At 46.4% G+C, this 288,358-nt stretch overlaps 1 protein-coding gene and 1 long non-coding RNA gene across 5 annotated transcripts; one reads left to right on the forward strand and one right to left on the reverse strand.

Annotated features, from left to right (window-relative positions):
- Positions 1 to 97,395: 97,395 nt before the first annotated feature.
- On the reverse strand, positions 97,396 to 193,177 carry KLF11 (KLF transcription factor 11). The gene is made up of 5 exons (XM_069605986.1): positions 193,044 to 193,177; positions 188,363 to 188,408; positions 175,373 to 175,633; positions 136,334 to 137,285; positions 97,396 to 100,935 (listed from the first exon to the last, which is right to left on the reverse strand). The coding sequence occupies exons 2-5, from the start codon at positions 188,402 to 188,404 to the stop codon at positions 100,637 to 100,639; spliced, it is 1,554 nt and encodes a 517-aa protein (XP_069462087.1). The 5' UTR covers positions 188,405 to 188,408; positions 193,044 to 193,177; the 3' UTR covers positions 97,396 to 100,636.
- A 63-nt stretch (positions 193,178 to 193,240) lies between these two features.
- On the forward strand, positions 193,241 to 204,813 carry LOC138453295 (uncharacterized). Of its 4 annotated transcripts, none has more exons than XR_011260393.1 (5): positions 193,241 to 193,326; positions 196,210 to 196,279; positions 197,312 to 197,403; positions 203,022 to 203,175; positions 203,616 to 204,813. It is a non-coding gene; the product is annotated as an uncharacterized lncRNA (long non-coding RNA). The 4 variants fall into 4 exon arrangements; XR_011260394.1 differs by having other exon boundaries at positions 193,262 to 193,330; XR_011260395.1 differs by having other exon boundaries at positions 193,318 to 193,788.
- Positions 204,814 to 288,358: the final 83,545 nt, after the last annotated feature.

Below are 288,358 nucleotides of genomic sequence, written 5' to 3' on the forward strand. Positions count from 1 at the left end.
CGCCATCCCAGACAGGACAGGCTCAATCCGGTCCCGGATTGCCACGTCCGGAGGGAGAGGAAGGCCAGTTGTTGTGCGCTCATCCCCTCCCTGAAAACGGGTCTGGACGTAGGCATCCCTGCTGGTGCAGGATGATGCAGTCACAGGATCGGGGACAGGATTATACACAGGCACCTCCGTGGCGGCCTGTGCTGCCTCCTTTCCCTGCCCCTGCACTGCACCACTAGCACCAGTGGAATCCCCACCTCCAGACCCCGTGTGTGTCCCTTCCACGGCTTCCTCCTCCACCAAACCCCCCACTAACCTGGATGACTCCATGCCATCTTCCTCCGTCAGACCCTGTGGGGTCTCAGCTGCCCCTTCTGCTGCCGAGGAGTCCACCTCTGACCTCCGCCTCTTGGACATACCCTCGGCAGCTGCGGCCTGGGACGCGGCACCAGACTCCTCACTCCCCGACGAGATGACAACCTGGGAGGGGAGCCGGGCCTTGCGTCTCCGGCTGGTGGTGCGATCCCTGCCGCTTTGCTCCACAGCACCCTCTCCGCCCTCTTCATCAGTTGACGCTGCAGACAGGGAGAGATAGAACACAGACATCAGGGCACCGTACAATGCACTGATACACACATGACAGTTTCACGGGAGTGGCAGTGTAAAACTACAGACATGGCATCACACTCCCCAACACATATGTCATTTCAACTCACACACATGAGCAAATCAACAGGAATCTTGCACCAGGCAGCACCGTCCATACACAAACAACAGCACGAGCAGCCGAAGGTGAGCCTGACATCACATGAAACACAGGGAGTGCACAACACATGCACACACGCCACCAGACTGACATGAAGCTGTACAAATCCACCACTGCAGTGATAATGTCACCTCCATGTCACATCTGATTGATTGATTGATAGATATTTTATTTCTATTGCGCTCGTACACAAGTGTTTCAGAGCGTGACAAGGCAATGGAGGAGAACAGGGGAGAACAAAACAGCGATCTTACTAGGCCCAGTGACATTGAGAACGCGCAAGTGCATGGGAGAGAGAGGAGAGGGGGGAGGGGAAAAGTGCATGGAAGGGGGGAGAGGTGGAAAGTGCGAAGCAGAGGAGAAACAGATAAATAACGAATAAATAATAAAGGCAACAAACAGTGGTAATGCAGCCAGCAATTTGCAAGTGCTAGGTTTAAGGCAGCAGACAGGGTAGGTCTGATAAGTGCAGGAAGAAAAAGGGGGGGCTGTATGGGTACAGATACAGACCCCAGGGCAAGGGGTGGCCTGGAGGCAGTGCAGGAGGGTGGCAGGATGAGTAGGTACCTGGGCCCAAAAGACAGAGGGTGGCCAGGTGCACGGTGCAAAGAGAGAACAGATCAGCAGGGGAGAAGGGGAGAAGAAAAGAGGAAGGTCTTGAGGTGCTTCCGGAACCGGAGATGGTTCTCCTCAAGTTTTAGAGTGGCAGGGAGGCTGTTCCAGAGGGAGGCCCCAGCCAAAGACAGAGATCTACCCCCAGCTCGTTTCTTAGAAAAAAAACGACTGACCCTGAGTGAGTTGGAGGTCGAGGAGCGAAGAGCTCGAGGGGGGAGGTATTTGCGGAGGGATAGCTGAAGGTATTTTGGACCCAGGCCCCAGAAAGCCTTGTGGACAATGCTGAGGGTTTTGAATTTAATCCTTGCATCCACTGGGAGCCAGTGGAGAGATTTCAGAGCTGGAGAGATACAATCCCAGGGCTTGAGGCCAAGGACAAGTCTCGCAGTCCTGTTCTGGATTAGTTGCAGAGGGCAGAGGGTAGAGGCAGGTAGATTTAGATAGAGGCTGTTACAATAGTCCAAGCTAGAGAGAACCAGAGCTTGAGATACCATGAGCCTCTGGGGGAAGGAGAGGAAAGGCAGAGTACCTCTGAGGAGGTGCTGTCAGAAATTTGACTTTTTAGAGACCTCAGAGATGTGGGCGGAGAAGGAAAGTGTGGAGTCAAAGATGACCCCAAGGTTCTTAGCCTCGCAGGTGGGGGTAGGAGGAGGGCCAAGGGAGGCCGGCCAGAGAGTGAGGGGAAAGGATGGTGAAGGTGTACCGATGAGGAGGATCTCCGTCTTGCTGGCATTCAGACAAAGATCATTGGCGGCACACCAATCTTGAATGGCAGTTAGGCAATCAGAGATGAGAGAGGGAGAGGAGGTGGCAGAGGGCAGCCTGAAAATTAGTTGAGTGTCGTCAGCGTAGCACTGGAAATTTGAGCAGAAAATGGCAATGCAGTGGGCAAGAGTTGCCAGGTATTGGTTGAAAAGCCAGGGCGAGAGGTTAGACCCCTGGGGAACACCACAGGTAGAGAGGTAGATAGATGAATCAATGGCAATCAGCCTCCTACATGTCAGTGTCACATGCATCCATGTTGCATCACAGTTGCACACTTGTCACATACACACACATGCACATGTACACAGTGCAGATACATGCAGCAGGAACCCCCATCCATGTGTGACACCACAACCATGCCACAGTACATACACATAATTTTCACATGTGCGCACCCACACATGCATTTGGCCAGCATGCTTGCCAACACATACACCATCGATGTGTCTCACACATGAGAGGAATCACATGTGGCTGGTTCACGTCCCTGTACATACTCAGCCATACATGGCCCTACAAAGACATATGTTGAACCTGCACACTCCTGGCACACCACAACACGCACAGCGTCCAATCAGTAGGCATGTACACTTACCGCTCGACTCCAAACGGGTCTGCCTCTCAAGGACCTGGACGTGGAGCGCTGGGCGTATGGTATCCAGGACCCTCATTTGGTGGTCGTACAGGTGACCCGGCACCCCTTGGCATTCGCTGCCTTCAAGAGGCGCCGGGCCTTGTCGAGGGTCCTGGACCTGAAGTCCTCCCAGCGCTTCCGGACATGTTTGATGTCACGGACTGCCACCCCCTCCTCGTTGATGGCAGTCACGATGTCCATCCAGAATCTCGTCCGTCCTTCATTGTCGGCGCGTGAACTTCCAAAGAGGGCATCATACTGCCCCAGGACTTGCTCCACCAGGACACCAACTTCCCTGGCACTGAAGCTGGTGGCCCTCTGCCTCTCTGGCTGGGGGTTGCCAGTGGTGCCAGATGGTGTTGTGCCTGACATGGCAACCCCAGAGGCAGGTGTGGGTGGGCAACTGGGTCCTGGGGCTGGGCTGTGAAACGATGGTATCCCAGTCGGGAGTCTTCTGTTCCAGCAGGGGTGGTCACAGCAACTGCACCCCTGGCTGACGTGCAACAGCAAATAGCAGGTCACGTGGGCAGCAGGCAGGCAGGCAGCAGCAGATGGCAGGTGGGAGTGTGCTCGGGGCTGTGGGGGGCAGTAATTCGGCCTTCTGGGCAGGAGCGTGGTCTTCTGTGTGTTGTTGCGTGGCCAGCTTGATACGGAGGGATTTGGCAAGTGAAAAAATTGTACGTCAACGTGAAATCCGAGGAAAGGCCCTTAGCGCGTAAGCGCGTAAGTGACGTTACGCGAGCGTGCATGCGTTCCCCACTACACGGGTGCATAGTGAATCAGCACGTGAGAAAACTGCACGTGACCGTGCCATTGGAGGAAAGGGCCTTACCGCGTAAGCACGTAAGTGACGTTGTATGTGTGGGCTGGCTTAAAAGGTACGAGTATCACGCTATTTTCTTGTACGTGCTTTTTGTGGAGAGCGAGCGGGTGATTCTTGTACTTCTTGTGGGTTCACACGCGATTACTTCACAACGTTTCCAGTTCGTACTCCCTGTTTCCATAGACTGCATTCTTTTCTTCTTTTGGCAGGAGTGTTGCCAACGCGCACACGTGCGTCTTTTTCACGTTCTTTTCCAAGGCAGACGGTGAGTTGCGCATGAATTTTCCAACTGTGGTTGCCCCCGTGTGTCGCGTACCCCTTCAGAGGTCATTGTAGGCTCGTGTAACATGCGTACACTTATTTTTGTGTTTCTGGGTGCCACAGCGTAGTGCGGGTTCATTTTTCGTTGCACGTGGTCTACCAGCGGTTGCGTGCACGTGTACTTTTTTTTTGGGGGTGCCTGTACGTTGCGTGACCCGTCATCTTCCCCCAGGGGTCACAGACAGCCTTGCTAGAGCACTAGGGTACGAATTCCATCTAGTACCCTACCCCTTTCACCCCAATTGCCCAGGAAAATTGTTTACTGCAACTCCCATACGCACAACAACATCAGTGCCATGGTTGGGAGGCAACCAAGCAGTAAGGGAGGCAAAGGTGGCCGATCTCAAAGAGGTGGGCATGGTGGGTGCGGGAGGGGACGTGGCCAGGATTTGCAGGGTGCCCCTAGAGCCCCGTGTGTGGAGGACCAATCGGGGCCACCTATGCCCCCCCAATGGTTGTGGGAAACGTAGCGGACACCAACCCAGCTCAGCCCTTGTTGGACGGGCCCATTTTGTCAACTGAACCAGCACAGGATGACTCCCAGGCTGACTTCCAGGTCACCAAGTCTAAGCCATGTGTGGCGGTGAAAGTTGCTGTCACCAAGCCACGTGGATCTGGGGCAGCAATGTCATCTACTGCCCCAAGTAGCCAGGGTGGGGAGGCTGCATGGGCAGCTGCAGCTCAATCCACCCCAGCTCCGAGTCTCCCAGCTGGGACCAGTGTCGGTCCAGGTCCATCACACCGACTTTGGCCCTGCCAACATCACCCTGCAGCCCATGCCTGCACCAAGACCTTTGGTCATTGTGCCTTTACAGGCTTCAAGTACCCAGTCCACCTCCGCTTCTGCCCCTACTGTCCAGAGCGGCATAAGTCACTCAGGATCCGCACCACCTTCCAAGAAGAAGAAGAAGGATGCTCTAGCACTACAGGCTGAGACCCCAGACACGGCTACACACTCCGGCACATCAAGGAAGCCTTGCTTTAATGACGCCGAACTTGATGAACTTGTGGCCTATGTGTCGGCACATGGTCGCGAAATGGTGGTGACTGCAGGGTGCAAGACTACGCCTGGTCAACGTAGGGCCCACTGGCAGACCATCAAGGACCACATTAGTGCCCTTGGATTTGTGAGGCGCACAGCTGATGATTGCTACAAGCGGTGGAATAACCTGAAACGCAGAGCAAAGAACAAGCTGGCTTCAAATCATGCCTCTACTCTGGTGACTGGTGGTGGGTCTCCACCAGAGGACGACCAACTCACTGAACATGAGTCTGTAGCTGGAACCTTCATCACAGAGGAACAGATCCAAGGCGTGGGAGACCTACCAGATTACGAAGCATTGTCCGGTGAGTGCCCATGCATGTGTGTGTAATCCATGTGTATGTTGCTTGGGTGATGTGTTCTGATTGAGTGCCAGGTGAGGGTGTGTAGTCCTGAGTGGTATGGGTCACCCATGTGCTTCCTCCAAACCATTCATCGCCCTTGGATTTGGGTATGACAGTATCCCTTATGACCACAGTAGCCAATTAGCACCACATTACTGCAGTTGCCCTTGAACTGTCATCTTGCAACAACATTGTTCAGAATTTTCAGTGTTCATTCAGCCTGATTGTTTCAATCCTCCAATTTGTGCAACGCATTTTCCAGCCCTAATGCCACATATGTGACATGCTTCTGTCATATATTACACCCCATAATGGGCGACATTTATTACCTTGTTATGGGAATGATGTGACCATTCAGGCTGATTGAGTAAGGGCCTGCTCACATTGATTTTTGGGGCCTGTTTGAATGTGGAACATGATTGTTGTTTCCTGTCGTGTTGAAGTGACCAGCCATTGATGTATCCATCTTCCTGCCATCACTGTATAATTGTACACTGGATGTTTTGCAGTGTGTGGCACATGCGTATTTTGTCACACAATTTTGCTTTTTTCATCTCATCATGTCCATCTCACATGGCTGGGTGACAGTACTCATTCAGTAACATATGGCTGTACTTGTCAAATGTACCATGGCTATGCTACATGCCATCTGTGTGCTGGCATGTGTCATGTATGTGGATTGCCCATGCCACTCACAGGCTAATGTGTGCTGCCAGTGCTATCCAGCATGCAGCACATGTGTTGCTTTTCCATCTTGGAGTCCTCAGTGTCTGCTTTTTGCCTCGCCTTCCAACTCATTGACAGTGCATGCAAGGGTTATAGTCATGTGGGACATGTGTAATTCATGTACTGGATCTCTGGATTGTCAGGCCTATGTGTGTGCTATGGTGCTCATGCCTGTTTCCATTTGTTGTCTTTCATGTTTTTTCAGGTGATGACGCACTTGATGCTGTTGAGGTGGAGGAGATGGTGCAGACCCAGGAGGAATCCCAGCCACGACAGGGCACCAGTGGAGGACGTGGGGTGGTGGTGGGTGAAAACCCAATCCTCCTACACACCATACTGTCCAGGGGTGTCTCTGGGTGCACCTCCCCAGACCTCTATGATTCAGGTGCTGAATCGGACGATGAGACTTATGTGCTGTCGCAGGTGAGTGTTTCTGGCAGGGATGCTGTTCTGTCCAACCCACCTGCACCGGGGGTAGACCCCTCTATGGGGATGTCAGTGTTGGTAACTCCGCCTTTGGCGGTAACGGATGCAGGGTCACACTCCACAACATCTGATCCTGTTCCTGGGCCAGCAGATCAGAGGGGGAATGCAGTCCTGCAGCTCAGGCAGTGCCAGCATAGCAAGGTGCAGATCGCCTTGCCCCAAACAGGTGTGGTGCTCGCCGGCGCGGTGGCCTATGCGCCACCAGGCAATACTGTATGGGAAAACTCAATTTACAGTATAGCAGCACAACAGGGAGCATCGGTTGAAATGATGGCTCAGGCAATGGATAGGGTGGCCACTTCCATTCTCCCCCCTGAAAGGCAGATGGAGCTCCAACAGCAGCAACAGAGTCCATTTGCCAATCACACAGGGAGGACATGTTGGCGTCCAACAGGGACCGACGGGTGGCACTGGAGACTCTGCGCGAAGCCATATCTGTAGAGTCCTAGGGCCACAGGGAAGCCCTGAGATTAGAATTCCATTTCCTCAGGGAGAATCTGGTTGAACTTGAGGCTTCCCGAAATTTTAGGGCAGAACAGGAGCTGGAGCAGCTCACACATTCACTCTTAGCTGAGCTCCAGGCAACACATGAGGAGATCCGGGCATCACGCGAGGCCGTGCATGCAGAAATGCAGGCAACCCGTGAGGTGCTGCATGGGGATCTCTGTACTATCATCCTCCAGAACCAGATCTTCCACACCCGCATGCTTGCTGCCATGGAGGACCATACCAGGGCTTTGCGTGGGCTGCCTCCCATAGCACCGGCACCTCCTGATGTAGCAGCAGAGGGTGAAGAGAGCGACAGCCGTTCTCCCACAGTAGCGTAGCGGTGCAGGCCATGAGCCCATGGAGGTATTTTATTTTTGCAACATCCACGCAGGTGGGTGTTGGGGTGCACCCTGTCCTCGAACCTCCTGGGTGGCCTCCTCCCCCCCTGGTCCACACATGGCCATTTTTGATTTTTGTATTTTTTTTTTTTTTACAGTGTGTTGCCTTGTGTGGCTTCCGTGGGCATCCACTGTGTATTCCAACTGGGCACATGCAGGCTTGTCCTGTCTTTGGGTTAGATGCTTGGGTTCCTGACACACACACCCCTCCTGCTTCCCCTTTCCATGGGTTTGCAAAGGGTGTGACCAAGTGACAGTAACTTACACAGTGACATTGGGCTCCCATGAGCTGTGTGGGCAGTTTGTAGTCAAAACTGTGTGTACATCCCTAGTGGGGATTGTTGTTGGATTGAACACTGCATGGTGTATTGATATGTGCTTGTGCATCCATGTCTTTCTCCTTATTCACATGTACCTTCTTCATGTCATTACAACGCTGTCTCCTTTGCAGATGCAGTTCAGATGCAGTTCATGTTGTATGCAGTACACTGACACATTTGCTGGACAGCAACACTCTGCAGTTGGAAGGGGTCGATGTGCTGGCTTAGTCAGGTTGTGAGACTTGCACTACTTTGATTTTGTACTATTGTATTTTGACACTGTTTCATCCTGTGTTGCTGTTATGTGTTGCTGGTAAGTATTTGTTCATGTGTGCTGTTTCTTATTGATTACTGGGAGCATATTGTCTGTGGTCTGTTTACATTTGGAAGAGTGCACTTTGTGACACTTGTGACATGTGTTGTGCATTCATTTTGTAGCTTTCACATTGCATGACATGGTGTGTTGGGTAGCTGAGATGGGGAGGGGTTGGGTGACATGGCACTATTTTCATGGTGTATTTTTCAAGGGGGTAGTAATTCATGCAGCATGAATGTGTGTCTTTTTTCACACAGCATTGGTTGTATTTAAGTAGGTAGGGATGCACACAATGTAACACTGCCAGGTGACCAATCTCAGGCTGGTATGGTTCTGACAGTTGACTGTCCCTTATGTCATCATCATTGATTGTCAGCTGGTATGTGCCAGGGCTGTGTGCACTCCACAGGGGTAGTATTTTAGGTGATGTAATTAGCCACCAGCTGTGTACGGGCTGCCCCACCACGTGCCCTTTCACCTCCCATGCGCACCGGGTGTGCATGTGGTTGGGAATGTGGGGGCACCACCATGTCCACCCGCAGGCCCCGGTGGGTTGCAACTTTGTGCAGGACACATGCTGCCACTATGATCCTGCACACTACTGGGGGCGCGTATAGCAGCTACCCACCAGAGCGGTCAAGGGAGCGAAAGCATGACTTGAGCACTCCGAATGTGCGCTCCACTATGCCCCAGGTTGCAATATGGGCTGTGTTGTATCTTACCTCCGGTGGTGTGGTGGGGTTCCGAATTGGCGTCATCATATGGGTGCTCAGAGGGTAGGCACTGTCCCCTGGGGAGGTGATGATGGTTATCATAAGTGGGGTTGTGACAATACTCAGTATCTGACATGCATGCATGTGCAGAGGCAATTATACTCACCAAGCAGCAGCTGAGCCTGGGAGAGCGGTCACTGGGAGCCCTGAGGGAATTGCAGGCCCTGGAAGCCCTGCCCGACCCTAGCGGCATCCGTGAGTAAATTGTGTGCTTTTAAAAAAGTGAAATTGCATCTGCGCTCAGAGCGTGTTGTTGTGCCTGCTCTCCCTTCCCCTCCCACTTCCTGGTTCTCCTCTCCCTCCCGCCTCCCTGCCCGCCCACACCCCCCATCCCCTTCCTCTCCTCCCTCTTCCTATAACCACCTCCTTCTGGGCAGCCCTCTGCCCGGCAGCCCCCTGCGGCTAAGGGCCCCAAGGCCAAGGGTGACTCCTACAGTTGCAGCTCCCTGTGTGTCTGCAGGTGTCCACAGGGGACGCAAGACGCAAGTTCAATTTGCCTTCACCACCTTCTCCCTGCCCACCCCACCTACGCCTGGCCACTGCATTTGCATGGTGTCTTCACCTCACTGTGTTCCACAGTTGTGGTAAACTAGGGTTTTCTCCCCTCGCAGGATTCTCAAACTTAGGTGGACTCTCCACTGTGTACCTAAAACGCATTACTGTTGCTGTTCTTAAATGTGGTAAACTAGGGTTTTTCTCCCCTCGCAGGATTCTCAAACTTAGGTGGACTCTCCACTGTGTACCTAAAACGCATTACTGTTGCTGTTCTTAAATGTGGTAAACTAGGGTTTTTCTCCCCTCGCAGGACTCTCAAACTTAGGTGGACTCTCCACTGTGTACCTAAAACGCATTACTGTTACTGTTCTTAAATGTGGTAAACTAGGGTTTTTCTCCCCTCGCAGGATTCTCAAACTTAGGTGGACTCTCCACTGTGTACCTAAAACGCATTACTGTTGCTGTTCTTAAATGTGGTAAACTAGGGTTTTTTCTCCCCTCGCAGGATTCTCAAACTTAGGTGGACTCTCCACTGTGTACCTAAAACGCATTACTGTTGCTGTTCTTAAATGTGGTAAACTAGGGTTTTTTCTCCCCTCGCAGGATTCTCAAACTTAGGTGGACTCTCCACTGTGTACCTAAAACGCATTACTGTTGCTGTTCTTAAATGTGGTAAACTAGGGTTTTTCTCCCCTCGCAGGATTCTCAAACTTAGGTGGACTCTCCACTGTGTACCTAAAACGCATTACTGTTGCTGTTCTTAAATGTGGTAAACTAGGGTTTTTCTCCCCTCGCAGGATTCTCAAACTTAGGTGGACTCTCCACTGTGTACCTAAAACGCATTACTGTTGCTGTTCTTAAATGTGGTAAACTTGTGCTTGCCGCTCTCTTCCTGTCTGCAGGCTCTCACATCGCCTGTCTTCCCCCCCCCACTCCCTCCTACTCTATGGTGCTCTCTATCTCGCCTATCTTCTCTAACTGCTTCTCTATTGACTATCCTGCTCTCCTCACTAAATCTGGTAGGAAAAAGTTTAAAAAGGACATCCTGGTCTCCAACCCAGGCCTCCCTATCGCTGACACCTACACTAGTGCCTGCTCTAAGGAAACTCTCACTGACATCCACTTTTTTGTGCCTTCGCCTGACCTATGGACCCCTCATATGGTCTCTGTGCTCTCTCCTTTTTCCTCTTCTCCCATTAATGGTGGCACCCGCTGGGATGTCCTCTTGTCCCCCTTCCACTCTTCTAAGGCCATCATTAATGTCTACGCTAATGGGACCGTCTTGGTCCAAGGCCCTCAGGCCAACCTTCACCTCTTTGATAGACGCTTCCCTCGCCTCATCAACTTCCTCTCCTCTCCTGCTGTCCCCCCTCCTCTGTCCTCGGCTACCTTGTCTCTACCCTCCCTCCCTGCCCCCTCTCTTGCTCCTTCTTCACCTCCTTCTTCTACACCTCCGCAGGGCGTACCTCTGATCTGTACCCCTCTCCGGAAGTCCTTCAAGGATGGCAACCTTCTCCACATTGCCACTCTTACCTCTTGCTCTGCCATCAAGCATTCCTCTGATATATGTCACCTTCTTGAGGAACTGGACCTTGACGTCCTCGGTCTCACTGAGACATGGTTCACAGCCAGCTCTGTCACCAGCTTTGACACACTCCTACCTGACGGTTACAAGATCCTCTCCGTGCCCAGGCCCAACCGTGCAGGGGGGGGTGTTGCCCTTATCTTCCCTGAGTGGATTCCTGCCACTGTCACTCCTACGCAGACCTACTCCTCTTTTGAATGTCTTGTCTGCCGACTCTCTCTCTCTCCTAGCCATTCCCTTACCGTGGCTACTATCTATCGGCCACCTGGTCAAATTTCCTCCTTCCTCTCCGAGTGGGCTGACCTCTCCTCCTCACTCCTGTCCACTACCACTCAACTCCTCCTTCTTGGTGACTTCAACATCCACCTAGATGCCACCTGTCCCCCCACTGGACTCTTTCGTGACCTCTGCGACTCTCTCTCACTCTCTATTCTCCCATCTGGGCCTACTCATTCTGCAGGGCACACTCTTGATGCTCTGATCTCTTCTGACCTTCCCCTCTCAGTCCCTCTCTCCACTCCTTTCTCCTGGAGTGATCACTTTCTCCTATCCTCCCACCTCACCCTCCCTACCCCACAGGCCAAGCCACCCTCATCATTGCCACCCACCTTCTCGGTCATCCGACCCATGGAGCGCGTGTCAGTTGAGGCTTTGGCTGCCACCTTCTTCCCCCTCCCCCTTCGGCTGACTCCCACCCTGACACAGCCCTCTCCTTGCTCCACTCTGCTATTTCTAATACTCTTGATATCCTTGCCCCTGTCATGAGAATCCGCCTGAAGCCCAAAGCCAAATGTAACTCCTGGTATGATTCGGATCTCGTCACCCTAAAATGCAAGTGCAGGGTGGCAGAGAGGAAATGGCGTGCTTCTTGTTCATCCTCTGACAAACTGGCCTGCCGCCTGCTCCAAAGGCAATACCGTCTCTCCGTTCTCACCAAGAAGAGAGCCCTTATCCAAGCCCGCATCTCTGCGGCATCTAACAATTCGGCCGAACTCTTTAAAATCTGCAAGGAGCTTGCCACCCCTGCTGCAGTCTCTACCTCTCCAGGCCCTCTGTACTGCACTGGCCTCTCACTTCATCTCTAAAACTCAGGACATCCTGTCCTCACTCTCCTCCTATCACCTCCCCCCCTCGCTTCCCTGCTCTTTCTCCGGCCCTTCTGCAGCCACCCCTCCTCCCTCCTTCTCTGCCTTTCCCCTTTTCTCTGCTGATGAAGTTTCCAGACAAGTCCGATCTATGAAAGTCTCGTCTAAACAGGTTCACCCCTGTTCCTCCAAAACTATCAAGGACCACATCGACTCCCTGGCTCCTGCCCTGGCTGACTTTTGCAACCTCTCCTTCGCCTCTGGAGTCTTCCCATCCCCCCTCAAGCACTCCCTTGTGCACCCTCTTCTTAAGAAACCCTCTGCCGACCCCTCCTGCCCGGCTAACTATCGCCCAATCTCCATCACTCCCTTCCTGGGCAAGCTCCTGGAGAAACTGGCCATCTCCCAGCTTAACCTCCATGCTAAAGCTGTTGGTAGTCTTCATGACCACCAATCCGGCTTCAGAGCAGCCAGAAGCACGGAAACTGCTCTCCTGAACATCCGTGATGACCTGCTCTTGAACCTCGACTCCAACACTCTGTGTGTTCTCCTTCTGCTCGATCTCTCTTCTGCCTTTGACACTGTCAACCATGCCATCCTGCTCAACCGTCTCCGCGATAACCTGGGTATCACTGGTCAGGCTCTGGCGTGGCTGACCTCTTTCCTTTCCAATCGACCCTCTCAGGTCCAACTTGGGTCCTTCCGCTCTGACATCTTTTCTCCACCTGTGGTGTTCCCCGGGGATCTAATCTCTCTCCCTGGCTTTTCAACCAGTATCTGGCACTTCTTGCCCACCGCATCGCCGCCCTCTGCCCCAACTTTCAGTGCTATGCGGACGATACCCAGCTCATTTTCAGGCTACCCTCGGCCTCCTCTTCTCCTGCCCTCATCTCTGACTGTCTGTCTGCTACCCAGGAATGGTGTGCTGCCAACGACCTCCGCCTTAATGCTAGTAAGACTGAGATTCTACTCATCGGCACACCCACTCCCTCCTTCCCTGCAGCTCTCTGGCCAGCCTCTCTTGGGCCTCTTCCTGCTCCTACCTGCAAGGCAAAAAACCTCGGGGTCATCTTTGACTCCACACTCTCCTTCTCTCCTCATATATCTAACGTCTCTACGAAGTCACACTACCAGCTGCACCTCCTTAGAGGTATTCTTCCCTTCCTCTCCTTCCCCCAGAAGCTCACTGTCTTCCGAGCCCTGGTTCTCTCGAAGCTGGACTACTGTTAACAGTCTCTATCTTAATCTGCCTGCCTCCACTCTCCGCCCTCTGCAACTCATCCAGAACAGAACTGCGAGACTTGGCCTCAAGCCCAGGGACCGTATCTCTCCAGGACTGAAATCTCTACACTGGCTCCCAGTGGCTGCGAGGATTAAGTTCAAAACCCTCTGCATTGTCTACAAGGCCTTCTGGGGCCTGGGGCCTAAATACCTGCAACTCTCTCTTCCTAAATATCTTCCTTCCCGAGCCCTTCGCTCATCCGTCTCCAACTCCCTCAGGGTCAGCCGCTTCTCGAAGCAACGAGCTGGGGGTAGATCTCTCTCCGCGGCAGGAGACTCCCTCTGGAACATCCTTCCTGCCTCCCTGAAACTTGAGGAGAACCATCTCCAGTTCCGGAAGCACCTCAAAACCTTCTTCTTTGCTTCTGCTTTCTCTCTCCCTCTCCCCTGATAAATTCTTCACTAAATTCTGCACTGAATCTGAAACTTGGCCACTCTCACCGACCTCGGTCCTGGGGCCAGCCACTCTCCACTTGCACTGCCTCCCTGGCAACCCCTGCACTGCGGGACTGTCTCTGTATCCCTACAGCCCCCCCTTCCCAGCACTTGTCTGCACTTACCTTGCACTTGCTACCAGCTGGCCCTATTTATTTATTTATCTATTTATTTCTATTCTACTTACCTTGTACTGCACTTTTCCCTTCCCCCTACCCATGCACTTGCGCGGTCTGAATGACACCTGGCCTAGTAGGATCGTTGTCTGTCCTCCCCCTGTTCCCCCCTCCCTGCCTCGTCGCGCCTTGAAACACTTGTGTATAGGCACGTTACAAATGCCATATCATATCATATCATATCGCCATGCCGCCCAGCTTCTAGGTCCCGGTTTAGGGGTACATTCTGAAAATGAAACTATCATGGGTGGAGCCTGGATAGTTGGCATATACTGAGGTGATGATTCCCTTGGCGTCACATACTACCTGCACGTTGATGGAATGCCAGTGCTTGCGGTTTCTATAGATGTGCTCAGTTGCCCTGGGTGGACGTAGAGCCACATGGGTGCAATCAATGGCACCTAGCACTTTGGGGAAGTGTGCCACCCCGTAAAAGTCCTGGACGGCAGCCTGCCTTTCTGCAGGTGTTCTGGGCATGTATATGTGCCTTCGGACTGAGGGGCGTGCAGTCATGATGGCCAACACCTGGTGTAGGCAGCGTGACTGCGTGGCCTGTGAGACCCCCCCCACTATGGCACTTGTCCGCTGAAATGAACCAGTGGCCAAGAAGTGCAGTACATTGAGCACCTTTTCCAAGGGGCTCAGTGCTTGGGAGCACAGGGTGGGTGATGTGAGGTCATCCTCCCACTCACTCACCAGGTCGAGTATTATGTGTGGTGGAAACCTGTACCTCCCATACACCTGGTCATCAGGCATCCCAAAAAGGCTGGTCCTGGGTGTAGAAATGCAGGGCCTGGCTATCCTCCTGCGGTGTCCCACGACCACTGCTGCGAGGAACGGTATATTCATCGTAGCGTCTGAGCTTGTTTGTTGTTTGCACGCACTTTTATGCTGCGCGGGGCTGCGTACGCCTGCTTCCTGCTGGCGTACGTGTTTCCGGATTAGCGCGTCTTTTTTGGCACACGCGTTTCCCCTGTTCGATTCCATGAATACGTGTTGTAGGCGCACGTGTGGGTGTTCTGTGCATTTGCCTCCTGTACTTCTCCCGTAATGCCCACATTTTCACGTGTTGTTCCCCATTCTGCGTGTTACGCCCCGTGTTACGCCCACTTTTGTTGTGTGCGCCGCGCTATGTGCGCTTTTGCTGTGTGCGTAGCGCACAGCGTTTGATGACGTGTGCGCCCGCGTGCGCCACGCACGATTTTAGCACACATCCCAGGATTTACACGCACACAGACTTCCATGAATCAATGTGCGTTGCTTTCGCACGCTTGCGCTGCGATTTTCGGTGCACATTAATTCCATGAATCGGCCTGATAATCTTTGTGGTGTCCAAAAAACTCTGTTTAAAATTTTGATTTGCCGACTCCTTTCCCCTAGATTCAAAGATGTTAGAGCCACATTCTTGCACAGATTCCTCCATCTGCCCTCTGACATCTGTGAGCCAGTTATGTCTGACCATTTTGACTGTAAGTCATTATTTGGTTCTTTGTATTGATATAGATTTTTGTACACCTTTGAAGCCAAACCACCTTCAGATTTATATTCTCTCAGCCATACATGCCAACTCTTGTATTCAAGCGGTATTTTGTTCACCAGAGCTTTCTTCAGCTTCCTATACTCCCCCATTGTGCAATCTTTGAGTTAATTAACCAGAGTCAATCGTTTAAAACTGATCCAATTTCCCCCTTCAACAAGATCCTCTAGCCACTGTCCACCTCCCAGTTGCCAGTTTGACCAGAAAAGAGGCTTCCCATCCAGCGTAATGTCTGGGTTTAACCAGAGTGAAGTTAATCCATAGTCTGAAACATCCTTTTTGCTCTTTCCACAGAGATCTTTCCAACAGGACCTTACAAATGCAGTTGGTGGAGACGATTTATAACATGTTCCATCCACCGTTGACAGAATTGCCCTGGGGGAGAGTGGAGAGGATCTACTTGCTTCCGCCATTGTCCAGACATCAGTTGAATTTTCTATGAAAGGAACAAAATGACGAGCCCCAAAAGCCAAATGATCATTTTCAAAGTCTGGAACCCCCAGGCCACCACATTCTTGTGAAAGATGTAATTTCCATAGTTTTATACGCGGCTGCTGGTGCTTTAAACTCAGGGAAATGTCCGGGTCCAGATGGTTTACCAGCTGAACTGAATAAAATCTTCCCGGAAGAGGTTTTTAGTCTAATGTTGGCCATGCTACATTCAACTTTGAATGATGGTCGTCTCCCAGAATCTACAAGGCATGCCTTGATATCTGTTTTTTTGAAAGAATGGAAATCTCCAGTTAAAACAAGTAGTTATCGGCCAATCAGCTTGTTGAACATAGACAATAAAATGTTTGCAAACATAGCATCATTGACAGCTCTCAGCTACATCACATTGATGTGAAGGTGCTGTTCTTCCTCTGAGCAGTGTCCTTTCACTGTCAAATTGCGCACGTGACTGCCCCATCCCTGCAGCTAGGGGTCTCTGAAACATGTCTCTTGATATGGCAGTTCTCGGCGAGGATGTCTCTTTGTCAAGATGACTCAGGAGCTGTATTATACCAGTATTCGGTCCTCCCATTCTCCCTTGTGTTGTGACTATATGCTGTGTAGAATTGTATAGATATGCTGCATCATTATTATGCAGTTCAGAAGGACTGGAATGCACGGTGACAGACTGCCCAGGAGCGACACAGGTCCTGACAGGTGACATGGATTGCCATGTGAAGAAATGAGCTGCCAGAAATACCATGCTTTGCGATGGGGTCAGCTGTGTTTCGCTGAAGTTGATACAGAATCCCATTGTGTGATAAGTGCCCATTGTCTCGGCCATGGACCTCTTGGCATCTTCCCTCACGCCTCCCCAGCACTATCCACTCATCTAGATCGTCATAACCGTGGTGTCCCTTTCACCTGAAGTATCCCACCACTAGTGAAAGGCACGTGTTGAACATTATGGTAGCTGAATACAGGTGAAATGGCAGGACCTTGAACTGGTAGCACTCATTGTTGACTACAAAGCTGAGCTATTTCCTGTGGGCCTTGTGAATTGCTATTTGAAAATACAAAATCTTGAACTTTTGCTTTCTTATAAACTTGTTTAGCCTTCTTAACTCTGGGCTAGTTCTCCACCTGCCGTCTGTTTTTTTTCACCAGGAAGTACCTGCAATACACTCCAAGATTTCGTTTTGTTGGTGGCAATATTTTAATGGCTCCTTTTATTTATTTATTTTATTTGTTGGTCATTTGTATAGCACCCCTACACAGAAGCAGTGTTTCAAAGCGCTTCAAGGCAGGGGAGGGACCAAGGGAAAAATGCAGTAAGCAAACATTCCTACAAGGCCTTGAATCATTCAGAATGGGCAAGTGCTATAAGCGTTTAAATGGCACAGATAAGAAACATCGCATGCTTGTTATACAGTACAAACGAAATGTGAGACAGAACTATCGTACTCGCCCAGACGACATTTCGGATATTGAAAGCTACTACACAGAATGAAGGAAAGAGTGTGGGGGGGAGGGACAGACAATACAGACAGGAGAATAGCGAATAAACAGAGACAGGAGAAGTAAACAAAGAGTGGAAGACAACAGAACTGTCGTAGTAGGCCTGACGGCGTTACGGACAGTGCAAGTGGTGTGACATAAGGTGGAGAGAGGGGGAGGAGGGATGGTAGGAAAGCGAGATAGGAAAAGGACAGCAAAGGCATACAAATGCGGTACAAGGTGGAAAGTGCAGTGATGTAAAAATAAAAACACACACAGGTTCGAATATCCTAGAGGATACACAATGCAGTACATAGTGGTGGGTGCAGTGATATAAAACACACCAGAGTTTGACTATCCCAGAGGATACACAATGTAGTACATAGTGGTGGGTGCAGTGATATAAAACACACCAGAGTTTGACTATCCCAGAGGATACACAATGTAGTACATAGTGGAAGGTGCAGTGATAAAAACACACCAGAGTTCGAATATTCTAGAGGATACACAATGCAGTGCATAGTGGAGGGTGCAGTGATATAAAACACACCAGAGTTTGACTAGCCCAGAGGATACACAATGCAGTGCATAGTGGAGGGTGCAGTGATATAAAACACACCCAAGTTCGAAAATCCCAGGGGGCACACACTGCAGTGCATAGAGGACGGTGCAATTATAAAAAACACACCAGAGTTCCAGATTGCAGTCGGGGCATCAAGACCAAGATCGGCTGATGGTCAGAGCATCAATGTTGGGAGTACGGGCACATGATGCAGTGGGGAGGTACAGGAAGTGCAGAGTACAGAGTTCCAGCCAGGGTGGGGGGTGCAGGGCATCAGGGAATGAGGGGGGCGGGTGGACTGCCTCTGAAGTAGTACAGCGGCCAAAGGGGGCGTGGGGTGGGAAACACACCAGGAACATGCTACTTACTACCTGGGGGAGCGCTGTATAACCAGAGAGTTGAAAAAGGAGAGACAACAGTGTGTGCGCAGCAGTAGATTAGGGGGTGGGAGGTAGATCAGGTCCAAGGCATTGCAGGAAGTGGTCATTGAGATAAACATACGTTGTTGCTCTTACCTTGGGTGCACTTGGATGAAATAGGAAGGAGGGTCGAGGTGTGCCGCAAGACAGATGAGAGCGGCCAGGGCCGTAGAAAAGATGGGCCCACCGCTTTCCGGGCCAGGACAGGGCCAGACAGGGAGAAGCGGCTCTTCGGAGGGGGCTGGCGTTCGCCTGCCGGCCTTCGAGCTCCCTGGGAGTATGTGCTGAACTCCATCCAATCAGGCGAGGTGAAGGAGGCAGGTGGAAGCCTCGGGACTTCTTGCGATGATCTTTTCCAAAAGAAGGGCCACTTCCAGCTGGAGCTTTTTTTGTTGGTGCGGAGTCTTTGCGACAAGTGGAATGTTTCGAGGCTTTGTTCTGAATTCCATGGTGTGTTCCGTATTTACCATGGCTAAGACACATTTATCTGACGTTATCTGCACCTAATGATTGTAATAGAATCACGCTCTTCGTCCTGCCTTTGGGGCTTAGCGTGGGGGAGAAAACATTCACTGGGAGTCAAGCTTGTTGTTTGGAGGGTCGGCCCTTGGACTGGGTCATCCCTTCGTGGCGTGCCGTTGTGCGGTAGTTCCTTCCTTTTTGGCACCCCAAATAATCCCTGCAATAGCCTTGAGTGTGGAACTGCGACTGCAAGTGGTGATAGGACCGGTCTCCCTTTTTCCTGGAGGTAGGTCTGCTGATTGCACTTTGAAGGGAACAATAGGTTTTTTGCTGTTGCAGAGAGCCCAGGGATCTGGCTGTAACCCTGTCAGAATGTATGACCTTGAGCACCTTATCAATTTTCTTGCCAAACAATTCATTGCCCTCGAAGGGCACATCTAGCTTCATCATCTGCACATCTCGTTGTAAATCAGTGACTCAGAGCCATCATTGTCTGTGCAAAAGGGCATCATTAGCCATTTGCTTAAATCACATCACTGCCCCGTCCACTGCAATATTAATGGTGTAGTTGGATGCTTCCTATCCTTCTTTGAGGAAGTCCAGTGCTTCCTGCCGTTTGTCATCCGGAGTGTGTTCAAGCAAAGATGCTATGCTGTGCCATGTTTCCATGTCATATCTTGAAATGATGCCCAGAGCATTTTCTGCCTTAACCATGGAGGCTCCCGTGGCCTGAACCTTCTTGCTAAAGTCATTCACCTTCCCGCCTTCATTGTCCTGGTTGCATTGCACTTAGCCAAAGGATGGGTCGAACGCCACATGGCAGCAGCTGAGACCGCCGATTCTGGCGTGGGCTGTCCCCAGAGATATTTCGGAGCATTTTCTGGGGCTCCAAATGTTTTCTGCAGGCGACCTTTGAGGGAAGGCTCTGAGAAGGGAGTACACATTACTAGCAGTCCTTCCCAGACGCGGTCCATAATCGGGATGGATATCTCAGATTTTCTCCTACTCACATGATCAAACAGGACACGCTCCTTCTTGTCATGTGTAGGATTGAACCCAAATACAGTACACCTCATGGTGTTGAAATCGCTCATGTCATCAGGCACTGAGTACCTGGGTGGAGTTTCGGGAGAATCCTCCCTAGGAGCTGCGCCATTGTCCCAGTAATCGTCTGCATGTGAAGAGACTGACAAAGCGCCTGGGCCCTGAAGATCATCTTCTGAGGTTGCGTGCAGCAGCTCCCTTTCCTCCTGATCTACTGGGACAGACGTTGTATTTCCTGGTGTTCCTCTCTTCTCTCATTCCGATGTGTGCCACGGAAACCCTGGTTTGCCTATTCTTATAGACTTATGGGGCTTCCCGTCGTGATGGTTCTGGGCTGTATGGTACCCCTAGAAGGTTTGAAACATGTTGTGCTGCAGGATGATCTGGCTGGTCACCTGGGAGCAGAATTCTCTGATTGAATTCTGAAACCAGGGTCTGGAGGGATGGGATTACCTAGGTTCTTTACAGCATTTGTGATTAATCTGAAGGTTGGCCTGTTAACAGTTGCAGGGGCTGGTGTGGAACCAGGGGTTGCCTGTCAGACAGACCTGCAGTGTCTTGCATCTCCTTGGGGGCGGGGGGCCTGGCCCGTCTGCTACACAGGTGCAATTTTCTCACTAGGGTGGTTATCCATCTCCTTTACCGAGTCCCCTGAGTCAGAATGATTTGATTATAGATCTTACAAAGCGTCAGAGACTGTGCCCATATCGTGCTCTAGATTTCATCCGGGAACACCCCTGGGATTGTGATAGGTGGATACTTTCTAGCAGGCTGTCACGTCACTGTCTCTCTCCCCTGTGTTGCGCTCTTTAGCTTCGTTCCTTGATGGGGTGGCTGCTCAGGCTCCCCACTGATGTGGACAAGGAATCTTTGAAAGTGGACATTAAAATAGGTCCTCAATTGGGCTTGGAGGAACCTATCCGCCATTGAGAAACTCTTCTTTCCAGTCATTGAAGGTCTTCATAGTTTTGTCATTGACGTGATAGAGGTTATTGATTAAAGCCTGCGCATTGCTGCAGGTTTTGCTTGTATTGTCGTTGACAAGGTTTAAGACCGATCACCTGTGAACAGAGTTGCTTGAGGGACGCCAGGTTACTGGGATGCGGTCACTGACGGAAGGGCAGTCGCTGATGCAATCTGCGTCAAAGAGGGATTTGTCAACAGAACTGATGGTGCAGGTCTCATTGGCGAGGAGGATGTCATGAACGGAAGGAAGATCATGCTAAGGTGTTGTGGACGAGCGGCTAGATGGTTCCTTGTGATGCCATCAACGTTCCGTGTACTTTCTTGGCTGACGAGGCTTTTTTCGCCAAAGATGGAACTTCATGACTCCTTGGGGAGAGTTTTATTACCTGGACCCCAGGTGAGGTCAGAGAACTTTCATCTTTTTCCCCTTATGAAGCATTTCTTCAGATCTCGATCTCTTATGACCACATAATCGCTTGAGGAGATGGTGATATTCCTATAATACTATCACGCTCATCATGAGTTTGCCGGTCTGGAAATAAGGTGCTGGTAACAACATGTACCGGTACAATTCTGGAGCGGCAAACTCCAAGTCTGCCGGTTCTGTGATCTACCGCCAGGCCTGAGACCCGCTGGTTCAGGCCCCTACCAGTAGACAATTGCTGCAATCACCGGCACCACATTCCCATTGAGATTTACTGGCGTCTCTGGCACCTGTAATATCCCATCGCTTTGTTTTTTGTTTTTACTTGCCCTGATGGGCTTTGCTTTTGTAAAGCTGCGCTCCCCAACATCCACCAGTCATACCGGGATATTAGGCAGCAGAGATGGTACAGTAGTCCCCCAGACCCTCCCGGAATTACCGGCGGGATACCAGGAGACTTGTAAGGACCCCCCTGGAATTACCGGCGGGATACCAGGGGACTTGTAATGAGCTCCTATGCCTCTAAGGGAGGCTAATTTCCTTCTTTCAACAAGAAAATGAGTCTTCTATTTCTCTCCCTAAGGGGCTCTGTATTAAACCCCATGCATTGCTCACAGTCCTCCACGATGTGGTGGGGTATAAGCAGTAGATACAATCCTCATGCCTGTCCCCTCAAGCACATTACTAAATCCACATAGGCCCTGAAAAGAAAGGAACTTCTTGGATTGTCCCTCAGATTCCCTTTCTGTCTTGGTGCAGATAGAAAGGTGGTGAAAAGCAGAGGCGGTGTGCACACACATGCTAAATGTCCAAACGTTTTCCCCAAAGAGAACAAACGTATCTGTATACTCTTACAAAAGTGAACATTGGTTTTGCGGGTAGATGACATCATCAGAAAAGGTTGAGGACTCCTTACAGCATGACACACTGTTAGAATCTGAACATAACTCTCCACGTCCCATTGGCCAGGGGAAATATAGGCCATAATGTGGACCATAAGGAGGTAGTTAGGTAGACTCCAGTGGTGACTGCATTTTGACTTTTACCGTTAGAGTAAAGGTCAGCTGTATCCCAGGATTTCCAGCCTGACAACAGGGAATATTCCTAACTGGAAATAATTAAATGGAGCAGATTAAAAGATGTGCGCACAGTGTTAAATGAGATAACAATGAAACTGTGCAGTTGTTAATGCGGGCAGAATATTCTGGGGCATCAGTTGTTCATCTAGACTGTGGCCCTCATTACGACCCTGGCGGAAAGGGGTTTACGCCGGCGTAAACCATGGCGCCCCTTTCCGCCTGAGTACGAGTTCCCGTAGCGCCATGGTGATTTTTACGCCTGCTTTTTGCAGGCGGAAAAATCCATGGCGCTACGGGACTTGTTGTTAATTACGCCACCGTAATTTACGGTGGCGTAATTAACGCCTTCCCCACTCCCATTATACCCTATGGGGCAAAAATGGGAATGGGGAAGGGTAAATGGGGATTGGGGACTTACCGCCCTGCCAAGGTCGGAATGGGGCGGTAAGTCCGCCAACCACCATGGCGGAGTTGGCAGCTTAGCGCCATGGACCATGGTGCAAATTGCACCATGGTTCTCCGCCAGGGTCGTAATGAGGGCCTGTATGTTTGACAATGAGCTAAGTGCACAGTTCTAGGGTGATGATGTCACTGGTGTCCCCCTTTTAACATATTTGTTTTCACTGGCTATTGTACCTTTTTTAAATCATAAAGTTATGTTAATATGCTTTTATACGGTGTTAAATCGCCACGTTAGTAGTTACAGAGTGCCTAGGCACAACAACTATTCTTTAAGTTGAAGTATAAGGGCTTATTTCAATGTTTACTTTCTTCATTTTTAATGGTTACATGCACTTTAATGTAAAATTCGATTTTTTATCTCTTCATTTTTACCTCTTTTATTTCTTTGGGGTGTTTTTCATGGGTTATTTTAACATACAACTGTTTCAACTACTACAGTTTTTTTCTTCCTGGGGGGAACTTAGGAAAACTAAAAATTATTATAAACAAATAGATATGAACGTTGATATAGTATTCCATTGCCTGTCCACAAGCAGACTGTATCAGGACATCTGTCTTTTTGAATTTGATGTACAAATGAGAAGCCAAAAGTGTTTTTTTAATGTGCATGCACTGAATAAAACATAACAAGTAATGAGCGTTGTTGGATGTCATTGATGGTTCAGATACAAATTTCGGACATGTCAATCAACAATAAATCTATGGACCCTGAGGATGTTGCTACCGCATAAATAGTTTAGGCATATACCGTTGAAATATGTGGGTCAATAGTGAAATGAGTATCTTGAAAACAGAATTCATGAATTAGGGAGTGGAGTTTTGATATAACCACCGCACACCTACATTTGTTTTCGGTTTACTTTTCCATTGTTTGTAAATTTGGGTATGGTGTCATTGAATGTTTGTTATTCATTTTTTGTAAGATAGCTGTATGTTAGTGAATGAATGTATGTTATCCACCAGGTTTGAGGGCCTGCTCTCACTTCCTCGACACGACCAGAGGAATTATTCAGCTGCCTGCACAAGGCAGCAGGGGAAAGGAAACAGCACTGTAAACACGAGCTAAGGCCTGCAGGGCTTGTGGCTTACTTTGCTCACAATTCAGATCGACCGTGGCGGCAAGCTTTGTTTTTTGTTTTTACTTGCCCTGATGGGCTTTGCTTTTGTAAAGCTGCGCTCCCCAACATCCACCAAGTTTGAGGGCCTGATTTGACCTCGCTTTTGCCCAGTTGCCCATGTGGTGCTTTGGCCTTCCTGCACCTTTCCATCATGGCCGCCTGCCTCCCCTGAGCACCGGAGTGCTCTGATGCCTGCCCTGCCTGCATTCTGATTGGATTCCAGCCCAACTTCAGGGCCAATAAGAGCCTGTCTGGCCTGTCTGGAGCTGGAGGAAGCACCTCTCCCTGTAGCTACTCTGCAACACTCCCAAAGGATTCATACTGATGTGGTGACCCACACGCTCTGACCACGAACACAACCCTGCTTTCAATTGTCTTGGTAAGCAATTATGGATCTCACTGGTCCACCCACCTTCCTTGAACACTAGGCCTGTGCAAATTGCTGCCTGCTCCTTTCCCTAAATGCCTAATCTGTAACCTATAATTCTCTGCACCTACAGTATTATGCATCTTGATGTGCATTATACTGGCTGCTTCTCTACTGCTCTCTTGATGCCTTGCTTCAGAAGGAAAATGAAACATGATGCACAACTCTTTACTATTCTCTGGTGTGCTTCCACCATTTTGTATTGCTTTTGAGTGTTTTTGGCTAAACTCGAATTGTGGTGTCCTACCAAATTGTTAATCATCTGTAAATCTGGACATTTGAAGTTTGTTCACTGATTTCTATTTGCTTGGCAGCCTGGTGCGATTCTATTGTTGCATAATGCGTGTGACCCTCCCCTCTGCAATCCTCTGGCTCCCCCCTGTCCCTGCCCCCATGATGCCCTCCGTCTCCCCTAGCTTTCCTAACTGCTTCTCCATCTCCTATCCTTCCTCTCTCACAAAGTCTGGAAGGAAGAAACTAAAAAAGGCACTCTGAGTTCCAACTCTGGTCTGCCCATTGCAGACACTTACATCAATGCCACCCCCAGACAGACTATCACGGACATTCTCTTTGGTACAATTTAATCGCCATTCTATCGCCGTTGCAGTGGGTTCTACATCACATCCCACTTCCTGTGTTTGGTGACTGGCACAGCCACATTTCCTTTGTGACTGCTAACCTAAGAAGCCTCCCACCCCCAACCCTTGTACATTTCTAGTAACCGATAGCACTTCTTCGGTGCTACCCCCTCCTTGTTCAGGTAATCTATCCAATTTGTCTTACCCACCTCCGACCCCCATTTCCCCTGATGCTCTTCCACAATTCCACTTTGGTCTTCTAAATGTTTGTTCTATTTGATCTCTTTGTTTGTTCAATGTTCACTTTCTCTGTTTAACAGAAACCTGGATCACCCCTGATAATTCTGTAACTCCCACTTTTCTTCATACTGCTTCTACTTCCATTTCTCATGCCCCCCGCCTACTTAGGTGTGGGGTGGCACTGGAAATCTCTTCAATTCCTCATTGACTCTTCTATCTTCCCACCCTGAGCTTCCAGGTTTTCCCTCTTTTGAATACCATTTTTCTTCCTTTTCTAATCCTGGTCTTGTTTCTTTTCTTGTTGTTTAGCGCCCCCCTGGCCCACCTACTGATTTTCTTGAGCGCCTTGATCTCCTCTTACCTCATCTCCTCCTGTCTTCTTCCCCTTTTTTCCATTTGGGGGATTTTAATTTTCCCGCCACTAGTACTTCATTCCCTCTTCTGCTTTCACTTGCTGATTCTTATCATCTCCATTACCTTCCTTCTCCTTCTTCTCATTAGTCTGGCTCTTGCCTTGACTTAATCTTTTCTTATTTTTCTCCTCTTTCTTCTGTTTCTTCCTCTCCCTTTTAAGCTTATGGTCATTTACTTCTCTCTTTTTCCCTTTCTCTCTCTGTCCTGTCCGTCCCTCCTCCGACTCCTTTTTTGTGTCGTAATCTTTCTTCCTTTGATTCCTCTTCCTTTCTTTTGGTACTTAATTCATGTCTCCTTCCCATTTTGATTTTTCCTCTCTTTCCTCTGATTCAGCTGCTACTACTTTACACTGTTCCGTACAATCTGTTCTTGATTCTGCTTTCCCTCTACATTCTTTTTCTCCTACTCATAAGATTTCACAGCCTTGGCTCACTCCTAGTTTGATTTTCCTTCGCTGCAATCTGCATAAAGCTGAGTGGCTTTGGAAAAATTCTCACTCTACTTCCCACCTTGCTACGCTTTCAATGTTGCATTCTTCTTTTGACTTTGCCTTACTCACTGCTAAGAAATGTTATTTTTCCGAACTTATAATTCCTCTATCTCATACCCTTGTCGTCTTTATCAGCTTCTACACAATATTCTTTCACCAAAAGCTCCAGATCCTGCTGCCTTTTCGTCTCTTTTATCTTCTGATTTCGCAAACTAATTTACCTCTAAAGTAGCTCATCTTATTCTTGCTTCCATTCCCTCTACTTATCCTTCTCCCCCCTACTATTCGATTACCCTACTATTTTTCGTTATTTTCACCCCTTACGGACCTCGATACTTCTGCTCTCTTAACTCGCGCTCATCCTACGGCTTCTTCTTCAGACCCTCTTCCTTTTTCTCTGATCCCCCCAAAACCCCATTCTCTAGCCTCCCTTCGCCCCCTCCTCTCCATACTCTCCTCTTTCTCTCCGATTGCACCAGTTGTGATCTCTAGAGATGTCCGCTCTATGAAAGTTTCTTCTTAGCAGGTGCTCTCCTGCTCCTCCAGAACCATCAAGGACATCACCTCTCTTGTTCCAGCCTTGGCTGACCACTGCAACCCCTCATTTGCCACTGGCTCCTTCCCTCAACTTCTCAAGCACTCTCTTGTGTACTCCCTCCTAAGAAAGCCGTCTGCTGATCCTTCTTGCTGGGCTAACTATTGCCCTATCACCTCTTTTTTGGGCAAACTCATAGAGAATCTGATCATTCCCCAACTGACCCTCCACACCGAAATGGCCGGCTGCCTCCCTGACCACCAGTCCAGATTTAGGGCTGCCAGAGGCACGGAAACTGCTCTCATGAACACCCATGAAGACCTACTCTCTAACCTGGACTCTAACACTCCCCTCTGTTCTGATCCCCCTTGATCTCTCTTCTGCTTTTGACACAGACAAACGCTCCATCCTCATAAACCATCTCCATGATACCCTTGGCATCACGTACAGGACACTGGCGTGGCTGACCCCCTTCCTTTCAAACAGACCTTCCCAAATGCACATTGGCAGTTTTCTCTTCTCCACCACACTATCTACCTGTGGCGTCCCTTAAGGTTCTATTCTTGGCTCTTCAACATCTAGCTGGCTCCTTTGGCCCACCTGATCTCCACTTTCTGTACCTGCTCCTCATCCTCTCTCATACCCGACTACCTGACTGCTATTCAGGAATGGTGCTCTGCCAGTGATCTCTGTGGTAATGCCAGTAAGACAGCAATCCTGCTCATTGGGACGCTTGCTCTTTATCCCCCCCCACTCTCTGGCCTGACTCCATGGCTTCTCTCCCCTCACCCACTTCTGAGGAAAGAAACCTTGGGATCATCTTTGACTCCTCTATCTCTCTTTCTCTCCACACATCATGGACCTTGCCAATAAGTCCAATTTTCTTTTGTAGATCCTCAGGGGGCATTCTACCTTTCTTCACCTTCGCCCAGAAGCTCAACATCTCCAGAGCCCTGGTTCTCTCTAGGCTTGACTACTGCAAGAGCCTCTTCCTCAACCGGCCTCTTTCCTCCCTTCGCCCCCTTCAGATAATCCAGACTAGGAATGCAAGGCTTATCCTTGGGCTCAAGCACAGGGACCACATCTCTCCAGCCCTAAAATCCCTCCACTGGCTCCCAGTGACCGCAAGGATCAAATGCAAGACCCTTTGCATCATCCACAAGGTGGTCGGTGGCCTCTTTACATCCAGCGTTCCCTCCCTAAATACCTCCTGGCCAGAGTACTACAGTTTTCTGGCTCCAACTCTCTGCAGGTCAAACGCTTCTCCAAACAGAGAGTGGGAGGTAGATCCCTTTCCTCTGCTGGATCCTCCCTCTGGAATGGTCTTCCTCCCCCCTCAGTGACCACAAAAGTGATGGGTGGAAGGTTTTGAATGAATCTGTACCACTGGCGTTGCTCTGGGCAACCTTCCACACCACCGTTTTTAGCCTGTCTGCGCCATTGCAAAAGGGGTCCAGCCATATGCAAATCAGTCTGGTACTGTTACCAATTATAGCAGCCCTGCCCGACTTGAGCCAGATCTTAAGTTCCAGAAACTTCTCAAGACTTTCCTCTTCTCCTCTTCCTTCCCTCTCCTCCTCCCTCGCTAACTCTCCATCTGCTGCTGCGACTAAGGCCTGGTCCCGTCAGAGTCATACAGGGGCCAGATGACCCCCTACCAGTCCCACCAGCATCCTTTGCCAGCACTTCCCCTTGGGCTCCTTACCCCGGACTAGCTCAACCTGGTCCTCCCTGTCAACTGCACTCATTCCCCCCTCTTACCCTGGCACTTGCCGCCTTGACCTGCCCAGCACTTGCCCACACCCACCTTTGGGGGTACCCCACTGCTGCACTTCTCCCTCTTCCCTCTCCCCTTTGCAGTTACCACCTTGTCATACACTTGCATGGTAGGCTTGTCACAAGGCAAATACAACCGTGTTTGTTGTTCTACTTTTTTGATTCCCATGTCCTCCCCCACCCCCATCTTGTCTTGTGGCACCTGGAAACACCTGTGTATAGGCGCCATACAAATGTCCAATACATACATTATTTGTAGTATTGTCTTCGTAACTACATCTGAGATGTGCTCTTTCTTCATATATCATTTGTTTCTTAGATGATTTATACTTACAATTTGAATTCAAATAAAACATTATATACATTTTCACATTTTAACACAAAGGGTATTTTGTGGAATATGAAAAATAGATATTTTTTTAATATATAGTTAGAAACAACCTTCTTTTGTTGATTACACGATTACATGACCCCAGTTCCTAACATTTTGGGTCATACCTCATACAGTTAGATTAGCAGTGACATGGATGCAGCTGTGGGGCAAACTGGATCCTCTTCATATATAAAAGGAAGAGAGACACTTGTAAAAATGACAGTTGCAGTTCAGAAGTTAAAAGGGGAAATGTGAAGCAAGAAAAGAAAACACACACCGACCCTTCCAAAGATTTCTTTTATTTTCCACCAATCTACAAGCATGCTCCTCTGCACCAAATTCACCCAATTGGTGAAACCATCATGTGTGCACTATGCGATGAGGAAAAAACTCTGTTTGCCTTATTAGAGGTGTTGCATGATGTGTGGGAGTGAGGGGTCGTTTAGGCCCCCCTCATACATTCAGCACGATGTGTACCACTTGCTCGTACAATAGTGGGGGGTGCATCCATTGCCCGCAGGCATGCTAAACAGTAAGCAGATGCGGGGCTGTTGTGGGGGACACTTGGCTTCCATTTTGTGTGCCCTCGACTCCATCTTTGGACTAGGCCTTACTGCGATAATACGAAAAGTCTTCTTTTCTCACTCTGTCTGAAAGCTTCACAGCTCCATTTCCCACAGATGCGCCAGGGACAATTGAAACAAATATACTAATGTAACATCTCACTACTCTTCCTCTGAGATCACTGTCCTGTGTGTGAACCGGTCCGAACCATGACTTGTAGTTCATCCACCTCCACAAATCTGCCTGTGCCATCTTACTCCTGCTGTTGGAAAATTACTGCCACTATAACCCTGTGCCCTCCTAAGGTATTCTCTTGATGTACCAGAAGTGTGATCCAGTGTGCCCCCTACTAAAACCAGACCTCTGTCACAGTATATTGCACCTTAGAACTAATAAATGTCAGCGTGCCCCATAGTTGCTTTGATGTGCACAGGCCCACCCCATGATCAATGTCATCACACTGACCTAGACCCCTGAGCTTGGTACTCCATATAAGTTCTAATGAATGATGCTCTGATTTTATGCATGCAATTTATAGGTTCAAGAAGATTTACTTAAGCGTATACTAATGATCATTGTTTTTTATATGTCTAATGGTAGTTTCTCATGCTAGCTTAGTTAGTGTCCGCCCTACCTCACTGAGACCTGACCCTCACCCCTCCTGGACGCTGGCAGCCAGACCACGTGATGCTCACCCTGCCGCGAACGGAGCAACCAATCCGGATGAAGCAGCACCCATAGCCGCATATGTATCAATGTTATTCACCCAATCCCAAGCAATTGTAGTCCCATGTAGAGTGATGTCAGTGATGACGCTTTGTCCCTTCATAAGCTCATATCTTTGTAATGTTTGCCAGAGCGCTCTCAGGGCAGCAGAGTTCTCTGGATGCCAATTTTTATATAAACATTCTTGCAACCTGTTCTCTTAGTCTCATTACCCATTGGGGTGTGTCAGATTCTTTTTGGTATTGCATGTGTAAGTCGGGGAGTGAGCCTTCATATTTGGTGACCACCGTGACGTGATCGGGACAGGTGCGCCGAGGCCCCATGCCAAGCGGTGAGATCTGGGATGCCCCGAGCAAAACCATTGCCTCCGCGGTTGACCAGTTTGTGTGCAAAATGAAAGGTTCCAAGGGTCCCCGTCATCTTTGCAAATACCCAACTAACTGCTCGCCAAGGCGGGTCACGGCATGGTTGGGGTGCGGACCAGATTGTGGATAGACTGTGAACGGCGGCTCTCGGACCAACCTACTGAAAACTTGAGTACTGGTTGCGAGACTCTCGGGGGAGAAAAGAAGGAATTGAGAAAGGGGTATAAAAAACAAGAGGGACCAAATAGTGGGAAAATAGAAACTAAGGGTGAGGTGTGAATGTGACTGAGGCTTTTTCTTATCTATCCTTTATATGGCCATTAGGTTGCTGTGGCAAAAAGAGATAAAGAGGAATACGGGATCCTAGCTCTGAAGGGGAGTAGAAGGTGGCGGCGCCGCATAGCATTGTCTTGACCAGTGCAGGGAGCAAGTGGAGATAAAGAGAAAAAAGTAGGAGTCTCATATATTTAGTAGGCTTGGAGTAGTAATTTAGAATATTCTTTTTCAGTGTGAACAGAATTCTTTGAGAGGTAGCGGGGGCTCAGAGGTGGGGAATGCCTGAGAAGATAAAAATGAGGGATAATAAACTAAAGTAATTCAAAGGGGGAGTAAAACTGAAAGGTAGTACATGTTACATGTTCAATGTGTTAAAGTATTCCGTGTTGGTTTGTCAGCAAGTATATGTGTATCTGTGTATTCACAAAGATAAGGTCTGATGCGAAATGTTGGTAAATAATTTGTGATTCCTGTACAAAGGTGTAAGTAAGTAAAACAAGGTTATTGGTATTTTTTGATGATTGACAGATTGACAGTGAAATAAGGTTGAAAAGAAGTGCTAAAGAAGGGAAATTATTTTGGTAACTGACGTTGTGCAACTGTACCCAGGGGAAAAGTGAACGTTGGTAAGAGTACGAAATACAGTATCATGGGAGGGACTACACCGCTAGCGCATATCTACCAACACCTCTCTTTGTATAGTGAGAAAATACATAAGTACCACGACCAGTGTGTGTCCGAAATAAAAGGAGAGGGTTTGTCGCCAATATGGCCTGAGGTAGGGTCTTTTGAGTAAAGAGTATTAGATCTTGTATCGACACATCTGCTAGCAAAATACAGTGGGAAGCAATTGCAAAACAGGAGGGAGGTACTAGACCGATGGTGAATGTTCGAAGAGGTAACCCCTAGTGGTGAGGTAAGTAAAGACACTCCCACAGAGAAAGAGAAGAACCCAGAAGGGGGAGAGAGTGCTACAAGGGAGGAATGCACAATAAAAACAAGAGAGAATGATCTCACCAGAATTTACCCTTTACTGACAAGGCCCGCAGTGGGATACAGTGAGCCCATGTATGTGTCGGCACCAACTGCACCAACTACACCGGCGGCAGCGGCTGCCACAGCCCCGCCACCGTATGAAATAGGAGGGTTATACGGGTCAACTAGTGCCCCTCCAGTGAATCTAGCACAGCTGACTGGAAATTTAGACCGGCAGCTCGCACATGTCCAAATGGAGATAACAAGATTAAGAGCCTTGTGCGATAAGGGTCAAATCTTGCCCGGGGGACGGGAAGTACCAACATTAGCAGCAGTTGATCTCACACCTCCACCAAGTGTAGCGGGGGGATCTACACCGTCCCCACCACCACCAGCCCCAATACCGAAAGGACAGGAGCAGGAGTGGCAATCAGGAGAGTTCCTTTTCCATTTAAATGGCAAGCTTGTAAGAATAATACGACCTGGAACCCCAGACAGCCAAAGAGGAGAGGGACAGGGAGAAAGGGAGTCAGAAGAAGAGAAAGAGGAAGTATGGAGTGACCTAGACGAATACGAAGATGGGGCAGCAGCAGCGGGGTCTCTGCTGCCATTCCCATTCGACCAAGAGGATGAGAGTGCCGCGCCAAGATGGCAAGGGAGGTTAAGGCAAAGAGTAGGGAACATGCTGGTAAGTAAAACAAAGAAGGCAATGGTAAGTAAGAATGGAGGAAAGGCAAAACTACAAATGCCCCTAATACACAAGGGAGCAGGGAGACCGCACTACATACCATGAGCACAGATGGACAAGAATAACCTGTTGAAACTTCTTCCTCCACTTTCGGGTGGGGCTTGGAAGTGGATACACGCATTTGAAAAAAAAACACAGCAGGAGTGCCATTAGCTATAGGAGACGTAAAAGGTTTACTAGTGTCTGCCATTGGTGACCAGGCAGACACAGTGTGGATGAAGGTGGGCTTCCCGGGGGTCACAATGAAATGTGACCGCCATGATGGGTCATCATTTAATAACGTTAGAGCCCAAGTATGGTATGCATTGCGGATAACTTTTCCAGACACTCCAGATTTACATTTAGTGATGCAATGCACTATGGGAGAGGAGGAGGAGCCTATGCAATTCATCCTCCGGGTGCAAGACCTGTGGAGATCTGAAACGGGCATGGCGTGGGACCAATCCACCACCTTGTTCTACTTTATAATTAAAAAAGGGCTCCAGAAGGAGGTACAGAAGGCCTTGGATAAAATAGCTGGGATAGAGGCCAACGGCTGGCCAGAGATTCAGAGCATAATTGTGCACCATTGTAGGAGGATCAAAGAAAGAGAAAGAGAGATAGCACAGAGAAGGTTCACAGACAAAGCAAAGTTAGTACAAAATAAATTAGTGAAGGTCACGGCGATGAATGCAACAACTTCCACTGACAGGCAGGGGGAAGGAGAGGAGGGGTTAGGAAGCACACCAGCAAGGATGGCAGCAGCTTGGTCTGCAAACAGACACAAGCAGTGGGATGGAGAGGAGCAGTACGAAGGCCCCCAATGGCAGGGCATGCCTGCAAAAGGGGGAGGTGGGTACCGAGGACAGAGAGGAGGATTTGGCGTTATGGGAAATAGAGGATTTGGAGGGCAAGGAATGAGAGGAGGACCACAAGGATCATGTTGGAATTGCGGGAGGTGGGGACATTTTTATAGAGAGTGCAGAATGCGAACAAATCGGTTATTACCAAAGGCAACACCCCATGGGAAACGAACAGCAATATGGCTACCCACACCCAGGCAGTCCCTATGGGTTACCAATGGGAGGGAGTGGGCAGAACGAACAATGCTATAATGAACCACAACAGAGGGAGCCACAAATGCAACAACGGCAGCAACTACAGCAGATGCAAATGGCGCGTTGGCACCTTTTTGTGGTGCAGCCGTAGTGGGGGACAATGTATTCTCCGTTCCAGGAACCGAGACATATGCAGATTAGGACAGCCCACAGAAAGCACTTGCGTGTCCTATCCACTACCCTACGTGCAGAAGAGGAACCACTAGTGGGGGCAGAGATAGGCAAAAAACAGTTCATCTTTATGGTGGACTCAGGAGCTGAGAAATCATGTCTCATGGAAGGCCGGTTCCCTCTCTCTGGGAAAAATTTGGAAACGCAAGGGTTCTCTGGGGCTATTTTGAAAGTTCCTTATACAAAAGATCTTGACATAACCGTGGAGGGAAAAACAGTGAGAGCACCTCTACTATATCATGAAGACTCGCCAATAAATTAATTGGGAAGAGACCTCCTGAGTAAATTGAATATGACCATCTCTTTCACTGAGCGGGGAATAGTGTGTTCTACCCCGGGGGTGTGCCCAGTAAGAGCGATGTTGATGATAAGCACCATGACAAACAAAATTGCTGTAAGGGGGGTGCCCATAGATATGGACATGTTCATATATGGGATAAGGGTGCTTGCCAGGGTGGTACCAGAAATACAAGAAAAGAATGGAAAGTGCCTTTTGATTTTGTCTTTCGCCCAATTGTAAATACAGATGTTGTGTCCGGCACAATTTTCTCTATTGATCTGGAAGGTGTACAGGTCTCAAACAAACATATTGCAGTGATAGGACTGGACACACATGGTTGCAAAAGGAGAACAGTGCTGTGCATAGACCCAAACATAATGTTACGTGATTTAACTGATGAAGAATTGTTCACTGACAGCGATACTGATGGGGAAATAATAATGGAAATAAGTGTAACATGTGACATCATGATCCAACACAGATAAATACACAACCTTCTCATGGCTAGTGTTAATGTGCCACCCACTATATTTGAGGAAGATATGGAAAAGGTACTGCCAGAATTATGGACCACAGGCCCCCATGACGTGGGTCTATTACAAGAGGTCACATCCATAAAAATAAAATCAAAACCAGGTGCAATCCCGCCTAGAGTAAAACAGTACCCATTATCAAGTGAAGCAGAGGAAGGGATCCGAGAAACAATAAATGCATTATTACAACAAGTGATAATAGTGCGGTCTACATCACCATTTAACACTGCAATTTTTCCGATCAAAAAAGCAACAGGCGGGACTTGGAGGATGATCCTGCATCAATTTTATGTAGCATACCTAAAGATCCCACTTGCTTTACTGTAGTGGACTTGAAGAATGCCTTCTTCTCAATACCACTTGACCCAAGTTGCCAATACCTCACAGCATTCACATTGGGAGGCAACAGGTACGAGCATTGTAGACTACCACAAGGGTACTATGATTGCCCCAGTATCTTTAACAGAATCTTGCATGAAGATCTTGGTAACATAAATGTAGAGAGCACAATAATTCAATACGTAGATGACTTGCTCATTTGCAACAAGAGCGAAGAACAGTGCAGGGCTGATTCGATATCATTGCTAAATTTATTAGCCACAAAAGGATACAAAGTGGATAAAGGTAAGCTGCAATACTGCTTAGCAGAAGTACTCCACTTAGGACAACTGATTTCAAAAGATGGCAAAAGAATAATACCAGACGGAGCAGCAGCAATACACCACTTAATAATGCCAAAAACAGTAAAAGAAATGCAAAACTTCCTTGGTGTTTGTAATTATTGTCGCGCATGGATACTTGACTATGCAGCATACACATGCCCACTATTACAGGCTTTAAAAGAAGCACAGAAAGACAACATTTCATTAAAATGGACACAAGAGATAATCACACAGTATTTCAAGTTAAAAGATCACATTGCGCATGCACCAGTTTTAGCGAACCCTGACTATGAACAGGAGTTTTACCTGTTTTCACACTGCAATGGCATTTTCTACCACAAAAGACATTAATAGGCCACAAGCCATTGGCCTACTAGAGCAGCACTCTAGATTCAGTAATGCAGGGCCACTTCGCTTGCAAACAAACTCTCGCCGCAGCGGCCTTCGCCATAGAAAAAAGCGCCACCATTGTGATGGGTTGTTCAGTGACACTGTATGCAGAACACTCACTGTTTGCCATTTTAGAAAGATCCAAAAGCACTCTCACCACCCAAAGGGCAAAAGCATATGAAATAATAATTTCAAGCCCAAACGTTCATGTCATAAGGTGCAAAACAGTGAATCCAGCCATATTCATTACTGAACCATGCACAGTAGAAGACATATAGGAACACGATTGTGCTACATATGAAGGAGAAGAAGATGACATTCCAAAAGCAAGTGAAAATGCACTGAAGGAGGGGGAAATATACTTTGTGGCTGGGGCAGCATCCATAGAGAGCGAGGCAGGTGAAAAACATGTTGGGGCGGCAGTGGTAAGAATGGAAGGAGAGTATGAAGTGATTATACAAAAACACCTCCCCTCACAATATTCAGCACAAGCAGCAGAATGGCTAGCGCTAATTGAAGTGCTACATACAGCTAAAGGGTGTGCTGTGACAATATACTCTGACTCAGCATATCCAATAACAACAGTGCACTCAGGATTGTCACGTTGGCGGTGAAGAGGGTTTAGACGGGCAGATGGTTCACCAGTGCAGCATGCAGCCCTGTTGAATGAGCTAATAAAAGCATTAGCGGAACCGTCAATGGTAGCATTGGTGAAGTGCCAAGCACATACCAATAACACGGACGCAATCTCATTGGGGAACGCGGCAGCAGACACCGCCGCAAAAGAAGCAGCTTATTTTAATATCCTGCAAGCAGTAGAGTGCATTATAAAAACGTCTGGTACAGATACAGCATAGGAGGGATACAGCCATACACCAATTGCCCAAATAATTGAGCTCCAAAAATGTGCACCTATAGAGGAACAAGAATTATGTGGAAAAAGAGGATGTAAACAGTCACCAACAGATTTGATATGGCGACAGGAACTGACAGGGAAGGTAGTAATGCCTGTGGAATTGTTAGAAATAGCATTTCAACAACTGCACTTCCCAAAGCATGTGACTAAACAGCACATTGCAGCTGAAATACAGGAACACTGGTTTGCTCCAAATTTGCAGGAACATTTTTCAAAGTTCACAGTGGAATGCACAGCATGCCAAACATACAATTCAGGAATGACTCTTAGAACGCTGCGAGGAACACTACCGCGTCCTGTGGGCCCATTTAGAGAGCTCCACATTGACTACGTGGATATGGGGGAAGATGCAATGGAGTCAGATATCTGATTGTTATAGTTTGTCCATTCTCAAGATGGTTGGAAGCTGGACCATATCCTCACCCAGACGCGAAGTGTGCTGCCAAATTCGTAGTACGGGAGGTTTTCTCAAGGTGGGGCATATGTGACATCATAAGGTCAGAGAACAGCTCGTATTTTGTAAATGACCTTTTCAAGGAGGTATCTACATTGTTGGGTGTAAAGCACAAATCATATTAGATTTGTCACCCACACACGCGATGGGATCGTAGAAAAAATCAACGGCCTGCTCAAAAGCAAACTGTCCTAATTGTGCAACACCCTCAAGAAAAACTGGGTGTATTGCTTGCCCCTAGCACTGTTCCAACTACGAACACAGCCAAGTAAGGACCACCATTTGAGCCTTCAATGAAAAGACTGAAAGTGAATTTAGCATCTCTTTGTGGTGGGGAACTTGAAGGTGGTTAAAGTTTCAACTGCTTCATCCACAAAAGAAAGTGGAAAGCCCCCAGAAGGGGAATAAAGATTTCCAGCAATATCTTGAGAAGTCCTAAATACATAGAAAGCATAGTTAAAACTCAGCAATTTGAAAACAGAAAATCTTAAGTCATTAGTACCTGGTGTGGGGTGAGGGAGCGTGGCAGCCTCTCAGCCAATGAGGAGGCTTGGAAACGTGGAATTACCAGATGGTTTTCCCCTCACTCCAAGCCTCCTCGCAGCTGGAGGTTGCCATCTTTCCCCACCGGGTAATGCGGTAAGTGGTCCCCCTCACCCTCCACTCATCCACAGAATTCCCTCCCCACCCACACTTACCTTCTTTTCTGTCCATTTCGGGGGGCAGACACGCTGGGAGCACTTCTGTCCCCAGCGCGTCTGCTCCCCATCTGCAACAGGCTGTCCTGGAAAGTAAGAAGAGACTATGTGTTGTCCCTTTCTCGCTTTCCATGGCGGCCATTGTTTTTGTTTATCCTTTCCCTATTTTTTGAATGGCCGCCATGGAACAGGAGAAGGGACTATGTGTAGTCCCTTCTCACTTTTCATGGTGGCCATTTTGTTTATATACTTTTTAGTATTATTTTCATTGGTCGCTGTGGAAAGGAAAACTGACTTTGTTTTCCCTTCCACGGCGGCCATTTTTTCATCTTCCTGCGAAATGAGCATTTCACAAAGAAGAAAGAAGCTTTTAGTACCCTGGTCCAACAGGCTACGGTACTAATAGCAATAATCCCCTCACCGGGGAGGGGGTATTATCGAGTCAGGTAATGCCCTGGGGCCTTTGTTAACTATGGGCCTCAGGGCATTACCTGATCCCGTAATGCCCCCCACGACCTACGGCGAGGGGATTATTGCTTAATCGATATCCCGGTTTCCAGATGGATGCACACACCTTAAAACACTACTGGAAACGTTGTGCTCAAAGGCATTGGAAGGGGGTGGGTGGGAGGTACAGTTCAGCAGATAAAATCAACAAGGCCTTTAGGTTCCCTTCCAGAGAGAGCAGGGGAGGTCACAGTTATCTTAATGCTATCTTAATGCTTATAGAGGCCAGCAAAGGGAAGAAATACTGAAAGTAGCATGACTGACAAAAGTATTGTAATAGAAAAGTACAAGAATGTTCGTGTTCCAGGATTTAAATGAGGAGACACTGCAAAGTAAGGAAACATTGCAAAAAATAAGAAACAATCTACTGGGCCTCCAGATTCAAGCATCTAACGCTCACCTGGTATCCACGGGGACGTCACTCAGCCTGTTCTGACCTCTTACGACCTCGAACCCTTCCCTGGAGCCTACTCGACTGGAGACTGGGCCTGAAACACAGGATTTGTAGAGTTTAACTCCCTTTGTCTCTGTGTGCTTGAACCCCTTCTTCCCCGGGGTCCAACCCTTCCCTTTGATCCACAGCTCACCTTGTTTTCTTGGAAAGTGTGCTCTCCGTCCTGCTTTCAGCGCAGGGGCGCGTTGATTGATGCAGGCTCGTTGCTGCCTAGTTACTTCACTGGCAAGAGTCCGACAGGTAAGTATAATGAGTCTTTTGAACAGTTCTCTAACTTTGTTCCTTTCCTTCCTTAGATGATGGCCGGTGTCCGGGGATGGCGACGTGCTGCTGAGATGAGTAGCGCTGAAGGTGAATGAGAGCGTGATGCACGATGCGACCCTTTCGTATATGTATTGAACTGAGTTCTTTTTCTGTGTCTTTTAGGTGCCGCGACGTTTTCAGCGTGGATGCCTTATGAAGAAGAAATGTGGTGAGTAAGCACGGTATGCAGCGCCTCTAGATGTTTCCACGCTAACCTGGAGCGTCTTTTCCATCTTGCAGATGGATGAGAAGTTCCGGAGACAGAGTTCCCCCAGAGCGGCTGGGATTCAGGTAAGCGTTTGAAGCTCGTACAGTCTTTAAAAATAAGCGAAGATTTGCTGAATGCTTACTAATGCCTTTTTTCTGTTCTTTTCCCTTTTCCTTAGGAAGCGGCGTGTCGGGATGGGAATGACACCGCCGAAGAAACCCGCAGAACAGAAGGAGAGATGAATGATGGGTAGAAGTGCCACAAGGTAAGGCTGCTCCTAACGGTGTTCTTGTTCTTGCAGGAGCTGAGCGCAGAAGAAAGATGCAGGCCTACTGGGGACCGATCCGAACACAGTGAGTGTCACGCTGCAGGTGCAGAAAACACAAAGCATGTTTCTCAGCCTGGGCGTGGCTTAAATAGTCTCTCGGTATCCCAGGTGTCTCTGGGCTGAACCACACCCAAAAGACTAGACTGCGCATGCAGTTCTGGGAACCGAAATATGTGGGGGGAATCCATCTTGTCCCCATCAATGCACTACAAGTCCAATCCCCAATGTTATCCTATGGGAGTGAGTGAGTCTGGTGCCACAAGCGCCAAGTCTGACTCCAAGTGGGTCTTTGGAGAGATGGAGAAGCCCTTGAGGGCCATGTAGGTGATCGTGGCCTGGCTCCAGCCTGACATCTTGGAGGGCTGGGGACATGAGGGGCAGGAATCATGACAAAGCATCAGTTTAGTATCCAGACAGATGACTGCACTTGTGGGGCGGTAGTCAGGTGGAAGCAACCCAGACTTTCCCGGACAGGATTAAGAACAATGGGGAAGATACTTAAGTCCCCAAGTCAGCCAGTAACAGAGAAACACTTACATAAAGGTGGAGGGGGGGTGGTCTTCTAGGCAATTAGGGTGTATCATACATTTGTATGTGCATTAAATGTGAGGGATAGCCCGATTACCGTTCCCCAGAGAGACCTATGAGAATAGCTGGTTTAATCTACAACAAAAGGAAAATGGTAATAAATGGGAGTCGTCCATGTTTTAGTGTGGTGTTTCTTTAGCTCTTGAAATGTGATACGAGTTACAAATCTCAGTAAAAGGTCTGAACAAAAGAAATAGTAGATATGACTCATGGAATTGCAAATAAAATGTATTCTCAACATGTACAGTCTCATTCAACTACTCTAGTCTGTTTGAAAAACCTGAGCGTTTTTCTGTCTCCGTTCCTCGGGGATGCTCTATTCGGTTGGCCAGAGGTGAAAAAGCGAGGGACGAATATCTGAGAGGAGGGTCCTCAGGGAGTGGGGGTGAGGCATCTAATGGTGAGACGTGGTATCCCCCCCTTTCCAATTACCCATCTCCCATCCTACTCTTTAGGTTATTTCAACATCTCAGTTCCCCCCCCCTTTCCTACACAAATACTGAGCCGAGATAGGGGAGGTCTAACAGGAACAAGATTGACACTCATACGTTACACTTGACATGGCCCGTTAATATGGTCAGGCAATAGACCACAATTGCATACACCTGACACACATTAACTCTCCCCACACGAATAAAAGGTAGAGCACCGGGACACACTCTGAGCAAGGTCAGAGACGGAACTAAGCAGTACTTCCAGGACTGCAGCAAACCAGGTGGAGCAGGACGACAGACCGAGAGACGGAAGCAAAGGGTAGAGAAATCGTTACCTCCCCAGGATACTGAAGGTTGCAGATGAAAGACCGATTGAAAGGAAAGAGAAAACTTGCATAGTGTTTCCACATTATCAGCTACCCTCCCGAGTGAACTACAGAGTTGAGGAGCGAGACCCCAGCTATGAACTGCAAACCTTAACTCCAGGAACAGAGGCGCAAGCAAACGCAAGGAGTTCACACAGCCGGTGAGTGAAGTGAATGCTGGTGTCCAGTTAAAGGGTCGACTTAATTTGGTCGAATTTCAATAGGGTCGAATGGTCAAAGGGTCGAAATTGGTCGAAATGCATTAAACAATAAACTTTACAACCGTTTTTATTTGATATATTTTTATTATTATTGTTCAATAAATATAACTTTTGTTATTCATTTTCTCCAATGTTTTATATGTATTTGTTGTAATATTTTGAACATTATAAATATGTAAGCAGGTAACTTTCATAAATAAATATATAACAGTGCTTTTATTTACTAAATAATTAAATATATGAATTGCTTTGTAACAAGGAAAAAAATGTAGTTTAAATGTATTACTTTTTGACCACTAGATGGTGCTGTTGTATTACTTTTCACATGCATAGTAATGTATATTGGGTACACCCCCTTTTGGCGCGGCCAGTTCGCCACGGGCCGGTTCGGCGCGGCCAGTTGGCCGCAGCGGCAAGTTCGCCGCACCCATTTCGGCGCAGGAGCCTTTCTGCCGCCGCCGATTTGGCGCGAGGGACTTTTGGACGTGGCTGACATTCAGCCACATCTAAACTCCCTCACGCCAAATTTAAAAGCATAATTATTTTCAAATGCAGCACGTTGACAGGAATTGTGCCTGACAACGTGTTGTATTTGAAAATAATTTGGGGTCAAGTGACTGGTGTGAAGTGTAGTATTTTTTATTGTGATTTTCCCAAATGCTTTATTAATATTTTTTTTTATTAGACTGTTCAATTATGCGAGTTAAATATGCAACTTTTGCTGCCTCAGGCACAAGGCCAGTTTGGTCTTGTGGTTAAGTTCCAAGCCTCACAATCTTGCAGGCAATGGTTCGTGGCTGGAATAAAGCTTTTAATTTTATTCTATTTGAAAAAATAAATAATGTGATATTTTGCAAATAGAATAAAATTAAAAGCTTTAGCCCAGCCACGAACCATGGCTTGCAAGATTGTGAGGCTTTGAACTTAAAGGCATACTCTAGTAAAACATTTTATTGTCCCTATGGGTCGGCCATGTTTTTTTAAGGCTAAGTGGCTCGATTTTAGAAAACTTTCCTATGGACCTTACCCGAGTTTTCGTCAATTAAACGCACGCGAAAACAAGCACCTGGGAGCCGCCATTTTCTGATAATCCTATCTTTTCCCCGATCGCCCTGGCTCACCTGCTTTTGCGGCTCTAAATCAATTCCCCCGCCCCTGAGCCTGTCATCAGCAGACTCGTACCGCCCATTTCCCAACGCCAAAGCACGTCTCGTGTCAACATTCACTGCGCTTCAGCTAATGACGTGTCGCCATGGAAATGGCAGGACGCCTCTTTCCTCAATAAGTATAAACAGACCGTTTCACAACACACAGCAGCAGATTTTCGATTCCATTCCTCTCTCTGTGTTACTTTGAGTATTCTGTGACTCGTTTCAGTGCTCTGGTCAGCTACCTTCGCCGCTTGTAGCCCGTGTGAACACCTGTACCATCTCGGTAAATTATTTTACTCTGTTTACCACACAATGGCTACAATAATGCCCTACATGTACGAGCCTGAGTATACCGAGGAGGAACTACTGGAAAGGGAAGCACGTGAAAACGATGGGGATTCGGACGGCAGTTGGGAGGACGATTCAACAGATGAAGAGCCTGGGCCTAGTCGCATGGACGGCGTCTCCACCTGGTGCACATGCAATCGGTGCGAGCTAATGCCAACCGAGGACGAGAACTGCTGCTGCCGAGAAAACTCGGGATGCCTGGCCTACATTTCGGAAGGCGAGCCACGACCGCAATGCATCACCGAGCTGCCAGACTTCAGGGCAGCCTGCCTCACACGGGCCGTGTTGAGAATCTTGATGGTGCTTATGCACGAACTTCGAGCAACTGTTCGTCCTCGTAATCCGAGTAACAAGTAAGTATACTCTGCTTGTCATGCCACTCATATTTCATGTTCTTCTACTATATCCAAAATTACATCTACATATCATTGTAACGCATGTAAGGCGTTGAATAGTGTGCATTGTCTAGATAGCATTTGTCCGTGTAAAATGCCATTAGTTACAAGAATTGTCATTGACAACAAACGTTTATTAAACTTATCTGGGTCATTTAAAAACAGTTTGTTTCATTCCTTTTCACAGGTGGTACAGGCTGGTGGCCTATCGTTCCTATACATGGTGGCTTCACGGGAGGCTTGGACACCGCGTTCGAAGAGTGATACCCGCCTGTGCCGTTCGTGCCATTAGAGAAACGTTCCTGAGTGACAGCGGTCAGTACAGGGGATTTTCTCTCGCTGTGCTGCAACCTGACCTGTATAATCTTTAAAGTCTTGTATTTTTGTGTCATGAAAATAAGATACAAAATAAAACACCACATTTATTTTAACAACGTTTGTCTCGATTTTTTAAATGAATCACATATATCTATACTATCAATTACCATTGGATTATACAGACCTTCGGGTCTTGGGCCACTATAATACACTGGTTGAAGTGTGGGTCTGTGCTCACAAGAATCTGCGGTATGTGGCATTTGTTATTGATAAGCAACGATATACTATCATTCATATAAAGGCGATATACTGTATATTGATATAAAGGCGGTTCGCGCCGGTGGATGCTCGCTGGCATGGGGGGTGCTGTCCGGGGCGCGAAAGGCCAAGGTGCCAAACAACATGCACACTTCAAAAGGTGTCCCACGCCAAGGGGCCATCGGTCACATGGCCTCCTCAGACCCCGTGTCTCCAGCCAGGCCTCCCCTTGAAGCAGGCCGCCCCCCTGCAATCCACATAAATGTGTCTCCATTCAGCAGTCTTCCTGTGCCTTATCTGCACGCCCCAGGCCCATCCATCCCACCCCCCGGTATCAAAGGCGGTTCGCGCTGGTGGATGCTCGCTGGCATGGGGGGGGCTGTCCGGGGCGCGAAAGGCCAAGGTGCCAAACAACATGTACACTTCAAAAGGTGTCCCACGCCAAGGGGCCATCGGTCACATGGCCTCCCCAGACCCCGTGTCTCCAGCCAGGCCTCCCCTTGAAGTAAGCCGCCCCCCTGCAATCCACATAAGTGTGTCTCCATTCAGCAGTCTTCCTGTGCCTTATCAGCACGCCCCAGGCCCATCCATCCCACCCCCCGGTATCAAAGGCGGTTCGCGCTGGTGGATGCTCGCTGGCATGGGGGGGGCTGTCCGGGGCGCGAAAGGCCAAGGTGCCAAACAACATGTACACTTCAAAAGGTGTCCCACGCCAAGGGGCCATCGGTCACATGGCCTCCCCAGACCCCGTGTCTCCAGCCAGGCCTCCCCTTGAAGCAGGCTGCCCCCTGAAAACCACATAAGTGTGTCTCCATTCAGCAGTCTTCCTGTGCCTTATCTGCACGCCCCAGGCCCATCCATCCCACCCCCCGGTATCAAAGGCGGTTCGCGCTGGTGGATGCTCGCTGGCATGGGGGGGGCTGTCCGGGGCACGAAAGGCCAAGGTCCCAAACAACATGTACACTTCAAAAGGTGTCCCACGCCAAGGGGCCATCGGTCACATGGCCTCCCCAGACCCCGTGTCTCCAGCCAGGCCTCCCCTTGAAACAGGCCGCCCCCCTAAGACCACGACATACATATGTCATTCATTCACAAACACACCCCTGTTCCAAATACTTTATAAACCACTTGATATGTCTCATGAGAACATCTTTGTGCTTTGCAAGTCAACACCTGAACGTGTTACCTGGCAACCACCGAGATCTACGCTAATCTGGTCGTCGTCGTGCTATCCGTGAACTTCTGTGACCGCTTAGAGCAAACCCATCAGTGTGCTACCTGTGGCCACCCACCTATTCTCCTGCAACATACTGCTCTGCTTGCTGAATCCGACTGTTTGTTGGTCAAGGTAAGGCCATGTATCCTAGTCATATTTCGCAGATTTTTAAATTTCTATCTATTTGCGAGTAGAGTACACAATAGTGCTATGTTCATTGGTCTCATTGCTATTGACTAGAGTTTTCATTGCTATGCTATCAATAGATCTATTTATTTTCATCTGTGTCTATTGTCATCGAATTGCATCCTTCGGGGATCCAGTCTATGATGTAAGCATGTTTCCTTCTCGTGCAATACAGAATCCAAGGGATGAGTCACATGTTCAGATTTTAGTCACATCATTTATACATTTCTGCAATTTATGCAAATACTAAGCTGCACATAATGAACTGGTATAGTTCCTGCGACCAAAACAAACCTTGCATTGATCATTGTATGATTCATTTACTTTTGTATCAAATCTTTATTCTTGAAGATTGTATAATAATGTCGATATTTACTTTTCAGATTTATCAACAATGCCTGCCTGTTCGATTAGCGGTTGCCCTTCGTAGACCCATGCGAAATCTGAAGGAACTACAATGCATGTATTCCCGAAAACTGTCGATCGAATAAGAGAATGGGTCAGACATTGCGGATATCCACTGGATGAGCTGGAAAGTAGAGTCCAACAAGTCTTAGAGGACAAGAGGGGCGATCGATACCGCATCTGCAGCCGGCACTTTTCCTTGGACATGTACACAACTTCTTGGGTAACAAAGAAGAATAAACGGCGAACTACACGGAAATTGCTCGAAAACGCTATTCCCACTCTATTCGTCCACATTCCACCACCGGTGAGTCAAGTGTCCGGATTTAGCTTTCGGCCTTGCGGTAGTGTGTAGCCGAATGGATTAATTGATATTGTAGGTGTTCTATCCCTTGTAATAATTTCGATATTGATATGGTTGTATAGTTTTTTGAATAATGACATTTATCAATATATTCTTTTTCGATTTCATAACCCACAAACGCAATGTATATATATATGGGGACAGGGAACTGTGCTGTATTGAGCATTTTTCAAGTATTCTGTCAGCTTACATGGCTATTTTCAATATTGGCATTTCATTATCAATCATTAATTGACCTTTACAACTTCTTGACTATCCCTTGAATCTGAAGCAAGAACATTCTACATCCTTGACGTGGTCGCAGTTATCAACCACTTCTAGCGCGTATCAGGTAATCTTATTAGGCTAATCCGCTACATACTTGTTTTATGCATGTCAAGTAATAGTTTTATTCTATCGTGTAATTATTTTACCGAATGTTTGGTTACTGCTTTCCAATTGATATACACCTTAGTTATCGTCCACTGGTGTTTGTTTTCAGTTATAATTAGTGTTATCCATACTAATGCAAGTACTGTCTTTCAGGGAGATGCTGAAGAGTCCGCCACATCTACAACATTTCTAGATGTTTTTCAACATCAGGAGGTATGGATACTGACAGCTCCATCGAGCATCATCATCAGAGCTGGAATTCTTGTCGTTTGATTCTTCTACACAATGTTTCATTCGTGGTTAGCCGTTGATATGTACCTGTGCTGTCGACCCCAGGTGTATGTTATGTTTTCACAATTGTAATCCTCACTAATGCAAGTACTATGTTTCAGGCAGTCGATGGAGCGTCAACCCCTACACTTGATGCAGAGCATGACATTCAAGTATACGAATCGGCGCAACAGCTTTCGGAAGTGCGCACTACATTTGCAACATCCATAGATATTCTTCAGCAGCACGAGGTATGGATACTGACAGCTCCGTCATGCGTGATCATATAACGTGATTCCATTTGCTATACTTTCTTCCCTATAAACGCAAGTGCTGTGTTTCAGGGAGACGACAGAGCTTCCACCACAATCACAACATCTCATTGAGTGTCATGATCTCTGCTTCCAAAAGATCAGGACTTGCCAGACTCCCTTGGAAGCAGACCCATAACCCCGGTTCCGAGTGCCAGCCAGTCCCAATTGGGACCTTTTGGACCCTGTCCTGGCGCCAGTGGCACCAGGCTCATAAAGATGCCCAGTCCCAGCGCTGGAAGCGCCGGGCTCATAATGCTTGGGTGGACTTACCTGCAGCAGACCATGCTGCTTACTTACCTGCCAGTTGAACCCCTGATCCTCTTCTGTTTGGGACTACTTTTCCTGTTGGGTGGGGCAGGAGCCACTCCCTAGGTTCAGAACACTGGAACCCTTCTGGAAAGCAGGAACTCTTTTCTTACCTAGGCGTGGCTGTGAAGGAGACACCTAAGCACTACAGGAGGCTATTTAAACCACACCCGATGGATGAATCTTGCTTTGCGTTATTCTGCATTCTCTGCAGCAGAACGCTCATCGTGTCTTCTGCTTCTGATCCTGGGCCTAAGGGAACAAAGGCTTACCATCCTGGAATCCAGTCTTCAGCAGCACCTGTAAAGACAAAGAAAGAACAGGTTAGCACTACGGTCTTCAGTGGCAGCGCATCTCTTACCTGGTCCATCGGCTGTCACCAACGCCTCGCGCTGCATTCCGGCATCTGAAAGACAAAGGCTTACCTACTCTTCGCAGGCTCCGGAGGTCTTCGCACTGCATTCCGGCATCTGAAAGACAAAAGCTTACCAGCTCTTCGCACGCTCCGGAGGCCTTCGGCGCTGCATCCCGCATCTGAAAGACAAAAGAAGGTGCGTTTAAAGGCATTGGGCAACTTTATTACTCACGTGCCATTACTCCTTCCCACGCCGAATCCAGTGGGTATTCCAGCACCCTTCAGCTTCTCTAAAGCTCCGAACTTGTACCTGCAAGATAAAAGGGACAGTTAGTGCGCATCGTGAAGCAGGCTACAAGCGCTTACTTACGTGCTTCCAGGCGCTTCTATTCCTCACGCGGGTTCAATCCTCAACTCTCATCAGCCCGCCATCCGCCATCGCCGGAACCCTGCAAAACAAGGGATATCATTACAAAAGACTTTTAAGACATTTGAAGTGCCCAGAACTTACCGTTCGTGCAGTTAACGACGGACAGCAGTCCTCTGAGGTCAAGAGGCCTGCACCCTTATCCAGTGAAGAAACTGGTTACGGCACCCTGCCCCGAGGCAGATGGAGAGTTCGGCGTTCACTTACCTAAGGTGAGGGCGTTAACCTTTGGGGTTCTACAGGAGAAGAGAAAGGGAAGAGGAGAGAGGCACCCAATAACCCCAGTTCATTAATCCCATATTTTCTATCTGCAGACATCTTACTCTTCGAGTCAGACATACAGCGCACAGAGGTCCAGCCCAAAGAGCCAACCGTGTGTTACACATCACCTTTGAAGATACGGCATTCACCCAGTCAAGACCGGCGCCTCTGCGGGAATCAGGTGAGCATTACATTGAGATGATGCAGATGTAAAGGAATCGTTGAAATAAGTCGATGAAATGTGATCATATTTGGATTTTCCTTGATTCTTTTGGACAATGCATCTTTCGCGGTTATCTCTTTATATGTACCTGTGCGTTCGACCCCAAGTGTGTGTTATGTTTCCAATATTGAAAACCATACTAATCCAAGTACTGTGTTTCAGGGAGACGACGGAGCTTCCACCACAATCACAACATCTCATTTAGATGATGCAGATGTAAAGGAATCGTTGAAATAAGTCGATGAAATGTGATCATATTTGGATTTTCCTTGATTCTTTTGGACAATGCATCTTTCGCGGTTATCTCTTTATATGTACCTGTGCGTTCGACCCCAAGTGTGTGTTATGTTTCCAATATTGAAAACCATACTAATCCAAGTACTGTGTTTCAGGGAGACGACGGAGCTTCCACCACAATCACAACATCTCATTTAGATGATGCAGATGTAAAGGAATCGTTGAAATAAGTCGATGAAATGTGATCATATTTGGATTTTCCTTGATTCTTTTGGACAATGCATCATTTGCAGTTATCTCTTTATATGTACCTGTGCCGTCGACCCCAAGTGTGTGTAATGTTTCCAATATTGAAAAGCATACTAATGCAAGTATTGTGTTTCAGGGAGATGCGGATGCCTCCTCTCCAATACAACCATTCATGGCTGTCCATGCAGAGCCGGAGGTATGGATACTGACAGTTCCGTCGAAATAGATCATCACTGGTCGAATACTTGTCGTTTGATTGTTGCACACAATGTTTAAATCGTATTTGGCTATTGAGATGTACCTGTGTGTTCGTCCTCACGTGTTTTATGCTAACAATATTTTGATACATAGTAATGAAAGTACTATGTTTCATGGGGACGATGGAACCTCATTCCTTGCTGTCTATGCGGATACAGAAAATATACTCGTTGCAGCGCAAGAGGAAGGGAGGACATGCGGAAACGAATCAGAGCTACAGCGTGCAGATGTTGAAGGTCGAGTCAAAAAAGTTGCAAAGAAAAAAAAACAAAAAAAGGTTAGTTACAAACAGTTAATAACTTTAAACATTTTTTTGTGGTGGGGACTATTTTATGTTTTTTTCTAGTCAATTCTACTACACTCCATCTTGTGTTTAAACTGAACATCCCTTTTCCAATCTCTCCTCCAGTTACCCGTGGGCATCAGAACTATACACACACAGACATTGAAGCGAATGAGAGATGTGGCTTGCCAGACCATGTACACTATGGAGAAACTATTAATTGAGGCGAGGCGTGTTCAGGCTCGAGATGCTCATGTCCAATGGCCAGAACATGAATTAGCTCTGTTTGGAGACTACAGCAAAGTTGCATTGGACCATAGCTACTGTGCGACCGGACCACTACAAGAAGATGTTATTGAATGTATTGGAGATAGCTCTGAAGTAGTTGCAGATCAATTTACACAATCTACCCCAGCCAAGAAATTGCCACCAAAAAACATGTCGACATTGTTGTGTTCTCCCATCAATGTTGAATTAGCAGATGTTGAAATGAGAGAGAATGAACCAGCCGCAGCATCCATAGACGCAACAATACTTGATAGCAGCGATATTACTTTCCAATGTGTTGACATCTCCACAGCGTCAAAAGCTGAAACAACGTTGACGCATGATGACAGTCTAATGAAAGAGAGCAAATACATTGTATTCGACAGTTGCTTGATGGAAATTATAAGTATGCTGAAATGTGTGCATTCCGTTAGAGGGAAAGTATGTGGGAAGCCATTGATTAATGTGACTCGTAAAATGAAAGGCACTAACGTCAAAATAAAAGCCGCCTGTAGATTAAATCATAGGTTCTCATGGTCTGCACAACCGATGCTGGGGAAACTGCCAGCAGGCAATCTACTGTGTGCAGCTGCATCACTTTTTAGTGGCTCCAGTTTTAGAAAGTTAGAGGCTTTTTTTCAGTTTGTGGGACTCCATTTCATTTCTAGTGCGCTGTACTACACATACCAACGTGATTATCTGTTTCCGGCCATTAGTGATGCTTGGAGAATTGAAAAATTGTCTCTAGCAAGTACATTCGAAGGCAAACGATTCAGGCTAGCCGGCGATGGACAGTGCGATAGCCCTGGGTTTTCTGCCAAGTACTGCACCTACCACTTTCAGGACATGGATAGTAAGAAAATTGTGAGTTCGGAGGTCGTGCAGGTAACACAATGTACATCCTCAGTGGCCATGGAGAAACTAGGATTTATAAAATCAGTGGAACATCTACAATTGAGGGGGATGGACATCGAGCTCATAGCCACGGATAGACACGTTTCAATTGCCAAGACAATGAGAGAGCAGTTCCCACATATTAAACATCAATTTGACGTATGGCATCTTGCTAAATCAATCAATAAGAAAATCTCGGCTGCAGGAAAATAAAAAAAGGTTTTGAAAGTATTTTGCAGTGGTCACATTCTATCACCAACCATCTTTGGTGGAGCTCAAAAACTTGCGAGGGGTCAGTGGAAATACTACTTGAAAAATGGCGGTCACTGATGCACCACTGTACCAACGTTCACCGCTGGACAGCAAATGAACATTTCCACCAAGGTGAACATGGCCCTTTGTCCCCAGAGGAGGCACGGAAGAAGAAGTGGTTGATTCCATCATCACCGACACACAAAGCCATTGAGAAGATTGTTTTCGACAAAACTCTATCAAGAGATTTGAGAGGACTGACAGAATTCTGTCACACAGGAGATTTGGAGGTGTTCCACAATATGTGCCTAAAGTACAGGCCAAAGCGCTTGCATTTTAGCTTTCGGGGCATGAAACATCGCACTCTACTAGCCGTCTTGGCCCATAACAGCAATGTCGGACGTGAACAATCTAGGACTAGGGGCAAAGTAAGGATGCCTCGCTACACCAAGGTGTTTTCAAAACGAAGTAAGCAATGGGTGATCAAACCAGTCTATGATGAAATGCAGTTTGACTTTGTGAAAGGCCTTATTGTTGCTGTGTTAGAGAAGCACAGATATGGAATTTTGGACGTTTCTGTACAGAGCAGTGATCCATTGCCACCAAACATTGCGACTGTGCCATGCCCACCCGATGCACAGCTGATTGTAAAGTACAAATCGCGGTTTAAATAATTGCAATAGGATTGTATTTTTGTAAATAAATGTTATTGTACAGTGTACCAGTAAACCTAACCCCCATATTCACCATCATGGGTGTCGAAGAAGCTGGGTGTCATCTTTGAATTCTCTCTATTCACCTCACATATGTGTATGTATATATTTTTCTCATATCTCATCTCATGTAAATGTAAATGCTGCGCACTGTTAACGGAGGGGAGGCTTGCGTATTGCAAAAAATAAAACAAACAAACAAACAATAAATCTCACTTTTAACTCAACTCCTGTGGTACTTTATACTTTCCCTGACCTTCCGCAAAAAATTAAATGTTTCAATTTAGGCTGCAAAGCTCGCAGACAACGGGGACAAAATTGGGGCACTTAGAACGCGCCAGCCAAGCAGGCCGTGGCATTTGGGAGAGAAGCCAGTTCGCATTTGCACATTGAGGCGCACTACATAGACGGATTCTAAACTTCAAGTTCTCACAGATGCCTATACTACGTGATGTTGCAAATAAAGAATGCGAAGGACAGTGCACAGATGAGGCCCACAAGTCGCACTGGAAGTATAAGGGTCTATTGTTTTTTTACCTTGAGACAGGGACCATGCAGAAAGAACTACATTTGAAGGGAGTGCGCAATAATGTAAGAGACGATAAGGCAGAAAATTCAGAAACTAGACCGAGTTTCAGTTTTAGGTCGGTATACGAAAAATCATTGTCAAGAGCATGGTCCGTTTTACAGACTGCATTACGAAGAGACACAATGGAAATTTCAAATATAATGTAAGTAAATCTTTACACGCTTTTATACCGGAATGAAGATTTAGTGAATGGATGCATGAATAAATGAATGAATGATGACTGTAAAAGATGTTAAAACTGTTCGTAGTGGGCACATGGGCATGCAGGTTCACTGGTGTCACCAATCTCGCTCCTTGGCCCAGCCACTTTTCCCTGCACTACGGGACTGTCTCTGTATCCTTCAGCCCCTTGTCCCGGCATTTACCTTGCACTTGCCACCAGCTGGCCCTATTATTTAATTTGTATTCAACTATCCTTGTACAGCCCATCCCCATGCGCGATCAGAAAAAAACACCTGGCCTAGTAGGATCGTTGTCTGTCTGCCCTTGTTCCCCACCTGCCTCGTCACGCCTAGAAACACTTGAGTATACCCGCGTTACAAATGCCATATCATATATCATATCATTCCTCATGCATGTAGAGTGTCGTTTATCATTGTGTGTTGCCCTAGATTTATCTCGTTACTTTTCGCATTTATGTTAGAGAAGAACATACTCCATTGAACTACCCTTGCAAGCAAATAGTTTCTGATCGGCCGTAATGAATGAAATGAGTAATATTAATGAAGTTCGGCTAGTGAGACTAATTATCATTTATTTGTTTTCTTAACAGGTATTTGATCCCGTTCTGCAACTGCCACCTGTTTGAGACACCGGCGGACGGATTCTTCAGCAGACACCGGCAGCTTCGTGTCAACAACTGGAGCACGATCACCATATTATGGGACGATCGCCAAGGGCCCACATGCCCTTACGCTGTACTAGTGGCTAGAAGTAACATAACAAACTTTAGGCTGGACTAGTGCCTAGTTGATGGAACAGCCTTGCGGTTCACCGTGCTTCCAAAGTGATTCTTTTTACGAAAATGAACACCCTGTGTGCCATAATGGAACAGCGCGTGACCCAAGATGAAACGGAACAGTTATTGCGGATACAGATAAAAGAAAATAAATGTCTTCCGGAGTTCATATGAATATTCTCTAAACATTTGATGCCAAATAAATGTACTTTACCAAATGTACCGTGTTGCTGTTTCATTGTAAAGTACAGTTTCATATTCCGAATTGTGGCGCGCTGTGTTGTGAGTTGATCTGTGTTGGTTTCCGGGTTCTGTGTGGAGTCGCGCAGAAGACGACTGGGCGCGTTTGCCTACGCAGCACAGTAACGTCACGGGGAGAGGCGGGGAATATGAATGTTTTGATAATGTCAGGCTCAGGGGCGGGGGAATTGATTTAGTGCCTCAAAAGCAGGTGAGCCAGGGCGATCGGGGAAAAGATAGGATTATCAGAAAATGGCGGCTCCCAGGTGCTTGTTTTCGCGTGCGTTTAATGGACGAAAACTCGGGTAAGGTCCATAGGAAAGTTTTCTAAAATCGAGCCACTTAGCCTTAAAAAAACATGGCCGACCCATAGGGACAATAACATTTTTTACTAGAGTATGCCTTTAACCACAAGACCAAACTGGCCTTGTGCCTAGGCAGCAAAACATTTATATTTAAGTCCCATGATTGAACACTTGATACAGAAAAAAAAAGAAGAAAGTATTCGGGCAATTCACAATAAAAAATACTCTAAAGCATGTGCTTTAAAATAAATACCGTAAAAAAATACTGTAACCCCCTCCCCGCGCCAAACCATCATTTGCGCAAATCACATAAAAAAATACTGTAACCCCCAACCCATGCCAAAACATCCCCGCGGCCAAACGTCGCAGCGCCGAATCGGTCACGCCAAAATGGGCGCGCCCAATTGCCTCCCGCGCCGAATCGGTCGTGGCGAATCGGCCCGCGCCTAATCGTCCTGCTCCGACGTATATTTGTTATCTGTTTGTAACGTATGACGTATTAGGTTGCGTGCGTCGACGTAGACGGCATTTTTGAAGTCTTTTGATCACGGTTCGGATGACTGTTGCTCGCGCTTCCACTTTTAATGGATTTTCGGATGGATTTTATTTTGGTGGATTTTTTCTTCAGCTTGGATGCTTTTTTTACTGGATCATTTCTTGGATTTTTTGGCTTGGATAACGTGTTCATGGATTTTCGTCTTCAACGGATGATGGATTTACCTTGGCAAGGATTTTTGTTTTTCGTGATTTCTTTCCTGCATGCATGGATTTTAATTTTATGGATTTTTTGGCTTGGAGTACGCGTTTTTGGATTTTTTTTTTTTCCAACGGATGGATTCAGCATGGAGTAGCTATTTTTATATGGTTTCCAGCATTTGGTGTGTGTTTTCGTTGTCCGGAGCTGGTGTTTCTTTGGTGAGTTTGATTTTATTTGTTATTAACATTTTAAATTGTATGCTATTGCTTCTAGGAATTGCATAGGTTCTGTACTTTCAAAATTGTTTACAATGCTTGTGATTCTTTCTTCATAGTCTCTGTATTTGTTTTGGTTGTTGGTTGGTTTTCCAGCGATATTGTTTGTGATAGTTTTATTTCTTGTCTATTTTGTTCAGATTTTAGATTGTTGATGAAGTGCCATAAGTTCGGGTTGTTGGTGTTGAATTCCTTTTTATTCCCATTTATTGTCCCATGAATGCTGTAAAACTGATGAAATGGTGCTGGACATTATTTAAAAGTAGCGTCTCCATGCCATGTAGTTGAATCCCCCAAGTGTGTTATATTTTGAAAAGTTGCAAAAATTAACATTTTCTCACTGTTTATTTCTAACGATTTCCACAGAAATTGCTCTCCCTTTTCTGTTTTTTGTAAAATGTCTGGTACAATCATGTTTACATAACTTTGTGGTGCCATTGGTAAGTTTTCTTTGCGTTGTTTCTGCCTGTTTACATTCCGTTTCATTAACTTCGTATTTGGCATTTGTGCTGTTACATGCAGTGGTAACCTCTCATAAATTTTGCTTACGAGTGAGCTTGTTGGATCATTTTTATTCATTTCTACATATTGTTTCAATTCATTTAGCGTTTTCTTTATTAAAACTGTGGTATTGTCCGGCATATGGTTATGCTCACCAGTTAAACATATATTTTTCCCTTTCAGTTATAGCTCTGCCGTTGCAGTTTAATTTTTTGTATTCCTTACATTTCCAATAGCTTCTTTCATTTCTTGTGCATTCCCTGTTGTACACATATCCTTCATATGCCAATTGTGAAGCACCCATTTGCAATTTTATGAATTCCATTTCTTTATCGAATTGTATCTGAAATATGAAATTGTATAAATTAATTCACCCACTCTGCTATAATGTTTGGGAAATGAGTGTGCAGTCAAAATATATTTTGATTAATGTGGAAAGCTATAATATGGAATACTTTAATGTCGAAAAAATAATCGAATTTCTTATTTTTTTATTTATATATTTTTTGTGGGGGGTTTCGCAATTATAAAAAAGGTTAAAACAAAAAAAGGGGGGGTTCGGGGGGAACCCCCCCATTTCAAATAAAAAACTGTGTGAACGACTTTCTAATTCGCTTATTTAGTGTGTGTAACTTACCGTTTTTCCAGTCACGTAGACGTTATTCACTCGGTTGTTTTGGTCAGCTGCTCTCTCTGTCACTTTCCTGACGCACTGACAGTTTGTTTTCAACCGTCAGCTGTGCTTATTGTTTTAAAACAAGGTGCTTTACTCTTCATTTACTATCATGTCCTTTAACCCTTTTTTTATTTTCATTGCTATTTCAATGGGCTAGCCCTTTGTTTCGATCAAATGACCCGCGTATATTATGCGTTTGGTTTGTCGACCCTTTGACTTTCGATCCTTTGGTTTCGACCCTTTTGTGTTTCGATCCTTTGTTTTCGATCGTTTGACCTATAACCGTGAAAGCCCTGAAAGACTGGTCTGGGTGAAATGAAGATTGTAGTGGCTACAAAGTGGCAAGTGAAGGTGTCACGTAAAACGGCAACCGTGAGGAAAGCGATTAAAGACATTAGTTTATGATTAAAGGCGCAGCGTGATTCCAAGTAGGACAGTGGTCCTACTGTAAGAAGCGGTACAATTAAAGGTCTATGTGATATCGTGCAGAAAATAAATACATGGATAAAAAAAAGGAAACAAGGCGTGGGCCCGACTGATGGGAGCCTGAGAGTGAAACCTGCAGGTACCAGAAGGCATTGCAAGAAAGTGTCATTTGGTGAAGATTTTTGTTGAACTTTCATTTTGTATGTTTGCAAAGCTATGAGGAAGCAAGGAACTTTTATGTTATAAAGGGAAAAGCAAATGGATCGAAAGGTTGAAGTGGTCATGCAGGGGTCTTAGAAAAATCCTTGCACATTCGAAAGTCTTCGACAATAGAAAAAGTAAGAGAGGCTTGAGCCCAACGGAGGGGAGCCTGGTGAATGTGATACAAAGCTTGGGGAAGGGAACCTCATGAGCTGTGATATACAGGTCTAAGGCAAGTGTGCCACCTTACCATGTGCTGCAAAACATGGGGAGCGACAGTTGCTCAGCCACACTGACATTTGTTTTTCACACTGATTTTCTTTTGACCCAATCTATATCCCTTCACCCATTTGTTATCAGGTCAGGCATTCGTTTCTTTTTAGCATAGGCCATTAGTAGTTTGACAAGACTGACTAGGACTGTGTTTTCTTTAGTTTATGGTTGGGATTACTCCCATTTTAGTATTAGGGCAAGCTAGGAGTTCTCCCAACCCCCCCCTTCAAAACATACAAATAAAGGTTTTAAAATGTGCAATCTTGTGTCAGTGTCTACTTGTGGCACCATGCCTCTCTTACATATGGTGTTAGAAATGGGATACAGTCCAGTTGAAATAAACAGGGGACTATCAATATAGAGATCAATTTCCCACCAATGCAGATCACATAGCTAGGATATCTAAGGAAGAGAAAATACAAAGCATCTCTATCTTTAATGGACTAAGCACTCGTGAAATTGAAAGCGAATATAAATCAAGCCCATTTTTTCATCAATGGAGTACATTTTACAGAAAGATCCCAAGAGACCTTCTTTTCATCTGGGACAAAGAATCAGAGTCTGGTTCCTTCCCCTTACCATTCAAGTCATCGTTCCTACCAGGAGAAGTGTAGAAAGTAACATCTAAAAATGTTGTTTTTCCTCGGGCTTGCCACATCACTAGCAGGGACAAAATAATCATCTCCCTAGAGCTCAGAGCAGGGATACCATCCAACTTGGTTGTATATGTGATGCCATTAAATGAAATAAGGTGAGAAGGGAGGTTAAGAGTGTTACCCCTCTTGGCCAGTGGAGAAGAGATACAAATGGTCCTCTTGAACCAATCTTATCATCAAATATGGATTGATAGGGATGAGTTTGTGGGACACTTAGTGTATGAAACTCCCTGGGTAGAGATGTACCAACTAAGTTTTTGGAAAGAAGAGAAGGGAAGTCCAGACAAACCACCAGGTATGAGATGGGATCCAGGAATCCATCCGCGTAATTTAAAGCAGAAGACAAAGACAAAACCTGACTCTAGTTACCATCTGACTGAGTTCAAACAAAGAAAAGAAGAGAGTAGAATCCCTGATACTGTACCTTCACAAGAGGGAAACCCTCTTCCTTTGCAGAGGGAAAAATCTATCTTTCCCAAGGTTAGAAATTCTGAACCACCCTTAGAGATCCATTAGTTAAGATATCTGACCAAGTAAACAATAGCTTGTTGGAGCCCCCGTCAACCCAAACAAATTATTGATCCTCAAATATAGAGATCCACAAAGTTTTTCGATCTCTGACAGACAATGCTTCCGTCTCAGCAGGGGAAGAGGCTTTAGTAAAAACCTCCACCTCTTGTGAGGATGACGAGAAGGAAAGTTCATGAAGGGAAGCCAATAACGTTTTTTTTATTCTGAAACCACCTTTAATGGCTGGCAGAGTGTAAAGAACCCGGATGACTATGTGAGTGATGACCTAGACCCAAATATCATGAGAACGGGGAAAAATAAATGTTGGGTCTCTCCTCCCTTAAGTGACGATGAGACAAGTAGGGAAAGGTTATTTGAGAAACCTGAAGATGTCTCCCTTACTAGTCCCCGGGGATCTGTCAACCAGGTTGCCAGGACATGGCCATCGCTACTGGATCGAGTTCCTGGGGTTGGGCCAGTGAAGGAGGATCACCTGGAAGAGGGGTTGTCAGCGAGTGGAAGCGGGGCACCAATGGGTGAGACGCAATGAACTCCTTATAACACCTTTTCCCCAGCCTACAACATAGGCTACTCAGACACTCTACCCTCCACCCCCTTTTCTGACACAGGCACTTTCTTACACCACAAAATATAATGACTAACACAAGAGCCATTTACCTGACATGTCCCAACACAAGGGTCAGGCAGAGTCAGGCTATTGTCCAAAACCAAACACACCTGACAGTCCTTTCTCTTCGCCACAGGGATTAAAGGTGGAGCACGAGAGCACACTACGAGCAAGGCAGACTGCACGAACAGACAGCTATCCAAGCACGGCAGTTCAAGAGGGGGCGAAAGGCGGCGAGAACCAAAAGGACGGCAAGGAGAGAAGCGACCTTGCCCTTTCCGACCCAGACCGGCAATGCCTCCATGGAAGGAATCGCAAGACTGTGAACAATAAGCCAGCGTGTGTTGCAGCAGATGTGAACGGTACACGGAGCAGACCTACACTGATAATCAGAACAGGGAGAGACTCTTGCTACTGTGGTACCGGCCTTGACTCCAGAAACAAGAAAAGCCAGCCGGTTCATCACAATCACAGCCAGTGAGTCGAGGGGAGAACCACTAATAATCTGAATGGTGTTGAACGAAAGTCACAAATGGCAGATCTTAGGGAAGTTCAAAGAACTGTTAACAGTAAGGCTGCAGAGGGGTCCAGCACCACGTGGGTGCTCATTCAAGAAACTCTGGTTGATCCCACGGTTGTTGAATCTACCGATACCAGAAGGCCCAAGGAGAGCCGCAAAAGAAAAGGTCAAAGTGGTCATACAGGGGTCTAGCAAAACCCACTGTACAGCCGAAAGTCTTTGACCTGCACGAAAGCTAAGGGGGATGAATCCTGCATAATGAGAAAAGAGAAAGAACTGTGATTGGCAAGAGCTGGCAAGGGTGAACCCGACAGAGGGATGTCCACAGTGAACTGTTCAAAAAGACATTAAGGCTTGTTAATGCCACAGGTGAAATTGTTTTGAGAAAAAGGCCTAGTGAACTCGACAGAGGGAGGCTGATATTCGAGGGGGGTCTGAGCCCGGAATAGGGGGACCTAGGGTTGAAAAGTCACCCAATGTACATTTGGAAAGGACCTTTTTTTGTTATTTTGAACACATCAGGTCCTCAGAGGCAAGGGACGTTTTGTAGAAAAGAGACTTAACCACCGAAGGTCCTGATAGCTGAAAACTGAACTGTCGTCCCGTGCTGGGAAAGCTCAAGAGTGTGCTGTGCCCAGGAGTCCCACCTTGTCCTGTGCTCAAAATGTGGGGAAGGGAGTCCCCTGGCTACCACATCTTGACTTACCATTTGTGAACACTTTTCTTTCTTGTGAATCTTATCCCAAACTCTTTTGTATTTAGTTGTAAGGATTGGCAATAGTTCGTTTTTTTAGTATAGGCCCTTTTGTTTGACAAGTTGCTACTAGGACCACCTTATTATTATTTGATGGTCGTAGCTTGCTCTCATTTTAGGCTTGGGTTTAGATAAGGCATTTTTCCAACCTACACATACAGTTTAATAAACATCCTTGAACTGTGATCACTTGTGTCTGTCTTTACTGTTGCCACTATGAGTGCCTTACACTTAGCAACAACTCTTTCCTTCGATAATGAAATCCCATGTTACACTTGTGCGGAATTTGATTACCCCAATGATCCATGCCCAGTAGATTTTCCATATCATGAGTCGTAAGCCCTAGATGTTGAGGAGACTGCCCACTTCAATCCCAAAAATAACCTTTGTTACTCCTGTAGGAAGGTTGGTCATGAGACACAACATTGCCCTCTTAATAAAGTTCATCTCAACACCTTAGACCAAACTATCATCTGCCAGCATGTCTGATATCCAGTGCCATATAACACCAGGTGAGAAGGAAAAGAACCTGAACAAACCCCTTTCTAAAGGCACAAAGAAGAATCTAAGAAAGTCTCTGGCCTTTTTGTATACTGGGGCTAAAACCACCTATAGGGTACCTGCTACATTGGCAGGGAAATCCATTTGGGCCCAACTGGACAGTGAAAGCTGGGGATGTGCCATGCAGGCAGATGTACTTCCTCTGGGGTGGGAAAAGATGGATAAAGTAACAATCCATTGTGTTCACGGTCACATTGAAAATCATCCCTTCACTAAAATTCCTGTTAACATCTTGGGTAGAAGGTTACAACTTATCGTGGCGGTGATCCCCAACCTTCCAGCCTAGTTAGTATGGGGAACTAACCTACCCCAATTCCATCAGTGGGTTTTTCAGATATCCCACATAGGGGTAGGAGAGGGAAACCACATGAAAAACCCTAACGTAGAGCTGTGCATTCAGTGGTTGACTGTGAACTACAAGAGGCCCAGGAACAAATTACTGGGGACCAAAAGAGGCCCTGGAAATATTTTTCAAAGTGGCCCCATATGACACATTTTCAGCAAGCCCAATGATTTTCCTATGAGAAAATTTGGAAATACCACACAAAAGAGGCCCAGGGTACAGAGGCCCACTGGGAAATCTCCAGAGTTCCCTATAGGCCACTCCACCCCTTTGTGCATTCCATGAGAAGGACACAAACTGTTGGGGAAAGTTCTGTGAAAAACCTGAGGGTTTTTCCCTCTCCATTCATCTGGGATCCTCTATTCGGGTGGCCAGAGGTGAACAAGCGAGGGATGAATATCTGAGAGGAGGGTCCTGGGGGAGAGGGGGTGAGGCATCTAATGGTGAGATGCCTCATTTCCAATAACCCAATACATCCTATTTTTTAGGTTATTCCAACATCCCGGTCCCGCCCCTTTCCTACACAAATACTGTGCCGAGGAAGAGGAGGTATAAGAGGAAAAAGATTGACACTCATACGTTACACTTGACATGTCCCGTTAATATGGTCAGGTAAAGTCAGACAATTGACCACAATTGTATACACCTGACACACATTAACTCTCCCCACACAAATAAAAGGTGGAGCCCTGGGACATACTCTAGCAAGGTGAGAAACAGAGCCGCAAGCAAACGCAACCTGTTCACACAGCCGGTAAATGAAGTGAATGCCCTGAAAGATCGTTCTGTGTGAAACGAAGATTGTAGCGGCTACAGAGTAGCAAGCGGAGTAGCATCCCGGTCCCGCCCCTTTCCTACACAAATACTGTGCCGAGGAAGAGGAGGTATAAGAGGAAAAAGATTGACACTCATACGTTACACTTGACATGTCCCGTTAATATGGTCAGGTAAAGTCAGACAATTGACCACAATTGTATACACCTGACACACATTAACTCTCCCCACACAAATAAAAGGTGAAGCCCTGGGACATACTCTAGCAAGGTGAGACACGGAACAAAGCAGTACTTCCAGGGCCACTGCAAACCAGGTGGAGCAGGACGACAGACCGCAGGACGGAAGCAAGCAGTAGAGAAATCCCGAACCTCCTTGCGAGAGGTTGTTACCTCCCCGGGAACCTGAAGATTGCGGATGAAATGCTGATTGAAAGGAAAAAGAAAGCTTGCATAGTGTTTCCCCATTATCAGCCACCCTCCCGAGTGAACGACAGAGTTGGCAAGGTGAGATGCCAGCTGTGAACTGCAAACCTTGACTTCAGAAACAGAGCCGCAAGCAAACGCAACCTGTTCACACAGCCGGTAAATGAAGTGAATGCCCTGAAAGATCGTTCTGTGTGAAACGAAGATTGTAGCGGCTACAGAGTAGCAAGCAAAGGTTGCGCATAACGCGCAGACAAGAAATACATGGAGAAAGTAGGAAACAAGGCGTGTACCTGACTGAGGTGAGCCTAAGAGTGAAAACTGCAAGTACCAGAAGGCATTGCAAGAAAGTGTAATTTGGTGAAGATTTTTGTTGAACTTTCTTTTTGTATTTTTGCAAAGCTATAAGGAATCAAGGAACTTTTATGTTATAAAGGGAAAATCAAATGAGACGAAAGGTCGAAGTGGTCATGCAGAGGTCTTAGAAAAATACTTCTACATTCGAAAGTCTTCGGTGATAGAAAAAGTAAAAGAGAGGCTTGAGCCCGACAGAGGGGAGCCTAGTGAATGTGATACAAAGCTTGGGGAAGAGAACCCCATGAACTGTGATAACGGTGCGAGCCCGGCAGAGGGAGACATGGGTGAAATTGTACTTCTGGAGAAGCTGAGCCATGATTGGTACTTTTGTTGAACTTGATCATGGTAGGCTGAGCAGGCCCTGGTCCACAATATTTGAACTGCATCTGTGTGTCTGAAGCCAGAGTGTGTCACCTAAGCCAAGTGTGCCACCTTGCCGTGTGCTGCAAAACGTGGAGAGGGACAGTTGCACAGCCACACTGACATTTGTTTCCTACACTGATTTTCTTTTGACGCAATCTATATCTCTTCACCCATTTTTATCTTAAGAGTAAGGGCGGTCATAGACCATTATTATTTTGACAAGACTGACCAGGACTGTGTTTTCTTTAGTTTATGGTTGAGATTATCGCGCTCTGAAACACTTGTGTATGAGCGCAATAGAATTAAAATATCTATGGTGCGGCTTGACACAACACGTTACGAGGTCCTTTGCTCTAGGTGTGTCAAGACAAGTCGGGAGAGTGAAGCAAAACGCAGCTCCTGCGTTTTACATCCCAAGTGTCAGGTGTCAGCCAGGAGTGCCGTGCCTGCTGTGTCAGCCCTGATGTCCTAAAGGCTAAAGACTAAAGCTAGAGGCAGTTAAGACATTTCTGGCATCAACCACACCTGGTTCTAAATTGCAGTACAGTGACCTGCTGTGAGCTGTCGTGCTGCTGGTGCCCTAAGGTAGGTTTCTGGACATAGGGCAACGGCAGTGAGTGCTTGTAGTACTCCAATTGGGGGTAAAGGGTCCTTTTGGGTGTTCCTGCTCTCTGCATGGGCCCTTCTCTGATTTTCTGTGTGGATCTACACATGGCATCCATGCCAAGGAAGTGTAAAAGCCATGCTGGCACCCGAACGCGGCATCAGGTAAGGAGAAACACCACCCTGGCTGGTTCTGAAGTCATCACGGAAGATATTACCCTTGTCCCCCACGTCCCCCATTCCCCCCCAGCTTTCAGCCCAAGGCTGTAATCCGATAGGTGTAACCGGTGAAAAGCAATGCGATGGAGGTGGGCTGCTAACCACGAGTGGCTCACCAGGAAAACGGTGCAATGACATACTACTGGAAGAGGCAGAGATGGCCAGGGGGTGTAACCATGAACCATTCCTGAGTGAGACCATTATATCAGACTCAAATTCAGCAGTCTCTCACATCGCGGATATGGATGGAAGGAACAAACGGAGGTCGGATCTATTGCTGAGAGAGGTGGAGAGGGCAGTGCTGAGCAGCTGCAGAAAGGCTGTGGGTGACTGCAGCCCTGTGAGCTCACAAGTCCAAGAACGCAGGGTGCTCTGTGCTATGGATGGGAACACGTCAAAGTTCTATCTTTGCTGGACCCGAGTCAAGTGTCGGTGGGCAATGCCACCTTGAATCAAACACACGTGTCATTAAGGCTGGATAGGCAAGCCGCTGAGTCACTGATGAAAGATACTGGAAATGAGGATTTATAAACAATAAATGTGGTTTATGAGACCATGGAAGGTATCTTGGCTGGTCAACCGGCTGAAGAAGTGTTCCAAGATGACCCACCGATTCAGATGATCTCACTGAGGAAGTTAGAAGTGAGAAATTCAGACCTAGCCTCTCAACTGGCAAAGGACCTTAATGACCTTACCGAAAAAATCACGCTCCAAAAAAGGAAAAGTCTTTCTACAATTAAAGATCACATGGTGGCCCTAACCTATGAAATCCCCTATTTAGGGGCAACGGGTACCCAAATGTTACAACCAGAGAGAATGAATTGATCAGGAAGTGTGATGCTTGGAGATCCGGAAACAGAAATGGATTCTGAAAAGAGAAAACTGACATTTCAAACGGCTTTGAAAGCTTTTGGTGAAAAAAGAAGAGGGTGGAAGAGCTGCAATGTGAGAAGGGCATGCTCCCCAGAGGTTAGCCCCCAAAGAATGAGCAAAGCTGAATGGGAAGATGCAGGTTTTGGAAATGGTTCCAGAAATAGTAGTAGCTCCAACAGAAATTCCCGTAATCTTTATAGTGAGGAAAGAAATCGTAGAAATTGGGATGCAACTCTGCTGAGAGAAGATCTAAACCCCACACAGAACACAGTGATGGCAGCCTTATCCATCTCATTATCCCCCTTCTGTAAACACTATGAATCCATCAACACCATGCTTCAGGACCAAGCTACCTTGATTGCAATGGTCCATACTAAAATGTTAAAAATTGAAGATTTTGTCAACAAGGTTGAGGTAAGGCTCAACACGGAAGCGGCAGCTTCAATCCAATGGCAGACCCGACTTTGTGACCTGGTGAGATGTGAAACCACCAATAAATCGATACTGAAGGAAGTAATTTTGGAGGATTGTAAGTGGATGAGGACACAGTGGAAGGAGAAGCTGGGGCCATGTGGCAAAGTATTCTCATTAAATTCAATGGAAACACATCTACCAAATCCAGATGAGCCAAGAAATGATATTACTAAAGAGTTGCAATTAAATGCCCCAAGCTCTGTAATTCAAACTGCAAATAATACTCCAAATACCATCACAATATTTCAATCAACAAGGAGACGAGAAGAGGCGCAGGTCAATCCTATAAAGAAAAAAGCCTTGGAAAATAAAGGCAAAAAACCTTAGAACATAAATACGGGTATAAAGAGAAAATCGAACAGCTCAAGAGCTTTTCTAAGGAATATGAAAAGTAACTCCTGCAGCGCCTTGCCAGATCCCAAAGAAGCCAAGAAGAAAAGTAGTAATGCCCAGGGAAGCGTACACAATAGACCCTAGCTCACTAGCGGAGAATGGCTCAAGGTCCCTAGGGGACGCAGAGGAGACTGACACCCCTTCGGAAACCTGTTTAAGTGATCTAATTGAAATCATGGATAGAGATGTGTAAGATGAGGTTTGGAATAGTCTCAGTAGATCTGAATCCCATAGGATCCCAAATGACCCAACTAAAATGCCCAATAAGGAAGTGTTAAGGGGTCAAATGAAGCAACCAGATAATCCCATCCTAAATTTCCAAACCCTGGAAGAACAAAGGTTGGCATTGGGGGGGAAACAAGCAGTTTATACACCCCATGAAATGGTACCTATGGGAATTAAATCAGATCTGGGGGTAGGGCTCAAAGCCTTACCTCTATAAATAAGGTGCAAGTTCCATTGGATTCCGCCCACACTATTAATAAAGATAGAAGACGGGTTTGGGGCCAAAACAAGGAAGTAAGTAATAGGGCCCAACAAAGTTTGAAGTTACCTTCCACTATCCTTGAGCGAAAAATATCCTTGGAGGGAATAATAACTGGCTCAGAGATACCTATTCTCAATCTCCGAAATGTGATGAAGCTCTTGCAGCTCATTCCAGCCCTGAGATATATTTCAACAGAAGATATTAGGGTGGTGGAATTCGCAATGGAGAAACGCTCTGATTGGGTCATCCTACATTTTTGACTCCCAACTAATCAAGGATACACTATTGGAACATAGTGACAAACTACTGCCCTTGGGCTATGAACTAAGGGAATACCAGGAACAATATCAGGAGCCCCATAACCCAAGTAGGAACAGTGAAAAAGAAGCTCTGACTGAGTCATTGGATACAAATAAACAAGCCAAACTAAGAGAAGATGAGGAGAAAACAATGAAGGGCAAGCTGCAATCATTTACAAGATTAGATCTACCTGCTCTAAAATGTACGGTTGAGAATACACCCGTGAATAAAGGAAGTGGATCTTGCCGGCCCCATAACAGCAAAGTGAATCCAGAACAGAGAATTGGCACTGGCCAGCAGGAGCTTTGGGGAGACCCAGAGAACAATAGATTGAGGGAAATCAATTAGTGAATACAATATATATTGGCTCCTGGAATACAAGGGGTTTCATATTTATATTCACAGAAGAATCTTGGTCACTGAGCGGCTATGACATTTGATGTTTGCAGGAAACCTGGATGTGGACAAAGCCTTCCTGTGAAGGTTATGAGGCATTTCTGAACCCCGCCAGTAAAAGTGTTTTGGGTAGGCCCTTTTCGGGATTGTTAACACTGATTAAGGTAGACCAGGGTTTTACCATAAGTAATTAAATAAACCTAAAGCCTTATGTGCAAATACTAAAACTGTGCAGGAGGGAACCGGGGCGGGAAAGGAAACTCCTAATAGCAAATGTGTATTGGAGCGTGAACATGTGCCAGCATGATCTTTTCATGAAATCAATAATGGATATTATAGAGGAATCCTTAAATGAATTAGATAATCCAGAGATCATTATCTGTGGGGATCTAAAAATCCAATTGTAGAATAAGGTAGGGTTACCATTGAATGGACAACATTTAGAGGATAGAGCATTGAAATGGATTCGGGAGACTAAGGCTCAAAGTTTTACCATGTTAAATGCCCAAACTGATGGAGATAGGCCTGGGGCCTGTACATGGGAAAGTGGTGGTCCCCATAAAGCCTGCCTACTAAAGATATTGTAGAGAGGGTGGACACATTTCAAGTAGTGAAGCAAGCTCGGAGTGACTATAATCTCCTATCTATTACAATTCGAGAACCCAACTATGCATTAGACAGGAGAAAAATGCCACCAGTGGAGTTAAATTGGGGAGGAAATAGATTGAGGATTAAGCAAAGGGAAGGGAGACAAATGTCTAGACAATACACTCATTGTATTAGGGAAGAACCAGTTATGGTGGAATATGCCTGGATTCTGAAAGATTTCAGAGAAGTTGGAAGTAAGGGAGGTAAAACGTCCATCATCCCCGCACACGCCTATCATTATGAGCTGGTAAAGGCACGTAGAGCGCTAAGAGCGGATATTAGAAACCTAAAGAAAGAGGGAGGCCCCCAGAGGACTGAAAAAATAAGGCTTAGAAAACAGAAGCACCGAAATTGGCTACACGCATCTAGAGAAAGTAGGATGCAAAAGGATACAGAATAAATGTTGGTAGCCGTCTGTGCCCAAAATCTAAGAAATCTGTGGGACCTAATTAACAACAGAGGTAATTTTCGATCAACACATATGATGGGGAAGGTAACAGAAGAATGATGGGTTGAGCATTATGCAAATCTATTTGCCCAAGATGGAGATCAAAGGCGAGCAGATCCTCAGATAGATGGGGAAAGATGGTCTTTTGACTTGGATGAGACAGAGGTGAAATATATGATCGGTAAACTCAGCTCTTCGAGGGAAGCGGGCACGGATGGCATTTCAAACTTTATGTTGAAATCAAACATAGATGTGTGGGGTTCGCTAGTAGTAAATCTGTTTGAACAGATCATGCTAACAAAACAAGTCCCTCTGTCTTAGAGAGAGGCCATAGTGGTACCCATATTTAAGAAGGGCGATAGGGGCTATTGCCCGATTGCCCTCCTGGACTTCCTGGGGAAATTGTTCGCCTTGGTTCTCTTGCAGGATCTAAACACATGGGCCGTGGAAACTGGTAGATTAGACCCCAGATAGTCTGGATTTTTGAAGGGTGTTGGGACCTCCATAAACTTGTTTATCCTTAATATCATTAAACAAAGGGCTGTGGAATCAAAGACCTGTATTTATATGGCCTTTATAGACCTAGAACAGGCTTTTGATGGGATGGATAGGCAGCGCCTATGGGTTAAGCTGAGAAATTGGAACTGCCCGTAAGATCTGTTAGAGGTGATTAAATCTCTCTATAGTGGCACCTCCATCCGAATAAGATTGTCAGCTAGAGGTTCCCTATCAAGGCAAATACCCACTCACTGTGGATTAAAGCAAGGCAGTTTAGTCTATACATGTCATATCTTGAGACATCACAGAGGGAAATTCGAGCCTTCGATCACTAGGGATAGTGATCAATAAAAACATTGATGAGAAAGGTCTGAACAGAGCACTAATAGACAAACTGAAAAATCTTACAATGCAAGGCGTGGTATTAATAGGAGATATGGTAGTTACTCTCTTCTCCCACTCATCACCTTCTATAAACAGAAGGTGGTTCAAATTTGGACCTATGATGCCGAGGCTCTATCTAGCCTCTCATGGAAAGTGTGGGGAATACTGGAAGGTTATTTCTGGTGGAAGACACTAAAACTGCCCAATTCGCTCCCGGTTACAGCCATTTCTTAAGAACTGCGACTTCAATCGCTGACATCGATAGTACAATGGAAAATAATATTGATGTAGAGGAAATGTGTGGTGAAGGAGGGTGCTGCACCTTTTGCATTTGTAATGACCCTTGAAAAGGAGGAAGACCATGATCTGAGAAAATGGAAAGTGAAAGTAGAAGCTCTCCTAGCAAAGCATAACATTGAAAGGGAGACACTTGACATAAATCCTACTAAAGTGAAGGTTAAACTGGAAAGGCTAGATGGATTGAAACTGAGAAGACCAGGGGTAAGATGACATTTTGTACTAACCTGAGGATGGAGGTTAATGGTTTAAATCAACTCCCCAGGTACTTTCAGAAATGTACATCGGCACGTTACAGAAATCTCTTGTTAAGATGTTGTTTAAACGTACTGCCGACTAGAGAGGTACAACTGTCAAGAGGCCAAGTGGATCTTGCAAATTCACATTGTAGATGTTGTGAAGACCCAGGGAAAGTTTAAACACTTTTTCATTTAGTAACAACTTGTAAGGCATTGATAGACCTGAGGATGACTCTCTTAGAGGAATGTGTAATGGAAACTCGTACTTTGAGGGCTGAAGAATGGTGGGAATGGGTTCTGTTGGGAGAAAGGACAAGTTTGTTACCTGCTGTGATGAAATTTGTAGAACTGATTCTGAATGGAAAAGAAAAAAGGAAAGTGATGTGGAGAATAGAAGAAAATATCTTTCCTTTGCTCTTCTCTCTTCTTTCTTTTTTTAAAAGGATAATGTCACTGTGTAGTATGGAGATGTTAGAGGGATTCGAAAGGGAACACACTGATTGACTAGAGGAAGTGTGGAGGGTATTAAAGGATGAATGAAGGGGGATTTCATGTTGATGAAAAGGGTTTTAATTTTGTGAATCCAGTAAACATTTTAATTTAAAAAATATATATATATATACAAATAAAGGTTTTGAAATGTGAAATCTTTTGTCAGTGTCTACTTGTGGCAGCATGCCTCCCTTACATCTGTCTGCCTACTTTGGGCATTGAATGCAAACTGTGACAAGCTCTGCCTTAGCACAGACAACAACACTGTTGATCATGTAGCCCATGGCCAAATCGGGCCCAGAGCCGGGAGGACTACATACTTCTTATCGGAGGGAAATTACAAATAAAGACACAGACACCAGGGTGTAGGGAAAATTAGTTAATGTGGTGTGTAGTGTTTTACTTAGAAAAAAGGACTGACCTGGACCGAAGTATCTAGCTCACTGTGGGGCTGGATGGAATGTGGAAAAATATTGGGAAAGCGAAGAACAACAACAGAGACTCTCTCAGGGAATCAGTAACATTGATTCGTTAGCTCGATTTCTGCAACATCATTACATTAGCTGTACTGGTAGACCAGTCTGGGAAGTGAGGGAAGAAAGGGGCTTAAAAAGTATTTAAATGTTATATCAATGGGAATGGTCATACCTTTAGTTTAGTTTAGTTTCTTTAAAAGTAAAGCACAAACTGCAATGAGGTCAAAATAAAAAAAACAATTTCTGGGGACTGAAATTCCTAAACTGCCGCATTGAGACTGTGACCCTGTATTTTTCCCTTGTAACCTTCTGGTTTACAGTTTTTTCCTTCAGAAAAGCTAGTGCTTGAGCCATCAAGGACACAAATTGATAAAAATGTTCCTGTTCTCCCCCGAAAGAGGCAACGTTCTGCAGAGTCACTGTTATATAATGTACTGTTTACCTTAAGTGACCCTGCCCAACCAGCTGCGAGGCCTGGTGGCAGCCGTTGATACATTTCAGGGAGTACAGCAGGTCTCTAGTTCAGGGATGAACCTACAGACTATACCTAGTTAAAACCCAGTCTGAGGTCCTGTATCCAGCATTGTTCTTGCAGAAGAATATGTGTGACATACAGATGTGGCCATATATGGTAAAGACTGGAAATTACCATGGGATGCCCTCACCAAGATTAGTTAAGGCCTGTATGAATGGACCTCTGGATTCAGCCCCATCTGGAGAGTTGTTCCAGGTAGAAGACTGCAAACTTTAATTTTGGCAGCCACCAGTGACTGAATGGACACAAACATGTTTGAATGAATGCCGACTTCGGATTATGGTTTGAGACCCTTACACTTGCCCCATTCTCCATTGCACCAAACATTTGGAGGGTCCTACTTACATTAACTTGCACAAGAACTAAAATTGTCAGAAAGTGCTGACATGAAGTGTGGATGAGGAGAAGCCAAAGAGTTCTGATCACAACTTTAAATCAGACTGAACTTTGCACAGGAGTAGCAGGCGATCACAGGGGCACTGCAAGAAGATTAACCCTGAGGTTGGAAGGCCTTCCAAGGCTAGGATGTTGCTTAGAATCTTGACCTTGTATACCTATATTCTCTACTAGCTGCTCAGCAACAGAAACGTTTTCTGTTCAGCAAAATACCCACGACCTAAGCCGCTGCCCTGTATTCCAAGGTAGACCTGTATTGTGGCTCAGTCAAGTGTGGACATTAAACACACAGGGGGACCTTACTGGGATAGTCTGGGCCTGTACGGAATCCCAAATACAAAACACACAAAGTGCAGGTCCTTCAAGCTTGCTATAGTCATCCAAATAACTAATAAATAGTCTCAAATGACCCTCCAACCATAACTAACTGACCCCCAAGAGTTGACGATCCCTACCCCTAGACAGAGGTGATGAGCTGCCAATCTAGGGTGAGGGAACAGAAAAGAGACTGACCCACCTTATACTAAGGCTAGAAAGTACAAGCGCATGAGTGTTTTCAAACAAATGTACTCAGTTAAAAAGTCTGAAAAAGGAAGCGTGCGCTCGAGCAGAAGTAGAAGAGAAATGTGCTTCAATAATTCCACTTTTGGGCACAAAAGAGTATGTAAAAAGAATTCAAAAGATTTTATCAGTGCAGGTTGCCAGTTACTAGCTGGGCATCCCACTAAAGTCTATGGTCAACCGGTTTCAACTGGTTGTTCCAATTGCTTTTATCCCACTTTCTTCAGAACCAAAATGATAATTTGCGATAGATTTACAAATGCCGCCTAGCTGGTTACTGATGCAAGGACTGGGGTCACTATGTCTCAGTAGTCGAATTCCCGTGGAGTACAATGGCACTAGATCCCGTTTTTTATTTTAATATAATTTTATTACATTTGTTAAATGTATCACGGCGTTGTTGCAGGCAGCTTACAATGCAATTGTGTATCTGAAACTGTGTAATCTGTAATGTTAACACATTTATAATATTTACAATAATTACAATAGTTAGTATAGGTCTAACCTGTAGAAGTAGTTGTCTAGTATTGGTTAAATAGCCAAGTTTTTAGCAATTTCTTGAAGCAGAGGAAGGATACTTTGTTTTTGATGTTAAGAGGGAGCTTGTTCCAATGTTTAGGGGCCATAACTAAGAAGTAACTACCTCCTGCTCTACAACATTTGAAACGGGGGACATCCAAGAGGGACTTGTAATTCGATCTAAGTGTCCCCATTGGCACTTTTCTGCTTATAGATTTGTTTAAGTATATGGGCGCATTGGTGGACAGACATTTGTAAGTTATGCATAGTGACTTAAATATGATTCTTGTCTTAATAGGTAGCCAGTGGGTCTCCCTCCGGATGTTGGAGATATGGTCAGACTTTTTGATTCCTAATGCTGCTCGGAGTGCTTTGTTTTGCATTAGTTATAACTTCCCTAGGCTGACATTAGTAGTCCCTAGTAGAAGTTCATTGCAGTAATCCAACTTGGAGAGTATTAGGGCTCTGGCTAGAGTGATACAGTTGGTCGGCGTGAGGTACTGTCGGCTGAGGGCGATCAGTTTGGAAGTATAGGATGTAGATGATGCTAAGGCGTTTACGTGTCTGGTAATAGTTAGATTTGAATCCAAGTAAACTCCTGGGGTTGATACTGGGATTGATGCGCCGTCTGTGTTGATAGTAGAGAAGTTTGGCTGAAGCGCATTGATTTTACTTTGGGGGCCCAAGTTGAGAATTTCTGTTTTCTCGTTGTTAAGGCAAAGACTATTGAATGCCATCCAAATGTGGATTATGGCATAGATTGTATTAATAGTTGTGGCATCCAGTTCATAGTCTTAGATAGCGGAAAGACATCCAAAGGAAACAATTCAAAAATAAAGGTATCAAGGATTTTATTAAACCTGATACTAATTTAATATATCAAACAAATCATGATTAAATCTGCACTTGTAATAACAATTTACATAGCAGGAAACAACTTTTATTAAAAAAGACACATCTATATAATAAAAATCATCTTATTCATTCATCCAAGCATAGTCACCTGAGATCGGTATGAGGATCTGGGTGTCATCTGCAAAGTTGGGGTAGATGACACCCATATCGTCTAGGGCCGAGAAGAGGAACTTGGTATAAGCATTAAAGAAGGTGGGCGAGAGACAGGCCCCTTGGGGGACGCCAATGGGGACTGATATGGGATTGGCTGCTTCTTTGCTGATACTTACTCTGGAGGCATGTTCAGCTAGAAAGGATTTAACCCAGGGGGTGGCATTATTAGAAAAACAGAAGTCGTTTGCCAGAGTGGCACATAACTTGTCATGGTATACTAAGTCAAATGCTGTGGATAAGTCTAACAGCACTAGTATACCTAGTTTGCTTGAGTCTCTGATGATGTCTATGTCTTTTCAAATCTAAGAGGGCTGTTTCCGTGCTATGGTTGAGTCTAAACCCGGATTGTCTGTCTCCAAGAAGCTGATTTTTTCAATGTAGTTTTGGATTTGATTATAGGCTATTTTATCTATGATTTTGAGCAGAAATGGTACCGTAGTTATAGGTCGGTAGTTGGTGGGTACTGTTGCATCCAGAGATGTTTTTTTTTAACAAGGGATCACCTATGCTTGTTTTATACTTGCCTGGACTATGTTGGTCTTAAATGAGGCATTCACAAAGTTGGTAATGGTAGGGGTGAGGAAGAGAGTGCAGAGTTTAACTAGGTGGGCGGGGAAGTTGTCCCCTTTGCAATTTGAGACTTTCAGTTTGGCACTGGTGTCAGCTACTAGATCTTGGGTAACTGGCGTGAATTGAGATTGTAAATTAATATTATCTCTGGTTTGTTTAATCTAAGTATTGGTTAGATTTTTATATGCTAGGCTGTTTCTTTCAGTGATGATTTCCTTATGAAGTGGTTCAATTTTGGATGCTAACGCATTTTGGATAGTTGTGCACCATTCCTTGCTAGAGTTAACAGGAATAGTGTCTTGAATGGGATTTTCCAATTCTTTAAGAATAGAGAATAGTTATTTGGTGTTAGACGTGGCATTGCTGATACAGGTGTTATATAACTTTGCTTTGTGGGTGATGATGGCGGTTTTGTATTTTTTGTTGGCAATACTGAAGGCATTTGCAGATTCTGTAGTTGGTGATTTTTTATTAATGTTGCAAGTGATTTCAATCTAGCACTCCGACTAAGTCAATGCCTAGTATGGGATGCCCAATGGAAACCCTTATTTATGTCAAAAGTTCATTTAATTCTGGATGATGTACCCTTATATAACGCCCCTCTCTTTGAATCCCCCCGGCCTCACTCAGCCAAGAAATTGGTTGTTTTGAAAAGTTAAAAGATTTATTTGAAGAATTGAACAATATATAGATTACACTTTTATGAATATGAATAATATCTGAATATCACACTTATGAATATGAACAATGATCAGCAATGGGTAATATTACAATATCAACAATCGCTTTAATCAATTAGGAGTAGGAATAGGAAAAATAATCTAGCAGAGCATACTTGTATGGGCTCAAGAGATTGCAATGATAGGAAGAAATGCAACACAGAAATAAAACTTGATATGACTTCAATCAAAAGACAATATGATCACTCTTTCCCCTGTTACTACTCACTCCCCCAACATGCAATAGGAAGATATGGAATTAGGGCACGCAGGTATCAGGAATAACAATCAACAATGCAGTTCAATCCCAATTCCCCCAGCAAGCTTAGAGACAACAGGTATGATTTTAAACAGGTCAATTGCTTTTAAATGTGGTTTGAATGGGAAAAATGCTAAAAATGATTTTAATCTGCTAAATGGATTCAGAACAAGTGAGAGTTGCTTTGGATTGGTTCAGGTCAACACTAGCACTGATTATAGAATGATTAGCAGATTGAAAACGAAATTCAGATGTTAAATCAAGAAACAGCTACTTTATATGAAGTGAAATTGAGCCAAATTGCAAATTCGCAGCAACTTTTCCACGTGTGTGAAACGCGATTACAGCACAACTATCAGGAATTGGAATGTTTTGGGTTCATTTTAAAGCTGAGGATGTTAGCATCGAAATTACATTTAAATTTCGTTTCTAGGACGTACGGTTCAAAAGTTACAGAGGTTTTAGTGAAGGTAGATTTTTCAGAAACAGAGCCAAGATTTCAAAATGAAAGATGCGCTTTAAAGATTAGGAACCAATATGGACTTATGCTAAGGTGCTATGAAAGTACAAGATACCCAATGGGACAACCACCAGAACAGGGCGCCTTCCACTCTGATTGTTGTGCACCAGGACACTTGACTTTCTTCAGAAAATATCAGCGCACGGATGATTATCGCTACAATTATCACAGACTATATAATGAGAAGAATTCAGGATGGACACAAGATTATATAATGCAGTTCTGGATAGGTCACTCCTATGGCTTTGGAATGAATGGGCCCGTCAAAGATCTGGTCATGGGTTGGGACTTCACTCGCCACCAGACAGGATTCAGGGCACCTGGACTCTGCTCTCAGCAAGGCGCTCTGGTCTGTGCGGCCTCTTGGACTGGATCTGACGGGTTCTGGGTTAGAGCTGTGCTCTACGGGTCAGGATCTTGGTTCTAGCATGGGGTTCTTAGCTAGAACAGCAAAACAGCTCAGCCAGGCTGTTGGATTTTGTGGTGCCCCTTGGAAGTTTAGGGGTCAGAATCAGGTTTCAAAAGATTCTGAAGGCCAGCTGAACAGAGTTCAGGTTTTGGGATTGGGCTCTTCTGCTTCAAAGTTCTAGAGTCTGGTATCTGGATCTATGTCTGGAGCCTGGATCTTCCTGCAGGGTGCTTCGCCAAGGAATCAGTTGATGAGTGGAAAGTGTGTGTTCTTCTGGGTCCTCAACAGTCCCTATTTATCCCTTTGCAAAGTGGGTGGGGAGGCTGATTATCTATGCCCAACCCTCTAAGGATCTGATAGGTCAGAGAATTTCCCCTCTCCCAATTTGAGACAGGAGCAGTGTGTCATATGTGTCAGAGTGACACTGTGTTTATGGTCCAAAGGAAATCCCTCCCCTTTGCTTTTACTTAGGAAATCTATTTTGTCCAAAAAACATATTTCCAAGATGCACAACTTGTTAATACTACATAATTACATGACGGATTGCCTAAGGTACATTTCTGTTCAACTCTCATCTTCCTACGAGCTCTGGTTAATAAATGACAACTTTTTCGCACTTTTGGTGGGTTTCTCAATGTTAGTTCTGCACCAATTTCTATGCATACATACATATCCCATCTGGGCATATTCCTGTAATTTTTCATGTTCCTAACATAAACACAATGGCTGGAATATGAATAATTTCCGGGGTTCAGTCTCAGAACATCGCACAGATTCCAGATTAGTTTTAAACTGTGAGTGAATTTTTCATTTTAACAACCTAGAAGTTTCATATTTTTGTCAGTTCAGTACAATTTGCTATAAGCATTTTTCTAAAACATACATTTACTTCAACTTCAATCCACATTTCCAGTCTGGCCCGCCTCCAAAGCTGGGCTGAGTCAGAGGGTCACATGGCTTGTCTTCCTGCCAGAGCAGTTGTTGTCAGTCACACCCAAATTAGCATTTTCTATTAAGTTCAAGCTACCCATTGTTTCTTTCTCAGGGCAGCAGAGGAAATCTCCTCCCCTTCTGATTAACATGCCAATGCGAAATCCTCTCCTTTTGGTAGGAATGAACAAGGTGGGAGGTTATCAGGGGAAAAAAGCCTCTTGGAAGTTTTAGCTAAATCAAGTTACCTTATGGTCAATTGTGACATAGTTCCTTGTGAAAAATTACATTTATACATTTAAAATAAACAAACATATCTTTAATTCCAGTCTTTTTCAACATGATATCAATGTGTGGCACTCTATATGGCATTTTGATGGAAATCACTTCTTTGGCATATTCACTTTTTTAAAACACAAGTTTCTCCTGTCAGATTTAGAGATCGCCAGCGTCTGTCGGAGGCCAGTAACGGTACTGTACCCATTTTTGACAGATTTCTTTCCGTCAAGTATGTTTAAAAGTGGATTTTGTCCTGATAACATATGATTCTTGCTGACATTGTATTTATGTGGATTCTTGCAGTAGAATAATGTGGAACACCCAACAAGGAGGTTGGATCTTTTAAGTGGTTTGTGAGCCATAATTTTTGCAAACATGATAACCAAGAAAACGGATTGCCAAACAGCTCTGTGTTTCCTTTGGCAATCAGCATTGCTTTTTCAAGTGGTTTGAGGCTACTGTGTGGGTAGCCCAATGATGGGTTTTGGCAGTGGTCTCCTGTCTCCACTGAGATAGGTAAAAGTGGATGGCGGCTATTTTTCAGATTTCGACTGCACAATTTTGGGTGATTTTTAGCGAGCAACATGCTTTCCAGTGGCCTTTTCTGATGTTTCTGCAGGCAGCAATGCACAGTAATGTTGCAGGGCCTGGACCAGTGGGTTGAAACATCCCACAAGCCCCCCTCTTGAGATTGGCATTGACGTCCATCAATGGAAATTCGTAAGACTGGGATGTCAGCCTCATCTCTTCTGATTCCACAAATGGCAAGTTCAGCATCTTTTCCTCCATCAGGGGTGGATCGATCGGATCTCCTCGCCAATCCTGATGCGAGTATTGAGCGATACTCCGGGCCCCTCGGATCTTTGCTCCCGGTCCTCGGGTAATCCTCCTTGGTTTCTGTCTCCATGGTTTATCTCTCTCTCTCTCAACTATGGCTTATCGCCTAGGATGACAAAGCAAAAACTTATTTGTAGACCTTTCCCCACCACTATTAATGTAGTGGGGCGGACATATACATTTTGAGAAATCTGGACACATTTTTATTATTGTATTTTATAGGCTATATGTGGAATATTTTAGAGTTGGAATTTTATGGATCTGGTGTGGCCCCCTCTGGGGTTCCAGAAGACTCCTCCAGTTGATGCAGAGTGTGCCTAGGATGGCAACACTTTAGTTGATTAATGTGGACCCACTTATCTTCCCCTTCTGCCAAACTGCCTTTGTGGATGCGGATCTTGTAGGCGACTGGTGGGATTTTGTCTACAATTTCAATAGGTCCCCTCCAGGTAGGCAAAAATGTACGTTGTTTGGCCTGGTTCCTTTGGAAATTGTATAGGTTGATCCGGTCTCCTACATTGTATTCTTTTCTGGTAGTCTTCAAGTCATAGTGGGTCTTCATGCCATCGGCTGATCTTTCTAGATTTCACTGAGCATAGGCAAAAGCATGTTGAAGGTGTTTTCTTAGGTTTTCAACATGCTCATGGGTTGTGGAGGCATTGATCAATGTCTGCTCTTGGGTTCTGTAGAGCAGATGCTGGGGAAGCACCATCCTGCGTCCAGTCATCAGCTCAAACGGTGACATTTTAGTTGCAGACGAAGGGGTAGATCTGATGGCCATTAGGACAAGAGGTAATCGAATATCCCAACTTGGCCCAGAATCTGCCACAAACTTTTTTAATATGCTAACAATTGTTCAATTATAACTCTCTACTGCACCACTAGAGGCTGGCCGGTAAGCAATATGTAGCTTCCTTTTAACCCCAAGTATCTCCCACATCTTTGTCATTACTTCGCTGGTGAAATGGCTACCTCTGTCTGACTCGATCCTTTGGGGTAGACCAAAACGCGAAAAGATGTGATTGATCATGAGGACAGCTGCTGTTTCTGCCTTGCAGTTTGGGGCCGGGAGACATTCCACCCATTTAGTAAACAAGCATGTCACGGTCAACATGTACTTGTTTCCCCTAGAGGAGCGAATCACGGGCCCGATTAAGTCGACTTGTAAATCTGACCATGGCAGTGTCATCCCCCTCTTTTGGAGAGGCACACGGTGTCTGAGGGATGCTGGCTGAAATTGTGTACACACAAGATACCCCTTCAAGTATTGGTCGAGGTCCTGCCCCATGTGTGGCCAGTATGCAACCTCTCTTAAGATCTCAAGTGTTGTATAAAACCCCTTATGACCGGCTGTGGCCGCATCATGGGCGTGACTTAACATCAGGCTTCGGAATGAGGTAGGAACCACCCACTGATCATGGCCAGCTAGGGATTTCCTCACCAACAAACTGTCTTGGATTCAGAACATTTTTGGACATTTCATCAACTCTCTGAGGTCCTCTTTTCCCAATGTAATCGGTATCTGCCAGGGGAAAGTTCTCTGGGTCCTCAATGTGTTGATAAACCTTACCAATTATTGGATCCCCTTTTCGAGCCGTAATCAAATCAGCATCTGGGGTCTCCTTACTCCATTGTGCAGCTGAGAGATCATTGTGAGCATTTGTCTGGGACCTAGTGATAGCAGTGACCTGGATTTCCCCCAACAGGGACTCGATCTCTATTAGATCCCCTTGGATGGCCCAGGTTTTGGCCAGCTGATCAGCTAAGTCATTTCCAGTTTTGTCTGGTCCCTCTACTTTGGAATGACCCTTGATCTTTTTCCAGTAGATGGTCATCCCATTCGAGGTGACCAGATCATCAATATTTTGGATTTCCCATGTTTCAAGGGTTTGTTATTAGCACATAGCATGTCTCTGGTTTTCCAGTTAACCAGGTGCTCCACAAACCCGTTCCGTACATAATCCGAATCTGAGATTATGACCAGTTTGTGGAGTTGATGTTGAACAGCAGTGAGGATGGCTTGATGCACAGCCATCAACTCTGCCACTTGACTACTTGGGGGACCAATCTTGTACCCAGCGGAGGTTTCTGGGATCTCATTCACCCATGCATTCACTACACCGGCCACAAGCTCTTTTTCCCCGTTGTTGTCAACATGGTAAGAGCATCCATCCACATAGACGGTGGGCATTCCCTCACACTTGTCTTCTTCAAAGACTTTGTGTGGGGAATTAAGGTATGCCTCCATGTTGTCCTTGATTATTAGACTCTCGTCCTCCATATCTGACCTCCACAGGAAAGCCTTGCATTGATAGAATCCAGGAAGTAATTCGGATATTACTCACATTTCTGGCCCGGATTCTGTCACTTTGGAGATATTGCAGAGGCTGGTGTGGAGCCTCCACTATGATGTGTTCCCCCTGGATGAACGGGCGGTAATTCTTCAATGCCCACACCGTTGCCAGGAGTGCCTTCTCACAATCGTTGAATCTTTCCTCCACAGAGGATAAAGTTTTGCTCGCATAGGAGATCTTTATTGACCTTGTCATGCTTTTGGTATAATAATGCAGTCAATCATGTATTAGAGAACCCTGTCTCCAAGAAGAACTCCTTGTTTCTGATAGGGTAAGATAGGCAAGGCGCTTGTGAGAGGCTTCTTTTGAGTTGTCTTACTGCCTCGGCTTGTTCTGAACCCCATTCCCACTTGACCCCCCCTCAAAAGATGAATCAGGCTCTCTGCATAGCCCTCAATGAACCTTCTACTATAATTAGTCAGTCCAAGGAGGCTCCTTAGTTCCCAAAGAGTTGTGGGTCTTTCAATTTCTGGAGTGCTTCCACTTTCTTTTCCTGGAGACAGAGACCCTGAGGAGTAATCTCATGCCCCAAGAAATTAACACGGGTTCTACACCACTGTGCTTTTTGAAAGGAAGGTTTTGCTCCGGCAGCCCTCAACTGTGTCAGAACATAACGGATCTCCATTATGTGTTCCTCCACAGTTGAGCTTTTGAAGAGTACATCATCTACATAGGCCAGGTTACCCCTCATACCCAGGTCGGGCATGGCCTTATTTAGAAAAATGTTGAACTCATTGCCGGAGTTGATGTATCCGAGGGAGTCTGGGTCCATGTGTACTGCTGCCCCCCAAAGGTCAAGGCCAGCTTGTATTGGTCCTCCCTACTGACAGGTACAGTCCAGTACCCATTGGTCAGGTCTATTGCAGTGAATACCTGTGACCCCTGGATCTGGGCCAGCCCTTGATCAATGTAGGGAAGAGGCCATCGGGAAGTATGACCCGTTAGTTGATCTCTTTAAGGTCGGCGCAGAATCTCCACTGGCCATTTGGCTTCAATATCCCCAGCACCGGATTATTGAAGTTGCTGTGGACTGGACGGATTATCCCACGGGACTCGAGGTTCTTAATTATTTCAGTAAGGGACTCCATTGATGCGAGAGGCAAGCGATATTGCTTCACAAACACTGGAGTCATGCCAGGGTTTGTGGAAATTGTTGTTGTGTGGATGTCAGTGCGACCACAGTCATATGAGTCCACCGCAAAGAGATCTTGAAAATCCAAGAAAACTTCTTTCAACTTTTGCTTCTGCTCCAGAGTCTCCCAGGCATCAGCCAGGTGGACTCTCTCTTCAACCATCTGCCTGAAGCCTGGAAAGACTTCTGGTTTTGCTATTTCAGCGCCCTCCTTCAGCTGGGTGGGGAAGTCCCTGGTCATAGTGCTGATTTGGACTGATGGATTCAGGTGGGAAAGGCAGCCCTCAATGACCTGGAAAATCACCTCATCCCTCCTGAAGTCACAAGTCACATCTTCCTTACCATAAGGGCAGGAAGTCTACACCAGGAAGTTCCCCCCATGCCGGGTAAGGATCCTGCCTGGTGTTGTGTTGTCATCACTGTCACTGTCCTTGGGGATTGGTCCAAACAGTTCATTTCCTAAATCAATGGAAGAATGTCAGTCATCAACCGCCATGCCAATAATGGTGCCTGCGGCTAGGGTGATACTCTTTAAGTAGCTGTTATCCACCTCTATTGGAATGGTGTTGTGTTCTATGTTGACTAATGGTGTTGGGTTTACCCCAACCCTTGCTGTTGGAGAGAAGCATTTAGATGAATATAGGCATCAGGGTTTTTCAATTTATGTCCTCTTTTAACTTTCACTTGCAGGGAGAATTGTCAGGTCCTTTCTGGGATGGTGACTTCCTCTCCAATCTGAATTTCAACTGCATAAGGCAGCAATTGAGCTGATCTAAAAGCTTTTCTGGATCATCAAAGCCCATGGGATTATCCGCTAATCAGGACCAAGCTTTGAAGTTTATTAGGTCCAAACTAATGGCAAAGCAATTGAGAATGTCACTGCCCAAGTAAAAGGCGGCAGTGACATCTCGCACGACCCAACAATTATGAACTATGCTCTTGTTGCCTATGGAGATTTTGAGCATACACCTGCTTGGCAGGAGATGTTTGGAATTGGGTGTTTCCAGATCCATTTCCCATTTGTCTATAAGTCTAAATGTGGGAATGGCTGGATCTTTTGGGAGTTGGCGGAACATGGCTTCGCTGATGAAGCTCTTACCGTTGTTCACACACACACGGGCGAGAACAGAGTCCTTCCCTTCATTTAACTGAACAGGGATGAACAACTGCTCTCCAATTTGCTGAATACCAGCCAGGCTCTGAGCTGATTTCACATCTTTCTGGACTATAGAGTGGGAATGTCTGATTGTGGATTGGTAAATAATTTCAGAGTGTTTCCTTCCAGTGTGGAATGCCACCTTAAACTGGAAGGAAGGTTGATTTTCAGAAATAGAGAGGACCCCCCATCACCAGTCTGTTGTCCTACTGCTATTACTGTCACGTCGGGAATTTGGTTGCTCTGGAAGTGAAATTCTACTTTGTCAGATTTTTGTTCAACCATGTGGCAGGTGCCGTTTAAACTAACATGGTTGTTTACACAATCTATTAGGGGTGACAACCTTCGCAGGAGGTAATTCCCTAGTTAAAAAGGGGTGCCCTTTGGAGTCACAACTATGACCGGGTGCTTTACCTTGTGTCGCCCAATTTTAATGTCCAAATCCACAGTCCCCTCGACTGGAATTTCCTTCCCGTCAAAGTTCTGAAGTTGTCCAGGAAGAGAGGTGAGAGGAATTTGGTATTTCTCCCCCTTCCTGAATTCAGTTCATCAAAGGCCTTTTTGGACAGAAGGGTAGCTTGGGATCCAGTGTCCACCAGTGCCAAAATTGTACCCTGCCCCTGTACTTGAACCGGGGCATAGTATCTTCCCTCCTTCTCCGCAAGGGGGCACAGATAATGCACATTTTTGGACAACTGGTGGGTTAATGTTTTGGTTTTGGACATTGAGACAGAAGAGATTTGGGCAGAATTCGGTGGAGAGTCTTGGGAATCTGAAAGAAAAAGGTGGCAACTAGAAATGGGAGAAGTTTTGAGTTCCCCTGGTTCTGGGCCGCCCCCCCCTTTTTGGAGGCAGTCACCCAGATGGGTTTGAACCACGGGATTTTCAGGTTGTTGGTTCTGGGATGGGATGATGGGCGGCGCTAGCTCAGTCCCCACATCTACCCAGTCTGAATTTGAATCCTTTGGGACCCATTTTTCTTTGTGAGGAGTTCCCCCATCTCTGAAGGAGAAGATCCTTTCCCCAGGATCCTCTGAGGATCCCTCTCCTTCAAATTGGAAGATCTGTACCTCCTCCACAAAGTGGGTCTGTTTGGGTCCTTTGTTTCTCCTACCCCCTCTCTGCTCCTTGGGTGGCAGACTTTCAGGGGCAGGAGATTTTGTTTCCAGGGGCTCTTTACAAGTGGGGAAGGAAGCTGCCTCCAAGGTTTTACACCCCCCTTCCCCTTGTGCCTCCTCCCTGGGAAACGGTAAGTTGTCGGGGTGCTATCCCCGTCATTGTTCTGGAGCAACGGGTCCAGAGATTGGGGCATTCTGCGCCGGCATGCTCATCTGAGTGTTCTGCTGAGCCCTCAGCATGCGACCCAGATCCTGTGATATGTTTTGGACCTGGCGCTCAAGCTGTGAAACCCGCTCAGGCTGATACGAGGTTCTGTTTTCTCCCCTCGGCTGATCCCGGGAAGGGTATCTATCCCTTCTCTGGTAATACCTCGGGTTGGGAAGATTTGGGTACCCCTCCACCCTTGGCCTCCCCTCTCCCGGATTAGGTTGTCTGGGCATGAGGAGTCCACACATAACCCAGGATGGGTCTATTCCCTTTGTAGCAGGGACTTACATAGTCTGGGGAGTGAGGGATCCCATTTGTGGGACTACCTCCTTGTCTCCCAGTCTGTGACTTGCCCGAGGGCCTTCTGGGCTTGGGATTGTTCTGTTGTGCAGGCACGTTTTTAGGCCCCCCCCCCCCATCTCCAAATCTAAAATGGGGGCAACCTTTACCTCTGCCACCTTAGCAGCAGCAGGGATGTTGGTTGGTTTGGGGCTTTTTTTTAAGCATTCTTGTTTTCTTTGTCTTTTGCACCTCATAGATTCGGGTGGCCTGTTCAATGACCCAGTCTAGTGATCTTTTCTCATGAAAATCTCTCACTAGCTGGGTCATGATGTATTTTGGTAAAGCATAGAAAAAAGTATTAACAAATTCTTTGCTGTCCGTGCGCACCCTTCTGGTAGTCTGCGCAAAGGCACGCTTTAACTCCTGCACAAATTCTTGTGGGGCCTGATCCTCCCCACATTGTAAATTGTAGGCTGCCTTGCGAGCCTCTTGGGGATTTCTGTGAACAGAAAAATGCTTTAGGATGGCCGCCCTATATGTGGACCATCTTGAATGATTTTGGTCCTCCAGCCCCGCAAAGAAACTGGAGTATTCTGGGGAGAATGTCCATTTCACATACTGAATGCAGCTACTGCTGTCTTTTAAATGGAAAGTCTCCATCATTTCTCAAAGAGCTCTAAGTGTTCCCAAACAGAATACTTAGCGTTCTTATGATAAGGCATGATGACGCTCCTTATTGCCTTGATCTGTTTTAAGGGGTCCTTAAGCAAGGCCCTTTTTGCCTTATTGTCATTCTTGGTTCGGGTAACCATGGTCCATTCATCCTCTGACTCAGAGGCACTGCTCCCAGAGGTGCCCGTCTGGTCTTCTAGGTTCTCCCGGATTCTGCGAGCCTGGGAATGGCTGGCAGAATGTGGGGACCTAGTCTCCTGTGTCCTGGGGTGCTCAGAGGAGTCTTCAGATTCCTCCTTGCTCCCAGGATTTGATGGGTACCCCCCCACTGTCCTAACTGGGCAGAGGTCTTTAGGATGCCCTTAGTGGGCCTACTCTCCTGGAGCCCCCCACTAAATTTCGCTGTACCCATACCCAGATGCCCGCCCATCCATACCTGGGAGGTGCTGGTCCATGAGCCCCATACTTCTAACTGGATAGTAATCTGCCATCCCCGTGGCCCTGGGCTCATGTGCGCCAGGGGTTATGGGGGTGGCAGAGTCCAGGGACTGGGAGAGATGGAGGCCTCTGGTACTAGGGTTCCTGAGGTTATGCTCAGGCGTTTCCCTTTCCCAGCGAACCTCACCTCTATCAGCCCCTGCTCCCTGTTGCCATGCAAGAACCTGAGCTTTCTGTTCCTCAATCAAGGCCTTACTAGTCTCTATCAGTCTCTCTTGCATGGCTATCTGTCTGAGGAGCCTATCATTGTTCACACAGAGAGCCTCATTTTCGGTCTGTGCATCCTGGTTTGTCTTTGAATACTGGGCCAGTCTTTGCTGCAGGAGGGTTACCTCCTGAGTCATGTCCATACTGCCTGCTCCTTCCTTGCCAGAGCATCTTCCACCCTCCTGGTGTGCTCCAACAAGTTTTGATGCTCTTTTTGGAGGTCACCCAGTCCCTGGAGGGCCAGGTGATTTTCTTCCAGTTTCCCTTTTAAGTGACAGACTTCCTGGCCTAAGGTGTCCCTTTCCTGAGTAAGAGCCTGCCTCTGTGCCACCATGTCGTCCCTCTGTCTTTGAAGGGTGCCAGCTTTCTGGCGCTCTTCATCAAACTCTGCCTGGGTGTCCAGGTCTTTAAGAATTAATTTGTTGCTCTCTGCCTTCTCCCTATCTAGGTGGCTTTGCAGGGTGACTACCTGCTCTGTGCATACCCTGTTGAAGTCCAGTTGTTGCTCCAGCTTTTTATGGCTCTGCAGTAGAGAGTCCAAACCTTCTTGGTACTCCTTCTGCAAGGCCAGATTTCTGGTATCATGGTCTGCCTTTTCCTGTTGCAGGATACCCATATCCTCTTATTTTAACTATATACTGCCTGCTTTCATTTTCTGACTCCTGGCCCCTCTGCTGCCTCTGCTCAGAAGAGTCCAGATCAGATTGGGCCTTTTCTAATGCCATCAGTTGCCTACTTGCCAGATCTTGGCCTTCAGCATATTTGTCCTGTATGGCTCCCATAGATAAATATAAATATGCCGCTATCTTGGCAATCTTATTTTGTTCATCCTTGGCCTTAGGGGCCATATATAGTTCACGTAGGGCCACATGTAAGGGACCCTGAACTCTCCAGATATCTAACCCAGTTGCAGTGATCTGTTGTGTGATTGCCTGCAACCACACACTCTGATCCTGCTCAGTCCACTCACCTCTCACAAATAACTTATGTAAAAGGTGTTCTCTAGCTATCTTGATGTCTACCAATGTCGCCATTTCGGAAATATTACATTTCCTTCCTGATTTACAGACGTTCGTTATTTTATCTTTGCAAAACAGACGTTTCCTTAGAGCGTTCCCTTTTGAGGGGTGCTTTTACAGCGTAACACAGCGTGGTAGCCCAACAGGATTTATGTATTCTGTCCGTTAGCACACTGTATTAAGCTGCACAAGTGGTAGATCTAATACAGAAGTCCCGCTACGAGCCCCCAATCTGTAAGTGATCAATCCAGCACTCCAACTAAGTCAATGCCTAGTATGGGATGCCCAATGGAAACCCTTATTTATATATTTGTATGTCAAAAGTTCATTTACTTCTGGATGATGTACCCTTATATAATGCCCCTCTCTTTGAATCCCCCCAGCCTCACTGAGCCAAGATATAGGTTGTTTTGCAAAGTTAAAAGATTTATTTGAAGAATTGAACACTATATAGATTACACTTTTATGAATATGAATAATATCTGAATATCACACTTATGAATATGAACAATGATCAGCAATGGGCAATATTACAATATCAACAATCTCTTTAATCAATTAGGAGTAGGAATAGGAAAAATAATCTAGCAGAGAATACCTGTATGGGCTCAAGAGATTGCAATGATAGGAAGAAATGCAACACAGAAATAAAACCTGATATGACTTCAATCAAAAGACAATATGATCACTATTTCCCCTGTTACTACTCACTCCCCCCAACATGCAATATGAAGATATGGAATTAGGGCATGCAGGTATCAGGAATAACAATCAACAATGCAGTTCAATCCCAATTCCCCCAGCAAGCTTAGAGAGAACAGGTATGATATTAAACAGGTCAATTGCTTTTAAATGTGGTTTGAATGGGAAAAATGCTAAAAATGATTTTAATTCGCTAAATGGATTCAGAACTAGTGAGAGTTGCTTTGGATTGGTTCAAGTCAACACTAGCACTGATTATAGAATGATTAGCGGATTGAAAAGAAAATTCAGAAGTTGAAATCAAGAAACAGCTACTTTATATGAAGTCAAATTGAGCCAAATTGCATATTTGCAGCAACTTTTCTGCGTGCGTGAAACGCGATTACAGCAAAACTTTCAGGAATTGGGTTTGTCTTAAAGCTGAGGATGTTGGCTTCAAAATGACATTTACATTTCGTTTCTAGGACGTACGGTTCAAAACCTACTGAGGTTTTAGTGAAGGTAGATTTTTCAGAAACAGAGTCAAGATTTCAAAATGAAAGATGCGCTTTAAAGATTAGGAACCAATATGGACTTATACTAAGGGGCTATGAAAGTACGAGATACCCACCGGGACAACCACCAGAACAGGGCGCCTTCCACTCTGATTGTTGTGCACCAGGACACTTGACTTTCTTCAGAAAATATCAGTGCACGGATGATTATCGCTACAATTATCACAGACTATATACTGAGAATTCAGGATGGACACAAGATTCTATAATGCAGTTCTGGATAGGTTGAAATGGATTGAATAGGATTACTTTAAACTAAGAGATGACTATGGACAGTTCTATACTAAATACTCACTCCTATGGCTTTGGAATGGAATGGGCCCGTCAAAGATCTGGTCAAGGGTTGGGACTTCACTCGCCACCGGACAGGATTCAGGGCGCCTGGACTCTGCTCTCAGCAAGGCACGCTGGTCTGTGCGGCCTCTTGGACTGGATCTACGGGTTCTGGGTTACAGCTCTGCTCTACGGGTCGGGATTTTGGTTCTAGCACTGGGTTCTTAGCTAGAACAGCAAAACAGCTCAGCCAGGCTATTGGATTTTGTGGTGCCCCTTGGAAGTTTAGGGGTCAGAATCAGGTTTCAAAAGATTCTGAAGGCCAGCTGAACAGAGTTCAGCTTTTGGGATTGGGCCCTTCTGCTTCAAAGTTCTAGAATCTGGTTTCTGGATCTATGTCTGGAGCCTGGATCTTCCTACAGGGTGCTTCGCCAAGGAATCAGTTGATGAGTGGAAAGTGTGCATTTTTCTGGGACTTCAACAGTCCCTATTTATCAATTTCCAAAGTGGATGGGGAGGCTGATTATCTATGCCCAACCCTCTAAGGATCCGATAGGTCAGAGAATTTCCCCTCGCTTGATTTGAGACAGGAGCAGTGTGTCATATGTGTCAGAGTGACACTGTGTTTATGGTCCAAAGGTAATCCCTCCCCTTTACTTTTACTTAGGAAATCTATTTTCCCCAAAAAACATATTTCCAATATGCACAACTTGTTAATAATACATAATTTCATGACAGATTGCCTAAGTTTCATTTCTGTTCAACTCTCATCTTCCTACGAGCTCTGGTTCATAAATGACAACTTTTGTCGCACTTTTGGTGGGTTTCTAAATGTTAGTTCTGCACCAATTTTTATACATGCACACACATCCTATCTGGGCATATTCCTGTAATTTTTCATGTTCCTAACATAAACACAATGGCTGGAATATGAATAATTTCCAGGGTTCAGTCTCAGAACATCGCACAGATTCCAGATTAGTTTTATACTGTGAGCGAATTTTTAATTTTAACAACCTATAAGTTTCATATTTTTGTCAGTTCAGTACAATTTCCTATAAGCCTTTTTCTAAAACATACATTTACTTCAACTTCAATCCACATTTCCAGTCTGGCCCGCCTCCAAAGCTGGGCTGAGTCAGAGGGTCACATGGCTGGTCTTCCTGCCAGAGCAGTTGTTGTCAGTCACACCCGAATTAGCATTTTCTATTCAGTTCAAGGAACCCATTGTTTCTTTCTCAGGGCAGCAGAGGAAATCTCCTCCCCTTCTGATTAACATGCCAATGCAAAATCCTCTCCTTTTGGTGGGAATGAACAAGGTGGAAGGTTCTCAGGGGAAGAAAGCCTCTTGGAAGTTTTAGCTAAATCAAGTTACCTTATGGTCAATTGTGACATAATTCCTTGTGAAAAATTACATTTATACATTTAAAATAAACAAACATATCTTTAATTCCAGTCTTTTTCAACATGAAATCAAATCAATGTGTAGCACTCTATATGGCATTTTGATGGAAATCCCTTCTTTGGCATATTCACTTTTTAAAACACAAGTTTCTCCTGTCAGATTTAGAGATCGCCAGCGTCTGTCGGAGGCCAGTAACGGTACTGCACCCATTTTTGACAGATTTCTTTCCATCAAGTATCTTTAAAAGTGGATTTTGTCCTGATAACATATGATTCTTGCTGACATTGTATTTATGTGGATTCTTGCAGTAGAATAATGTGGAACACCCAACGAGGAGGTTGGATCTTTTAGGTGGTTTGTGAGCCATAATTTTTGCAAACTTGATAACCAAGAAATCGGATTTCCAAACAGCTCTGTTTCTTTTTGCAATCAGCATAGCTTTTTCAAGTGGTTTCAGGCTACTTTGTTGGTAGCCCAATGATGGGTTTTGGCAGTGGTCTCCTGTCTCCACTGAGATAGGCAAAAGTGGATGGCAGCTATTTTTCAGATTTTTACTGCGCAATTTGGGTGATTTTTAGCGAGCAGCATGCTTACCAGTGGCCATTTCTGATGTTTCTGCTGCCAGCAATGCACAGTAATGTTGCAGGGCCTGGACCAGTGGGTTGAAACATCCCACAATGTGTTCCAGTGCTCTTTTAGTTCGTCTTAGGGTAACTAATTCTTCATTAAACCAAAAGCTCATTTGTTTATTCATACGTCGAGTTTTTGTTGTTAGTTGAGCTACAATGTCAATAGTGGTGCTGAGGCTATTGTGGTATGCCTCAGTTAGGTGGGCGGGGTTGTTGTTGACTACCGAATTCGAGGTCAGTGACTTTGTTATAATGGGAGCTAGATCCTCGGCAGTTAGTTTCTGAATATTTCTTGTTTCATAGGTGTCGGTAGCTTTGGTTTTAAGGGGGCAGGTAACCTTTCTGGTGAGGGAGCAATTAATACTATGGTGGTCAGTCCAGTCAAGGAGTGTAATTGAGTTGATGGACATGGTGAAGTTGAGCGTTCATATCCAATCCAGTGTTCGACCTTTAATATGCATAGGGGCGTTCACCAACTGGGTGAAGTTCATGTCATTAAGTGCCGTATGAAGGGCTCTTGCTTTAGTGTCGTTCTTGTTGTTGAATCCTAGATTCATATCACCAAGGATGATACATTTAGTGTTGGGTTTAATAAAAGGAGCTAGCAGTAAGGGTATGTCTAGGTCTGGGTGGGTGTTACTGTTGGGTGATCTATAAATGACCACAAAGTTGAAGGTAGTTTTCTGGTCAGTGGTGAATTTGGGTAGTAGTAGTTCATAACCTATTATTTCTTCGATGGGGCCGGATCTGATTTGAAGTTTGGATTAGGCAATTATGGCTACACCACCTCCTGATGGTATCAGGTATTAATATCGCCACATATATGGTCGCCGTAAATAATATCGCCTGGAAAATGTTGTGCCGATATTATTTGGGTGACCATATATGTGGCGATAGGGGCAAAAAAAACCCACATTAAAATAAATAAATAAATAAATAAATACATGTTCCATGCAATAATGTTGCCACAAAAAAACGACCATTTTTCGGCGATATTTTTGTATGGCGATATTTTTGTGGCGACATTATTACATGGAACCCTCCTGATGCAGTGGTTCTATAGGTCCTGATAATGTTATAATCTGGAGGGTTGGCCAAGGCTAGTAATGGTCCGGATGCTTGGTGAAGCCATGTCTCTGTGTCTACTAGTAAATCCAGCTGTTGTTCAATGATGATGTTGTGGATTTCGATGGCGCGGGGTCCTAGTAAACTAGCATTAATAAGGGCACCTTTAATGTTACATGGTAGGTCGGTGGGTTGTTCTCCAGTGATGAGGGAGGTTTGTGCTTCTAAGGCACTCACTTGGTGTTTAGTGGTGGCTACACAGGGTTTTATGTGTTTATTGATGGTTTTGGATTTTTTGGGCAGGGCGTGTGCCGAGATGTAATTGTGGTAACATTGGTTTGTGCTCTTAGTCTGTGTAGTCTCGTAGTCCCCTGAATCGGTTAGGTAGTTGCCTCTGACAAATTATTGTAGGAGATGTTTTGGTCTGTCAAGGCTGTGACTTTAGGAGGTGTTAATATCTCGATTTTTCAGTGGTGCTGAAAGTGTTGGTATTGTTTTGGATGGGCCAGAAGGGGGGTAGGAACGGCGTGGAGCAGGGGATAGGATGGTGCCAGCGGCACAGAAGATCTGGAAAGGCAATTTCCATGAATAGTGTAAAAGCTACCTAAGCAGGGTACGCAGTGAGGCATGATACAGAATGAGAACATGATAGTAAGTATTAGACCAAGCATGTATGGATGCTCTCAGAGGGGGCAAAAGTACAATGCTTTGATCTGGGCTTAGGTATTAGCTGTCTGGGTCCATGCAGGAGTGCTCTATGGTCCTTAAGAGTGGCAGTTAGATGCTTGGTTAGGTGCTGTGGGCTGGCAATAGTAGGTGACAGTCGTGGGGTGAACTGTTTAGATTAAAAGGCCAAGGGCAGGTACGACAGAGCTGCCATAGATTGGTGTTGTAGTATTATAGTACGTGAACATAAATTGACCAAGATAGGTTCCGCTAATGGTTTGCGGGTAGTTTAAGTAGAGGGGTTTGAGGGTAGTTTAAGTAGAGGGGTTAGACTATTAACCGTGCAGCACTACTGGATGCTGATTTGGATTCAATGCAGTGGGTAACTCAATACCATAGGATGGATCAGCTGGAAGGCATTAGAAAAGATCAACAAGAATACCACAGGCTAATGCGTTTGTCTAAATCAACTACAATGCAATTGGTAAATCGACAATGATGCCTAAGGCTAATTCAACAATGAGGAAGTAAGCTAGATTGAATTGAGTACACTGTGCAACAAAATGCATAGATCTGATTCTGCTACGAGGCAATAGGTAAATCAACAACTGCCTTGCACTCTTGCAAACAAAGAGGCGGTAGACTAATTCAAAATGAGTACACTGGGCAGCATAGTACATTAGGATTGTTCCTCTAGGTATATGGGTAGACGCAACAATAGCGATAGGCGCTAGTCCTTCGGTCAGTATGGTGCACTGAGCTAGTTTGGTAGGAGCGCTGTGTACGGAAATCGTACGTGTTTGTGATTGCCATCTGATCTAGATGATGATCAGTCGTTCATTGGTATTTGCAAACGAGGTTGCAGCGCTGGCTAATACGGCAAGTAGTAAATAAAGTACATAGCAGTGATAAACAAATACATTGCGACATATGTGATAGTTTACTGTGCTTACAATAATAAAGGGGAGCAGTTTCCCAAGAAGTCTATTGAGATCAGTCCATTTTGTATATTTTTGGCTGAACGGTAGAGGCGTCGAGGAAATGACAGCGTTTCTCTGCTTAAGTCTTCTGTGCGAGTCAGGGGTGCAATTAGAGGGCTACTTACAAGTAGTTAATGCTAGTCACAGTGTGCCATGGATCGCATCGTGGTCAGAGGCTGACGGGGCACAACACTTAGGGTAGCATATCATATGAATTATGGTGGCTTACCCGGGCAGAATGACACGTGGCTTTCGCGGCGAACAGCGGAAAACAGAAGCCTTTTATCCTCTGGCCTTTTCCGCAAGGCCGGCTTCCGCCTGCCGGTTGTGGGGGACGGCTGACAAAGCTCCCTGTTACCAAGCAACCGGACATGGCCTTGCTCTGGTGCTGCATCGCGCCAGACATTTTGTAGTCAGGTGGCAATGCACGCTCGGAATAGGAGCACTACAGAATCAGTAGAAAACGCAGAAAAAGCACTTCAGGACAGCAAAGATGTGTCGCCGGTGAAAAACCTAAGGGTCTTTCCCTGCCTACTTCCTGGGGATCTTCTACACATGTGGCCAGCAGGCCAAAGCATTTGGATCCAGACCCTGGGGGTGGACAATCGAGGGAGGATCACCTGGGTAGATGGTCCTCGAGGATTAGGATGGGAAAGCCCAAGGACGAGACATGGTAACCCTCCCTGTTCTAATCCTGATCTATCCTACCCTCTTTCTACCGTGATAGGATATTGTCACACATGTCCTGCCCTATGCCAGGACTTTTTCATCAAACACCCTTGGAAGAAAGGGAATATAAAACCCCACGGCGGCGAACCCCTTTTTCCAATTAGGACACAGACTTATTCCTCCATCCCTCTAATCGTATCAACTATTGTAAGACCCAACCTTTCCTTCCCAGCTACCCTCATTTATTGAGGATACAAGAGTGAAAGAACCAGAATCACCAACCTCTTGTTATCATCATAGTAATAGAACAAGAATGAGAAGGTTTGACGCATCACACCCTGACCATCTTGAACAGCATTCTAACCTTGAGAAGGGGGAAGATAAAACTAACAGTAATACCACCTCTCTGTCATAAGGACACCCATAGAACTAAGACACAACATCCCCCTTTCTCTGATAGTATCCTATCCAAATCCCCAGAGTCTGTATAGGCTTTGCTAAAACGCACAATCTTTCTTTCCCCAAATATCACTCAAGTACTGTGACAACGAAGAGGGAGTCGGGAAGAAGGCAGACTTCCTATATGAAACACCACTATAGCACTGAGACAAAGAAGATGCAAGCACACCAACATACTCAATGGACATGTCCCAGTAACAAGGCCAGGCAATGGAAATCAAGCAGGTCCACATGCAGCCTGTTAAACACTCAGGAGAGAATGAAAAGGACACACCTTTTCAGCAAAGAGAGCGAGTTGGGAGGGGAGCTGCGGAGCTGTGGCCACCCAAGACCAGTTGGGAGAAACTGGGACGATAAAACGCAGAAGGTCTAGTTGAAGAAAAACTTGGAAAAGCGTGGCTAGAGTACCGTATGTCCAGCAGGTTAAAAAGGTCTGTGGAAGGGAGCCGGGAGGTGTGCTGATCCCTTTTGAAGTTTTCCGTGGCAAATGCTTGTTCCCCTGGGCCAGGACAGGAGCCCAGGTGTGTCTGAGGCAGGTGGTGAGACCCTGACCTCAGACGGCAAAGACACTGATGCTAGAACTGGAAAAAGCACAACCGGTGAGTCGATCGCAGGCCCAGTGTGTGCTTACAAACTGAATGAGATACAACGCAGCAGCCTTGATACGTAAAACGAAAGACACGTCGGGCGAAAACTGACAAACAGGAACGAGAACAATGCAAAGATACAGTCGAAGAGTGGTTGCGTGTATGGTTACATTGCCGAAGGGCTCTGTATGGAGGAAATAAGCTCCTGCGAGTAGGTAAGCTGTGCGAATGCTTGAAGTGTGAGCAAAATAGAGATCCTCAAGTGGGGGGGCTACAGATAAAAAACAAAGTGGGAGCAGAGTCCCTAATCGCTATGGAAAAGAGACTAACCAAGGAAAATAGTGTATGAAAATCATTGGGGTGGCCACCAGGCAGGGGAGTGATCCAGGTTGGACGTAGAGACCCCACTATAAGGAAAAGAAGGTATTCTTAAAGTTTAAGGTACCTAGACCGTGTGGCCTGACAACTGCGACACGACCAGGGCACCCTGGTGAAAGCGAAAAGAAACTTGGTTGAGAATGGGGAAGGGAACCCCGCGAAAGAAGACAGGATGAATTTACATGTTTTGCAGAACTGAACTTTTGTGTTGAAGAAACCACTGTGAAATCAGAAGTGGTCTGAGCTTAGGCGAGTGAAGCCATTGAGGAAGTGTGAACCAGAGGGCTTGTGGGTTCAATGAAAGGGGACCCAGAGAAGCATGAGGAACTTACAAGGAGAAAAGGCACCGTGAACCTTTTGCTTAGTGAACACAGAGAAACTGGTGGAACTTTATAATCCCGAGTGCCTTGAACTTTGGGAAGGGAGCTGCAGAAGTGCTCCATTGTCCCATGAACTTTGCTTTGAACACTACTGAGTGGCCAAATCCCATACACCCTGTTTTGCTATAGATGTGAGGGCAAGTATATTATTTTTGAACTGACAGACTTAGACTTTCCCTTAGTTTTCTTTCTGGTAGGGAACAATCCCACCTTAAAGTTAGGGCAAGTTGGGCGTTATGCCATCCTGACCATTGCGAATAAAGGTTTTCAAACTGGGTTTCACTTGTCTGTGTCATCTCGATACCTTGCCTATCTCACACTCGCATAATTTATTACTAACATCATTTATATTGGAATAGATTGGAAATATCAGGTATTGACTCACCTAGTCAATGGGTTATACTGGTTGCAATACAGGGAGAACAGTCATCTAGAGTCAAGCTGCTTAAAACACCTAAACAAACCAAATGGTAAGGTGTAAACAAATTGCTGGAGGGCAAAAGCGTATATATATTACGTGGCTATTCTAGCCAATGCCGCATTATATCAGTTTCACTCTTCACAAACATGTCTCTGTATGGCTCTAAATGACCAATTACGGGCTCCTTACCTCATTGGTGTACTGTTAAGCAATTTGCCCATTTTTGTCACCAATTCCCGGTGTTAGTGCAGGGAACACTTTTCCTTATTATAGTGTCCGCGCTCAAGAGCGCCATTATGACAGCACCCGGACGCAACTTGCCTGCACATCACCAGAATCCCCTGGTGATGGTGGGAGCCATTACTGGCTAATGTTTAGATGATCAGTAATGTATTCCTATTGAAATACAAAAGGTATTAGCCAATAGGTGTCCGTGTTCTTGAAAAATGTGTGTCGTTGCCACACGGTAGGAAAAATTGAATGTGCAATTTGTATTCCTTGTGATGTCTTTTTTATCTGCCGACAGAAAGTCATGGTATCACAGCTCTAAATGTTTTGGGGACATCAAAGAGCAGTATATAACACTATACATCGTTGTGGGTCTGCTTCGGGACCTAGCATGTCCATATTTAAACGCATGGCATTTTCTCCAAACCGGGTTTCCAACACCCATTTTTCAATAGAATCTAGAGCGTACGCATCAAGCATATGACAGACTCGTACTCCGCAGGATACTGGAACTACCAGACGTATTAGTGGAATGGCACAGGCATTATACTCGGCCAATTATCTGAGAGTGTCACAGGTGGAAGAAAGTCTTGCACATCACACTGGATGAAATACAAGGTGTCCCTGTTAAGAATCGTTAAACCCTCACTCCATATGGGTATATGATGAAATGCCATGTGTATTTGCATGGACCGAAACAATTTTCATCTACTGCCTTTGCTGAATACATGTGGACTACTGCATTCTTGTGGGAGCATCATAGGCCATTCATATTCACACAGACTGCAAACCAAACAACGTGGTACTTATGATTATAGGGTAACCAGAGTCTGCCAACTAGTGTGCTCGTTGAGGCCCCTAGAATTGGTCTTCAAGCAGAAGATCCACATCTGTTCCCTCTTAGACAGAAATGCACCAATTTCCCCTCCACATTTCGGGACCTTTTTTTTTTCCAAGACAGTCCAAATAAAGTCTGTGTTGGTGAGTCACAAAATGTTCCACCTTCAGTGCAGTTAGTTTCTTGGTACGAATGCATGACCAATGCTCCACATTTCTAATATTCACAGGGCGCATGGCCATACCCAGATATATGAGACCACAGGTGCATATAACCAGATACACAACATCAGAGGTATTGCAATTAAGTCCTCTGCGTCCAAGGGAAATACCAACCTATATCAATAGAAGTGCTCTGGTTCGTTTGGGGACATGCAGAACAATGCCCGCATGGGGCATGTCCCGTAGGTCCAGGGTTGTCCCATAGTGTATTTTGCATATTCCTGTCTCGGTCAGTGTATGAGGAGATAAGCGAGTCTCTAAGATTCTGCCTGCGTTTAATTGCAAATCTTGGAGGTGGAATACTAAGGACTCCTACATTCAGGATTGGCCATAGCTCAAGAATCTCTTTTTATGCGGTTTATGAAGGCCACAGGTCAACTTTCTCGACCTTAATCTATGTGCAGAGGAAAAAAGCGATCAGCACCACAGACCTACTTATTAGAACTCCCTTCTTCTTTTTCAAAGTTACCACCCACAGAGTCTCAAACTGAATCTCCTGTTCGGAAAGTTCCTCTGGTACAGGAGAAACTGTTCCTCTTTGCATGAATACGATGTGCAAGCATTTGAGTTGATCCAGAAACTACGATCACAGGGATACCCCAGAAAAGTGTTACATCATGCACGTAAAAGAGCTAGACACATTCCGACAGATATCCCTCTAGAAAACAGACTTCTGCTAACATCACAGCACGGTTCTAAGTTACTCTCCCTTAGTAAGCGGCCAAATTGCTTAAAGGTTAGGAAATAATGAACGCTTGTACTTCAGGACTTGGGAATTTCTACTTTCACAAGACCTTTTGCTGAACAAAAATGTACTGACCTTTAAACATATGAAGTGCATAAACCACACCTTTCTTTGAGCATTCATTTTAATGAAAGTAATTCCTGTGTTTTTTGTCTGCCTACCTACCCTCCTGAAAGATTTATTCTTAGCTGCATGACCACCGCTACAAATAGGTGAGCAGATGGATGCTAAGGAGCCTTGGCTTGCTTATAACATGAACCTACCCAGACCTCCATTATTAGGGCACTGCAAAAAACCTCAGACAAGTATATCATGTGATTTCGTGGCAATTCTGATTCTTATCCTCCAGGTAGTATGCCCGTTTACACTGAAGCATTTGCTCCAAAAAATAACATTTTCAGACAGTTTAATTTACAAAGTTTTTTTATTAAATAAGTTTCAAAAATCAGTTAAAAAACCAACACAATTATGAAACATTTCTCAATTCCGGAAATACTTATACTGAACGCTCAAAGTATAGACATTGAGCAAAATTGTTCAGGCAATAAAGTGCACTAGGAAAGTTTGTCTGATCATGCTTAACCCATATACGTTGAAAAACTGTGATAAAGAATGAAAAATAGAAAAAGGTCCTGATTTGGTTAACTCTTTGCACTGGTATGTATGGCAGTGTTTCCTAACTAAAAGGAAAGCCTAAAAGAGGGGAGATCGCCAGCTCACTGGTCTTAGGAAAATGCCAGAATATAATAAAGAGTACGGACTTCCAGTGCTGTCTGCAAAAAAAGAATGTGCCAAAACGGATTGATTTGATGCTTAAAATGTATTTATACTAATGTCATACAAGGTCACGGCTCGTGTAGATGTGGAAGTGCAACTATTTCAAATTGCCTGAAAAGACGCTCCTCAACTATCCTGAACATTCAGCCAACTTTTTTGGGAGGGCATTGAGAGTTGAGAGACTCCCCCTAGGAAATGCTTAATAGCTTGGAAGGAAAGCGAGGCCACATATCAGAAACCAGCAACAAACATAGGAGCTTTTTTACTGCGGTTGAAGAAATGTATAACACGTGTCTGTTAAGTAAAATAATGTCTTTATAATGGAAGAAAAAAGTCTGAGGACAACTGCCAACCCTAAACAGTGAGTAAAGTGTCAAGTTCAGCGAAGGCACTTCACAGTTTCACAACAGAGCTTTGGCAGAAGCGCTGATGAGACTCTGGGGGTCATTTGGATTTTGAAACATGATTTGCATGGAGGAGACCACGTCTGGTTTCACTGTTGTGGAAAAAAGGCCCCTTTTGTCAATTTCTGTCATTTCCACCATGCAGTGGGCAAACGTTATGCACACAACACAGGAGAAATCCCCTCACATTTTCACTGTACAAAGGTGCGCCTCGCGCAATTAATTAATCGTGAGATTCATTGACAAAAGATTTCCTTGCAATCCGTCAGCTCTGACCAGGTGGTAAATTCTATAGGAATCCACTGCATTACCAGCATTGCGGAAATGTCATGCTGCCGGTCATGCAGCCGTATTTTGTCAGGCACAGTGAGAAAATGAGGAGGACATGTCAAGTCCATCCTGTTTCTCAACTCTGCCTTATAAATAGGAGAAACTCCTGCAGATTGCTAAGTGTACCGACACATTTACTGATCTGTTGTGTAAAGAAAGACCATTTTTTAGTGATGTGTCGACCGCTATGAAAAGCACATTTTTTTCCAGATCCAATTTTGCTCACATTGTTGGCAACCTTTGGGTAATGCAGTGCTGCATGTCTGACAAAAGTACGTTCCTCGCAATGTCACATTGCAGGAATCTCTGGTGGTTGGTCGTTTAGGCACAGGACAATATTCTTGGTAAGTGAACAATGTAAAAGGACCATGTTATTGATACCGGCTGCTCAGTTTGCAAATAGTTCACAATCAGCCAGTCTTAGTAACACGCAAGTAGTCGTGGCCCCTTAGATTTAGCAAGTGAATCGGAAACGGATTCATTTTAGGATCCGATTGTGGCTCTTTAACAAAACATCAAGCAAAGCACTACTCAGTGCCGCAGTGCTAACCTACATGTGTCAATGTGGGGCATCACCAGAAGAGGTAAAGGAAGTGCATGTTCCATGCTTCTGGTGCAGTGCCAACAGTCATCCTTTTACCCAGTGAATGACCGCTTGTCTAAACATTAAACTGGGAGCTTTGTTGCTGGGAAAGGGACTGAACGAGAACCGATCGGCTTCCCAACATATCACCAGTCTAAACAATATGCTGCAGGTATTTTGAAGTGCACACCAACATGCAAATGCAAGAATTCATGGGAAACCCCAATTCAGAATTTATCTTGTGAACCTTCAATTTTAGTATTGAACCTGGGTCTAAATAAATGTAGCCGTTTGCCCTACTTATTTAACTGCTGGCAATGTCCCGGTTGTAACATTTGTCAAATAAAGAGTTACATTTTTTAGTTTATTAGTTTAAACTCATTTTCCCCTTTTAAACCGCAATGACTAATAGTACCAAGCATCGACAACTGCTTTGACTATAGACTGCTTACTTTAGATGTTTCTACTTAAAAGCCGATTTCGGTTTCACTTAAGGCTAGGCCTGAAGACCTAATGTCATCACTGTGTGCAGTCTGCACTAGAGATTATCATTCAGTTTCTTTAGTGTAATAATGAGAATTTGCCACTTTTCATCACTTCAGGATCACACTTGCAATACATTCCGGAGAAGCACTTAAAATGTCCGGCCAGATGCCTTTTTGATTGTTTAATGGTGTTAAATTAACACCCTTGAACTCTTCCTTAATATAAAGAAGTCCATGCAGATCCATGTTGCAAAGATTAGAGTTTAAAAGTAAGAGAACACAGAATGTTAATAACCATATTACAGCCCGTGGGCCAGAAATATTTAAACAACGCCTCAGGAGGAAAAGTTAGCTGATCACCCTTTCTAAAAGGTGGGCACATTGAGATGCATGCCACATAAAATATTCTAGCTTTACTGAGAAAACAACAATAGTGCAACATACTGTACTTTCAGGCTTCGTTTTTAAGACCCAGTATCATCTGCAGTACGATGTACTTTTCTTTCAATGGACTTTATGTGGGAGCTTCAAACTTCACAGTACTCAAAAATGTAAATAAATCCAGTGAAGAGTTATAAAAACTGGAAAAATGATTGACACCGTGTTCCCAATTAGTGGCATGAGCCTCCTTCCAAAAACGATGTTCTAATTGACAGACCTACCTGAAAAACGCTAATTGAACACCTACAACTACTTTACAGAATACTGCTATAAACAGATTTAAAAAGGGACTGGCTTTGCTCTTTTATATCAATGCATTTTCAAATGAGTCATTTGGTGATTTCAACTAAAAGAATTATTTTTTATATTGATATTGAAATGCTGCTTTGACAACTTGGGCGATTTCACTTCTGAAGTTTGAATGAGAGTAAAAAACAGGTGCGATTTTCATTAGTTGAAACTTACTGAGTATGGTCCAAACTGGAGTGATGGATATATTTATAAATATATTTTTCAAAGAGGATTAAAGCTTTTAAAACATCCATAGTCCAACTCTGCTTGAGTTGCTGCAGATTTTCAATACTTGATGAAAATGTAGGAGTGTTACTGTTCTTGGTTTAATCCTCTCAGACAGAGGGTGCCATGGGTTCCAGCATGCCCACAGAACCCACAATACTCCTGGGTGTGTCGGAAGTAGCAATTCTGTTCAGTTTGCCAACCTCTGCCTGCCAGCTGGGGATTTTCTTTGTGGTCATATGTCGCCGCGCATGTTTTGTCAAATGGTCACTACGCATGAAACGACGGTCACATACAGGACAAGCAAACTTCTTTTCTCCAGTGTGAGTTCTTCGATGTCGAGAGAGTTCGTCTGAACGTGCAAACTTCTTACCACAGCCATTCCAATTACAGCTGAAAGGTTTTTCGCCTGAAAGAGACAAAAACAAATGCAGTTGGGTTAACTCTATAACCCCAAAAAAAACACATGTATAGCGTTTCAATACTAAAACGTATACAGAAAATACTCAAAAGAAGTCTATCTGCTCGTGTATTGTCCTAGCTGTAAACAAATAACAGCGCTCAATAGGTTTTAGCACCTATACTAATAACCTGACCAGCAGTTCAGCTTGTTGTGCTGACTAAACAAAAGAACCTAAAAACACTTTAAAAAATGAATACTATTATAATTATGCCTTCGATCAAGATTTGTGTTGGTAAGTATGCCGGTTTTAGGGAGTGTTTAATATCCAGATAGTACCTCTGCGGAAGCCCCGTGTCTTGCTTTTAGAGTGGTTTCTCTGCGGTAGTCCATCGTCTTATTTTATGTGTAGGCAAGGCCAGAAGCGAACTGACATATTTGTATTGTCTGCAGTCTTCTGAGTGGGAGGAGTTCATTAAGGATGCATATTGCCTTCATCATAATACGCCTCTATCTTTTTCCCACAATGTAACACTTTTGACAAAAACGGCAGTAAAACCCAAGCTGATCTTAATGTTTGCTGATGGTGTGGTCCTGATTGTGTAGTCCGTCTGGACCAGACATCTCTTGGTCTCCAGGGGAAAATAGGCAGCGCCTTTGTACACGTTGGCGTGGGTGAACAGGAGAACATGAATTGTTAAAATAAAAAAATTAAATGAACTCGAATATCAAAAGGGAAGACCTTGACTGCATTTTGGGTCAATCCATCACACCATCCAAATCAAGATGTCAAATATAGAAAATACATGAAAGCTACTGTTGTGCAATCACGGCTGCACAATTGTTAAAGCAAATATGGTTGTATTATTCCAGTCGTTTTGGCCTGTGGTACGTAGGTTAGCAGCCCAAATCATGACAGAAACCCAATGTGGACTATAGATCAGGTCAAGGGGCTGGGCTCAAATAAATGTGAAGGTGCTCCCACTCCCAGAACACTGAAAAGCCCCAGACCACTGGTGCAAGACCGGGACCGGCCTCCATGTCCGAACCACCCTCAGCCCTCGACTCCCCCGACACAGTGAACAAGATGTGAATCTCCACCAGCTGATCACCCAAGAAATGCTTTAAATTCATCTCTTATATCAACACATCGGACATATTCCCTCAGCGCACTGCTTCTGACATGACGGCTTCTCCAGATTTATAGGTCGTGACGCCAGGGCCGTTTCCTATACATACGGGTTGACCCCCATGCTGCCTGTTCCTTAGCAGTCCCCCACAGGGACTCAGCATGTGCTGATCGACCGTTTTTCTTCTATAGGATTATCTTGATGTTTGGGCTACAAGTGCTTCCGGTTCGGATGTAGTTCACCAATGCAGATTGTTCATTGTATATCTTGGTTGTTCCAATTGTTCATTATGAAGTTCGGGCGCTATGTGCTTTGGGCTGGAGCGAAGTACGGGGAGGGGAAGGTTGTAAAAGCTCATATGTTTCCTATTTATGATTGGGACTTTGGCATAGGTGTCATACACAGGAAAGCGGTTCTTCTTGGGCTATGGCTGCTGAGATGTGCATACTGGGCACAACTTTTGACTCACACATATGGGAAGCAAAAGTGCGGACACCCTCCTCTCCTTCTTAACCTGGAACGTGAATGGTCTGGGCTCTAGCATCAAAAGACGGCTGGTGCTACAATTTCTCAATAGATATTCCCCAGATGTAGCACTTCTCACTGAAACACATCTAGCTGGGATGGAGTGTAGGTTTTTTTAAAAGACCAAAACTACACTGGATGCTCTAGGGGTTCCCGGGGTACTTTAGTTCTGGTGCACACACGCCCCATCAAGTTCCTAATGATCATACAAGACCCCCAGGGGCGTTTTGTACTTTTGCAGTGGGAACTTTGGGTTAACGTTTTGGGGCATCCTGGTGGTCTATGCTCCTCCACCTCTGACAACACAATATGTTGGACGACCTTCAAGATGTGCTTACAAATCACCAAGCATACACCTGGGTCCCGGGTGGGATATTCCAACGACGTAATGACCTGGTCGTCTGAGATTTGTAGGTTTTGGAGGAAATGTCTTGATAAGCCGTCCACTGCCCTGGGCACCACTATTCCGGAAGACCCGAAGTTGTTACTGCTGGAAATATGGGGGGAATCCACATACGGCCTGTAAAGACTGGTAGGGGGTGTCTGTACTTCTGCTCTCTATATGGTAGAGGAGAGGCACAGAAGACCCCAGCCAAGATTCTCTATAAGGTAGCAATGGACGAGCAATCAAGGCCTAGCTTCTCAGGAGGTGATGCAGGCTGGTTCTTAAGTACAGTGTAGTCCCTGAACCCCCACAAAAGAATGTCCACACACTATTACTGAAAACACAGTCTTTATAATTAATATTCAAAGGTATGTACACAATCACAATAACGCACTTTGTACTCGGAAGTCAATAATGATAAATATATACAATTCTAAAGTGGTACCACTAATGTTATCGAATCTCATTAAAGTGCATCAACTGTACGGTTAAAATGTCACACAGATTAATAACGAGGAAACCAGCAATAGAGATAGGCAGGAACGTAAAATGGTTGAAACAATAGGCAGAATGCTGACCCCTACCGCTAGGCACAGTTCTGTGTGGAGATCCCCCCCACCTGGGCAACCTGTAAAATAAAGATATATCGCACAAGCCCAGTCCATATGTTCAATAGTCTCACTTCTTCCTATTAAGGTTTTACCCCCCAATGTACCTGGTGGAGTAGAGTTCTCCGACAATGCGTCGACCGATCCTTCTTGAGTGCCTCCCTGTCAGGCGGGAGCCACGGATCGTCGAGAGGTGTCGGGGAACTTGGCGTTCGGTGTCGGGGAATCGACGGCCCTTCTTGAGTGCCCTCCCTTTAAGGCGGGAGTCACGGGTCGTCGAACGTCCGACGGTGAACAGGGTGAACTACGGCAGGGCAGTGACAGCTTCGTTCCTAGCGGTGCTCGTCGGCGACAGAGCGTTTGCGTCCTGCAAGGAAGAGGCGTGTGGGGCACCTCGGTGACGATAGTTCTGGACCGCAAGGAGATGATGAAGAACTGTGGCCTTGCAAGGGCGTCGAGTCGTCGGCGTCTCTGTGGTCTTTGGGTGGTGGGAAACCCACCGGTGGATGCTCCTCGGCGCATCGACGGTCGGGCCTTCTCCAGGGGAAGACAAGCGGGTGACGATGCAGACGAGATCGTCCGATGATCAATGGAAGTTTTTAGGCAAACGGGAGCACGGCGGCTCTGGTCGGCGATGGCGGTCGTCGACAGTGGCGGACAACAGTCCGAGTGCTTCTCCTTGGAGTTCCGCAGCAGTCCCCGTATCGGGTCGGCAGCCTGTCGAAGGTCTGTCTACCAGGGAGCGTTGGCAAAGGTCAGCTGTGCACAATGGTCCCTCGTAGCTCGGGAAGAGGGCGCCTTACCAGGTCCTCTCTGGGTCAGTCCTTGAAAACACAGCAGCTTTCAGATTGTGAAGGAGAGCCACGGCACTTCTTCTCGTCCAGCAGGGTTTCAAGGTCAAGAGTCAGTTACTCCAGTTACTCGTCGTAGTGGACTTCAGCTTCTGAACACGATTCGTAGCAGTGAGAGGTCCCCAGATATACTGTTGATCTCCCATTCATTCCGCTGGGTCACACTCAAGCATCCAATCACGACTACCGGCATTCATGCAGGCAGGCAGCCAATCAGGCACACGGGTATTCAGGCCATTCACTTCTCTCCAGACACTCACAACAAGTTATGTGTATTGGGGCAAGTACCGAGCCATTCAACACTCCAAGCTGTATTCATACCGGTTTCGGGCAGGGCTGTCTCAGTCATTGTGTTAACCACCAGATACTAGACATCCACAACACAGAATGCATATTCGTCACACACTATATTCACCCGGGTCCAACCCACAGGAGGTACCCACAACATACATCACTGGGAAGGCTCCAGCTTCTGGCCGGGCCTAATATGGCACTTCCACTCAACAGCCAGTCAGGGGGAAGGGACAGAGTCAGGGCTTCCCAGGACTTTGGGAAAACAAGGTAATGGGTAATAGAAAGCAAGAGGCCACAGGGGCCATCTTGTTTTCGATCAGGAATCAACTGATCCCAATGGCAGGGCCGGGGTATCCCAAATTGGAGGATACTCCGCACATCTGTCAACTTCAGCATGGAGCTGCCACCAGCACATACCCTGCTCTGCGGGCCACCCACAGGTGCCCGAAAACATACACTAGGGGCACAGGGTTGTACCCCCACCCATGGGTGCCATAAGGGTATCCCACGGGTCAGTTCACCAAACCAAAAGAGAGGGAGCTGCACCGCCAGGAGTCTCACATGAACTCCTGCGTGGAAAACACGACAGAACACACGATAAGAAGCAGTAAAGGACAAGGATACGGAGGCCCTGTCCCTCCGATGCATTTCCAGCATCACACGGCCACTATCAGAAATTGTTCTTATCCATCACCGTTGGTTTAATAAAACAAATTGTTGCGACTATGTGGGGATCGGCGGAGCACCCCCGATTAAGACGGTGGACCTATGAAGTAGAAAAGACTGAACAATGCTCACGGCTGCCTGGGCAAAACCCATACGATATCGGGCAAATGGGAGGGCGAGGACTAAGGGGAAAGGTCCAGGATTTTAAACTTGTTGGTTTTTTCTATCTGTACCATTTTCATTATGCTGCAGATTTATGCCCTGACTCATTTGATAAAAAATAAAAAGAGGTTGTACTCATGATTAGAAGCACAATTTTATTTGGGAATTTTTTTACTTAAAATTGAGAAGGTTTGGGATTAAACACCATTTCTAAGTCTGCCGTGCCCAGGATAGTGCGTGTGTCTCCATAAAGGGCCGTCAAACAGCAAGATAAAATCTGCTAAGAAGGACCAGAAAGGGGTGGCCATTTTCCCATTTTAAATTTGGCCTTGACCCCATGTTGGTCGACATACATCAGGACCAGAGAATCTTTGGTGTGTTGTATGGCAGGCGATGGTGAAAACCTTGGAACATGCAGACAAAGTGGTGGTGACCACGTTCCACGTTGAGAGCTCTCTGGTAACTTTGCTGGACAAACTGACATGTTACGAGAGTATTTCTGGGTAAAATATTAAGAAAGGGGACATGGTCCCTCTGTCATTACTTGTTTCGGAAGGCTTTTTCAACATAGTAGTCCCAAAGGGTCAGATCTGGGCATAACGTACTTGGTGATAAGACTGGTCAGGGACCCTTCAAAGCTTTTAGCATAAATGTTGTGCGAATAATGTTGGGTGTCAAAGACGATGCCAAGTGACTGTCTTAATTTAATCTGTGGAAACTGTGGCACTATAGACATGAATGCACTGCCCAAATGGTCCTATATCTTCAAAGCTCTTCCTCTCCCCTTGACTGACAAGAAGCTGCAGCTGTCTCAGAAAGAGTGAAGGGCTTTTCTATGGGAGATGGGAAAGCAAGCTAAATTTGGCTTGGAGATCTTGCAAAAGAAAGTTGCAAAAGATGGCTTTGGTTTCACAATATGGAAGAACTACCATAAGGCCTACTGTGTGCTATTGGCTCACATGGATCTGCGTGAAATTATCGAGTCGAAAAGTACTACACCAGTCACCAACATAGTGGGGACAGGCGAGTCCTCCAGCCCACCACAAAGAGGGACATAGCCAGTGTGCCCACAGTTACAGCAGGACGTGTAGATCTGCATGGCCCATCTATCCATCCTCCCAAAAGTGCAAAGCAATCAATCCCGAGTCCCACATTGCAACACACCAGGCATGCAAAAGCGACTTTGCTGCCACAGGCATTGCTTGTCAACACCTTGGCCACTTCACTGGCAGTACTCACTTGCACACCCGTGCTACATACATTTGTCAAAGGATGCAAACGATCAGTGGAAGCCTGGCACATTCAAATCATAGCCTCAACTGAAAACAAAGTAACTTCTTGAAAGGGAAGGTGTACACATGCCGCACGATTAGACTGACCGTTATGATCTCAGTGCAATGGATCCTAATTTGTGGTGTAGTACAAATATTATCCTTAGCAAAACAGGACTACAACATTAGCTATTTCACTTGATTTTTGGCTCACCATATCAGGGGAATGTCTCACACAGAAAAGTGCCAGGCTTTCACCATTTACTGGAATTTTGGTCATCTCACACTTCCCCTCCCTTTTGTTATCCACCAACGTTCACCTTGCACACAGTATACTCTTGTCGTCCAGGCTTGTTAGCGCCAACATGGCCATTATGGAGTTGACCTATGGAAAATGTAAGGAAAACCTGGGCAAAAAGCCATGAAACATCAGGGTCCTGCTTGAGCACACCAGGTGTTCCCATCACAAATCCAAACCAAACTTTTAATGAAATACCCATTGCTCTTTGAAAACTGCCTCACATGACTAGTCCCATTACTTATATTCACGCACAACATCCCTTTTTATTTTCTGTAAACATTATCTTTTGTTCACTTGTCTACTATTGTCTCGTCTTTCCTTCTCTCGTCTGCTTGCGTCCCTCCCTGTGTCCTTCCCTAGTGTTCTCCCCGCCCCTACCCCCTTCCTCTTCTCTCCCTACCTACTCTATGGTGCTCTTGGTCTCTCCTAGGATTTCTAATTGCTTCTCTATAGACTATCCTGCTATCCTCACTAAATATGGTAAGAAGAGGTTTAAAAAGGACATCCTGGTCTCCAACCAAGGCCTCGCGATCGCCGACACCTATACCAGTGCATCCTCCAGGCAAACCCTCACCGACATCCTCTTTGGTGTCCCCTCGCCAGACCTATGGACTCTTCATATGGTCTCTGTGCTTTCTCCTTTCTCCCATTAATGGTGGCACCCGGTGGGAGGCTCTCCTGGCTTCATTCCACTCCTCTAAAGTCATCATTAATTGAATGGTACCGTTTTGGTCCAAGGCCCCCTTCTCCTTTGATAGACGCTTTCCGCACCTCATCAATTTCCTTTCTTTTCCTGCAGTCACCTCTCTTCCCTCCACGTCTTCCTTGCCTCCCCCTGCTGTCTCCTCCTTGGCTACCTTGCCCTCTCCCCCTTCCTCTTCTGCCCCCACCTCGGGCTTCCTTTACACCTCCGCAGGGAAACCTCTGATTTGTACCCCTCCACCAAAGTCTTTCAAGGACAGCAACCTTCTCCATATTGCCACTCTAAACTCTCGCTCAGCGGTCAAGCACTCCTCTGACATTTGTCGCCTCCTTGAAGAACTGGACCTCCATAGCCTCGGTCTCACCGAGACATGGTTCACGGCCAGCTCTGTCAAGAGCTTTGACACTCTCCTCCCTTACGGCTACAAGATCCTCTCTGTGCCCAGGTCCAAACGCTCCAGATAGGGTGTAGCCCTGATCTTCCCCCAGTGGATTCCTGCCTCTGTCATTCCTACGCAGGCCTACTCCTCCTTCAAATGCCTCGTCTGCAGGCTCTCTCGCTCGCTCTCCTAGCCATTCTCTTACTCTGGCTACCATCTATCAGCCACCTGGTCAGGTCTACTCCTTCCTCTCAGAGGGGGCGGACCTCTCCTCTTCCCTCCGGGTCTCAACCACTTAACTCCTCCTTCTTGGAGACTAATATCCTCCTGAATGCCTCTGGTCCTTCCTCTGGACTCCTTCGCGTCCGCTGCAACTCTCTCTCACTCTCTATACTGCCCTCTGGCCCGATTCACTCGGCAGGGCACACTCTGGGTGTTCTGATCTCTACAGACTTTCCCCTTTCGATCCATCTCACCACTCCTCTCTCTCCTGAAATGATCACTTTCTCCTTTCCTGCCAGCTAACTCTCTCCACCCTTCAGTCCAAGCCAACTCCAGCACTGCCACCTACCTTCTCGGCTATCCGACCCATGAAGCGTGTGTCAGTTGAGGTTTTCGCCACCACTTTCGCAACTGCCTCCCCTCCACCTTTCGGCTGACTCACACCCTGACACAGCCCTTTCTATGCTCCACTCTGCCATATCTGATACTCTTGATGTCCTTACCCCGTCATGAGGATCCGCTTGAAGCCCAAAGCCAAGTGCAACTCCTGGTACGACTCAGACCTCGTCATCCTTAAACGCAAGTGCAGGGTGGCTGAGAGGAAATGACGAGCTTCCTGTACATCCTCTGACAGACTGGCCTGCCGCCTGCTCCAAAGCCAATACCGGCTCTCTGTCCGCACCAAGAAGAGAGCCCTCATCCAAGCCTGCGTATCTGCGGCATCCAATAACTCAGTCGAGCTCTTTAAAATCTGCAAGGAGCTGGCCAATTCTGCTGCAATCTCTACCTCTCCTGTCCCTTCCCAGGCCCTCTGCACGGCCCTGGCTTCTCACTTCATCTCTACAACTCAGGACATCCTGTCCTCTTCGCTCTTCCTCTCCTCCTCTTCCCTCTACTCCCTGCTCTTCCTCTGGCCCTTCAGGGGCCACCCCTCCTCCCTCCTTCTCTGCTTTTCCCCTTCTCCCCAGACAAGGTTTCTAGACAAGTCCGATCTATGAAAGTCTGTTCAAAACAGGTTCTCCCCGGTTCCTCTAAAACCATCAAGGACCACAATGACACCCTAGCTCCTGCTTTGGCCAACTGCTGCAACCACTCCTTCACCACTGGAGTCTTCCCTTCCACCCTGAAGCACTCCCTTGTGCACCCTCTTCTGATGAAACCCTCAGCGGACCCCTCCTGCCCTGCTAACTGCCGCCCAATCTCCATCATTGCTTTCCTGGGCAAACTCCTGGAAAAGCTGGCCATCTCCCAGCTTAATCTTCACACTGAAGCGGTTGGTTGCCTCCATGACCATCAGACTGGCTTCAGAGCTGCCAGAAGCACGGAAACTGCTCTCCTGTAGATCCGTGAAGACCAACTCTCAATCCTTGACTCCAATACCCCCTGTGTCCTCATCTTACTTGATCTATCTTCTGCCTTTGACACGGTCAACCATGCCATCCTGCTCAACCGTCTCTGTGATAACCTGGGTATCACCGATCAGGCCCTGGCTTGGCTGACCTCTTTCTTCTCCGATTGACCCTCCCAGGTCCAACTTGGGTCCTTCCTCTCCTCTATCTCCATCTCTACCTGTGGTGTGCCCCAAGGGTATAACCTCTCTCCCTGGCTGTTTAACCAATACCTGGCACTTCTTGGCCACTGCATTGCCACTCTCTGCCGCAATTTTCAGTCCTATGTGGATGACGCTCAGCTCATTTTCAGACACCCTTCCACCACCTCTTCTGCTCATCTCCAACTGTCTGTCCACTATCCAGGAGTGCTGTGCTGCCAATGATCTCTGCCTTAATGCTAGTAAGACTGAGATTCTCCTCATCAGCACACCTGCTCCCTCCATTACCATCGCTCTCTGGCCAGCATCTCTTGTCCCTCTTCCTTCTCCCACCTGTGAGGCTAAAAACCTCAGGGTCATCTTCGACTCCACACTCTCCTTCTCTCCTCACATCTCGGATGTCTCTAAGAAGTCACACTACCAGCTGCACCTCCTCCAAGGTAATCTTCCTTTCCTCTCCTTCCCCCAGAAGCTCACCGTCTCCAGAGCTCTGGTTCTCTCTAGGCTAGACTACTGCAGCAGCCTCTTTCTAAATCTGCCTGCCTCTACTCTCCGCCCTCTGCAACTCATCCAGAACAGGACTACATGACTTGTCCTTGGCCTCAAGACCATGGATCGCATCTCTCCAGGACTGAAATCTCAGCACTGGCTCCCAGTCGCTGCGAGGATTAAGTTCAAAACCCTCTGCATTGTCCATGTGGCCCTCTGGGGCCTGGGGCCTCAATACCTTAAACTTTCTCTTCCTAAATATCTTCCTTCTCAAGCTCTTTACTCATCCACCTCCAACTCCCTCAGGGTCAGTCGCTTCTCTAAGCAACGAGTTGATGGTAGATCTCTTTCTTCGGCTGGGGCCTCCCTATGGAACAGCCTCCCTGAAACTTGAGAACCCTCTCTGGTTCCGGAAACAACTCAAGACCTTCCTCTTTGCTTCTGCTTTCTCTCCTCCTCTCCCCTGCTGAACTCCTGACTGAGACTGCACTGGTCACCTGGCTACACTCTGATCTCGGGCCCAGGTCCCCTCCCCCACCAGCTGCACACCTGCACTGCCCTACACTTGGGGGCGGTTTCTGTATCCCAACAATACCCACAAGCTCTTGACACGTGATGTCTGCACTTACCCCTGCACTTGTCACAAGCTGGCCTCACTTTCATCTAGTGTTTTTATTTATTACTGTTCATCCTATATACTGTACTGCACTGCACACTGCCCCGCACTTTTCTCACCCCCCCCCCTCCCCTGCACTTGCGCAATCTCAAGTTCACCTGGTAAGATCACTGTCTTCCCTCTTTCCCCTCCCTTGCCTCGTTGCGCCTTAAACCACTTGGGTATAGGCGCGTTATAAATGCCATATCATATCAACATATCATATCATTATCACGATAAGTGACTTTACATGCACTCAAGCCCTCATAAGACATGCCACTTTCATACTTCAACCATCCTCTTGCATCTGCACCCTCCTTGCATACCTCGTATCACCCCCCTATGCTCCATTTGCTCCTACAGCTAAGGTCTGGAGAGGGGCGCAATACACCAACTTTCAGACAAGCCTTGGCACTCTGAGACCACTACACAGTGGCTTGACGCAGTATTAATGCTTCACACCATAACATAATCCGGTTGAACCAATGGTCCTGAAGAAGGCATGGTTTGCATTCATCTCCAAGACTACCAAACAATGCATGTCAACCATACCATCTGACAAGTCTATATAATTAGAGTGGCCTGTCTAGTTAGGAGTGACCATGCTTTTACATAGTCATCCAGCTATAGACAACTGTTTCTTTCACAGGAATTGAGGAAGTAGTTACATATCATTGATAGTTATATCTGCCATCCTTTATGCGTCTAAATGAAAAGTCATAACTATGTACAAGGCTGCATTTATAGTGGATAATCAGGCATGGTCTTGAACTCTTGAAACACAAATAAGTATGATGAAAAAAAGTACATATTTTTCTTGAAGGGTGTGCATTCTTACATTTCGGACTAATTCGCCTACTTGCATTAATATTAATCATTTGAGTGTTGTCGATGTAGTGCGTATTGCGCCATAGGTCCTTTACATGGTTCTGCGGGCAACCCTAATGCACATACTTTAGTGCTGTAGAAAGATTAATGAAATTGTTGAAATCGCGCTCTATCCCAAAGGATTATGGGAATTTGTAATTCTGAATGCTTTCATACTGTACCAGTTTATTTTGTTATTGTTTGAAGCAGGGACCTAGCTCCAGAGCAGCGGAGCGCTGTACAGAGTGTGGGCAGGCAGCATTTGGGCTGGCATCATGTGAGGTCTGTGTGTCGGTATGCACTCTGTGTGTCGGTATGCACATCCATTGTCAGTGCAAAGGAGCATGTGGACATTTTAATGGGATCTATACCTATTGAAATCTAGGTTATGGTGTATTAAACCAAATAAGAAGACTGCTATGGCACGAGGCAAATGTTGCACTAGCCACTGGCTGGTGAGAAACGACTCTTGGCAAGTAAGAAATGGTGTCGTTATGTGCAGAATTTGAGGCAGCGAGGAACTTTATGGCTGGCTAGTAGCTTTCAACTTACCCATGGCTACAGTTTAGGGGGAAAACACGCGGAAACTTGAAACACCTTTCTTATAAGCCGTGTTTCAGTCACTGATGGCGAGTGGGGGTGTTCAGAAAAAGAATAGACAGGCCAGCTGTAGCAGATTTTCTCTGGATGGGTGGCTTGTTAAAGGAGAAACAATGCAAGTGCACAGTCAATAGAGTTGCATGTGAATATCAAGGGATAAAACCATCAGCCAGGTTGTTAATGAGTTAAAGGGTCCCCAGGTCATAGCCGAAGACATGAGAATTCAGAAGGCAAGATGTTTCTGGCGGAACTGCAGAGACGTCGGGTGGGGACAGGGAGAGTTCCGCAGGAATGAGTAGGAACAGCAAATCTTCAGCTACCAAGGTGCAACTTGGAACCCGAGAAAAGCAAAGCATTCATTGTTATTAACTGTCTGCAGGGAAAGTATTTGTTTAAATCCCCCCCTCAATGTTTTTTTTATTCCTTTCCCACCTGCCCAGCTCACATCTTTTTTTCTTTCAGATTCCATTCAGCCCAGTAAGACACAAACACTAGACACATAAACACTAAATAAGACAATGCATTACTTACCGTAAAAGCAATTCTGATGGTTGTATCTGCTTAGATTCACATGCTGTGCATAGGTCCGACATCCAGTGGTCACTGCAGAGTATTGCATTTTGTTTTTCGTAGTCGAAAAGGGGACGTCGACAAGGCGTGTCTGTAACACTATCCCTATAGTGACGTGTGTTGTACCCACAATCCCTCACGCGTCTAGGTCGCTCTGTTTGTATTTTTCTGCCCTGAGGGAGCCTTCTAGACGTGAGTGAGTACAGAAAAGAGAGAAATATAGAAAGATGTCTATGTTCCTTCCATCCAAGCGGGGAGGAAGGGTGGGCGCATGTGAATCTAAGCAGATTCAACCATCAGAAATGCTTTTACGGTAAGTAATGCATTGTCTTCTGATGTTTGTCAATCTGCTTAGAATCACATGCTGTGCATAGACTAGCGAGCAGTACCCGGAGTTGGCGGTGGGTTATGAGAAGGAACAGTAGAGAAAAGATGTCTTAATACTGCCTGTCCCACCTGGGAGTCAGATCTAGAGTGTGCATCTAGACAGTAGTGTTTTGTAAAGGTGTGCACAGAACTCCAGGTAGCCGCTTTGCAGATGGACTCAAGGGGAACATTTGCAATGAATGCTATGGACGCCCCCGTGCATCGAGTAGAATGTGCTCTTGGCCTAAAGGGCAGTCCTCTCTTAGCAAGAGTATAGCAGAGAGTGATGCATTGAACAATCCATCTAGAAATAGTGGACTTTGAAACTGCATCCCCTTCTCTTCCTGCTGCCACCGAGACGAAGAACTGATTAGTCTTCCTCAGTGGTCTGGTTCTTTCCATGTAGAACATGACCGCTCTGCGCACATCTAGTGTGTGCAGAGTCTTTTCTCCCAAGTTGGAAGGATTTTGAAAGAACGCTGGTAGTTCTATAGACTGGTTTACATGGAATTTTGGAGCAAACCTTGGGTGAGTGCGTAGAACCACTTTATCTTTGTGAACTGTAACAAAGGGGTCTAGAACAGAAAGAGCCTGTAGTTCACTTACTCTCCTGATGGAGGTGATAGCTATTAGAAAAGCAGTCTTAAGAGTGAGGTCTTTAAGAGTTGCTTTGTGCATGGGTTCAAATGGTGAGCCCATGAGTTTGGTAAGTACCACGTTAAGGTCCCATCCGGGAGCTGGGTCAGCTATCGGGGGGTGTATTCTCTTTACTCCCTCCATGAAGGCCTTTATAACAGGGATCTTCCACCACGACACCTTGAGTTGGGAAGTGGTGTATGCAGAAAGTGCCCCCAGGTGGACTTTAATGGAATTGAACACTAGACCTGAATCCAACAAGTGGGTCAGGTATAGAACAATATGTGTGGGAGAGCAGTCAATTGGGTTGATGCTCTTTCCTCTGCACCAAATGACAAATCTCTTCCATTTGCTAGAATAGCAGTGGCGAGTGTTAGGTTTTCTGGCTTCCCTGAGGATGTCCATGCATCTCTGTGGGAGCTGTAGATGTCCAAATTCTATGATCTCAGGAGCCAGGCTGCTAAGTTCATGTTCTGGGGGCATGGATGCAGAGTCCTGCCCTTGTCTTGTGACAGCATGTTGTACGGGCAGGGGAGTTTCACTGGGGGAGATAGAGACATCTCCATCAAGTGAGCGAACCATGGCTGTCGGGCCCACATTGGAGCCACCAGTATCATGGTTACTTGTTCCTGGTGCATCTTGTGCACTACCTTGTTGAGAAGGGGAGTCGGGGGAAAAGCGTAAACAAATCTCCCTGACCATTGAATCGACAGACCGTTCCCCTTGGATTGGTTCTGGGGGTACCTGGAGGCGTAACTTTGGCATTGTGAGTTCTCCAGGGTTGCGAACAGCATGGGAGGGTATAACGTCAGACCGCTGGGTACTTTCCACCGTAGCCCACGGATACTGCATCGAATTCAACAGTTCCCCAACATACAAACCGCCGAGGGGACGACGCATGTCACCGGAACATCTTGCCATCCTTCTACAAGAAGTACAGCAACTGCTGGAAAAAGGATATTTCTGGGAACCCCCATTGCGTGAAGACGTCGAAGACGATGTCTTCGTGCAGTCGCCATTCGTACTCTTCGGGCAGGGGGAAGTCTCTGCTGAGTTTGTCTGCCAGCAGATTGAGTTCCCCTGGTACATGTTGTGACAGAAGGAACATATTCTGTTTGAGAGCCCACTTCCATATGTTTTGGGCCAGTTTGGACAGTCCTGGAGAGTGGGTTCCCCCCTGTTTGTTGATGTAATACATGGCTGTGGTGCTGTCTGTAAGGATCATCACTGTCCTGCCTTGTAGGTGTTCCTTTAAGGCTTTTAGCGCCTTGAACACCGCTAGCAGCTCCAGAAGATTGATGTGTTTGGATGCTACGTTCGGAGTCCACTCTCCGTGAGCAGTTTGATGGGATAGGTGAGCCCCCCATCCTGTGAGGGATGCGTCTGTGGTTAGAGTGGCTTCCGCCGCGGGTGTGGCAAAGGGTTTCCCTTTTTCTAGGTTTTCTTTTGTCCACCACCGTAGCGAGAGAACTAAGGCCTGCGAGACCACCACTAGGTCGTCCCATAGTCCGCTGGCCTGACACCACTGGCTGTTGAGCCACTCCTGCATTGGGCGCATGCGCAGGCGCGCGTGAGGTACCAAATAAATATACGACGCCATCATGCCTAGCAAGCGCATTGCTTTGCGTACCGTCACCTCTCGACCGGACACATATTGAGGGATCTGAAACAACATGTTTTGGACCCTCTCTTTGGAGGGGAAGACGAGGCCGTCCTTTGTTTGAATTAGAGCCCCTAGGAATTGTTTGATTTGGCTGGGGTCTAGGCTGGACTTCTTTTCGTTGATGGAGAAGCCCAACTGGAACAAAAGGTCTACAGTCTTTTGGGTATTGGAGAAGCATGTTTCGTAAGAATCCCCTGTTATGAGCCAGTCGTCGAGGTAAGGGTAAACTGGGATGGACAACCTGCGCAGGTGGGCCGCTGCCACTGCCAGTACCTTCGTGAATACTCTCGGTGCTGATGCTATGCCGAAGGGTAGCACTCTGAACTGGTAGTGTTTGCCCTCTATCATGAACCGGAGGTATTTTCTGTGCGCTGGCAACATTAAAATATGAAACTATGCATCTTTCATGTCCAATGTTGTCATGTAATCTCCCTGTGATAGCAGTGGGATCACTTCCTGTAGGGTCACCATACGAAACTTTTGGGGTTTGATAAACTTGTTCGCTGGGCGCAGATCTAATACAGGGCGCATGGTTAGATCCTTTTTGGGTACAAGGAAGTACACTGAATAAATACCTTCCGTTACCTGAGATAGAGGCACGACCTCTATGGCTCCTTTTTCCAGCAGTTGCTGTACTTCTTGTAGAAGGATGGCAAGATGTTCCGGTGACATGCGTCGTCCCCTCGGGGGTTTGTATGTTGGGGAACTGTTGAATTCGATGCAGTATCCGTGGGCTACGGTGGAAAGTACCCAGCGGTCTGACGTTATACCCTCCCATGCTGGAAGAAAGGATGTTATCCGGCCCCCGACCGGTGTTGCATGGGAGGGGACGCGAATCTTCGCGTCACTTGGTGTTGTTAGGGGCTTGGGAACCTCTGGGGGTGGACCCTCGCCCTCTTCCTTTGCCCCGGCGCTGTCCTCTTTGGCTGTACTGGCCACTATTGGTCTGGAAATTGGTGGCAGGGTACTGTTGCTGCTGGTTTTGTTGTTGGCGTTGGCCACGAAAAAAGCGTTTATTGCCATAGCCGCGCCTGGTAGCGGGCTTAGAGATTTGGTCAAGAGTTTTGATCGTATCGAACTCTTTTTTAGCCATCTCCAGAGCCTCATCCACCGCTTTCCCGAAGAGGTTTGAGTCTTCAACAGGTTTATTTATTAAAGACGCCTGTGTCTCCGGTTTGAACCCTGAGTTGCGCAGCCATACGTGTCGTTTTAGGACTATTCCCTGAACTAGGGAACGTCCCGCAGTTTCTGCCGCATCCAGAGAGCTCTTTACAATACTCTGGTTGACCTGGGTTCCTTCGCCAATAGTTGAAAGCAGGCGTGTACGTAATGGTTCCGGCGCTTCTTCGGCGTCCTTGCGCAGTTTGGCCCACTGCGCGTCCGCATAGCTAGCGAGCGAGCAAAGAATTGTTGTTGGCAATTCTTGCCGAAAAGGCGGCCGAGGATGTAATTCTTTTTGCAAGGGCATATAACCGCTTGCCCTCCTTGTCAGGTGGTGCCTCACTGGTGGAAAGTGGTACCCCTGCCCTCTTTCTTGTGTTGGTTACTACCAGGGAATCCGGAATGGAATGTCCCCTGATGTACAGCGGGTCTGAGGGTGAAGGAGTGAAAAGTTTTTCAATTCTAGGATTGACCCCTCTGATTAGTGCGGGTGTGGACAGCGAAGGGATGATTCTTCTCTTCACCGAAGCGAGGAGGGGAATTGTCTGACTGACCGGGGGTTTCTCCTCAATTACCCTTTCTACAAAGTCTAATTCAGGGGAGAGCTCCCCAGTGTCCAGTTCGAAGTGTGCTGCTGCTCTGCGCAACAGGGCATTAAATGTGGGTTGATCGTCAATGGGAGACGTGTTTCTAACAGGTGAAATGTCAGGAGGATTTAGGTTCAGGACATCAGTGTCGGAATATATTGATGGTGATTGCCAGGGGTGAGAAGGTCCTTCTTCTGGATTTTCTCCGAAGCCTTCTCCTACCAAGTCTGGGCTGTCTTCCAGACCTTCCTCTTGGTTCCGTCCGTCTTCCTCGTCCATAAAATCATCCTCTTCCTCAAAATAATGTTCTTCCCCAGTGAGGTCATACACACTGTGGAAGTCTGAGGCTGTGTCCTGGTGGGGATTGACTAATCTTGGAATTTTGGCCCTGGGGTCCTCCTGAGGCCCTTCTCTTATTCTCTTTGGAGTGGGAGGGTTTTGGGCATTCATAAACCTCTCCATTCTTTCCATGCAGACATGGAGCCTTTCCATGGTTTCATGGGGTACCCCTGAGCGGTCTAGCGGGGGAAAATTGGTGTCTTGTAGCTGAAAACGGCTCGACCTCTCCCATAACGTCGAGGAAAGTGTCCCGTCGCCCTCCGAAAAGCCTTCAGGTGTGCTGGGAATCCCTTCGACTGAAGGAGATCGTCCCTGTGTTTTCGGCGTGTCTTTCGACCTTTGCGTAGCGCTCGACGTGTCTTTCGGCGTACGCTTGTGGGCGTCGGCTACCACGATCCTCGCCAAGCTCTCAGCGACTCGTTTGTCAGCGGAGAGCTGTGGTTTCGACGTTATGGGTGTCGAACGCTCTACGGCGGCATGCGCTTTCTGCTGATGCGCTCCGGCCGATGATTTGGGGCGGCGCCCTTATTTGCCGAAAGCCCAGTCGCTGGTCGCGGCTGCGGTTGCGAGAGGGGCTTCGAACCCGAACGGTCCGAGGAGGCCGCCGGTGAAACCTGCGTCTCCTTGGGCGCTGATGCTCTCTTTGCCTTCGGCAAAGAAGAGCCATGGGTTGTGTGCTTATGTGTAGTCTTGTGTGCGTCAGTGTCGCCGGGGTGTTCATCCCCATAAGCAGGGCGTGAGCCGAGCCCGTCGGGGCCGGGGACAGACAACGAAGCGCGTGTGCGCGCTCTCTAGGGGGGTTTACGACTTCCGTAGCGGAGGTCGTGGTATCACGTTCCTCGTCACTGTCGGAGGTAGCGACGGTGGGTGGAGCGTCGGCCTTGGACATAGCGTAGGCCGCCCACCTTTTGACCCTACGGTCTTTTAGAGTCTTCGGCTTAAGAAGCCGACAAGCCGTGCAACCTTCCTCCTTGTGATCGAGGGGCAAGCAGCGGTTACACCGTGAATGCTTGTCCTTCCAAGTAAACTTGCCCTTGCAAAGCGTGCAAAACCTAAAGGGTGTCCCCTCCATAGCCGAGGCAATAAAACGTGATAACCACCCCAAGGGAAAGGAAGGGGAAAAGGAAAGGCATTCTCAGAAAAGAATTAGAGATGTCCCACGACCCCCACTCTCCCTACTGTATTTGGCCTGCGAGGCCAGGCCACGTGTTCGGCAACGCCGAAGGATCTCCTCCGCTCGTCCCCTCCGTCGAAGATCTTGCTCGGCGGAGACAGCTTCACAACAGCGTCGAGGGGGGGATCGATATGTTCTATATTAATATAGGAAAACGACCAAAGGTCGAGGAGATGAAATCTGCAATGTCTCTCGAGGAGCTCCGCGTAAAGGCGACCAGTAGCTGGGCGGAAAAAAACAATCTGAGGGACCTCGACGCGTGAGGGATTGTGGGTACAACACACGTCACTATAGGGATAGTGTTACAGACACGCCTTGTCGACGTCCCCTTTTCGACTACGAAAAACAAAATGCAATACTCCGCAGTGACCACTGGATGTCGGACCTATGCACAGCATGTGATTCTAAGCAGATTAACAAACATCAGAAATTATGTTATTTACTACACCCTGGTGTCTGTCTTTATTTCTAGATTTCCCTTTCGGGACAAGCATTTAGCCCTGCCTAAATGGGCCCAATTTGGGCCACTGGCTGCACAGGGCTGCAGATAAGATGCAGAAGTGAAACCATCTTAATCCCAACTTTTTAAAGTTCAGAGTACAATTTTTTTTATGGCGCAACAATGTCTTTTCCATTTTGCAACGGTAATTAGGAAACTAAATATAGCTCAACTGTAAAACATATCTTTTTGCAGTTCGTGTGTATTTGAACCTAGCAATGCATGCAAATATAGACGCTTTTTTACCTCGATATTCCCCTTTGGATTAGGCAGGACTCCTTACAGACCTGCTTTGCTGGTACTACTGATCCAACCAAACATACGTGGAGGGTTGTGGGTGGAAGCTGGGGCCAGGTCCCCATTACTTCCTGTATTTATTGGGAGTATTTGTACTACTTGTTTATTGGGAGTTTTTGACGGTTTTTAGGGAGGTGAAATGGCTGATACACTGGTTATTTGTTGGGCTGCCAACGGCTATATGAGAATGCATCACTTACCGTAAAAGCATTTCTGATGGTTGTATCTGCTTAGATTCACATGCTGTGCATAGGTCCGACATCCAGTGGTCACTGCGGAGTATTGCATTTTGTTTTTCGTAGTCGAAAAAGGGGACGTCGACAAGGCGTGTCTGAAACACTATCCCTATAGTGACGTGCGTTGTACCCACATTCCCTCACGCGTCGAGGTCCCTCTGTTTGTATTTTTCTGCCCTGAGGGAGCCTTCTAGACGTGAGTGAGTACAGAAAAGAGAGAGATATATAAAGGAAGTCTATGTTCCTTCCATCCGAGCGGGGAGGAAGGGTGGGCGCATGTGAATCTAAGCAGATACAACCATCAGAAATGCTTTTACGGTAAGTAATGCATTCTCTTCTGATGTTTGTTAATCTGCTTAGAATCACATGCTGTGCATAGACTAGCGAGCAGTACCCGGAGTTGGCGGTGGGTTATGAGAAGGAACAGTAGAGAAAAGGTGTCGTAATACTGCCTGTCCCACCTGGGAGTCAGATCTAGAGTGTGTATCTAGACAGTAGTGTTTTGTAAAGGTGTGCACAGAACTCCAGGTAGCCGCTTTGCAGATGGACTCAAGGGGAACATTTGCAATGAATGCTATGGATGCCCCCGTGCCTCGAGTAGAGTGTGCTCTTGGCCTAAAGGGCAGTTCTCTCTTAGCAAGAGTATAGCAGAGAGTGATGCATTGAACAATCCATCTAGAAATAGTGGATTTTGAAACCGCATCTCCTTCTCTTCCTGCTGCCACCGAGACGAAGAACTGATTAGTCTTCCTCAGTGGTCTGGTTCTTTCCATGTAGAACATGACCGCTCTGCGTACATCTAGAGTGTGCAGAGTCCTTTCTCCCAAATTGGAAGGATTTTGAAAGAACGTTGGTAGTTCTATAGATTGGTTTACGTGGAATTTAGAAATAAATTTTGGAGCAAACCTAGGGTGAGTGCGTAGAACCACTTTATCTTTGTGAACTGTAACGAAGGGGTCTAGAATAGAAAGAGCCTGAAGTTCACTTACTCTCCTGATGGAGGTGATAGCTATTAAAAAAGCAGTCTTAAGCGTGAGGTGTTTAAGAGATGCTTTGTGCATGGGTTCGAATGGAGAGCCCATGAGTCTGGTAAGTACCACATTAAGGTCCCATCCGGGAGCTGGGTCAGCTATCGGGGGGTGTATTCTCTTTACTCCCTCCATGAAGGCCTTTATAACAGGGATCCTCCACCACGACACTTTGAGTTGGGAAGTGGTGTATGCAGAAAGTGCCGCTAGGTGGACTTTAATGGAGTTAAACACTAGACCTGAATCCAATAGGTGGGTCAGGTATAGGACTACATGTGTGGGAGAGCAGTCAATAGGGTTGATGCTTTTACTCCTGCACCAGATGACAAATCTTTTCCACTTGCTAGAAAAGCAGTGGCGAGTGTTCGGTTTTCTGGCTTCCCTGAGGATGTCCATGCATCTTTGCAGGAGTTGTAGATGTCCGAACTCTATGATCTCAGGAGCCAAGCTGCTAAATTCATGTTCTGGGGGCATGGATGTAGAGTCCTGCCCTTGTCCTGAGACAGCATGTTGTACGGGCAGGGGAGTTTTACTGGGGGGGATAGAGACATCTCCATCAAGTGAGCGAACCATGGTTGTCGTGCCCACATTGGGGCCACTAGTATCATGGTCACTTGTTCCTGGTGCATCTTGTGCACCACTCTGTTGAGAAGGGGAGTCGGGGGAAAAGCGTAAACAAATTTCCCTGACCATTGCATCAACAGACCGTTCCCCTTGGATTGGTTCTGGGGGTACCTGGAGGCGTAACTTAGGCATTGTGAGTTTTCCAGGGTTGCGAACAGGTCTATTTCTGGGAATCCCCATTGTGTGAAGACGTCGAAGACGATGTCTTCGTGCAGGCGCCATTCGTACTCTTCGGGCAGGGGGAAATCTCTGCTGAGACTGTCTGCCAGCAGATTGAGTTCCCCGGGTACATGTAGAGATAGTAGGAACATGTCCTGTTTGAGAGCCCACTTCCATATATTCTGGGCCAGCTTGGACAGGCCTGGAGAGTGGGTGCCCCCTTGCTTGTTGATGTAGTACATGGCTGTGGTGCTGTCTGTAAGGACCATTACTGTTTTGCCTTGTAGGTGTTTCTGGAAGGCTCTTAGCGCCTTGAACACAGCTAGTAGCTCCAGAAGATTTATGTGTTTGGATGCTACGTTCGGAGTCCACACTCCGTGAGCAGTCTGATGGGATAGGTGCGCCCCCCATCCTGTGAGGGATGCGTCTGTGGTTAGAGTGGCTTCCGCCGCGGGTGTGGCAAAGGGTTTCCCTTTTTCCATGTTTTCCTTTGTCCACCACCGTAGCGAGAGAACCAAGGCTTGCGAGACCACAACTAGATCCTCCCATAGTCCGCTGGCCTGACACCACTGGCTGTTGAGCCACTCTTGCATTGGGCGCATGCGCAGGCGCGCGTGAGGTACCAAATAAATACACGACGCCATCATTCCTAGCAGGCGCATTGCTTTGCGTACCGTCACCTCTCGACCGGTCACATATTGAGGGATTTGAAACAGCATGTTTTGGACCCTCTCTTTGGAGGGGAAGACGAGGCCGTCCTTTGTTTGAATTAGAGCCCCTAGGAATTGCTTGATTTGCTGGGGTCTAAACTGGACTTCTTTTCGTTGATGGAGAAGCCCAACTTGAACAAAAGGTCTACCGTCTTTTGGGTATTGGAGAAGCACGTTTCGTAAGAATCCCCTGTTATGAGCCAGTCGTCGAGGTAAGGGTAAACTGGGATGGACAACCTGCGCAGGTGGGCCGCTGCCACTGCCAGCACCTTCGTGAATACCCTTGGTGCTGATGCTATGCCGAAGGGTAGCACTTTGAACTGGTAGTGTTTGCCCTCTATCATGAACCTGAGGTATTTTCTGTGCGCTGGCAACATTAAAATATGAAAGTATGCATCTTTCATGTCCAATGTTGTCATGTAATCTCCCTGAGAAAGCAGTGGGATCACTTCCTGTAAGGTTACCATACGAAACTTTTGGGGTTTGATAAACTTGTTCGCTGGGCGCAGATCTAATACAGGGCGCATGGTTAGATCCTTTTTGGGTACAAGGAAGTACACTGAATAAATACCTTCCGTTACCTGAGATAGAGGCACGACCTCTATGGCTCCTTTTTCCAGCAGTTGTTGTACTTCTTGGAGAAGGATGGCAAGATGTTCCGGTGTCATGCGATGTCCCCTCGGGGGTCTGTAGGATGGGGAACTGTTGAACTCGATACAGTATCCGTGGGCTACGGTGGAAAGTACCCAACGGTCTGACGTTATCTCCTCCCATGCAGGAAGAAAGGATGTTATCCGGCCCCCGACCGGTGTTGCATGGGAGGGGACGCGAATCTTTGCGTCACTTGGAGTTGTTGGGGGCTTGGGAGCCTCTGGGGGTGGATCCCCGACCTCTCCCTTTACCCCGGAGTTGGCCTCTTTGGCTGTACTGCCCACTATTGGTCTGGTAATTGGTGGCAGGGTATAGTTGATGCTGACTTTGTTGTTGTTGTTGGCGTTGGCCACGAAAAAAGCGTTTGTTGCCATAGCCGCGTCTGGTAGTGGGCTTAGAGATTTGGTCAAGAGTCTTGATAGTATAGAACTCTTTTTTAGCCATCTCTAGAGCTTCATCCACCGCTTTTCCGAAGAGGTTAGAGTCTTCCACAGGTTTATTTATTAAAGACGCCTGTGTCTCCGGTTTAAACCCTGAGTTGCGCAGCCATACATGGCGTTTTAGGAGTATTCCCTGTACCAGGGAACGTCCCGCTGTTTCTGCCGCGTCTAGAGAGTTTTTTTACAATGCTCTGGTTCACCTGGGTTCCTTCGCCAATAGTTGAAAGTAGGCGTGTACGTAAAGGCTCCGGTGCTTCCTCGGCGTCCTTGCGCAGTTTGGCCCACTGCGCGTCTGCATAGCTAGCAAGCAAAGAATTGTTGTTCGCAATTCTTGCTGAGAAGGCAGCCGAGGAAGTTACTCTTTTTGCAAGGGCATATAGCCTTTTGCCCTCCTTGTCAGGGGGTGCCTCACTGGTGGAAAGTGGTACCCCTGCCCTCTTTCTAGTATTAGATACTACTAGGGAATCCGGAATGGAATGTCCCCTAATGTAGAGCGGGTCTGAGGGAGAAGGAGTGAAAAGTTTTTCAATTCTCGGATTGACACCTCTGATCAATGCGGGAGTGGCCAGCGAAGGGATGATTCTTCTCTTCACTGAAGCTAGGAGGGGAATGGTCTGGCTGACCGGGGGTTTCTCTTTAATTACTTTTTCCACAAAGTCTAATTCTGGAGAGAGCTCTCCAGTGTCCAGTTCGAAATGTGCTGCTGCTCTGCGCAACAGTGCATTGAAAGTGGGCTGATCGTCAATTGGAGACATGTTCCTAACCGGTGAATTGTCAGGAGGATTTAGGTTTAGGACATCAGTGTCGGAATATACTGATGGGGATTGCCAGGGGTGCGAAGGTCCTTCTTCAGTGTCTTCTCTGAAGCCTTCTTCTATAATGTCTGGCCTGTCTTCCAGACATTCCTCCTGGTTCTGTCCTTCTTCATCGTCCATGAAATCATCCTCCTCCTTCAAGTATTGTTCCTCCCCAGTGAGGTCGTATATGCTATGGAAGTCTGAGGCTGTGTCCACCTAGGGATCGACTAGCCTCGGATTTTTGGCCCTGGGGTCCTCCTGAGGCCCTTCTCTAGTCCTCTTGGGAGTTTGAGAGGTCTGGGTATTCATAAACCTTTCCATCCTCTCCATACAGAGGTGGAGTCTTTCCATGGTTTCATGGGGTACCCCAGAGCGGTCTGGCGGGGGAAAAATAGAGTCATCTAGCTGGAAACGGCTCGACCTCTCCCAAAGCGTCGAGGAAAGTGTCCCGTCGCCCTCCGAAAAACCTTCAGGTGTGCTGGGTGACCCCCCGACTGAAGGGGGTAGTCCCTGCCTTTCTTCGGGCTTTTTCGGCGTGTCTTTCGACTTATGCGTAGCGCTCGACGTGTTCTTCGGCGTACGCTTCTGGGCGTCGGCTACAGCGATCCTCGCCAAGCTTTCGGCGACTCGTTTGTCGGCGACTAGTTTGTCAGCGGAAGCTTGCGTTTTCGACGCTATGGGTGTCGAACGCTCTACGGCGGTATGCGCCTTCTGTTGATGCGCGCCGGCCGATGGTTTGGGGGCGGCGCCCTTATTTGCCGAAAGCCCAGTCGCTGGTCGCGGCTGCGAGAGGGGCTTCGAACCCGAACGGTCCGAGGAGGCCGCCGGTGGAACCTGCGTCTCCTTGGGCGCCGAAGCTCTTTTCGTCTTAGACGAAGAAGAGCCGTGGGTTGTGTGCTTATGTGAGTCTTTGTGTGCGTCAGTGTCGCCGGGGTGTTCATCCCCATAAGCAGGGCGTGAGCCGAGCCCGTCGGGGCCGGGGACAGACGACGAAGCGCGCAAGCGCTCCTTAGAGGGGGTTTCGACTTCCGTAGCGGAGGTCGTGTTATCGCGTTCCTCGTCACTGTCGGTGGTAGCAGCGGCGGGTGAACCTTCGGCCTTCGACATCGCGTAGGCCGCCCACCTTTTAACCCTACGGTCTTTTAGAGTTTTAGGCTTAAGAAGCCGACAAGCCGCGCAACCTTCCTCCTTGTGATCGAGGGGCAAGCAGCGGTTACACCGTGAATGCTTGTCCTTCCAAGTAAATTTGCCTTTGCAAAGCGGGCAAAACCTAAAGGGTGTCCTCTCCATAGCCGAGGCAATAAATCGCGATAAGCACCCCAAGGGAAAGGAAGGGGAAAGGGAAAGGCATTCTCAGAAAAGACCCAGAGATGTCCCACGACCCCACTCTCCCTACTGTATATGGCCTGCGAGGCCAGGCCACGTGTTCGGCAGCGCCGAAGGATTTCCTCCGCTCGACCCTCCGTCGAAGATCTTGCTCGGCGGAGAACAGCTTACAACTGCGTCGAGGGAGGGATTATTAATATTATGAGAAAAAACGACCAAAGGTCGAGGAGTTGCAATGTCTCTCGAGGAGCTCCGCGTGAAGGCGACCAGAAGCTGGGCGGAAAAAAAACAATCTGAGGGACCTCGACGCGTGAGGGATTGTGGGTACAACGCACGTCACTATAGGGATAGTGTTTCAGACACGCCTTGTCGACATCCCCTTTTTCGACTACGAAAAACAAAATGCAATACTCCGCAGTGACCACTGGATGTCGGACCTATGCACAGCATGTGATTCTAAGCAGATTAACAAACATCAGAAATATATATATGTTGTGCCTCGCTGCCAGGGTGAGCTCGCATGGAGAATCTAAGACACATTAGAGGTCCCCATACATGTGGTGCATGCTGGATGCAGGGACTGGTGGGATTCCTGCCATAAGAGGGAACTGTGCACTGCCAGGGCCAGGATTGAGAGAGCTACTGGTGCTATACCCTTCATTAGCAGGCTGCTAACAATCTAACATGCCCTGAGCAGTCGTGAACCAGTTGCTGCTGCAAACCTTCCACACAAATCTGTGTGCCCCATTAGCTTGCAGGGGACACCTTGATTTGTCCCTACTGAAATCCTCCTCTTTACCAGTTTTTCTGGAGTATGTTTAAACAGATACTACTATAAAATGGTTTAATCCCAGAGGTTTACATTATGATGCAAGCGTTGATTTTTTTCCCGCGCATAAACTACCATGAGCTGCCTACCATAATGCCACACTCTACTTCAAAAAGGATGGCTACAGCCATATTCCTGTAGCCAGAGATCTCTACACGGCAAACTGCATGGGTAAGAAACCTATAGCACCTGCCGAAAACAAAATGAATGGTAAGATACTGCTATCAAAAAATACAACTAAAGGAATTCATGAAATTGGCCATTTTACAGAAACGTATGGGAATAATCAGATCTGTACACTGTAACCAAAGTGCAGGACATAAGTCGCTTAATTGCACACCAAAGTCATAACGCACAGTAATAACCACATAACAATGAAATGCAAATTAAACATCACCTTAAGTATTGCTAAATTCCGTTCTGACCAGGCGTTTCTATATTGACTTGTCTTTGGCATAATCTCACAGCTGAAGCATTTGGGGGCAGCCCTTCCGTACTTATCCTGCTGAAGGGGTGTGTGCCCCTCGACACTGTTGTGTAAGGTATTAGAGGAAACCGCCAGGGCGTCACCGTGGTTCAGGGGATCACTTTCTGAATGAGAGCAGAGTGTGAACCTGGGGACAGGTTGTCCGGGTAACCTGCGTAAGAAGGCACACCCTATCCCCATCTCAACCGGTGTCTAAAACCTCTGTGAAACCAATCATGGATACACCTGCAGATCTTGGCTTATTTTTACACTCATATGCTGATGGCACACATATGTATGTATGTGTTAGTAACCCACGGAGGCAGTCTGCAGAAATGCTAGAGGGGCTCCCGCTCCCCAATGAGAAATTAGGGACAAACTGCTAGAACTGTAACGGTGCCAAAACAGAGAAACTGTTGTTAGGCCCGCAAGACTGACGTCACTGTGCGAGATTCCAGGATCCCTTTCATTTTTTCACCAAAGTTTCTTGTTGAACATCTGTGACGAATATAGGTGCTTATTTTTTAAAGTGACTTGGTGATGGACACAGACTGATGCTGCGATTAAAGAGGAGCGTTTCCACGGAGATTACTTTACATTCCAAAGATCTGCATTGGCTGCCCTGTTGCTTGCACGCTAGGACATCAACAAACGATCCACACAGAGTCCAAAATAAAGCCAGGCGATTTCCCGCCTATAAAAAAAAAGGTCTCAGCTTCAGCTTCCCTAAATGACTACACTTTGCCCCTAAATCCCAGGCAAACCATAATTCCATACACAATTAAATTGTATTTATATTGCGCTCATACACAGGTATACTTTTTATGGGTTAAAATGGCGCCCATCTACTGCCACAGTTGTTTTTTTCGTTGGATTGGAACTTTCATAACTTCGTATGATGCGAGTGCGGGTGTCTTCATGATGATGTAGGCTTTCCGTGCTGTAGAGTAAAGCACCTTCAGATGCTCCGGTCAGCTGACATGTCGTAATGACGTCTTTCTCCCGACGTCCAAAAGGAGCTGAGTTACTTCCTGGTCCCACTTGCAGCTGTGTTTCCCTCTCTCTCCGGCACTCTGTGTGATCACAGCTGCGGGCTACATTCTATCGGCTCCATGAAAGCTGAAAGCTTTAGGATTGCGGTGGAAGGCCTGACTCTCAACAAATGATTTGTTTCATTGCTCCGGCGCGGGAAAGAATGCGCTTTGGGACTTGGTGCTCGGCTGAATGGACATAACTTACTGAGGCAGCGGTGAGTGATGGTGGGATTGGAGCTGCATTGGGATTTTTCACCTACCTTTAAAGTTGGTGCATGGAACTGGGAATGGATGCTATGGTGCTATTTATGGCACACGTCCTGACCATAACGCATGCTAGGATCTGATGTGTTCCATTTATATCGGCCTGGGCATTGAGCCTTCCGTGGCAGCTGGACACTTTTTTCACAAGGATGTATGTATATACAAAATGTTAAGGATCAGCCGTGCCACATCCGGTGTCAATGTTTTTGGAGACTGAGGGATTTAAAGTGACGATGAGGCAAAGTTTAACTCTTGGAATGGGGCTGCTGACATTATTACAGTCTCTGTTGTTATGGGATAGTTTCCTACAGATTGTGTGTTTTTTGAAAAAAAAAAAAAGATACAAAAATCTATTATTCAGTATATTTATCTGGCGGGCGTCATGTGCATGCTCTTTTTAATGTCTTCGGGCTGGGTTATCTATTTTCGCTGTTTGTGTCCACTGTTTGGTACATGGTTTTTATATAGGTCCCCCCTTGTTGTCTTTTTTCTCTCTTCTTCAATTAACTAATGTGCTGGCTTTTAAGGCTTTTTTCTGTGTTTGTAATTTGTCATCGGTTGCTGCAGCTGTTTGCAGGCTTCACATGGTTGAGATCTGTTCTTTGATGCTTGTACATCTCACTGAATTGATTGCTACTTTTACTAGATTTTATGGGGTTGGGATTTCCTTAGTTGATTGATTATCTTGGGGGAATTGGGTGCCTTGTCACGTTATTTATTTATTACTTTGATTGTTAACATTAAAGGATTTGGTGGATTCGAGGCTACCTTGGATTTGGGAGGGGTGCTGGAGTGTTGGTTTGGTCTCCTGTGCTTCTTCTGCATTGGCGCCCTTTTTCTGTTGCAGAGGGTTTGGGGTTGTTCTTCTTTTTGTTTGGTTGTTTTTTATTTTTTTTCGTTCTTTGAAATCGCTTGAATTTTATGTCATGTCTACTGCTGGGGGCTCTCAACTTAAGATCTCCTCTTGGAATGTTAATGGGCTGAATAATCCTCTCAAAAGGCAGAAGATTATGAATTGCTTAAAAGATATGCTGTGTGATGTTTACTTTTTGCAGGAAACTCATCTTTTGTTGGAGGATATTGGGGTCTTGCGTAAAAGCTGGATGGGTGAGGTTGCTGCTTCTTGCTATTCCTCTAAGTCCAGGGGGGTGGCAATTCTTTTGCGGAAGGGCACTCCTGTCAAGATTCTAAAGACCACTTGTGATCGGGAGGGGCGGGCGGTGGCTATGCTGGTGGAAATACAGGGTGTCCTACATGTGCTATGTAATGTTTATGCTCCCTCGGTGGACAGTGGCACTTTTTTTGGGGAGGTGTCACAGATGATGCTTGATTTGGATTCAGCTAATATCATTTTGGGTGGGGATTTCAATCTGGTGATTGATTCATCCATGGATAGCACTGGACGCTCTGCTGTACAGAGGAAGGATGGGCATTTTGGTTCTTTTCGGGCACTGCTTGAGGATTTTGATTTGAAGGATTGCTGGAGGCTACACCACCCAGACACCAAAGAATATACATTCTATTCGGGAGCACATGACACCTATTCGAGGATTGATATGTTTTTTACTGCTGGTGATGCAACTGCCAAACTTTTGAATAGCCGACTTGGCTGTATAGCTGTCACCGACCACGCGCCTATTTTTTTGGGCCCGTCTTTGATTTTTGCGCGATGCAGGACTTTTCAATGGAAGATGAATACTTCTATATTGCATGATGAGTCTATTTTAGAAAAGATTAGAACGGAAGCTGAATGTTTTGTGACTGAGAATTCTTCTGATGTTATTAGTAAGAAAGTCATTTGGGAGGCATTCAAATGTACGATGAGGGGCATTGTTCTGGGTTTATCCTGTGGTAGGAGGAAAAGGTTGTCTAAGGTGCAGAGAGACACTGAAGCTCGTATTGCAGAAGTGATGGGTGATCTGATTCGTGCTCCGAATGATATTGACAAACGAATGGAAGTAAAGCGGTTGAAGAGGAACTTAAATGATGTTTTGGGCGCAAGAGCTGAGAAGGATTTATATAGAATCAAAAGCGCTTACTTTGAGAAAGGCGAAAAATGTGACAGGTGGCTTGCCTATAGATTAAGGCAACAGATCTCGGAGGGTGCCATTAATTCTATAAAGGGGACAGATGGAGTGGTCACTTTTGACCCTTGCGAGATTAATACTGTTTTTAAAGATTTCTACATGAAGCTGTACGAGGATGAGGCTGGTATTACTGGCAGTGGTGCGGGCTTCTTGGACAGTTTGACTATTCCAAAAGTCTCGGATGTTGACATGAATGGTTTGAGTCAGTCAGTTAGTGTCGATGAAATTAGGATTGCTATTGCAAGTCTGAACTCTGGGAAAACACCTGGTCCTGATGGTCTGCTGGCTGAATTCTATAAGGTTCTTCCGGAGGCGGTGTTGGGCCTTCTGAGAGACATGTATGTTGAATCCAGGGAGGTGGGGGTTCTTCCAGAATCTACTAATCATGCCACCATCTCTGTGTTCCTTAAGAAGGGAAAGGATTGTGCTCTACCTTCAAGTTACAGGCCGATAAGTTTAATAAATACCGATAACAAAATCTTGGCCAAGGTTCTTGCGTTACGTATTGAGGACTTGATTCAGAAACTTGTTCACTCAGATCAATCAGGTTTTATAAAAAACCGTAGGACCTCCAGCAACATTCGGAGTCTTTTGTTGACCATGTCTAAGGCCCAAGATCTGGACGATGATGTGGCTGTGTTTTCTTTGGACGCCGAGAAGGCTTTTGATCGTGTTAATTGGCATTATATGTTTGCTGTGATGAGGTCAATGAATTTGGGTGGTGAGTTTATTTCTTGGGTCTCACTTTTATATGCTCACCCTACGGCTAATGTTAAGACGAACGGTTTGTTGTCCGGAACCTTTACTCTATGGCGTGGCACTAGGCAGGGTTGTCCGTTGTCACCTTTATTGTTCGTGTTGGCTATCGAGCCACTTGCAATTGCTCTGCAGAATGATTTGACCTTGGAGGGTGTCCCTTTTAATGGAGTTATACAAAAAACTTGGTTTTATGCGGATGACCTTCTATTGGTTTTGAGAAATTTGGAAGTCTCTTTGCCTTCATTGATGGCTGTTTTGGACCGGTTCCATGCGGCGTCTGGTTATTTGATTAACTGGTTGAAATCGGAGGCTTTGCCTATTACAAGGAGTTGTGTTAAATCCTTGGTGACGGGATTTGGTTTTCAATGGTGCACACACAAAATGAAATATTTGGGGCTTTGGTTAACTCCGATCGTGTATGATATGGTGGAAGCAAATCTGGGGAGGCTTGTCGTGAACTAAAGTCATCCTTGTTACGATGGTCGGCTTTGCGTTTATCATTATGGGGCAAGGTGAACGCCTTGAAGATGGTGGCGGCCCCCAAAATAAACTATATTCTGAGTATGCTTCCTATGAGGATTAGCGCGAGTTACTGGAGATCGATTGATGTTTCTATGCAAACCTTCCTTTGGGATGGGAAACCACCTATGCTTAAGTTGTGGAAGCTACAGCTCCCTGCTGACAGAGGGGGTCTTGGGGTCCCCAATTTTAGGGCATATCATCTTGCCTTCTCTTGTCAATTTTTGATTCCTTTTCTGGATGTGTCTCCGGGTGCTTGGGCGGTGGCGGAGGCGAGTGTTTTGGGTCCTCTTGCACCACGAGCGATACTTACGTCGGTTAGCAATAGAGGTAAGACGCTTCCCTTGACTGGATTTTTGCGAGATGTGTGGAGGGACGTTCATGAAATGTGTGGCTCATCTGCTCAGACATCTCCTTCGGCATCGATTTGGTTTAATAAATCCATCACTGAGGCTGGTAGGCCTATTTTTTGGCCGGAGTGGTTTCTTGGTGGTGTTCAATGGATTAGAGACATTTACGGAGACGAGAAATTCATTGATTTTGATCTATTATGTGCTGATTTTGATATTGAGAATGTGTCCATTGCGGATTACAGAAAATTAAAAAGGTGCGTTGGTGAGATTGACGGGTGTGAACTTGAAGTTTTGGAGAGTTTGGCGATGGATTCTCGGTCGGTGGCGAGCAGATTGTATCGCCGGATGGTTGCAAGCTATAAAGATAATGCTGGATTGGTGGAGGAATGGAGTAGGCGTTTGGGTTGCGAGATTACCATTGATATGTGGAATGAGATCTGTGCGAATATACAGCTTTGTTCGGTCAATCTGTGTGAACGTTCAAGACAAATTAAAGTTCTTAACAGGGTGTTTTGGTGTCCGGAGAAGCTCAAGAAGAGGGGCATGACTGATTCTGACGCGTGTTGGTGCTGTGGTTTGGATGTTGGGACTCTTGAACATATGCTCTGGGATTGTGTCAGGGTACGGGGCTTCTGGCATGAGGTTTGCAGTATGTGCTTGCGGGTCCTGGATCGCACAATTGACCTGGACTTTAAGACAATGGTTTTGGGATGTAGTGAATCACTTGAAGATCTTTCGGTGTCTGAGAAGAAATTTTTGTTTAGGGGAGCTTCAGTGTCTAAAAGACTGATCTTGAGGGGTTGGAAATCCCGGATTCCTCCAACTGCGGAAAGCTGGATTGATGAGATGATTTCCTTGGCAAATAATGAGAGGATAATATATAGGTGATTCAGGAAAATGCAAGTACATGCTAAGGTGTGGGATTCATTCTTAGATCTGTATTGGCAAGTAGACTATATGTAAACATTTATTGGCTTGAGGTTTGTATACATTGCTGGGTGGGGTTTTTTCTTTTTTTTTCTTCCCTTTGTTGTATTTATTGTATTTGCTATGTGATTGTTGTATTCTTGTTGTGGTTAAATTGTAAATAAATATTTTAAAAAAAAAATTAAATTAAATTGTATTTATATTGCGCTCATACACAGGTGTTTCAGAGCACGAACAGGCAAAGGGAGGGGAACAGGGGAGAACAAAAACAACGATCTTACTAGGCCCTGTGACATTAAGAACGCCCAAGTGCATGGGAAAGCGAAAAGGGGGAAAGTGCATGGAAGGGGGGAGAAGTGGAATGTGCAGAACAGAGGAGCGAACAGAATAAATAATAAGTTAAATAAATAAAGGCGATAAACAGTGTTAGTGCAGCCAGCAAGTGGCAAAGTGCTAGGTTAGTCAGATAAGGTGTATCTGATAAGTGCAGAAGAAAAGTGGGTGAGGGACTGTATGGGTACAGACACAGACCCCAGTGCAAGGGGTGGCCCGGAGACAGTGCAGGAGGGAGGCAGGGTAAGCAGGTACCTGGCCCAGATAAACAGAGGGTGGCCAGGTACACGGTGCCAAGAGAGAAAGCAGATCATCAGGGGAGAAGAGGGGCAAAGGCAGACGCGAAGTGGAAGGTATTGAGCTGTTTCCGGAACCAGAGATGGTTGTCCTCAAGTTTAAAGATAGCAGGGAGGCTGTTCCAAAGGGAGGCCCCCAGCTCGTTTCTTTGAAAAACGACTGACCCTGAGGGAGTTAGAAGAAGAGGAGCGAATGGCTCGGGAGGGGACGTATTTACAGAGGGATAGTTGAAGGTATTTTGGACCCAAGCCCCAGAAAGCCTTGTGGACAATGCAGAGGGTTTTAAAATGTAATCCTCACATCCACTGGGAGCCAATGAAGGGATTTCAAAGCTGGAGAGATAGGATCCCAGGGCTTGAGGCCAAGGTCAAGTCTCGCAGTCCTGTTCTGGATTATTTGTAAAGGGCGGAGAGTTGAGGCAGGTAGATTTAGAAAAAGGCTGTTACAGTAGTCCAATGTAGAGAGAACCAGAGCTTGACAGACAGTGAGCTTCTGGGGGAAGGAGAGGAAAGGCAGAGCACCTCTAAGGAGATGCAGTAAGAAGTTTGACTTTTTAGAGACGTCAGAAATGTGTGCGGAGAAGGAAAGTGTGGAGTCAAAGATAACCCTGCGATTCTTGGCCTCGCAGGTAGGGGTAGGAGGGCGGCCAAGGGAGGCCAGCCAGAGAGTGAGGGTAAAGGATGGTGAAGGTGTACCAATGAGGAGGATCTCAGTCTTGTTGGCATTTAGACAAAGATCGTTGGCGACACACCAATTTTGAATGGCGATTAGGCAATCAGAGATGAGGGAAGGAGAGGAGGTGGCTGAAGGAAGTCTGAAAATAAGTGGGGTGTCATCAGCATAGCACTGGAAATTTGAGCAGAAAATGGAAATGCAGTAGGCGAGAGGTGCCAGGTATTGGTTGAAAAGGCAAGGCGGGAAGTTAGACTCCTGGGGAACACCACAGGTAGAGGGGGAGATAGAAGATGGAAAGGACCCAAGTTGTACCTGGGAGGGACGATCAGAGAGGAAAGAGGTCAGCCAGGCCAGAGCCTGATCGGTGATACCCAGGTGGTCACTGAGACAATTGAGTAGGGTGGTATGGTTGACTGTGTCGAAAGCAGAGGAGAGATCAAGTAGGATGATGACAGAGGGAATGTTAGTCAACGTTGGAGAGCAGGTCTTCACTGATGTTCAGGAGAGCAGTTTCCGTGCTTCTCGCAGCTCTGAAGCCAAATTGGTGGGCACGGAGAGAGCCAACGGAATCAGAATGAAGGTTAAGCTGAGAGATGGCCAGCATTTCCAGTAGCTTACCCAAAAAGGGAGCAATGGAAATTGTGCAATAGTTAGCCAGACAAGAAAGATCAGCTGTGGGTTTCTTTAGGAGAGGATGCATAATGGAATGCTTGAGATGGGAGGGGAAAGAACCAGGGGCAAAGGAGAGGTTGCAGAAATCGGTAAGGGCCAGAGCGAGGGCATTGATGTGCTCCTTAAAGGTTTTTGGGGAACAGGGATGGACCTGGTTTGATGAGGCTCTCATAGATCGGACTTGTCTAGCGACCTCATCAGGGGAGAAAAGAGGAAAGGAGGAGAAAGAGGGAGGGAGGGAGGTAGGTAGCTGAAGGAGGGCCATCAAGCAGAGAAGGAGCGAGGAGAGGTAGCGGAGGAGAGGGTGGACAAGATGGCTAGGGTATTAGAGATAAAGTGCGAGGCAAGGGCATTGCAAAGACCCTGGAAGGCAAGAGGAGGGGTGGAGACTGCAGCAGGGTTGGCCAGCTCCTTACAGATTTTAAAGAGTTCAGCTGAGTTCTTAGAAGCTGCATAGACGCGGGCTTGAATGTGGACTCTCTTCTTGGTGGGACAGAGTCAGTATTGCCTTTGGAGCAGGCGGCAGGCCAGTTTGTCAGAGGATGAGCAAGAAGCCCTCCATTTCCTCTCGGCCACCCTACACTTACGTTTAAGAATAGCTAGGTCAGAGTCATAGCAGGAATTGCACTTGGCTTTGGACTTCAAGCGGATCCTCACAACAGTCACAATAAAGACAGAAAGGGAGCGATTTAACCCAAGGTAGAAATCAAGCTACAGACACATTGTCATGGGCTACTGCCACAATCCGAGTGTATACTTCGACAATTCATCATGGAGCCGAATCTGCAGAAATAATTTCAGGGTTACACTAAAGGCCAACATGGAGACACTATGGACAAGTGTCAGCCATCTTAAAAGCATCATTAGTGGAGAAGGGTAAAAAATATAAGTATGTGAACGGGGAAAAAATAGTTAATCTGCGCAGAAGGGCAACGGCAAAAGATAAAATTCAATTAAAAACATGACATATGGAAAACAAGTTGCCAAGTAAAAGGCATGCAGGTGATGTCTTTTTCCCCGATGTCACAGCAGGGTACACAGATGAGGATTAGCAAGGCTTTTTTGTGTGCTGTGACTCGCTCACACTTGATGTAATCTAAAGAACCAGCCCTCTAAACTAAACAACTATGATTTGTCTGAGAAAGAAGCAATAGCATGAAATCAAATACAATGAAATATTCGTCGCCACCATGATGTACCCAGTGCGTAAGAGCACTGCAACTTTATATTAGCCAGCAGAGATTTCTCCGCTTAAAGGCCGCCCATACTCACCAGTGTGAGTGCGCAGGTGGGCTTTCAGGTGGGAACTTTTAAAGTAAGTCTTCCTGCAGCCTGGAAAGTTGCATACGTAGTTCCGCCTTCTGGAGAAATCAAACTGTGGTGCACAGCTTTCACCAGAGGCAATGAAAACAGGAGCGGGTGCAAGAGGCAGGAACTTTGTGTGGCCAAAAGTCATAAGAGGAGCCTGACGCTGTACTGCTTGTGTGACAGGGGCTTGAGGAAGGACAAACATCACAGTTCCCTGAGGCACAGGGGTCCCCATGAGGATCGGTTGAGAAGCTGGTGCAGACGTTGGGCTGTTGCCTGCATGAGCAGTGGGCTTTAGAAAGGCAGAAATCATACCGGCTTGTCCATTGACCGGAATCATTTGGCAGAGAAGTGGGGGACTCGACAAAGAAACCAGTTGGGGGGCTATACTTCGATGATCCAGCTCAAGATTCTTTGGAGTCTGTGCTTCACCAGGTGAGGTGATTTTTTGTTTTTTTGTTGCAGTCTGTAAACGGGAATTGTGCACACGGCACTGGAATTCTGGGAAACTGTCTCTGGTCGAACTCTGCACCATATGCACATCCTTTGGGGGGTTGGAATGCGTCTGTCCATCACATCGTGGGGCGGAATTGCTGTTGCACGAAGAAACCCCGGTTTCCACTTGTGGCATAGGAATGTGAAGGGAAGCATAGGCGGAACCGTCTGCAGTGTGACGTATCACGCTTGTTGCCATGGCTCTACAGGGGTGCAGAGCCAGTTGCTTAGTGATTTTGGGCTTCCAGCAGGTGGGCTTCTCCATACTCGGGAGAAACAGCTGAGCTCTGTTTGCAGATGTGACAGCGCACACCATTGCGTTTGCCGTGACGATTGCTGGCTTGCAGGAAGCCACTTGGGAGGGAGGTAGCATCGTCGTAGAGGGTTCCACAAATTCAGGGCTGTGTGGTGGCGTCATACACTGTAAAGGGACAGAATTCCAAGAATTACACGCTATACAAGTCAAGCAAGAAACAGTTTTCATTTTAATTCGGTACACTGTACTGCAACCACTGCAGAAACCAATTGCCATTTCCAAGTAAATAGTTGAATAATTCCGGTTACAAAGCACAACAAATGCGAACAATATAGCATAATCTACTTTTTCATTTATAAAGGCCCTTCGTAAAGAGTATGCACATTTGCTTGCTCCTCGACGATACTATGAATACATGCAGACTACTTGTCCAAAAGTAATCTTTGGAGAAACAGCCACATTTTCAGCCATATTACGGCCAGCTTTCTTAAATAGGACACATATGTACAACTGCACATGACCCGAGTGCTCAAGGTTGACTATCACACCAGATATTTTATGCAAATACAGATGCAAACAGGAAGGCAACTGCTAAATCAGTGCAACTAGTATTTATTCCACAGTTTGAAGTGAAGAGGGAACTCTAGAGATGTAAAAGGAACCTGCATTCAAGCAGAGGCTAACTCTCGTGGTCCTCCCCGTCGCTCAGCCCGCCTCCCAACCTTCCCACACCCATGATTGGCTGATTCCCTGGAATGAAAGGTTCCTCCCAGGGCAGCCCTCTGCCTGACAGCCCCTGGGGCTAAGGGCCCCAAGGCAAAGGGTGGCTCCAACAGAGGCGGCTCCAACAAGTGTCAGCAGGTGTCTGCAGGGGAAGCCAAGGAAGCCAGCAGCCATCAGACACCAACAAAACGGAGTGTGGCATGGATGGGGGGGGTAGAACAATTACTCTACTCCAGAAAGCCCTCACCACTCTACCTTACCTCTCCATAACGTAGTCTGCCATAGAATTACAACATGCATACTTAGAGATTTGTGACCATCAACCTAAATCCATTCTTGGATGGACTGTAAATGTTGCATTTCACAACACACTAACATACTAGCCATTGTTAACATGTGCCACACTTCGGTGAAATTCTCAACCCTAGCTTGCGTCACATCTAGATAGAATTGTGAATGTTAGCTTGCTTCACATCTATCTAGAATTGTGAATGTTAGCATGCGTCACATCTAGATAGAATTGTGAATGTTGGCATGTGCGTGCCACACTTAGTGTAAATCCTAACCTTAGCTTGCGTCACATCTAGATAGAAATGTGGATCTTAGCTTGCGTCACATCTAGATAGAGTTGTGAATGTTAGCATGTGCCACACTTCGATGCAATAGTGAATGTTGCCAACTAACCAATCCACAAACCATTTCATCCCTCTGCATACACCTCTCAAACTAACCAAACACAACCACAAGCCTTAAACGCAGCAAACAGCACAAACTTCACTACACTGCAGCAACAAAACAAACTGCACATAGACTTGCACAACAGCACGACGACTACCGACCGTAAAACGCCCCAAGCCCAGCCAACGTACCCACCGGACTGAGGCTGCCAACAGCACATCACTGCTTTCTTGCACTTTTCCAGCTCATTCCCACTAACTCAACCTCCCCTCTCCCTTTTTCAGAGCCGACAGAGCACCTGCGTACCACTCCGGTGGTGCCAGTGCACGGTACAAATATCCTTTAACATTAACATTATAGCATCTCCTTTGGCTCTTCCCTGGTCATCTACTAAGGAACATCATCCAATAGTTTTATAAAAACAGTACAGGGCACATTTTTTTAAGTCTCCGAAATCGGCATGGAGTGGACTGCAAGCATGTGCATCTAGTGCTCTTTTTATTGTTTGCACTATGAAGTTCAAACAACGCCCATATTTCCATGCATGGTTTGCAATTCGTAGTGCAAACAATCATAAATACCTGCCACCATGTACGTGCATGGCGGCAGGCATGATTCCTATGCAATCCACTGGCTTTTAGCAGGTGTTGAACGATGGTGGTCTGCAAAAGAATATTTATATAAAAAAGAGAAAAGAAAACAAGTTGACAATAAATGTCAGTGTCTAAAACTTTAATTCCTCTGTTATCCAAAAGATGCCATGTCCTGAAAAAAAATGACAGTAGCATATACATGAAATCAATAATTCAGTGTGATTTCAATGTCATTTAGATGACTTGCACCATGCAAGAAACTATTTTAAAACCTAGTAAAATACCTCAAGAAAAAATGATATACATCACAAAAATCAAACCACATAAAATCAACAATGGTGCTCTAAAACAAATTATCCAACTAATGTTGCAGCACAACAGACAAAAAAACAAATATACAATAATACAATTTGTGTAAAAGAACACCCCCCACATGTTTCTGTCCCCATCACACATTTCAGTGGACATTCATCAGGGGATGACCAATAAACACTTGCAACGTTTTTGATTCGTGGATGGACTAATTTCCAAGGGCACTTTTGAAAGTTGGCATTGTTTCTAACACTGTTCACTATGCATGGTATTTCCTATCAGGCAGAAATTCAATGTCCAGTCTTAATTATTAGGACTTCTTAATTTGCAAGGGCCTACACTGGCCACAACAGAACACTGGCGTGCACGGTCGTGAGAACAACCTCCAATTAAGGCTTTCAATCGGTCTTCCATCACCACATGGTAAATTCAGGTCATTCAAATAGACTGTAGGGTGACACCACGTCCCTTCAGAGTACTTAATGGCAAGGATAAAGTATTCACAGCCAAACGTGAGCAGAACAAAATACCTGAACCACTTTCTGGTCCATAAGAAGGCATTTCCGTCAGCCGCAAATTTAGCTGTTGCTGTATATTCGTTTTGTATGGTGGAGAGGATGGTGGTTGTATTTATTATCTGTCATTTCGATCAGTGCACCCACTCCACTATACAAACCCACTGGAATTACCCAGATTCAGTGGCAGCTGGAGAATTTTGTATTTGGAAGGAGGAATGACAGAGCGTAGTGAAGGAGTCTGAACCAACCAACTGAACCAACCAAGAGGGCTCTCCCTCCAAGAATCTTTTTTTAATAATGGCTTAAAATGGTGCATTTTACAGCACCCATATGACGAAAAATTGGGTAAAGGGCCACACAGTTTGCAAACGGTTTTGTAGGCTAAAACATTAAATAAATCATGTAGGCACAAGTTATCAGCAGGGGTACAGGAGCATTTTGCAAAACAATTTCATGATGCCTCTGCCCAACATATAAGACAGTATAAAAAACATTTTCACACTGGCTGTGCCAATATATGTCCATGCTGTCTACAGCACTATATACCAGTATTAGCACCTGTCCACCTATCCGATCACGCTTACTCTCTGCCTCACTGTTCACACTCACTTCTCCTAGTATCTCTACTCCTCCCTCTTCCAATACATTCTTTAGGCATGACTTACGCAACTTCAATTCCTCCCACTTCTATGCCTGTATTAACTCCCTTCCTTCTCACAAACTTTTCTACTCTCTCCGCCGACGAAGCTGCCTCCGCCCTTGCTTCATCTCTTGCTTCCAGCCTCGACCAACTTTCTCCTCGTTCTCCTTTTCAACCTACTCGCAAACCTGCCCAACCCTGGCTTTCTCCCCACCTCTGTGCTATGCGCCACTTTCTTCGTCGTCGTGAAAGGCGCTGGCTCAGACTCAGTTCTCCCACCAATCACGCCACTTACTTTTTCTATCATACTCTCTATGTCAACTGTATCCACTCTGCCAAACACACTTATTTCTCTGACCTTCTCCATACTCAATCTACTCACCCTCAACGTCTCTTTCAAACACTAACTCAGCTTCTTTCTCCTCCTTTGCCTGACCCTTCCATTAACTCACCCCCATCAGCATCTGACCTTGCAAACTTATTTTCTTCTAAAGTACTCTCTCTATGCCAGGAAATTCTACTGTCACCCTCTTATAGCCCTACCCCTCCCAACACTATCTCTAACGTCACCTCTGTCTCCAGATCCGAGGTGGCTCTCCTCTTAGCCAAAGTTCTCACACCGCTGCCCCCCACGGACCCCATTCCTTCCTTGCTCATTCCTAAAATCTACCCATCGCTGGTACCCTTTCTTACCTCTTTCCTCAATATCTGTCTCTCCACTTCTACCTTCCCGTCTGCCTTCAAACATGCCATCATCATTCCTATATTTAAAACAAAAAAAAAGAAAACGCTGCTAATCCCCTTCTGGTCTCAAACTTTCGTCGTATATCGCTCTTACCCTTTCTATCTAAACTCCTTGAGCGTCTTGTTTATTCTCAAATCCCCTCAATTATCTCTGGTCTATCTCTTCTTCCTCCCACTCAGTCTGGCTTTCGTCCCCGTCACTCCACTGAAACAGCCCTGAATTGTGCGATTAATTCTCTTCTCACAGCTCGTTATTCTCAGCACGCTATGTCTTCATTCTTCTCGACTTATCTTCTGCTTTTGACACCATTGATCACTCTTTGCTAATGAACTCTCTCTCCTTGTTTGGCTTTCGTGGCTCTGTTCTATCGTGGTTTTCCCCTTACCTATCCAACCGCACTTTCGCTGTCTCCTGGGGTGGCAACAACTCTACCTCTCCCCGGCAATCACGGTGTTCCTCAAGGATCAGTACTTGGTCCATTTCTATTCTCCTCAAATAATTTTCCTTGCCGCTACAATCTCCTCTTTTGGACTATCTCACCACTTCTATGCTGATGACACTCCGTTCTTTCTTTCGTTCTCTTCTTTCACGCCTGACATTCACTCTACTCTCTCAACTTGCCTGTCTGCTGTCAAATCCTAGATGACCTCCCACTTTCTCACTTTGAATGCCGGCAAGACAGAAGTCTTATTCTTTCCCGCAAACACCCTCCCACCACAGTCTCCTCCCCCATCCATCTCCTTCCCCCTTCCACCATATCTATCTCCCCTACAGCCCGTAATCTCGGCCTCTACTTTGACTCTAACCTTTCCATTGCTCACCATATCTCTCTCACATCCCGCACCTGTCAATTCCATCTCTAAAACATTTGCAGAATCTGCTCTTTCCTTACTTTCCACGCCTCAAAACTCATCTCATCGTTAATCTTCTCTCGACTTTTATATTGCTCTGTCACCTTCTTTGGTCTTCCCCACTCGAGCCTTGCTCCTCTTAAATCTACCATTCAGCCATTCGCTCACTTTGTAATCTCTCTTATCGTGACTCAATCTCTTCTTCTCTTGCCTCACTTGGTTGGTTGTTTTTCCACTCTTAACTTAAATACAACATTATTTGCCTTGTGTTCAAATCTATCTACGGACTGGCCCCTGACTATCTTGATCTCTCCTTTCATTCTACTCTCCCTCTCCTTCTCTCCGCTCCTCGGATCTCTTTAGATTGACCGTTCCCTGCCCTCACTGCCCTCAATCCTGCTTTTGCTCTTTTCAGCTCCTCGCCCCTCTTCACTGGAATGTGCTCCCTCTGTCCTTTCGCTCTATTACTTCTTACCCTCCATTCCGTTCCTCCTTAAAAACTCACTTGCTTCAGTACCCTGATTGTTACTGTCTGTACCTGATCCATGTCTGCTCCACTGTTCTTATGAACTGTTGATCTCCTATGTAATCCATGCTACCCGTAGCTGATCCATGTTTGCTTAACTGTTCTGATGTACTGTTGATCTCTTATGTAAAGCGCTTTGGATAAAGGTGCGATATAAAGAACAATAAAGAAATAAACCTTTTAAAAATAAATATTCCTCTTGGCTATACCAGTAAAAAGAATGCCATGCCACATTAAGAAAACATGCCCAGACTGTCTGCACCAATGTAGGTAGTTTGGCTACATAAGGGCAGAGGTCGAAGTGGGTGGGAGTGGTGCTACTATACTTTTTATTTTTAAGTTTAACCATTCCTATACTTTTATTCCGGAATGGTTTTGTTTTTAAAAGTGTAGGAAGAAGCTGAAACTTGCACTTGTGCACTGCACTGAACATTCCTTAAAGAGCATGTGTTTGTTAAAGGGTTTGGATTCTGTGTGGGAGGGGGTGCAACGATGGGGTTTGTGGGATGCTGGGCAGGCCAGTAGGGTACATAGTTCCACTACTTCTTTTCGTACACTTCGACCACTGCATAAGGGCACTCAACATGTTGCCATTTTTTACATGACATCTGGGGTAAAGCCAAGCCACAGTAAGAAAATATGCCCAGTCTGCCTGCACCAAACACTACTCATGCTGGCTTTATTTTTGATGCCAGTAAAAAATGGAAAGAAAATAGGTCGAGATTCTGACTCTGTTTAGCCTTACGTCATCTCAGTAAAACACAGGCAAAATAGCCTTTATTAACACTTCACTTTCCACTATGTGCTGGGGGAATATAAAGGCATCATGCAATTATTGATTGGGGTCAGGGGCATTTACAAAGCATTCCTTTGAAATGTGCCTGCTTTTACCACAGGACTCCATTGAGGGTAACGGCAGCATGAAAATACATGCCGGCGTTAACCCATGTGTTTTTTTTAGGCGGAACAGGGAAAGACGGACACATTTAATTTGTTCAATGCCCCACCTAACCTCAAAACAAAACTCTTGTGGCTTGGTAATGAAGGTGTTAAGACTAGTTTAACATATATTCCTGTCATAATACCGTCTTTAATCATATGTAGTTCTTGCAAAATGAGGCCCAGAGTGTTACATTTGAGAAGGGGTACAGAAGTTCACTACCGTGGAGCGCTAACGGGTGCAGTGTGAGAGCACTCAGTTGCACTTCAATGGCATCTGCAAACTAAACTATCTTTCCAGAACAGGTAAAAGTGGACGTTGCAAGGCAGCAGACAACACTTCAGCTACAGCCCAACCCCCACTCAATGTATACTGTTATTCTATGTTACATGTCATTTGTATAGAGCATATTGCCATTGATATGGCCTCGAAAAGCTGTGGGATTAAACGCCCTTCGGAAAGCCCGTAGTCAGAGGTGTGGGAGGCGAGGAAAGGATTTTTAAAATGTATGTGCTTTTTTAGCCAGCATGAAGGTAGATAGGGAGTGGCTAGGTCCACAACAGCAGCCGATCGTGATTAGGTGAGAGGACGGTGCCATGACAAATTGTCAAGGGAGTAGGAGAGCCCCAGAGTCAGATTACTGGCATCATGCTGCAACCTACTGACTTCACCAATAACTTCAGAATACTGGCACAGCACCCCTCAGCTTTTACTGTGAAGACAACTGCACAAACGAAACATCAGGGCCCTCTTACTGTACTCAAAATGTATTTCCACTATGGGGATTAATAATGATATGGCATTTATAACGTAAACGCGCCTATACACAAGTGTTTCAAGGCATGACGAGGCAAGGGAGGGGGAAACAGAGGGAAGACAGAGATAGCGATCCTACTAGGCCAGGTGACATGAGATGGTGCAAGTGCATGGGAACTGCGGGTGAAAGGGGGGGCAGTGCAGTGCATAGGATAACAGTCAAATAAATAAGGTAATAAAAAATAGATAAAAGTGCAGCCAGCTGGTGGCAAGTGCAGGGGTAAGTGCAGACATCCGGTGTCAAGTTCTAGTAGGGGCACAGAACAGTCCCTGGGTGCAAGGGTCACCAAGGGGGAATTGCAGGTGTGCAACTGGAGGGGAGGGGACTTGGGCCCCCAAGTCACCAGTGCAATTTCGGATTCAGCCAGGAGATCAGCAGGGGAGAGGAGGAGAGAAAGCAGAAGCAAAGAGGAAGGTCTTGTGGTGCTTACGGAACCAGAGATGGTTCTCCTCATGTTTTAATGAGGCAGGAGGCTGTTCCAGAGGGAGGCCCCAGCAGAAGAAAGATCTACCACCAACTTGCTGCTTGGAGAAGCGACTAACCCTGAGGGAGTTGGAGGCGGATGAGCTCGAAAAGGAAGATATTTAGGAAGAGAGTTGAAGGTATTGAGGCCCCGAAGACCTTGTGGACAATGCAGAGGGTTTTGAACTTCCTTGCCGCCACTGGGAGCCATTGCAGAGATTTTAGTCCTGGAGAGATACAATCCCTGGGCTTGAGGCCAAGGACAAGTCTCGCAGCATTCATTCAATAAAAGTTGTATAAATTATAGAAAAGAAACATCGAAAAGATGGACAGTGAGAATTCAGTATCACACAGAAATGTTGGTGGGCAAATATAGCAAGAATGAAAATTAAGAATGGAAAATTAACGTTGAGGGCTCAAAATTATATATAAAACAGTAGCAAAACATAACATAGACAATGTATAATGTTTAAGTTCTGCACCGGGTATAACAAGAATTTCACCTGTCCCGCCTTACCACTACTAAGCCCAACGCGTCTCCTCAAGATTCAGGCATTTCCTGCTCAGGCCTCTCAGCCTTGAACTCCCTACACTCGTCTTGGCCTAAAAGGTAGGGCCACCTTCAGAAAAGCCCAGAAAAGCCCACAAAAACCAATTCCTTAAACTTCCCTTGATGCCGCGACTCCCAGCATTCCACACCCTAAACCCTAAACTCTGGGTGCTTTATGTAACTGCTTGCCACATGATTTCCTTGATGCCAACCACTGCTAGATTCCCAAGTACCGTGTGATATGCTTGCAGCAAGCCATTTATACCCGCGAGGGTCAGCAAATCTAAAAATACATATTGCAATTTAAAAATATTGAATGGATCCGGCTTTAGAATCAGAATTCAAGCATTACTGCATCAAGCAAAGAACTACGTTTTACGCTTTTGTCCAGCGGCCGCAATTACCAACAGATAGTATTTCAGGTGGATGATAGGAGAAGCATTAAAAAGTTTTGAGGGATTGCAAAACTGTACCAAGTCAATCCTGGGATTGGTGACCCACAAAGCACGTGGTGTAGCCGAAGTAGTTGCCAAAGCCGGCTTGGCACGACGGAGTTGCCCGTGCGCCTTCTAGAAGGGAGCCTTATTAGACGAGCGGCACGTAGAGCAGGAAGAGAGGAACAGGCGCTCTGTGCTTTGGAAGTCCCTGGTGGTGGGCGCACCCTCCGTTTCGGAGATGGAGGATCCCCCAGTGCCTTTGTCATGTCCATATATTTCTTTAAAGTCCAACTAACATCCAAGTCAAAGGCAGACTCTCCTATCGTGACAGTGCGAGACCGCGGCAGTGGGTAAGTGAGCGAGAAAATGTGCATTCCCATACAAATATTAAGCAGCTAGGAAAGAAGTGGTATTACTGCAAATGGCCCAATTACAAAGCATTGATGGTTATCATTGCAAAGTGCCAATGGAAACACATTGCACTTACAGCCAATCCAAGCACACTAGTGTGTTACAAACTCCATGACGACACCCATAGATTGTGAATGCAGGTAATGAGATGGGATTCACCAGGACTAAAACTAGGGCCAATATACACAAAAGGCTGTGAAGCGGGGAGTTTGCTCCAAATAATGAGATGGGTATATAGTGAGGCTGTGAAATTCAATTACCTCTTTCTGTTGAAAGCAATGACACTACTGCTTTTTCCATGAAAGGTCATCATTCTTTTTACATTCCTGCATTGATTAAACTGGGCATTCAGAATGCAAAAAAATCATTCAGTATTTGTAGGGTCAGTTTTTGTACTTGAGAAAAAAGCTTCCAAGCTGCTGACATGATCCTGCGATGATTCAGGAAATGGCAAAAGTCCATCTTTGAATAAAGGGCTTTCATTACACCTTCCCTGCTTGTTGGTGGCAATATTTCTCATGTCTTTTTATAAACTAGGACAAATGATACCAATAATCTACGCCTAGGATGCTTTTTGAAATTTGTCTAGAAAGGTCCATTTATTCATATATTTGGGATTTGTAGAGCACTCTTTAATTCGCCTGTTGGGACTGGGGGTGGGTACCAATGCGGAGTTCCTAATCAAAGAACATTTGACTGAATAAACTCTACAAACAAAGGCAGATACGAGGACAACACCACAGACAAACAACCTAAGAGGAAACGAGATGGGCCAAAGAACCACAAACAAGAACCTGGCCAGATACCGTCAAGCGGTAACCAAAGAGCCACGCCAGAGGCTCCAACAAACTGACCGACTTACAAACCCATTTTCCCCCTCCTGCTCTTCACATAACTGACACCACACCAGACCTTGGACTAACAAACTACATAAAAACAAACAGAAAATGAATACTATGTTCACATCCAGCATATCTAGATGCTGAAGCACAACGAAAAGTGAACCACCAACATAGTCCATAAATCCATCAACAACTACACACCAAGAAACTGGATTTTCTTACAGCTACGGCCACCCGTGACTGTATCCATTTTTTACACGATCTAACCAGTGTGAACAACTACACCCACCATAACCCACTAACACCAACACAAAACACTACTACCCACCTGAGGCACTGAATCTTACCCATACGGTTATCATGCACAAGGCCTCTGGCACAATCTACCACATGCAAAACAACACTCACAGACGCCAGTTGCTCCTGGTTCTGAACCCATCCTCTCACCCTATCCCCACTAACCACCCCCCTCTCTTTTGCCGAGTCATGCGAGCGCCTGGAGACTGCCCGTGGGGGGGAGGAGCGGTAGCAGTGCGCTGTATAAATCAACATTACATAACATTGTGTCAGGGAGTGAGGCTCTATCTCAAACTCTATCTTATGTGCAACTGCTTGCTGGTCTGTTCTCATCAAGTAGTGCATTTGCCTCTTCTTTAATTTGTAGAATGTAAGTCTAATTTCTCCTCTTGCCCTTGAGTCGGATAGAACCTCAGAGAAATGGCACCAAGTTTCTTAAATGCTCCAATTAAACATTTAAGTTCCCATGTACGGTTGGTGGCGCTGGGGTTTTCATCCAGTTGGTAGTTGCAGAAGTAGACCCCTACAGCGACATTAGATGTCTACCCAGATAATGAGTGGAGTTTCTATTTTGTTTTTTAGGTCATAAAGGTCTATTTGAAAGGCCAAGGAGCCTCTCTGTATTTATTCATAAGCAGGGGAGCTATCTGTATATGAACTTTAAAATTGGGAATCAGAAAAGCATCAAACAAACAAGTGGATAACAATGTGTTGGAAAACCACCACCGTCCCCTCAGATATGTTGACACTGTTGTACCAAGCATATATTTCTAGGATCCCTGTGTACAGCCCTGCCTCCACCATTCCACTGTGTTGTAGTAGGTTTTCCCTGGACTGCTTGAGTGTTAGAATGCACTGTCTCCAGCGGATTCACTTGTTGGACCATCGAAGCCAGCATGTCCTTGATACACAATTCAGACTGGGCAGAGAACTAGGGTAGGCCAATAAAATATATATAGCGTGATTATACATGTCTAAAACCAGTGCCCATTTCCGATTCTGAGTGGTAGGGTGTTCTATCATTAGAGGAGCCTAGCTAGCATCACCGGTCATGCCCAGATGGAAAGGTCTGCTTGCTGTGCCTAAATGTGATGTGTCTGAGGAGTCGCCTGGACAGCTACCCAATTGTCCTGCGCAGAATTGTACTGATCGCTTGAGGCTTGGTGGGTGAATCATCCCTGGATCCAGGTGTTTTTTATATAACTGCTGATGCCCTGGGCAGTGCTCCCATATCGAAAGGTATGCTGCCTGCTGCATTTAGGTGATGCGTGGGTACGAGGGGTGGAGGATTGAGTGGTCTATGGCTAGAGCCTTAAGGTTAACCGGTCATTCCTTGCTCGTCTCAGTGCAGGACAATAGATAATTTCTCCATCACTGGTACCAGGTTTGAGCCTAGCACTGGTAGTAGCAAAGTTTCATGCTCTAATAGCCGTCCAGAGATCACTACAGGAGTCAATCTGAATTATTTAAATATCTACGAAGAGTCTACTGCTGTTCTCCTTTTGAAAAAAATGTATTTACAATTAGACAAAACAGTAGTCAATTAAAAACATCAAATATCAAAAACATTATAAACTAAGCCATAAAGAGTTGTAGTAATGCAAAATTCACCACAACAGAGCCCCTCCCAAAAAAAACTAAAATAATAATGGTCAATTTTCCCCAAATCTTTTCATATGAGTTCAGTTTGTTTTTCATCTTATAGATCATCTTTTCTATCCTCGAATGTTTGTGCATCTCATCGATCCAATCATCGATTAGAGGAACTACCTTGGATTTCCATCCTCCAAGAATTAGTCTCTTGCCAATTATAGCACTCCTAAACAACCATTTTTTCTGTGAGGTACTCAAGACACTTAATTCTTCATCATCACCCAAAATCATAGTTTTAAAGTCCAGATCAAGATTCTCACCAATTACAGTAATACATGCCTCACACACCTCAGTCCAGAAATAACAGACTCTTGCGCAGCTCCATAACATGTGCTTCCAGAGTACCAACATGTTGTACACATCCCCAACATTCATCCGTATCTGAGAGACCTTTTTTTTAACCGTTCAGGGCACCAATAGAACTGGTTCAGAATTTTAATCAGTCTAGATCTCTCACTGCGATTTAATGAACATAGAGTCACATTCTTACACATGTTCTGCCACACAGCCGGGGTTATATTGAACCCAATCCTCAGACTCCAGTGTTCTCTCAACTTTTCATTGCTGTCATAGTTTGCAACAATCAACTTGTATAGCTTGCTTGCCAGCCCACTTTCTCTCTTTTTTGGTTTAGCTAGAAAGAGATCCATGTTTAGTGTGTTAGACCAGTCAACGCTACCAACTGATTTCTTCAAACACCTATAGGCAGCCTCAGAAAATCCCTCAATAGCCCATTTTTCTGTTACCTCAAGTTCGGTCAGCCATCTGCCATCTTTTCCCAAGTCACCAATCCATACAATTCCACCTAAGAACCATTCCGGCCAGAGCACTGTTCTGCCATTGTCTCTAATCTTTGGATTCAACCAAATTGATGCTTGTTGAGACTTTAAGACGTCCACCCCCAACAGCTCCATTAAATCTCTCCAAGCCTCTTGCAGGAATTAAGTGACCATTGACTTGCCATCTCGCCCTTTAGAAGGAGTAGTCAGTTGTGCCTTCGGACCCAATGGGCCAGAGGCATTCGACTCCGCAATTGACCAGTGGTTCACCTCATCCCTCAAAAAAGGAACAAATGACTGTGCTGAAAAAGCTAAATGGTATGCCCAGAAATTAAGAACCCCTAACCCTCCTTGATCTACAGGCAATTGAAGCTTCCATATTTTTAGTCTTGGTGGCTTCCTATCCCAAATAAATTCCTGCATTAAACGCTCAAGATCGCTCTAATAGTGATTTCGAACTCTCAAAGATAGCATGCCCAGTATGTAATTTATTTTGGGAGCCGAGTTAATCTTGAGGGCATTGACCTTGCCCCAGAGTGACAAATTCAAAAGCGGCCATCTATCCAGATACATTTTAAAGTCTATGTATACTTCTTTCAGATTCACCTATACCATATCATAAATAGACGGTGTCAGCCAAATACCTAACCATTGCTTTATCACATCTATGATTAAGAGGTAAGACCTCTGATTTCTGCCAATTTATTTTGTAGCCGGATGCCTTCCAAAACGTTGAGAAGATTCGCATTAAGCATGGAAGAGAAAACAAGTAAAAGATTGTCGGCATAAAACCACACTTTCTAAATTACACCCCAACAATTGACTCCCACCAGCCCAGGCTCACTTCTGAGAGCAATTGCAAGTGGTTCGATTGCAAGTATGAATAGAAGTGGTGAGAGCGGGCATCCTTGTCTTGTGCCACGCTCTAATTGAAAGGGTTCAGATTTGAAGACATTTGTTTTTACATCAGCCGTAGGATTATTGTACACAACAACTCGATCCAAGAGACAAACTCACGACTGAAATTAATCTCCCTCAAAACCGAGTATAAATGTCCCCAGTTGACTCTATGAAACGCCCTTTTGGCATCGAGTGAGAATACAGCGGCATCACCATAAGAGGAATAGATCTGTTCCATAGTATGAAGAAGTTTACAGATGCTGCTAGAAGTGCGTCTATTTTTCATAAATCCAGATTGGTCATCATTAATCAAATTTGGTAAAGACCTTTCAATTCTTAAGGCAAGCACCTTAGATAAGACTTTATGGTCTGTATTCATAAGGCTGATTGGGAGGTAGTTAGACAGCTGATTGCCATCTTTCCCGTTTTTCAGAAACACTGCAATTGATGCGTGACAGGTGCTTTTGGGTAATGCTCCTTCAACTTTGCTCATCAAAAACATATCTTTCATTAACTCAAGAGCGGTGTCAGGTAATATTTTGTAATATTCAACTGGAAGCCCATCTGGCCCCAGGGGTCCTACCAGTATTCACTTTTGAAATAGCATCTTCAGCTCATCAACTGTCAACTCTGTTTCAAGAAATAAACTCTCAGCATCTGAAATTTGTGGAATCGTCAGGTTATAATTCACAAAATACTGCGTTTATTCTTTTGGGATCAAATGTAGTCCTACCACCGGAATCAATGATTGAAGTGATTGCCGATTCAGAACGCCTTTTTCTCAGACGATATGCAAGCCACCTATCGCATTTCTCTCCCCTTTTGAAGTATGGACATTGTGAATAGAAAAGGCTACGTTCAGCTTTAATCGACAAAATATCCTCCATCTCTCTTTTTAACTTCCTTAAATCCTTTACCTTTTCCACATCAGTGGAAATTGTATTTGTTCTCAGTGAAAGGGAATAACTTGTGAAGCTTTTAACCGGTTCTACTAATGGTATCATGTTTGGATGCTTATGTTTGGTGTGTCTGACGAATATGGCTGAGATTTGGGGTTTTTAAGACATTCTACGATTACAGCTGCAGCATTGGGAGATGTATGGGCGTGGTGAATGAAGGCAAAAGCTCTACATCAGTTTTATCTTGCATTAAATCCCAGGTACCTCTTTGATTTTCTGTTCAAGCTCTATTCTAGCTCTCTTCTTTTCTCCTCTTTCCACTCAACAAACCTAACAAGATTCCCCGCATTGTGCATTTAAAATGCCTCCCAAGTGTTCTGCAAACAAACATCGTTTGTATGGTTCTCTGCAATAAAGTGATTCGCCTCAGATACAGTTTTGTTCAGTAATTCATCATGTAAAATGGGTGTAATCATTTTCCATGAAAAAGACTTCCAAATTTCTAATTTCAATTTTAGATGCATAGAGATAGGAGCATGGTCACTCAACAAGATATTTCCAATATTGCATGATAGAAACATCTCGGTCCATGCCCCACCAGTAAAAATCATGTCCAGCCTTGAATACAACCTATACGCCCTGAAAAGAAACTATATTCACGCACATCAGGGTGTTCCAATCGCAAATTATCTTTAAAGTTATGTTCCTATAGCAAGGCCTTGAGCGCTAAATGCTGACCAGCAGTCCAACCATCACGTCTGAATGCACTTCTATCCAATACGGGGTCTAAAATGTTATTAAAATCACCCCCAAGAAGAATATTTGGACAATTGAAATCTTGCAGCACTTGTGAAATGTTCCTAAAAAATTAACCGCCATCTACTGACGGAGCAAACACATTGCAAAAAACCATACATTCTCCCGGAATCTCAGTCAGTAAAGCAGCTACTCTACCCTCCTTATCAGAACTTTCCTTCAGTACTTTTATGGGTGCCTTCTTCCGTAATAAAATAGCCACTCCCCTCGATCTAGCTGAGTGAGAGGATCCTGAAGCAAAACCCACCCAGTGTTTCTCCAATCCTTTAATTTAATCGTCTAAAATGTGTGTTTCTTGCAACAAAAAAATGTTATTTGATTGTTCATTCCATTAACATTCCAAGAAACAACACACAAATCCTCATTAAGCTTCCCAATAAACCTCTTTGCCATTTTTTCACCTTCAATACAAAAGACTAATCCTAAAAACCAAAAACAAACGCAAAATGTACACCCAACTTTCTAGAGTAGCAGTAAAGGCAGCCTATCTAAATAACTCAAAGCTATTAACTCCAGTATGCTTAATAAATAAATGCAAGAACATTCCAAAACATAATTTGATTTTATTTTATTTATAAAGCGCAAAAAACCAGGCCCAGGGGCAACCAGGCGCATACTCTTAAACCCCTTACAAAAAGCAGTAGTTACAGAAGTTACAAAAATATACAGCATATATACATGTACCGAAGGGTACCATTAACAGCGTATAATACAGGGACAGAGCAGAGAGAAAATGTATATTCAGTCCTGTACCCCACATGGAGTCTGGACTGTGTCAAGCTCTCATGAGTCTTGGGAGAGCAGCCATGTTTTAGCATTGTTCTTGAAGGAGTGGAATGATGGTTCAATTCTGATAGGCGTGGGCAAGGTGTTCCAGAGTTTGGAGGCCAGGAGGGGGAAGCTCACACCACCAGCTTTTTGAAGTTTGCATCTAGGCACGATGAGGCTGTGAGTTTGGGCTGCTCTGGTAGGTCGAGTGGAGGTGTGGCGTGAGAAGCGAGCAGACAGGTAAGGTGGGGCGTTGTTGCTCAGACATTTGTGAGTCAAAGCTAGGGTTTTCAGGGCAATTCTCTGTCTTACCGGGAGCCAGCATAAGTCTGATCTGACGGAGGAGATATGAGAGCGTCTCGGGATGTTTAAGGCTGCCCTTAAGGCATTATTTTGTACAGTTTGCAATTTATTAAGGTTAGACTGACTGGTCCCTAGGTAGAGAGCACTACAGTAATCGATTTTGGCCATGACAAGAGTTCTGGCGAGTGTGATACAGTTGGTGGAATTTAGGAAGGGTCTACAGGCAGTGATAAGTTTGCAAGTATAGGCCGCAGCTGACCTAACTGCATTTATTTGTCTGTTCAGAGAAAGCGAGGAGTCAAGATAGACCCCTAGTGTCTTAGTATCTTTGGAGACTTCAATGTCATTGCCGTCAATAATGAAGGACTTGTAGGTTTGGTCTAGTTTGTTGAGCCGATGATTTGATCCTAAAAGTAAGAGCTCAGTCTTATCATCGTTAAGGCAAAGTTCGTGCTGTGCCATCCAGGCCTGGATGACCGAGTAAACATCGTTAAGGGCTTTGGTGTCAGCTGTGTAGTCTCCTGTGATAGGGATGAGTATCTGGGTGTCGTCCGCGTAGTTAGTGTAGGAGACACCCAGATAGTCAAGCACATCGAAGAGGGGCTTGGTGAATACGTTATACAACGTAGGGGATACACACGAGCCTTGAGGAACGCCACAGTGAATAGGGGAGGGATCCGCTGATGCCAGCGGTGAGAAGACCCTCATGGATCTATTGCTCAGGAATGAGTGGATCCAGGCATTGGCAGTGTCGGAGAAGTGGGCTGCAGATTTGAGATGCTGGCAGAGTATTTGGTGGCTGACCAGATCAAAAGCCGCAGAGAGATCGAGGAGAAGGAGAAGAGCTAGCTTCCCATTGTCCTTCAGTGACTCCATCTGAGTTTTCAAGTCGATCAGAGCTGACTCCATGCCATGTTTAGGGCGGAACCCTGATTGTCTTAAGCCCAGGAGATTGTTTAGTTCAAAGTAATCCTGAATCTGCAGGTAGGCTGCGCGGTCCAGGATCTTGAGCAGGAATGGGACTGTAGTGATAGGTCTGAAGTTAGTTGGGATATTAGGGTCAAGGGAGGGTTTTCTGAGGAGTGGGATAACCCATGCATCCTTTAGGTTGTCGGGGACAATACCCGTCTTGAAAGAAGCATTTATGAATGCTGTAATGAACGGGGCTAGCTCATGAGATGCTTCCTTGATAATAGGTGCTGGGCAGGGGTCGCCTTACAATTGGAAGGTTTTAAATTGTTTATGATGTTTTCTACTTCGAGAGTAGTGAGTGGGGAGAAGGAGAAAGGTTTATGCGGATAGGTTAAATGTGTATTAAGTGTAGGTGTGGTCGGTGGTTGGTCAAGCTGTAGGGATTTCTGTTTGTCACTGATTTTAGATTGGAGGGTAGCAATTTTACCCAGGAGTGCTGACTGAATATTGGTGCACCAAGTGTTGTCTTTGGAGCAAGAGTCAGAGGGGGCTGCAGGTGTCTCGAGTTCCTTAAGGATATTAAAGATAATACTTACAATTCCATACATGGTATTGTCGTATATAGTGTGCTAGAATTCAACATATTCAAAACACAGGGTAATGTGATTCACAATGCTTTCATACCATCCATTGCAAATATTGATTCCAACAATTCTCTCACACATAAAATGACTTTACACCATTGTAAAAGTTTAATAGAATAGTGGTAAATGTTATTGAGCCATGGGCGCATCAGACCGTGTAAAATGCAGTTGTTTAGTCTGCAGAATACCATATTAATGGTAGGCCCGTGGATAACCAAGGACCCATGTAACTGTATGCATGTATGCTGACACATTGCCCATAGGGTGGAACTGGATTCAAATGAAAGAAAAGTGCATTTTTATCACCCTTGGAGTATGTAGTGATACACAAAATTACAAATTTGCCAATCAGGGCTTTAGATGACAGCATTAGCCGCTGAAAGCCAATAGTTTATTCAAAGTATGTGCCAAAAATGCTGAGAGTAGTCTGTTGTAGCACTTCCATTACGCAGTAATGAGCTACAAGGAATATGCAGGCCTAGTAGGAGTGGTAGGTCACATTATGCATTGTAGATAGACAGGCAGGGCGAAGGCCCCAGCTCTGTAGCTAATAGACATTATTGGAGTGTTTGGAACATTATGGCACCTATATAGCGCTTAGATAGCCAATCTTAAGCGCTATGAACACTAAGCTATGAGTGCATGCCTTTTAGAGCTTGCTCACTTAGGGTTAATTCATCTCGACTTCTCTTAGAACAGGGGTGCACAACTGATTTTGACAGAGGGCCGAAAGTACCTTACATGAGGGCTATAGTGGGCCGAAAAGTAAATGTGGGCGAGGCGGTAGGCGGGGCGTGGCAGGAGGCTTTTTAAACCCCCAATTTGTACTAAACACATGGAAAAAGAATGTTTTTGAGGGGCAACGATTTTTATTTGCATTTCAAACTTACATTTTGTACTACACATTTTCCATTGTTATAATTTATTTCTATTTAGTATTTGTATCTCGCCTGTTTAGTTAACTTATATATATTTTATTGACCCTAGATTGGACATGCCGTTATTTTGGACTGCTACAGTTTGCTATTGGGGTTGCCCAAGAGGAGTACGGCCTTCATTGAGTCAGGTTTCCTCAAAAAGCCAAAGATGAACATCTCCTAACTGTGCCTGTTTTAGCTTCATTATTGGGTTCAATCTTGGAGTGCAACACTATGCCCCATGACACCCTCACCCCCAACCAAGCACTATGCCCCATGGCCCTCTTACCCCCAACCAAACAGTATGCCCCATCTCCCTCACCCCCAACCAAACACTATGCCCCAGGGCCCGCCCTTACCCCCAACCAAACACTATGCCCCATGGCCCCCTTGCCCCCAACCAAACAGTATGCCCCATCTCCCTCACCCCCAACCAAACACTATGCCTCATGGCCCCCTCACCCCCAACCAAACACTATGCCCCATGGCCCCCTCACCCCCAACCAAACATTATGCCCCATGTCCCCCACCCCCAACCAAACACTATGCCCCATGGCCCCCTCACCCCCAAGCAAACACTATGCCCCATGGCCCCTCACCCCCAAGCAAACACTAGGCCTCAGGGCCCCCTTACCCCCAACCAAACACTATGCCCCATCTCCCTCACCCCCAACCAAACACTATGCCCCAGGGCCCCCTTACCCCCAACCAAACACTATGCCCCATCTCCCTCACCCCCAACCAAACACTATGCCCCAGGGCCCCCTCACCCCCAACCAAACACTATGCCCCATGGCCCCCTCACCCCCAACCAATCATTATGCCCCATGTCCCTCACCCCCAACCAAACACTATGCCCCAGGGCCCCTTTACCCCCAACCAAACACTATGCCCCATGGCCCCCTCAACCCCAAGCAAACACTATGCCCCATGGCCCCCTCACCCCCAAGCAAACACTATGCCCCAGGGCCCCCTTACCCCCAACCAAACACTATGCCACAGGGCCCCCTTACCCCCAACCAAACACTATGCCCCATGTCTCTCACCCCCAACCAAACACTATGCCCCATGGCCCCCTTACACCCAACCAAACACTATGCCCCATGGCCCCCTCACCCCCAACCAAACACTATGCCCCATGGCCCCCTTACACCCAACCAAACATTATGCCCCATGCCACCCTCACCCCCAACCAAACACTATGCCCCATGTCCCTCACCCCCAACCAAACACTATGCCCCATGGCCCCCTCACCCCCAACCAAACACTATGCCCCATGTCCCTCACCCCCAACCAAACACTATGCCCCATGGCCCCCTTACACCCAACCAAACACTATGCCCCATCTCCCTCACCCCCAACCAAACACTATGCCCCAGGGCCCCCTCACCCCCAACAAAACACTATGCCCCATGGCCCCCTCACCCCCAACCAATCATTATGCCCCATGTCCCTCACCCCCAACCAAACACTATGCCCCAGGGCCCCTTTACCCCCAACCAAACACTATGCCCCATGGCCCCCTCAACCCCAAGCAAACACTATGCCCCATGGCCCCCTCACCCCCAAGCAAACACTATGCCCCAGGGCCCCCTTACCCCCAACCAAACACTATGCCCCAGGGCCCCCTTACCCCCAACCAAACACTATGCCCCATGTCTCTCACCCCCAACCAAACACTATGCCCCATGGCCCCCTTACACCCAACCAAACACTATGCCCCATGGCCCCCTTACACCCAACCAAACACTATGCCCCATGGCCCCCTCACCCCCAACCAAACACTATGCCCCATGGCCCCCTCACCCCCAACCAAACACTATGCCCCATGGCCCCCTTACACCCAACCAAACATTATGCCCCATGCCACCCTCACCCCCAACCAAACACTATGCCCCATGTCCCTCACCCCCAACCAAACACTATGCCCCATGTCTCTCACCCCCAACCAAACACTATGCCCCATGGCCCCCTTACACCCAACCAAACACTATGCCCCATGGCCCCCTTACACCCAACCAAACACTATGCCCCATGGCCCCCTCACCCCCAACCAAACACTATGCCCCATGTCCCTCACCCCCAACCAAACACTATGCCCCATGGCCCCCTCACCCCCAACCAAACACTATGCCCCATGTCCCTCACCCCCAACCAAACACTATGCCCCATGGCCCCCTTACACCCAACCAAACATTATGCCCCATGCCACCCTCACCCCCAACCAAACACTATGCCCCATGTCCCTCACCCCCAACCAAACACTATGCCCCATGGCCCCCTCACCCCCAACCAAACACTATGCCCCATGTCCCTCACCCCCAACCAAACACTATGCCCCATGGCCCCCTTACACCCAACCAAACACTATGCCCCATCTCCCTCACCCCCAACCAAACACTATGCCCCAGGGCCCCCTCACCCCCAACAAAACACTATGCCCCATGGCCCCCTCACCCCCAACCAATCATTATGCCCCATGTCCCTCACCCCCAACCAAACACTATGCCCCAGGGCCCCTTTACCCCCAACCAAACACTATGCCCCATGGCCCCCTCAACCCCAAGCAAACACTATGCCCCATGGCCCCCCCACCCCCAAGCAAACACTATGCCCCAGGGCCCCCTTACCCCCAACCAAACACTATGCCCCAGGGCCCCCTTACCCCCAACCAAACACTATGCCCCATGTCTCTCACCCCCAACCAAACACTATGCCCCATGGCCCCCTTACACCCAACCAAACACTATGCCCCATGGCCCCCTTACACCCAACCAAACACTATGCCCCATGGCCCCCTCACCCCCAACCAAACACTATGCCCCATGTCCCTCACCCCCAACCAAACACTATGCCCCATGGCCCCCTTACACCCAACCAAACATTATGCCCCATGCCACCCTCACCCCCAACCAAACACTATGCCCCATGTCCCTCACCCCCAACCAAACACTATGCCCCCTGGCCCCCTTACACCCAACCAAACATTATGCCCCTGGCACCCTCACCCCCAACCAAACACTATGCCCCATGGCCCCCTTACCCCCAACCAAACACTATGCCCCATGGCCCCCTTACCCCCAACCAAACATTATGCCCCAGGGCCCCCTTACCCCCAACCAGACACTATGCCCCATGGCCCCCTCACCGCCAAGCAAACACTATGCCCCAGGGCCCCCTTACCCCCAAGCAAACACTATGCCCCATGGCCCCCTCACCCTCAAGCAAACACTATGCCCCAGTGCCACCTTACCCCCAACCAAACACTATGCCCCATGGCCCCCTCACACCCAAGCAAACACTATGCCCCATGGCCCCCTCACCCCCAAGCAAACACTATGCCCCAGGGCCCCATTACCCCCAACCAAACACTATGGCAGTTGGAAAAAACATCTTTTTGGAGGTGTACCGTTTTATTTGTATTTAAAACTTACATGTTGTACTATACATTTCCCCAAATCATACAGGATGAAACAGTGAACCAGACATAGTTGATTAGTGAGAAACATTGCAGCGTTTCTCAGCTGTCAGTTTCTGGATCTCGGGCTCCAGCGAGGTTGTTCCTACTCTCAGGATAGCATGGAGATGTTGGTCAGTTAGTCTTGTCCTTAGGCTGGATTTATGTAGTTTCATTTGTGAAAAAACTTGCTCACAAATGTAAGTACTGCCAAACATAGAAACCATCTTTAATGCTTCCCGTGACAGATTGGGGAATTGCGCAGTGTCCAGAGACTGATAGAAGACTAATAAAGGCATCTCTCTGTGCTTATTTTTGAGGGCACTACAGCACTGAAGTTCAATCAGTTCCAGTTGCAGTTCAGGTTGCACACTGTCAACATCAGCTGAGAAAGGGTCTGCAAAAAGTTTAAAAGAGGCTCGCTGGGATTTGAATTGTGAGAAACGATTCTCAAAAACATTTTGCAGTTCCTTCAGGACCTTCACATGCCGATACCACCCTCCATACTTGTCATGGGGGAAAACCTCTGCACATGCGGGGTAGTGTGCCAGCATCCCTTTCTCCAGTTGGGCTGTCAGAAGCCTTAACTTTATTTCAAAGGCACAAACTGCCTCAAACAGATCCGATATGAGATTTTGGCTTCCTTGCAACTGTAAAATTAAATCATTGAAATGGCCTGTCAGGTCAGTCAGAAAAGCAAAGTCGGCTACCCAGTCAATATCTATCATGACAGAAGTGTCCATTCCCTTTTCATCAAGGAATGCTTTTATTTCGTTGCGTAAAGCAAAGAATCGCTTCAGCACATTGCCACGACTAAGCCATCGAACATCGGTGTGATATAGGACATCACCATAATCCGCCTTTACCTCTTCTAGAAACGCCTGAAACAATCAGTGATTTAAAGAGCGTGCACGGACAAAATTAACCGTTTTCACAACAAAGTCCATCACTTGAGTGAATTTCAAATGTTTTGCATATAATGCCTCTTGGTGGATTATGCAGTGATAATTTTTTAAATGGACAGCCTTCTCGCCTAAGTGCCTTTTCAAGCAGCCAATAAACCCATTTTGCTCCCCAACTTTGGCTGGCGCCCCATCAGTCGTCACGCCTACCAACGCATCCCATGGCAAATTTAAATCATCAATGACTTTTTGAAAGGCATTAAAAATGTCAGCACCAGTAGTCCTGCCATGCAAAGATACCAGGGAAGCCAGTTCCTGAAATACTTTGCATTGATTATCGACCCCCCGAATGAAAATTAAGAGTTGGGCTGTGTCACTTGCATCTGTGCTCTCATCAAGGGCAGCTGAAAAGAACTTGACATCCTTACACTGCATTTTCAGTTGGCTGTAACAATTGTCAGCCATATCTACAATACGCCGCTGGATACTCATACGTGAAAGGGGAACATTTGTAAAAGCATCTCCATCAGGCAGTCTTTAACGAAATCCCCATCTGTGAAAGGACGTGCTGACCTTGCAATAAGCTGTGCAACCTTATAACTCGCAAAGGTGGCACATTCAGATTCTTTTTTTTTTTCTGGGCAAAAACACCCTGTTGCTTAGCCAGCTGTGTTTTTAGCTCCCCAGCTTTCTTAATTCTCGCTTCCCCCTGCAAATCCTTATATTGTGAATGTTTTGATTCATAATGGCGGCGGATATTATATTCCTTGGGGACTGCTATGCGTTCGAGACAAATGAGACACGAGTACACATCAGGTTTGGACTCGATGAAAAAAAACTTCAGTCCACTCATCCTTAAATTGACGGTGCTCCTGGTCAATCTTTCTTTTTTTTACTGCACTAAACATTGGCAGGGACATCTTTGGATAAAGATACGAAATCCACTGTTATGCTCCCACTACGACGGTCCAAGTCTAGAGTATATACAAATTATATACTTTTTGGAGAATCCTAGAAGCGACAAAAGAACAAGATCAGATAAATAACATAGCCTTGCCAGCATACCTTTTCATGCACTTATTGATGGATACTTTGAGGAATAGCGGGCTGCATAGCATATCAACCTGCTATGTTTGAGATTAAGGTGGAAATTGAGGACATACTTTTTTAAAAAAAATAACATTTCAAAGCACAAGCTGTTGCCAAATTATGAGCTTTTGAAAGGAATTATCACAGGATGACCCAATTACTTTAGTGAACATACAAAGAAACTGATCTCAGTTTCTTCCTGGGCAGGGCAAAACTGGCAGGAGCTCCACCATATTGCGCCAGAGAAATAGTTTCTGCTTGTGCTTCTAGCCCCCTGAACAATGCTTGATGGGGTTGTAGAAAGGTAACAATTACCCACACTCAATGGGTCTCAAACGCTTGATCGAGGTTTAGTTGCAAAATTACAGGAGCAGACATCATCCAGGACCATACTAGAAAAGGCTGCAGCCGATTTTGAAAGCTTTAGGAATGTACAAATAAACCACACCCACTGCTGACCCTTGACACTCTGGCCCAACATCTCTAATGATATGCTATGATAGTTTATTTCTGGTAGAGCCGGAGAATTACACAAGGTGAGGGAGAGGGGAGGAGAAAGGAGGGAGAGGAACAAAACAAGCTTTTATCGTACTAGGCCTGACGACATTTCAGATAGTTCTGGAGAGGGAGAGGGGATAGTAAGTGGGGCTGGGGGGCAAACATTTGTTACTATCATACCATGTCCAGGGACAATTCTGGACCTAGGAGTATGATCTTTAGGGGACTGCAGCGAATGCCAAAGAGCATCACTAAATGGGAACAGATCTACATGGTGATGCCGATTTGGGTTTGGCCCGGGATTTACACACTGGGTGCAGTTGCTATACATCAGGCCAGTGGCCAGGGTTCGCACTGGCAAACACATTTCACTTGCCTGTGTGATCCTACAGGGCATCAGGCAAGGCTGGCCGTTGTCTCTGCTGTTATTCACCCTGGCCCACCTCACCCCCCAACTCAGCACACACACTCTCAAGCATGCACCCATACAGACCCGAACCCCCCATCCCCTGACTCAGCACACACACAAACATGCACCCATACAGACCCAAACCCCCCAAATCAGCACACTCTCAAACAAGCACCCATACAGACCCGAACCCCCCACCACTCCTGAACTCCAAGCCCCCCACCCCCCAACTCAGCACACACACTCTCAAGCATGCACCCATACAGACCCGAACCCCCCACCTCTCGACTCAGCACACTCTCAAACAAGCACCCATACAGACCCAAACCCCCCACCACCCCCAAACTCCAAGACCCCCACCCCCCAACTCAGCACACACACTCTCAAGCATGCACCCATACAGACCCGAACCCCCCACCAGCCCCAAACTCCAAGCCCCCCACCCCCAACTCAGCACACACACAAGCACCCGACCAGACCCGAACCCCCACCCCCCAACTCAGCACACACACAAACATGCACCCATACAGACCCGAACCTCCCACCCACCCAACTCCAAACCCCCAAATCAGCACACACACAAGCACCCAACCAGACCCGAACCCCCACCCCCCAACTCAGCACACTCTCAAACATGCAAACATACAGACCCAAACCCCCACCCCCAAATCAGCACACACAGACCCGAACCCCCCACCCCCAACACAGCACACACACAAACATGCACCCATACAGACCCGAACCCCCCCCCCCAACTCCAAACCCCCACCCCCCCAAATCAGCACACACACACAAGCACCCAACCAGACCCGAACCCCCACCCCCAACTCAGCACACTCTCAAACATGCAAACATACAGACTCAAACCCCCACCCCCCAACTCAGCACACACACAAACATGCACCCATACAGACCCGACCCCCCCACCCCCCAAATCAGCACACACACAAGCACCCAACCAGACCCGAACCCCCACCCCCAACTCAGCAGACTCTCAAACATGCAAACATACAGACCCAAACCCCCACCCCCCAACTCAGCACACACACAAACATGACCCATACAGACCCGAACCCCCCCACCCCCCCAAATCAGCACACTCTCAAACAAGCACCCATACAGACCCGAACCCCCCACCACCCCCGAACTCCAAGCCCCCCACCCCCAACTCAGCACACACACTCTCAAGCATGCACCCATACAGACCCGAACCCCCGACCCCCCGACTCAGCACACACACAAACATGCACCCATACAGACCCGAAGCCCCCGCCCCCCCAAATCAGCACTCTCAAACAAGCACCCATACAGACCCAAACCCCCCACCACCCCCGAACTCCAAGCCCCCCACCCCCCAACTCAGCACACACACAAGCACCCAACCAGACCCAAACCCCCACCCCCCAACTCAGCACACTCTCAAACATGCAAACATACAGACCCAAACCCCCACCCCCCAACTCAGCACACACACAAACATGCACCCATACAGACCCGAACCCCCTACCCCCCAACTCGAAACCCCCACCCCAAATCAGCACACACACAAGCACCCAACCAGACCCGAACCCCCACCCCCCAACTCAGCACACTCTCAAACATGCAAACATACAGACCCAAACCCCCACCCCCCAACTCAGCACACTCTCAAACATGCAAACATACAGACCCAAACCCCCAACCCCCAACTCAGCACACACACACTCAAGCATGCACCCATACAGACCCGAACCCCCACCCCAAATCCAAACATTCAAACACATCCGACACACACCCCCCACCCCCGCATCTCAACATACACACAAAATACATTAAAATCCAAACATCCGACACACATCCGACACATCCGACACCCCCCCCCACCCCCGCATCTCAACATACACACAAAATACATTAAAATCCAAACATCCGACACACATCCGACACCCCCCCGCCCCCGCATCTCAACATACACACAAAATACATTCAAATCCAAACATCCGACACACATCCAACACCGCCGCATCTCAACATACACACAAAATACATTCAAATCCAAACATCCGACACACATACGACACACATCCGACCCCCCCCTCGCAACATACACACACAAACATAAAGCAAAACAGACCCAACACACAAACACAAACACAAACAGACCACTTACCGGAGACGTGCTGGAAGGCAGGCAGGTAAGCGGCAGGTAAGCTGGAACACTGGAATCGTACTACGGCTGGCGTGGTCCAAGGCTGAAATGCCTTCCGGCATCAAGCATTATGGACCACGCCAGCCGTAGTGCTGGCCCTCCATTGGTGCAGCACACACGCATTACATGGCTCGTAGGAGCGACGTGTGTGCTGAGCCAATGAGGGCCAGTGTTCTGTCCGGCCCGGAAGACAACAAAGACTTTCCTAATGGAGGGCGGCCGTGGGCCGCCCTCCATTAGGAAAGTCTTTGTGCCTCGCGGGCCAGACAAAAGAGCATGGCGGGCCGCAACTGGCCCACGGGCCGTATGTTGTGCACCCATGTCTTAGAATATTCTGCCTTTCTAACTGTAGCCCTGCATGGTTTCATAAACTAATCTTCTTTTCTCTGGGAAGGCACTGATAAGACATTCCTGAGTTTTCGCGCAGATGGGCTCCAAGCAGGGAGGGGCACAGAAAAGGAACACAGGAAATTCACAGAGTTGGGTTTTTCCATGAGCAAGCCTATATTTTGCACATGGAAGGTTCTCGAACTGTGCGTCATGGACTGACAGCACGAGAGTATAAAAATGCATGCCCACATGACTCAGGTGGGAGATCGATCTGTGGACTTGGTTCGAGCAAAATCGAGTGTCCGGAACCTGCTGCTCTGTCGGCACCCTGCAGCGCTGTCCTCTGAGCGGGGCTGGCTACAGCTAGCTTATGACGGCCAGGGTCTCCCAGTGCTGATTGAAGGGGCGTAGGACTATGTTTCTCTATGTTTCTCTACGTTCTATGTTTCTCTATATTTGCATTTCTCTAAGTTTTATGTTTTGTAATCTTCTCTAACTTGAATCCCAAGATGTTGCTGAAATTCACTGTTTAGAATAAATGCTAAAACTTTTTGAAGGCGTCATTTGTCACTAGCATGAGTTCACTGCTCGGCACAATAGAACCTGTATTTTGGGCTGAATTGGGTAATTTTTGCTCTCAAGGGCTGGTCCCGAGGAAGATTTTTCCAATATCAAGACAGAGTATATTCCCGAAGAACCATTGAAATGGAGTCCTATGAGCAGGAGAAAGTTCAGCATTCGATAAGTCTTTTCATGTCACTGCTCGCCATCATGGCCCATCTTGCACTGCACTCATGACCACAAATTAAATCCATCAAAACCGGTTAGCCAACTTCTTTGGAGCGACCCGACTGATAACGCTGAATGAATGAATGAAAACAAAGATGACAGCCTCAGGTTCTAACCCGTGGGTTGCGGGCAGTGTTGTCAAGATGGGGAGTCATAACGCCTACTTAGCACTGAACCTCAATTGATAGCAGGCTTTCCATGTGGGAGACATCGATAACCGGAGGAAGAGTGTTTGAATTTATTATCATGTTCCGAATGTTGTATCGAATAGTGTCAGCATTCGAAGGGGCAAGGTAGCAAATCATAATTACATTTGTTTCGGCTTACCAACGCCAGTAACCATCCGTGTGTTTTATTGGCTCCACCACTCACCAACAGTGGCAGACGAGTCATCCCATCTTCAGACTCCCCTGTTCTGAGACAAATCGCATAGTCCATGACCGCGTAGAAACCTCAACATCCGTGATTGTCCGTACGTAACAAGCTTCACGTTGAGGAATCGTCAGCTGATCTGCCTGCAGAGTTAGCTTCTTTTCTCCAAACACTCGGTACACAGAAGAGAATGATAACAATGCCGAATCAAGGTATTTACATTCGGTTTTAAAACATGAAACCGAACAAAGTCATAGGTGGCATTTTAGTGAAAAACAAAGTCTCGAAAAACCAAACAAATAATAAAAAAAATAAAAGTGGAAACTACCTGGAGCCAAAATATCACACAATGATTACACAGAAGCTGCCAAACCCCCTTTGTGATTCTCCAACCACCGCAAAGCTTGTGCAGGATCAGAAGAATTTTTTCACCATGAGGCAGTACAATGTTGTTCTTATTTAGAAAAGTGTTTAGATTCAGTTGTCTTGCCAAATCTTCAGCGCCTTTAAATGATCTTCTTAAAAGCAGAGTCTCCTTAGGATAATCCGGATAAAGACTGGATTACCCTTAAAGAAGGCATTTCCTTTCAGCCCAGCAGGATTCAACAGGCTCTCCTTAGTTTTGAGACTCATGAAGGTCACCAATATATGTCTTGCCTTAGTCTCTTGGTGTTTTCCAATCCTGAAAGCCTGGTCAATATCACCTATTGAGATGGAACCAAAGTTGAAGCTCTCCTTAAACACTCAATGACTAAAGAGATCAATTCTTAATTACCAGCCAGGTCTGCCACACCCACTATTCTCACATTTTTCCCTCTCAGTTTCATTTCCAAGTCCAGGCGCTTTTCCTTCTCCTTCTGTAGATCAGTCTTCAAGTTGGTGTAAGCCTGGAAGCTACCAGCGATTTCAGTGCCCATAGAGAGACGTTTTCTCCAAATCAACAACTTTGACATCCAATTGGGATACTTTCAAGTTAAGATCTGCCATAGAAAGCTTGCCCTCATTGACATCCTGAACAACCTGTAACATAACTGTGTAGATATCCTGAATATTAGGAGTGTCCCCCATCTCCAAGATCTGTTTGGGTTTTTTGGGAATGCGATTCTCAGCCTCCTCAATCTTTTCCTTTGAGTTCATAATTTCATTAAAATATCTTCAGGGAGAAGTCCAGGAGCTGCAGGACTAGCCTGCTACTTCCATGCCCAACATTTCAGAATCTAGCTCTACTGCTGTTCTCCGAGGATGCCACTGATGATGAATGCAACGTTTTAAAAATGTAATGATGCCCAGTACGATATGATGAGTCGCTGTAACAATAGCGGGAGCAGAAACAGTATCCACTAATTGTCAGAGCTATACCTCTTTCAGATATTATTTTGTTCTTGATGTGGAGGATAATAGTAGCAAATGATTTTACTTCTGCAACTATGTATCCCCTGTACCTAGAAAATCTCCCAAAGCTAGTGTAGGCTTCCTTTCCCAGATTGCGTCTGGAGTGTGTGGCATGCCAGACAGTAGCCTTGACTGAACTTCAAGGATCGTTTCCATTTGCTGTGTGGTTGTGGGCCCGAAATTACTGTTTTTAGGACGTAGCGCAGTATTTATATCACTAGGCAGCAGATGAAGTAGAGCTGATCCCTCACAATTACTAGTTGCCAAGATGTGGCCACACCCTCAATCTCCTGATTTTTAGATTGCACTTTTATGGTGCTTCATGGGACTTACTGTCCAAACAAATTAGCTAAGGCAGAGTCTGAATGTTCTTTAATCTAAATGGTCTTTTTTGTATGGTTTAATCTTTCCCCGGCCCCCCCACCGAGAGGCTTCCCATTCGGTTCTAATCAGGATAAATTGCCAGGAGGGCAGCAGCAGACTCTGGCAAGTGTGCGGATTTCAGAAGCCAGAATGTACTTCCTCTGCACAGGACCAGAAGTAGGGTGTTAGCAGAGCAGATTGTACTGGGCAAGGTAGAGATATCCGATACATGGAAAGATATACACATGGCCAGGAAGGTCCATGGCTATTGAGACGGGTAAACGGATGAATGCATGGGAAGAGAAAGGGAGGGGCAGAGAGGGGGCAAGATATCAGGTTATTCATTCACTGTAAAAGCTGCTTGCCGGTGTGGTCAAAAGCAGGTTACCGTAGCACATGATCACATTGGTTCGCAGCCGATATTGACAAATGTGAACCTGGACTCACAACAAAACAAGCACTGACGAAGACAAACTTTTTGCCCTTGGAATTTTTATTTTTTATTTTGTTTATTTGTAGCGCGCCGCAGCCCGCAGGCTTCAGGGCACGAACATAGAACAGAGAGTATAGACAAGACAAAGTGGAGAGCAGGCTTCTAGATTATGTTTCTAGATTAACTACTTGAAAAGTAGCGTTTTGAGTTGCTTTTTGAATACCGAGAAGTTTGGTTCCAGTCTGAGCATGACTGGAAGGTCATTCTGTTTAGATGAAGCTCTAACTGGAAAGGATCTTCCTAGTCCATTAGCTTTTTTGATGCTAGGGGTTTTCACTAGACCTTGGTTCATTGATCTTAGGGATCGTCCAGGTTGGTACAGTGATATTTGTTCTTTTAAGTATGTTGGGGCAGTGCTGTAGATGCAGTGATGGTCTATTCAGACTGACTTAAAGGTGATGCAATCTTCTATGGCCAGCCAGTGTATGGATTTTCTGTCCTCCGTGACATGGTCACTTCTGTTTTTTTTGTTGATAATCCTCACTGAATCATTTTGGATGACTTGACATTGTGAAATGCAGCATTTGTTAGCTCCCAATACTAAGGCATTACCATAGTCGAGCCTTGAAAGGATGACGGCTCTGGCTATAGTTGTGCAATTATTTTCATTTAGGATGGGTCTTATATGCTTAAGTAGCCTTTGATAGTATCCGCAATTTTTCGTTAAATAGGCTACGTGGGCATTTTCTCCTAGCGTATGCTCCAAGTACACTCCTAGAGTTTTTACTTTATTGGAAACCGGGATAGATTTTTATATGTATAATTCAGCATAATCCAGTCTGAACTTAGCCCTGGCCTGGGTGGATCCGAAGATCATGAGCTCAGTTTTACTGCTGTTTAAACAGAGCCAGTTTGTTTTCATCCAGGCTTCAATTACATTGTAAATATTTGTGATGAGAGTTGTCTTTATTGTGACACCTGCTCAATTCTACTATTAATTGGGTGTCGTCGGCGAAGTTGGTAAATAGTAGGCCCAAGTTGTTGAGGAAGGTGCACAGGCAACGAAGATATAAGTTGAAGGAGTGGCGGCAAACTGGCCCCCTGTGGGACGCCACAGTTTATATCCATGGGTTTGTAGAGTTTGTCGCCCCAAAGTATTTTTGAGCTGTGTTCCGCTAGAAAGGAGGCCATCCAATCTATGGCTTCCTATGAGCAGTTTCCTGATGATGCCGGGGCTTCTTGGAGTTTGCAGTGATCTAGCAGATCAAATGCTGCTGATATGCTGATGCTTTTTTCCCTTTCCCAAGATGTTCAACATTCTGGTTTGGATTGTTGTTCGGGGAGTAGGTTCTGTTTGTCTATGTGTGTTTGTAGCTGTTTAGTTGCTACTTTATCAAGGATTTTTAGTAGTAGGTTACAGTTAGTGATTGGGTGGAGGTTAGATGGATCTTTTTGGTCCAGTCCTGGATTTTTTACCAGTGGAGTAACCGTCACTAATTGATAGCTGCAGGGACTTTTTTGTCATTCTGCATAACAGTGGTGCGAAGATGTCAATATTTTCTAGCATGATTTTCGGGGTTAGAATGTTCTCAGAGCAAGAAGCCTGCCAGAGAGAGGAGAGATGCTTTTTCATATCTACTATAGTGAGGCGAATTAATTTAAATGTGTCCTCTCGTGAAGTGAAGGTTTTGAGATTACTGAAGCTAAATCAGCCTTGAACAGATATCTGGCAGAGATCGATGGCCTTTCAAGCTTTTTTGTATTTTGTCAAAAAAGGTGAGTTGGACCCTTTCGCAGTCATCTTAGGTGGGTTGAAAGGGAGGGGAAGGGATAGAGGTTTTTCCACTGACTTAAGAATTTGAAAAGGTTTTCCTGTGGAATTAGCAGCCCCAGAGATTTCTTTGTTATAGAATTCTTTTTTGGCCTCTATAACTTTCTTTTTATACTGGGTGTCCATATCCTTCCATTTGTTTTTGTTTTCTGCTGATTATTTTTTTTGCCATTGTCTTTCTAATTTCCTTTTCTCAAACTTTTGGTTTCTTCGTTGAACCACTTTTGGTGATTTGTGTTTGGTCTAACCTTTTTTTGTCTCATTGGTGCGTGTAGGTCTACGGGTTCTTGGAGGCGTTTGTTGTAAATAGCAACAATATCGTCGCAGGAGTCCATGTCTGAGGTGACTGCCATGATGTTGGCAACAGTAGGAATCAGGATGTCAGGCGTGAGATTTTTGTAGTTTCTATTTGAGATTTTTATGGGTGTATTGTCGGGTTTTTGAGTCTAGATTTAGGTGTCAGTTTTAATTCAATTTTGTAATGGTCTGACCAGATGCAGGAGACTGTTTTTTGTGTGGTAACATCATTACTGCTGGAGAAAACGCAGTCCAGTTGGTTTCCTTTATCAGTGGTGGGTTCGTAGTTTACTACCCTGTAATTGATGGAGTTGAGGTATTTTTCTAGGGCCGTGGCTTCTTTGTCCTTTGTCTCCATCTGTTGAGGTCTCCTAGGACCACTCTCCCTGTGTTTGGCCCATTTAGAGTGTTAAGTATCTGTATTAGATCGTCATTAAAGTCGGCAGTCAGTGAGGGGGTGTTAGGCAGAGTTTGTATGCAGTACCCTTTGCGACCACTACACACAACTAAGACTACAGGTGTAAGCAAAACCAACCTTTGGTATAAGTCTGTACTACACAGTTTTTAGTAGCTGAGCTGAGCAGCCAGGCTTATCTCAAGAGGGAACGTGAGCTGTAAGGAGGTTACACAAAGGTCTACAATTACAGGTGTTCAAATAAACTCTCACACTCAAGGTTTCTTGGTTAAAGACTTATTAATTTTTTATTCAACAGTCAGTTATAAAACATTCACTAGAGGGAGGCAGTTAAATATCATACACAAATATACTTCAGTACTATACACTTTAAGTTTCTGAGGCATTCAGACTACTTTGAAGGAGGAGCAAAATGGCATTCAGAATACTTTGAAGTAGGAGCAAAAAGGAATAGGTTATTCAGAGCATGAAAGTTTACAAGTTATTCTTAGACAGTGCAAACATTTAGAGTTCACCAGAAGAGTCGATTCAATTCAATAGGTTAGGCCAAAGTCAATGGGCTAAAAAGTCTTAGATAGGGTAAAGCAGTTCTGGTAGTGAAACGGAAAAGTCTTGGCACAGGTTCTTAGGAGTAGTTTGTAGCAAGAAGAATTATATGTTGGGTCACAAGCCGATTAGGCCTGTGAGTTGGGAAAGTTTCAAGCACTTTCACCGAAGAGGTAAGTACTCTCAGTCTGATTTTACAGTACCTTTACAAATGAAGAAAATGATGCAGCTAGTGACCTCGGTTGCTGGCAGTTCCTGCAGATCTCGCTGTTCCTGGGCCTCAGTTGTGAGAACAAGAGGGAGGACGTCGGGGGACTCCTGTACTGGGACTGGTCAAAAAGCTGGCAACTGGCAAATCTTTGTTTCCAGTAGCTGTAGTCAAGCACACAAACTGGTGTCTCCCTCCCTGGTTCTACGGTTTCCTGCAGCACTCTGAGGAAAGTCAACCAGCTCCAAGGTGAGTATCCAGGTGGCTTACGGTTCGAATTGATTGGTCCCACCAACTCAAAAGGGAGAAGTCGTCCTTGCAGGGCTTCTCTGTTGAGATGAACTTAGCAATTCGGACCTGCAGCAGGGCTTCACCTGACAAACCAACGGTTCAGGAGTTGCAGCAGCCATCCTCTTCAAGCTTGTCTTCGGTTCTTTCGTTCCAGTGGTCGACTCTGCCTTCCAAGCCAAGAGACGCCTTTTATCCAGTTTCCTCCCGTTCATTCTAGCCCAGCTGCCACTCACCCAGCAGGGTGGCTGTCCTTGCCGGATAGTCAGCCAGCCAATCAGGCCAGAGTGCATTTGGGTCTCCTAGGAAACTAAGCACAGGGAGTTTCGGGCACCTCCCTCACTTCCTGCCCACCCCAGACACTTGGGCGCCAGAGGCGGTCTTCAGTCCTGAACCCCGCCAAAGGCGATGGAACAAAGGGACCAAACCTGGTTTGGCGCGCAGAGCAAAACTCTAGAAGGACCTTTCCACAAAGAAACGGCGAAAAAAGAAGACCGGTACCTGTTTTTACAGAGGGGGCTCAGATGCCATCTTGAAAAACATGGCTCCCGCGATTTAACGCTACCGGTGTTTGCGGTCGGAAAAAAATCATGGTAGTTAGTTTGTAAAAAACCACTGCCACCAGCCGTTTTGAGGGGAAAGGGTAGCATTTGACTGCTACACGAGTATCTAGACACAGGGGATACTAAGTAACCCCTCCAGCACTCTATTGTAAGATAGGGTGTAAGACTAGTAAAGTCAACTTCACTTTACTTACTCTAGGAAACAGTAGTTTATTGCAGAGAAGGTGTTTAAACCTTGGGAAAGCCTGAAAAGATTTCCCTGTGCCACTGCACTGAGGGTGCTGTGTGACACACATGAAAAGAGGATGCCTATGGAGTGGTCTAAAACTCCATACTCAAGGAAAACACAAGAGTAAAACACACAGATTTAAAAGTTCAAAGTCCCAAAGTTTAGCAAAAGAGCCGGAGGGCTATAAAGTGGGAGGAATTGGCACATTTATGACACTTCTTCCTAACGGGGCCGGGAGGGGCGGTAGATTGTTAGATATTAACGCAATTGTTATTAAACGGTGTCATCTTTAGTAGGTGCGCTTTGCAACCTGGGCAGTGGATGGGTGAAGGAAATGAAGTGTTTTTCTCTAGCCATTATAGCTACTCCTCCTCCCTTTCCTAGGTCTCTGTTTTTATAAAAAACATTGTAACCGGAGGGAACATCTATGTCTATTGTGGGACCGGTTCTTGAAGCCAGGATTCAGTAAGGCATAGAATATCTAGGTTTTCATTGGTAATATAATCATGGATATTTTGGGCATGATTATTCATCGATCTTGTGTTGAGAAAGTTTGAAATTGAAAAGGTTTGTGCTCGCTCACAAACACAAACCTCTAACTCAGAGACATTAAGTCAGAGCAGATCAATGTACCTTTTCACCTCACGTCTGTGCGAGCCACCAAAAGAGGGTAGCATGATCTCTCCCACATAGATGGCATAAGCACCAACTAGCAACGCAGGCTTCCCCCTCTTGTCCCTTACAACACCGCTCTGGGTGCTGCACTATTGGTGGTGGGGTAGCAAAGTATGTGGTTATTACAGGCTACTGAGGCATGGCATGTGGGCATAGCAGGCAGCACAGCAGATAGGCCCGGGAGCACAGAGGGCCCCAAGGCATCTGCGGCCAACATAGAGAAAGTGGAGAACCAAGGACAAGGGTTCAGAAGGCAGACCACAAATGCCCTTGGAATGCGGTCACTCCTCTGACATCGGAGGGCATGCTCATGGATAACAGGTGCCGGTTGGAAAAGCTCTTGGGCTCTTTGGGTCATCTCAGTTTTTTCTGTTTTAAAATCTTTGCAGTAGATGTTTACTTCAGCCCCAGGTGTGGCTTTTAAATAATCTAGACATGATTGTAAAGCCCTTATGGAAAGAGTGGGTCAGATTCATAAAGATTATGCTTCTGTCACAACTTGTGGTTGTGCCCACGTACAAACTATGAGCACATGGGGGTTCACAAAGAATCCCAATGTGAATCGTGAACAATACTGGTCACTGTATGTGGCAGAAAACACAGATTCAGAAAGAAGATTGCCAGGAGCAAGTACCTGGCAGGGCACTACTTGCACATGGAAAGGTAGAAAGTGAACCAAATTTATTTAAATGGATTTTGTTGAGAGTGGAATCTAACAGTAGGCGAAGTGGAACACTTTCATCAAAAAAGCATTAAAGAAAGGTAAAACTACTTTTAACAGATTTGCACAAGTCACTTTGGCCATGTTGGGGCAGAGGCAAATTGTGACCTGGGAGAAAGCCATGCTCTCCCTTTTGGTCAATGACAGTGTTTAATGTAGGTTTGTAAGTGTGCCTCTTATTTGCATTGCTTGCTTACAGTCACTTCAGTATTGCAAACATAAATGCGAAGTGTTTGAGGGGCCATCCTCCCAGGCAGTCACAAATAAGCGTGTACAGAAATTGTGCTCACGTGGTGGAATCTGAAGACACAAAATAACACTGAATTTGATTCATGTAACCCTTTTGTAACTAGTCTTCAGTTTGTCTGCAAGCTGAGCTTTTTGCTAGTACAAATGCATTTCCACTATGAAAAAAAAGGTTTGCAGATAGGACCCACTCTGCATAGAAGACACATTGAGCCAAAAGAGTACTTTCCGCACCTCTGCATTAATCTGTGAGGCAACATTCAGGAATATTTTACTTGCTATATAGCCAAAGCTCAATGAACGTATACAAGGACATTGCTGCATTTAAATATCTCACCTCTGCAATACCCACTTTAGGTTTGAACCCCAAAAGCGTACTACCATTTAGTTATGTTATGCTTCGACCAGTAGGGTGAGAGAGGATGAAGAGAGCCATGAGGCTGAAGCAGAATACTGCTAGCAGACCGCAGCTACATTATGTTATGGTTTCTTATATTTGTATAGCGCCTCCTGACACATGTACTAGTGTTGAATCTGTGTAGAAATCATGGCCCTTCGGCAGACCATGTGGTCTGAAAAGAAGAGAGAAAGGAGCAAGGTGTGCAACAGAAATTTAGGCACTGTATGGAAAGCAGAAATGTCTAGTGTTGATGAGGCATTCAAAGTCTAAGAGTGGACAGAGGAGAGGAAAAGACTGTAGTGAAGATGATAGGGACTATGTGACAGCAGGACTATTTCTTTTGTGGGACTCGGCTATAAAGGTATGTGGCGCAGCGCTAAAAGAGGAAAGAAGTGGGAATGGCAAGTGTAAGATCGCCTAGGGCAACCATGTACAGCTGAGGGTTTTGCTGTACTTTACATGCAAGAGTCATGAATGCGATAGAGGCTGTGTGACAGCTGGACCAAATTATATGTTTCATATGGTTGCTAAACAATCCTCTGAAAGAAAACTGCAGGTTATATGTATGCAGTATTTCTGAACGGAATGATCTTGAAATACAATGTGAAATAAAAATAAAAATGATCATGTACATTCAAACTTGATTGATGCTGATTCTTTAAAAAATAAAAATCTTACCAATGTGGAAAGGGAATGGAAATCTTTTGCATTTTCAGATACACCATCGCTGTGTATGGTAATATCATTTGAATCTGATGCAGGGGTGAGCGGCCTCATCTTTAAAAGGTCACTCTTCTGTGACCGTTGGCCCCAAGAGCTCATGCACACCAGCGCCTCGACTGCTTCAATATCGTTCTGCTCCAAGGTGCTACATGTAGACCTCTCGCTGTCATGGCGCTTTCTTTCAAGTATGGATTCACAAATATCCATGAAATCGACCTTTGGAGAAGCACAATGATAAAATCTTAACAAATACCAATGTCACTCAATGTACATATGTTATCATATGAATATCTCACAATTGACTGTTCATGTTCTCCTGTTAACATTATGCTGGCCTATGCATACTAACCTATCACATTTTATAGAATAGGTCTCTCCTACTCACCACCTAACCAACTCAGGAAGGAACCTCAACAACTGCAGCCCCATCACCCTTCTTCCCTACCTAGATAAGATCCTTCAGAAAGCAGTAGCCACGCACCTTCTCCAACACTTTGAAGACAACAACCTCTGTCAGTCCTACCAATCTGGCTTCAGACCCAGATGCAGCACAAACGGCTGCCATCAAGGTGATCGATGCCCATCCCTGCCTCCTTGACCTCTCAGCAGCATTAGACATTGCAGGTTACTAGACATTCCACAACAAACTACATTGCTTCATGGGGATCAATGAGATGGTCCTCAGTTGGTTCAAATACTAAATTGTTAAACATCACCAGATAGTACAAATTGATTCCTCCAGATCACCAACTATACTCATCAACTATGGTGTCCTGCAGGGATCCATGCTGTCCCCCATGATTTTCAATCTGTACATGGAACCACTCAGAAACCTCTGCACTTCACACAACATCCACAAATATGCTGACGGCACACAGCTCTACCTCAAGACATCCTCCATCAAAGAGATCCATAAGCTCAAGGCCGCATGGATGTCCACTTCTTACCTGAAACTCAACCCCACCAAGACTGAACTCCTACTGCTGACCAACAGCACTGAACACCCCGACATCCAGACCTGGCTCTCTGCTATGAACCTCAAGGGGTTCACACCCCATCTGGCCACTTGCGTCAAGTCCCTTCGGTTTAACGTTGACAGACATCTTGTCGGGATTTTAAAAAAACTAAAGAAAACCATAGGATCCAAAAATGAAAGAAGCAATGAACAAACTGAACTGCAAAGTTCCATCAACTGAGGTCTCAACTACCCATAACCTACCAAATACAAGCAATAACAAACCACAAACAGCAAAGACTAAACACAAAAGATCAGGAAAAACACCAATCGAAAGAGGACGTCCACTCGAAAGAACAACCCACACATCATGCCTCCCCACAAGAAAGACAAAGAAGCCAGAACAGACAAGAGAACTAATAAGAAAACCCAAACCACTCGGGAAGGCACGGACCAGCATGATCCGACAACCCCAAAAGAACTCGACAAACATCTGAGATAGCCCAAGGAGACACACAAATAACAGAGCAAAGACGGACTACATTGCTCGCTACCTGTCCACATACGACGTGTAAAACAGAAACGGCACAGCAACAACGAACCGACAACCAACAATCGTCACAAATACAGACCCAACCAGGACACCACATGGAATGCAACAACTAATAAACTATCCCAACCCAGTCTCCACCCCAACCAGAAACAAGAGACAAATTGGAATCCATCACACTCTTCACCCCCTATATCACCAAGGTTGGAACAACAGAGGGGTAGCTACCCTATTTATCACCCGGAACAAACCAACCCCGCCATAAACCTCATCTGTCTACTCGAAAAGGGACTGACCAACAAAGAACCATCCCACCCAAAAGACTCACCTGGAATAACCCACCTGGATCAGAAACCCAACCAACAACACACCGGTCAGAACAAAGAATACTAACAACATCATGAGTGGGAAATCAAGTAAACAACACTGCAGCCTCCTCAACGTTAGATCCATGGCACAACACTCAACAGAAATCAATGACCTCCTAAGTGAAGGAGGCACAGACGTGCTCTTCCTTACAGAAACGAGGCCATCAGACAACTATAAAGCCATCGCGAATCAAGCGACACCCGACAATTACAAATTAATACACGCCAACAGAGAAAACCGAAGGGGAGTCCGAAATCGCAATTATACACAAAAAACATGCCCCAGCATCTCGAATCATCACAACCAACGCGGAAGACTATGGACCAGCCCCTTTGCTTCTGCCTGCTCTCTTCCTCTCCTCTGCTGATTTGCTATCCGATACTGCACAGGTCACCTTGCTACCCTTTGATTCGAGCACAGGTCCCTGCCCGCCCAATTGCACCCCCGCACTGCCTTCCAGCAACCCTTGCACATGGATCTGTATCTGTAACCCTACAGTCCCCCTACCTGCCATTTTGGACACCTGCTGTATACCCTTACCCTTGCACCTGCCACCTGCTGGCTGCACTTCTTGCTTTGTTTTGATTCCATGTACAGCACTGCCCCCCTCCCCTTTCCCATGGCACTTTTCCCCTCCCCTCCACTTGCGCAATGTCACTTGGCCCAGTAAGATCGCTGTCTCTGTCCTCCCTCTGTTCCCCCTTCCTTGCCTCATCGCTCCTTGAAACACTTTGTGTATAGGCGTCTTACAAATGCCATGTCATATCATAGCATGAATCCCTCCTAATCAAGCTAGAACTCAATGACCAATCCAACATAGTATCCCTCCTGATCTACAGACCACCTTCTTACAACCCCATCTTTGCAACAAAACTAGCGGACAAGGCCAGCATGCCATCAACCCACCATGACAACCTAGTCATACTGGGAGATTTCAACATATGGTTCGAAAAAAAAGAAAATGTGCACACAGCGAACTCACTCTGCGCACTCCTGGATACCTTGCAGTTCAAGAAAATAGTAAATAGATCCACCCACGATGCCAGACACAGCCTGGGTGCAATTTTCTGCAGGAAAGAACTACGCGCATCGGCGCGACCTACACCAATGGTGTGGAGTGACCACTACTGGATACCATTCTACATCACACCCCAAACCCGCCTACTGGCTGGGAAGGAAATACTAAGAACTTGGATCTAAAGGCTCTAATAAACCTTCGAGTCACAATGGTCCCAAGTGAAAGAGATACACCGATACAAACATAGATATAACAATAGGCACATTCAGCAGTTGGATCACCAAGGCCCTTGACCAATTAAACATTCAAAGCAACACCAAAAAAACTGGCAGCAAAATGGATCACAGAAGAACTGAAACAACTCCAAAAAAACTGCAAAATGGAAACAAAATGGAGAGAACAATACACCAGACAAGACAAAATAAAATACAGAAGACAACTCAAAATGTACAAAGCAACAGTCCTCAAAGCAAAAAAAAGAATTTAAAAATAATTCTACGCCGCAAGAATAGAATCGGCAAACAATCCACAGAAATAACTCTTCAAAACCATCAGTGTTAAAAAAAAAAAACCTCATGCAAAAATTCCATCTCTCCTACACAAACACTTTGTGACAAAATCACCAACCACCTGAGAGCAAAACACAATACAGGAGACCATCAACCTAGCCGGGTCAAATACTACCACTGGACCACAGACACCAGACGAAACACATATTACAGCAAAACTCAACTGCCTAGAACCAATCACAGAGGAAACCTTTGCTACACTGATCAAGGACACCAACCTTGCAGGATCTCCAAGGGAGCCCTGGACGTCTACAAAGGAATCCTCAAACCACAGAACCCCAGCGACACGCTTACAGAACCTAATGAAATGATCACTCAAAAAAGTAATAGTACCGTCCTCCTTCAAATCAGTAAACATCAAACCACTGGTAAAAAAGAAAGGTCAGCAAGCGCAGAAGACCCAAGCAACTACAGACCGATATACAACCTGCCCTACCCAGCGAAGATCCTGGAGAACCACATCTACTAAATCCATCAAACAAGTCAAAACAAATATAATACTCAACCAATCAGAAGTTGGCTTTCAGACAGATGAACAGAATCAGCATTTCTATGGATATAGGACGACCTGAAAATAAACGCAGATGACACCCAATCGAACCTTCTCCTATTCGACATTTCAGCGGTTTTTGACACAATCAGCCATGCAACACGAATAGAAAGATTGATGAATTGTGGCAGGAATCCGCCCTAAAGTGGCTTACCTTATCCCTAGCAAACCGAACCAAAAGAACCTACCTAACACTGTTCACCTCAATCACCAAAAATGTATCATGCAGAGTTCCACAGGGTTCCAGCCTCTCCCCTGTACTTTTCAACATATACATATGCCCACTAATGAAAATCATTCGATCCCACGGACTTACCGCCTACAACTACGAAGACGACACAACTGATTGTGAAAACAAACAGAACATAGGAACAAAATAACAACCCTCAACAACTGCCTCACAGACATATACAACTGAATGACAACAAACAACCTCAAACTGAACCCGGCAAAAACAGAAATAATTCTCTCACCCACAGGGTTCGACAGAGGGAACCCACAATAGGACAACGCAACCAGAGACTACCAATGTAGTAAATGACCTAGGAATACTCAGGGACAATGGACTATCAAAGGAACCGCAAGTCAAAACAATCGCCAAAACATTACTCACTACCTCTCCTTCTCGCACAGAATCCTCACAATCATATCCCTGATACTGAGAAGAATTACCTACGTAAACAGCCTCTACCCAAGAATAACAGAAAGATTCACCACGAAACCGCAAAGGGTGTAAGATACAACAGTCAGGATATTACTAAGACTAAACTGAAGAGACCACATCACTCCAGTACTGAAAAGCCTACACTGGTTACCAGTAAAAAAGTACATCAACTTCAAAGCACTCTGCATCGCCCAGAAAGCCTTGCACAGACAAGGAGCAGAATTCCTCCAAGACAAGATTAGCCAGTATCACCCAGGAAGGGAACTAAGATCCAGCAACGACCTACAAATCGAGGCAAAACATAACAAAAAGGAAATTCGGCAGAACAGCATTCTCACATCTAATTGCTAACACCTGGAACAACATGCCCAAAGTAATGAGAACCACAAAAGACCACATCACCTTCAGGAACTGCTCAAAACCTGACTATCCAGCAGACATTGACAACCTAGAAGGGACACCAGCAACAACACCACCACCACAGACAAACAACTAGAGAGGAGACGAGAGGGGCCAAAGAACTGCAAACAAGAACCTTGCTCGATCCAAAGGGCCACCCCAGAGGTAGACCACAACAAACTTACTGACTTTACTAACCCTCTTCCCTTCCTGCTCCTCCTACATAACCGACGCCTCTACACCATATCTTGGAATTGCCACACTCATAAAAATACAGAGAACCATTACTATGCCGACATCTAGAGTGAACCACCCACATAGCCCAATACCATCTAAAAGGCAACAACACACCAAGATGCCGGACTACCTTACAGCTAAGACCACCTCCGACTGAATCCCTTATGGACACTAACCAGTGCACACGACTAACCCATCATAACCACACAACACTAACACCAACACAAAACACTACGACACACCCGAGGCATTGAATCTTAACCATACGGTTACAATGTGCGTGGCCGCTCACAAGTTTCAACATGCGAAACACTCACAGATACCAGTTCCTCCTGGTTCTGAACCTATCCTCTCACCCTTTTCCCCACTAACCTCCCAGCCCCCATTTTTGCAGAGCCACGCAAAGCACTTGGATACTGCCCATGGTTGGTAGTGGTGCAGTTCAAAATCAATGTAACATAATATAATGCCAGTAATGGTTCAATAAAAAAACATGGCCACCATGGCTCTGCCACACACTCCTGTTGGCTTTGGCTTTAAAAATGTCTTGTCATAACAGGAAAACATGTCCAAACTGGCTGCACAATGCAGGCGGGTCTAGATGCGTAATAATGCTTATCGCGTTTGCTGTAACCTGGATACCCGGTGAAAAAAGCCACGCCACAGGAGGAAATGGCTTGACTGGCTGCCCTAAATGCCAGTCTAGACATAGAATAACACTCAACATGCTTGCTTTGTCATTGACTCTCAGTTAAAGAAAATGTCATGCCACAGCAAAGAATGGATAGATTGGGTGCCCCAAAATGCCAGTGCAGCCACATAAAAGCACATACCATTATTTCAACAACAAACAAAAAAAAAAGAAAATGGAAAACAGCATTTTGTACGGGCATCTATTGTGGATAGCCATTAAAAAGGTGCCTTCTGATTGGGATTCCAAGATGGCCACCGAGGGGAGAGCAGCGTGATTGTGGAGCTCTCATCCCGCGGGGCCAAAGACAATAAAGATAGATTAAAAGAGCCTTCCCCAGGCAGAGATTTATCAATGTAGGCAGCGGTGTTGGAGTTCAACAGGCCAAAATGCTGGGGGGACTTCGGCAAAGGCGGGTGTGCGTCCTTTGTCTCTGCAGTGTCAGAGGTGCGGGGCATGGTGTCCACGGCTGATGCAGGCCAAGATGAGAGACACACTTGTAGACCGCAAGCAAGAAGAACCACTCTGGGAGACCCAGGGCGGCGGAGGATCCAGTGCGGGTGCAAGGCGGGGTGGCAGAAAGCATGCGCTGTCGGACGGGGCAGCAAATCAGAAAGGAGCTGCCTGCGATATTGGAGGCCCACCAGGGCTGGATTCATGGAACAGGGGCTCCCCTGCTGGTGAGCACCAGCGGGAAGATCGAGGCGGGGCCGAGCTGCCCCCGTGCCGGAGAGATCAGGAGGATCCAGAAGGGCCATCCCCTTAGCCCACTGCTGAGGGCTGCGCAACGGAGAAGAGCCCCGGAGAGGGCAAGATGTCTGGGAGGGGCCACACTTTGAAAGTCAAAAGGCAGGAAGCCAGCGAGCCTGAGGGGCTGGACTCTCCCTCACCCCCCTTGCGGGAGAACCATCACAGGTCAGCGTGTGCCCTGGCCTAAGGAAAGGGTGCAAACATGCAGAGGCTGCCCAGTGCAGGCGGTGCTCAGCAGGCAGTGATCACCAGATTTGAGCAGAGTGACAGTGAGGAGTAGGGGAGCGCAGCGGGAGGGCCCCTGCCCAAGCTTTGAAGCCAGCACTTTGCAGAGAAGACCAGGAGAGGCCCTGTGGTGTTATAGCCAGGGCGGCTGTAGGCCCGTTTGAGGTACATTTTGGATTTTGGAGCTGCATATAGTGCCTCAGCCAGCACACCCCCATCCAGAAGCACAGCAAGAGAGACAAGGGAGCAAGAGGCGCACCCCATATAGGAGACAGTGACCGGTGGGCCCCTACCCCCCCCCCAGGCCAATCCGGAGGCCGAATAGAGGGCTAAAGAGTCCATCTGCATCTGTGGTGACCAAGGAAGAATAAGGGAGAGGCCATTTGGTCGGGCTCAGGGCAGAGTGATCCTGGCACCAAGGCCGCAGAAGGGTCATTTGAAACCCAAGGAGAACAAACAGTGTCTCACCTGCGCACAGTTAGAGAGGAGATCCAACCCCCCGAACAATCAAGGGCAGACTCACAAAGCGGCAGAGGTTCCTACACCCTGAAAAAATGGCCAGAAGAGATCCAAAGAAGGCAAAACAATATCGGGGCAGGGCTCCCCCCACCCAAAACAGACATGCCTACGTCCCATGTCCAAAAACAAGGGGAAGAACATGCACGCTGCCCCCAACTCTGAAGAAACCAGGGGAGGGCAATCTACAGAGACATTGGTGCAGAGACAGCGAGGTACCGGCGGGGGGAGATCAGGGGCCCTGGGCAGGCGAGGATTAGGGGGCGCTGGTAGGCATTGCAAAAGATTAAGTGGTCACACAGTAGGTTCTTCGCCAATGCTTTCTGGATTTTGGGGACAAGATAGCGAACACCATTCAGTCGCAGTTGAGCATGATGTGAGCGGAACTGTCCCAGTCGTTGCAAGAGTTGAAGGGGGACATAACGAAACGAGAGCGGACCGATGCAGCGGAGTGTGCCATACAAGAGAGGTCACAGGGGACACAAGCAAGATCGAGAAGATGGTAGAGCAATTAGCAAGGGTCACGCAGAATCTTGAGACCCAGAGCAAAGACCTTGAAAATCGCTCAGTAAGATCCAACTTCAAAATAAAGAGCCTTGCTGAGGCGGTGGCGGACAAGGATCTACGCATGATGGCACAGAAAGTGTTCGAGGACCTGCTGGCAGTGGAAGAATGGTCAGGGATAGAGCTGGACCACCTATACAGAGTGGGGCCAAAGAGGGAAGAGACAGGAGCCAGACCCAGAGTTGTAGTGGTCGCCTTACACGAGTACGGGCAGAAGGAGAAGGGGCAGGCGGCTGCCAGGAGGGCCAGGTCAATCAGCTATAATGGCTCGGGACTTCAGCTATTCCTGGGCCTAGCCCAGACCACCCCGGTGAAGTGTAGGATGATGGGCCCGGCGGTGTGAGCCCTAATGGAAGCAAACATACACTATAAATTGACTTTTCCCTTTGGACTACTGTTCGAATGGGAAGGGAAACTGCATTGGGTCATCACCTGCAAGGAAGGTACAAGGGTATTGAAGATTGAGGATGAAGGGTCACCAAGGAAAGAGCAAAGACCAGCGAGAGAACCGCTTATGGGGTAAATGTGAGAGTGGATGACATTTTTCAACAAGGGGCTTAAATAAGCAGGGCCTAAGTGGCATGGTTGAACATCCCCCCCACCCCACTGATGAGGAGACAGGAGTGGAAGGTACACACACGCCCATCGACACGCTGAGGGAAAGGGGGGTTACAGGAAGGAATGTTTTTGTGGGCGGGTGAAGGGGATTTGGTGGGGATTCCAATGGCAGCCACTCATTAGTGGGAGTCGCACGGTAAAACGACCATGGGAAAGAGGGAAGTGCTTCGGGTGACAGCCCTAAACGTCAGGGGGCTTAATTCCCCGATTAAGAGAAGGAAGGTGGAACAGTTCTTGGGATGGGAGGGGGGGGAGTCGTGGGAAGTGTAGCCCTCCAAGAGTCGCAAGGTCGCAGGTGAAACGGGCATAAAAATCAAGGGGTACCACCATCTGTTCCAATCCAACACTCCTGGGAAGACAGGAGGGCGGGGGGTGTTAATTGCTATTCGAGACATCCCAAGATTCCAGGTCATAGCTACAGTGGGGACAAGGAGGGTAGATATCTAGCGGCCTCTTTCCAAAAGGAGAGGGGGACATATACAGTGGCAGCAATCTACGCCCCAATATGGGGCAAGACGGGTTATAAGGGCGACACTGACCAAATTGGAGACTTTTGCCATACGGCAGATAATATTGGTAGACCTCATGGATCCCAGGCCAGATTAAAGTGAAGACAGGCGCGCAAGGGTGTTCCACAACCAGGTGGTACCATCTACCTGCTTGAACAAACACATGGCCCAATTGGCAGTGGTAGATGGCTGGAGGGAACTGGTGGGTGGGGGGATTGGGATATACACATTTCATTTCCACATTCATAGATCCTTCTCAAGAATAGATTACTCCTGGATTTCGAGGTCACTACTGGGTAGGGTTAGGGGTTAGAGCCAGGGGTGAACGCCCTGTCAAGATCATGCACCCATAGCAATTACCTTAAATATGGGGCATAACGAACAAGGGCTATGGCGGTGGAAGTTCCATAGCCACATCCTTAAGGGTGGAGTCCTATGTGAGGACATCAAGAATAAAATCTTGGATTACTTTGCACTTAACGCAACAGAGGGTGTACGGGACCAGGTGGTGTGGGGCGCGTTTAAGGCTACATTGAGAGGGGAGCTCATCGTGATGAAGTGCCAGAGGGACAAACAATTAGGTCTCTTATTGGAGGAATTGGAAGCTAAACTTAAACAAATAATTGCTTAAATGGCAAATAACGCTGGCGCTGCAAAGGGAATATCGGCTGGGAGTATGCTGCAAAGGGAATATCGGCTGATGGGAGCCAATTAGATGTTTTGCAGACTAGGGGCAAGAAAGATCTGCTCTACCTGACATAATTTCGGTCTTCACAGAATCAGGTGTTCTAAACATCAGATTCCCCTGAGGAGGGAGCCCAAAGGGAATAACTGTCCCGGTGCCTTCTCCATAAGATCACTCCTCAAGAACAGGAAGAACTTGAGGGAGACATTACTTCTGAAGAAGTAAGGGCAGCAATAGCTGCCTTGCCATCAGGAAAGGCTCCGGGCCCGAGCGGCTTTCCAGCGTGCTTCTACAAAACCTTCAGAGAGGCACTGATACTGTGCTTAGTCCAGCTCTTCAACTCTTTTTGAGGGTGGAGGGAGGGCAGGGTTATCACTCAGACAATGGAAGAAGCCAAGATTGTGCTACTGTCATGATGGCAGGCTGGACAGCCTTGATGCGCAATTGGCGTTGGCCGAAAATGGCACACTCATCCAGTTGTAAAGGAGCAAGAGCGCCACCTTCAAGATGGCCGCCAATGAAGGACACAAGGTGGAAACCAATATGGCCAGTGGATTCCCACTTGATACCAGCTTCAACAGTCTAGATCAGAGGTCGCCAAACGGTCGATCGCGAGCTACCAGTAGTTCGCCTTAGCCTCTTCAGTGGCCCGCGCTGGAGATTCTGAAAAATGAACACCATCTAATTCACAATTGTTTTCTGGTGTGTTTTGCGGTTACTGTCCGCGTTCAGGATCCGAACACTGGTCGTCCCACTTGCAGGTGAGGAGCTTGCCTGCTGTGCCACGTGGAGCTGCTTTTGAATTCACCGACAGATGTCAGTATCACATTCTGCTTCTGCAGCCACCTGTAGTACCACAGATGGCCTTGTGCACCCCCACAACACTGTCTTGCTTGAGCGAACTTGCTCTTTTTTACCGGAGATGTCCGAGAGGCTGGGGCAGGATCACTGTGAGTCAGCTATCCCTACTTCGATTCCATCTGTGACAATTGTTGATCAGTGCTTCTAAAGTGGAGTGACATTTTCCTCCGAAGTTTAAATTTTTTTTTAAACACAAGGTAGATTTCAATGAATTGAGTCTTTGCTGAATCTGGCAAAAGTGTGCCCTTCACTCTACATGTGTAGATTCTAATTTGCAGTAAACTGCAGTAACATGTTCCTATGCTTCTCTCTCTCTCTCTCATGTATTACAATTGCGGGCCTCTAACAACCTGAACTAGCGAATGACCTGCCTAAAAAGTGTCCTACGAGCTGTCGATATTCATCTCCCAAAAATGCTCAAGGCATCAGGCTGGGGACACTCGAGCAACTGCTTCAGCTAATGGCGAGGGGCACTCCTTTAGCGAGCGAAGCATGTTTTCAGAACACACCCAGGTGTCAAAGTCGGCTTAGCCCTAATACTTCTGACAGCCAGTAATTCCTTCAGTGCCATTTTTGCTGATCCAATTTTCACCCTTTTCAAAATAAGCATTAATATTAGGGGTTCTGGGATGGCGGCTGCCTCTGCATGAATTTTCAATTGGAATACATAAGACTGGCACCATTTTTGGTGGGAGTCAGATGCACCCGTGGAGAGAAAACAAGCCATAGGGGGAGAGTCGCAGAGCAAAGAAGAGGACTCGCCATTGGCTGCTCAGCCCTGTTTAATTAGCATTCCTTACTATTTGGCAGCTTATTTCTTTAATCAAACAAGAGTAGGCATTTTGACACTGCCCAAAACAAGCATTGCCAAATCCAATGGTTTTCTATAAGGAGCTGGTATGAATTTTGGGGGGAAATCCCCCCATGGGATACAAAGGCTTCCTCTCTACATATGACATTTGAAAAGCATTTTGTGTTCTGCCATTGCCCAGCAGTCCCAATACCTCTACCTCCTGATGGGGGCTGCCTTATCGTTACCCTTAATTGCACTGGAGGGCACAGCGTCCCTTTCAAGTTAAGGGGAAAATGTCCCCTGTGCGCCATTTTGATCATTTCTGAACTGAGTGAAAATGGTAAGAGTAAAACCCCGGCGAATCCACCGTAATGTTCCATGTTTCCACTATGTTTTGCAAAAAGTATTTCAAGCACCAGTAAATGTCACCTTGCAGGCAGCATTACCATGGATTCCTGCTGCGTAGTAAAAATCAAAAGTTGCCACCCATGAACCCATAGTTTAATTCCCTAAAAACTGCTGTCAGCACAACAGAAGCATTTATTTGTGATTAACCAGTTTGACAAGCATGTAACATCTTTATAACCTGTGCGAAAACACAGAGGGGCACACAAATAACAGAGTATGCGTGGTGTCTTTAAAAAAAACTAATTTCTAGTGCACGCAAGTAGCATTTTTCAGTTTGGAAATGACTGTTTTTTTTTTGGAAGTCTGAAATGCACATTTGGAAAACAATAGTGTGTCCAGCATGTAGAAAACCTGCATAAAACGCAAAGGGGGACAAAAATTACAGGATATTTGTGTGGTAGTCCAACAAATATCTGTCTTTTTTGGAGACAGCTACTAATAAATAATGCAACAAAGAGGTTTTTGAAGTTCTTAATATAATCGTCAGGGCATATGTTATTCCATCTATTCATAGAGGGGAAATAATTGGGCCAAAAAAATATTGGTAAAAATTCTGAGGTTTATAAACATCCCGACCCCGATATCGCACGTTAGTAGCTCTCCACTGTTGGCCTCCAGTACAAGTAGCTCTAGCTAACGTAAAGGTTGGAGACCCCTGGTCTAGATTTATCAGGAAAGGCTAGGGACATGTATACCACACCCCAGGCCATCTTCTTGCTTGGCGTTACATCTGCTTGTGTTAGAGCAGCGAAAAGCTCACCGCTTCCTGATCCCGAGTTCCGTCAGGCCCAGCATTCCTCTCCGCCTGATCTCGCTTGGCTAAAGCAAGGCAAAGGGGGTCAGTATTACTAAGAATGCTGCACTCAGCTCCCGCTCCCTGCAACTACAACCAGCTTACCTGTAAGAGCACCAAGAACGCTCCGCTCAGCTCCCGCTCCCTGCATGAGCCAGTTTACCTGCAACAGCACCAAGAACCTTGCGCTCAACTCCCGCTCCTGACACAGCCCTGCTTACCTGTTGCTGGAGGTCAGATTCTATCCATGCAGCGACTTCCATTAGCCTGAGAAAACAAGGACACAAGCATTATAACCAAATCATTCCTTGCCGGAGTGCAAAACCAACAGACATTGAAAGCACAGTGCTGCTAAAGGATAAAGACCTTTTACTTATCGCGCAGCAAAGGACAGCACCACAGAACAAAAGACATAACTATAGACAAGGGGCCCAGAACTATTGAAGGGTTGCAGCTGGTCTGGATTATGTTCACCAGTGAATGAACTGGTCTGGTGCATTCTTCCTTCGCACACGTGTGTGCAGTACCAACTTAACCTCAAGGTGAGTCCAGCCTCCCTCTGGGCCAGTGGAGCAAGAGGGGTGGGTATCAAGGGGGGTAGCGGGCGGAAGATCTAGAACACCCCAAGTGACACATTCCTTGTCTCTGCCTTTAGGTCCACCTGCACTCAGTCTATCCACCTGTGAGGAACCAGAACAAGAGCAGAACATCCTTTGGGGTCCACAGTCCACCAAAACACATTCCAGCCCCTCCTGCCACACAGCACACAGGGTTAGTTTACCAAACTGTGCTGCTGTGGGGGGAAGGAGTGGTGCGGAGCATGCAACCACTTTGTCAGAAGACCAGACGCTCCTGCAGGACTTCAGGTAAGCATTATAGCTGCTCCCAAAACCGGGTAAGGATAGGACTATGTGGTTCGTACCGGCCCATTGCCCATATTAAACTAGATATAAAGATCTACACCAAGGTTCTGGTGTCACACCTGGATAAACACCTCCCAAAATTGCTTTATCCTGACCAGTCTGGATTTATTAGGCATAGGCAGACCTCGGATAACATTCGGCGGGTCTGTCATTCGATTGAAAAAGTAAATACATTTAGAACCCATGCACTTATACTAGCGTTGGATGTTGAGAAAGCATTCGACTGGGTCGAATGGCCATTCCTCTTCCGTACCATGGAGGTTATGGGATTTGGTTCTAAATTCCTTTCAGTGGTAAGAGCTGAACTACCAAACTCCTTCCTTGCGCCTGGCAATCAACAGGCAATTTTCCCAGAGGATCACGGTCTCACGAGGCACTAAGCAGGGTTATGCGCCATCCACCTGGAGCCGCTCTTGGCCAGCATTAGGGCTTCCCCAGATATTAGAGGGGATTCCCTTTGGGGGTGAGGAGCTTAAGAGCTACAGCGTTTGCTGATGATATGCTCCTGTTGATCAGAGAACAAGAAACCTCATTTGCAGGGATCTTACAGGAACTTCTTCTATTTGCGGAGGTGGAAGGGTTAAAAATAAATGCCTACAAGTCAGAGTTATTAAATGTGACTGCCCCCTCAGAAAAGATTCAGGAATTGCAGGGTATAGTACCCTATAGATGGGCAGAAACCGGTATTAGATATTTGGGAGTCCAGATTACTGGTTCTCTGGGTGCTCTTTACCGTGCTAACTACCCACCTTTAGCAGAAAAGCTGCACCCGCTGCTGGCGGAATGGTGCCCTTATCAATATCCTGGATGGGGTGGATAAATGCCCTTAAAATGATAATTTTGCCAAAAATCCTGTACTATTTCATGGCCCTGCCAGTAAGGGTTCCCCAAGGTTTCTTCAGGACCATTCAATAATATATGGGGTCATTTATTTGGAACCGCAAGAGAACCAGGGTAGCTATGTAGATGCTAATGTATCCCAGAAGCAAGGGAGGGCTGTGAGCGCCAAACTTCTGCCTCTATTTCCTTGTGGCTGCAATCAGAGCGAGCCAGGATTTTGTTCAGCGTTTTCTGCGGGAAGGCCTGTTGTCAAATGGACAAAGCAGTGGTGGGCTCACCGCTGGATGAGGTGTTGTGGCGACCTGAGGGGGATAGAGATGCAAACATGTACCATAGCAGGATAGGGGCCCTCGTGGGGGACTCAGGGTATGAGCTGGTGCAGAGGGTGAACTTGACCACCTTCCCCTCCACGCAGACGATGTTTAGGAATCCCCAGTTAACACTGGGTATGGACAGGGGTGCCTTCAATGGGTGGAGGGTGCTGCAAACTATGTGGCATGTTCTCGAGTCAGGACATTAAATCGCTTGCACAGTGCAAGCAGGACTTCGGGCTAGATGAGAGGGAGAGGTATCAATACTCTCAACTGAGGCACTGGCTTAACAACCCAGAGGTCAGGTCAGCAGCCATCAGGGATCTTACACCCTTTGAACGGTTCATAACGACAGACACAGGGACAGGCATTTGGTAGGAGTGTTATATGGGATTATAGCAGAAGGGGCAAGGAGCCAGGCATGGCACTATATGGAGCACTGGGAAACTGCAATGGGTCAGCCGCTGGAGGGATACATTTTGACTAAGTTATGGGCAGATATCCCCAAGCTCACGCAAGCCATCCAGATTCAGGTGATGTGGGTTAAGATAATGGTCTAATGGCATCTCACCCCAGAAAAACTACATACATTCTAACCAACTGCGCCAGTGCTCTGCTGTAGGGGATGTGGGGGATTTGGGATTGTGGAAACATATCTGGTGGGAATGCCCAGTCATACAGCCTTATTGGGACATGACCTGTGCAGCAGTGAATAGTATTGTAGGGAGTCAGATGCCAGGCAACACAAGGATGGCCATCCTGGGAATGGGCGGGGTTCTGGAAAAATCGACACTCGAAAGCTCAAAGAAAGACATAAATCATCCCGACAGCGGCGGCAACGCTTGTGGTGGCACACAAATGGAAACAAAAAGCCGCCCCCACAGAACAAGAATGGGTTAGTAAAATCTGGAACTTTGTGGCACTGGAGCGGGTGACCCATTCGATTCAAGGGGATCACCAAAGGTTTCTCACAGACTGGGACATTGTCCTGCATCATTTGCATCGGGACTCACGTGCCGCATTGTGCCTGAGGAAAATGGGATTTCTGGGGCTGGTGTGATTACTCGCTCCACTTGTGGAGGGCGCCTTCACAGGAAGCTGGGAGGAGATATGGCTAAAGTTTCAAGGAGAGACCAAAACTGTAGGATCTGGGGGGTTGAAACAGTGCTAGGGCCAATACAACGGCTGGTGAGAGAGCTGACCGCTCACAGAAACTTGGAACCGGGAGCCATCTACATAGTTTATAGACTCCGGGTCTGGGGTGGACATGACTGGGTGCAATGATGCTTACATGTGTTGGGATGGGGGGGGGGGTAGAGGGTTACATGTTTTCTGTTGAAAATACCAATAAAATACTTTATTTTTTTTAACTGCATTGTTACTGTGCTGCCCTCACTAGCCAAAATTAGCTCCCTGGACCAGCACGAACACACCCACATTATATGACTCAACATGCACTCGCTTATTAACGCACAGCATTCACTCACTCATTGCATGAGAGGATCAGAAGTGACCTACCCATACATTTTATATCCCCCTGCACCTGTTCCAATGCACCACTTTTTGAAAATCGGGATTTACTGGAAAATGCCCAAAAACCCTACCCCTTTCCACCCTCTGCCTTATGCAGTTGTGCATTTGGTGGGAAAAGAGCACCTCAATGTGCACAGCAATGATGAACACATTTAAATGTCCTTTGTGCACGGTTCACCACCTTTTGGCGCAAGTGAAGTGAATGAGCACCCCATCATTTGCACCAAACACGTTTTTTTTTTTTGTTTTCTTTTTCATTTTGAAAATCTATGGTTTATCCTTACTGATCACTTCTTTACGCTGTAGGTTCATTTCAGAGGGTGTGGTTCGAGGTGTCAGAGGTGAATTAGGAGTGGGAAAGGACACACGAGAAGGAAAGGGTGCATGGGGTTTTTACTGTTTCTGCTGTCAGTAAGCTGAGATTAGCGCATGAGCAGGCATTTATGTTACAAACCATTACCTCCAGAGCAGATACTATGACTGGAATCGTTATCCCCAGAATACGTACTGTGCAGAGCAGGTATTGTGTCTGCAGTTATAAGGCCCAGGGCAGGTATTCTGTAACGGATTAGGTAATTATTTGCCACAGAGCAGGTATTGATGTGTCTGATGAGCAGGTACGACGTACTGTATCGGAAGTCATTAACTGCAAAGCAGGTATTGACTCTGCACTCATTCGCTCCAGCCATAGGATATGACCTCTACCATTAGCGCTAGAAAAGGTACTGTCTGCTACTATTCATCAGATCGTTGTTTCTGTGTCTGCAGCCATTAGACCTAAAACAGACACTGTGCCTGCAGTTATTATCCACAGACGGGTCAATTTGACCCTGGGAAAGGACCGGATCTGTAGTCATTAGCCCTGGGAATCATTACCTTCTGAGTGGGCACTGGAACTGGACACAGTACACATCTGCAATCATTAGCGTGCGCAGGTGGTATTATATATGTAGTCATTTACACTAGATCAGGGGCTGTGTAGTGGCTGCACAGCAGTTACTGCGTCTGCAACCATTCCAGAGCCTGAACTGTACCGCAAATAAGCTTCGGAGCAGCTACTCTGCCTACAATAATTTCAAAACCGGATGTTTAGAAAGTCACGTACCTACAATGTTTAATTTCAACATGTGATAAGAACAATACAACGAATTAAAAGCGGCTTCAACGTGCATTTCCAGAGGTTGCAAAGGGCTCCTCTTACCAATATAACAAAGGGGTGAGAACGATCTAAGTTAATGGATGCTAAAAGAAATGCATATAAAATTCACCACAAGAGCTGGATCGCACGCACTCACCCGATGCTGCCTGGAATCAGGAAGTGAGTGTTTCGTAAACGCAGGCCTTATATTGCTTTCATTATCAATCACACATTTAAAGTGTCAACAAATGCAATAAATAAAATAAGTAAAGTCCCCATGAGACCCGATTGCATTCTGTGTTTTTTAAAAGTTTGCCGACACTTTCTGAAATGCCTTTACGGCACTATGACGTCTTTCAGTTAAGTTGTCCTGACGTTTCACGTTTCTACGTGCCTAGGCAGGGAATCGCGGAGGAAGGAGCACTCCATGCATTGTACAGGCGGGTATTTATTTTGTATTGTCTATTTATAAGGCGCTTGTCCATCGGGGAAGTGTTTCAAAGCGCCAGCTGTAGTTATGTGTCGGTTGGCTTCTTTTTTCTCTTTTGATTTTGGTTGCCGCAACAGAGGAGCTTTGTGTTTCTTCTTGGCTGGTATTATCCCCATCCCCGGCTTCCCTCGCCCCTCACCCAAACAGAAGTGATTAATGACCATACCGTGCTCGCCGAGGCCATTTCAGGGCAGATTCGGCTGCCAGCAGCCAGTGGGGGCCGTTTCTCTCCACCCTTATCGGCACAATACGGACTTCACTGTTAAAACAGCATTAAGCTCAACCATTTGGAAATTAAGCCCCATGTCGATCCGCTTTTACCACAGCCGCATGATTGCCTGCTGTTTGTGCACTGCTACCACGGCATGAAGTTACCTTGGCATGATTTCTGTAACTTTACTACCTTTACGAGGTGAGGGGTTCTGATTTGAGCATTGTAGGGAGGTGTGCCTAATTTTACTGCTCAGTGCTGTCAGGCAGTGCATTGAGCTGTACAGGGCAGACTCTATTTGTACCACAAGATGTCTATCTTGATCGAGTGCGTTTTTTCTGCAGTCTGTCATAGCTCTCAACCATTTGTCTCGGAAAGGCGGGTGAAATCACCCGATTTTGTTTCTGGCGGGTGAGACGCCCATTGGAATGAATGGGTTTGGAGGAGGCTTGGCGGATGAGTCAGCCCTTTGCAAAGCGGGTGACACCCGCCAAAAGCGGGTGAGTTGAGAGCTATGGTCTGTATAGGACAGATTTCCTTCATTTCCCAGTGTTGTCTCATTGCCTAGGTGCCTGCATGTTCATGTATACAGTGAAAAAGCAAATTGCAGTTGAATATTTTGCCTTATAGCCATACTGTAGGCAGAGGTCTTCAATCTGTGGGGCGCATGATCCAGGATGGCGAGTAAACAGAAGATACTTTTTTTTCCCCCTAACTTAACTGCATTTGCCAGTCGTTGCCCCCCCCCCCCTCACCCACATGCCCATTCTCAGTCAGTGAGATGTGATGGGAGCATGGGCAGGAAATAAACGCAGCCTGGACGTGAGCTTTCCTGCATTTGGATCGTGCGCCCAGGCTGCGTTGTTACTACCTGCTGCTACCGCCAGCGTCTTCTTGCTTGGTAAGGGATGTCGCTTCTCGGCTCAGCCCCGCACACCACAGTTGAAGGAGGTGCCGGGAAGCACGCGTTTCAGGCCTTCCCCAGTACCTCTGCTTCCCTCCCACCCTGTGGAACCACAAAGGCAAATATGTGGGGAGAGGAGGCGAGCAGGGGGCCGGATCACTGCAGTGCTGGTCCCCTGTTCCCCTCTCTGCCCCCACAGGGTAGAGGAGGGGAGGCGAGTGCGGACGGAAGCACATGTTGCCAGTGTTGTATAATATCCGTTCCCCCCAGCAGATTGCTGGGCTCCAGCAATCTGTAGTGGGGGGGTCGGCTATATCATACAGCACCAGCCCCCCAGCTTTGGCTGCCCCTCTGCCTCGCCACCCCTTCTGGTCCATTGGACGGCTCTAGCCGGGTCAGAGATCTGGGTCTCCAGCCTGCCTCAGCCATGACCAGGACTCGGTGACCTAATCTTTGCTGTGCTCTTTTCCCCAGCCGTCACTTGCGCATTTCCTGGCTCTGTATGCTCATCCCGTTTGCTTTCTTCTGGCCTGAAAGGGACACCGCGGGAATCGATGGCCATGAACATCACTGTGGGGGATTACTGTTGAAAGCAGGAATTCTATTTGCTGGACACATTATTATTGCTGAAAGGCGCACATAGGAAAAAAAGTAATTTCCAAAATCAAAAACGCTGCTGAAACTTGCTTTCACTAGTTTTCTTTGAGTTTTCCTTGCGTTTTGTTTCATCACAGGTTCTATTTATAAAGATAATGTTTATCAAACTGGTTAATCACAAATAAATGCTTCCGTTGTGCTGACAGCATTTATTAGGAAATCAAACTGGGTTCATGGGTGCCAACTTCTCTACAGAGGCAGAAATACCCTAACCCATTGCCCAGCCCAACCCATCCCTTGGTCAAACAAATTTTATAGCACTTCCTTTTTTATAAGTAATTGCAAAAAGTCACTTCGATTAGCAAGTTCATATATTTTTATTTTGTTTTGGTTGTATTCAACCTTAAACACTTTGAAAGAAACTACAATATATCAATACACATAATTATATTTTGCATATATAATGGCTCAGCAACTGTCTGTCACCTGCTGAACTCCCCCCGGTAGCCATCTACTATAGAGCGAGTCTGTGCATCCCTTAATGTACTAAAATCACTGCATTACCAACAAAGCTTTGAGTGCACCACTGCCACAGAAGTGATTTAACGTGGAATTAATGAATATCTGCCAGGCCTTCACCTGCATGGGGCACCATATGTTGCAGAGAAGCCAGGGGCCCTCGTGTCTGGCATGGGAGCCGTAGCAGAGTCTGCTGCTACTTCAGTACTGTCACCGAACTGCAGTAAAAGCTAAATGGCTATTACTCGATGTTTCCAAAAGTTAGCTTGGTGGGTTAAGCACTACCGTGTCAGATTCTATGTACGATATGTAGATGAATGATTGGAATTCTAGCAGGCTGGACTTCTCAACTATTCTAGACAGGGAATAGAAAAGTTAAAATATAACAAACTGATGCTCTTTTTCTCTAGCTCTATCATTTTTGGTTTCTGTGACTGAGTATGAGTCGCGTTTTCAGGTAGGTGCTCTGGGAACTTTGGAGGTTTCCCTGTAGGACCCTGCACCCTAGGTCTCATTTGTGTGTGGCGAAGGATGTGTGCTGACTGGCAGAGGTCAATCTGGTACGTCTAGAATATTTTTTTATTGTACATTTGCAATTGCAGGAACTCTATCATTCCATCAAGGACAGCAAAGTACACAGCAGCAGTGGCACCATAAAGAATCTGGACACCTGTAAGAATGCCTTTTTTTAAAACGACTGTATTTTGCTTTGGTTGATGTTGGGGCAATTTTAAAGGTATAGTTGGGAAGCACAATTGGGGATTTCAACCCTATTTTTGAGACTGTTCCTTCCTCATGTTTAGTTTGGGGCAGTACTGAAAAGTTCATGTCTCATGTGGTAGTTGGTATGGTAATATGTAAAGCACCTATACACAAGGCAAGTGTTTTAAAACTCTCAAGGAGGGAGGGAACAAGGTGAAAACTAGTTCGGAGCCCTTGAAATTCTGAAACGATAATAGTCTGCGCAGGCATAGTAAGTGCATAAAATACAATCAATTTTGAGGATAACAGCAAATAGATCTGACAACGATTCTGCAGTTTGTCCAATTGCAATTAAGGTGCTACCATACAGGGACTGAATACCAGTGGGAACAGACAATCTATCTTCAGGCATGGTGGCTTCGGATCACTCAAGTGCACAGACGGGGAGGGGGAGATGGAGGAGGAGGAGACATGTCTGGGGGGGTTCCAAGAGCACCCAGTCAGTGGAGACTGGGCTAAGTGCAGAGAGATGCCACTCTCTTGGGTCATTGATCAAATGCAGTGATGATGATGAGGCGAGTGCGAGAGGACTGACTGGGGTGCCTGGGACCTGTGAGATTCTGAGGTGCACCAGGCGCCCAGTCGGCAAGCTCTATGGAAAAGGAGGGAAAGAGCAGAGAGATGGGTTAGAAGGATAGAGGGAGAGAGAAGGAAGAGGAAAGTCTTGAGGAGTTTCCGGAACACAAGGAGATCAGTCTCAATACAGAGGGCGGCATGGAGGCTATTCCAGAGGGAGGCCCCTATTTAGGCAGGCATTGTTCCAGATAGGTAGGTCCCAGGCCTTGTGTTTGCAGTGCACTGTGTGCTCTTTCCTGGTTTCCCAGCATTCAGTCCTGCTTAACCTAACACACAGGAGCTGGTTTTAACCCCTGCTCCTCTAATCCTAATTTTGAAGTCTCAGGTAGACCCATGTATCCATGACTAACTTTGTTTTCATTGCAGCAGCATCGCTCCAAGCGTCGGTGTGTCAACCTAACCACCTGTGTCCCAGCAAGAAATATGCAGTGAAGCACTTGACCCAGTCACGCAGGCAGGTAAGGATGTACCATTGGTCGAGTTGAAGTGCTGAAGGTTTATATTGGCCCTCCGCAATGTGCATCCAGGTGTGGTTTTCTCCGCCAATCTGTGGCCTAGTCAGGGACCACAGTTAAAACAAAAAAAATGAGTTAGAGCTTCATGATCTGAACAGGGAGTCTTCTGAAACTTGTATCAATGTGGTATTGTTTTAATCCAACCAGTATTTCTGACCCATTTTTGCAGCGTTTTTCCCCCAAGCTGTTCACATGGTTTCTTTTGAGTCTTTGCATGTGGTGTTTGCCATTGTTTCAATCTTTTGGACACTTTTAGTCCCTAGCCTTTTCACATGGTAAGTTTTAAATCTTTGTGTGTGGTGTTTGCCATTTTTTAAATTTTTTGAGGCATTTGAAAACTTGAAATGGGTTTTTTCTTCAGCAGACTCATCTTGAAGTGGCAGAAGTTAGTCATCTATGCCCTCGCACTTGCAGATGTTTCTCTAGTCACTCTGATTTAAAATCCTAATCAAGTTAAGACAAAACTCTTTCAGAGTGACTGGATTAACACTAGAGACACCTGTTGTCAGTATCGAGATTTCGAGCGTGATCTGTTTGCCATAAAAAAAATATAGTGCACCCAAGCTTTATCTGGTGCATCTCCATCACCTCTACACAGAAACGACTTTGTTCGTTTGAGGCTGAACTTGTGGCCAACAGGTTTTGGCGCGACGTAAAATTATCAAGAGGACGGATGATTTTGCCGCTTCTGCAAGAGACAAGATCATGAGGGAACGCTAAGCCATCTCCTGACTGAGTATGATGCACTTATTGACCAGCGACGCACACACTTTAAATATTTGACAGAAATTTTCTGATTCCTTACTCCTCAAAGTCTATGGAAGACAATGCACTCTGGAGTTTACACCCAGACTAGATTAATGGCCATTGCGTTTCTTCGTGGTCTGAAATTGCAGGCGAGCAAAGAAGTACTGTCAATGAGACCATACTAAGTCAGGAACAAGAATGACAACAGTCTAGTAGATGTGAGTGTTTGCGGATTAGGATTATAGATGGTTGTCCAAGAACTGTTTAGACCTTTCTAACTGTGATTAGAAGTTGATTTAAAAATTGGATATATTATTCTGGGTTTGTGTTCGAAAGTCCTTTTTGTGTTTTTTTGTCTTGTTGATGTGCTCTCTTCTTTTTATAATTGTCATGTGTACAATGATTTTTTTTTTTTACATGATGATATTGTAAAGTTGATTTATATCAGCTATGTCCATAAATAAACAAAACGTACTTGTCAAATCCTGCTGTACCTGTGCACGCAGGGGCTGACAGGCGCTGTGAGTCCTAGTGGAGTTGTTGCAAGCATCAGAGGTGAGTTTTGGACTGTGTGAGTGCATGTGGGTATGTGTTGGGTAAATCAGGGGGTGGTGGGTGGGTAAATCAGAGGAGGGGGCCCCCGATTACGAGTGAATGAGCAGGTTTACAGTATGTGATATTTCCACAATTTAAAGCCAATACAAAAAGTCTGAAAAAAATCAGTCTTTTTTTGTGTTCAGGCTTTAAAATGCAGAAGTATCACATAGAATCGGATCGTTTCCTAGTGCCCAAAGATGGTAGAAAAACGAAAAGCAGAAGGAGAGTTGGAAACGGACAAAAAAAATGCAAAAACAGAGAAATATGATTTCTCTTATTTGGACTTTGGGTTCACATGGGTTGCAGTTGCTGGAGAAGTTAAGCTGCCGTGTGTGCTTTCTGGTGCTACATTAGCAAGCCTGAAGCCACCACAATAAAGGTGGCATTTGGAAACAAAACCTGCCGATTTAGTAAAAAAGGCTGGGGATTTCATTGTATGGCAGCTACAAGGCATACAAAGCACAAAGCAAAAAGACACTGTTAACAATGTGTCCTCGGTACCTGCAAATGCTTTGGAAGCTTCTTACCAAATTATCTGGGCAAAAACCTTTTGCAGATGCTGAGAAAATACTTCTGCCAACAATTCTTGCTGTCTCACTGTCAACCAGGTAATGCTTGGTGACGGTGCAGCAGAGAAATGCAAAAGTATCCCTATCTGACAGCACAAGCCTAAAGACTAAATATCAGTCAGAGCTGGAAGAAAACCTGTGGTTGGCTATTGCAAAACCCAATAGTGACAGGCTGGCTGCTGAAAGGCAAGCCAACCCTTCACACTAGTTCTCTGTCCAACTTGAAAGTGACTGCATTGATGGTCATCTCAAGGTTTTTGTACTTTAAAATTGTTACATGTCAAACGTTACTATAGGAAATAAATATCCAACACTACATTTAGTCAAGTCCTTTTTATAGCAAAACATTCTGGATGCTTTGTATACAAATATTTGCCCTCTGATCTAATTTGGTTTTTGGCACCCACACCTCCATTTGGGGCACCATTCTACACCAGCGGGTGATAACCGTTCACAACCGATAAAAATGTTGGGAGTCCATGTGTATAGGGGGGCCCACGCCAGGTACATTTGTTTCGGTGAGCTCAGGGTAAAAAAAAAGTTGGAAGACCACTGCTCTAGAGTGATCTTATCAAGATTTTTCTAAATGGCAAAAAACCTAAATGCTATCTTGCTGCCACCGCTATATGTTAACATATATTTTGATTGCTAGTTTGGAAGAGCAGTTGGACCCTCCCCGTTGCCTAGGGGGACAGTGCATGTGTGGGCTTGAATGGTGGAAGCTTAATGTACTAAACAAACCTTTGCAAAATCCCTGATCGCTTTATTACTTTTTAAAGTGGTCCATTATCCGCATGCTTGTGGTATCCTTGTGTGCGAGGTTGCTATGTGTATGGTACAGTGCATATACAACTTATAAACATGACCGCACCTTCAGTGGGCACGAGCGAAATCATTCCAGTGCTTTACTGTGAAGGAAAGAGTTGTATGGGCACCGTGATACTCAAGATTTGACTAGGTTGCATGCCTAAGAACATTGCAGTGTCGCATAGCCCCTGTGAGAATGTATCTATTGTATATGAAGGAGGACACAGTGCTTGTAATTTCCAATGAATTGCCCAGCCAGCTGCATGCTGGTACACAGACGCCCGCTGGCATAGATTTCCCTTGTGTGGGGATTATTGATTTGGGGCTCGTAGGAAGTGTGTGACTCGCAGCATCTTCAATATTGCTTAATTCTGAAGCAGGGTGCCAAGTGGCAACGTTTTTTTTGGCTGGCATGAAGGCTGACTAAGTTTGGAAGTGTGTGGCAGACTGAGCGGCTGTGTGGTACGGAGAATGCTGCACACACCGTCGGGTGTAGTGTCAGGCTGGGGATGGTTGAAATGTCCTAATGAATGTGCTCTTTCTGCCTTCCTGCTTCTGGTGGCACAGGGTGCTTTGGCTTTACTTTACAAAAGCTCCAAATTAGATCTGCTGTTGTGATTCTGCGTACAGAGAATGGTTGCAGATATTGGCCATCCAAGCTCTCAAGAAGGGAGAGAAAAAGGCTCCTCTAACCAACAGTGGACAGATGCACCCCCATCCATATTTTTCTCTATTAACAATGCTCGTGACCCGATTGTTGCTTTCACTTAAGCCATTGAACGCCAGCCAACAAAAACAAAAGTGCCATCCATATTAATTGTCCAGCAACTGAATTTGCATTAAAGGAGAGTCTGCCTGACTCTGCACCTCCCCTCCCGTTCAAGCTGTGAAAGATTGTGTATGTGCATCGGTTTGAGATAATGTGAAAAGTGTACAGGACAGGTACTCTTGTCAAGTTCAAGGTCAAAGCAGCCCTTAAGAGGTTCTGTAAAAAAAAGCCAACTATCTGGCATCGTAATGCTTTTGAATATTATGTTTTCACTACTGGAAGTTACGGATGCTATACCTGTGAGCCGAGCCAGAGCTCTTGTATTGCTTTTACGCCATTTATTTTAAAGAATATAGATTGCTTGTTTACCCTTGTTTTCCATTGCCTTTTCAGTTCACAGTAGGGCTAGTTGTGCCAGTCTTTATGCGCAGGGGACAGTGTTATAATTGCCTCCATGACTTGTGCTCTCTTCCATCTACGTTTTAGTTTATGTTCAACACTTTGGGGAAATCGTGACATGTTTTAATATATACAAATGTAATCTTCAGGGACTCAGGATTACTGCCTGTTATAGTTGTAATTATGTCGCATTCTCTATCTAGGTAGATGAGGTTCCCGAAGGGTTTTTATTGCCCCTTCAATGCGGTTTGTTTTTGCCAACCATTTCCCCATAGCAGTTAATTGAAATAGTTTGCCTGTAAACTTTTATTGAATGCTTGCTAGGTATAGTGATCACTGCCATTTTTTTTATTTTTATCATTGTTTGTGATGATCTGTGGTGAATTCTTATGATAATGCTTGTTTTATTTTGTTTCTAATGATGGGACCAGTTCATTCTCGTTAGATGTTGTGTAGCATGGAGCTATTTTCTTGCTTTTCTGGATTTTTCAGCAGCCTTGTGTATTGGAGCACTGGCGCAGTAGCAGGAGTTTTTGACCTGGGTGTGAAAGGAGTGCTGTTAATTGCTTTGCTAAAGTGGGAGGTCACTTTATTCCCTTAAGGCAGCGGTCTTCAAGCCTTTTTTCTATTAAAAAGTCAGCCATAATCCTTCAAGCACCCCCCATCCCACAGCTGGGCATCCTTCGGGCCCCCCAGTTTGCCACTAAGGCACCCTAGCTGTTCAGCATACAGAGGCCCCCTTTTTTGGGTGGGGCGATTCCTTCCACTTTCTAGTTCCACACAATGACTGTTCTGCTGATCAATCTGATGGCTTTCAAACTGTTGCCAAGTAGGGGATACATGCGCCTACTGGCTACTCCCTCTCCGGTTTTAACGCTGTTGCTGCTCCAATGCCCCCACAATGTTCCACGTGAATAAGTCCATGCCTTCCTCAGATAGGTGCACCCGACCCGCTAAGTAATACGCTATGTACATGTATCAGGCCGTGGTGCACGTGTAAGGAAACCATGCCTCTGCAAAATGTACCCATGGCTTTTACTTTTGTGCAAGATTTGTCCACGGCACATGAGTGATGCAATAGTTCAGCTGTAGTGCATCACATATAGCACAGTAGCAATGCTTGTTGGGGTGTGGGGGACTTCTGACACTTCTGGAGGATGGTGCCTGGCTCATATTAGCAAATGGCTGCCTGCTAAGGTGTAATATTTACTTTTTGTTCCTCCCCCCCCCCCCCAGTAAAGATCACTTTGGTCATGGATTCTGTCCCTGCTCACCCTCCTTTTTCCGGTCCCTATAATTTCCTGTACATGTTGTCTGCAAGATGGGACTCTCTATGGTTATATTTACATTTAAGAAACTGAAACGGGTGCTTGTCTAAGGACACACAAAATTACCCTGCAGCATTTTAGGTACAAGAGCTCTGCAGTTAAGAACGTATTGCCTCTCCAGAGCACCCACCTCAAATTCTATTAGTGAGCAGATGAAACTAGTTGAAGCCACAATGGGTGAAGTCTTAGAGGAGTTGGTGCTTGGTAACTTCCTCTCTCACAAATCGGGACACATCAGCCAGGAACATTCATAGCATCCCACTATACATTAATGGTTTTGGATACAGGCACGGTTCACAAATACTTGGTGCATACTAAATGTACTTTTTTTATTTCTTCTTTTAGGCAATGACTTGAATCATGGCACTCTTTAATGCGCTTTTATGTGATTCCGGATTTGAGCCTTTGGCAGTTCCTGCTGAAAAAGGCTGATGGAGAGTCTTGAGAGAAATGCGTGAAGAAAAGGATTTCAAGGCAGTAGTGCTTTTCTAATCGGCAGGTAAGCAATGTATTTTTATTTTTGTTGTTCATCTATTTGATGTTTGGGGGAGGAGGGTACATCTGATGTTCCTACGCGGAGGCATTCTCTTTTTTCACACATACAGATGAGTGCTGCACAATGCCCACAACTCTTTTACAGCATCTCCTTTCTCCAGAGTAACTCACTAAAGTATAGATGGTTGAAGTGCTATGGGTTGAATGCCCTTGGGGACTGTAGTCCAGTTCACAGTATGTTTGCAGCAAAACTGAGTTGTGGGTAGCTGCATGGGGAGGGATGGAAAGCGCCAATGAGTGCAAGAATAAGCAAAAATCCTATGGCACAGATGGGATCGTGCTTAAGGGGAGTCACTTACCCCAGTCTACAGCGCAAGCAAAACGTTTGTTGTATTGATGTCACATTATGAATGTTCAACTTGCCTTTTTCATACCCACCTCCAGGAAACCGTGTATTAAGACACAGAAAACATTTGACGAAATAATGAAAACCTATTCTGATGCAGAGGGACTAATTGAGGCCTTAATAAGAAAGGCAGAGGAGAAAAATCAGCTACTGGTGTAATCTGGGAAGCGCTGGGAAACGATTGTTGCCTGAACTACAAGAAGAAGATGCAGTGGAAAAAAAAAAGAAGAGAATTATGTTGCAAAAGCTGATGGGTGGAACCGACTATTCCCAAACGTATTAATGGCTGTTCACAAAAGCAGGAAAATCTGAGTCTTTTGGCTGGGAGGGCTAGTGTGCTTCACTCCTCCTGCATTCTTTCCTCAGAACCTGCCTCTGTTAAGTCACCTGGACAATGGAAAGACACAGCAGTACATCGGCAGATGTATCTGTGTAATGTTGCAGTTCCCAAAGATGTAGCTGCGCAACAACTACTAAATATTGGACTATAAAGTACAGTCAGTTGTCTGCTACAAATGTTTTGTTGGACAGATCTAATTTGAATGACAAGCTCAACTCTATCACCACGTCTTTCCTTGTTACAGTATGACTGTTTGTGAAGTGACACCTACATGTTCCCGCACACCTGCTCAATCATTCAGATTACAGTCTTTTAAAAACAAATGTAATTGGAAAATCCCCACAACCGAGTTTGGTTGCTATGTCAGCCCCTGCTGCTAATCGACAATGTAATTGTAGTTCACACGCTGCTCTGTGATACTGAAGATGCAAGTGCTCTTGTGTGTAGAACTTTATAGTTGATCTGGTGAATTTGCAGGTTGGTGCCAACTTGTAAATGGTACACGTTTTTGTGCTATTGATTTCTGTTGGGAGGGTCGGCTAGTGTTTTCCTGGGTATGGTGAATGGTAGAACTAATTGCTTGTTGCTCATAGTGATATTGGGCAGAGTGATTGGCAGTCTGTCATGCAAGTAGACCTTTAATGGATTCTGTTCTAAAAGTATGTATTTTAGTACAGTGATTTGTAATTGTTTATTGGGTGTGAGGCCATGTTAGCTAGAGGTGAGAACTGAAATGAGGGAGTTTACAGGTGGGTTTGTGACATAGTGGGGTGGATTTGTAGTTTTTGTATACTAAATCTGCAAACTTAGTTAATAACACTTGAATGCTCTGGCAAAGATGTAAAGTGATGGCTACAAATTCCCTTGGTTTTCCAATACACTATCCATAAATCTAACTGGACTCACCCTTCTCCTAAATCGTTTGGAAGCAACATGAAAATACTCCTCCTGAAGTTGTCTGTAATAATCGCTCACAATTCCAGACCCATCCTAAAGTTGTCACAGGGTCATCCTGGAGTAATCCCCACCCATCCTGAAGTTGTCATGGGGTCATTGTGGAGTAATACAAGATCATTACTGGAAGTAATCAGAACTCCTCCTGAAGTCGTTTCTGTGATAACTCTAGAGTCCTCTCATTGTTCGGCTTATACACATACTTCAGGATGGTTTTGGATGATCTCCTTGAGCTAGCTATGGATGACGCTAGGATGGACTCCAGGAAGATCTTCGTTTTGACTTGGGCATTCATCACCTTATATAGGCCTGTCCCAATGACTGATGATTTGTAAGTATTTCTGGTCCAACTCTCTTGTTACCTCAATACATAAATAGGAAGCTCTAATAAATTACCCTGACCAAAATGAAAATAAGTCAGTTGATGGCACATTGGTAAACACGAACCAACTGAACAATGGCAACCAGAAATCGAGAGATTTTAGTTTTTTAGTGTTTTGTTTTGTTTTAATATGCTGCTTTGCGATGAAATGAGGACAGGCTAGCAAGATAATTTGCCAGCAGGCTGAAGCCGGCTCCTGCCCGTGATGCATTGAGAGCCTGGGTAGCAGTTTGTGTCCTCATGAATTGGCGGCGTACATACAGATCTGCTAAGGATAAATACGCGGGAGTTTAAAATGCTGCTGAACCGAAAGGCTAATAATTTACAGTCTACAAAGCCTGAGTGAAACCCACAAGATGCTTCGGTCACATAACGGATTGCATGACACGCCAAAGCTTTATAAATGGGGACGATGCTCGGATTGTGGACTTTCTATCAACAGAGAGACCAACCCGGTCCAGTGCCTTTTTCTGTAGACCGTGCCACTTCAAGAGTGGTTTTGTCAGTCAATGACTGTTATCTCAATGAGATGTTCAACATTCTCCGACATATTTCACTTTAATTTTCAGCTGCACAAGAGGTGGCTTACTGAAAGTGCAATGAAGTTATGCCCAGTTATCTCAGACACCAAATACAAACCACAGTGAATATATTTCGGCCACCCAGTTAAGAAGTTAAGAATACATGTATATCAGAGGGGGCTGGGGGGCTCATTGCCTTTTCACCTCTCCAGACAGCAAACAATGCACTTTATGGTGCATACCCAGCTATGCAGGTTCCTGGTGGGCGAGGGCTCTCTCCTCTACCTGCACACTGTCCTCGTCTACACTCATCCCGCAAATGGCTGACCATGTTTACCCACGTGTGCCTTCCTTCCCCAGCATGAATGTGGATGTGGCCCGGGACCATCGCAGCTCTGTACCCTGCCCCACCAGTCTTTGCACCACCTCTTCCCTGTAGGCGGGCAGTTACCGCCAACTCCAAGTATAGCTTGCAAGCGATTCACGCATGAAAATAGCCATGTGGAGAGTGGGTGCACTGCGGGGATAGGGTGCAGGGAGGGCGGGGCTTCCTGCGGTAACAGCACTACAAAAGTGCACACAACACATGAATAACAGGCCAGTTAGCTGACAATTTATTTGTCACCTAGACAGGACTCGCGTTTCTGGGAGTTTCATGCACATAAAATAACAGGACATGCCTGCTAAAATGGATTTCTGAACTCGGACCTGGAGGGGCAGAGGTTCAGAAGGCCAGCCTAGTTTCTTGGAACAGGGTAACCTCTGGACAAGCCAGACCAATCAGGGTAGCGATGGCGGCGGTCAAGACTAGGTCTCAAGAGGGTTGAGGGTGACTGAAAGCATGCAATGAGCACACAAAGCAAGGACACTTACAAATTACTCCAGACAGGTGTTATATTAAAAATATACACACATTTATTACAAGGCCTTTGTAACATCGACCATAGCAAAGAATCACAATAATACTAATGTAAACCAACACATCACAATCAATACAATATATATTCAAGACCGAGGGGTCTAAGGAGTTAGGAGCACGTAATATGTAAACCACCTATATGGGGAGGAAAACGGGCAGTGCAAGTAATCATTAGACCCAGTTCGACATCTGAAATACACCTAACTAGGAGGAAGTCCGAGCCCTACGAAGAGAGGAGCCTTATGCTCAAAAATACCTGCATGCGCTGGTGCCAATGGACAAAAGAGGGCCTCTTCAAGGATATCAGGCAGTTCAGGAAGGTGAATGAAGTGATGCAGAACAAGTCCCCACTACTCAAGCAAGGCCTCCACTTGTGCGCAGAGGCAGGGTGAGAGTGCGGGAAAGGGTCGCTATTTCGTAACGGCGGGAAAAAAAAGAAACTGGCTCTTGCGTGAGGGGCCACCGGTTGGGGTATGGACTACTCACCGGTCCCTGACGCAGGCAGACCTAGACTTCTCCAGTTCAGTTCACGTTGCTGGCAGGTTCAGCTGCGATGATCAGGACGTCTCGACACCGGGTACATTCTGCGAAGCAGGGTCGAGGGTGTCCCAAATGCAGCGGACGTGCACAGGTTGTTACCACAGCAGGGCAACAGAGCAACCGCGTTTACTCTGGTCCATGCGCACTCGTCTCACTTCAGACCTGGGAATGCCAAGTGTACGAAATTCGGTGTGAGGGTGCCGTGGACGCAGAGCAAGCAGTAGACCAAATTACGAGGGCTTCCCCAAAACGGGGGCGGTGACGGAGCAAAGCGCCCTGCGTAAGCTGGTCAGCCCACTGGTTGGCCCAGGAACACTTCTGAAGAGGCTTACTTGCAGGGTTTGATGAAGGTGCTGGGAATAGTTGATCCCACTATTCCAATTGGTCAAAGCGCCTTTGCAGACCTTCTAGGACGATCAGATGCAGAGGGGTCTCGCAGGACGACAGCGGTTCAGGGTGCCAAACCTTCAGCGGTCACCAGCAGTTCCTTGACTCAGCTTCTTGTTGCAGGATACTTGGCTCCTTATCCCTTGTTCGGTGTGAACTCAGTAGATCGACATGGTAGTGGTGTTTTCAGCCTCCTCTTATCCAAAGTTCCCTTTGCGCCAAAACGGAGAGGACCCAATGGGAGATCTGCTCACAACCACTCACACCATACGTGGACCTATCACGGACCACGGTGGTCCCAGGCATTCAGGACACTCCAGACTCTCTGGCACCCAGGATGTGTATTGGGACCAGACATCCCAGCCCACATCCTGGAGGCACACACAAGGCATGCAGAAGCCCGCGAAAGCTTTGGGGTTTCACGGGAAAGTGCATGACCAAATAAGGACTGCCCTGGGTCGGATCGACCTGGGGGAAGGTGAAGGTGCAAGACGGTCAGCGGATAGGACAAAGAACCTTGTGGCATGGCCATTTTGGAGCCAGGCCACTTATTTGTGCCAAACGCGGTAAGTGCGGATAACATGGCGAAAAAGGGTTCAAAACACAAGAGAAACGATAGCTGCCACCAGTTCCGTCCGTGACACACTTGCACAGTTCATAATAAGTCCAGCGAGAGTTTCTAGGGCCTTTGGAATGACTAGAGACCCAAGAGCGCGGTAATGTAGGTTACGGTGCACTCTTGTTTCATGTTGCACAAAAGCTGCAACATGAGGAAAGGACTAAGGGAAACAAAGTCTCCCAGTACTGACTGTCTTAAGGGCATGTCAGTTTCCCCATAAGAATTGAGCGAAAGCCCAGAGGAGTGCTGTGGAAGGCTGCGCTTCTCTGGCAATGTCTAGATCAGGGTGTAAAACAACAGCAAAAAGTTTGGGGGTTCCCACATGGAGGGGAAATTACATGCAATATGAAATCTTTCCTGACACTCGTACCTCCCAGACTAAGGACAGGGGGAACTAATCCACCCCTGGATGAGTTTCTTTTTCAGGTCGGTTAAACATTCTGGACAACCCATCAGCATTGCTATGTTGGACACCTGGCCTATGCTCAATAGTGAAGTCAAAGCCTTGTAGACTTATGAACCACCTGAGCAACTTTGGATTCTCTCAGCCACTTTAAGGGCTTATGGTCAGTTTGCACAGTGAAGTGGGTTCCATAGAGGTAGGGCCTCAGCTTCTGTAGGGCCCACACAACAGAGAAACATTTGTTCTCTGTTGTGGACCATCTGAGCTCTCTGTCCTTAAGCTGGCAACTAATGAAGCCAATCGGGTGTTCCTTACCCTTCTCATCTACTTGTGATAGTACAGCTCCTATCCCAGTGTCAGAGGCATCTGTCTGCACAATAAAAGGTCTTTGGTGATCAGGGGCCCTGAGTACAGGGGCCTGGCACAAGGAGTCTTTTAAGCCATTGAAGGCCTTCTCACACTCTTCAGTCCAAGTTACCTTCTTGGGTTTCTTCGGAGTGGTGAGAGCAGTCAGGGGCAGCTATGGTGCCATAGTCTGCCATGAAATTTCGGTAATACCGCGTGAGTCCTAAGAAGGCTCTCACTTGGGTCTATGTAGTGGCGGTAGGCCAGTCTTGTACTGCTTGTACTTTACTGGGTAGAGGCTGTATCCTCCCTCCACCTACTTCATGTCCAAGGTAAATCACTGAGCCTTGTCCAATCTGGCCTTTATGGTCAAGTTGGCTTTCTGAAGAGCCTGTAACACAATCCCAAGGTGTGTCACATAGTCTTCCCAGGTGGCACTGAAAACTGCTATATCATCCAGATATGCAAGACAGAATTCATCCAACCCATTCAACACATGATTCACAAGCCTCTGGAAAGTTGTAGGTGCATTCTTCAACCCAAAAGGCATTACCCTGAACTGGTAAAGACCTTCCAGAGTTGAGAAATCTGTCTTCTCCTTGGCATGTTCTGCGAGGGCGTTTTGCCAATAGCCTGCAGTGAGGTCAAACGTGCTGAGGTTCTTGGAGGCACCCAAGATATCCACCAGATCATCTGTTCGAGGCAAGGGGTGGGCATCTGTCTTGGTGACAGCATTCAGAGCCCTGTAATCCATGCAGAACCTCAATTCGGAAGTACCTGCTTTTGGAACCAAAACCACAGGGCTGGACCAAGGACTACTAGAGGGTTCAATCACCCCAAGATCTAACATTTTGTTGACCTTCGTCTTAATGTAAGACCGTTCTTTGTCTGACATCCTGTATCCCCTACTTTTGGTAGGTACACTGTCTCATGTGTCTGTTATGTTTGCACCAAGGGGACTGTGAAAAAAGGGGGGAGGATTGCCTAAGCAAACTTTTCACCTCAGCCTGCTGATCAGAAGTCAGGTGAGGGGCCACTCTGACACCCTCAAAGGAGCTATCTGAAGGGCTGCTTTGAAACAGGTCAGGGAGAGGTTCAGACTCCTCTTCCTCAATATCTGAAGCCAATAGCAGTGCTGCGATTTCAACTCTTGGGATGAAAGCCTTCAGCCTATTTACATGGAACACTTTTGGAGCCTGTCCAGGCCTTCCAAGGTCCACTAAATAGTTGACCTCACCCAGGGGCTCCACCACTGTGTAAGGGCCTGACCACTTATCCTGTAAAGCTCTCGGCCTTATGGGATTCATGATCAGGACTTGCTGACCAGGTGTGAAGTTGATGAGGGAAGCTTTCTGGTCATACCAGTATTTCACCAGGGCTTGTCCTGCCTTCAACTTGTCACTAGCCAGACCCATCATGAGGACCATCCTTTTTCTGAGCCCTAACACATAGTCTACTACGTTGGTAGTAATAGGGGGAGTGGGCATCTCCCATCCCTCCTTGACTATGACAAAGGGTACCCGCACAGGGTGACCAAACAGGAGTTTGAAGGGGCTGAAGCCAACACCCTCCTGTGGTACCTCTCTGAAGGCAAACAGTAAGCATGGTAAAAGAAGATCCCATTTTCTTCTCTGAGGTTCTTCCAGAGCCCCAATCATACTTTTTAAGGTCCTGTTAAACCGTTCCACCAGACCATTGGTGGTATGCGGAAGAGAACTTGTAGGTGACCCCACATTCTTTCCACATAGCCTGCATATACTTCGACATAAAGTTGCTGCCTCTGTCAGACACAACTTCTTTAGGGAAGCCAACCCTAGTAAAGATGCTGAGTAAAGCTTTTGCGACTGACTTGGCAGTCACAGTCTTCAATGGTATGGCCGCAAGATATCTGGTGGCATGGTCGACCAATACCATGATAAACCTATTGCCTGAGGATGTTTGGGGGCCAAGGGGACCAACAATGTCGATCCCTACCCTCTCGAATGGTACTCCCACAAATGGGAGCGGTACCAATGGAGCTTGGATTGTTGAACCACTCTTACCAGATAATTGTCAGGAGGCACAACTCCTGCAGTGCCTTTTTACTTGCACCCCCATCTTGGGCCAGTAGAAGTGCATGGATAACCTTTGCTTGGTCCTCTTAATACCAAGGTGACCAGCAAGGGGCACTTCATGCGCCAACTGCAGGAGGAAGGGTCTCACAGCAAGGGGAACCACCAACCTCCTATGGTCTCCTTCTGTAGACTCTGTGGGCTCACCATACAGGAGTCCACCTTCCCAATAAATCCGATGCTTCCCAGGAGGTTCACCCTCAAGCTGGGAGCAGACCTTTCTCCTTAGGCCTTCCAGAGATGGGCACACACACTGTCTTTTACTGAATTCTTCCCTGTCAGGACCACCTTCTATTAACAAAAAGTTTAGTTCAGGATGGTCATTGGGGTCAAATACTTCAGGCATCACCACCTCCTCGTCAGGTCCAGGTGATTGACCAACTACCTCCACCGCAGTGGTAGGCGAGTTAGGGGGAATATTTACTTTCCCTCTTTTTGGTTTCTTGACTCCTTTAGCCTAGGGTTTCCCCTTTGGCTGGGGCAGGGCATTGGTCTTGGCCAATGCTGCCCTCGTTTGAAACCTTGTGCGGGGTCTGTCAGCAGTATCTCCCACAAGCCCTAAAGCTCTGAGATCATTGCCCAACAAGACCTTTCCTGAGACACTCCTCTGAATGCTCACTGGAATCCTGACTGATGTACCATTGATAGTAAGATTTACGGGTATTACTGGGAACATGAGAGGTGGGCCGTCAGCCAATTTAGTGGGCATCAGAGTAGCTCTGGCAACTTCCTCTGAGTCTACCAAGGTAGAATTCACTACAGTTCGACTGCACCCACTATCCCTAAGAGCTGGAGTATCTACTCCATTGATCAGCACACTGTCTTTAAAGTAGTGCTTGGTGTTATCTGGAATCCTAGCATAAGCCTCTGCAACCTTAGGCTCCCAGGAACCCAGGGAAACTAAACCTACCTCAGCTTCTATCCCACTGGGGAAGGAGTCGGAGGAGAAGGATGCTCCGGTAATCTCTTCTTCCTCATAGGAGGAGAAGGCCAGATTAGCAGAGTGGACCCCCAAGGTTTTGACCTTACATCTGGGATCCCCCTTCACGTGGTCAGTTGCTCGACAAGCAAAACAAGATCCATTGGGTCTGTTTACATAGGGAGGCTTATTATAACCAGAGTTCTGTTTTGGAGGCTGACCTCCACTACCCTGTGAGTTCTCTTGTGTCTTACCCTTATTTGTCTTTTTGTAGCCCTTTTGGGAAGAAGATTTATCAGTTTCCCCACCCTCCTTATCTTTAGACTTTTTCCCTTCCTCCTGCTTACCAGGATGAGTCTTGTCCTTATGGGACACTCGATGTGACACCCATAAATCTGCTGCAATGGCAAGTTTCTTAGGATCTATCTCCTTTGAATCTGCCAAATGCTTAAGCTCAGGGGAAGAAGATGCAAAAATATGTTCCAGCATGACAAGACTTATACCTTCAAAGGTAGAAACCTTATAACCTTTGACCCAACCAGTCAAGTTCTTTAAGGATTCAGTTACATAAGATACCCAAGTACCATCTTTTTTTTTTCTTATACTCTCTGAATCTTTTTAAGTATTGGGCAGGAGTCTTTCCAAACTTTAAAATGAGAGTCTGCTTCAATATTGCAAAATCTACTCAGCCTTCGACATTTCCATAATGCCATTGCAGCCAGAATGGGGCAGTCTGCTAAGTAACCCGGCAATTTTATCAGCATTGTCAACTTGTTGAACTTCACATGCATACTCAAATGTATTCAGCCAGTCCATAATGTCATTCTTTTCTTCATACACACTGAGCAGATCTTTTGGAAACCTTGGATGAGGGGAGGCCCCAGACCCATGTCCAGGACCCTTGGATCCATTGGCAACCTGAAGCTTGGCCAGTTCCAACTGGTGATCCCTGTCTTTCTGTTTTTCTGCCTGTTCGATTTTTAATCTGGCCATATTGAAATCAAGCTCCTTCTGCCTAAACAGCAGCTCTTGCTTCTTGAATTCAAGTATGGCCTTCCCATCAGCACTGGCAGAGGAAACATTGGACATTTCATCCTCCCTGTCCTCATGGTCGCTGTGGACCAGTGCAGCGGCAGAACTGTCAGTTCTACCAGTGAGAGCAGCCCCACCTCCTTCTGCACTGTCCTCTGAAGCTACAGCGCTAAACTGAGGTTCTTGCCACGCCATGATTCTTTGGATCATTTCCATTTTGGTGCCTTGAGAGGAGACACCTCTTTCAGCACACATCTTTTTCAATGTTTCGGATTTAGAAGCATTTAAAGTTAACAAGGTACTTGTTTCCATACTGTTAGATAGGACTATAGCCTTTAAAAAGTTATACTACGACAATTCACTATGTGTCCTGGTAGGAATAACTTGAAATTCCTTCGCTCATGCGCAACACTGGATACCTTCGGTCATATCCCACCGCTGTACACCAATTTGTTAAGATGGATTTCTGAACTTGGACCTGGAGGGGCAGAGGTTCAGAAGGCCAGCCTAGTTTCCTGGAACAGGGTAACCTCTGGACAAGCCAGACCAATCAGGATAGCGATGGCGGCGGTCAAGACTAAGTCTCAAGAGGGGTGAGGATAACTGAAAGCCCGCAATGAGCACACAAAGCAAGGACACTTACAAATTACTCCAGGCAGGTGTTATATTAAAAATATAGACACATTTATTACAAGGCCTTTGTAACATCGACCATAGCAAAGAATCACAATAATACTAATGTAAACCAACACATCACAATCAATACAATATATATTCAAGACGGAGGGGTCTAAAGAGTTAGGAGCACGTAATATGTAAACCACCCAGATGGGGAGGAAAACAGGCAGTGCAAGTAATCATTAGACCCAGTTCAACATCTGAAATACACCTAACTAGGAGGAAGTCCGAGCCCTACGAAGAGAGGAGCCTTATGCTCAAAAGTACCTGCACGCGCTGGTGCCAATGGACAAAAGAGGGCCTCTTCAAGGATATCCGGCAGTTCAGGAAGGTGAATGAAGCGATGCAGAACAAGTCCCCACTACTCAAGCAAGGCCTCCACTTGTGGGCAGAGGCAGGGTGAGAGTGCGGGATAGAGTCGCTATTTCGTAACAGCGGTAGAAAAGAAATGGACTCCTGCGCGAGGGGCCGCCGGTTGGGGTATGGACTACTCACCAGTCCCCGATGCAGGCAGACCCAGACTTCTCCAGTTCAGTTCACGTTGCTGGCAGGTTCAGCTGCGATGATCAGGACATCTCGACACCGGGTAGATTCTGCGAAGCAGTATGCAGAGTCGAGGGTGTCCCAAATGCAGCGGATGTGCACAGGTTGTTACCACAGCAGGGCAACACGGCAACCGCATTTACTCTGGTCCGGGCGCACTCGTCTCACTTCAGACCTGGGAATGCCAAGTGTACGAAATTCGGTGTGAGGGTGCCGTAGACCATCTTTCGAGGGCTTCCCCGAAACAGCAGCGGTGACAGAGCAGAGCATCCTGCGTAAGCTGGTCAGCCCACTGGTTGGCCCAGGGACACTTCCGAAGAGGCTTACTTGCAGGGTTTGATGAAGGTGCCGGGAATAGTTGATCCCACTATTCCAATGGGTCCAAGCACCTTCGCAGACCTTCTAGGACGATCAGATGCAGAGGGGTCTCGCAGGACGACAGCGGTTATGGGTGCCAAACCTTCAGCGGGTCTCCAGCGGTTCCTCGACTCAGCTACTTGTTGCAGGATACTTGGCTCCTTATCCCTTGTTCGGTGTGAACTCAGGAGATCGACATGGTAGTGGTGTTTTCAGCCTCCTCTTATCCAAAGTTCCCTTTGCGCCAAAATGGAGAGGACCCAATGGGAGATCTGCTCACAACCACTCACACCATACATGGACCTATCACAGACCACAGTGGTCCCAGGCATTCAGGACACTCCAGACTCTCTGGCACCCAGGATGTGTATTGGGACCAGACATCCCAGCCCACATCCTGAAGGCACACACAAGGCATGCAGAAGCCCGCAAAAGCTTTGGGGTTTTGCGGGAAAGTACATGACCAAATAAGGACTGCCCCGGGTCGGCTCGACCTGGGGGAAGGTGGAGGGGCAAGACGGTCAGTGGAAAGGACAAAGAACCTCGTGGCATGGCCATTGTGGAGCCAGGCCACTCATTTGTGCCAAACGCGGTAAGCGCGGATAACATGGCAAAAAAGGGTTCACAACACAAGAGAAACGATAGCTGCCACCAGTCCCGTCCGTGACACACTTGCACAGTTCATAATAAGTCCAGCAAGAGTTTCTAGGGCCTTTGGAATGACTAGAGACCCAAGAGCGCGGTAATGTAGGTTACAGTGCACTCTTGTTTCATGTTGCACAAAAGCTGAAACATGAGGAAAGGACTAAGGGAAACAAAGTCTCCCAGTACTGACTGTTTTAAGGGCATGTCAGTTTCCCCATGAGAATTGAGCGAAAGCCCAGAGGAGGGCTGCGGAAGGCTGCACTTCTCTGGCAAAGTCTAGATCAGGGTGTAAAACAACAGCAAAAAGTTTGGGGGTTGCCAGATGGAGGGAAATTACATACAATATGAAATGTTTCCTAACACTGCCATTGAGTGCCCGTGCTTGCCCAGGAGAAATTGCATGAGCCACATGTCCCTCCCCACCCTATTTGTTTGCAGCGTCACACAATGCCAGCAGGAAGGCTGCCAGACCACTAGCTAACCTCCCTTCCCCCCATGTGACAATGGAGAGGTTTCTTACTCCCATCTGTATTTCCCAGAGTCTGGTTCTGGGCACTTGTGGCTTCAATTTCGTACAAGTCACCCCAGGGGCGACGCCCCTGATGCTTTAATGTCCTCCCTGCTGCAGGTTGGATAGACAAGTATCCCATGTTTTGATGAACAACCTACTCTTTGTGGAAAAGTGTTACCCTTTCATCATGTTTTTGTCTCTGACCTGAGGATCTGAAAGGCATAATTCCCTCCCTTCCCACATGCCTATTCCTGTCATTTCAATCAGTGACGATTATAAAAAAGAACTGGCAACTTGACAGAGCACCAAAATGAAACCATGATAGAAACATTACTCAAAGGTTTCCCTTTCACAATAATGGCCCTGCCAGCTGCAAGATTGTGTGCCAGCACGCATATAACATAACAACTACAAAAACAACTTCCCCTATGCATAGCATAACCATCACACATAACTGCTAACCTCTGGCAACAGAAACACAACACTGCATTGAACGTACTACCATGGCACGACTAGTAGGGTTGCTGAGAGGCATTCAGCTGTATTGGTGTAGGGTGGCACTTGTTTGTAGGATGAACTGTGCTGTGAGAGAAGTAGCGGCAATGGATTGCGATTGAGGGGTCCTCAGGCTCTAAGGTGCACTTGGATGCCCACAATGTGCTGCCTGACTGTAGAGGTAGGGCAGAGTGGTGGCTGGGGGCGTCAGCTGGGCCCTATACTGGTTCAAGGATGAATGGGTGATACAAGATTGCAGAATCTGTTGCTGTGATGTAAAATAATAGACAGTATCTCCGATGGGCTGTCAAGTGTTACTGGGCTATGAAACTTACATTGGTGAAATTGGGCTGTGAAGCTCACCGCAAGCATTGGCTGCAGTGCGCCTATATGGGCTGGACATACAACCTCTTGGCATGTTGGGTAGCACTGGGGTTGTGAGTGAGGTATTGTATCTGGTGTGGTACTAAGATTCCCTGGGGTGGCAACAGGTGGACACTAGGTTTTGGTGGTATGATCCCAGTGTGAGGTAAGATGGCACTGGGCTGTGATGTGCGGGGTATCTGGGGTCGGTAGGTGAGATGGTGGCTCAGTCAGTACTCGGAAGACGATTCCTCCATGGCTGTCGGGGGCGGGGGCATCACCAACTGCACAAAGAAACAAAGGCGCTGCCTGCCACAGCCAGGTTGAACATCATCAATAACAACGGTGCCCTCAGCATACAGGGCTGGGCCTCCTCCCTGTACCAAGAAGCCGGGGAGGCGAGGCTAAGGCGCAAAGAGGAGGAGTGAGCAGGAGGGGACAGAAAACGTAAGCTGGGGAGCAGAGATGGCAACCAATTGTACTTCCCTGCGAACCATCCCCTTTGGGTTTGCCCACATATGACTTGGACATTGGATTTATTGTTGACAATAAAAAGGCAGTGGGTTTTATTGCACATATATAAAACATATTTGTAATTTATTTATAAATTACTCCCCTAATAAAAAGTCTCATCTCTTGTTGCCCTTGGCACATGGGCCAGAGGGTGTCCTCCTGGCCCGTGCCACCATCTTCTTGCCCACGACTTTGTGAACAACATTGGTTGTCCTTTTTTTCTCTTAGTCTTCCTTTCTCCTTCTTTATGGGTGGGTTGGTTCTGGGAAATTAAATGTAGTCTCCTACGTTCGCTGGATGACTTTTGGTGCTCTGTTCAGAGAGTTTCCCTCCAGTTGTCTCTCTGTATATTCGCACTACATAGCCTGAAGCTTTGGGCAGACAAAGAAAAGGGCAATTCCTGTTTGGACCAGGAGGACCCAGGGCCAGACCCCCTGCCCAGACAGCAGGTAAGCATGCACCAACATGTGTTTACTCCCTCTGTAACCACAGGCCATCCCAACCCCCTCTACTCCCCCTGTGATGTTGCTTTGTGCCCCTGTTAGGCAGAATCATATGCAGTACCTTTTGGGAACAACGCGCACAATTAAACTACAGGTGCAAGTACAAATTCACCTTTGGTACAAGCCTGTACTACACAGTAAAGTGGTAGCGATGGCTGAGCAGCCAGACTTATCTCAAGAGTAAAGAGAGCGTCATCAAATGTTACACAAAGGACAGCAATGACTATGGTTCAAGCAAACACTGATTCAAGGTTTCTGAGTAAAAGAATATACATTTATTTACACTATCAGTTAAAAAACAGGTCACTAGTATAAAGTAGCAGAAAATCACAATCTTAATACACTACACACCACCCAATAAATTCTGGACAAGTTAATCTCAAAATGAAGTGTGAGAAAAAAAATGGCACTCTAGCAATTTAAAAAGGGAGGGGAAGACAAGGTTATTCAAAATCAAGCAGCACTAACAAGTAATAGGCAGGGAAATCTAGAAAAGGCTTACTACAACTAGGATTCAAATCAATAGGCCTAGGCCAATGTTAATGGTTCAGTGTATTTGCAGAGGCTCACACAGTTCAGAGTAGTTTGTGGTTAAGTGTTTGCCAAGATTTCAAAACGAAGTTGGTTGGAAGAAAAGTTTTTTAAAAGAGTAGAGAAGGACAAGCCATCGGATTAGCAAAAGTTTTAAAACACTTTTGCCGCCGTCGGACCGAAGGAATGACCGGATTTGAACAGTACCTTATTAGAAATAGAATGCTGTAGCTGAGGCAGAAGTTCCTGGCAGTTCCTGCAGGCTCACGGTTCCTGAAGCGACTGTCGGACTGACAAGAAGGAGGAAGACTGGAGGGTCCTGCACTGCCCAGGGAAGAAACCAGTAGCAGAGCAAAGCGACGAATAAAAGGTGCGCTCGTTAAAACCCAACCTGGTCCTCCTGGCTGTCCGGTTCACTGCAGCGATGCACAGCAAATTTGACCAGAAGAAGGAGGCCTTGCTTGGTGTCTGGCGAACTGGTTAGACCCACCAGCTCAATGGGAGAAGATTCCTTGCAGATCTTCCCTGTCATTGAAGTTTCAGGCGATCCGGACCCGCAGCAGGGCTTCACCAGGAGGTTCAGTAGTTGCAGTAGTCCTCTTCCTTCACCTTCTATTCAGTTCTCTCGATCCAGTGGCAACTCTGCCTTCCAAGTCCCAGAGACCTGCTTTTAAGCAGTTTTCCCCCTTTCACACAGCCTGGCTGTCAATCACACAGCAGGGTGGCTGTCATGGCAGGACAGTCACCTAGCCAATCAAACTAGAGTGTGACTTGGGTCTCCAAGGAGACCCTGTGCAGGGGGCCTAAAACCCCTCCCTCACATCCTGTCCATCCAGACACTCAGGCACCTAAGGAGGGCTTCTGTGCAGAAGCCTGCCAAAGGACGGCGAACAAACGAACCAAACCTGGTTTGGCACACAGAATAAAACATGAGAAAGACTTTTACAAAAAGAAATGGCGAATAAACCCAACCAGAACCAAATCAGTACCAAGGCTATTTTCATAGTCCGCGGTAGGAAACAAATGGTAGATACCACTGCCACCACCCAAATCTTAGAGAAAGGGAAAAGAAATAATGTTCCATGAGAAACAGACAAAAAGGAATTACTATTAACCCTTCCAGTACTCTATGGAAGATAGTTTGTACTGGGTCGGTACATTTAAAAAGACTAGTAAAGTCAATGGCAACTTTACATGTTCTAGGAGACCGTAGTCAGTCCCAGAAAATGGAGTTTAAAGTGGGAAGTCTAAAAGACAACCCTGTGTCACTGCACTAAAGGTGCTGTGTGACACACAGTAAAAATGTGATGCCTATGTAGTAGGTGAGACTCCACAGTCTCTGAACACAAAAATGTAAAACACACATGTAAGAGTGGTAAAAAGGCTCACACTCTTACCAGCTGAAAAAAATAAATCCTAGAAATCCAGCAAAGCTGCTGAGGGACTCAGTAGATAAGGGAAATTAGCCTTTCTGGAGAATTCTCCCTAACACTCCCCCCATGCCCCTGACTAAGGGACAGGAGGATCTAATCCCCATCAGGATGGATCTCCTGTTGCAAGTCAGTTAAATGGCCTGCTGAGTACACCAGCAACCTGTTGTAACCCTTGCTAGGAAACTTTCTATCAGTGGGTTTCATTTGTAAACTATATGACCTACAAACCGGTTGTGGTACATCTCTCTTTTTTAATGTATAGGGGAGCTGTGCTAACAGTCCTTCAGAAGTTGTGATAACCTCTGAACTTACCATAGGCTTTTTCAAGGGGTCCTTGGAAAGGGATCCCTTAGATCTAGCGGGGCCTCCATGGTTCCTCACCACCTCTCTCTCAAGAGCAGGCTGGGTCTCAGGGATCTTGGTTGAGGGGCTGTGGTCAAGCAAGGTACATGCTGTCACTTCCTCTGGGATCTGACCTTACATATTTTAGAAGTTTCCCTCCTAACACTAGGATTTACATTGGAGTCTTCAGTAGAAGCTCCAATAGTCTCAAGGAGGTTAGCCTTAGAGCTATTTTTCCTGGCTTTCCTACCAGTTCTCACAGGCCTAGAGAGGGGTCCAATTTGTCTATCCGCCTCTTCCTCAGAAGCAGGGGGAGTCAAAGACTTTAGAATTGGATGGGCAATGATAGAGCTCGGTTGTGGCTCCCATCTCCCTTCTATACTAGCCTCAGATTTGCCTGGGTTAGAGGTCAACTTACTAACACCAAGGCTTGCAGTGGGGTTCTCTGTAGAGGTTCCCACAGGCTCAGAGTGGTCTCTTAAGGTTGCCTCTCTAGCCAATTTGGTTTGGTTCTGTTTTCTCTCAATGGGAGGCCTGGGGGTACTGGATACTACTCCTAGAGCTTTTAAATCAGTCCCCAACAGGACTCTCCCAGGCACCTCATTCTGGACACTGACAGGAATCCTCACTGTCATATCATTACACTGAATGAGAGCTGACAGAATTGGAACCAACTGGACAGGGCCTCCAGAAAATTTAGTGGGGCCTTTGGGTGCCTTAGCAACATCCTCAGGCCTAAAAAAGCTTTCATCCACTACTGTTCTGCTAGCCCCGGTGTCTCTCCTGGCAGGAGTATCCTGGCCATTGACAAGAACACTGTCCATATAATACCCTCCAGAGTTTTCTGGAATTGAGGTGTACATCTCCATGTTCTGTTTCTTACCTAGACCCATGACTCTAAGGATACAGTTGCCTGAAGACCCATGGGTGCTTTAGCAAATAGTTGAAAGTGGGCACTAGCCATTTGTACTTCTTCTTCTGGGGAGAAGGCTAAGGAGGCAGTGGTGATCCCTGCAGGTTTATCCTTGCACCTGGGATCTCCTTTCACACGGTCAGTGGACCCACAAACATAGCATTTACCAAATGCTCTCTGGAATGGGGGTTTCTGCTGACCTCCCTCTGGTTGGGCACAAGAGGATTCACTAGCCCTATTTGGTTTCCCATGGGGCTTACCCTGGTTATGTTTGGGGGCCTCTTCTGGATTGGAGGTATTAGAATTCTCCTTGTTATCTTTCTTTGGCTGCTTTCCCACAACCTTCTGAATTGCCTCAGAATCCTTGTGAGTAGCCCTGTTGGCAACCCACAAATCAGCAGCATTAGCTAATTTATTTGGATCTATCTCCTTAGAATCAGCCAAGTGCTGGCTGAGCTCAGGAGAGCAGGCATCATAAATTGACTCCAACATAACAAGATTTCTCATACCTTCATAAGTGTTAACTCTGTAACCCTTAACCCAAACATCTAAATTTTTCAAACGTTCACATACCCAGGTAGCCCAATGGGTACCATCATGCTTTTTGAGGGTCCTAAACTTCTTAAGGTATTGGGAAGGGGCCTTCCCAAATCTAGCAATTACAACTAGCTCAACACACTCATAATCCATCCTATCCACCTCCCCCAACTCCATCACAACATCAGATGCAACAGTGGGTTGCCCAGAGAAGAGCCAAGGAAGCAACTGATTCCCTATAATGTCTTGAATCCCATGGTTATACTCAAACATTGCCAACCAATCCAAAATATCAAGCTTAGCCTCATACATACCCACAGTTTTAGATACCACTGCCACCATTTACCAGGCAACTTTACATGTTCTGGGGGACAGTAGTCAGTCCCAGAAAATGGAGTTTAAAGTGAGAAGTCTAAAAGACAACCCTGTGTCACTGCACTAAAGGTGCTGTGTGACACACAGTAAAAAGATGATGTCTTTGGAGTAGGTGAGACTCCACAGTCTATGAACACAAAAATTTAAAATGCACAGCAAAACACATGTAAGAGTGGGAAAAAAGGCTCACCCTCTTACCAGGTGAAAAGAAAGAAATCCTAGAAATCCAGAAAAGCTGCTGAGGGATTCATTAGGTAAGGGAAATTAGCCATTCTGGAGAATTCTCTCTAACAGCCCCCACCCTTCTCCCACACATGTGTTGCTTGTTTTGCTTGATTTTTCTAACCTGTTCCCCCTGCCCCTTTCCAGCCTACTTCTGCAGGAGTCTGTCCTGATACATTCTGGTTTCACTATCTTGTGGCAAATGCTGGATTTGACTTTTATGGACTTCATTGATTCACTGTACATCACCCTTTCTCAACTCTCATGCTGGACTTCCTTTGCATCTTGTACTCATGGTGGCCCTGAATCATGCTGTTCCCATCTTCATCTTGCATCCAGGTTTGCAACATTATGTGTTACTAGTACTGACTTGTGCAATTGTATTCGCTCTTCCCTCTTGCTTCTCCAGTCTTTTTGACTGCTTACTCTCTGTTCCCTCCTCCTCTCCCTTTCTCCTTTTGCCAATCTCCTCCCCTCCTCCCCTTACTTTCTTCTATGCACTTACTCAATCGGAATTGTCCCTGGACCTAGTATGAATAGCAACCTCGTCTGTCTCCTCCCCTTACTTGCTTCCCCCCCCCTCCCAGTACTATCTGAAATGTCATCATGCCTAGTATGATAGTCACTTGTTTTGTTCCTCCCCTCCCTTTCTGCACCCCTCTCCCTCACCTTTTGTTTTTCTCCGACTCTACCAGTAATGTCATCAGGCCTATTATGGTAGTTGCCTGTCTGTTTCCATTTCCTTCCCACTCTCCCCCTCCCTTCCTTATCTATGTCTTAGCTCTTGCACTATCTGAAATGTCGTCAGGCCGAGCACGATAGTTAATGTTGCATCCTTAGCGTTCATGGCCTATAAGAATGCCATTGTATTTTCCCATGTTCCCTCCCTTGCCTTGAAGTGCTTTGAAACACATTGTGTATAGGCGCTATATAAACTATCATCGTATATCAAGCTATGTCATTTTTCCTTTGGCTGGGTGCTTGGAAGCACGCATGGCCGACTGGCGCCGACGGCCCTTCACACTTAGGTGTGAAAGGCCTTTCTTCCTTTGTTGCTGTTGTCCCTTCCTCCCTGCCTCATCCTGATCTTAGATCTTAGCTGTTATTAGCACCCTGGTGTGCCTCCCTTCCTGTCTGGTGCTGGTGACATTGGACCATGTGTGATGACGGGCGAATGTGCATGGAGGGCTGACAATTGTTGCTTATGTCACTAATTATATTTCTTAAGTCCTATGGTATTGGCCCTTAGCCCCCTGCTTATTCCCCTGTGCTGTGTAGCTCTGTGTCTCCCTCATTCCGTGGCACTAACCATAAGCTGGGGAGCAGATATGGCAATCAATTTTACTTCTCTGCAAACCCACCCCTTTGGGTTTTCCCACAGATGACTGAGACATTGGATTTAGTATTGGCAATAAAAGGCAGTGGATTTTATTGCACGTACATAAATCATAAAACGTATTTGTAATTTATTTATAAGTTACACTCATAATAAAAAGTCTCATATCTCGTTGCACTTTTGGGTGCATGGGCCAGAGGGTGTCCTCCTGGCCCGTGCCGCCACACCTGGATTGGTCACTGGCCATCCAGGCTCCCCCCAAAAGTCCTTACTTATCTATCCCCTTTATCAGCTAGCCCACACTTGGCCTTGTGCCGGGCCTGCCCACTGTCGGGCTAAGTCTGCTATGTTTGGGGCCCCTTGCTGCTGAGCAAATTCTCAATATTTTTGTTCCTTTTCTCACTCTACCACATCTATAGTTTTATCAGAGGCTGCCCCCTGGAATTTCAGAATAAATTGCTGGTTTCTTTCCAGGTAGCCAGGTCCCCTACTATTGCTGTCTAGGCAAGCATAGCGATGTTAGATTCCTTACCACCTTAGCCAGATTACCTTGGATGTGAGGTGGCCCGCATTAGTTGCTTCTTACCCAGGAAACTAGATCAAGCCTTACGAATCTTGATCTGTGACCCCTAGTACTGTGTAATACACCCTTTCTGAAATTGTATTCATGGAAAACCCACTCGAATTCTCATAGTAGTACCAACCATAATGTTGTAGGGGCCCCACTAGCCAGCATAATGATTTTGCTGCTTATGTTTGCCTGTCTTTCTTGTCGCTCCCTCCAAGCTCCTACGTGTGTGAAAACTGGATCTCTGTTGAATATTCTGTTTACCCCCAGCCTTTCGCCATTGAGTAAATACCTGATTTTATTTTAAACCCCCGCCTCCAGCCGTTCTGCGTTGAGTCACTGGCTCATTTTATTTTTACCCCCGGCCGTTTGGCGTTTGGTAAATGGTGACTTTTATCTCCTTGCCAATTGAGGCCCATGTTGGAGCCCTTTCTTTCCACCCCTCTGTTTGGTCTCTTAATGGCTAATCTCTCTGATCTTTTGGGATGCCGTCCTGCATCCTGCTGATACCCAATCTTTTGCCCTTCATGGATTACTATCCACTCATGCTCCTGGTGCTCTACCATGACACAATGATGTTAATGACTAGCCATTGTTCCCTTACTTTGTCGACCTGGGAGGGGGTTTCTTGGCTTGTCACCATCACTTTGTTTCCATTAAGTCAGACCTTATGCTTTTTACTAGCAGTCTACCCTAACACCTGATCTGTTTTGACCTTCTGGGCTCCTATGCCCTGTTTCACTGCTTGCTGTTGCTGCTCCTGTCCTGCACATGTGCTGCGTGTTGGGTCTACTTCTCTCTGTGATTAGACCAAGGAGGCTGCTCATGCCTGCTAACCTGGCCTTTCACACTTCTGCGTATAGGTTCATTCTGTCATGCCTTTGGCGCTGCTGCAACTTTTCATTGTGCGGCCCATAGCTCTATGGCAATCTTATGCTGGAGATTTCCAGCAGCTTACTGCTTCTGGTCTACCCGCATCCCTGTCACGCCTTTGGCCACTGCAGCAACTTTCCCAAGTGTGTTACCCATAGCGTTAACGCATCCTTGCGGCCCCTCTTCCTCGTATGTGGGTATCTGCTCTGGTTTTCTATGTTTGTTGGTGTGCGTCATCCCCGTTGATTTCTTTATAAGGTCTCTGAGCCTTGTTTATCAGCTAAATTGTCCTTGTTGGAACGGGATTGTACTTGTAAGTGTGTAGGTATTACCATTCTTGCCGTTTTTAGGACACTGCCGTTATTTAGCCCAAATCAGAAATATCTTGCCTTAACCCACATGCCCTGCTGTGGCCTCCTTGTAAGACACTTAGTTGAAATCTGTAGCCTTGCTGTGCGCCCCATTCTAAATTAACCTGCTGTATGTTGCCCACTGTTTGCCACTTTTGGATGGGTTAAGGTACTGGTGCCTTATGGTGTTAACCTAATGTACAGATTTGGGTCTTCTAACTTCTCGCCATAAATTATGCTGGCCCCTCTTGCAGTGTTTTTAATTGTTTCTTAGCGCCTGTGATTTATATTCCCAGAACTTTATTAAACCTACCCTAGTGGTTACGTACCTGCATAATCTGTACACTGGATACTCCTATTTTCTTCTGCCCTTTACAGCTCACTGTTATTCCTGATGCTCATTATTGACTTAAAGCCCCCTATTCTGTATTTAAACTGGAGCTCTTGAAATATTTGGGGGCCTTTGCACAGTTCACCTTGACTATCCCAGTTATGCTCTATGTACCCAAATCTTCAGGGCAGACCTTGCTGCCCTTTGCCTCCTTCCTTCTCCCATGCGCCGGTCCCTTCCCCCCTAACCCCACTAACATTTTCAGGCTGGGGACTCCGACTGCGTCTGACAATTTGCAGTGTCAATATTGTTACTGGCTATGTGTTTGCTCAGCTGTGCCATCGGTGCTACCCACCAACTTTCTCTTACCTTTATCTGGATTGGGCCCTTGTGTAACAACCCTTTTTGTTTTCTTGCTACAAAGCCCAACTTATTAGTGCGTTTTGCGGTGGCAAAAAGATTCCCCGTGAGCTGTATCATTAAGTGGCTGGACTAAGCAATTTATTTTTGTCCCCTGCCATGAAAAATATTTTTTCTTAAATGTTGTCATCTGAGGTATTCTTTGCCCCCAATGTTCCCTTAATAGCCACTTCGGCTGGCAATGATATCGGCCAGTCGTTATGTACTTGTATCTGTGCAATTATGTTGTTTATTTACTGAACTCTCTTCCCTGGCCCTGACCCAGTCAGTCACATTTGTGATGGGTGTGCTTGCACTCCCAACCTGACCCCTACTATACTTGGCTACTTACCTACTTTGTTTGCTACCGCCTTGTGACTGCTGGCTATTGAGTTTTTCGTGTGCCCTTGCCAGGATTGTACCAGCACTGTGCATTGCTCTAATTGCTGTATTGGCAGTATTCCAAGTACGCAGAATACTTCTGTTATGCTCCGTTCAGAGTGTTGTGTGAGCTGGAGACCCCTTCTTCGGTTCTTCTTGATTGAAACAGCGGCGTGCGCTGCTTTCCTTTGATTTGCAGTATTCTGCATAGAGAGAATAATGCTGTTTTGCTCCAGTTGGAGTATTGTGTAAACTGGAGACCCCTTCCATCGGGTTCTCATTTTATTCCCAATATATTGTCTGGTCCTTTGTCAATCTCACTTTTACTCTTCATCTCTCGATTACTCTTCTTATGTTTTCTTACTGGCCGGCTTGCTGCTTTCTTTCATGCTGCCGTTGTCGTCCCTTTTCTTGCTGTGCTGCCTTTCTCTTGTGTTGAAGTTATCGAATAATAATCTGTATTTATGTAGCGCCACGACCTTAAAGCATCTGAGCGCTGCTTATTTTTACCCATGGTTGTGCTCTTTTCTTCACGGGGCACCATGTAGTGCTCTTGTTGCTGTTCGAATTGTTTCTTTCTTCTTGTGGCTTTTGCTGGCTGTTTCCTTTCCCTCTCATTCCAGGCACTTGGTTTCCTTCTTTGTTTTTTTCCCATAGGTGCATGACTGTGCATGCTGCATGCTGTGTACCGTCAGTTGAAAAAAAATGCTTGCTGCCCCGCCTTTTTGCGCCAAGGCTGTCCTGCACCACTGCAGCCCGCGTTGCTCCTTTTATTCTCAGGGCACCGTGTGGTGCTCTTGTTGTAGTTAGTGAATAATAATTTGGATTTATATGTAGAGCTTTGATCTAACACTCTTTGTATAGGGCATGTTTACCTGCATTAGTATTATTCCCCCAATGAAATTGGTACTACTTTCTTGATCACGGAAGGATGAAAGGCTGCAAGGCTGCGTTGGCCTTGCCAGGGTTTGAACCTGCAACCTGACAATGGACAAGCAGACAATGCTCAAAAGAAATGTAGTCTCCTGCGTTCGCAGGATGACTTTTGATTCTACGTTTGGAGTACCAAGAAGGACTGGAGTTTCCCTCCAGTTGCCTCTCCTTATATTCGTACTACCTAGCCTGACGCCATGTCATTTGTCCTTTGTCTAGGTGCTTGGATGGACGCCTGGCCGGCTGGTGCTGACAGCCCTTCACGCTTCGGTCTGAAGGGCCTTTGTTGCTGTTGTGCCTTCCACCCTGCCTCATCCTGTTCTTAGATTTTAGTCACATAGCAGGTATTACCATCCTGGTGTGCCTCCCTTCCTGTCTGGTGTTGGTGACATCTGGCCATGTGTGATGGTGGGAGAATGTGGCAGGGAGTGTTGACAATTGTTTTTGCGTATGTTAATAGTTATATTTCTTATGTCCTATGGTATTGCCCCTTAGCCCCCTGCATATTCCCCCGTGCCCTGTAGCTCCATGTGTCCTTCCCTCATTCTGCGGCACTGGGCCAAATACATAACATTACTGCACTGAACAGTGCGAGACCTCGAACCAATCACTGCGTCAGTTAGGATGCCTGTGACCAATAGGAGCGCCGTACTGTGCGTGATCAAAGCGTGCAGACGGTGTGATCGCAGAAAGCTAGGAGCGTGCAGTCTAAGCTACGCAGTTGACAAGCTGGGCGGCTGAGTCTGCACGAAAGAGACCAGGGCTGAACTCGGTGAACTGCCAGCCTGGAAACTAGGGCAAAGGTGGTGAGGCGGGGAGCGTGTGTCAGTTACCGAGGCCCGCCCCTTTCCCACCCTGCGGCGTCAGAGATAGGTTGGGGGCGGGTGGAAGTCCTCTCCCAGTGCCTCTGCAGGTCTACATGAACACCACATTTAACTGGTAGGAGGAAGCAGCAAGCCTTCGCCTTGTAAACAACCGAGGAGATTGACAAAGTTGGAGCAGGGGCTGCAAAAGCCCGTTTTCGGAGACCAGTTTACATGAATAACACCCCATCTGTTGTCGGCATAATATTTGCGACTCCATGAGTCCCCTATATAATAATCTAAAATCTTTAATTGTAATATTGCTATTGTTAATAGAGTTTAACGCATCGGAAAAGTTTGATGAAACAAACACATTATAATTAATACATAAAATGAATCTCAAATACTTGTCCGAGAAGTTCCCACGTTAATCTATAAAGGTTGTTTCTGTATCCATCGCCTGCAGACTTACGTAGGAATAGTTTCCCCTCACACGGATACATTTATTGCCCCTCGTGCGGACAGTTTCAGCAAAATCACAGCCGTCCATCCATTTAGGAGAGCAACATTAGCAAAGGGAGTTTTGGTTTCGACGCATTTGGTGGATCTAGTGCCACCTACGTGCCAACCCATTGCCAGGAGAAAAGGGGTTTGAAGACAGGATTTTGTGGTTGGCATTGTAGCTGGCAATGATAGGGTATGAAATACATACATCACCTATTGTTCTTTTCTTTAGCCATGCACCATTTAAACCAATAGGATTACTGGAATGTCCTATCTTGGCGATCTGCCCCCTTTCACTGTTTGTTGGGGGTTGCAGCCAACCACGAATTTTGTAGGCGGGGTTACCGCCAAATCCGCAGTCTGCTCCTGAAGGATAAAGAAGGTGCCGCCCCACTCATTGGGCTCCAGTGTATTATTGGGTTTGTGTGTTTCATTGATTTTATTGCTAATATCTGCATGCGCGGATTCAACAGGTGCATGTGTTAGTTGGCCTTGCAAATCGAAACACCTTTATGACTGCACATGTTTTCATCTGTTCTCCTGTGGTGGAGTGATCCTTCCTTTGCAGTACCTTTAGAGAGGAGCTTTGGGAGAGTTGGCTTGGTAGGCAAGGACCAAAAGTGGTACCATCCCTCCTCTTGTGGCTTCTGTCGGGCCTCCAGGGGGGTGGCTGGTGTGAGGCATCCCTATTGGTATGGTGGCATTTGCATTTGGCAGAATGTCCCACTTTCATTCTGCCCTCCATCGCTTCTTGTCCCCTTTGCAGGATGTTCTTTGGTCCAGTCATGCGTACAAGCTCCCCACCCCCTTCCAAGCTTCGGGGACTATCCGCCTGGCAGACGTGCACGTTGTTTTGTACAAGCTGCATGGTCAGATTGGCTCAGTGGGTGTGGGGTATTGGCAGGGAAATGTTCAGGTCCGATGTTGTTTCCTCTGAATTGGAGTGTATGCCGTTTGCTGGGGCATTAGATGGTTGCCTAGATACAGTCTCATTTTGCCCCTTTGCGACTCTGGGTTCAGCTTCTCTCCTTCCAGGTCCATAGCATGCTGCAGTTTGTGAGGTCTGTCAGGCCCACCAGGCCTTCCCGTCTTCGGCGCTGTCAGGACAGTTTAACTCTATCTGTGGTAAGACTTTATAAGACTATGCCTTAGGCAGCACAGAACTACAGGTATAGGCCTGTACCACTCAAGGTACTCAAGGCAGAGCAGCCAGGCTATTCTTAGAAGGAAGAGAGAGCTTTAGGAAGGTACAAAGAACTTGTAGCATACACATAGGCCAAAGAAACACGTACACTCTAGAGTTCTATGCAAACAATGGTTTATTCTATATACACACACAAGGCAAAGATACATCTTCAGATAAGGTAAGCACTATCATAAACAGCAAATGCAATAGAACACTAAGCAATAATCCACATGAGCATATCACAGTTTAAAAAGACTTATAGAATGAATGCAATTCAAGTATAAGTAAAACACCAGTGTTAGAATAACTAAAGATATTCTGTTTCAGGAATGCCATGAAGTTAGTCATACATAAGCAGGTAAGCACATGTCAGAGCTTATGGTTACTTTCTAGAATAGTATCAACAATTCAAAGTTAAGAACTCAGCAATTACTTTTCAGAATGGCATTATGCAATTCAAAGTAAGATAACTTTAAGTTCAGGTCCCACATAAGCAGGTACGCACAATTCACAGCGTATAATTACTTTTCAGAACATTGGAAATATTTCTAAAGTCAGCAATAACTTTCCAGTCACTTTCTAGAATAGTAAAACAATTCAAAGGTAAGTAGTAACTTTGGGATACTTTTCAGGAGGGCCTTATGCACTTGCAAGGCAAGGAAGAACGTTGTTTGTTTTAGATCCTTCTGAGAGAAACAACACCAACACAATGTAAGTTACTGTAGCTATCTTTTCACAGAGCCTGCACTTTAGGAGTCCTTCCCTATCTTGTTCTGAGTTTCTTTCAGGGTCAGAATGAAGGTCGAAAGATGGGCACGGGATGTAGAAATATTAAGAGTTCCTGTGGAAATCTTCTCTAAGGAGTAAGTAACACGTTTGTGAAGAAAAAGGATTTGGGACTTCAGAGAAGTCTCCCTGAATGCACCTACGCATTAGGCCTGGGCAAACGTGTATGGGTGAACACTTAAACACAGGAATCACCACCCCAGCAACGCAAGAGCAGCAGAATGATGACCCTAGTTAAGTATTCCCAGGAGTCCCATAGTGCCTGAAGCATGATGAAGAGGAAGCTGGACACCTTCACAATGCAGCAGCTGTAGACCCCGTCGCTATTTCCTTGGTCGTGGTAACGAAAGCAGGGGCCTGTGAAGGGATTTCACAGCAGCAGTTGATAGAGTGGGCTTTCAGCAAAGGATTATTCATGCTCTGTGGATCTGTGGTTTTGGCTCCTTTTCCAGGACACCAGATGAAGAATGGTTATCGGCTGATCTATTCTCCGTGCCTGCTCAGTACAGCACTCTGCTGAGTGAACTTTGAAGAGTCGAATCTTGCTTCTGGAGGTCCAGCAGGAGTCCACCAAAGTTTCAGGAGGATTAGTTCAGACGATGATGCATGCACTCAGTTTGGAGGTCCCAGGGTAATTGGTGGTTTGCAGCCCAGGAAGGTCGCAGCATGTCGTGGGATGGTTAGTTTTGGAGGTCGTCTTAATGCTGATTTGTCCCACCAAGCCACAAGGAGGGAGTCATCCTTTTCGGAGCTCCCCTGATGCTGTGATGGAGGGAACATGCAGCAGAGGTTACATGGGAGTCCTCTCTGGTTGTCTGGAACTGGCTGCAGACATCTTCTCCTCTTCTTCTGTGACAGTTCTTCAGTTCCAGTAGTCAGCTTATCTTCAACCTCCAGGATCCAGCCTTTTATACAGGAACCCACACATAACCACTTCATACTACCCCTGCAGTTTACAGAAAGGTGCCAGGTGGCTGTCCAATCAGGACCGCCAGCCTCCCAGTAGAAAGTGGATTCTCTCAGGCACACCAGAAGACAAAGGGCTGCAGAGTTTCGGACCCCTCCCCCGGTTCCTGTCTTCCCAGACACTCCTGAGCCTTGGAAGGCTTCACAAGGATTCCTGATGAAGACAAAACTCAAACCAGGACCTCCCCTACCCAGGACGACAGGAAAAGGACCAAGAAAGGACAAGCACACAAGAAATGGTGAATAAAGAAAGAAGCCTCTGTCTTGGGGCAATGGTGACCCTTCTGTGCATTAACGAGGCTGTGAACTCTTGCTGTATTGCAGCTTGGGGGGAGCACAACTCACCATTGGTGGTAACAGTAATTGCGTCCAGCGGAATTACAGGCAAAACTTAGGCCCCAACAAGAATTCCACCCATATTCAGTGTTAACGCTGTGCATTTGGCTTTATTTCGGAAATATCATCATCGCCGGAACTGGAAGCACGTCGGCATCCCTGAATCCACCACTTCCTGTAACTATCCAGACCCACAAGGGAGGATAATCATGTCCTAAGAAAAAGCCAAGGGTAAAGGGCCTGATCTGAGGCTAAGGAAGCAGTTCAGTGAGGCTGAGCTGCAGCTATCTGGTCAGGCATCTGTGACAATGTCCCGACTGTGGGCACAGTCCCACGGGACGGTGAGAACTGCAGGAAGTGGTGAACGACCTGAAGGGCAGAGCCCACAGCCTCCTGTCCAAACACCGGTGGAAGACATCAGCCGCAGGAGGTGACACAGTGGACCACTTGTCTTGACCACGTGGGAGAAGGCCAGCTGCATCCTCCACATAGAGGGGATATAGAGTCTTAGGAGTGCTGCGACCGAAGCCAGCAAAGAAGGTGATTCTGGTGAGTTTGAAAGTCCCCTCTTGCCCAGAACATCCCAAACATGCCTCCCTCAGCTTAGATGGGCCCAATGGACAGGGGAATGCACCAAAGGCAACGCCACCCAATGCATATGCAAGCAGAGCTGGGTTTAGGCATGGGCGATTCAGGCGGTCGTCCCCCCAGCTGGCATGTTGAAGGCTTCCTATTGTAACAGAGAGTGCCCTGTTCCCGTGCCGGAGCAGGGAGTCAATCTTTTCAACCAAGCACCACTGCCATACCTGCATGGAGCAGACTTTGGAAGGCTACCCCTTGCTGGTATAGCAGCAGCGATTTGTTGAAATGCTGAACGCCCACTCCAGCACAGGGGTACCAGTGGTCCAGAGGTGAATATCTGTTTCAAAACCATCAATCGGCCCCACACTTCTAATACTCCAGAATGGATCTGAACAGATTGGAATAAACAAGCATACCATTAAAGTATAAACCTCCGTGTCCAATTTAGTAACCTGGATGGACAGCAGGCTTATCTCCTCTTAAAGGTCATGGATCGTTGGTTAGTTGCAACACACAGAAAATACAATTATTACTCAATGATAAAAGGAGTGTCCAGTCAAAGTTGTATACACATATCTACTTTATTATTATCACAACAGAGAGTCTAACAACACTATGAAATACAACCCACCCTGTAAAGAAATACAGAGTACAGACCGCTTTGAAGCAGGAAAATGGATGTGGATACTGACAGGAGGGTCGTTGGTATGGTTAATAGCACCACAGTTTAAGGTTTCTTGGCTTCAGCACAAAGAGAGCAACGGGTTTTAAAATGTCTCTAGGGGCCTTCTGAGAAGGACCAGGGACAGAACCACAGTTTACCTTTTGCTGTAGGTGTTATTGGTGCTCGACAGGATGGAGTTGGCTTCAGGGCACCTTGCAGGCTTCTGCAACAGAGTTTGAGGTGGGAGTTAGCTGCAGGTATCAGGCGGTACCACGGTTCAGCAAGCAAAGCTTGACAAACGACTGCAGACTGACTTACATGGCGACTCAGGGTCAGGAATTGTCTCAGTGCTGATCTGCGGTTCTGAAGCACTGGTCGAGACGTCTTGGGTTTCTTTTAGCGACTGTGGCTTCACAAAGGTCAGCATTTCAGACGGTTGCAGATCGAGGAACTCACTGGCTTGAACATGTTCTTTAAGGCAGACGGTGGTAGATGCTTGTTGAGGCACTTCTCCAAGTTTCTACACTGGACTTGTGTCGTCCTCTAAGGTGGATGGCCCAAGGCTCGAGACTATGTTGTAAATAGCTACCTTGTCCTTGCTTTCTGGTTCAGAGAATTTCTGGCACTCCCTGTCCAGGGAGCTTGCTGCCAAGCCTAACTGGGGATGTTGTGTGCTGTCTGGGTACCGGTTTTGGACAGTCTGGAGGGCCCTCTAAGTTCTTTTCTCCCTCTGTTCCCTGGGAGAAGATTAGGGGAGGGCTCTTGCTTCCCTCTTTGGATATCCTGACCTTCTTTCACTGGTGGAAGCTGTAAGGCAGACAGTACCTTAAGCCAGGATCTAAGGATAAGTTCTTCTTTCTTCTTGGCACGTCTTGAGATGATTGTCTTAAAGAGGGCCACTGGCACTCTTTTAAAGCCAAGTGGGCCACGGTGGTTGGTATAGGTTAAGTTTACCTTTGTGAACCAATCCTGGGGTCCCTGCTAACAATCATCTGTATGCGTGAGGTCATAAATAGAGTGCTTTGCAACAGGAAAGGTAAATGGGTGAAAACAGGAACAAGGTGTGCCCCAGAACTAATATGGCAGAACCCTTCTTTCAGCAGATAGAGCTCTGGGCTCACTCCCTTGTGCTGCTAAGTCCCACCCATCTACTTGTCTGTTGCGTTCAAAGAGTCTCCCTTGTTAAATGTCCTTGCTCTGTGGTTCCTGGTAAAGCGAAAGGTCTCTCTTGAAGATGCTGAGAGACCAGACTCTCTGGCTCCTGCAAACCACATTCTCGTACCCTATGAATGAGGTCTCCCTAGCTGTGGTGGCCTACTGAAACAAAAGACCCAGACATGACAGTTCACTGCCATCGATACTGAGAGGCGAGAACTGGCTTCAGGTTGACACGGTTATATATGAAAGGTTGTTGTGTTTTCTGTCTCCTTTGTTGTCCTCTGCAGCCAGGCCCTGTTTGGGCCTGTTTGAAGTACAACCTGTTGGTATGATAATCCCTGTCACCAGCTGTTGGGCCTAACAAAAGAGCAGGGTGGTTCCATGGAGCCTTTCAGTTAATCAGGCTGGCCCTGGCAAGGGGAAGTTTGGTCTCCCCCTTCCTGAGATGACCTTGTGTCCTCCTTGGCTGTCACATTCCAACTAAATATGATGAGCGGACTGGAGCACACAGGTCTATGCTTTTGTTGCAGTGTGAGCATAAGAAAATATGTGTGGATTAGCCCCATACATTGTCCTGAGGTTGGTCTACCATCATTCCATTTAATAAAACATTTCAAGAGTGCCCAGGCAAGCCTGTTAGGAAAGTTTTCATTTATGTGCAATTTTCCCTCCAGCTCAGAGCACCATCCTGAAAGTAACTAAAACCTAACTAAAACCTCTTTCTGACACGTTGCTTGTACTCGACTTGCTGCTTGTTTTTGTATTGTGAAATAGAAGCTCAGCCTCCTAAAGACTGACGCAACTGTATCCCTCTCTGGCACTTACTCTGCCGCAGGCACACGAGCCCGCACAGCAAGGACTACAAGTCCCAGAGTGCTCTCACGCCCACATATAGAAACGTCAGGCGCTTCAGCGCCGGCGCTTCTGCAACGAAGCCGGTCTACGCCGGTCCATGGCGTCCGACGGCTCACGGCCCGAAACGCTGCCATTTTCGACATAAGGACAACACAGCAAGAAGAAGGTATGGGTCGCCCAAATCTAACTGAACTATTGTCCCGAAACACAATCTTACAGCAACTAGGATTAGTTCAAAAGTATCTCAGACACAGACAAGAGATAACACCCTCCAACGCAACATTGACAAGTAGTACTATACCCAAAAGCCGCCCTCAACACGAAACCCGACTTGGAAATAGAAGATGACAAAGATCATCTCAAAATTGCACTATTAAACACCAGGTCCATGCCTAAACATGCACAAGAAATCCATGATTACATCACGGATGAAAACTTAGACATCCTATGCCTTACAGAAACCTGGCTACAAGAGCCCGTTGGACCCACGATAGACACAGCAGTACCTACAAACTACAATATCTACATAAAAAATAGAGACACAGGAAAGGGTGGAGGTGTGGCGATCATCGCAAAAGACTCACTCAAACTCTTTGCCTCTCCTATTCAGTGTTCAGGTTGTGAGGTCATTCACCTCAAACTCACACCCCCCCCAAATAACTGCATCAATATAATCACTATTTACAGACCCCCATCTTTAGTATCAGATTTTAACGATGAGATCGTGACCCTACTTAACAACCTTAAATCAACCAATTCAGAGACCATATTGTTAGGTGACATAAACAGATGGAGGGGGAACATACAGGACCAGCAAGCCACTTCCCTAGAAGAGGACTTAGAGAACAGCGATTTCACCATTATTAATAAAGAACCTACCGCAACTACAGGGAATCAACTAGATTGGATCGTCACAAACAACCCCAAAGTTACCATACTCGGCACTTACCCCTGCATATGGTCAGACCATTTCAAAATTGAAATTTCTCTACCACTGAAATTCAATAAGGGAAAACTAGCTAACTTGCCAAAACCAGTTATGGCCAGAAACCTGAAAAAGATCACGAGTAGTATGCTCTCTGAGGAAATGCAGAAAATCATGAGATCCACTAAGGACGAAGACCACAGTAAACATATAATCTTGACTTACAACCAAGGCATGTCAAAACTGTTAGACACCTATGCCCCCTTGAAAGAGAAAAAAGTTAGACCCAACCCAAAACACCAAAAATGGTTCACTGCTGAATCCATTAAGCTTAAAAAGGACAAAAGAATTCTTGAAAGGAAATGGATAAAAGATCCCTCAGAAACTAATAAAAGCAACTGGAAGACAGCAGACCACTCATATAAATCAAAACTAGTGGATTTGAAGAAAAACCACTATAATGATATCATAAGTACTGCGGCAAACTCCACTGGAAAACTCTTCCAAATCCTTAAATCCATAGATAAGCCTACAACACTCACACCACCGTTCCAGCCAACCGAAACAGACTGTGAGAATGTTCAGACTGCATTTCAAAACAAAATTACCAAAGCCAGAGAAACTATCATTAACTGCCAGACCACATACACACCAGTTAAAACTTACCTCATAGAACATAACATCGAGACAGAAACCCCTAAATTCCAATTCCGACCCACCACAGTTGACATTATGAAAAAAACGCTATCCACCATGAGGTGTACCTCGTGCTCAGAAAATGTTCTTCCCCCTAAACTTATTCTTGAAAACCCTGATATCTTTGGTCCCTTTCTTACAAGAATGGTAAATGCCTCATTCAGAGACCATACTGTACCCAACATCATCAAAACAGTTACGGTCACACCTTTACCAAAAAAACCAGACCTTAACCAACAGGACCCTGCCAACCTAAGGCCCATCACAAATTGCAATTTTCTGCTGAAAATTATGGATAAAATAGCTACTGATCAACTTCAAAGCTTTATAGATGAAAATAACTTACTGCACCCACAACAATCTGGATTTAGATCCAGCCATAGCACTGAGTCGGCGCTATTAGACCTCCAAACTGAAATGCTCTCCATCCTGGACAGAGGCAAATCAGGGTTACTGATACTACTGGACCTCTCGGCGGCGTTTGATTTGCTAGATCATGTCAAACTCCGGGAGGCCCTCGAAAAATCTGGCAATTGCTCAGAAGGAGCCATCGAATGGATTGCCTCATTCCTGCAAAACAGACAATCCAAGATAGTTTGGGGAGACAAAGCTTCTAACACCAAATTAGTCGATTGTGGGGTCCCTCAGGGAGCCAGTTTCTCCCCCTTACTTTTTAACCTCTACATGCGACGCCTTTGCACCATGCTTTCCCAGATGGGTATATTTTTTACCAATTTCGCTGACGATACCCAACTGGTATTTGAACTCAGTGGGAACTACCAAATAGACAATGATAAACTTTCTCTCCTATACAACACCATCGAACACTGGATGAAAGAAAACTGGATGTGTTTAAATGGCTCTAAGACTGAGCTCATGATATTCGGATCTACACAGGCCAGAAAAAAATTGAGCCCTGCCTTTAACTCATTTACCATCAAAAACATCCAGATTCCAATATCAGCAAAAGTAAAGACCCTAGGTGTGTATCTTCAAGCCTCTCTTGGCGCTGAAGCACATACAAGCTACCTTAAAAAAAACTGTCAGTATCATCAGATTCTCCTAAAAGAGATCAGGCCATTGCTAGACCAAAAGAACAGCACCATCATCGCTAGGGCCACTATATTGTCTAGATTGGACTACGGAAACTCCCTACTCTTGGGAGCTAATAGTAAGTGCTTGAAAATATGCCAAACCATCCAAAATAACGCCATCAGAACGATCACTGGAAAATCATGGAGAGAACACATCTCCGGAGAAAGGAAAACCCTCCATTGGTTGGCTATGGAGGAGAGAATCTCCTTCAAGTCTCTCACCTTGGTACATCGCTGCCTATATGGCGCAGCCCCGGCCTACCTCAAGAAACAGTTTAAATGGTACGAGCCGCCCAGGAGCCTTAGATCATCAAACACAGGCAAACTACAAACCATTATAACTAAAAAACAACATGGCCTTGGCAAGGCCTTCCCGACATTAGTCATCGGAAAATGGAATGACTTACCCACCTTATTAAAACTTGAGCCTAACTACCTCACCTTCAGGAAAAAACTGAAAACCTTACTTTTCAAGTAAATCCCGGTAACAAAACGACTCTATTTAATTTAACTTAGGCCCTTTCTCGCTTAGTCCCGTCTCCTTTTTTTGTTGTCCAGTCTACATGTAAGAGTTCTGATGCCCGCGGGCTTTAACACTATATAAACAAATAAATAAATAAATAAAATAAATTTATGGAACCCCCAAACCTTTTGCTTTTGTTTGGCTTTCCTATTCTGGCTTTTTCAAGTGGAGCCCAGCCTTCAGCTGAACTCGCCTGGGCTTTTGCTCACTTGTTATGGGGAAACTCACACATCCTTCAGACTGTCAGTACTGGGAAACTGTTGCCCTTAGTCTTTGACTATGTTGCCATTTTTTTAACAGTGTACAATGTACCTTCTAGTACTGTGTGCTGGGGTCCCTTTTTGTTTTATGCCCCTAAACACCCTCAAAGGATTTTTTGGTGATTGTCCGAGTGTGCCTGGGATGAACTGGTGGCAGCAGTTACTTTAATAATGTTTTCCTTTTTACTGAATCATATCGCATTTACTGCGTTTGGTTCAAGACTGTGGAGAGGTCTGAAAATGGCTGAGCCACAAAGTCTTTGTTCTGTCCCATGGCCAATTTGTCCCTTGCCTTCACCAAGGCCAAATAACCCGAGTTTTCCTTGTTTGGGCATGCAGCCTCCTACAAAAACCGATCTCTTTCGCAGGCTTCTGGCTGTCACATATGTGTACCCAGGAAGGTGGTTGGGACTGTTTGGTCCCAATCCACACTACTGGTGCCGGGATGTCAGGAGTGCCTGAATGACTGAGACCACCGTGGACCGTGATTGGACCACGACTGGGATGCCTGCAAGAGAGCAGATCTTCGATTGGAAATCCTTGATTTTGGTGCAAAGCTGATCTTGGATAAGAGAAGGGGCGCTGCATCCATTCCAGGTCGATCACCTGAGTTCTCACCGAACTACATAAGGAGCAAAGTCTCCTGCACGAAAGAAACAGACTTGTGAAACCGCTGGGTACGCTTTGGAAGGTTTTGGCACCCTTTGCTCTGCTGTCCCATTGGATCCCTGCTTTCTTCTTAGATCCAGAAGGCCTGCCAAGGTGCTTTGCCCCTTTGGAGTACTGGGAACAACTACTCTCGGCGCCCCCTGCTTACCCACCGAACGAGCCCCTTCAGAAGTGTTCCTGGGCCATCCAGTGAACTGTCCAGCCCTACCACAGGGTATCCCGCAGAACCGCTGACATCTCAAGCGCTAACCCGAGACTTGGGACATTGCTTGATTGTGGTCCCGTGCATTCCCCCACCAAATTTCACAGGCCTAGCTCCTCTGGGTCCCGGATTAGGAGAGTGTGTAACGTTCCCCGCATCTGTTATTACCGCATCACTACCAGTTGGTGACAGTCACGGAAGCTAAGAAAAGGAAACTGTCCTGTCATGGATGATCGTTTTCCCCCGAAGTCGCTGAAAGCCAGAGCACTGCGAAACTGCAGGACTCGAACCTACTAGCAACCGCGACAAAATGGCCAAAGTTTGGTCCAGACTGTGCCGAGGGTCGGTGAGTACTCGCATCACTTACCAGTGGCCCCCTGGCTCAAACAATCACTTTTACACAGGAGTATCCCTTAAAAGGTAAGATGGGATGACAAACCTGTGGATGATTATGGGCGCTGGGGGGGTTCAAAAGTCCAAGAAATTAGCAGATTTGCTTTGGTTTTGGTTCATGGTCAAGTCAAAGGAGTCGTATTGGTGCTTGTGATTTTTTAATTTATTATTATTTTTGTCGATTCACCAGAGCAAAAAAGAAACATCAAAGTGGCAGGTAATGCCAGTTGGTCAACATTGGTGAGTGCAAACAGCCGACGCACGTTTCGACCTAAGTCTTTTTCAGGGCCAATTGAGAATGGGGGTGGGCTCTGGTTAGAGCTGATGTCACATCAGCACCAATACGACTCCTTTGACTTGACCATGAACCAAAACCAAAGCAAATCTGCTAATTTCTTGGAATATTGAACCCCCCCAGTGCCCATAATGATCCACAGGTTTGTCATCCCATCTAATCATTCAGCCAATTGGGAACCCTGGAGTTGGTCCCCAGACAAACCACGAGCCAGGCTGCAGGTTGACTTACAATTGTTCAATAGAAGGTGCGCGGTCGATAGGGAGTCCCGACCCAGACAACTCCAATCAACTGTAACCTCCCTTAAAAGGTATTTGAACTCAGCTGGGGTGGCCTGGGCTCCGTAGCTATTCTCGCCATTTGAACACTGCGTTGCCACCAAGGGCAGGGCGTACTATAATAGTGCGATCCAATTCTTCATCACCTCAAACCCCTTTCTGACTTGCTACAACCCTCCCAAGAAGACATGCTTTTTGCTTTACCTGCGCGATTGTGCATTTTTACACACGCATGAACTGTTGAGCACAAGGCTACACTCTTCTTAGGGCTGAACTCGAAAGTTAGGGAACGACTCTGAAGAATTGCCTAATGCTATTAATTTGCTAATTCAACCCTCTCATTACATGTTGTGGCTGTATTTTTAACGCTGCATTGCATTAGGAAACGTAATGTACATATATTGTATGGTATAAGGATCTTGTGTGATAACTGTTTTCACATTACTAAAGTTACTGGTGTCTATTGTTCCGGCCAACAATGTATAAATATTTTTCATTTACACTTGTCTAAGAGTAATTTGGGGGACATTGCTGTGTGTGCTCGTTGTGGGCTTCCGATCACTCTCACTCCTCCTGAGACTTTGGGGGTCATTACGAGTGAGGCGGTAAGGAGTGAACGGTGCCGGTCAAGGTGCCGGAGCCGTCAACCCCTTACCGCCTCATTACGAGTCTGCTCGCGAGAACCCGCTAAGGATGCCTGGCTTTACCAGGCGCCCTTAGTGGGTCCCGCGAGCAGACCAGGGTGCTAACAACAGGCCCGTTATTAACAGGCCCGTTGTTAGCACCCTCCCCATTCCCATTGAGCCCTATGGGGGCACGAATGGGAATGGGGATGGGTTTCTTGAATGAGGAATTACCAGGCCCTCCAAGGTCGGAATGGCCTGGTAATTCCTCATTCAAGGAACCCGGAACCTCTTAACTCATAATGACCCCCTTAGTCTTGACCGCCTGCCAAGCTACCTAGATTGGTCTGGCTTGTCCAGAAGGTGCCCCTGTTCCATTAAACCGAGGGTGGCCTCAAAAACTTCTGCCCACCAGGTCAGAGTTTTGAAATCAATCTTAACAAATTGGTTGCAGAGGTGGGATAAGATCAGAGGTACCCAGTGTTACGCACTAGTAAGGTACCCAGGTTACACTTACACGAGAGGCACTGTGTTCTTAGGTTAACGTTAACTGTAAGCCACCTGCATTTACTTATAATATGGAAGCAATTACAGACATTGATTTGAGTGACTCTAGATCTGAGATACTAAGAAAGATTTGTACCGAAAGGGAACTGTCGGCCACTGGTACAAAATCTGAAATGATCCAAAGGATCTCAGATTGGCAGCAAATGCGGATTCTGGCTTTGCCCTCCTATGATAGTGCAGAAGGTTCTGGGGCTATTCCAAGCACCAGTAATGTAATGACTAGTGCTACTGTAGAGAGAAGTGATGATTATGATGTGTCCTCTGTTTCACTGACCGGCTCTGGGGCTAAGGTCATACTGGAATTAAAGAAGCAAGATCTGTTTTTTAAGCAGAAGGAGCTTAAATTGTGCATCGCTAAACTGGATTTGGAGAGGTCAGAGGAGAAGAAGGACAGGGACCACCAGTTAGAGCTTGCTAGATTGCAAGGCACCAATGGTTCCACTAGAGGGTCTGGTAATGGGTCTGGCGTCTCCTCTCATCCAAAACTTCCAAAAGATCTGCTTAGTGTATGTGTTGACAAGAATGCCATTATGGTCTGGTTGACTGCATTTGAGTATGCATGTGAGGTACAAGAAGAAGTGGATGCTGACAAGATTGCATGGTTGCTCAGTTGACTACCCCATTCTAGCTGCAGTGCTATTATTATTTTTAATTTTTTTATTTATTCTTGTGTTCAATCATTTAAGATTTTTACAAGTGGCGTTGAAGAAACAGAATTCATATTTTAGTACCTAGAGCACCACTTATTTAAAGAAGAAAAACAATCTCTTTCGAAAATCATATCAAACGTGGAAGTGCGTAATGACAGTGATCAAGTCAAAAAGGAAGATACACCATAACGAAGAAATGACTGGCAATTATGGGGAGTCTGGGGCCAGCATTTGGTGTTTAGTCTTTTTAAGGGCCCAGTCCAACAGTTTGGCAGTCGTCCTAGTCCATCTGGCGCATTCGCCAGCCATTAGGCGGTTCCAGCAAGTTTCTTTGTCTATAAGTGCCAGGTTTGCTATAAGTGGTGTTAAGTAAGCCTCTCCCTTCTTGGTCAAATCATGAGTAGGTGTCTTATGGTTTCTGGTTCGTTCAGGATTTCCGCATACACGACACTCGCTTGAAGCGGCCAAAAGTCTGATGACCAGAACTTCCCTGGTAGGAAGTAAATTTAGACGAGCTCTATTGAAGAGTTTCCTCAGCGTTTTGTCTGGGAATTTTTTGCAGTATTTCAGAAGGGTTTTTAATTTGTTGAACAGAGGTGGAAGATGCTTTAAGAGTTTATTGGCTGTGGCTTTGTTGTTTGTGGCGATCCAATCTTGCTGCTCTATTTTAGATTTCACTCTTTGGGGGTTACTGATGAGTAAATCTTCGGTGCAGGCTAGATCGTGTAGTTTCTCTTAGAGGCTTTTAACCCAGGTGTCAAGCGGTTTACAGCCACCACTCTTGATTTCTGGCGCTACCACCTGGTATACTGGAAGGGTGTCAGTCTGAAGGATCTTCCTGTAGAGTTGCATGGCGCTCTGTTCCACCACTGCTGCGAGGGGCAGCAAGCCCAATTCCTGCCTAATTGCTACCATGGACACTGACTTTGGGAGGCCGAGGACCGACTTCCACAGGAAGCCTTCCAATTGCAGCCAAATCGATGCGGGCATGGTTAAACTTGCATTCATTCCCTATGTCAGTGCCGGAAAGACTTTACATTTGTAGAATTGAATGGCTGGAATTAACGAGAATTTGCCAAATTTTGTATCCACTTCTCTGGTTTGGGCCGTTAGAGTTCTTATTTTGTCCCAGAGAGATTTCTGCATGGTGTTTTCTCTTAACAAGGCATCAATCCACATGCCAACGTATTTATATTCCTTCAACACTTTGATTTTGGTGTTGTCCAAGTACCAGGCTGGATGGGATTTTCTTTCCTTATTTGGTTGGGTCTTTGAGAACACCAATACTTTAGTCTTCGATTTATTGACTTCCAAGTTGTTTATTTTCATGTAGCTTGCCAGATTGAACAGTGGTCGTTGAAGCCCAATTTGGGTCTGGACTAATAGGATCAGATCATCTGCGTACGCCAGTCGTGAAACTCTGACCTTGCCAACTTTGGGGGGAAAGGCTCTAATGTTGTTCTCTGATGCTTGAAAGTCTCCCAGGAAGGCGATAAAAAGCGCTGGTGCAATCGGGCAGCCTTGTTTGACCCTCGCTCTGAGGAGATTTTATCTGAAAGCCGTCCCTGTTGATTTAGGCGGAACCTGCATAGTTGTTTTTGTGTGGAGTGCCATAACTGGCTCGAGTATTGCCGGGGGGCATTCCCAGGCTTTTAGTTTGGACCACAGTTTGCTGAGGTCGACCTTCTCAAAAGCCTGTGACAGGTCCACGAGTGCTAGATATACCGTGGGTGCGCCAGACTTTTTCTGTGAAATAGCTGATCAAGTGTGGTTCAGAAACTGAGTTGGAGGATGTATCCACTTTCTGGCCATTGACACTTTTAACCAGTTTCCAGAAGTCTCTTGATTTTTTAGTGGCTAAAGTTTTCAGCATCACTTCAGCATCGTTCTGGTTGAGAATGAATCTATGATGCTTGATCCAGGATTTGTAGATCATTGCTTCCTTATAGTATATCAACCATGCATCTTCTGTTCTCCTGGCCAGTGCAGTTCTTTTCAATTTTCTCAGATGTCGACGTTGAAGAACAACCTTTAAGTCGAAAGTGGGTTTGTTTGACACTGGCTTCTGGTTTGGTCCGGAAAAACGGACTCTGTGGGTCGACAGTAGGGGCAGGTTGTCTGGTCTCTGAGTGTCTGTCGTAGATGTCTTAGTTGCTGCTACAGAGGTAAACATTTCCTTCAGTGGTCTAATATTTTCTGATGTTAAGTGGAGGTGACTTTGTTGTTTGTTTGGTTCCACTATCGGCACATAGGTTTTTTTTCTCCATACAGGACCCCACCCAAGACATCCTTAGTAAATTGTGGTCACTTTCGCTGGTTCTCTGGACTTTGAAGGATGCTATATAGGGTATCAGAGATTGCGTTATAAATATGTAGTCCAGAGTTGCTTTTGACTCCTGCCTTTCCCATGTCAGAATAGCCGGTTCACTGGCTTGGAGGGACGCCACATTATGAAGATTTCTGGATTTCATTAGTTTAGTCCATGCATGGCCTCTTTCATCGGCTGATGAACCCGATGAAAGGGTGTTTGGAGGTGTACTAGAAGTACAATAATAATTATGTTTGCAACGTCGTGGTCCACGTAGATGGTATCGATGGCGTTGGCGACTGACATACGGAATGTTTTGATTGTTGTTCTTTGGGGATTCCAATATAGGTTAATGATAGCCAAATCTGATGTGGTCCAAGCATTGGACCCTGGAAATTGATGGTGCCATGTAGTTGAAATGGCAAGTATTCCGTAGGATTCCATTATTTTGCTTCTTATGGTTATGCCTGAGCCCATGCGAATCGCTGTCAGAAGTCCAGATGATAGCCTGCCCATCAGTCCCCTGGATGCCGGGGAAAGTTCTACACAAAACCCGTCCAGACAGGGTTTGTCGACTAGCCAAGTTTCTTGGAGCCTTAGGATGTCAAATGCCCCCAAGTTCACGTCGCTAGGACGGGTCAAGTGTGTGTGCCCTCTGATGATCCAGGAACCCATCATTAACGGTTTCTTTCGGGCTTTTGTAGACGGTAATTGTAGTCTTTCAGTGGGGCTGAGGGATCGTGATGGTCGTTGCTATCTCCTTTGATTTGAGCCAAAGGTGTCTTTTTGCCACTTCCAGGGCCATTGTGAAGGGCTTTCAGAATGTTGTCTTTTCAGATTTTTGCTTGGTGGACAATTTTTTAGCTTCTCTGTCACTGATTGTTTCTGCTTGTCTTTCCGGTGGTGATCTGGCAATTGGAACCTGGTCGTAAGCGATCTTGTACGTATTGGGCTGTAAGGAGGTCCGATCTTCTGTGGTCGACATTGGCCACTCCACGAACACTGTGGCGCCTTCTATGTTCTTCCTGGGGGGTATTGGTTTTGTAGTGACGGTTTTCTGCACAAATTGAGCTATGGTTCCATTGGTTATGTTTGTAAAGGTCTTCAGTTTGGGATACATAATGCAGCTTTGATGGCAATTTCCCCTTTTTCACTTCTGGTTTGATTTGGGTGGTATGTGACTCCCGTATTTTCAGCAAATTAAAACCCAGATGCGTTAGATCTTGAAACACTTGTTGTGGGATTTCACGAAGAGCTTTGTCCTTAATGTGTAGGTAGGCTTTGGCTTTAGTTAGGAAAGGAGGAGCACCCAATTAAGTCTGTTTTACGTGATTTGTTCACTGGGGTGTCTCTTGAATCGCCTCCAGGATCTCCGCGTCTGACAGTTCTGTATCTCGGTCGAATTTCCTTTTGTGTTGCTTTATGAAGTATTCTATTAGGGAGGATGAAATCAGTGGTGTTGACAAGGACTTGATGCCTCTCGAGGGTTTATTGCCCCCCCTTACAATGTTTTTTTGTGTAGATTTTATTTGCCATGGGCTTTGCTACTTTCAGATTGGCTTTTAGCTTGGTTCCCTTTAATTTGGGGCTCACCGTATTTATGCTGTTTTTTATTTTCGTGTTTTCCTTAGGCGACAGAACAGGTGAAGTCAAATTTAAAGATGGACGGCTAGAGGCAGCCATGGAGGGAGTCTTTGTAGGCTCTCTGTCGATTTCCGGGGTGACTGTGATGGCATGACTGTCATCCTGTCTGTCTGTGTGGGTTTTGAAGACATTGTCTTCCGAATTTGGGGAATCCTGAATTACAGATTCCTCTTCTGCCCCCGAGTCCGATGGGTCCGATGAGCTGATCCTTATCGAGGGGTCTGGAGTGTTTTTCAGTGACATTCTAGATGGTGTAGAATGCGGTCCGTTATGAATCTGCACAGTTGTCAAGTGTGCCGCAGGTAGGCTGCTGTTTTGGAGGGTCCTTGACGGATCGGGCAGACCCGAACTAAGAGGGGAGTGCGACCTCTTTGTCAGATCCTCCATTGCCTCGCTACTTTCGGCACCCCCCGCCCTGTCAGGCCCTCGCCAAGTCCGTCCTCCGACAGCCTCAGGTGGGGAGCCACTCGCCAAGGCGGTAGATGCGCCGGGGGCCGAGGGCCGAGGTTCGAGGTGGTGTTAGCGGTTCCAGTCCGATGTCAGCCTTTGGTTGAGAAGGCTTACATTTTGACCTGGCCCCACCAGTACCTGTGCCCCCCTCAGAGAGAGTTGACTTAACGCTCTGGACGGGTGGTGCTGCTGGTGGCTGTTCATGAGACACGTCTGGTGCCTGGGACGGGTCTATTTCCATGACTTCCTGGGAGGGGGAGTTCAGATCAGGAGTTGATGGGGCTGTCTTGCCTCTTCCGGATGGGTCCTTAGTTGCTGGTCTGCTGCTCTTTAGGCAGCATTTTCCTGATTCTCCTTCTATCGTGGGATGATGGTTCAAGCTTGGCGAAAGTGGGGCCACCCTCACCAAGCGTGCTGACAAGACTGCCGGGGATACTAGGGTGTTGGACACTCCTCGGTTTCACGTCTCCGCTGGTCACCAGAGTATTTCGCTTTTGGAAGCAAGTGTAGACAGCCTATAACATTCGTGGATGTCCTGTAAGGGTTCTTTCTCCCAGTTTGCGTCCCGCATGCAATCTGGCTGACACTGTTGCAGCAGGTCACACACTAAAGCTGCTTTCGGTAACGGGGAGCAGTGAGAGCTATTATGGATATGTCAAAGGGTGACAGAAAATACTTTGCAAAATTGAAGCAAACTCTGGTCTTAAAGTTTGGGAAGACTCCTGGCCAATACTTGAAAAGATTCAGACAATACATAAAGAAAGAAGGTAACACTTGGGTTTCTTATGTTGCTGATTCTTTTTTTTTTAAACCAGTTTTATTTTTCAAAGGCATACATCATACAACAATTTATGCTTTGTTATATTAATACATTACTAAAGCCTGATTTCACAATTTAACGTTGTCAGATGCGAAGGAATGTCACCAATTTTCATAAATGTTTAACTTCAACCCCCCGTTTTCCCTGCACCCCTCCCTTTTAGTCAAGAGGTCCTTGGTCTCTCTCTCTGTCTTTTCCTAAGGTTCGGCATGTGGGTTGAGTCCTCCCGAAGTTCCTCATCGGATATGGATGTTTCCGAGTATATGAGGTTTAAAGTAGTGGGCTTCCCTGTCCTCTACATAGTCCTGGAAGGGGTCCCAGATAGACAGGAATTTCAGATATTTCCCTGTTTTTGTGGCACAGATGTTTTCCATTGCCATGACTCGCCACATGACTCTCCAGACTTTGACCCACCACCAGGGCTTCGTGGGGCCTTCTTTCGTCTTCGAGCGTTGCGCTACTGTCATTCTCGCTGCTGTCAGTAGGTGTGTTATTAAGGCAGCGTTGTTTCCAGATGCAGTGTATCTTCCCTCTGACATTGCTCCCAGTAAGATGATTTTTGGCGACAGTGGCAGCTCCGTTCCTGTTATGTTCTTGATGAACCCCAAGATTTCTTTCCAGTATGTTATCACCTTTGGACACGTCCACCACATGTGGTGCAGAACGCCTCTCCCCCCACATTGTCTCCATTATTCAGAGGGTATTTGTCATTTATTTTGTGTAGACGGTAGGGGTACATATACCACCTGTAGCAGAGCTTGTATGCCAATTCCTTGATTGCCGTGGATTTAGACAGCTTATGCGCCCTCGACCATATCTGGCCCCATTCTTCCTCCGTGATAGTTTCCCCCATGTCCTTCTCCCAGTTCTTTTTATATGGGAGGTTGTTTGCTGCTTGTGCCTTGTCCAGTAGTCTATATAGTCTAGTTATCCCTTTCATAGTTGCCCCCTCCTGTATTGTTAGTTCCAGGCCAGACGGAGTTCTTACTCCTGCCTTTTTTACTGATGGGTGGGAGATCCAGTGTCATAGTTGCATATATCTATATCTTTGATTTTCCCCTATTTCCGAATTTCTTCTTGTAGTCTACAAATGAGATAGGGGCTCCCTCGTAGTACATATCTCTTAAAGACAGTGTTTCCGCTCCCCTTCATCCTTCCCAGAATTGCTGATGGAGGCCCGGTGTGAAGTCTACATTGTGTGCTATGGGGGACAATGGACCTAGTCCATGCTGCATTTTCTTCCCCCAGCTTGCTTGATCCCAGCTGTGCAGTGCAGCTTTAGTTGCCTCCAGCAGTTTTCCTCCTCCCTCGTGGGCGACAGGGTTTAAGAATTGCAGTAATTTTAGCGGGATCATGGCGGATGCTTGTTCTATCTTACACCATCCGGGCGAGGGGTCCTGACCCGCCCACTTCAGCATTGGTGTCATATGAGCTGCCAATATGTACCTCCCAATGTCCGGGACTCCCAAACCCCTGAGGAGCATTGGGCGTGTCATGATCCGTCTTTGGATACTCGTTTTCTTGTTCTGCCAAATGAAGTTAAGTATAGCATTCTGGAGTTCCTTGGTTAGCCGTGGAGGTATATCGATGGGGATCGAGCTCACTATGCGGGCAAGCAGGGTCCTTTTTATTGCCGCGATTCTTGCAAACCATGACAGTTCCTGAGCTTCCCATCTTTGCAAGTCCTCCTGAAGTCACTTCCAGAGGGGCACAATATTTGCTTTGAATAGGTTCCCTGTTTCTCTGGTGATATGGACCCATTGGAACTCCAGTCTTTGCTTTTCCCATATTAGGGGGTACGCTTTCTCCAGGGGCGCTAGTTCTCCCCACTTTTCTGTAATATTTAATTCTTTGGATTTCAAATAATTTATTGCAAATCCTGATACGTCAGCAAACTCCTGTAATTCCGTTATAACCCTGGGTAGTGTGTTTCTAGTGTCTTATATGTAGAGCATTATATCATCCGCATATAGTGCGATCTTATGTGTAGTATTCCCACATCCCACTCCCTTCATCTCTGGTCTCTTCTTATCCAGATTGCGAATGGTTACATTGACATTGCAAAGATCAGCGGGGAGAGAGGGCAGCCCTGACGTGTGCTTCTCCTAATGTTGATCTGTTTCGAGCTATGTCCATTCACCAGGATGTTCGTAGATGGGAGATGGTAGTTTGTTAAAATATCTTGATGAATGATGCCCCGCACCCGAATCCCTCCAGCACCAGCCTTAGATATTCCCAATTTAGACTGTCAAAAGCTCACCTAGCATCAAGAGCTGCTACCGAAAATCTTTGATTCGTTCTTGTACCCCAGTCGATTACATCTAGGGGCCGCCTCACATTATCCTATGTGTGTTTCCCTCTTATAAAACCGGCCTGGTCGTCGTGTAAGATTTCTGGTAAGACTTTCATCAACCTATTTGCCAGAATGTTTGCGTAAAGTTTTGCGTCCGTCTTTAGGAGTGCTATAGGGCGGTAGCTAGCACATTCCACTGGATCTTTCCCTGGTTTTAAGGTTAATATTGTGGATGACTTCCCCATGTCTACCGAAACCGACCCTATGTCTCTCATTATGTTGAAAAGGCGGGTGAGGGGGCCTACCAGTTGTGTATGGAATGTTTTATAATAGCTATTTCCCAGGCCATCTGGGCGGGCCATGTGTCCTCTCTCCCGGCAGGGATGCTATCGCATCACTGACCTCTTGAGCTGATATCTGTTCCCCTAGTGTGTTTCTGTCTTGTTCTGTGAGATGAGGCATTGGGATTGCAGACATGTAAGCTATTTGGTTAGCCTTGTCCAGGTTTCCGCTTCCCAGTAGCTCCTCATGGAATTGTACCATTATTCTAGTTTCTCCTTGTCCCCTGTCTATTTTTCAGCCTAGCAATGTTGTTGCGTGCCTTTTTGTTTCCGTAGTTTGGCCGCAAGGAATTTATTTGCCTTCCCTCCATGTGTGTAATAGGATTGCTTGGTTCTCAACAGTAACTGTGCGGCCCTGTCTGCGGTATGGTTTTCTAGCCTAGCTCTAACCTTCTGTAGTTCCTGGAGTGTTTTGGGTGTCTGTCGGGACTTGTGTTACTTTTTTGCCTCCCTCGGTTCTTCTAGTTTTTGTGTTATGAGGGCCTTCTCCCTGTAGTGTAATGCTTCTTGTGCAATGAATTCCCCTCGCACTACTGCTTTCCCAGCGTGCCATACTACTCTCCAATCCATCTCCCTGTTGTCATTCTCCTTAAAGTAATTGTTTATAGTACTCTCCATGTGTGCTCTGAGCGCGGTATCTCTCAGGATCATCTCGTTTAGCCTACACTGTGGTCGGGGACTGTTTCCGCCCCTGTACAGTTCTATGCAGACCAACACCGGAGCGTGGTCTGAAAGGTATTGTACTCTGATTTCTATTTTTGTAACTTGGGGGGTTAGGGAAGTTTTGATCAGGATCATATCTATTCTAGAGTAGCCCCATGTACTGCTGAATAGTGCGTGTATTCTCTTTTTCCCCCTGGAAAAACCGCCCATTTTTCAATCACCCCCAAGTCCCAAAAGAGCTTGCCCAGAGCTTGTCTGTTCTTCTGGTCTGCTGCCGTAGGGGGGAACATTTTATCTAACTTTGGGTTAGTTCCCACGTATCTACCCTCACTATCCCTGATCATGTGTTGGTTTTGGAATCCTAAGTCTCGACTGCACAGGATTGCTACTCCTTTTGACTTTTTGCCAGTTGAGGCGAAGCACTGGAGGGGGGATGTTGCAACCTCCTTTTGTCCTTCTGGAGGACATGAGTCCCCTGAAGGATTGCAATCGACTGCTATTTGACTGTTTTTTGGCCCTTCCAAGATGGCCGCTGTGGTTTTCTTTGTTGTTGTGTAGGCAGGCTGTGCTGCACTCCCATTGGTTGCTGAGTATTTTGTTCCATCCAATCAGGGACTGGCAGGCTTCAGCCAGCCCTCTCAACAAAGGCCCACTTCTAAGGCCCACTTCTAAGGCCCGCTTCTAAGGCCTGCTTCTAAGGCCCGCTTCTAAGGCCCCTGTCTGCTCCCTGTCCACTTCCGGAACGCTAATTGGGGTCCTCCCTGCACCTTAACCACAATGATGCTGCCACCTCACTCTTCTAAAAAATACGGACTGCCTTGACTTTGCCTCCTCCAGAACTATGGGTTAGTTCCCTCCTTATGGACTCACTCCTACCGCCTTTGACTATCACTGTTCTTTCTGCTTGTTACCCCCATGTTGTCATCCTGTTGCGTAGTGCTTCCTAAAACCCTTTGCTAACATCTGATTCCAAGATTGAAAAGTCAAATCTTTCTGTTTTTGCTTTGTTCTAAAAAGTCAAATCTTGCTGTTTTTGCTTTGTTCTAAAAAGTCAAATCTTGCTGCCCATTGCAAAATTCTCTGTATTTTGCTTGTATACTGTTTCTTCTCTGCAACTTGCCAGCCCAGTGACCTCACCACTCTCTTTTGTCCCACACCTACCTGCCTTAGCCCCCCAAGTATCTCCATCCTTGCCTCGCTTCCACCTCAATGGCGCTTTCTGTTTCTCCTATCTTTTCCAACTGCTTCTCCATTGACTATCTTTCCCTTCTTGCTAAGTCTGGTAGGAAGAAGTTAAAAAAGGATATCTTGGCCGCTAACCCTAGTCTTCCTATCGCCGACACCTACTCAAATGCTTCCGCCAGACAGACCCTCACCGACATCCTCTTTGTCGTTCCATCGCCAGATCTATGGACTTCTCATATGGTCTCTGTGCTCTGCCCTATCTCCTCCTCTCCCATTAATGGTGGCACTCACTGGGAAGTTCTCATGGCTTCCTTCGACTCCTCTAAAGTCATCATAAATGTCTACCTAAATGGCACTGTCATAGTCCAAGGCCCTCAGGCCAATCTCCTCCTCTTTGATAGGCGCTTCCCTCGCCTCATCAATTTCCTCTCATCTCCTGCTGTCGCCTCCTCTCCCCCTTGGCTACCTTGCCCTGTCTCTCCTCCTCCTCCTGTGCCCCTCCTAGAGCTCTTCCTCCTCAGCAGGGTGTACCTCCGATCTGTACCCCTCCCCGGAAGGTCTTTGAGGCTGGCAACCTTCTTCATATTGCCACTCTTAACTCTCGCTCTGCTGTCAAACACACCTCTGACATCTGCCACCTCCTTGAAGAACTAGACCTTGATGTCCTTGGTCTTACTGAGACACGGTTCACGGCCAGATCTGTCACGCACTTTGACACTCCTCTCCCTGATGGCTACAAGATGCTCTCAGCACCCAGATCCTCCCGGTCCGGTGGGGGGGGGATTAGCCCTGATCTTTCCTGAGTGGATTCCTGCCTCTATCATTCCCACTCAGACCTACTCCTCTTTTGAATGGCTTGTCTATAGGCTTTCTCTCTCGCCTACCAATTCTCGTACTGTGGTAACATCTACCGGCCTCCTGGCCAAATCACCTCATTTCTCTCTGAGTGGGCAGACCTCTCCCCCTCCCTCCTGGCCTCTACCACTCAACTCCTCCTCCTCAGTGACCTCAATATACATTTAGACTCTCCTTGCTCCTCCTCTGTACTCTTCCGTGATCTCTGTGACTCCCTCTTCCAGTCCATCCTCCCCTCTGGCCCGACTCACTCTGCAGGGCACACACTCAATGTCTTGATCTCCCCTGACCTCCTCCTCTACATCCCTCTGACCACTCCTCTCTCCTGCAGCGATCACTCCCTCCTCTCCTCTCATCTCTCCCTCTCTTTCCCCCAAGCCAAGCCTACCCCAACACTGCCACCTACCTTCTTAGACATCCGGCCCATGAAGCGTGTCAGTTGAGCCTTTTGCCGCCACTTTCTCTCCCCCCTCCACCTTTGGCTGTCTCACATCCTGACACAGCCCTGTCTCTGCTCTACTCTTCAATTTCTGATACGCTGAATGCTCTTTCCCCTGTCATGAGGATCCGTTTGAAGTCCAAAGCCAAGTGCAATTCCTGGTATGACTCTGACCTAGCTACACTTAAACGTAAGTGTAGGGCGGCTGAGAGGAAATGGAGGACTTGTTCAGCCTCTGACAAACTGGCCTGTCGCCTGCTACAAAGGCAATACCGACTCTCTGTGCTCACCAAGAAGAGAGCCCACATTCAAGCTTGTGTCTCTGCGGCATCTAACCACTCGGCCAAACTCTTTAAAATCTGCAAGGGGCTGGCCAACCCTGCTGCAGTCTCTACCCCTCCTGTTGCATCCCAGGCTCTTTGCAATGCCCTTGCCTCTCACTTCATTTAAAAAATCCAGGACATCCTGTCCACCCTCTCTCCCCACACCCCTCCTCCCCCCTCTCCATCTGTGCTGGCTGACCCTCCTTTAGCCACTCCTCCACCATCCTTCTCGTCCTTTCCTCTTTTCTCCCCTGACAAGGTCGCTAGACAAGTCCGACCTATGAAAGCCTCGTCAAAACAGGTTCATCTGCCTTCGCTCCGGCCCTTGCTGATTTTTGCAACCAATCCTTTGCCTCAGGATCCTTCCCCTCCACTCTGAAATACTCCTTTGTGCATCCTCTTCTCAAGAAACCCACAGCTGATCCTTCTTGTCCAGCTAACTATCGCCCAGTTTCCATTACTCCCATTCTGGGCAAACTCCTGGAAAAGTTGGCCATCTCTCAGTTTAACCTTCATTCCAATTCCGTTGGCTGTCTCCATGACCACCAGTCTGGCTTCAGAGCTGCCAGAAGCACGGAAACTGCTCTCCTGAACATCCGTGAAGATCTGCTCTCCAACCTTGAATCTAACATTCCCTCTGTCCTCATCCTCCTCGATCTCTCTTCTGCCTTCGACACGGTCAACCATACCATCCGCCCAACTGTATACATGAAAACTTGGGTATCACTGATCAGGCTCTGGCCTGGCTGACCTCTTTCCTCTCAGATCGACCCTCCCAGGTCCAACTTGGGTCCTTCCTTTCATCTATCTTCCTCTCTACCTGTGGTGTTCCCCAGGGGTCTAACCTCTCGCCCTGGTTTTTCAACCAAAACCTGGCAATTCTTGCCCACTGCATTGCCACTTTCTGCTCAAATTTCCAGTGCTACGCTGACGACACTCAACTCATTTTCAGGCTGCCCTCTGCCACCTCCTCTCCCTCTCTTATCTCTGATTGCCTAACTGCCATTCAAGATTGTTGTACCGCCAATGATCTTTGTCGGAATGCCAGCAAGACGGAGATCCTCCTCATTGGCACACATTCACCATCCTTTCCCCTCACTCTCTGGCCGGCCTCCCTTGGCCCTCTTCCTACCCCCACCTGCGGGGCTAAGAACCTCGGGGTCATCTTTGACTCCACCCTTTCAATCTCCGCCCACATCTCTGAAGTCTCTAAAAAGTCAAATTTCCTACTGCACCTCCTCAGAGGTACTCTGCCTTTCCTCTCCTTTCCTCAGAAGCTCATGGTATCCCAAGCTCTGATTCTCTCTAGCTTGGACTATTGTAACAGCCTCTTTCTAAATCTACCTACCTCTACTCTCCGCCCTCTGCACCTAATCCAGAACAGGACTGTACGACTTGTCCTTGGCCTCAAGCCCTGGGATCGTATCTCTCCAGCTCTGAAATCTCTCCATTGGCTCCCAGTGGATGCAAGGATTAAATTCAAAACCCTCTGCATTGTCCACAAGGCTTTCTGGGGCCTGGGTCCAAAATACCTTCAGCTATCCCTCTGCAAATACCTCCCCTCTCAAGCTCTTCGCTCCTCTACCTCCAACTCCCTCACGGTCAGTCGTTTCTCAAAGAAACGAGCTGGGGGTAGATCTCTGTCTTCGGCTGGGGCCTCCCTCTGGAATAGCCTCCCTGCCACTCTAAAACTTGAGGAGAACCATCTCTGGTTCCAGAAGCACCTCAAGACCTTCCTCTTTTCTTCTGCCTTCGCTCCTCCTCTCCCCTGCTGATCTGTTCTCTCTTGGCACCGTGAACCTGGCAACCCTCTGTCCTCCGGGCCCAGGTACCTGCTCACCCTGTCACCCTCCCGCACTGCCTCCGGGCCACCCCTTGCACTGGGGTCTGTATCTGTATCCTTACAGCCCCCCCTTTTTCTTCTTTCACTTATCAGACCTACTCTGTCTACTGCCTTAAACCTAGCACTTGCAAATTGCTGGCTGCACTACCACTGTTTGTTACCTTTATTATTTATTTATTGTTATTTATCTGTTTCTCATCTGCTTCGCACTTTCCACTTCTCCCCCTTCCATGCACTTTTCCCCTCCCCCTCTCACATGCACTTGCGTGTTCTCAATGTCACTGGGCCTAGTAAGATCCCTGTTTTGTTCTCCCCTGTGCCCCTCCCTTACCTTGTCGCGCTCTGAAACACTTGTGTACGAGTGCGATAGAAATAAAATATCAATATAACTACGTGCATCGCTTCCAGTCTACCCAGAATTGCTCTGTGCTTAGTGGGGGAGTTCAGCCCCTGCACATTAAGTGATATTGTCTCTTCCTCCATCGTAATGTGGTCTAGGTTGTTCCTTTTGTCTCACTCCCTGCTTCCAGTCTTGCTTTCCCTTTAGATCAGGACCTACATTCAACCCCTGGACTTTAGACATAGATTTCTTTTGTGTGTCGTACGTCTTCCTCCTCCCGCCCTCACCTCCCGCCGCCTCCCTGCCCTCCTCCCCCTCTCACCCATGTTCCTGGGATTTCTTGTGGCCTGGGTTCGTGAGAATCCACCCGCCGGTCTCATACAGGCGTTGGGCCACATACCTTTCCAAGTTTTCATACTGCCAGGATCTTCCTATATCCTGATTCAGATTCCAAGATGTGATGTCTGCCTACCGCTGTGCAGACGCCTCTCCTCTAAGATAGTCTGCATGGCCTGTGTTTTCTTGTCTGCTTCATTACAAATGTCAGTTTTATAGGCTGCCGCCCGGTGTGCTGCCCTGTCGGTCCGGTCATTCATGACTGCTGGGGGCTCATTGGTTTTCCTTCCTTTCTCGGTCTTCTTCTTTTCCCTGTCGACCATTCCCATGGCTTATCTGATCTGCTTGCGCTGTGGTCTGGTGTCGATTTGAGTTTGGTTGTCTTCCCATTGTAGTAGTGAGATGCCTTCTTCACAGGTGTTGATTCTCCTCTGTTTCCCCTCCCATGTAAATGATAGCAGGAATGGGTGAGACCATCTGTATGGTATATGCTGGGCCTAGAGGGCTTTCTTGACCGACTGCATTAGCCTTCTTTTATGAAGGGTGACTAAGGCGAGATCGCGATATAATTGTATGCGACTGCCATTGATCGTGGGGTCATTGTGAGTTCTTGCCTCTCTCAGGATGTCCTCTTTTAGGCAGTAGGACGTCATGGCTATCATCACATCCCTGGGTCTCGCTTCCGGTTTGTTCCTCTTGGGACCTACTCAGTGTATTCTATCAAACTCGATCTTCTCAGGTTGGGTGTTGTTGACCAGGCTGCTGAATGCTTTTAGGGCTTTATCCAGCACCAACTCTGCTAAGCCTTTGACCCTGATTTTAGATCTTCTTGAGCGGTTTTCCAGGTCCTCAGCCTGGAGCTTTAGGTTGTTTGTTGCATTAGCCAGCTGATCCAGCAGGACACTGTTCTGTTTTGTTTCCTCTGCCACACTTGAGAGTCAGCTTTCAACTACGTCCACTCTTTCTCCTAATTCCACCATTTGCTTACTGACCTCCTGCAATGAGGATTTCAGTTCTTCCTTCATTTGTTCTAGCTGTTTCTGGAAAGTGCTTGTTCTTCTGGCTTCCATTCCTTTCAGACAGTTTAAATGTTCCTCCTTATCAGAAGCCATTGTGTTCAGGGACGTGCTAAGTGCCTGGGCTGCAATATCTGGTGGGGGAGAAGGTGACGAGGTGATTGTCTGCCGCCTTTGTCTCCAGCACTTCTCCAACTGGCCTTCCTGGGTTGTGACCAGAGTTTTTGCTCTTGATGGGCCTGTCTTTGTTTTGTTTCCTGGCATCTGGGTTGCCCCAACCAGGGGTGGTGTGAGTGGGCGGGGTACGGGAAGTTGCGCTGTTGGTGCACCACTTGGGTGATATTTACTCCCTTATTGGCTTCCCATCCTTCCACCGCTCCACTGTCGTATCCCCTTTCGGCTATCATTTGTTTGTCTTGACCTTTGTACTGAGCTATGTTCCGCTGCTTTGGTGCCCAAAGCTCTATGTTTTACTCTTATAGCGGGTGTTTACTTCCCCTCCTCGCCCTCCACCTCTACTGTTGGCCACCACCGATGAGGGTCTCACATCCCCGAACAGTGTTCTGCAGGGGCTTCACTTACTTTTATATGCGGTGGGTCTGGGAACGTGAGGTCTGGACCGACAAGCCCAGGGGGCTCTCTCAATTATTCTGGGAATGACGGTCAATTGTTGTAAGACAATATATAATGGTTGTGTTGAGCTATCCCTTGATAGTGCGCCGAGAAATAATGGAATGGCAAGTAGTGATGATTAATAAATTCCTTTTATTTTTGTGATGTTAGAGCCTTTGTGGGTGACACGTGTTTCGGCAGAGCTGCCTTTTTCGAATTCAGGCTATATAGATAGCTCATAAGTCACTGCATAATGCATAAAGGTGCTGAAGTTCACAGGGATGAATCCCTCCTGGTACAAAGAAGTCCTCCGTATGTACGAGTGTCCTGTAAGACAATGCAAGCCCTACCTCCCGGATCGGCTGATAGCCCATTGCTCCTCAAGTGGATTCCTTAAGAATGCTGGTATGTGCTCGTTGCAGCCTCTGGCTCTACCAGAGGCCTCCCTCCCGCCGACGATGTCCAGAGACAATCTGCGCCACCTGCGCGGGCATCCCTTAATCCTCTCACTCACTCAGCACTGTCTGTGGGCCGTGTAGGGGCACCCGTCGACTGACCGTGCCTTTCTTCTCTTTGTTTCCGTGGACCAGGTATACTCCCCAGCCCCCCTCTATACTTTCCTCCGGTTGTCCTGCGGGCCTGTGGCGTATAGTCCTGGAGGGAGGAGGGGGTGTTGCAGAGATTATTAAAGCACCAGACCTGGTCCTGCCAGACGGACCGCTGTCCTCACCGGAAGTCTGTTACAGCGTGTTGCTGGAAGGCTCCGATTGAGCCCAATTATGTATCTGCTGTAGAGATGGTGGGTCTGGTTCCATCCACTCCTGGTTACACATCGCTTCACTTACGGGCCTCAGGCTATTTCTATGCCATCAGCGGTTGTTATGGGACTATTGTCCGGGTGTAGATGCCGTTCACTCCTCCCTCTTTGCAAGCTTCTATCCCGGCTTGAATATCCCTTGGTCTATCCCCTCTTTAACTGTATCTTGAATCAAAGCCGACTCTCTGCCGAAAAGTGCTGTCTCAAGTATTGCGCACAACAGGGACTACGGGACACAGCGCTGTTTTCGCCTCAGGGCCCGGCCTCTATGCTCACCCGTGCCTTGGGCCACCCTGGCCTGGAAAGTATCTTTGCCCTGGTGTTCTGAACCTGTTGCGCTTCTACTATGTGCCGGTTCTCCTGGGCTTCGCTGGGCTTCAGGCTGGTTCAGATTGTTTTCATACGTGCTGTCGCTCGGGGTGAGTTGGACCGTTGTGCTCTTCAGAGGGTGGGTCAAGCCACCGTTTATGACGCCTCTGTTGCCTGGGTTGTATCTGGTGTAGTGTTCCACTTACATAGCACCGTTGCTCGAGGTACACGACCTGTGCAGTGCTTTCACCACCTGTTCGGGGGGCATCTGCGGGCCACCAGTGCCCGTAATATTCCTTCCACGTAGTTACTGTTGTATGTATCCGCTCCAGGTCTCCCGGCGGATGTCACCGGAGGGTCACGATCCTCCGTCTGAGGCACCCCCCGCGTCTAGTTGGGGACAGAGACCAGGGCACTCCATCTCTGCGTTGCTACTCGCGTGTGCCTTGGTCCATGTCACTCTGTCTATTCAGCTCATCCTGCATGCTCCAGGTAGTCACTGCCCAACCCCCATCCCCCTACCCGGGATGTCTCGGGCCCTCAGCGGGATCTTCTGTTCTCCACGTTTCTTGACTTTCCGGAGTGCGTTAAGGTGTTTCAATGGTCCGCAAATGACGGCTTCTTTTATTCTAGGGATTGTAAGCTTCCTCAAACCCCTGAGTTAGCTTCGTTTTCTATTCTTGAGAACCACTAATTACTCCTTTTGTTGCTGTCTGCACGAAGGACCCGAAGTGTATGTCCTCGCGGTCCGGCGGCCATCTTGGAATCATGTTGTTGATTCTTTTAATCACTTGACTTTTAAACACTTGACTGGTTGGGTGGAAGAATACAAGGTCACCACCTTTGACGGTATGATGTACATGGTCATACCTCAACTATTTTTGCTTCTTGTTCCCCTGAGCTTAAGCAGCACTTGGCTGACTCTAAGGAGATAGACTGCAAGAAGTTAGCCATTGCAGCAGATTTATGGGTGTCACGCCGAGTGTCCCCTAAGGACAATTCTGCTTTTGTTAAGCAAGAGGAGGGGAAAAAGCACAAAGATAAGGAGGGTGAGGGATCTAAAAAATCTTCCTCTCAGAAGGCCACAAAAAGTTTAGTGGAGTAACACTTCCAAGCATATCTCAGGTTACAGTAAGCCTCCCTATGTGCACAGACCCAGTGGATCTTGTGTGGCTTGTGGGGAAAGTGACTATGTGAAGGGGGACCCCAGATTTAAGGTCAAAACCTTGGGGGTCTACTCTGTGAGTCTGGCCTTCCCCTCCTATGAGGAGGAGGAAGACAGTATCACAGAGGCATCCTTCTCCTCAGATTCCTTCCCCAGTGGGATAGAATCTGAGGTAGTCTTAGTTTCCCTGGGTTCCTGGCAGGCAAGCATTTCAGAATCGTATGCTAAGATAGATCACAACACCAAGCACTACTTTAAAGACAGTGTGCTAATAAATGGAGTAGATACTCATGCCCTTTGGGGATAGCAGAACTGTGGTGGATACCACACTGGTCAACCAGGAGGAGCTTGCCAGAGCTCCCCTGGTGCCCACCAAGTTATCTGATGGCCCCCTATCAAGTCCCCAGTAATGCCTGCAAATCGAACTATAAATGGCACAGAAGTGAGGATTCCTGTGAGCATACAGAGGCAAGTCCCTGGAAAGGTCATGATGGGTAATGACCTCAGAGACTAAGTTATGTGGGCGATACAGCAGAGAGGCCCTGCACAAGGTAACAAACAAGAGCTGCCCTGACCAAGTACAACGCTGGGCCAAAGCCAAAGTGGAAACCCAAGGATAAGGGAATCAGAAAATCAAAAAGTGGGAAAGAGAATATTCCCCCAAACTCACCTACCACTGAGGTGGAGGTAGTTGACCAAGCACGTGAACCTGACTAGGAAGAGGTGGTGCCTGAAATACTTAACCCCCATGACCATATTGAACTCCAAAGTTTATTGGTTGAAGGTGGTCCTGACAGGGAAGAGTTTAGTAAGCGCCACCCTGAACCTGAGTGCCCATCTTTGGAAGGCCTAAGGAGACAGGCCTGCTCCCAGCTTGAGGGTGAACCTCCTGGGAAGCATAGGATTTATTGGGAAGGTGGGCTCCTGTACAGTGAGCCCACAGAGTCTACTGATGGAGATCATTGGAGGTTTATGGTCACCCTTCAAGTAAGACCCTACCTCCTGCAATTGGTGCATGAAGTCCCCCTTGCTGGCCACCTTGTGATCAAGAGAACCAAGTAAAGGTTATCCATGCACTTTTACTGACCCAAGATGGGGGTGCAAGTAGAAAGCCATAGCAGGAGTTGTGCCACTTGCCAGATCACTGGAAAAAATGGTGAAACAATCCAGGCTCCATTGGTGCCACTCCCTGTTGTGGGAATGACTTTTGAGAGGGTAGGAATTGACATTGTTGGTCTTGGCCTTGACCCCCAGACATCCTCTGGCAATAGGTTTATCTTGTGCCAGTCGACCATGCCACCAGATACCCTGAAGCCATCCCATTGAAGACAATTACTGCCAAGACAGTTGCTAAAGATTTGCCTGTCATATTTACTAGGGTTGGCTTCCCTAAAGACAGAGGCAGCAACATTATGCCAAGTATATGCAAGCAATGTGGAAGGAGTGTGGGGTCACTTATAAGTTTTCATCAGCTTGTCATCCACAAACAAATGGCTTAGATGAGAGATTTAACTCTCAAATTCATGATTGGGGCTCTGGAGAAACCCCAAAGGAGAAAATGGGATCTCCTGTTACCATGCTTACTCTTTGCTTACAGAGAGGTGCCTCAAGAGGGGTTGGCTTCAGCCCCTTTAAGCTTCTTTTTGGTCACCCTGTAAGGGGACGACTGGCCATAGTCAAGGAAGTGTGGGAGATCCCCACTCCACCTGTCACCACGAATGTAGTAAACTATGTGCTGGGGTTAAGGAAGAGGATGGTCCTCCTGAGGGCTCAGGCCAGTGACAAGTTGAAGGCTGGTCAGGCATTAGTTAATAGTTGGTATGACCAGCAACCTTCACTTGTTCCCTTTACCCCAGGTCAAGAAGTCCTGATCGTGAATCCTATAAGGCCTCGAGCCCCACAGGATAAATGGTCAGGCCCTTACACAGTTGGTGAGCAGCTAGGTGAGGTTAACTATTTGTTGGACCTTAGAAGGCCTGGACAGGCCCCAAAAGTGTTTCACATAAATAGACTGAAGGCTTTCATCCCTTTCAACACCATTGCCATAAGAGCACCAAAGTTTTTTTCTTAGCAGGATGAGCAGCTATCAATGAATCATGACACCAGTTCATAGCCGTAATGCGAGTGGCCTTGTCAGGAAGGTACAGTCTGCTTTGTACATAAGGAAGCAAATGGATACCCTCCATATTGTGTTATTTTAGTTCAGATGGCTGGGTCTTGACCCAGGCCTGAACTGCGGACTTCAGTGAAGGCTGTAATGAACAACTGCATAGCACTTGGTTAGGAAGCATCAGGGCACCCTCAGAATCATGTGGAGATGGTGTCCCGTGGATGCGTGATAGAGCATCTGTCTTACAATGTAAATGTCCTAGACGGTACATGATAGTGAAGTGGAACATGCAAAAGAACTTGTGCCAACGTGCGTGGCGGGCGGTAGTACACCGGATTGATTACATAGCCAATAAATTGCGGTGATCGGTGTATACCTGTATTGGGAGATCATCCCCTAGCAGGTGATGTCCCCATACCAAATAGGCATCCCGGATAGCAAGCAACTCTCGCTCCGTGATGGTATAGTTTTGTTCAAAGGGAGTATGTTTCCTTGAATGATAAGCAACCGGATCCAAACCACTATTCTCGGAACACTTTTGAGACAAGATGGCTGCGATGGCTATATCAGAAGCATCAGCTTCTGCAATGAATGGAAGAGCGGGATCCGGATGTTGCAAAACGGGAGCCGTTGTAAAAGCAGCTTTCAATGTGTCAAAGGCCCATTGAGCTAAGGCATCCCACTTGAAGTCTCTCTTGAAACTGGTCAATTCAGTGAGAGGTGCTACAATTGCTGAGAAATCTCTGATGAATCTCCTATAAAAATTGGAGAACCCAAGAAAAGACTGTAATGCCTTAAGTGTACCAGGGACTGCCCATTCCAATACTGCCTTGACTTTGGACATACTCATCTGCACTCCCTTGTCCGTGATATCATAACCAAGGAATTCCACTTCTGATACATGGAACATGCATTTCTCTAGCTTAGCGTGTAGGTGATTTTCCCTTAATCGCTGTAAGACCTTGGAGACGTGTTGAACGTGCGAAGTATAGTAGGGATAATATATTAGTGTATCATCCAGATATACCACAAAAAAAGAATGAAGCATGTCCCTGAAAACGTTGTTAATGAAGTATTGAAATGTGGCCATGGCGTTGCACAAACCAAAGGGCATTACACAGTATTAAAAAATCTGGTCTTGAAAGCTGTTTTCCACTCATCCCCCTCACTAATACACACGGAATTATGCACACCACATAGATCAAGCTTAGTGAAAATGACAGCAGAACCCAATTGATCCAAGAGTACAGAAATCAGTGGTATGGGATATTGGTTACGTATGGTTATGGCGTTGAGAGCACGATAGTCAATGCAAGGACGCAGGCCTCCTTCTCTCTTGGGCACAGAGAACAAGGGCGAGGCCGCCGGAGACCTAGATGGCTGTATAAGCCCCGACTTCAATGACTTGTCTATGTACTCTTTCAAAACTGCATCCTCCTTTTGTGACAAGGAGTAAACATAGCTGACAGGGATCTTCGCACTGGGTACCAGATCAATAGGACAATTGTACGGTCGGTGTGGTGGTAAAACCTTACCCCCACTAACCTCAAACACATCTTGGTATTCCTGATATTCCTTTGGAAGAGACGTATGGATCACTGCACCTATAGTGGGTGCAGTATCCATTAGGGGTCGACAATGATTTCTCGGCGCAACTCCCGGTCCCAAACACTGGTTCTCACAGAAATCTGATAGAAAAGTGATGTCTCCCTTGTGCCAATGGATACTCGGACTGTGTTGCTTTAACCAGAGAAGTCCGCGAATGAGCTTGAACTGTGAAGGAGCTATGAGATCAAAGCTGATGTTTTCAATGTGACCGCAATCTGTGGTCATGGTAAGTTTTACTGTACACTCGATTACCAACCCTGATAAAAGAGTGGTACCGTCCTCGGCATTAACTAATTCCAGAAATGCTTTGGTGACTATGGGTACCCCATTGTCTTTGGCAAGTTGACAGTCAATATGGTTCCCCATGGCTCCAGAATCAATGACTGCCGTAGCAGGCCATGGATCCCTGTGTGGATGAGAGAACACAACGGTCACAGTGAAAGGAACAGAAACGACAGAGTCCAAATTCGTTGGACCCGACAATGGGACTCCTTCTATTGTTGGGCTATGGAGTTTCCCTGTTTGTTACTTGGCTTTTTGGGACACGTTCTCAGGGGGTGATCTGCAGAACCACAATAAAAACATAGGTTATGGTTCTTGCGGTGTTCCCTAACCTCAGGGGTTAGCGGACCCCTACTGGCCCCAATCTGCATGGGTTCACTTGAACCAGAGGGCTGAGTAGCAGATGTTGCAACCACAGGAAGAACACCGCTTTTCGCCCCTTTCCTTTCAGCCCTCTGGGGGTCGATCTGTAAGACTAGGTCCAGCAATTCGGGGAATGTTGTCGGCACCACGGGAACTGTGGCCAAGGTATCCTTGAGAGAATCGGAAAGCCCCTTGTAAAATAGTGAGCCTTTCTTATCCTCCACCCATCCCGTTTCCGGTACCAACTGGTTAAACTTGGCCAAATATGCTAAGAGCGTAGAGTCCCCTTGTTGGAGGCCCAATAACGCAACGTCAGTAGCATGTGACTTATACTGTGTGTCAAAGACACGGCTCATAGCATCAATAAGGGTATCACAGTTGTAAAGCAGATGACTGCCCTCTTCCAAAAGAGGATTAGCCCAAACGGCTGCAGTGCCCCTAAATGGGAAAGAACAAAAGAAGATTTTGTTGAGAAGTCGAGAAGGAGCTGGGTCTACAAAGAAAATGCAATCTGCACTGATTCAGAAAGGTACGGAAAAACTTGGGGTCCCCCATAAACCTTTCAGGGGGTGCCAAGGGGAATTGCGCCATCGTATAAACGGGGCCTGCATCAGCACGAGGAGGTACAGTACCGGAACCAGAACCAGAACCTGATGCCACAATAGGAATCCCAGCCCCAAAGGGCTGTAAACCGGCCTGTAAATAGTCAATATGACGTTGTGTAGCGGCATGTGCGGCCAACATATCGGCACGCAAATCCACAACCATTTGCACAATGCTCGCAGAGTCTCGTTTGCATCCATTGGAGACTTCTGAATATGTCAGAACTCTCCACCAAATTCTTATGGTGCTTTTTTGACCCCGTAGTGTAGGAGAAGAATTCTTCCTACCAATGTTCCCCTCTGGGTATACAAATAAACATCCAGAGGAGACAATTAATGGAAAGATGGAAACAACACGAGCTGCTGGCGGCTGCTAGGAAATACAAGTACAATGTGTTAAACAAAACAATTGGTATACACAAGGTTGTACTGTTTCTTCAGAGTGCAAATGCAAGGCTGACCTGTGTAAATTCACCTCATGGGTTGATTCTAAAGGGCAGTGTAGCCTTGGTATAGAGCTTGAAAGAGGAGTTCTGAAACAATATACCAGAAAATGGTCTTAGTCAATTGAACTGGGAAGAATCAATCAGAAATAGGAAATATAGAGAACTGGCTTATCGTGTTGTGGACTTCGTGAAGCCAGAGTCAAGGTAAATGCTTTGTGAACATCCAAGAAGTCAAACAAGATCTTTTAAAGGTTCATAGAAGTCCAGAAAATACAGGAAAACCTGAACCGACGGCACAAGGACACCTAACCAAAGTTCAGCGCACTGAAAAGGATTCCCTAGTCCGAGTGTGCGATACGTAGAAAAGGATGCTGATGATTCCGAGTCATGAAGCGAAGGAAAATCAGAATGCAGTCCGGGTCATTGTAATCAGGCGGGCAGCGAGGTACAAAGTCGGTGTGCAGATCAGGGTCCAATGGCGAATTCCAAGTCAGAGATTCGGACGAGCAGTAAGGTATAGAGTCGGCGTGCAAGGCGGGGTCCAAGGCAAATGCAAGGTCGAAGACCAGGAAAGTAATCAAAGGATAGGAACCAGAAAAACGTAACAAAGTTCTGTGCCAAATAACACAGGAGCGTAGAATAGGCTCAAAGAACAGATTCAGAAGCGCCGCGGAAATCGTAGGAGGGGTTTAGGATCCCATTGTCACGTGACCTGCAGACTATGCTCTCCCGTATGCACGCAAAGAGCGTCTGTGCAAGGGACACCAACGTTGCCAGCCACGCGTTACCACAATCTTATTAATGCTTAGGGATTGTAAACCCTGTTTCCTCCTGATAACACTCCGGGGAGTGTATATGAGTAGATATGTTGCTATGTCCTTTTGTGGATAAAGCATGGAATCTCCTAGCAGATGAGTCAACATGGAGCGAGGTCCTGACAGGGAGAGAATCCAAAGTTGAGAGAAACGAAAGAGGACCCAAAAGTGGGGCCCTCCCGTCCCCTGCACACTAATTACTGATGCCACAAAGGGCATTAAAACACATAAACAAAACAGTAGTTTGTCAATTGAAAGCATAACAGTTTATTTGGCAAAAAGACAACATTTGCCTAGAGGCACATTCAGTTGTAAGGAATAATTGGTAACATTTAGCATATTAAAAACTGCGAAGAAGCAATAGATGATGCAGAAGCAATGCTGTCCAATTATAGGGTGGCCGACGCGTTTCGAGGAGTCCCTCCTCTTCAATAGGGCCTAATTGGACTATTTTCAACAATTCAAGGAAACAGAAGAAAAAATTCATTTCAATGCCAGTGGAATACTAACAAACAATATATATCGCAAGATGCTGGGGCAATGGTGAAGAGCAGAAAAATAGAAAAATAAAGTTCCGGTGTAGTAAAAAAAGTGAACTAATATATTCAAGATATCCACCTTGTGCTTATAAACGAACCCATTCCAAAAGAGGTGAGTTGAGTAAGGTCCACCTGTGGGGAGGGGGATATAATACGACGTAAACAATTGTTGGACACGGAAGAATAGTGCGTAGGGAGCGAATTTAAGAATGGCAAAAAGCAGCCTATGTGTGGATGTAGTAAATCAAATGAATTATATGTGCTCAATAAGATTAAAGATTCTAAATTCAAGCTGGGCACGGATAAATATATACACTCACTCAGGTTGCATGGCGAATATCCTAGGCAACTGAGGCATCTGCGTGGACAACGAATATCGGGAGGTAGCAAAGATCAGATGCAGGGCGTCTGTTGGAAACCACATACTGCTAGCACCTAAATAGAGACACATATATGTCTAATATTATAGTCAGCAATGTGCCATGGGTTTACCACTCAGGGAGAGAGTCGCGGATTGCGGTCGCTTACCTGTTCAGTTCAAGGAACAAGGTGTATGCAAACTGGATCCGGCAGACAGTGACTCAGCGCGGTCGTTACCTTGGAAACGTACTGCGCTGGAGTCAAGCCACCAAGAAGGAAAACGAATCAGGGTATTGACATAGAAAAGGGCACAGAAGCCGATCAGTAAGGAAATGGGCGGCCATCTTGAAAAGGTGAAGAATATAGACACACACATAGGAACTAGACAGATATAGGAAAATATAAAAAAATATAGAGTGAATAGTATCCATGGTGAACCATAGAAATTCTGATGTTCACCACTGCATCGCATCATATTGCTTTAGTCCTAATGAAACAGAAATTTGTAAAGACAACAACATTCATTGTAATCATGATAGCAAGTGCAAATAGCACATGTGTTTACTCTTAGTGATACAGAGCAAATCATACAGGGCCCAGGGGCTTCTCATTATACAGTCAATCAAGTTTGGTCAATAACAAGGAGATTGAAAACAGAAATAAACAGATTGCAGTGTACCATGTGACTAATAAATGGTACGAGCCGATAGAAGGTGACCTCAGTTGGTCATTCATGAGCAGATACAAACAGTTAAGAAGATATATACAGGTCATATATACAGATCATACAGAGGAAATCACACCTCCCATGAATGCCCAGCAGGGTCACCATGGTTAGAGGAAGAAACATGGTGAAAGACATAGTTGAAAACAAGGGATGAGTTACAATCTCTTACAAACAGTGGTTGACGGTGTGACCTGTGATTATGGTTTAGCAGTTATCTATAAAAAGCAGCTCAGAGAGAATTCCTCGTTCAAACCCTTAGGTTGAAGAGTATCTAGTGTGTGAATCCAGTATTTCTCTCGCTGTGACAGTAGGGATTGATAATTACCACCCCTGTGTGGTCGTTTGACAATTTCTACAACTTTAAATTTCATTTGTGCAATCGTATGCTGGTGTTTGTTAAAATGCCTTGCCACTGGGGATCTGAGGTTCTTACACCTGATGGTAGATTTGTGTTCAGACCATCTTTCTTTAACGGGTCTTGTTGTTTGACCTATGTATAATTTACCGCAGGGACATTTTAGTGCGTAAATGACTCCTGCGGAAAGACAGGTAGCGAAGTCTCTGATTTTCAGTTTCTTCCCAGTTTGTGGGTGAGATATCGTTTCCCCTTTTATGACATTGTTGCAGTTCGTACAATTCAGGCAGGGAAAGGTGCCCTTTCTTCTAGTGCTCAATACAAGTTGTTTGAATCCAAAATCCAAAGTTGCTCAGGTGGTCGGTCCATAAGCATGCAAGGGTTTGACTTCACCATTGAGCATGTGCCAGGTGTCCAACATCGCAATGCTGATGGGTTGTTCAGAATGTTTGACCAACCTGAATATGAGGCCTATCCAGGGGTGGATTAGTTCCCTCTGTCCTTAGTCTGGGAGGGTCATTTATGTGCAATTTTTGGACGTGAGTGAGAGGCTGGAGCGATGAAGGCTGTGGGTGAGCGTGGTGCCAGGTTCTTTTCAAAGCTGCACCTCACAAAAGGATACCACCGTAGTCACAATATATCACCACGTTTGTCACCCACATGGGTCTTTCTCAATACAAACGCCTCCGTTTTGACATCTCGTCGGCGGCAGAGATTTTTTAGGAAGAAGTACACAAAGTCACCCGCCATGTCCCCAACTGCCTGAACTACTCCAATGATGTGTTGGTCTTCGGCAAGACGAAAGAGGAACACAATACGGCCCTTTACAAGGTCTGCTCAGCACTAGAAACAGCTGGGCTAACACTCAACAGGACAAAGTGCGAGTTCAGGAAAGGCTCTCTCTGATTTTTTAGGCTCAAATTTTCCGAGAAGGGCATGCAACCAGACCCATAAAAGGCGGTGGCCTTGAACACGGCTCACCCAACACCAAATGTCTCAGAGCTACAGTCATTCCTGGGACTGGCGAGCTACTGCTCAAGGTAATTGCAGGTCTACGCCACTGTCAGTAATCCCCTCTGCTTACTAACTCGGAAAGACCACGCTTTTGAATGGTCACCGGAGTGCCAACGCGCATTTGAGGCCATCAGGAATGACATCTCCAAGGCCAAAGACATGTCCTACTTCAATACAGACAGACTGACGAGGTCATCGTCGATGCAAGCCCAGTGGGCCTCAGCGCTATTTTAATGCAAAGGGACCCTGAGAAACCAGGCGGCAAATTCATCGTAGCGTATGCAGGCCGCAGCCTCACGACCACGGAACAGGCATACTTGCAGGAGGAGAAGGAGAGCCTTGCAGTGGTGTGGGCCTGGGAATACTTCCACCTGTTACTATATGGGAAAGCCTTTACAATCGTCACCCTACACCAGGCCCTGCTCACAATATTCGGTGAACCCAAAGAAAGAATGCCTCCCAGAATCGAGAAGTGGGGGTTGCAACTGCAAGATTACAAATTTGAGATCATACATCGCCCTGGCAAGGAACATAACCCGGCCGACTACATGTCGCGGCACCCCACGAACCCCACACAGGTCGTCCCTTCCATCGCAGACACCTACATCAACTACGTCATCCACCACCTGAAACCCCTGCCAGTGGAGTGTGCCACCTGAGGAAAGAGTCAGAAAGTGACTTGGCCCTGCCCTGGCGATAGTGACTCACTGCATGCAAACTGGCAGAATGTCTCACACCAAGCACCAGGCCAGGCTAGAACCGGAAGCTGTGAGGGAAGATATCGAGTCCCTGGAGCTGGAGAAAGATGAGCTAACGGGGGTGGACAACCACATTGTCCCGAAGGGCTGCAAAGTCGTTATCCCATCCTCACTACGGGAGCAGACGGTCATGCTGGCACATGAAGGCCACCGGTGGGTGGTCTCCACAAAAAACGCCTTCTGCGTCAGAAGGTGTGGTTCCCCAAACTAGACGCCCTAGTGGAGGAGATAGTTGGCAGATGCAACACGTGTGCACTGGTAGCTCCCCCGCTGCACCACAAACCATTACAGATGTTCCTGCTTTAAGAAGGCATTTGGGAAGAAGTGGCGTTGGACTTGTTTGGACTGCTATGCGACGGGAGGTATGTGGTGGTGCTGATCGATGAACACTCTCGCTTCCCTGACGCCCAACTGATCGACTCCACCACAGTGACGTGCGTCATCCCATCACTAGACCGTATGCTGTCAACATATGGCATACCGAAGATACTGAAGTCAGACAATGGGCCATCGTTCATGGGACAGGACTTTGAGAACTTTGTACGATACAATAGCTTCCAACACTGCAAGATAACCCCACTGTGGCCCCAAGCCAACTGGGTCAACTGGGTCATGGAACGATTAATGGCCAACATCAAACGGACCCTGCAAACAGCTAACCTGGTCAACAAACCGTTGTAACAGGCGCTGCATCAACTCATCCGGGAATATCAGCATACACCGCAAGCACCACAGGGATCAGCCCCTCTGACCTCATGTTTCGGCGAGTCATCAGAACCAGATTGTCAGATGCCCCTGTGTCTCCCAGTATCACATCTCAAGAACAAAGAGCCAAGGCTCGGGATCAGGAACAGAAAGAAAGAATGAAAGAGAGGGCAGACGCACGGCGAGGGGCAACAGAATGTGACATTGAACCAGGAGACCAAGTGGTGGTATGCCAGCCGAAAGTGAGAAAGGAAGATCCAACATTTGTGCCAGAACCACTGGTAGGGACCAGTAGGAAGGGCACAATGGTAACGACCAGCGGAGAACACCACCATTCCATTACACAGAATGCCTCTCACTTTAAGAGACTAGTGGGCAACCTGCCCCAGGCGTGGGAAAAGTCATACACCTTCATGGACGACCAGCTCTCAGACGATCTGTATCTGAGGAATGAGGAGCCATTGGAAGGAGAAGAGAATAACGGGAGTGACGCCATGATAATATAAGAACTCTGTCGGCACACAAGGCCTCAACGATCCCACACAAAACCTCAGAGGCTTAATGAGGAAATGGGGTAAAGGTCTCAGTGATGCCACCTGTTAAAAAGTGGGGAGACTCTCATGTTGTGAAGTGACGGTCTTGTGACCTCCCTCATCGTTACGGAGGTGGTTCCATATTTGGGCCACAAAGAAACAAGGGAAGTGACGTTGGGCAAGGGAGGGGGCGGGTCAAAGGAAGGAAGGGGAAAAGGTTTTAGTTCACGTGTGTGTGATAATAAAGAAGCTTGTATACCCTGCGCTTTGTCTCACTTTTTGAACGTGACTAAGAGGCAGGAGCAACAACGGCTTTGGGTGAGCATGGTCCGCTTACCCAACTCGACAGAGACTAATAAGTAGTGTGCCCACGGTCTGCCATGGATTGCAGCAGACTGCACTCTTATTCACTGCTCTCCTGTACAATGGTGCACACTGGGGGCCGCACTTTAGACAAAGTGTGTAACGCCAACACTGCTCCTCCTGGAAACACATTCCTTTCCCACACATGAGCCGTGAAGCAGATTGCTCTGCCATTCACTGCTTTCCTGCGCCACACTCCATGCTGGGTGCCTTACATGAGGCTGAGTGTAACATCAACTCTGATCCCTCTACAAATCCTGTTGCATTACAACAATAGGGTTTTTGTTCACAATATTTTGTGTGAAATTGTAAACTATCTGAAAAGGTTTTGTGGTTTGGCATGTGTGAAAAACACTTATAAAACAGAGTAAAGTATTGTTACTTTACTTTTTTTTTTTTTAAACTTTTATTTTTGGTGGCAGAGGTTTGCAGTAAACACATACATCATGGCAACAGTAGTATGTAGCAAACATAAAAATGAAAAGGGAAAGGCAATTACTGGAGCAGTACAATAATCATAGTACATTAAACACAACAATGTCCATACATCCTTACAGAGGTGAAGAAGATACAAAGGATCATGGAGTGGGGGTAGGACCTGGGGGGGGCAGGGGACAAATCGGATCCGGGTGTACCTGCACTTAGGTTGTTGAGATACGTGTTGAACGCAGTCCATATATTTTGGGGACGGGACCGGGTCGGGAGCATGGTTAGGTATTCCTCCTCACAGTTTCGCGACCAGGCAAGCAATCGTAGCCATTTCTGATAGGCTGGCGGAGAGGAGCTCCTCCAATTCTGGAGTATGCATTTTTTAGCTACCATGCAGCTTATGTTCAGGAATTTAGCCGAACGTCTAGTGTCCAGTGTTCTCCAGATCCCAAACAGGACTGCTAAAGGATCGGGGTCAACCACAGCTTCAGTGATCGTGGTGAGCGTTTCTAAAACACTTTCCCAGAATTCAGACAATTTGTTGCAGGACCAGAACATGTGTAAGTGATCAGCTACTTCCTCCCCACATCGGGGACAGGGGTGTTGTGAGTTGTGGTTGAACCTCGAGGTTCTATACGGAGTATAGTATAGCCTATTTAGAAGCTTATATTGCATTGCGCGGTAGCGGAAATTGAGGGAAACCTTTTTAGTGTGTTGGCACATCTTCCCCCACATCTCGTCGGGTATTTCTAGGCCCAGTTCAGCAACCCACCCATCTCTTGCCCCAAGGGCTCGCACCGGGGTGGAATCCTGCGTAATCTTGTACAATGAGGAGATGACTCCCCGGGCACCGCCCGAGTTAGCAATGTATGCAATAGCAGGATTATCAGGGGGTTCATCCGGGAAGGATGGCCATCTGGTGCGAAATGCGGCCCGGAGACGGTAAAATTGAAGGGTCTCTAGTGCGGATCTGGTATGCCCTTGTTTCCATGTTTGGGGGTCAATAAACCTGCCCTCGGGGTAGAAGTCTGAGAGCGCCCGGTATCCCAACGCCCCCCAATGTCGGGCCAGAGCAGCGTCATGCGTGGGCTCCAGACCAGGGAAAGACCACACTGGGAGCCACTTATAGTATGGGGAGGATTCTGGCGCTGGGTACAGTAGGCGCGCCCAGGCTTGAAGAGTTGTGGCAACAGGATCAATAGGAGAGTCGGGTGTATAATGTTGATGCAGTATAAGGGACATTATATTAGTGCCATTGGTTGCCATCCTTTCCAATTTAACATGCGGATGCGCCGGGGAGCCCGGGTACCAGTGAGTGGCGTGTTGGGCTTGGGCCGCAGTCCAATAATGTGAGAAGTCCGGAGCCGTGAGTCCCCCTTGTTCGTATAGTAACGCCATGTCAGACCACTTCTTGCGGACCGCGCCAGAGTGCCATAGGAACTGTGCACATAGTGTATGTAGTTTGACGAAGTATTCCCTCCCAGGCCATACAGGTATGTTGTTGAAGGTATAGAGTAATTTGGGAAGTAGTATCATTTTAATGAGGGACAGCCGCCCGGCCAGGGATAATGGGAGAGTGCGCCACCGCGAGAGTTTAGTATCAACTATTTGTGCCACCGCAAGGTAGTTGTCCGCAAGCAAGGCGGATTTGGTAAGGGATATCCTAGCGCCTAAATATCTGACACCGTGCGGGGACCATCGAAGAGGGAATTCGGTGGCAGGTTGTTGGGTAGACTTAGTGAGAGGGAAGATCTCGGATTTTGAATAGTTGATTGTGAACCCGGAGTGAGTGCCGATGCGCGTGATGTCACGAAGTATGGGGTCAAGGTGATTCGCGGGATCCCTGATGTATAATAGTACATCGTCCGCATATAGAGATATGATCTCGGGGTCGTCCTTCAGTCTAATTCCCTTGCGGGCGTGGTGTGCGCGAACATAGTCCGCCATTGGTTCTTTTGCTAAGGCAAACAGGATCGGGGAGAAGGGGCAACCTTGACGAGTGCCCCTGCAAAGTGTAAAGAGGTCAGATGTCAGCGAATTGGCTCTTACGCGCGCCACTGGTGAGGTATATAGAAGTTTAATGTAGCTAATCATTTTTGGCCCAACACCCATTGTCTCCAATACCAACCAGATGTACTTCCAAGAGACCATATCAAAGGCCTTCTGAGCGTCAAGTGTGACCGCCACAGCCTGCGCCTCCTGATCAATCCGGGACATGACATTGAATAACCTTCTAATGTTGTGGGAGGTGGATCTTCCAGGGACAAAGCCTGCCTGGTCCTCATGAACTAAATATGTCATGATTGGCAGGAACCGATTCGCTATGATTTTAGCAAAGATTTTTGTGTCTAGATTCATGAGGAAGAGGGGTCTATAGGATCCGCACTCATCGTCAGGTTTACCAGGCTTAAGTAGGATCGTGATGAGAGCCTCGCGCATGGAGGGCGGGAGGATGGAGTCTCGGAGTGCTTCGTTCCATACCTCAAGCAATTTAGGGGCTAAAATGGCAATGTGCTCCTGGTAAAATTCAGTGGTAAGCCCATCAGGGCCCGGCGCCTTCCCCCTGGGCAGCTCCGAGATGGCCGTGACAATTTCGTCTAACGTTATTGGGGAATCTAGCTGGTCCCTCGTAGAGGGGGCAATTTCTGTGGTGGGGATCTGATCGAGGAGATTGCGCATATGTTGTTCCGTGTGCTCAGCAGGCTGGGTGTAGAGGGATTTATAGAACTCAGTGAATGTATTTAGGATTTGTTGGTCCGACCATAGTGTGTCGCCATGTTCGTTTTTTATAGAGGCAATCTGGGTCCGGCCAGACTCTCCTCTCACTAGTGCTGCCAGTGTTTTCCCAGGTCTGTCTCCCTCACCGTATTTCCTGGCAGCCTGTGGGCGGCTAAAGTACTGGACCTCGTTGGTGGCGAGTGCATTGTACGATTTGAGTTCTTCACTGATTTGGGCGAGTATGGCGGGTTCCGCATCAGTGGAGCTCTGAAGCTCCAGTTGCTTTAGTTTGGATTCAGAGCGACCGAGGGCGGCCCTGATTGCCTTCAGCACCCCAGCCTCCCGGGAGATAGACATTCCCCTGATAAACACCTTGAAGGCGTCCCATCTGACCGCAGCGGAAGTGTCCTGAAGGGAATTGTGTTCAAAGAAGGAGTCGACGTCAGCTAATATTTCAGCCTTAAACACAATATCCTTGAGGGCCTCCGATTTAAAGCGCCAGGTGCTAAATGTCGGAGTGGGTATTCCCAACCCTATAGTTAGTGTGATTGGGGAGTGGTCTGAGAGCGTGCGGGGTAGGATCCGAGAGTCCTCAACCCTGCCCACGATCTCGCCTGACACTAGAAACAAGTCTATCCTGGATGAGCTATCATGGACAGATGAATAGAAAGTATACTCTCGCAGCTGGGGATGTAGCACTCTCCAAACATCGCAAATATTAAGTGCCTTGATGTGGCCAAGCAGTCTACGTGCAGCGCTGGACTGGGCACGGGCGGCAGTGCCAGTTCGGTCAAGGGCAGTGTCGAGGATAAGATTTAGGTCCCCCCCCCATATAACCTGAACTCCAACATAGCCCAGCAGTATGGTAGCTACATTGTCAAAAAACTCGGGGGAGTCGACATTGGGGCAGTAGGTGTTAACCAGTAAGTAGTCCCTATTCACCAACATACAGTGCAATATGACATATCGTCCCCCAGGGTCTACGTAGCTCTTGTGAAGGACAAACTTGATCGTTTTATGTACCATCGTGAGGACACCCCTGGATTGGGTAGAAAAGGAAGTGTAGTATCTCGCGGGGCCCCAGGATGGGGCCATCAGTTTTGACAAATAGCCTTGAGAGTGCGTTTCTTGTAGGAACAGTATCTTACAGCCATGCCTATTAGCATAGGCCATCACCTTGCGGGACTTAGTGTGGTTGCTTAATCCCCGGACGTTCCAGGACATTATGCTAGTAGACATTTCAGCAGCATATAACTAAACCCATAGTGTATGTTTAATGAACGTCCCAGATCCAGCAGTAGTACAAGCTCCAATCAATACCGTTGAGAGTGAGGACGTGGACATTCAGTACGTGTGACGTGCAACCTCGTGTGCCAATTTCCAATAACACCCCATACCCTCCCACCTCCCTCACTACTAGACCAACAGTAGCAGTGTACCCATCAACCACCCTTAACTGTACCCGGCTAAGCCGACCCCAACATGGCTCAGCCTGTAAAACAGCCCAACTGGGGATAACCCACAACAGAGGTGTGTTGAAGAGCAGTGCAATCGCAATGGGGTGCGCCATTGCCGTGCGCCAGCACGCATAGAACCAGTGGTTACGTTACAGAGCGAGCAGTGTCTGCGACAATTTAGTGCATTTCCCCGCATTTCTAGGCGGAGATCAGGGACCAAAGTATAAGGTTAGAATATGGTAGTCTGAGCACAAATAAACGAAGATATGAGCAAAGTAATCAGTTCAACTTTGTGCCAGCAAGAAAACAGTGTGTGTACCAGGTAAAGAAATCAGCATTTGCATAGATAAAGCCATAAGGCAGGCAGTCAGGGGTGACGTAAGACAGGTGGGAGTTGGGCCCGAGCCCGGGCAGATTCCAACTGCGCACAGAGCCGGGGCGCATAGAGGACGTGGACCACGGAGTAGTAAAGCCCGGCAATTACCGAGCAGTAGGGATACTTAGAGGTGTGGGACAAGCCAGCGTAAACCCAGCAGACAAGGGCTCCGTAGTTTTATACGGTATGAGCAGCGGGATCAATGAGGCAAGGCGCCTGGTGCAACCTAGCCGGTCGTCGAATGATTGGCAGTGCAGGGTAAACTGGCGTCATGTCATCATGCAAGCAGGAGCTTCACGATAGGATGGGAGCGGGGTGCTCACACGGTGTCCATGTGGTCCTCGGCCGGGGCGTGCAGGGGGATATGCGCCTCTATAAACTTCACAGCCTCTGCGGGTACCGTGAAAAAATAAAGTTTATTGTTGAATGTGAACTTCAACCGTGCCGGAAACAATATGGCGTAAGGAATGTTCCTTTCCCTGAGCAATTGTTTGACCCCCAGAAACTGGCGGCGCTCTTGTTGCACACCAGTGGAGAAGTCCGGGAATATCCTGATTAACTGTGAATCCAGCCTGAGTTCACCCTTCTCTCGCGCCAGCCGAAGGATCAGGTCACGGTCTCTGAAGCTCAGAATTTTCGCGATGATAGGCCGCGGGAAGTCCCCGGGTTTGGGGCGTGGAGCGAGTGCTCTATGCGCTCTCTCGATGGTGAAGAAGGGTGATAGGACGGGATTGCCCAGTAGTTCCTTCAGGAGGTCCTCGGTTGCCAGTTCGAGTCGGCCCTTGAGTGCATTCTCGGGGACGCCAATAATGCGTATATTGTTTCTGCGGGACCTAGATTCGAGATCATCGCACTTAGCTTTGGCAGACTTCATGTCCCGGGCCAGTGTAGCCACTGTATCTTGCAATGTGGCAATGCTGTCTTCGGAAGCGCCTATTCTGGTCTCAGCTTCGGTGATTCTCGAGCCATGGTGGTCCAGTTTGGCTTTGAGAGATGCAACATTTGCGTTAATGTCGTCCAATTTCTCATGGAACGACGCAAAATTTCTGGCCATGGACTCCATCATTACAGTTAGCTCCGAGGTTGATGCCTCAGCAGGGACAGCCTTGTCCGTCTGACCATCGGGTGACTGGGCTACCTCAAGTCTCGGAGTCGACTTGGCGAATTTGTCCATTGCGCCAGACTTATTTACATTTCTGGATCTATTAGACATCTTGCGAAAGCAAAGAGAGTGTGCGGCGCAGGGAGACGATGTCAGGAATGGAACACGGATCCTTCAGGTGTGCGGGAGCCACCCACCGGTACCACGGATAAGTTGCAGATGGTGATGTAGGCAATCGATGCACGGAGAGTTGTTGCGAGGTCAAGCAGAACGCCACCAGCGCAGCTCCACTAGTATGAGTCGTTAGTAGTGATGGTGAACAGTGGGCAGACAGTGCGATCAGGTCAGGGAGGATAGAAGTGCAGCCAGCGCCAGCCCACTGCTTCAGTCGGCTCGGCGCAGTATGAGTGGGAGCGCACTGGATTTAACTGGTGTCAGAGGCTGTATGGGAGCAGGTATGTATTGCAGGGGGGGCGTCGAGGTCCCTCCGTGTGGTTGCCCCCCCGCCGACTCCTCACCTGATGTGCACCGCACAGGAAATCGCACCAGCGCGGACAGCCCCCAGGTAACGCGGCGCCCCTCCAGGGGTGCGGCACCACTGGATCTCAAAGGGTGCCCGCCGGGGGGGCAAGGAGCGGTCCGGTGCCGAGAAGCAGGAGGGCGGGCCCCGGGGACTCAGAGCGGGCGCCGCCGTAGTAGAGCTCCGGAAGCCTCCGGGAGCGCGAGTTCAGGCGGCCCCCAGCCTCCGACGTGGGCCACAGAGAGGCAGGAGAGCAGTACCGCGGATCAGCCGCAGCAAGATGTGAGCGGCCCGGGATGAGAGTCTCTGCCCGGAAAAGGAGCGGCTCCCGTCAGGCAACCGCGCGACCTCCCGGAAGCGGTCGGCCTCGGCAGAGCCGGCCGGGTTCAGGCCCAGAGCGAGTGAGATGGCCCGAGGCTCGGCTCCAGGGCGCGGATTCCAGCCGAAGTTACGGCCGCAGGTAGCCCAGAGCAGCAGGTATGCAGGGAGACAGGTTTCTCCGCTAAATGTATTGAATTGCCGCAGATGCGAGTGGATGAAGTGCGGTGGCGCACGGAGCTGTTAGACTAGGCAGCCATTTTGCCGGCTGCTCAACAGCGCCCCCTTGTTACTTTACTTTTTGACTTCATTTTTACTGTATATGTTTGTCTGGGCGTATGTATGATGATGTGTGTGTGTGTGTATACATGTAATGGGTACATGAAGTTATCCTTGCATGTTAAATGTGCATGAACAATTGATGTGTGTATGGATAATGGGTTTGTGTGCTTATACGTGTTCCGTCTGTATGTGCATGTATATATAACACGTAAATGGTGCTGTGGGCATTTGTGTGTGAGACATGTCATCTATTTTGCCTATAAGTATACATTGATGCACTACAGTGATGCGCATGTGTGAAATATAGATAAATGTTAAGAGTTAATTTTCAAAAACGTCACAAGTGTATTTTAGAATGTTGTTCAGGCAACATTTAAATGTGCCAATTTATTCTCCCTATGTTAAAACACCATAGTTTAACCTTGTTTAAAACATCATTATTTTTTTCAAATATGGAGATGTCTAGGAATAATTCAGCAATTTTGCATGTACGGGAGCAGCATAGGTTACAGTGGCAACATGACAACATTTTTCATACAAGGGTTTAAATGTTATGGGAAAAAAAGATATCAAAAGATATATTTTCAGTAACCCCATCTGCCCTATAGTTAAGGTGAGTCAAACTCCCAGAGGAACTCCTTCAAATTCTATTGTTAATAACGTGTGATTCAAGTAACGTATTTGACAGAAATTCTAAAAGTCATTAGGGACTCGCGGGCCCCCTCCCCCCGACTGCAAAATTTTATAAAGATACATTAAAAAATAAGAAAGTTATTAAAAAGACAAAACATTTTTTTTCTCCCAAGTTGCGGCCTACTTCCCATTCTTTTTCCAATAAACAAACAAGGTCAATTATTGCTAAAGCACACAGCCCAAACTGCTCAACCGATTTGGACCAGATCCGAAACAACTTGGGCACGTAGCTTTTAAAAGAGGCCGTTTTGTGGTTTGGGGTTGTTCTGTGCAGTAGTTCTTTAAATATTTGACGGAGAAGGGGATACCCCGTCTCAAAAATAGATTGCTATATCTCAGGCATGTACCCGAAACCGGGTTTTTTTTAGAAATGAAAAGACTGTCATCTTGTTTTTCTCGCGATGTGAGGGAATACAGTGGCTGTAGCCGAGGATAACTGGAAATTACAACAGGGGCGGCTTGTCCATAATGGTTGAGGGGGCATCGACCCACCGGGTCTTGTCCTCCTCTCACCCATTATGGCCGGTAAAATACAAGCACTCTCTCAGCTGTTTGTTTTCAGCTGAGAGAGTGCTCTTAACTGTGAAAGGGAATCTTTGTTTCCCTTTCACAGTTACATTTCCCCAGCTGTGCAAGCTCAATGAGCCAAGCAAGGGTAGGGGCCTTTGCTTCTCCAGCCTTGCATGGCTCATTTGAAATGCTGGCTAGGGAACCGCACATCTGTATGTGCAAGGGGGTGCTCCCGTGCCTCCTTGCACATACAGAAAGAGCAGGCTGGAGAGGGGTGTCTCCGGACCGCCGCTCAGGCCCTTTGCCCACATGTGCGGGAACCAGGAAACTTCCTGATTCCTGTTCATGCTTGCAGGGGGTTGGAGGACTGGATCCTCCGGACCCGTGGTAGAAGGTAAGTTTGTTTATTTTCATTTTTATTTTTTAATTTAAATTAATTGTATGGATGCGTGCATGCTTGTGTTGTTAGGTGAATGTATGATGATGGATGCTGCTCTAAGTGCTTTCTGTGTGTATGTTGTGTAAATGTGTGTGTTTGTATGTTTGTTTGTTAAGTATTTAAATATGTGTATGGATGCGTGTATGCTCGTGTTATGAGTGAGTGCATGAAGGATGCTCATGTGAATGAAACAGAGTGTTGCCTGCGTGTGTGTTGTGTAATGTGTGTAATGTGTGTTTGTATGCTCATTTATTTATTATTTTAGTATGTGTATGGATTTGTGTATGCTTGTGTTAGAGTGCATGATGGGAGCTCATGTGAATGAAAGAGTGCTTGCAGTGTGTATGTTGTCTAAATGTGTGCGTTTGTATGTTCATTTATTTAAATCTGTGCATGGATGCGTATTTATGCCTGTGTTTTGCGTGAGTGCATGATGGATGTTTGTGTGAATGAAAGAGTGCCTGCTGTGTGTAGATTGTATGTGTATGTTGTGTAAATATGTGTGTTTGTATGTTTATTTATTATTTAAATATGTGTATTGATGCATGTATGCTTGTGTTATCAGTGAGTGCATGATGTGTGCTTGTGACTGTGAATGAGACAGTGAGTGCTTGCTGTGTGTATGTTGTGTAAGTGTGTGTGTGTGTGTGTGTGTGTGTGTGCGTGTGTGTGTGTGTGTTTGTGCTGGGCTGAGATAATTTAATTTTAGTGAGTGGGGTTAAGGGGTTTGTACCACAAAGGCATTTTAAAAAGGCCTTTGTTGCATAAAGCCCCTCCCCACGGGCAAAAATCAGCTCTCCTTCTGCGGCGCAGTGGGGCCCAGGGGACAGGGATAGTATTATTTTACTGGACATCTATCATCGATGTCCAGTAAAAAATACCATACCTGCCCTCCTGTCCACCCCGCGCCTTGCATACACACATAATAACTTTGATTGTGTGTGTGTGTTTAGCGCTGTGAGGCCCAGGGGACAGGCATGGTATTTGTTTACTGGACATCTATGTTAGAAAATACCATACCTGACCCCCTGACCGCCCTGCTCCTTGATACACACAGAATCACTTTGATGGTGTGTGTGTGTATGGCGCTGTGAGCCCCAGGGGACAGGCATGCTTTTTTTTCTTTGAAATCACTGATAGATGTCTAGTTAAAATAAAAACATACGTGCCCCCACTGTGCCTTGCATGCATACATTGTGTGTGTGTGTGTTTGGTGCTGCGAGGCCCATGGTACATGCATTGTATTTTATTACTGGACATCTATGATAGATGTCCAGTAAAAAGAATACCATACCCGTCCCAAGGTCACCCAGTGCCTGGCATACACACTTAACCACATTGATTGTGTACATGTGTGAGGTGCTCGGGACCCAGGGGACAGGCGTGTCATTTTTTTACTGGGCATCTATGATAGATGGCCTGTAAAAAAAAGAATCCTTACCCCAGTGGCCCCCAGCACCTCGCAATCACACATAATCACTTTCATCATTATTGTAATTATGTCTGACTGCAAGGCGCTGGCAGACCATGGAGCAGGCATGGCATTTCTTACTGCACATGGTTGATAAAGAAAGCATGATAAGTGTTATTATGTAGCCTGACTTGCATTTTAAGGCAGTCTGTCTAGCCATTTCTTGTGGTATGACATATTGTATTGGGCATCTTTGGTAAAGTAAGCATGATCATAGTTATTATGAAACAAGACTGCCATTTTCTATGCAACCAGTCTAGCCATTTCTTATTGAGGTATGACATTTTGTATAGGGCATCTTTGATAAAGCAAGCAGGATCAGTGGTATTATTCTTACTGTGGCATGACATTTTGTATTAGGAATCTTTGGTAAAACAAGCATAAGTGTTATTATGTAGCTTGACTGGCATTTCAATGCAGCCAGTCTAGTCATTTTATTATTGTGGTATGACATTTTTTATTGGCCATCTTTGGTAAAGCAAGCTTGATAAGTGTTATTATGAAGCAAGACTGCCATTTTTTGAAAGGCCAGAGTAGACATGGTTTCATACTTTGGCATGCATTTCTAATGGTAAATCCAACTGGAATATGTTCTTACGAGGGGATACTGCCATATATTGGCAGAACAAACATGGACATGTTTTATTATAGTATCAGTACTGGCATTACGCACAAAGCAAACATGAATATGTTCTTATATGGGAATAAAAAATGTACAGAGACCGCCCTGGTAAAAGTCTGGGAAAGTCTACTTGGAAACGCAGACAGGGGGCACATCAGCATGCTAGTAATGCTAGACCTATCTGCAGGTTTCGATACTGTGGACTATAACATACTTAGTTCTAGGCTAACATCTCTTGCCCATGTATCTGGAAAGGCACTGAAGTGGTTTATCTCATTTCTTACTAACCAAGTCCAACAGGTTAAGACTGGCCAGTATGTATCTGAAAAGCTGGCGGTACCGCGTGTTGTGCCACAGGGCTCATCTTTGTCACCTGTCTAGTTTAATTTGTATATACTTCCATTGCTCAAAATCTTTGCAGAATTTAATCTTCAATACCACTCCTATGCAGACGATACCCAGATTTATGTGAGTCTAAAAGAACTACTGGAGGCAACAGGGTGCATCTTGCAGTGTGCAGAAAGAATCCGTCTGTGGATGGTCGAAAATAAAGTCCAGCTAAACCCCAGTAAAATGGAAATTATCATCTTGGATCAAAACATAAACTGGTGAATACTTTCCCCACACTACCATATCTAACTCTCTTTGGAATTGCTTCCCAATTCACTGACTCTGTGAAAAATCTGTGCTGTATCTGGCAATCCAATTTGGATTGCAGTTTACAGGTAAACCAGATTATTACATCTGTATATTATCAGCTGAAGATCTTGAAACCAATTCTTCCGCTGGTGGCTGAGCATGATTGGGCAGCGGTGGAGGGCACTCTTGTCAATGCCAGGCTGGACTACTGCAATGCGCTTTTGGTAGGCAGTCCAAAATACCAGCTAAAGTGTCTGGCAGTGGTCCAAAACTCATCTGTACGTTTGATCATTTCCTTGCCATGGAAATTCTCAGTTTCCGGCGGATTCAATTCAAACTACTGTGTCTTGTGTTCAGGTGCATTCATGAATTGGCACCAGTATATTTGTCAACTAAGATTAAAATCTATAAATCTATACCGTGCCTGCGATCTGCGGATCAGGGTTTGCCGATGATTCCCTGATCTAAAACTATTTTGGGTGATAGATGCTTTTCGGTGGCAGGTACCTGGGCCTGGAATCTACATCCCTCTTATCTTCAACAGATCGAATCCATGGCTGTTTTCAGGAGAAAATTGAAATAGTATCTGTTCATCTAAATTTGTAAGATCTCACTACATGGTTATGGTATTCTGAGCTGATTTGATCTGCGCGTAGATGCAGCTTCCTGCTTGGCTCCTATGGATATGTGCATTATAAGTCTATAACATAACATAATAGGGTATAATATTGCAGCCAGCATGGAAATATATGGCCACAGCCAGTGTGAAAATGTTTTATACTTGGCGCATATTGTGAGAAAAGGCATCATGCTCCTGTGCACTGTTTGTGACTTGCATCTATTGGAAATTCTTTTCATGAGTTACCCTACAAAACCCAATTGCAAACTGTTTGGCTTTCAACCCAATATTTCTAAAAAGTGTGCTCTAAAATGCACCATTTTCACCCATTATGTAAAAAGAATTCTTGCGGAAAGAACCTTCCCCCCGAACCTGTTTTGAGTTGTTTGTGCTCCCGTGCTACGCACAGTCGCTCGGCCATATCGGGGACAAATATTTACGCCCCTCGAGTTAACAAATTCACCAGCCAACACTGAATGACAAGTAGTTAAAAAGCTATTTGCAGGTTAGCATAAATGCAAATGACTTTAGTCTAGAGGTGGGGCAGTTGCCGGAGGACACCAAGTTAAATTTGGGTGTTATAGGAGGTCCATGGACTGAGTTTGCAAAACGGAGGTCTATGTAGCCACGGCTATAGCCTCGAATAGCCGACATCTCAAAGTCACAGGAACAGCGTGTGTTTTTGGGGGAAACGGAGATGACAGGGGAGGTGAGGAAGCCATCTGGGGAGTGAGGGGAGCTGGCACAGATGAGGGGGGTTACTTGGTGAGGGCCTGGGGGCAGAAAAGCATTTATTTTTTTGGCAGTTTTTCAGATAATTGTGTCTATATTCGAGGCTATACAGGACTACAGATAGCCGTGTGTATGAGTAGTTCTGTGCCCACGGCCATAGATTTTAGTGTGTTTGTGTTTTATTTCTTTATTAAAGTTATTTTTATAGCTATAGTGACGTTGGGGGTGAAAAATAACTGTCCATGGCTAAAGGCCATGATCAGTGACAGGGTAGAAATTTGGGAGTCTTATCCATTTTGGCTGTGGGTTTTCAGACTTTCTTACAAGTGAGACTGTGGAGATAAAAAGAAAAACATTTCTAAAAAAATCAATATGAAAGGAGCCACCCTGCTCTAGTTTTAGATTCCCCATCCACTGTATTTTAGCCTGTGTATTCTCACCCATGCTATTATATCTTGTGTAATTGTACCCATTAAATGTATCCCCACCTAGTATACTGTCATGTATACTCTGCATCCATTATCATCATCTACCTTACATAATTCCATGAGCAGTCATTTCTTGTATTGATAATTTAACTTCCATTGTTTTACTAATGTCTCTTTGGTCATTCATATTCCATACTCAGACCCGTGGCTGTACAAAAAGGGGAGCGATTGGTGTATTGTAATGGTGTATTGAGGATCGCGTCTAGCAACAGCAACGACTAGAGTGTTTACCCACGGCCACCCAACATCCTCTCGATGTGCGGCACTCCTACCCGTGGGTACACATGCTTTACAGCTGCAGTTATACGCCAGCAAATGGAACATCGTGTGTTTGTGGACATGTGGTAGCTGCGGCTACCAGCCGGACATTATTTTGTTGGCTGTCTGTAAACACGGCTATGGTCATAGCCGCATCTATTGAACCATACATTTTCTGTGCAATTATCATATTGTTATGTGGATGATACAGGACAGAATTTCATTACTGTTTGTCATTTTATGTGCTTAGGTGTTCCCTTGTTTCATTTGAAGTTTTGAAAGCCGGCTTACTTTGATTGTGAGCTTGCAAAGACAAATGTACACATAGCCATGGGTACAAGGTGAGATTTATAGCCCTGTTGAATAGCTGCAGCTACGACAGATGCTGGGCAGGTAGAAAATAGATTTCTGTGAGTTTTATTGTTTGTTATTGGTTATATTTATTGTTTTATTTGTGTGGCTTTCTGTAATAGGTTGTAGTAAAAATGTGTCATTCATTTTAGTAGTTTTATTTTAATATAGTCCTCTTTTTGTGGTATTCATTTTCGAAAGTATAAAAGCCATAATTTTATGCAGTATTCTTATTTTGATTGCAGTATGTATGCTGAGTGTGTGGCTGTTGTGGCATTAAATACTAGTAAAGATGTTAATATTTAAAAGTGTATTTGGGCTTTTATGTGTTAGGTAGATTACATGTGCTATCAGATGGTATATATTGGCACTATGTTGGGCCTAGTTAGATTAAGTGGTAGTTTATTTTTCATTTATTTTTGTACCATTTACTTTAATGCTGCTTAATACAATTTGTGTCAGATATATGTATTACTATTGTCAGATGGTATACTTTGGTACTATTGTTCATATACTCAGATTTAATGGCAGTTCATGTTTGATGTTTATTTTACTTTTCGTTTTTAAAAAAACTTTATAGTGCATTTGGTTAAACAAAACCTTAAGCACATAATAAACAAATTTATATCACAACATGTAATATCACATATTATAATACATTTTATAAATCCTATAGTATCACATTTTTTATACTTTTACTAATATGCTGCTTACATTCAATAGTATTTTATTCATCTATTTCTTTAGGTATGCAGATTTTCGAGGGTATGTGTGGAAACTGTGTTGAACAAGAGACTTCCTATAGTGTTCTTCCTTGTCATGTGAAGACACCTGAACAAGGTGGCAGATGGCAGTTGAGCTTCTCAAACCTTGAGATGGTTTATTATACAAAAAGTACACTGTACTTCCCGAATATCCTTCTTACTGTGTTGCTCCTTGGTCCAAGAATAGTATGATTCCTTAGCAACAGTTTTCTGAGCATTTTCATTGTTTTTTGTGTGGAGGAAAAGCAGAACATAGTTGTCTTCTACTGAAAGACCTGACATTGTTTGTGTATCTTGTTGACTCACCTTTTATAAGTCCCAAGTGCGACTAGTGTACATTGAGGAGAACATTAAATAGAGTGCAGAAGATGTTTGTAAAGAACTTTATCTGTCTTTGTTTGTAGAAGAATGATTTGACACAAGTGAGGCACTTTGTTTGTAGACACTGTGTTGGGTTTTATAATCAAACAAGTATTCCTCCAAGAAGTGTCTTGAATGACATGGCAGTGCCTGATATCCATGTTGTACTTCAGAAATTGAACATGTTTGAAGTGATTGCATTGCAAACTGTTCATCCTTTTCAAGTTATTGTTAGATTGCAAACAAAGTTTTTAAACGAGCCTAAAAAACATTAGTGCAAGGCGTGATAGGCAAAGTTGTGTATTTACCCCTTAATTTTGTAGAAAATGGCAACACTCTAGAAGTGAAGCATGACATTGCAGATTCTTTCTTTGTTTTAGTAATTAGTCTTGCCACAAAAGATAAGAACATTTGGCAAAAGCTTATAGATATTGGAAAGGAGGAAAACTGCATTGACGTTTCAAGCACAATGATTTATACAAAGGCAGTGTGACTGTACCAGACTTGTCTATGCTTGATGTTGAATAAAAAAAAAAAGCAGTGGCTATCATCTTGCAGGTTTACGGGTTGCAGGTTGAGTCGTGCTTTTTGTGATTTTATAGATGCTTTTGCCTTAGTAGACAGTTGGAGATTGTTTCACTCAGCTGAGAAAGGATTCTCTTTTTTTCTCCAGTTAATAACTCTCATTCAAGATTGGACTAATTATTGATTTCAGAGAGATTGGTCGATATAGTAACTGATGTGGAAATAGGGGAGCGGTGTCATTCTGATAATTCATTGGTGAAGTTGATCATGCATCAGAGTAGGTTTAGACCCACTAATAATAAATGGAGGATTAAAATGTTTATATTGCAGGAGAAAATATGTGATGCAATCAATACTTCCATTGTTCATTTCTTTGAGGATAATGTGGACTCTGCTGATTGTTTGGTGGTGTGGGATGCCTTTAAAGCTACTATACGTGGATAATTGATTAACTGGACAGTCAGAGTGAGGAGGGAGTGTGAAATGAAAGTTAAAGATCTGGAACCTGACCTAAAGAAACTGCAGCAAACATATGTTTTATCTGGTAAAGGTGCTGATAGGTTAAAGATGGAGTGTGTTAGGGATAGATTGAAGAAAACCTTGGATGAACAGGCCAAGAAAGGGTTGTATTTTATGAGGCAGAAGTTTTGGGAAGAGGGGGATAAGGGAGGACGCTTACTGGCTAGAAAGCTGAAGAATCTGTCAGAGAACTCATTTATACAAAAGATTGTGGATGAAACAGGAGGGTTGCGGATTAAAAGCGTTGATATTTGTGAATGTTTCAGACTTTTCTATGCCTCTCTTTACTCGGATGTGTCACGGGTTGAGGAGGACAAAATGACAGAGTTTTTAGCTAAAATTGACATTCCCTGTTTGTCAGAGGAAGGTAGAGAGACACTTGATGCTCAGATTTCAGAAATGGTAGTAAGGGAGGCCATTCGACAACTCAATTTGTGTAAGTCTCCGGATTCAGATGGATTACCCATGGAGTTTTATAAGTCCTTTGATTCTGTTCTGGTACCCACGTTGTGTGCTTTATTTAATCGGTTTCTCTCGGATGGAGTATTATGTACCTCGATGCAGGAGGCGATTATTACATTAATTCCCAAGCCAGGGAAAGATTCTTCAAAATGTGCTAATTACCGTCCTA

This window comes from Ambystoma mexicanum, chromosome 4p (assembly GCF_040938575.1).
Source record: "Ambystoma mexicanum isolate Mex_15411 chromosome 4p, UKY_AmexF1_1, whole genome shotgun sequence".
Taxonomy (NCBI): domain Eukaryota; kingdom Metazoa; phylum Chordata; class Amphibia; order Caudata; family Ambystomatidae; genus Ambystoma; species Ambystoma mexicanum.

Excerpts from the sequence above, each read along its gene's own strand:
- KLF11 (XM_069605986.1), bottom strand. The coding sequence starts at position 188,404 with ATGGAAGTCGCTGCATGGATAGAATCTGACCTCCAGCAACAG. Across the intron at positions 175,634-188,362 it reads AATCTGACCTCCAGCAACAG|GTCGATTTCATGGATATTTG; the intron begins GTAAGCAGGGCT and ends GCTTCTCCAAAG. Across the intron at positions 137,286-175,372 it reads TCCATTCCCTTTCCACATTG|TGTATGACGCCACCACACAG; the intron begins GTAAGATTTTTA and ends GTCCCTTTACAG.